Source organism: Rattus norvegicus, chromosome 14 (genome assembly GCF_021556685.1).
Source record: "Rattus norvegicus strain SHRSP/BbbUtx chromosome 14, alternate assembly SHRSP_T2T, whole genome shotgun sequence".
In the NCBI taxonomy this organism is placed as follows: Eukaryota; Metazoa; Chordata; class Mammalia; order Rodentia; family Muridae; genus Rattus; species Rattus norvegicus.
Window position 1 is genome coordinate 108,517,067 of NC_141547.1, and position 288,358 is coordinate 108,805,424.

The 288,358-nt window shown below is 39.6% G+C and overlaps 1 protein-coding gene and 3 pseudogenes across 2 annotated transcripts; 2 read left to right on the forward strand and 2 right to left on the reverse strand.

The window, feature by feature from the left end:
* Positions 1–17,162: 17,162 nt before the first annotated feature.
* Positions 17,163–196,409, reverse strand: Acyp2 (acylphosphatase 2). Of its 2 annotated transcripts, XM_087583985.1 has the most exons (5): positions 196,138–196,406; positions 171,482–171,498; positions 169,919–170,028; positions 143,992–144,055; positions 17,445–17,903 (listed from the first exon to the last, which is right to left on the reverse strand). In XM_087583985.1, exons 1-5 carry the CDS (start codon positions 196,268–196,270, stop codon positions 17,871–17,873), a joined length of 357 nt encoding a protein of 118 aa, XP_087440111.1. In that variant the 5' UTR covers positions 196,271–196,406; the 3' UTR covers positions 17,445–17,870.
* Ppid-ps4 (peptidylprolyl isomerase D, pseudogene 4) lies at positions 78,808–79,892 on the forward strand (annotated as a pseudogene).
* Positions 196,410–222,700: 26,291 nt separating the features above from the next.
* Hnrnpk-ps5 (heterogeneous nuclear ribonucleoprotein K, pseudogene 5) lies at positions 222,701–224,053 on the forward strand (annotated as a pseudogene).
* On the reverse strand, positions 253,668–254,348 carry Mif-ps1 (macrophage migration inhibitory factor, pseudogene 1; annotated as a pseudogene).

The following is a 288,358-nucleotide window of genomic DNA, read 5'->3' on the forward strand; positions in this document are numbered from 1 at the left end:
ACTGAGAAACTACTAGATTCTTGGACTTCCCATCCACAGCTGCCCATTGTTGGGTTAATTGGACTACAGATTGTTAAGTCGTCAAAATAAATTTCTTCAATATAAAGAGACATTCCATAAGTTCTGTGACTCTAGAGAACCCTGACTAATATACTCTGTAATAACAAAACAAAACCTTGAATGAGATTGACATAGAAAATCCTTTCTTTTGCAAATAGTTATTTTTCATTTTATTTACTTCATAGGAAACTACTTAGTCTGTTAGATCTATACTGCTTCTAAATTTTCAGGTTTTTTTTGTAGCCTCACAGAAAAAAAATGTTTTGTATTCCTTAGAGAATCTCCACATTTTAAACATGGTAATTAAATGCTCTTTTAAGCTGAACACTTAAGTCTTTAACACCTACCCATTAAATTGACTTAGAGCCCATTCTTTGATGGTGCGTCTTGCCATCTCTGTAATTTCCAGGGGAGGAGAACTATTATTTATTGAACTTTGAGATTAGACCTGTCTTGAAATCCTTGTTTTGTGAATTTGAAGAAGCTGTTTAAATTCTTCCAGCCTTCAATTTCAAATATTTTGGTCATTAATTAAAAAAAATGATCTGGACTTAGTGGTGCATTCCTTTAATTCCAATATCATGAGGTGAAGGCGGAAGATTCAAGTCTAGCCTAAGCTGTCTGGTGGCATCTTCAAGGCCAGCCTGAGCTAAATGCGCCTTGTCTCAAAAAAAAAAAAAAAAACACCAAGGGCTGAGGGTAGAGTGCTCATTAAGTAATAAAGACATAACTAATAGAATCTTAAAGTGAAAGATATAAAAAGACTATTTAGGGCTGGCTGGTGGGCAATGCTTTTATAACCACTAGCACAAAAGAGGACCAGAAGCGGCCATGCAGTTTTCAGAACATTTGCTGGAGGACTGTGAATCTGAGCTCATGTGGATTACAGAGCTTCAGGGTAGCCAGTGCTATACAGACAACAAATTGTCCCCTGCCTTTCACATATACAACATGGCACAAGCTTGGGTATGTGCAAAACCACACAAAATGTTATATTTTTAAAAACCCACACCCCAAACTCAAACAAAATAAGCACTCAATGAAGTTTCTTCCTGCCACCTTCACTGCCATCACCAGGCCGAAAGGTGACCAGCTAGAAAGCAAAGCTGCCGTCATTTGCTTTGTGCCAACTTTCTCCCTTTCACACCTCGTGGCCTCTCATGTACATGCGCCACCTCTTGCTCTAAACCCTAGAAATAAACGGCTCTAAACGGGACATGTTTTCCTGAGCCAGGCTTTTCTCATGTAGACTAGATTACAAAGATTAGGAGTACTGTGTCGTAAGGTTCAGTTTTAAATCAGTTTAATCACAAAATTAGAAAGTTAAAATAAAATTGTGTGATAAATGGATGGTGAGTAGAGACCTGAGGCCCAATGGCTGTGACAGTGGAGATTGATAGCTGTTTGGTAATGGCTGCAAAGGGTTAATTAAGCGTGCTGCATCCACTTGTGGAATGTCTGAGTTCACAGTGAGCTCTGATGAATGGACAGGTGCTGAGGTGAGCTGAGTAGAAGCAGGAACAATACAAGAACAAGTATGCAATTGCAAAGGCCAGGACTTCAGCTGGTAACTTTATGTCATGCCACAGTTTGAGATTTTTGCCACTGAGCTTGTGAACAGTAGTGACTATTTTGATATGGGTGGATAGATACTTTTCTTCTGTAGCACAAGTAAAGTTAAAAGATAACATTTTATTGAGAAAAAATTGGCTAGAAGGATGAGCATGCCTAAAGAATTACAGTTGAGAGCTTTGAGAAGAAAGGGAGCTGCTTGACTGATAGTATAGTTTATCTCTGATAACTCCTAGACCAATGCCATTCTTTGGAAACTCCTATGTTGTGGTAATTATTAAATGTAGGAGTCTTTTATCCTGAGCTAGTGCCGGCACTGTAGGGCCACATGGCATCTGCGGGGTACCTTCATCTCCGCGGCAGCTGGTTCCAATATGGCACCACGTTACATTACTTCTAGCCCCGGAGGTTTCTCTGCCCCCATTGCTAGCCTCCCTCTCCTGGCTGGCCAGCCAGGAACTCTCTGGTCCCAGCAACCCAGTAAAATGGTAAAATCAGGACTCTAGAAGTCCAGCAGCAGCTGGACTATTGCAACTCCCTGCCATGGACTCTACCCACACTCCCAGCATCTACCCCCTGGTCCCTGGCCAACCTCCCTCAGCTCTCTGGTTCTGCTCTGTTTACATTTCTAGCATCTGCCTCCTAATGGTTATGGTATGAACTCCCAGCAACCTGTTAAAATCAAGACTCAATAAGCTGTAAGTTAGCAATCAGATTTATGCAGGTTGATGTCATTATGCAGGTGAGAGCTGGCACAAGTTCGATCAAGATTGGACAGTAAAGGGGTTGGGGATTTAGTTCAGTGGTAGAGCGCTTGCCTAGCAAGCGAGCGCAAGGCCCTGGGTTCGGTCCCCAGCTCTGAAAAAAAAAAAAAAAAAGAAAGAAAAAACAAAACAAAACAAACAAGATTGGACAGTAAAAGAATAAGGTGGGGACAAAGATTGGGGGGGGGGGGGGGGAGAAGGAGGAGGATGACCCAGATCCCAGTGGTCCTGAATTGCCAAGATTGCTGGGATGGATTTCTGTAGACAAATTTATCTTATCTAGATGGGTGGTTTATATCCTTATCAATTGGTTGTAAGTTTATTGTGTGGATGTATTCTACACTGAGTATTTAACATATAAATCTGGTTGTTGGGTTACACTTTGTTGAGTCTTGATATTACTGGGTAGCTGGGACCAGAGTTCCCAGCTGACCAGGGCTGGCCAGGGTGACTAGCGATGGGAGTGGAGCATTCACCCAGGTCTGAGAGTACCAGGGGCCCAGTGTGGAGCAGTGACTCGTGGGAACCGGTCATGCCCCTTTTTAATTATACTGCAACAGATTTATATGTTAAATTATCAATCCACAATACGTCCACACAATAAACTCACAACCAATTGATAAAGATATAAACCGCCCACTTAGATAAGATAAATTGGCCTATAGAAATCCATCCCTTAAGAAATATTCATAACAACCTATGGCCATTTAAGGCCACACGGATCTGGGTCGTCCTTCTCTGTCTCCATCTTGGTTCTTTTCCCTTTTCTCTTCTTCCCCACCTTACAAAAACTTTGTTCCCATCTTTTTACTGTCCAACTACGGGCCTTGACCCATCCTGTGCCAGCCCTCACCTATAAAAATACCAACCTACTCTCCTACTGCAAACTAAGCTTCTACCAGTTTTTAAAACCATTATTCTACCCCATTCTCCCCCTTTATATATTGTGTGTCAGGCTGACGTTAATTACTGCAGTTTATATGTCTCTCCAGAATTTGGAAACTCAGCCACAATTTTAATTCTCTTATAATAAGCCTGAGGTGAACTACATCCCGATTTAAGTTTTCTTTCTTTCTCTCTCTCTCTTTCTTTCTTTCTTTCTTTCTTTCTTTCTTTCTCTCTCTCTCTCTCTCTCTCTCTCTCTCTCTCTCTCTCTCTCTCCCTCCCTCTCTCTCTCTCTCTCTTTCTTTCTTTATTTCTTTCTTTCTGTTGCTTTCTCTTCCAGCAGATAAGGATTTAATAATTGGCTGCAAGATTCAGCCCTGTTTGTTCTTCCTGAGAGCACTGGAAAACCTGACCCTTCTGAGGCTCTCGCTTTACTGTCCACTGGGGTGTCATCATTTAACCTGACTGTTGGGTAAAGTTTAGGAAATAGTTCCGTGGGAAATAGCTTTGCGAAATTGCTACAAAACTGCTTTCCTGGGGGCATGTAAGTAACACCCTTCTCTTCAAGGTTCCAAGGACAGACAAACCAAGGTTTGATTTCACCAAACTTCCCCCTGATGGGAACAACGAGTCCATTAGATTTACACAGCAGTGGCTGAGGGTTACAGGCTGGAGCATCCCCAAGGTTTGTACCTAGCAGGGATGATGAGTCCCACATTGCCTTAGAGATGAAACCCTCCTCCCTATTCCTTCCCAGCCTATGTTCTCTGGCTCCTTTTCCAGACAATGAGCAATTAGGGCAGAATTGCATATGAATGTTCCTGCCAAGATCTACGACTCCCCACTCTTTCTATGACAGAATGTTGACCTTCTGCAAGAAATGCTGGGATGATCTTTTGTGAGCAGCCTCTGCTGCACTCCTGAAGGTGGCCACAGTTTGGCTGGGAAGATAATGCTGCAGAACAGACACTGGCTTTAAGAACATATATCATTTATTCAGTCGAATGTAGGCTGTTCTAGTATTCTAACCTCACAGTGAGGGTTCCCCATGTTTGTGTCCACTGATGTGTACTTTGACCGGCATTTGCCCTGCAAAACTAGCATTTCCTTATTATTTATATTTATTTGCTGAACTTGTCACTAATGCTCATTTTAAATTATCACTTCTACAAGAATCTTAGGCTGAAGACAGTCCCCTCCCAATATAATCTACTTCAGACTCATATTTATCTCTCCATATAAAAGGTAGGCCCAAATAGCTCATTTTAGACTTTTGTTTTAATTTCAATATGGGTTTCATTAGTTTGGATGAGAACAGAGTAGGGATATATAATAATTCTAAGTATATTACTTTTCTAATGAATGCTTGAGGTTATTTAAAATACATGGAGGGTATATAATTTCATTTTAGGCATAATTCGCAGCTGCCACAAACTTTTCTATCACTTTTTTTCATATGTGGTAATTTGAGATTTGTGTTACAATCCATGATTACTGCTCTCCAAACTTTTTACGTTTACTTTCTCTGAATAAATTTATGCTTGTTTTGTTTAAATGTGATACAGACAGAAACCTTGTTCTATATTTTTAATATTTCTCCTTTCTTCTCATTCATCATAGTGGGTACACACTGGGTCCTTTAAACAACAACTTTTAGGTATTTTCTTATCTGCCAATTGATCCTGACTACAGACCTTTCTTCATAGAGTTTTCTGGAAGCTCAGGCATGGAGGCCCTGATGTGCTACCTGGTAAACAGTAAGTGTCATTCATTGTTCATAACCAGCTGCTGTCTTCAGCCTAGTGGGTCTCTTTTGTCCTTACTAGGCCCAGCTCCAGGAATAGTACTGGTCTCAGTGGTTATTTCCTGAGTAAATTAAGTTTTACACAATACTCTCTTTTTCTACTGGCCCACGGTTATCTCTCTATTTCTGGAATTTTTCTCAAGGAGTTATAGTTTCTAGATATCCTAAGGCTTTTGGTGATAGGCAAAAAATTGTTTTTGCTTTCCCCCCACAGGCTTTATCTATTCTCTTGGCTGCTGTTCAGCCTCTTCTGAACTTCCCAGAAAGGGTCACACATCTCCAGATCATCTTCGATCGAGATGATGTGTTCTTTTCACACAAACAGTACTCATTCCAGCTTTACTCTGCTGATCTGATTAAACCTGATTCGCATGCTTTCAATATTGGTTGGGGAAAAGAAACCTGCTTTAGCCTTAGTCGTGTAGGGAGGAAATTGGGGCTCCTTTTCCTAGACTCCCTCACCACCTATACTTTTATTTGTTTAAGGTCTCATGTGGCCTTCATACTCCTGCCTCGACCTTCCATGCTCTGAGATTATAGGTCTATACCATCACCTAGAGTTTGATGCTGTGCTAGAGACTGAACAAAGCTGCGAGCTACTACCCCAGCCCCTGGCTACTTTATCTATTGGAAACAAACTTGATAGTAAATTTGGCAGCATTGGACTCTGATAGGGACTGTGTTAATAGAGAGTACTACCAGCTCAGAGGCAGCACACACCCTCACCCTGTACTTTCTAAAAGGATTGTCAGCAGGAATGTCTTACCCTGCCCCACCATCTTAGTACTGTCTGCTAGTGTCAGGGAGAGCAGGCCACAGAAGAAAAGTTCGACCGTTCATTTCACTCCTCCCCTAACTCAGAGCCTTTCATCTCTTCATCTTGAGTTGAGTTCTTGCCCAGCTAAGGAAATCAGAGCTTTGTTTGCTATTTGACTGTAATTTCTAGTTCATTCAATCATTTGACAAAGAATTCTAGAAGTAAGACAGAATTTACATGCAAAACCAAATCCCTAATACTGTTCTCCATTCAGGCTAACCTACTTTATGAGAGATGTTTAAGCTATGAATCTTTCCCCTAAACTTGTTACAATGTGAAGAGATAAGTCCTGATTCCAACAGTCTCTGTTGCCCTGTTGGTGAATGAAAGATTCCTACTGTGGAGTTATGGGATAGTCAAACACATGCCTTGTAGGCACTGGGCAGATGAGACTGGCTCAGTTTATAGCCACATACTCTAGTAGTGGTATGGAAGAGGTCACTACTTGGGGGGTCGTACATGAGAGCTGGATGAACAACCAGAGGCTGTGCAAAGGTATTAAGAGGATGGAATGGCTTCAGGTTTCTAATAGGGGTTAGCTTGTTCCAGTGATTCTCGAGGCTACAAAGGAGCCAAAGCCTGCACAAGCAGCAGCACATGCAGTCCTTTAATAAGGAGTACTGTTTGGTTAGGGGACCTTTTCTCCTCCAGGAACATAATTAGAGGGAAGAAAACTCCAGGCCATTAAGGCCTTCCCGATTTATCCAGATAGCAAGGCAATACCTTCATTTGAGATTCATGCCCTGCTGATGGCACTCTATAGCAGCATCTATTTATCATTGCCTTACAGTTTTACTTGAGATGTGCCTGTCAATATTTTATTTTCTAAACTGTGGGCTACTCAGGGATAGCCAATATTTAAGTCCTCTACTTTAAAACAATGACCTTTGTGGTTTTAAAAGACACAATTAGCAACAAAACGATCAAATTTGACATATTTTCAAGAGATGTTTCAAAATGTGAATATGAATAGCATTTCTTATACTGAAGTTTTGTCTTTGCACATGGCTGCAAAAAGTAGTGACGTTGTTAGTTCTAAAGGGTATTAAGGCAGGACTTAACTTACATTTATAGACTCTGAATGCGTGGATGGCAGTGATACTCATGAACACCCATACTGGATTAAATCCTATGATGTGGTATGGATTGACAGCTCAGAACAGATAATGTTGCCAAGGTTTGCTTTGCTGACATCAGAGAATAGCAGAAATTCCCAACACCCTGCTTTTAAGCTACTGACAAAACAATAGAATGATGGAATGTTGGCATTCCTTCTTTAGTCAGAGTAAGCTACAGCCTGAATAGACTATGCTGATACCTCAGATGTGTTGTGCACGCTGAACACTAAGCCCTAATGCGGCCCCTGAAGAGACTCCTTACTGTTGCTAAATTCAAACAAATTGGTATGGGGGAAGGCTAGTAAGACAGAGGTCATAGACAAATCAGAGCATTTATTTTATTTTTATTTTATTTTATTTTAATTTTTTTGGAGCTGAGGACCGAACCCAGGACCTTGCACTTGCTAGGCAAGCACTCTACCACTCAGCTAAATCCCCAACCCCCAGAGCTTTTATTGTATGACCTCTCTGCCTCAACTTAAATTCATCTGATTGTGTTTTCTGTTTAGCGATATATTTGTTAAATGGTATAAAACCACAAAACAAAATATCTTCTGTTAAAATTAATGCAATGAATGAAAGATTCAACACTTTGACCTACTTTCTTTTTTTCCTTTAGAATAACCCATTATGCCCTTGAGATGAGAGGTCATGTCTTATTTATAATCCTATCTAGATTTATTCCATTAAAATATTGCTATAAAGAAACTAATGGAAAAATGAGATGGCTCAGCACATAAGGGTGCTTATTACTAAGCCTGGTGACCCCAGTTTCAGGCCCAGGATTCATATGATAGAAAAGAGCCACAAACTTGTGCTTTGGCCTCTACATGTGCACTGTGACACACACACACACACACACACACACACACACACACACACACGCACGCGCGCGCGCGATCTTAAATTCAATCTTATAAAAGATGATAAAGGCCTTTAAAGAGGAAATGAATAAATCTCTTAAAGAAATATAGGAAAATACACTCATACAAGTTAGAGGCATTTAAAAGAGGAACACAGAAACCCCTAAAAGGGCCTGGAATATCTTGTAGTCCCTAAAAACCCACAGATGTCAATCTAGACTGCTATACCCAGCAAAACTCTCAATCACCATAGATGGAGAAAACAAGATATTTCAAGACAAAACCAAATTTAAACAATATCCACAAACCCTACAGATAATACTAGAAGAGAAATTTCAACCCAAGAAGGATAACTACATTAAATAAAACACAGGAAATAAGTAACCCCATACCAGCAAAAATAAGGGAAGTACACACACACACACACCACCACCACCATCATCAAAATAACAGGTATAAAGAATCACTGGTCATTAATATTTCTCAAAATCAATGGACTCAACTACCCAATAGAAAGATACAGAATGGATGTGAAAACAGTACACATCATTCTGATGCATTCAAGAAACATACTTCAGATAGACATTACTTCACAGTAAAGAGCTGGAAAAAGTTTTCTATGCAAAGGGACCCAAGAAGCAAACTGGAATAGCCATTCTAATATTTAATAAAACAGACTTTCAACCAAAAGTAATGAGACAGGGAAAGACACTTCCTACTCATCAAAGGAATAATCTCTAAGATGATATCTCAATTCTAAACATCTGTGCCCCAAACACAAGGGCACCCATATTTGTAAAAGAAACATTGCTAAAGCTTAAATCCGACATTGAACCCCACATATTAATAGCGGGAGACTTCAACTCCCCACTCTCACCCACTAACATGCCATCAGACAAAAACTAAACAGAGAAACAAACAGACATTATGAATCAAGTGAACTTAACTGATATCTATAGACTATTTCACCCAAACACAAAAGAATATACATTCTTCTCAGCACCTTATGAATCCTTCTCCAAAATTGACCATATAGTTGGTCACAAAGCCTTAAGAGATACAAGAAAACTGACATATGGTCTTGTATCTTATCAGACGACCATGGATTGAAGTTGGACTTCAACAACAAGAAATTAAAAGGTCAGTCCAAGAAAATGCCAAGGTATTTTTTGACTGATGACCAAGTGGAATGGGAAAAAAGCATCCTTGAGATCTAGAACAGAGAAATGGGAGGTCTCTGAGGTATGGTGGAGAGGATAGGGGTTGGGTACTATAGGATGAAGAGGAACCACTACTGAATTGGGGAGGCTGAGAACCTGAACCAATTGGAAAATTTAACCTCAGGAATGGGAGTGTTGAAATGAGAAGAAGTGAATTCAGATGACCTTTTCTTAGAGTTGGTCAAAGATCAGAGGCTTTGAAGAGAAAGTGGGTATTAAGCCTGGGTGATACATTTGGTAAGATTTTATTGTTGAATGATGTGGGAAGGGTGTGGTGTCTAACTATAGAAGTTTTTTGGGTGTTCCATATCCGTAGATCCACCTGGACAGTTGGTAAGGAAGAGATGAATCAGATTGTGTGATTTTTGAGGAGAAGGAGGATGGGAATGGCAGGTGAGTCTGGGGTCAAGCCTATGGGAGGAATGAAAAAAATAGAGGTTCCCACTTTGGCTTTGAGGTCCCTTCTCAGCAAGGGGACCAGACAGGTTGGTACCACTGGGAAGGAGTGGGTATAGGGAATACCCCTAAAGATACAGCTGAGTCGTGGGGACTGGTAAGGCTGGTAGTGTCCCCTACCTGACATTAGGTGTGGGCAAGGAAGGGTGTATCCCCAAAAACTGTCAGTACTCAAAAAGTGGCCTCAGTATCCAGAGAAAGATAGATTGTTCTGATACTGTGACGACTACCTGAGGATCACTGATGGAGATGTTGGTGGTCAGACCAAGGGAGCAGGACATAAGGGCAGTCAATACCCCAAAGTACCTCCTGATGGCATCGTGGATGTGGTTGAGGTGGCTTACACAGTCTTGGGCAGGTTCAGGTACAGTAACCCTCTTTCCAGATTTGAAATAGGGACCCAGAGGTTCTCAGGCTTTGGGAATCCAAGGAAACTGGGAAGTTTCTATGACCAGCCAAAAAGGCCTTTGTTAGCATCAGGTATTCTTGTTTTCTGGATTTTTCATCTCTTCCATGGTATACATTAAGGACAACCAAAGTGTGGATGCTTCATTCCTTCTTAAAAGGGGGAACAAAAATATTCATAGGAGGAGATATGGAGACAAAGTTTGGAGCAGAGACTGAAGGAATGGCCATTCAGAGCCTGCCCCACCTGGGGATCCAGCACATATACATACAGCCATCAAATCCAGACAATATTGCTGATGCCAAGAAGTGCATACTGACAGGAGCCTGATATAACTTTCTCCTGCCAGAACATGACAAATACAGAGGTGGATGCTCACAGGCAACCATTAAACTAAGAATGTGGCCCCCATTGGAGAAGTTAGTGAAAGAATTGAAGGAGCTGAAGGGGTTTGCAACCCCATAAGAACAATACCAACCAATCAGAGCTCACAGGCACTAAACTACCATCTGAAGAGTAAACATGGACAGACCCATGGCTCCAATTGCATATGTAGCAAGGATGGCCTTGTTGGGCACCAATGGTAGGGGAAGCCCTTGGTCCTGCCAAGGCTGGACCCCCCAGGGTAGGGGAATGTCAGGGCAGGAATGTGTGAAGGGGTGGGTGGTTGGGGGGCAATGCCCTCATAGAAGAAGGGGGATGGGATGGGATAGGGGATTTATGAATGGAAAACTGGGAAAGGGGAAATATAAATTTGAAATATAAATAAAAAATCCAATAAAAAAGAAATAGCTGATTCTTCTACTACTTCCTTGAAAAATCATCTCTCCTGTAGATATTTCTGCTCCATGTATTTCCCCTCTGTAGCGTTGATATCTACACTACATTCACAAAGAAATAGCATACAATATACTCTTTGTGCAGATTTCTTAATAGAGCTTTGTATGCATGTTCTTCATCCAGATCGATCTGTAAAAAATTTAGTAGAAATTGTGCCTTTGTGTTTGCAGAGTAAAATAATGGTAATTTTTACATTTTAGAACAGTCTAAAATAGAAATTCCATCTCTAAAACAATGCATCTACTGAATCTTCTAATCTTCCTCCAGACAACATCTAACATTTGTGAAGAATGATGAGGGGGATGAGGAAAGGAAAAAAGGGAGAAAGACTGTATTTGTTGTTACTTTCAGAATCTATCAGGGAAATTAGAAATAAACATGCACTTTGATGCATCTGGGATATCCAACCAAGAATGCACTCATCAGGGTTGGGGATTTAGCTCAGTGGTAGAGCGCTTGCCTAGCAAGTGCAAGGCCCTGGGTTCGGTCCTCAGCTCCGGAAGAAAAAAAAAAGAAGAAGAATGCACTCATTAGTATGGTGTACTTTGTGCAGATGTAAGATTGTTTCAGCAAAGTGCAATTTTTTAAAGAGATAAGAGAACTACTAAAGGATATAGATTAAAAGTCATGTGTCAGTGTCACATTTGATCACGTATACATGTTAAAACCTTCCTATGTATTCCAGTATTCCTAAAGTACAGATCTTTATTTCAAACATGATTATGAAGACATATCTATCTTCCACTTTCTAAACTAAATAGATCCTCAAGCTGTCTGAGAGCTAGGAATTTGTTTGTTTTTTTTCATGGTGTTTTGCATTTTTTCACAGAAGGAACACACATGATGCCTTAAGGTGAGAAAGCACCTTCTTGTCTTGAGTGCATGTTTGTAGATGTTTGGTAGTACTTTGGGGATAGGAATATCATTAGGGTTGGGAGTCCCTAATTCTAGCATGCCATTTATCCCCTCTGAGGGCTCACCATCTCTAGAGGTGCTTCAGGGAGAAAGGTACAGGTCTTTATGACTTAGAAGAAGGGCAGCCTCTTGGCCATTTCCAAGAGATAATCCTTTGCTCCCTTAGGTATCAGCATTTCTGCTTCTCTTTTACCCAATGAAGATCCAGCATGTATCTTCTCCACAGTCATAATACGATGCTCCCTTAACTTATGATGTTAGTTTCAAATAATAGTGATGCATTTCTTTTCTTTTAGGTTATATGGAATGTCATTTTCCAACATTGCACTGTCTTATGTATATGTGATATGTTATCATAACCCACAAATGAACTTTTCAAGCTAACAAACACCCTCTGTCTACTTACTTCTCTCAATTCATACCATGCAGCAGGTAGAGGAGAGGCCTGGATACAGACTTGAAGGTACAGGTCATGCCTTGGGCCATACATATATAGCAGTGGAATCTGCTTCACAGATAGAATGGCAGTTTTCTTTCTGTATGTCTTTCTTTTTTCTTTTTTAAATGAAATGAAAGTTTACTTTATTTTTTAAATTTATTCTTCTATAATACATTATATCCCCATTATACCCCCTCCCTCCACTCCTTGCAGTCCCCCCTTTTCCTACTCTTTCCCCAGATCTAGTCCTTCTCCATTTTTCTTCAGAAAAGAGCATGTCTCTTAGGGACATCAACTAAGTATGGCATAACAAGTTACCATAAGACTAGGCACAAACCCTCATATCAAGACTGGATGAGGCAGGCAACCAGTAGGGGAAAAAGGGTCCCAAGAACAAAAAGGGAGTCAGAGACACTTCCCACTTTCACTGTTAAGAATCCCATGAAAACACCAAGCTATACAACCATAACATATGCAGAGGACCTAGCTTAGACCCATACAGGCTCCATGATTGCGTCTTCAGTCTCTGTGAGCTACTTTGAGCCCTGCATATTTGATTCTGTAGGTCTTGTCCTCCTGTTGTCCTTGACCCCTCTGGCTCCTACATTCCTTCCTCCTGCTCTTCTTTGGGATTCCCCCGGCTTTGCCTAGTGTTTGGCTGCAGGTCTCTGTATCTGCTCTCATCAGTTTTAGATGAAGCCCTTCTGATGACAATTGAGCTAGACACAGATCTATGGGTATAGCAGAATATCATTAGGGATTATTTCATTGCTTTTTTTCCCTGTCAGTTGTGTCAGTTCCCTCTTGTACTAGTGGGGGCCTTAAGTTGGACTAGGCATCGGTTGACCTTAAGTTGGACTAGGCATCGGTTGACCGCTTTCCCAAATTGTACACTACCACTTCCATCTTCTGTAACCAGGCAAGGCTTTCAGTGATAGGATTGGTTGAGAGAGAGAGAGAGAGAGAGAGAGAGAGAGAGAGAGAGAGAGAGAGAGAGAGGGAGAAGCTATGGCAGGACAATATGGTGGATGATGTTAAGATTCCATGCTGTACCTTTACAGGTTGTTACAAATGTTCTTAAGCAATGGATGGTACTGGGCTTTGTATGTTTAGGTGAGCAATTATATCTTATCAATTGGGTCAAAGATTATTGTGTTGTGTGTTCTTTTATGTGACGATTTGAGTGTAGCAAAGTGTGCGGCGGCAGGAGACAGGGCCTATGAGGAGTTGGGATGTGTTTCTGCCAAGATATCTAGCAGATATCTTGGGGTACCGCGGTGCCGGACCTAGCGAGGTAAAAGATAACCTTATTTTTTTTTAAATTTTTTATATTTTTACAACAACAGATGGTTAAGTCATGTGATATCTTAAGCGTGGGAATTCAAACAAAGAACCTGGGAAGCCTCCTGGGCTGGCAGGCTGTTGGTCCCCTGCTGTGTGATAAGTAGTGGCAGCTCTGAGATTTAAGCTGCTTTTTAAAGAAAGTTGTTTAGAAAGTCTTTCCGGATACTCATATTCTTTTTAACATAGGAATTTTGGGTTGAAATCCTAGTTAGACAAGCTACTTCTTTATTACAGGTATTATTAAAAGGTGATTAAGTTTGTTTTTAGAAAGAAGAGAGTAAAGAGATTAACTGAATCAGGTGGGGATTTTCATCCACGGTTCAGAATTTAGATAGGGAAAAATTAGTCACTACCTCCAAGTAGAGAGTTGTGAGTGAATGTCTGTAACACCAGGGAGAGTGAATGCAGACATATATTGTAGAAGTTATTGAGGTTAAAGAAAAATCTGTGGCTCCGGGTAGAGAGCTTAACAGATGGATATATTTTGGGCTAAAGTCCTGAGTTTTAAGTTGCTTATTGGTTTTAGAATTGATAGAAGGTGTTTAAGTTTGTTTTAAGGAGAGTAAAGAGATTACCTGAATCACATGGGGATTTTCATCTATGATTCAGAACTTAGGGAAAAATTGGTCACTAACTCCAAGTAGAGAGTTGTGATAAATGTCTGTAACACCAGGGAGAGTGAATGCAGACATATATTATAGAAGTTATTAAGGTTAAATAAAAATCTGTGGCTCCGGGTAGAGACCTTAACAGATTGAGATATTTTGGGCAAAAGTCCTGGTTTGATATGTTGCTTATTGATATTGGAATTGATAGAATTGGAATTGATAGGTATTTGGTTTGTTTTATGAATTACCCTGCTAAAGGCCATATGGCTAGCAAGGGTTTGTGGTTACTTTTGATATTTACCAAAACAGGAAGCTTGAATTCTCTTAATGTGGGCTCCACGGGAATTTGGGGTTCATTTCCTGATATCATAGAGTACAAAAGCCTATCAGGCTCATTGTTTAGCTTACTTCCTTTTTAAAAAATTGTTTAGTCTTCATGATGGGTGTGACTTTGAGTTTTATGGTTATATTATTACTCTGGGTGAGAGTGCAAGATATAAGTTTTTCTGGTTTCAGACTAAGGAACACAGTATTTTGGGAGAAAGATTTTGTCTTTGTGTTTTTAAAAAGTGTGATTAGGCTTTGGAAACCTCACAGAGGCATACTGATTAGATTTGATAGAGGTAGACTGCCTGAAAAATTTATTCAGGAGAATCAAATAAAAAGATATCTCGATTCTAAACTTTTGTCTTGAGAGTTGTATTTTGCAGAATGTGCCTACTTGGATTCCTGGTCTCAAGGACTTTCAGTTGGGTCCAGTCAGGACACATTGGCTACAACATTTGCTTCATTCTTCCTACCCCCTAACCCCAAGGATATCTCAATGTCCATGTACAGCTTGAAGAAGTTATGGAGGAGTCGTCGCCCCAATTCCCTGGACTTTGGGGGGCTGAAAGTAGTTATTCTAAAGTTGTTTTTGTGAGGAATTTAGAAATGGTTGCAATTTAACAGGGAAGAATTAGGTAGATTGAGTTATACAGTCGTAATCTCATTTGTTAACTAAGCTAAAATCATATTTTTGCTTTGATATAGAATTTGTTAAAAGTTTAAAAGTACAAGATTTAGATCCAGTCCTTCTATTGATGTCATTACAAACTTCTGAGTTGATTACACATGTGAGTTAAGGGCCAAATAGCAAACATATTACTGACTTTGTGAGAGAACTTTCAAGATATTATTAAGATATAAAGACAATGGTCCAGATTATCTTATATAGATAGATGGTTTTCAAAAATGTCAGAAATCCACAAAATTTGAGATTTAAAGTTATTTAGCTTTTGTTGAGACATATCTGCCCCTACAGTTCCCCTTTGGAGGATTTAACGAAGAATTTGAACATCTCTACCTCCAGGTGAGGCAACACTTTGTGGCTAGGCAGCCACTGGGCAGAACTGCCTGTTTCATCTGCAGACTAATACTGTCCAGAAAAGGACAAATTATGCAGAATAGTTGACTGATTAAACCCTGCCAAGACTGGGTGATCAGCCCTTCAAAATCTGAATTTCAAGAGTCTGTCAGTTGGTCTTGGGCCAGAAGGCTGAAGACTTGTGCTCACATGTTGCTAACAGGGGATTGTGCTAGTGGAGTTTTGTCTCTATAACCTCTCAGTTCTGAAAGCCTCTCAGTTCTGAAAAGGAAGTTAGTCTTCCTATGTATATAGATATTTGGTCATTCCCAGATTTCTGACGAGGTTGAATACATTATAGTCTCATAGCCTATCAGGCTGTTTAACTCTAAATATACATATTTTATTGGATAGTTATCAGATAGTATACAAGCTAGCCAAGATATAATACAGATTGTAAGCCTTTCTTAAGCTGGAATGGATAACTAAATGTTCTGTTTAACTGATATAGTGATGGACTGGGTGCTAAGAATATCATATGCTTTATAAATTGTAGAATGGTAATAATTGTACTCAATTTATATATAAGTGAAAAGGCTTCTTAACTGGACAAAAAGGGGGAAATGTTGTAGATTGCCCTGAAGTTATCTGTATTTTGATGCTACTTCCACTGCTCCAAGGACAGCTGCCTAGTCACATACTCAGAACTCAGGTGACTTCACCAGAACCACCTCCCCATTGAATACAGGTGACGGGCAGGTACAGAATAGAAGGAGGCCTATCATTGGAGGAGAAGGAAGGATGGGCGGGAGAGAAGTTTGAAGGAAGAGGAAGAGACTAGAGGAAAATGGAGAGACAGGAAGAGGAGTGGGTGAGAAGCCATGGCAGGTGACATTAAGATTCTGCTCTGTGGGCACAGCCAGAATACAGCAAATACATAGGCCAATGCCAGCAGCAAACCACTGAACTGAGAACGGGACCCCCGTTGAAGGAATCAGGTAAAGGACTGGAAGAGCTTGAAAGGGGTCTCGAGCCACTTAAACATACAAAGCCCGGTACCATCCACCTCTTAGGAACATTGATAACAACCTGTAAATACACAGAGCAGAATCTTTTTTTTTTTTTGTCAGAATCTTTTTTTTTTACATGTCATATGAACAACAATGCCAAGCAACCAGAGCTTCCAGGGACTAAGCCACTACCCAAAGACTATACGTGGACTGACCCTGGACTCCAACTGCATAGGTAGCAATGACTATCCTAGTAAGAGCACCAATGGAAGGGGTCCTGCCAAGACTGAACACCTAGTGAACGTGATTGTTGGGGGGAGGGTGGTAATGGGGGGAGGATGGGGAGGGGAAGCCCACATAGAAGGGGAAGGGTAGGGGTTAGGGGGATGTTGGCCCAGAAACTGGGAAGGGGAATAACAATCGAAATGTAAATAAGAAATACTCAAGTTAATAAAGATTAAAAAAAAAAGATTCTGCTCTGTGTATTTACAGGTTGTTATCAATGTTCCTAAGGGGTGGATGGTACTGGGCTTTGTATGTTTAAGTGGGCAATTATATCTTACCAATTGGGTCAAAGATTATTGTGTTGTGTCCTCTTTTATGTGAGGGTTTGAGTGTAGGAAAGTGCGGCTGGGATGTGTTTCCGCCAAGATATCTAGCAGATATCTTGGGACACCGTGGTGGAGACCTAGCAGGTAAAAGACACCAATACTCTTTTATTTTTTATATTTTTACAACAACACTCTTCAAACTACAGAACAATTAAGTCAAGGATAGTAAGTAAGTCCAACTTTGTACTGAACCAGGCTTGAGTTTAAGGAGAAGTTTACACACTAACTGTCTATTGCTAGTACTTTCTGGTTATGGTGATCATCACACGAATTTATTTTAACAATTTTTAAGGCTAATCGCTCAACCTTAATAGTAAGTTATTATTCAGAGGACTTTAAAAGTCAATTAGGCAACAGGATCCATAGGTAATTTTACATAGTTAATTTTATTTTATGTCTAGCCAAATAACATATATAATGTAATATAAAGTAACAAATACTGTAATATTTTCTGAAATGAATGACTCCATAAGACAATATTTAACTTGAATGTTCATACTAGATAATTTATAATGACATTTTATTTTATAATATTTAGTTTCTGCTTGCTAAAACATAGGTGAGTAAAGTTTTTCAGTTTCAGAAATTTCAGTAATGTATAATTCCAGAACAAAAACTTTCCATTTTTAATCCTACTCGCCTACTATTATAAACCTAAGAATATGTTTTATCTTCTATAATATAAGCATTGCAATTGATCTCTTTCTTTTATTAATATCGAATACTAAAATTAGAGTATTCCAGTTTAGAGATTGTTTTTTCGTTAGAAAAGTCGGCCCGGTCGATGCGAGAACTAGGACTCCCAACCTTGCTCAGCCAGGACTTCCTATAAACAGAAACAAATAGAAATGAGTGTATATAGTACATCAAATAAAACACACAGTTACTAAAACATGCCAAAAGGAAGTTCACATTGCATAAAATATGTTTTATAAATTAGCTTACATGCTAATGAAAATGTCACAGTGAAATACATTACTCAATATACCAATCTTAATTAAACAAATAAATTTGCTTACATTGTATATGCTGTTCTAAGAATACTATATAGTGTAGTACATAGCTACACATGGAAAAAGAAAGGAAATAATTTAAGCAACTTAGTTCATATTAGGGTTATTTCCATGACCCCCAATAACAACAACAAAAAACTCAATCAACCAACTAACCAAAACAACAACAAACTCGTCAAGATCATTATTACCTAGCTCTTAATTTTCAAAATATTTTATCAAGTGGTCAGTAGTAAAAGAAATTCATCATTCTTTTCATTGTCAAATATATGGTAGACTCATGTGTGTGTATGAGTGTGTGCGTATGTATGTATGTATGTGTATATATACACATGCTATATATATAGAAAACATGAAAAAGACAATTTCTGTAAAATATCAAATAAAATGAGATGATCTGTCTTTTCTAACAAATACTGTTCTTACTATATACATTAGCAAATTTATTGAATTGCATGAACTAATCTAATTGTTTTGAAAACATCTTTCTGCTTACTCATAGAAGTTGTTAATTCCTAACTTATTAGCAATACCTATGGTTTAATTTGTGCATTTGAGTACTGTGGACATGTATCCTGGTCCTCTGGCCTTAGAGCCTTTCCATTCTGTTTTCTGAGATGCTCCTGGACCTTAGGTGTACAGATTGCATAGCAGATGGCAGATGTACATCATCTGGGGTTAGGTTCCCGAGGGCAGCTTCTGTAACTATCTTATTCTGCACCAGCTTTTACTACAAGGCTCTGAGTGGAGACATTAGCATCCAGACTCTAGGGGATGTTGGAGGAAGCCTGCTAATCTTGGGTTGACTTGCCTTGGCTTTTTGAGGTCTCTTGTTTAAGTGCCTAGTCTTGGTCTTTCTGGGTAACTGGACACAAAGGGGCTGGGGCGAATGTTGAAGCAGAAAAGAAAATTAACAAAAAAAGAGAGAGAAGGGAACATTATCCTTTGATAGGCTCTTTAGAAAGTCCAAGAGCCAAGTAATAAAAGTGAAAAAAAGAATGTAAGTTTGAAAACTATTCACAGAATGATGTTACTTGATAGTCATATATCTTCTTCCACTGAGATGTATTTTTTTTAAATTATATGTTATGTGGGTTTTAATATCAAAGTAGAATGTGTGTGAATGGACTTCTCACACATTTAACAAAAATATCAATTGTTGATAAACATGAAATGATTAAATCCCACAACATACAAACTTTTTAAGTGAGAAAGAAAAGAATCACAGCTTGAATAAACACAGTGTTCTCAGCTGGTCCAATCAAGGCATAAGGCACACATTAAAATGAGGGATTAGTGAATCAGAAAGCAGCTACTCTGGCACACACACAAATCTCTGAACACGGCAGCTCCGACAGTCCAACACACATTCTTCTCCCTGGAGGAGAGAGGCCTGCATGCTGGGAATCTTTCCCTCCAGGTTCAAGTGTTTCCAGGTGCCCATGCTTCTTGTACACAGGCTTCTCCATGTGGGAGAAATACTGCTGCTAATACTTTATGGGTAAACAAAACCTTTATGCTGTAACAAAAATGACATTTTTAACTAATGCCCCTTTCCCTCCAAACAAAAATTGAGTAAAACAGAAAATAGAGTGAAAGCTGGACTTGAGCATCCATAGAAAACAAACAATGGCTGTGAGTAGCAGGGTCAGTTTGGTGTCTGAAATACAACCTCATGTACCAGCCCTTGCTTGTACTTGCTGTCTCTGCTTGCCTGAAATTCCCATTCTGGCTACACCATGTCTTCGCGGAAGCAATCACTACCCTCTAGATTATCAAGCCACAGGCTTTAAGGGCCTTTTGGCATCTGCAAGAGGCGTATGTTTCTTGAGGGCCTAAGTCAGCGTTTTCTTTAAGGCAACTCCAGGACTGTCATGTACTGGGTGTAACTCCTGGAAGGCATCAGGAATTCACAAGTCCTGCCTATTGGGCTGGGTAGAGGATCACAGCCCACTCCAATTTCTCTTGTTTCCACTTGAGTTTTGGGCTGGGTTTCTGTCAAAAAGTCCAACCTGTTTGTAGTTTGTTATTCTTGGCAGGACTAATGGATTCTCCTTCCATTAGTGCCCAACAAGGCCATCCTCTGCTACATATGCAGCTGGAGTCATGGGTCAGTCCATGTAAAGTCTTTGGGTAGTAGTTTAGTCCCTGGAAGCTCTGGTTGGTTGGCATTATTGTTCTTATGGGGTTGAAAGCCTTTTCAGCTCTTTCAATCCTTTCTCTAATTCCTCCAACGGGGGTCCCGTTCTCAGTTCAGTGATTTGCCGTTGGCATTTGCCTCTGTATTTGACATGATCTGGCTGTGTCTCTCAGGACACAACTATAGCCAGCTATGCATTTCTTAGCTTCATCAATCTTACCTAATTTTCTTGGCTGTATATATATATATATATATATATATATATATATATATATATATATATATATGGGCCACATGTGGGACAGGATATGAATGACTGTTCCTTCAATCTCTGCTCCAAACTTTGCCTCCATATGCACCCCTATGGATATGTTTGTCCCCCCCCCTTTTAAGAAGGAGTGGAAGTATCCACAGTTTGGTCATCATTCTTCTTGAGCTTCATGTGGTCTGTGGATTGTACCTTGGGTAATTTGAGCTTTTGGGCTAATATCCACTTATCAGTGAGTGCATACCTTGTGTGTTTTTCTGTGATTGTGTTACCTCACTCAAAATGATATTTTCCAGCTCAATACATTTGTGTAGGAATTTCATGAAGTCATTGTTTTTGACATCTGAGTAGATTGTGTAGATGTACCACATTTTCTGTATCCATTCCTTTGTTGCAGGGCATCTGGGTTCTTTCCAACTTCTGGATGTTATAAATAAGGCTGCTATGAACATAATGGAGCATGTGTCTTTGTTGTATGGTGGAACATCTTTTGGGTATATGCTGAGGAGAGAATAGCTGGGTCCTCAGATAGTACAATGTCCATTTTCTGAGGAACTGCCAGACTGATTTCTGCAGTGGTTGTACCAGTTTGCAATCCTACCAACAATGGAGGAGTGTTCCTCTTTCTCCACATCTTCACCAGCATCTGCTGTTGCCTGAGTTTTTTATTTTAGCAATTCTGACTGATGTGAAGGATGTTGAGCACTTCTTTAGGTGTTTCTCAGCCATTCGGTATTCCTCGGCTGAGAATTCTTTGTTTAGCTCTCTATCCCATTTCTAATAGGGTTATTTGGCTCAAAAGTCTAACTTCTTGAGTTCTTTGTATATATTAGATATTAGCCCTCTATTAGATGTAGGACTGGTAAAGACTTTTTCCCAATATGTTGGTTGCCATTTGTCCTAATGACAGTATCCTTTGCCTTATAGAAGCTTTGCAATTTTATGAGGTCCCATGTCTCAATTCTTTATATTAGAGCAGAAGCCATTGGTGTTTTGTTCAGGAAAATTTCCCCAGTGCCCATGTGATTGAGACTCTTCCCCAATTTTTCTTCTATTAGTTTCATGTGTCTGGTTTGATGTGGAGGCCCTTGATCTACTTGGACTTAAGCTTTGGACAGGGTCATAAGAATGGATCGATTTCCATTCTTCTACATGCTGACCTCCAGTTGAACCAGCACCATTTGTTGAAAATGCTCTTTTTTTCTATTGGATGGTTTTAGTTTCTTTGTCAAAGATCAAGTGACCATAGATGTGAGGGTTCATTTCTAGGTCTAAAATTCTATCCCAATGATCTCTCTGCCTGTCTCTGTACCAATACCATACAGTTTTTATCACTAATGCTCTGTAATGCAGCTTGAGGTTCATTTATTGTTGAATATAGTTTTCAATATCCTGGGGTTTTTTGGTTTTCCGAATGAATTTGCAAATTTCTCTTTCTAACTCAATGATGAATTGAGTTGGAATTTTGAGGTGGATTACATTGAATCTGCAGATTTCTTTTGGCAAGATGGCCAGTTTTACTATATTAATCCTGTGAATCCATAAGCATGGAAGGTCTTTTCATTTTCTGAGATCTTCTTCAATTTCTTTCTTCAAAGACTTGAAGTTCTTGTCATACAGATCTTTGACTTGCTTGGTTAGAGTCACAGCAAAGTATTTTATATTATTTGGGACTATTGTGAAGGGTGTCATTTCCCTAATTTCTTTCTGATTCTGTTTATCCTTTGAGTAGAGAAAGGCTACTGATTTGTTTGAGTTAATGTTATACCTAGCCACTTTGCTGAAGTTGTTATCAGGCTTAGAAGTTCTCTGGTGGAACTCTTGGGGTTACTTAAGTATACTATCATATCATCTGCAAATAGTGATATTTTGACTTCCCCCTTTCCAATTTGTATCCCTTTGACCTCTTTTTGTTGTCTGATTTTTCTGGCTAGGACTTCCAGTACTATACTGAATAAGTAGGGAAAGAGTGGGCAGCGTTGTCTAGTCCCTGATGTTACTAGGAGTGCTTCAAGTTTCTCTCCATTTAGCTTAATGTTAGCTACTGGTTTGCTGTATATTGCTTTTACTACATTTATGTATGGGCCTTGAATTATTGATCTTTTCAGGACTTTTACCATGAAGGGGTGCTGAATGTTGTCAAATGATTCAGCATCTAATGAAATGATCATGTGTTTTTGTTATTGTTGTTGTTGTTGTTGAGTGTGTTTATATAGTGGAATACATTGATGGAATTTCCATATATTGAACCATCCCTGCATGCCATGAAGCCTACTTCATCATGGTGGATGATTGTTTTGATGAGTTCTTGGATTCAGCTTGTGAGAATTTTATTGAGTATTTTTACATCAATATTCATAAGGGAAATTGGTCTGAAGTTTTCTTTTTTGTTGGGTCTTTGTGTGGTTTAGGTATAAGAGTAATTGTGAACTCCAAATAGATTGGACCAGAAAAGAAACACCTCCCGTCACATAATAGTCAAAACACCAAACGCACAAAATAAAGAAAGAATATTAAAAGCAGTAAGGGAAAAAGGTCAAGTAACATATAAAGGCAGACCTATAGAATCACACCAGACTTTTCGCCAGAAACTATGAAGGCCAGAAGATCCTGGACAGATGTCATACAGACCCTAAGAGAACACAAGTGCCAGCCCAGGCTACTGTATCCTGCAAAACTCTCAATTAACATAGATGGAGAAACCAAGATATTCCATGACAAAACCAAATTTACACAATATTTTCTACAAATCCAGCACTACAAAGGATAATAAATGGTAAAGCCCAACATAAGGAGGCAAGCTATACCCTAGAAGAAGCAAGAAACTAATCATCTTGGCAACAAAACAAGGAGAAGAAAAGCACACAAACATAACCTCACATCCAAATATGAATATAACAGGAAGCAATAATCACTATTCCTTAATATCTCTCAACATCAATGGCCTCAACTCCCCAATAAAAAGACACAGATTAACAAACTGGATACGCAACGAGGACCCTGCATTCTGCTGCCTACAGGAAACACACCTCAGAGACAAAGACAGACACTACCTCAGAGTGAAAGGCTGGAAAACAACTTTCCAAGCAAATGGTCAGAAGAAGCAAGCTGGAGTAGCCATTCTAATATCAAATAAAATCAATTTCCAACTAAAAGTCATCAAAAAAGATAAGGAAGGACACTTCATATTCATCAAAGGAAAAATCCACCAAGATGAACTCTCAATCCTAAATATCTATGCCCCAAATACAAGGGCACCTACATATGTAAAAGAAACCTTACTAAAGCTCAAAACACACATTGCACCTCACACAATAATAGTGGGAGATTTCAACACCCCACTCTCATCAATGAACAGATCATGGAAACAGAAATTAAACAGTGATGTCGACAGACTAAGAGAAGTCATGAGCCAAATGGACTTAACGGATATTTATAGAACATTCTATCCTAAAGCAAAAGGATATACCTTCTTCTCAGCTCCTCATGGTACTTTCTCCAAAATTGACCATATAATTGGTCAAAAAACGGGCCTCAACAGGTACAGAAAGATAGAAATAATCCCATGCGTGCTATCGGACCATCACGGCCTAAAACTGGTCTTCAATAACAATCAAGGAAGAATGCCCACACATACGTGGAAATTGAACAATGCTCTACTCAATGATAACCTGGTCAAGGAAGAAATAAAGAAAGAAATTAAAAACTTTTTAGAATTTAATGAAAATGAAGATACAACATACCCAAACTTATGGGACACAATGAAAGCTGTGCTAAGAGGAAAACTCATAGCGCTGAGTGCCTGCAGAAAGAAACAGGAAAGTGCATATGTCAGCAGCTTGACAGCACACCTAAAAGCTCTAGAACAAAAAGAAGCAAATACACCCAGGAGGAGTAGAAGGCAGGAAATAATCAAACTCAGAGCTGAAATCAACCAAGTAGAAACAAAAAGGACCATAGAAAGAATCAACAGAACCAAAAGTTGGTTCTCTGAGAAAATCAACAAGATAGATAAACCCTTAGCCAGACTAACGAGAGGACACAGAGAGTGCGTCCAAATTAACAAAATCAGAAATGAAAAGGGAGACATAACAACAGATTCAGAGGAAATTCAAAAAATCATCAGATCTTACTATAAAAACCTATATTCAACAAAACTTGAAAATCTTCAGGAAATGGACAATTTCCTAGACAGATACCAGGTATCGAAGTTAAATCAGGAACAGATAAACCAGTTAAACAACCCCATAACTCCTAAGGAAATAGAAGCAGTCATTAAAGGTCTCCCAACCAAAAAGAGCCCAGGTCCAGACGGGTTTAGTGCAGAATTCTATCAAACCTTCATAGAAGACCTCATACCAATATTATCCAAACTATTCCACAAAATTGAAATAGATGGAGCACTACCGAATTCCTTCTACGAAGCCACAATTACTCTTATACCTAAACCACACAAAGACACAACAAAGAAAGAGAACTTCAGACCAATTTCCCTTATGAATATCGACGCAAAAATACTCAATAAAATTCTGGCAAACCGAATCCAAGAGCACATCAAAACAATCATCCACCATGATCAAGTAGGCTTCATCCCAGGCATGCAGGGATGGTTTAATATAAGGAAAACCATCAACGTGATCCATCATATAAACAAACTGAAAGAACAAAACCACATGATCATTTCACTAGATGCTGAGAAAGCATTAGACAAAATTCAACACCCCTTCATGATAAAAGTCCTGGAAAGAATAGGAATTCAAGGCCCATACCTAAACATAGTAAAAGCCATATACAGCAAACCAGTTGCTAACATTAAACTAAATGGAGAGAAACTTGAAGCAATCCCACTAAAATCAGGGACTAGACAAGGCTGCCCACTCTCTCCCTACTTATTCAATATAGTTCTTGAAGTTCTAGCCAGAGCAATCAGACAACAAAAGGAGATCTAAGGGATACAGATCGGAAAAGAAGAGGTCAAAATATCACTATTTGCAGATGACATGATAGTATATTTAAGTGATCCCAAAAGTTCCACCAGAGAACTACTAAAGCTGATAAACAACTTCAGCAAAGTGGCTGGGTATAAAATTAACTCAAATAAATCAGTTGCCTTCCTCTATACAAAAGAGAAACAAGCCGAGAAAGAAATTAGAGAAACGACACCCTTCATAATAGACCCAAATAATATAAAGTACCTCGGTGTGACTTTAACCAAGCAAGTAAAAGATCTGTACAATAAGAACTTCAAGACACTGAGGAAAGAAATTGAAGAAGACCTCAGAAGATGGAAAGATCTCCCATGCTCATGGATTGGCAGGATTAATTTAGTAAAAATGGCCATTTTACCAAAAGCAATCTACAGATTCAATGCAATCCCCATCAAAATACCAATCCAATTCTTCAAAGAGTTAGACAGAACAATTTGCAAATTCATCTGGAATAACAAAAAACCCAGGATAGCTAAAGCTATCCTCAACAATAAAAGGACCTCAGGGGGAATCACTATCCCTGAACTCAAGCAGTATTACAGAGCAATAGTGATAAAAACTGCATGGTATTGGTACAGAGACAGACAGATAGACCAATGGAATAGAATTGAAGACCCAGAAATGAACCCACACACCTATGGTCACTTGATTTTTGACATAGGAGCCAAAACCATCCAATGGAAAAAAGATAGCATTTTCAGCAAATGGTGCTGGTTCAACTGGAGGGCAACATGTAGAAGAATGCAGATTGATCCATGCTTATCAGCCTGTACAAAGCTTAAGTCCAAGTGGATCAAGGACCTCCACATCAAACCAGACACACTCAAACTAATAGAAGAAAAACTAGGGAAGCATCTGGAACACATGGGCACTGGAAAAAATTTCCTGAAGAAAACACCAATGGCTTATGCTCTAAGATCAAGAATTGACAAATGGGATCTCATAAAACTGCAAAGCTTCTGTAAGGCAAAGGACACGGTGGTTAGGACAAAACGGCAACCAACAGATTGGGAAAAGATCTTTACCAATCCTACAACAGATAGAGGCCTTATATCCAAAATATACAAAGAACTCAAGAAGTTAGACCGCAGGGAAACAAATAACCCTATTAAAAAATGGGGTTCAGAGCTAAACAAAGAATTCACAGCTGAGGAATGCCGAATGGCTGAGAAACACCTAAAGAAATGTTCAACATCTTTAGTCATAAGGGAAATGCAAATCAAAACAACCCTGAGATTTCACCTCACACCAGTGAGAATGGCTAAGATCAAAAACTCAGGTGACAGCAGATGCTGGCGAGGATGTGGAGAAAGAGGAACACTCCTCCATTGTTGGTGGGATTGCAGACTGGTACAACCATTCTGGAAATCAGTCTGGAGGTTCCTCAGAAAATTGGACATTGAACTGCCTGAGGATCCAGCTATACCTCTCTTGGGCATATACCCAAAAGATGCCTCAACATATAAAAGAGACACGTGCTCCACTATGTTCATCGCAGCCTTATTTATAGTAGCCAGAAACTGGAAAGAACCCAGATGCCCTTCAACAGAGGAATGGATACAGAAAATGTGGTACATCTACACAATGGAATATTACTCAGCTATCAAAAACAACGAGTTTATGAAATTCGTAGGCAAATGGTTGGAACTGGAAAATATCATCCTGAGTGAGCTAACCCAATCACAGAAAGACATACATGGTATGCACTCATTGATAAGTGGCTTTTAGCCCAAATGCTTGAATTACCCTAGATCCCTAGAACAAACGAAACTCAAGACAGATGATCAAAATGTGAATGCTTCACTCCTTCTTTAAATGAGGAAAAAGAATACCTTTGGCAGGGAAGGGAGAGGCAAAGATTAAAACAGAGACTGAAGGAACACCCATCCGGAGCCTGCCCCACATTGGCCCATACATATACAGCCACCCAATTAGACAAGATGGATGAAGCAAAGAAGTGCAGACCGACAGGAGCCGGATGTAGATCGCTCCTGAGAGACACAGCCAGAATACAGCAAATACAGAGGCGAATGCCAGCAGCAAACCACTGAACTGAGAATAGGTCCCCCGTTGAAGGAATCAGAGAAAGAACTGGAAGAGCTTGAAGGGGCTCGAGACCCCAAAAGTACAACAATGTCAAGCAACCAGAGCTTCCAGGGACTAAGCCACTACCTAAATACTATACATGGACTGACCCTGGACTCTGACCCCATAGGTAGCAATGAATATCCTAGTAAGAGCACCAGTGGAAGGGGAAGCCCTGGGTCCTGCTAAGACTGAACCCCCAGCGAACTAGACTATGGCGGGAGGGCGGCAATGGGGGGAGGGTTGGGAGGGGAACACCCATAAGGAAGGGGAGGGGTGAGGGGGATGTTTGCCCGGAAACCGGGAAAGGGAATAACACTTGAAATGTATATAATAAATACTCAATTTAATAAAAAAAAAAGAGTAATTGTGGATTCATAGAAGGAATTTGGTAGTGCTCTGTCTGTTTCTATTTTGTGGAACAGTTTGGGCAGTATTGGTATGAGATCTTTTATGAAGGGCTGATAAAATTCTGCACTAAACCCATCTTGTCCTGGGCTCTTTTTGGTTGGGAGACTTTTAATAACTGCTTCTATTTCCTTAGGAGTTATGAGGCTATTTAGACAGTTTATCTGATCCTGATTTAACTTTGGTACCTGGCATTTGTCTAGAAAAATTTCCATATCCTCCAGATTTTCCAGTTTTGTTATAGGCTTTTGTACTAGGATATGATCATTTTTTTTTAAATTTCCTCAGACTCTGTTGTTATGTCTCCCTTTTCATTTCTGATTTTGTTAATTTGGATACATTCTATGTGACCTCTGGTTAGGCTGGCTAAGGGTTTATCTATTTTTTTGATTTTCTCAAAGAACCAGCTCCTGCTTTGTTGATTCTTTGTCCAGTCCCTTTTCTTTCTACTTGGTTGATTTCAGCCCTGAGTTTGATTATTTCCTGCCTTCTGTTCCTCTTGGGTGTGCATTTGCTTCTTTTTGTTCTAGAGCTATTAGGTGTGCTGTCAAGCTGCTAATGTATGCTCTCTCCTGTTTCTTTTTGGAGGCATCAGAGCTATAAGGTTTCCTCTTAGTACTACTTTCGTTGTGTCCCATAAGTTTGAATATGTTGTACCTTCATTTTCATTAAATTCTAAAAGACTTTAATTTCTTTCTTTATTTCTTCCTTGACCAAGTTATCATTGAGTAGAGTGTTGTTGAATTTCCATGTGTATATGGGCATTCTGTCATTTTTTTTGTTATAGAAGACCAGCCTTAGTCTGTGGTGATCTGATAGGATTCATGGGATAGGATTTCTATCATCCTGTATCTGTTGAGGCCTTTTTTGTGACCAATTATATGGTCAATTTTGGAGAGGCTACCATGAGGTGCTGAGAAGAAGGTATATCCTTTTGTTTTAGGATGGAATGTTCTATAAATATCTGTTACATCCATTTGGTTCATAACTTCTCTATATCTCTGTTTAACTTCTGTTTCCATGATCTGTCCATTGATGAGAGTGGGGTGTTGAAATCTCCTACTATTATTGTGTGAGGTGCAATTTGTGCTTTGAGCTTTAGTAAGGTTTCTTTTATGAATGTAGGTGTCCTTGCATTTGGAGCATAGATATTTAGGATTGAGAGTTCATCTTGTTGGATTTTTCCTTTAATTAATGAGAAGTGTCCTTTTTGATGACTTCTGGTTGAAGTCGATTTTATCTGACTATTTTTCCATCTATTAGGGATGTATTTGTAGGAAGATATTGCATAAAATTGGTTCTGCCATGGAATATCTTGGTTTCTCCATCTATGTTAATTGAGAGTTTTGCTGGATATCGTTAGCCTGGGCTGGCATTTGTGTTCTCTTAGGGTCTGTATGACATCTGCCCAGGATCTTCTGGCTTTCACAGTCTCTGGTGAGAAGCCTGTTGTAATTCTGATAGGTCTGCCTTTATATGTTACTTGGCTTTTTTCCCTTACTGCTTTTAATATTCTTTCTTTGTTCTGTGCATTTGGTATTTTAACTACTATGTGATGGGAGGAATTTCTCTTCTTGTCCAATCTATTTGGAGTTCTATAGGCTCCTTGTATGCTTATGGGCCTCTCTTTAAGTTAGGTAAGTTTTCTTCTATAATTTTGTTGAAGATATTTACTGTCCCTTTAAGTTGGGACTCTACACTCTCTTCTATACCTAGTATCCTTAGGTTGTTTTTATCATTGTGTCCTGGATTTCCTGGATGTTTTGGGCTAGGAGTTTTTTGTGTTTTACATTATCTTTGATGATTGTGTCAAATTTATCTATGGTATCTTCTGTCTCTGAGATTCTCTCTCTTCTATCTCTTGTATTCTGTTGGTGATGCTTGCATCTATGACTCCTGATCTCTTCCCTAGGTTTTCCATCTCCTGGGTTGTCTTCCTTTGTGATTTCCTAGTTCCATTTTTAGATCCTGGATGGTTTTGTTCAATTCCTTCACCTGGTTGTTTGTGTTTTCCTGTAATTCTTTAAGAGATTTTTGTGTTTCCTCTGTAAGGGCTTCTGCTTGTTTACTTGTGTTGTCCTGTATTTCTTTAAGGGAGTTATTTATGTCCTTCTTATAGCCCTCTATCACCATCATAAAATGTGATTTTAAATCTAAATCTTGGAGAGGGAGAGAGGAGAGAGAGAGAAAGAAGTTGTGGCAGGACAATGGAGGCTGACATAAAGATCTTGCTCTGTGAATTACAGGTTGTTATCAATGTTCCTAAGGAATGGATGGTACCAGGCTTTGTATGTTTAAGTGGGCAATTATGTCTTATCAATTGGATCCAAAAAAAAATCTAAATCTTGCTTTTCCAGTGTGTTTTGATATCTAGTATTTGCTTTGGTGGGAGAGCTGGGCTCTGATGATGCCAAGTATGATAGTTTCTGTTGCTTAGGTTCCTGAGCTTGCCTCTTGCCATCAGGTTGTCTCTGGTGTTAGCTTGTCTTGCTGTCTCTGACAGTGGCTTGACCCTTCTGTAGGCCCGCCTGTCAGCAGTCTTGTAGACCTGCTTTCCTGTTTTCTTTCAACGTGTTCCGGGAACAGACTACTCTGCTCCTGGTGGCTGGCTTTCAGCTCTTAGCACAGGCAGGAACAGGAAGGGTCCTGCCCTTGACTTCTCCTAGGTCCCAGGGGGCACACATGACACTAAGCAATTCCCTCTTGGGTCAGGAATGTGGGCAGAGGGTAGTCTCCTATGATTTCTCAGGAGTGTTCACACTTCTGAAGGTTCAGCTCTCTCCCCCACAGGATTTGGGTCTCCTTCATTTCTAAGACTCCATTACACCCACTGAGGTCCAGCAATAAAAGCTGTCCAGAGCCATACGCTGGTAGGAAAGACCCAAATCTCACCTCTTCCATAGCACTTGCTAAGATTGCGCCATGCCTCAGAAACAAGTTTAATTTGTATTTCTGCCAAACAGATAAGAGCTTGACATAAGTAGGGAGTGACAAGGACAAAAAAGAAGAGAGACATGAAAATAAAATTCAAACCTACGTTGGTGGGCTATACAAGATAGCTAACAACATATAACTACTGACATTCTGACTGGTTTTAGGATACAAAAGAACACATGAGTTGAGGGTATGTGAGTAGGCAGAGGAATGGAAGTAGGTAGAGGTGGTAGAGATCTGAACAATCAAGTGGACTTAGTGGGCATGCATCTATCTGAAGTTTTCATGCTAACTCAGAGAGTAAAGATGGAGATGGGATTAAGTCAAAGTTCTCAGCAGAGCAAAAGGAACTCCCACTAAGAAAGGTCATTGGTACCACAGAGTCCAGTTATAATTAACCTTGTTGTTGCAGCTTAAAAGGAAAGGTTCGATTTCAATTCCCAAAAAATCTTATGCTTCAGATTTCAGAAGACTTCTTACCTAAATGAATTCAATTTATCAAATTAAGCAGCTTATATAAAGTACATCAGTGGTGGTTCCACAGAGTACATGCATGTTTTACAGATGCATGTTTACAGATGCATTATTCATAGGTTTTATGTGAATATAACTATGTGGGTGACTAGGTTATGAGATGTACAATACCCAAGACAGGCACAGATGATTTGATAGTGGAGGCTAGACAAAATTTATCTTAATACTAGAGCAGCAAAGACAGCATGTGACAGAATTCATGGGAGGGTTTGGAGAACTGCCTGTGCACAGTTTTGTGATGTGGGGGCCAATTCTAGACCCTGGAACTTTGGAATAAAGCTTAAAGTGAAAATATAGGATCATATTCTTTTTTATTGTATTTTTTAAATTCACATTTCAAATGTTATCCCTTTCCCATCCATAAACCCCATATACCAACCCCCTCCCCCTTCTTCTATGAGGGTGTTCCCCCACCCAACCACCCACCCCTTCCCACCTCCCTGCCCTGACATTCCCCTATACTGGGGAGTCCAGCCTTGGCAGGACCAAGGGCTTCTCCTCTCATTGGCGCCTAACAAAGCCATCCTCTGCTACATATGCAGCTAGAACCATGGGTCTGTTCCATGTGTACTCCTTGGGAGGTGGTTTAGTCCCTGGGAGCTCTGGTTGGTTGGTATTGTTCTTATAGGGTTGCAAGCCCCTTCAGCTCCTTCAATCCTTTTTATAACTCCTCCAATGGGGACCCCATTCTCAGTTCAATGGTTGGCTGCTAGCATTCACCTCTGCATTTCTCATGCTCTGGCAGAGCCCCTCAGGAGACAGCTATATCAGGCTCCTGTCAGCATTTACTTCTTGGTATCAGCAATATTGTCTGAATTTGGAGGCTGTATGTATATGGACTGGATCCCCAGGTGGGGGTAGGCTCTAATTGGCCATTCTTTCAGTCTCTTCTCCAAACTTAGTCTCCATATCTCCTCCTCTGAGTATTTTGCTCCCTCTTCTAAGAAGGACTGAAGTATCTGCACTTTGGTCATCCTCCTTCTTGAGCTTCACGTAGTCTTACGAATGAGAGTCACAATGCCTGGTGAGAAAGCCAGGAGCTTTGATGGATAAATCAACGTGACTGTGGAGAATGCTTCAAGTTCTGTATTTTCCTACTACAGAAATTTAATTAAATGTATTTGAACAAGAGTTATAAAAAGTAGTAATTATTCCCTACATGCTAATTATTTTCTTTATAAAAAATAAGTACATTGTAACAGAGGCAAGCAAACATCCTTCTTATGGTTTTTTGTTTATATGTTTATTGATTTATATCCTATGTCCTTCTACAAGATCATTAAAATTATCTTGCTATGAATTTTTAATTTTTTTTAATGCATATATTTTTATTTTTATTTATTTTTTTATTAACTTGAGTATTTCTTATATACATTTCGAGTGTTATTCCCTTTCCCGGTTTCCGGGCAAACATCCCCCTCCCCCCTCCCCTTCCTTATGGGTGTTCCCCTCCCAACCCTCCCCCCATTGCCGCCCTCCCCCCATAGACTAGTTCACTGGGGGTTCAGTCTTAGCAGGACCCAGGGCTTCCCCTTCCACTGGTGCTCTTACTAGGATATTCATTGCTACCTATGGGGTCAGAGTCCAGGGTCAGTCCATGTATAGTCTTTAGGTAGTGGCTTAGTCCCTGGAAGCTCTGGTTGCTTGGCATTGTTGTACTTTTGGGGTCTCGAGCCCCTTCAAGCTCTTCCAGTTCTTTCTCTGATTCCTTCAATAGGGGACCTATTCTCAGTTCAGTGGTTTGCTGCTGGCATTCGCCTCTATATTTGCTGTATTCTGGCTGTGTCTCTCAGGAGCGATCTACATCCGGCTCCTGTCGGTCTGCACTTCTTTGCTTCATCCATCTTGTCTAATTGGGTGGCTGTATATGTATGGGCCACATGTGGGGCAGGCTCTGAATGGGTGTTCCTTCAGTCTCTGTTTTAATCTTTGCCTCTCCCTTCCCTGCCAAGGGTATTCTTTTTCCTCATTTAAAGAAGGAGTGAAGCATTCACATTGTGATCATCCGTCTTGAGTTTCGTTTGTTCTAGGGATCTAGGGTAATTCAAGCATTTGGGCTAATAGCCACTTATCAATGAGTGCATACCATGTATGTCTTTCTGTGATTGGGTTAGCTCACTCAGGATGATATTTTCCAGTTCCAACCATTTGCCTACGAATTTCATAAACTCGTTTTTGATAGCTGAGTAATATTCCATTGTGTAGATGTACCACATTTTCTGTATCCATTCCTCTGTTGAAGGGCATCTGGGTTCTTTCCAGTTTCTGGCTATTATAAATAAGGCTGCGATGAACATAGTGGAGCACGTGTCTCTTTTATATGTTGAGGCATCTTTTGGGTATATGCCCAAGAGAGGTATAGCTGGATCCTCAGGCAGTTCAATGTCCAATTTTCTGAGGAACCTCCAGACTGATTTCCAGAATGGTTTTACCAGTCTGCAATCCCACCAACAATGGAGGAGTGTTCCTCTTTCTCCACATCCTCGCCAGCATCTGCTGTCACCTGAGTTTTTGATCTTAGCCAATCGCACTGGTGTGAGGTGAAATCTCAGGGTTGTTTTGATTTGCATTTCCCTTATGACTAAAGATGTTGAACATTTCTTTAGGTGTTTCTCAGCCATTCGGCATTCCTCAGCTGTGAATTCTTTGTTTAGCTCTGAACCCCATTTTTTAATAGGGTTATTTGTTTCCCTGCGGTCTAACTTCTTGAGTTCTTTGTATATTTTGGATATAAGGCCTCTATCTGTTGTAGGATTGGTAAAGATCTTTTCCCAATCTGTTGGTTGCCGTTTTGTCCTAACCACCGTGTCCTTTGCCTTACAGAAGTTTTGCAGTTTTATGAGATCCCATTTGTCGATTCTTGATCTTAGAGCATAAGCCATTGGTGTTTTGGTCAGGAAATTTTTTCCAGTGCCCATGTGTTCCAGATGCTTCCCTAGTTTTTCTTCTATTAGTTTGAGTGTGTCTGGTTTGATGTGGAGGTCCTTGATCCACTTGGACTTAAGCTTTGTACAGGGTGATAAGCATGGATCGATCTGCATTCTTCTACATGTTGCCCTCCAGTTGAACCAGCACCATTTGCTGAAAATGCTATCTTTTTTCCATTGGATGGTTTTGGCTCCTTTGTCAAAAATCAAGTGACCATAGGTGTGTGGGTTCATTTCTGGGTCTTCAATTCTATTCCATTGGTCTATCTGTCTGTCTCTGTACCAATACCATGCAGTTTTTATCACTATTGCTCTGTAATACTGCTTGAGTTCAGGGATAGTGATTCCCCCTGAAGTCCTTTTATTGTTGAGGATAGCTTTAGCTATCCTGGGTTTTTTGTTATTCCAGATGAATTTGCAAATTGTTCTGTCTAACTCTTTGAAGAATTGGATTGGTATTTTGATGGGGATTGCATTGAATCTGTAGATTGCTTTTGGTAAAATGGCCATTTTTACTATATTAATCCTGCCAATCCATGAGCATGGGAGATCTTTCCATCTTCTGAGGTCTTCTTCAATTTCTTTCTTCAGTGTCTTGAAGTTCTTATTGTACAGATCTTTTACTTGCTTGGTTAAAGTCACACCGAGGTACTTTATATTATTTGGGTCTATTATGAAGGGTGTCGTTTCCCTAATTTCTTTCTCGGCTTGTTTCTCTTTTGTATAGAGGAAGGCAACTGATTTATTTGAGTTAATTTTATACCCAGCCACTTTGCTGAAGTTGTTTATCAGCTTTAGTAGTTCTCTGGTGGAACTTTTGGGATCACTTAAATATACTATCATGTCATCTGCAAATAGTGATATTTTGACCTCTTCTTTTCCGATCTGTATCCCTTAGATCTCCTTTTGTTGTCTGATTGCTCTGGCTAGAACTTCAAGAACTATATTGAGTAAGTAGGGAGAGAGTGGGCAGCCTTGTCTAGTCTCTGATTTTAGTGGGATTGCTTCAAGTTTCTCTCCATTTAGTTTAATGTTAGCAACTGGTTTGCTGTATATGGCTTTTACTATGTTTAGGTATGGGCCTTGAATTCCTATTCTTTCCAGGACTTTTATCATGAAGGGGTGTTGAATTTTGTCAAATGCTTTCTCAGCATCTAATGAAATGATCATGTGGTTCTGTTCTTTCAGTTTGTTTATATAATGGATCACGTTGATGGTTTTCCGTATATTAAACCATCCCTGCATGCCTGGGATGAAGCCTACTTGATCATGGTGGATGATTGTTTTGATGTGCTCTTGGATTCGGTTTGCCAGAATTTTATTGAGTATTTTTGCGTCGATATTCATAAGGGAAATTGGTCTGAAGTTCTCTTTCTTTGTTGTGTCTTTGTGTGGTTTAGGTATAAGAGTAATTGTGGCTTCGTAGAAGGAATTCGGTAGGGCTCCATCTGTTTCAATTTTGTGGAATAGTTTGGATAATATTGGTATGAGGTCTTCTATGAAGGTTTGATAGAATTCTGCACTAAACCCGTCTGGACCTGGGCTCTTTTTGGTTGGGAGACCTTTAATGACTGCTTCTATTTCCTTAGGAGTTATGGGGTTGTTTAACTGGTTTATCTGTTCCTGATTTAACTTCGATACCTGGTATCTGTCTAGGAAATTGTCCATTTCCTGAAGATTTTCAAATTTTGTTGAATATAGGTTTTTATAGTAAGATCTGATGATTTTTTGAATTTCCTCCGAATCTGTAGTTATGTCTCCCTTTTCATTTCTGATTTTGTTAATTTGGACACACTCTCTGTGTCCTCTCGTTAGTCTGGCTAAGGGTTTATCTATCTTGTTGATTTTCTCAAAGAACCAACTTTTGGTTCTGTTGATTCTTTCTATGGTCCTTTTTGTTTCTACTTGGTTGATTTCAGCTCTGAGTTTGATTATTTCCTGCCTTCTACTCCTCCTGGGTGTATTTGCTTCTTTTTGTTCTAGAGCTTTTAGGTGTGCTGTCAAGCTGCTGACATATGCTCTTTCCTGTTTCTTTCTGCAGGCACTCAGCGCTATGAGTTTTCCTCTTAGCACAGCTTTCATTGTGTCCCATAAGTTTGAGTATGTTGTATCTTCATTTTCATTAAATTCTAAAAAGTTTTTAATTTCTTTCTTTATTTCTTCCTTGACCAGGTTATCATTGAGTAGAGCATTGTTCAATTTCCACGTATATGTGGGCATTCTTCCCTTATTGTTATTGAAGACCAGTTTTAGGCCGTGGTGGTCCGATAGCACGCATGGGATTATTTCTATCTTTCTGTACCTGTTGAGGCCCGTTTTTTGACCAATTATATGGTCAATTTTGGAGAAAGTACCATGAGGAGCTGAGAAGAAGGTATATCCTTTTGCTTTAGGATAGAATGTTCTATAAATATCCGTTAAGTCCATTTGGCTCATGACTTCTCTTAGTCTGTCTACATCACTGTTTAATTTCTGTTTCCATGATCTGTCCATTGATGAGAGTGGGGTGTTGAAATCTCCCACTATTATTGTGTGAGGTGCAATGTGTGTTTTGAGCTTTAGTAAGGTTTCTTTTACGTATGTAGGTGCCCTTGTATTTGGGGCATAGATATTTAGGATTGAGAGTTCATCTTGGTTGATTTTTCCTTTGATGAATATGAAGTGTCCTTCCTTATCTTTTTTGATGACTTTTAGTTGAAAATTGATTTTATTTGATATTAGAATGGCTACTCCAGCTTGCTTCTTCTGGCCATTTGCTTGGAAAGTTGTTTTCCAGCCTTTCACTCTGAGGTAGTGTCTGTCTTTGTCTCTGAGGTGTGTTTCCTGTAGGCAGCAGAATGCAGGGTCCTCGTTGCGTATCCAGTTTGTTAATCTATGTCTTTTTATTGGGGAGTTGAGGCCATTGATATTGAGAGATATTAAGGAATAGTGATTATTGCTTCCCTTTATATTCATATTTGGATGTGAGGTTATGTTTGTGTGCTTTCATTCTCTTTGTTTTGTTGCCAAGACGATTAGTTTCTTGCTTCTTCTAGGGTATAGCTTGCCTCCTTATGTTGGGCTTTACCATTTATTATCCTTTGTAGTGCTGGATTTGTAGAAAATATTGTGTAAATTTGGTTTTGTCATGGAATATCTTGGTTTCTCCATCAATGTTAATTGAGAGTTTTGCTGGATACAGTAACCTGGGCTGGCATTTGTGTTCTCTTAGGGTCTGTATGACATCAGTCCAGGATCTTCTGGCCTTCATAGTTTCTGGCGAAAAGTCTGGTGTGATTCTGATAGGTCTGCCTTGATATGTTACTTGACCTTTTTCCCTTACTGCTTTTAATATTCTTTCTTTATTTTGTGCGTTTGGTGTTTTGACAATTATGTGACGGGAGGTGTTTCTTTTCTGGTCCAATCTATTTGGAGTTCTGTAGGCTTCTTGTATGTCTATGGGTATCTCTTTTTTTAGGTTAGGGAAGTTTTCTTCTATGATTTTGTTGAAGATATTTACTGGTCCTTTGAGCTGGGAGTCTTCACTCTCTTCTATACCTATTATCCTTAGGTTTGATCTTCTCATTGAGTCCTGGATTTCCTGTATGTTTTGGACCAGTAGCTTTTTCCGCTTTACATTATCTTTGACAGTTGAGTCAATGATTTCTATGGAATCTTCTGCTCCTGAGATTCTCTCTTCCATCTCTTGTATTCTGTTGGTGAAGCTTGTATCTACAGCTCCTTGTCTCTTCTTTTGGTTTTCTATATCCAGGGTTGTTTCCATGTGTTCTTTCTTGATTGCTTCTATTTCCATTTTTAATTCCTTCAACTGTTTGATTGTGTTTTCCTGGAATTCTTTCAGGGATTTTTGCGATTCCTCTCTGTAGGCTTTTACTTGTTTATTAATGTTTTCCTGTGCTTCCCTAAGTGTGTTCATGTCTTTCTTGAAGTCCTCCAGCATCATGATCAAATATGATTTTGAAACTAGATCTTGCTTTTCTGGTGTGTTTGGATATTCCATGTTTGTTTTGGTGGGAGAATTGGGCTCCGATGATGGCATGTAGTCTTGGTTTCTGTTGCTTGGGTTCCTGCGCTTGCCTCTCGCCATCAGATTATCTCTAGTGTTACTTTGTTCTGCTATTTCTGACAGTGGCTAGACTGTCCTATAAGCCTGTGTGTCAGGAGTGCTGTAGACCTGTTTTCCTCTCTTTCAGTCAGTTATGGGGACAGAGTGTTCTGCTTTCGGGCGTGTAGTTTTTCCTCTCTACAGGTCTTCAGCTGTTCCTGTGGGCCTGTGTCTTGAGTTCACCAGGCAGCTTTCTTGCAGCAGAAAAGTTGGTCTTACCTGTGGTCCCGAGGCTCAGGTTTGCTCGTGGGGTGCTGCCCAGGGGCTCTCTGCAGCGGCAGCAACCAGGAAGACCTGTGCCGCCCCTTCCGGGAGCTTCAGTGCACCAGGGTTCCAGATGGTCTTTGGCTTTTTCCTCTGGCGTCCGAGATGTGTGTGCAGGGAGCAGTCTCTTCTGGTTTCCCAGGCTTGTCTGCCTCTCTGAAGGTTTAGCTCTCCCTCCCACGGGATTTGGGTGCAGAGAACTGTTTATCCGGTCTGTTTCCTTCAGGGTCCGGCGGTGTCTCTGGCAGGGGTCCTGCCGCTTCCCCACGGGAGCCCAGAGGCCGTATACAGTTTCCTCTTGGGCCAGGGATGTGGGCAGGGGTGAGCAGTGTTGGTGGTCTCTTCCGCTCTGCAGCCTCAGGAGTGCCCACCTGACCAGGCGGTTGGGTCTCTCTCTCACCGGGTCTGGGAGCAGAGAGCTGCTGCGGGCCGGGGAATTTTTAATATTTTTATTTATAATTTCTACCCCAGAGACCCAAGTTTCCCTGGAAATGAAGCATATGTTATCTAGATATTTGCCTCAATGTTGGCTTAAATTGTGTTTTCACTATTTCATTCAAATGCATTTAGAGCTGAATATGACACATTTTGGGCAGAATATGACATATTTAGCCTGATATATTACACCATTGGGGCTGAATGAATGAAAATAAAAAAGTAAGTATGCACATAATGATTTTATACAAACTATTTGTTAGGACATGAGATTCTAAGTAAAGGGCCAGTGAGATGGCTTTGTACACAAAGGCACCTGAACTATTTTGATTCATTTGTCTACAAACTGTTTTCAAAGTGATTGGCTGCCAGGGGAATGCATCTGCTTGCAGACAGGCACAGCCCTCAGAGTCAGTCCAGTCTGTCTCCAGCCTTGCTAGATCTGAGGTAACCATATCTCAGTCCAAGAATTCATGGCCATGAACAAGATGTTTTTATGGTGGAAAGACATTGTGTTCCTTCCTTTAGTGGAAAAGGGTCCCCAGCAAAGTTGGTTGTAGACCACAAATCTATAGATAACCCTTGTCTTGTAGTTCCCATTTAGAATGTTACAGAATTAGTATTAGAAAAGGGAAAAGGATCACAGTTTTTTATATTTATTATACCATGTTTTGTTCCCTACATATTTTAAAATTATTTGTAAGAACATATTAAACTGCTAACAAGAGAGTTAACACTTAAGAATGAAAATAAGAGAGGAGCATAAAATAGAGCCAGGAAGAAGGCCATAAACATGCTTACAATAGGACTGCTATGGGTGGGCTGGCATTTGGCTCTAAACTGGCTAATAGTCCTCCATCTGCTAATGGCATTAGCTTCAATTTGCTTAAGAGCATTTTTGAGGGAAATGGAAAAGCCAGGGTAAAGGGTGAAAATACAAGATTGTCTGGCCAACTCATTTTTCATTTGGCTTCCTGTAGGAATAGATCTTAACATATCTGGGACAGAGAACATACTGAACAGTGTGTCCTTAATACAGTTCTTCCTCAGTACACTTCTGGGACAGGATGTTCAGAAATATCCAAAGGTATTGAATTAAAAATCTAGGCTGGCTGAACTGGCCATCAGCAGAATCCTGAAGCTCTGTGAAGCTGTTCCGTCTCCTCTTCTCTAGTCTCTCCTCTTCTATAGTCAGACAGCTCAAGAGCTTTATCTGTTCTTGCTGTCTCCATTTCTTCCTCCATCCTTACCCCTAAAACAGTTCTAACCTGGTCTCCACTTCAACCACATCAGTGATGCTGTCTTGCTAAGTAAGCTTCCCAAATCATTGTTCAGTCTATATTGTACTTGGTCCCGGTAGTATTTGGAAGTTCCTTTATCTGTGTGTTTCTGTTTCTGTTCTGTTGACTCAACAGTGTTGGTTTTCCTTCAGATATGAGGAGGTGGTTACAGCAAAACCATAGACCAGAATTGTACACTAGTAACAAACAAAGTTATCTACTATTTCTGAATCCCATAGCATATGATTTTATTGAACAACAGTAGCATGGTATGTTAACCTGGTCAATTTCCAGTTCAAACTCCTGCTGTTCTTTTATTTCAGACCCAACAAAGTTAGGAGCTATATTTCCCTGACTTGCCTTGGATTTAAGATTTCAAATATAATTTATGCTTTTACAGTCTGTGATATTTACATGAAATTTGAACTTTGACCTGAGTTACATGTACTAGGGGCAGTAATGCTAAGACATCATGGTTCTGAAGCTAACAGTTGTGGTAGAAGATTGCTGTTATGCCCATGTGATCTGTGAAATTCAATGGCAGCCCCCTTGCTCCCTGTAGGGTTTGTTTCAGGGAAGTTCTAGAAATTCCCTACAACCAAGCATTAGATCACAAAGTCTACTTCTATTGCTACTATGCTAGAACATTCTTACTATTGAATAAAACAAAAGTGAAGGCATATCTATCACCTTGCCAAAAGAGCTGGAGGTTGTAGTCATGGTTCCACATGACAATCTTCTCCATTCCTAGGCCATTTGACTGGTGGCAGTTTCTCAGAACACTGGTCATAGCTCATGCCTAGAATACTTTCCCAGATTTACTAATTTGAAGATGTTGATTGATGGGATTCTCTACACTACAGCTGAGAAGCACTTCTGCCAAGATTAAGAGGCCTTGGGAGTAGAATTTCCCTAGAAGTATGTAACTCTGGGGATCCCAAAGCTTTCTAAATGAGAAAAGGCAGAGGACACTTGACTGCAGTAACACTTATTAAGAGCCTACTATGTGACCTAGACGGTGCGTTAGGTGATTCACAACCAAGCACTCTCTTCAGCCTTTCCAGGATCTTTGTGATGACAGTAGTGGTACCATCTTTGTAAAGATGAAGACTCTACTCTCAGGTTAGTTATGCATGATCTGGGGTCTCCTGGATAATCCACAGACAAGTTTTTAGGCACATTATCAAAACACCATTTAATCATTTATTTTTATAATGAAGTATTTGTTCACATATAACTAAATAAAGAGCCTGTTTGAGAAGAAAGAATGGCAAAAAATGTCATGCACTGCCTTTCCATCATTAATCCTAGCTTAAAAGCTTGCGATTGGCAAGCACCACATTAGCTTCTAATTCATTTGCTGTCTTTTCTTACTGTCTGCTTCCTCATTTTGGGTTATGTTTTATATCAGTCCTGCAGTGATATCTGAAAGGATAATTACACTTGAGTCCCAGGAAATAGAACTGCTATGAATTATTGATGATGTTGGCTTTCTAGAGCTTTAATTTTGCCTCCTTTTTTCAGTCAAGGGTAATAGTTAGATAGCAGTTTTCATATCATCCTAGGAACTCACATTCCTACTTTCTGCAGGCAATACTCACTTGAATTACAGGGGAAGCAGTGTTGCTGGTGCTGTTTCTATGTATGATTTCTCCATAGACTCTATTCTCTGTAGCTTTGCTCAATGGTAGGCTAATAGGTCAGTTTTCAAACTGAGTTTCCAGCTCTTGAAATGCTCCTGAGGTGCTTGAATTTTAATCAGAGGGCAGTGAAGCCTGTGGTAGATTGGTATTCTACACACACACACACACACACACACACACACACACTCCATTCTCTTGTTTCAAAGAAAAACACTGTACCATAAAGCATGAAGTTTCATGTAAAATATTGAAAAAAGATCTTGTCTGTAAAAGGCTTGAAAACCCTAAATTGATACAGTAAATACATGAGTGGGTGTTTGTCTTATCTGTTGAGGTACTAAGGAAAATACACATTAACAGTCACATGCTGTTAGAAGATGGCAGCATGCCTGTAGCTGGGCTGCAGAATGAACTTGATCCCCTCGCCATGTTATGAGATTCGCTCTGGACACCAAGTAAAGCTACTCATTGTGTTTATTTCTGGTTTGCATAAACTCACTCACAAGAAATGAAGGAAAATGGGAGGAGCTGTTTTCCTCATAAATGAACCAACTGCAATGAATCACCTTGTTTCACAGGCTTAGATGAGGGTCATTAGTGAGGTCCCAAGGCCTCCAGCAACCGTTGAGAGAACAGCTATGCCCATTAACTTGTTTTATTTTATAGAGGAATACCATGGGCAAAAGTTCTTTTTAGCTTTCAAAGAGTATTTTTAAAAGCTTTTGTTTCATGTGATAAAAAATCAGACTTGAATCCATACTCAGGGTTTCTTTCTGCATGTGGATGGTATAGGACCTAGAATACCCAATCAGGCATGAGATCTATAGACCTGAGGAAGACATTGACTCATTCTTTCAATGTTGTTATCAAGTAATGACATCATAATCTAAAAACAAGACAGAGTCTGTCTTAGAATATGAATATTAATGTCAAGGAGGCACATTATCAAGAACATATAAGCAATTACAGAGCAAGGTCCTTTCACACTTTCACACTTTCACACTTTCACACTGACCCTGGAAAGTCAGTAGCCTAAGCTTATTTTCAAAGGCCATAGATGGCTGATTTGCTGCTGCCAAAGTAATGAATGTATGGCACTTACTGTATCTGATGGCTAAATATCCACCATCTACGACAAAGAATTACAGAGAATGTTACAGAAACTCCAATGGGGCTGATGGTTGGTGACAGACACATACACATACAAATTCATGGCCACACACATACTCATGCACATATGAACACAAATACACACACACACACATGCACACACAATATAATGATGATGATGATGATGATGATGATGATAATGATAATACATAGCATTATATTACATATAGCATTAGACAAAAGCCCTTTCCCTGGTCATTTGATATTCACCAACACTGTTTTGTTATCCATAATTCAAAGATGACCTGAAGGTGCTAGGAAGTCATTCATGCAAGATCATTGTGATTTTCCTTCCCTAAAAATTCTTTTCACAAAATGTATAATCCTTATCAAACAGGTAAGAAATGTATACATAATGAAAATACTTATTCTGTTGCTACGGTGTCATTGTTAGAGCAATGTGATTTTGGTAAAGAAATAAAAATAAACATAAAAAGAAACAAAAATTAATTTCATTAAAAATTTCTACACGAAACATTAAAAACACACTTAATCTCTGGGAGAGAGTTGAACTCCCAGAAGTGTGGACAATCTTGAGACCTCAGGACAGACTGCCACTTCTGCCCACATCCCTGGTCCAAGTGGAAACTGCACAGTGCCTCTGGACACAGGAATATAAAAGCAGTCAGTGGCAGGAACTGGCTGGTTCCTGCCTGTGCCCAGAACTGAATAAAACCAGTCAAACCATTCCCTGCACCCAAATCCCATGAGGGAGAGAACTAGACCCTCAGAAGTGCAGACATTCCTGAGAAATCAGGGGAGACAACTAATTTCTGCCCACATTCCTGACCCAAGAGGAAATCACCTAATGCCATCCATGCCCTCTAGACAAAGGGACTTAGGAGCAGTCAGGAGCAGGACCCTTCAGGTTTCTGCCTGTACTGAGATGAGCCAGTTGGCAAGAGCACCTATACACCAGAGAGTAGAGCTGAATGAAAACAGGTCTACAGGAGTGCTGACACACAGGCCTACAAGAGGGTCAAGTCAGTGTCAAGAGACAGTAAGACCAGGTAACACCAAAGAAAACCTGATGGCAAGAGGCAAGCTCAGGAACCTAAGCAACAGAAACCAAGACTGCTTGGCATCATCAGAGCCCAGCTCTCCCACCAAAACAAATACTGCATATCCAAACACAATGGAAAAGCAAGATTTAGATTTAAAATCACATTTTATAATGGTGATGGAGGGCTATAAGAAGGACATAAATAACTCCCTTAAAAAAATACAGGACAACACAAGTAAACAAGCAGAAGCCCTTACAGAGGAAACACAAAAATCCCTTAAAGAATTACAGGAAAACACAAACAACCAGGTGAAGGAATTGAACAAAACCATCCAGGATCTAAAAATGGAACTAGAAACAATAATGAAATCACAAAGGGAGACAACCCAGGACATGGAAAACCTAGGGAAGAGATCAGGAGTCATAGATGCAAGCATCACCAACAGAATACAAGAGATAGAAGAGAGAGAATCTCAGAGACAGAAGATACCATAGATAAATTTGACACAACCATCAAAGATAAGGTAAAACACAAAAAGCTCCTAGCCCAAAACATCCAGGAAATCTAGGACACAGTGATAAAAACAACCTAAGGATAATAGGTATAGAAGAGAGTGTAGAGTCCCAACTTAAAGGGACAGTAAATATCTTCAACAAAATTATAGAATAAAACTTACCTAACTTAAAGAAAGAGAGGCCCATAAACATACAAGGAGCCTACAGAACTCCAAATAGATTGGACCAGAAGAGAAATTCCTCCTGTCACATCATAGTCAAAACATCAAATGCACAAAAAAAGAAAGAATATTAAAAGCAGTAAGGGAAAAAAGCCAAGTAACATATAAAGGCAGACCTATCAGAATTACAACAGGCTTCTCACCAGAGATTGTGAAAGCCAGAAGATCCTGGGCAGATGTCATACAGACCCTAAGAGAACACAAATGCCAGCCCAGGCTAACGATATCCAGCAAAACTCTCAATTAAGATAGATGGAGAAACCAAGATATTCCATGACAGAACCAATTTTATGCAATATCTTCCTACAGATACAGCCCTAATAGATGGAAAACTCCAACACAAGGAGGGAAACTACACCCTAGAAAAAGCAAGAAAGTAATCTCCTTGCAACAAAACCAAAGAATAGAGAGACACAAACATAATTTCACTTCTAAATATGAAAATAACAGGAAGAAACAATCACTATATCTTAATATCTCTTAACATCAATGAATTAGATTTCCCAATCTAAAGACACAGACTAACAGACTGGACACTTAAAAAGGACCCAGCATTTTGCTGCATAGAGGAAACACACCTCTGAGACAAAGACAGACACTACCTGAGAGTAAATGGTTGGATAACAACTTTCCAAGCAAATGGTTCCAAGAAACAAGCTGGAAAATCGACTTTCAACTAAAAGTCATCAAGAAAAGGACACTTCTCATTCATCAAAGGAAAAATCCACCAAGATGAGCTCTCAATCCTAAATATCTATGTTCTAAATGCAAGGACACCTACATTCATAAAAGAAACCTTACTAAAGCTCAAAGCACACATTGCACCTCACATGATAATAGTAGGAGATTTCAACACCCCACTCTCATCAATGGACAGATCATGGAAACAGAAATTAAACAGAGACATAGAGAGATTAACAGAAGTTATGAACCAAATGGATTTAACAGATATTTATAGAACATTCCATCCTAAAACAAAAGGATATACCTTCTTCTCAGCATCTCATGGTAGCCTCTCCAAAATTGACCATGTAATCAGTCACAAAACGGGCCACAACAGATACAGGAAGATAGAAATAGTCCCATGCATCCTATCAGATCACCACAGACTAAGTCTGGACTTCCATAACAACAAAAATGGCTGAATGCCCACATATTCATGGAAGTTGAACAACACCCTACTCTGATAATTTTGTCAAGGAAGAAATAAAGAAAAAAATCTGAAGACTTCTTAGAATTTAATGAAAATGAAGGTACAACATACCAAAACTTATGGGACACAATTAAAGCAGTGCTAAAAGGAAAACTCATAGCTCTGAGTTCCTGCAAAAAGAAACAGGAGAGAGCATACATTAGCAGCTTGACAGCACACTTAAAAGCTCTAGAACAAAAAGAAGCAAATACACCCAAGAGGAATCGAAGGCAGGAAATAATCAAACTCAGGGCTGAAATCAACCAAGTAGAAAGAAAAGGGACTATACAAAGAATCAACAAGACCTGGAGCTGGTTCTTTGAGAAAATAAAAAATAGATAAACCCTTAGCTAGACTAACCATAGGGCACAGAGAGTGTATCCAAATTAACAAAATCAGAAATGAAAAGGGAGACATAACAACAGAATCTGAGGAAATTAAAAAAAACCATCAGATCCTAGTACAAAAGCCTATATTCAACAAAACTGGAAAATCTGGAGGAAATGGATACTTTTCTAGACAAATGCCAGGTACCAAAGTTAAATCAGGGACAGATAAACTATCTAAAGAACCCCATAACTCCTAAAGAAACAGAAGCAGTTATTAAAAGTCTCCCAACCAAAAAGAGCCCAGGACCAGATGGATTTAGTGACAAATTTTATCAGCCCTTCATAGAAGACCTCATACCAATACTGCCCAAACTATTCCATAAAATAGAAACAGACAGAGCACTACCAAATTCCTTCTATGAATCCATAATTACTATTATACCTGAGCCACACAAAGATACAACAAAGAAAGAGAACTTCAGACCAATTTCCCTTATGAATATTGACACAAAATTACACAATAAAATTCTTGCAAACCGAATCCAAGAACACATCAAAACAATCATCCATCATGATCAAGTAGGCTTCATTCCAGGGATGCAGGGATGGTTTAACATGTGGAAATCCATCAGTGTAATTGACATATAAACAAATTCAAAGATTAAAAACCTCATGATCATTTCATTAGATGTTGAGAAGGCATTTGACAAAATTCAACACCCCTTCATGATAAAAGTCCTGGAAAGATCAGAAATTCAAGGCCCATACACAAAAGCAATATACAGTAAACCAGTAGCTAACATCAAACTTGAAGAGAAACTTGAAGCATTTCCACTAAAATCAGGGACTAGACAAGGCTGCCCACTCTTTCCCTACTTATTCAATATAGTACTCGAAGTCCTAGCCAGAGCAATCAGAAAACAAAAGGTCAAAGGGATACAAATTTGAAAGGAAGAAGTCAAAATATCACTATTTGCATATGATAATATACTTAAGTGACCCCAAAAGTTCCACCATAGCACTACTAAGCCTGATAAACAACTTCAGCCAAGTGGCTGGTATAACATTAACTCAAACAAATCAGTCGCCTTCCTCTAGTCAAATGATAAACAGAATGAGAAAGAAATTAAGGAAATGACACCCTTTACAATAGTCCCAAATAATATAAAATACTTTGCTGTGACTTTAACTAAGCAAGTGAAGGATCTGTATGACAAGAACTTCAAGTCTCTGAAGAAAGAAATTGAAGAAGTTCTCAGAAGATGGAAAGTCCTCCCATGCTCATTGATTGGCAAAATTAATATAGTAAAAATGGCCATCTTGCCAAAAGCAATCTACAGATTCAATGAAGTCCCCATCAAAATTTCAACTCTATTCTTCACAGAGATAGAAAGACTAATTTGCAAATTCATTTGGAATAACAAAAAAGCCAGGATAATGAAAAACAGTATCAAAAATAAAAGAACTTCTAGGGGAATCACTATCCCTGATCTCAAGCTGTATTACAGAACAATAGTGATATAAACTATATGGTATCGGTACAGAGACAGGCAGGTAGATCATTGGAATAGTATTTTAGACCTAGAAATGAACACATACACCTATGGTCACTTGATCTTCGACAAAGAAACTAAAACCATCCAATGGAAAAAAGATAGCCTTTCCAACAAATGGTGCTGTTTCAACTGGAGATCAGCATGTAGAAGAATGCAAATCAATTCATTCTTATCACCCTGTCTAAGCCTAAGTCCAAGTGGATCAAGAACCTCAACATCAAACCAGATACACTCAAACTAAAAGAAGAAAAAGTAGGGAAGAGTCTCCAATACATGGGCACTGGGGAAAATTTCCTGAAGAGAACACCAATGGCTTATGCTCTAAGATCAAGAATTGACAAATGGGACCTTATAAAACTGCAAAGCTTCTATAAGACAAAGGACACTGACATTAGGACAAAATGGCAACCAACAGATTGGGAAAAGATCTTTACCAATCTTACATCTGATATAGGGCTAATATCCAAAATATACAAAGAACTTAAGGAGTTAGTCTCCAGATAGCCAAATAACCCTATAAAAATGGGGTACAGAGCTAAACCAAGAATTCTCAGCTGAGGAATATCGAATGGCTGAGAAGTACCTAAAGAAATGTTCAACATCCTTAATCATCATGGAAATGCAAATCCAAACCACCCTGAGATTCTACCTCACACCAGTCAGAATGGCTAAGATAAAAAACTCAGGCCACTGCAGATGCTGGCAAGGAAGTGGAAAAAAAAAAAGAACACTCCTCCACTGTTGGTGGGATTGCAAACTGGAACTACCACTTTGGTATCAGTCTGGAGTTTCCTCAGAAAATTGGACATTTCACTACCTGAGGACACAGCTATACCTCTCTTGGGCATACACCCTAAAAGATGCTCCAACATACAATAAAGACACATGCTCCACTATGTTCATAGCAGCATTATTTATAATAGCCAGAAGCTGGAAAGGACCCAGATGCCCTTCAACAAAGGAATGGATACAGAAAATGTGGTACATCTACACAATGGAGTACTACTCAGCTGTCAAAAACAATGACTTCATGAAATTCTCAGGCAAATGTATTGACCTAGAAAATATCATCCTGAGTGAGGTAACCCAATCACAGGAAAACCCACAAGGTATGCACTCACTGATAAATGGATATTAGCCCAAAAGCTCAAATTATCCAAGATGCAATCAACAGACCACTTGAAGCTCCAAAAGAATGATCACCCCTGTGTGGATGTTTCACTCCTACTTAAAAGGGGGAACAAAAATATCCATAGGAAGGAATATAGAGGCAAAGTTTAGAATAGAGCCTGAAGGAATGGCCATTCAGAACCTGTCCAACAAGGGATCCAGTCCATATATATACAGTCACCAAAACTAGGTAAGATTGATGAAGCTAAGAAGTGCATGCTGACAGGAACCGGATATAGATCTCTCCTGAGAGACACAACGAGATCATGTCAAATACAGAGGCCAATGCTAGCAGCAAACCACTGAACTGAGTACAGGATCCTCATTGGAGGAATTAGAGAAAGGATTGAAAGAGCTGAAGGGGCTTTCAACTAAATAAGACCAACAATGTCACTTCCTTGCCAGCATCTGCAGTGGACTGAGCTTCCAGGGACTAAACCACTACCCAAAGGCTATGGACTGACTCATGGCTTCAATGGCATATGTAGCAGAGGATGGCCTTTTTGGGCACCAATGTAAGTAGAGGCCCTTGGTCCTCCCAAGGTTGGACCTCCAGTGTAAGTGAATGTTGGGGGGGTAGTGAAGGAGGGTGTATGGGGAGGTGAACATCTTCCCCAGAAGAAGAAGAAGGGGAGGGGAAGGAGATAGGGGGCTTATGGACAGGAAACTATGAAAGTGAATAACATTTGAAAGTAAATAAAGAAATATCCATTAAAAAAGGAAATGAAGGAAAAACCATGAATTACAATTTTACATCATCCTTATTGAGGTTAGAATTCATCCTAAAACAGCCACAAAAAATGTGTCAAATGTAAACTATTCAATAACAGTTATTAAATATCTATTCCGTACTGTGTGCTAGGCAAACAACGCTATCAGGAAGACTGGCTGTCCCCAGTGAACTCTAGTCTGGTGGGAGAAACAAATGATTATAGTGCTGCAATGACAAAGCATGCATTCCCTTGGGAGTGTCAACCAGGGGCTCATCCTTAGGGAAGGCAGTTTTGTAGGCAGACTTGTATATTGGGATGAAAACTTAGGATTCCTGTAGAGGATAAATTAGACATTTGAAAACAAGGAGTATGGCTGGAGCATGTTTGTGACCTCTTTAAAGAACATCTCTACGCAAGGATGGGAAGGAAAATCGTGTAAGTCATTGAAGTTTCAGCTTTTTTTTTTTTTACAGTATGCTGTATAAATGTAAATATAAGATGTATAATAAGCAATATAGCAATTGTTTTCTAAACTACTGTAATATGTAGACCTAAGGATACTTTTGCATTTTGCTGACTAAGTGCTAATTAATGAAAAAGTATACTCTCAGAACTAACTTGCTCTTATCAAATGTTCTATTAGGCAAGCCAAGCAGGGCTTGGATATTCGTTACCAAACAGTATGTGCTGGCACTCAAATTCATGTACATGGAATTCATTTAGTGCGTTGGACTCTATAAATCTGCTTCATCATTGCTGTGTTTGGTATTTCTTAGGAAGGACGATGTTTAACACTGAGCCCATCCATACTCTGACAGCTATCAGATTCTCTTCTAGCACAGCCCTAAGTGAGCTGAAATAAAACACAGAATTTGCCACTCTAAAAATATTCTATACTTTTAGGGAAACTTGAAAAAAATGTTTCTCTTGACTTAATATTGGAAACTAAATGTCGAGTGGCAGTGTTCCCTTTTCAAAGTTAATAGCTGCTGAGGCTTATCTATGTCAGTTTCCACTGTTCTGGGGAAACCATGTTTGTATTATGAAATCCAGTAGTCTGAATCTTTTGTTTCTTGATTCTGAGACAGGGTAAGGCCAACTTAAGTTTCTGATTCTCTTGCTCCCACCTCTTAAGTAAGTCCTTCAGTTACAAAAAGCCTTACCTTATTGAACATAGGGCGAATGGCTACATTAAAGTTATCTAGGAGAGCTGGATCATTTCAAAGTCAAAGTCAAAGCACATTTGATTAAAGTGCTTAGTAAAATCAAGTTATTTAGGTCAGGAGGTTTTGTTTTCTTCTTCATTTCCTATCTTACAGAGAATTTTAAAATAATATTAGGGGCCTTTAATATGGTTTAGAGAATTCTAGACCATTTCAGTTCAGGTTGCCATGGTGTTATTTTTTTTTTTAAAAAAAGCTGAGCCCTGTACTGTCTTTGGTACCATAAAATAACATTAAAAATATAAAATGGGTCCACATTATAAATAACTTATTACTCAGATTTAATTAACATATTTTTCTTTTCCTGTGCTTAGATAAGAGTGTTTAACTCATTAGAATGTGATGAACAAATTTTAGCGAGTAACGCCAATACCTTTTTTCTTTTTTTAACATTGCCAGGTTTCTCTGAGTATTTCAGTTTGTCACATTACCCTGAAAGCACCATCCCAATAAAGCACAAACTGGACTTGTGATGCCATCCTCCTCCTTCATGCCGACGTTAGACACTGCTCCTGGCCTTTGTCATGTTGTCTCTTCCCACATCTAAAGTGGCTTATACGAAACAGACTGGCTCTTTATTGCTCTACCCACTGTCCATCCATTGGTGCAGGAATTCAGTGGGAAAAAAAATGATATCCTAAGGTTAGTTCATTTTCAACAAGAAATGTTTAAATACCCTGGACTTTCCTTCTAGTTTAGAGAATAAAGATTTTATGGTCTCAGTATGATCTTGATCTTTATAAAGCTCAAGAGATAAAACTAAATATTTGTGTGTGCTGTAAATTCTTGATTTTAGTTCCTAAAATAACTTCTGTAACTATTGGTGATACATCTCTTCCTTCTCTGCTTCCATTGGCTAGGGATGAAACAGACGGTTGGTATATGCTCAGGAGTATTCATACGTAAAGATTTAGTGATATCAAGTAATGATGTCTGAGGTAAAGTGTGTATCTCCTAGGCACTGTGTATCTTCCTTTGGATTTTTTTTTTTTGTGTGTGTGTAACAGAAGAACACTCTAGGGTCCCAGGAGATGGCAATAGGAACAAGTCAAGATAAAGAAAGTATGGCAGTTGTAAGCAATTTGCAATCTTTAAGATATTTAGAATGCACATTTAGCATAAGAATCAGTCTGTAAAAATTAGATTATGTTATTGAACTCTTTTATACATGCAGATTAGGAAGGTGAAGTGGCCCAGGTAAACCATGTCAGAGGCATGACATAACCAGAATGTAGACTCCACCTGCTATCTAGGGCAAACCCTTTGTTCACTATTCAGTGTTTAGATAATTTTGGACACATTACTTAACCACTGAGACATCAAAGAGCTAGCACTGTTTGATGGCAAGGACAGGGAGAAAGCAGACTGCTCTCAGGACTGTCTTCTCTTAGATTTACTGAGACTAAGAAAGGAAGTGACTGATGCTCCCAGAATAAGAATGCAGGTGAGCTGGCCTAGCTCCTCAATCATTTCCTAGTCCCCAACAGCCTCCAGCAAAATCCAAGGTCAATCTAGTTTCTAGGAAATAATAAGTCTACCAGGTCACAGAAGTCTAGAGCCACAGCCATACATAGACACGGTACTATCCCATTTCTTTTTGCTCCTTCAGGCCTACCGTGGGCAGGCAACACCCGTTAATATCTGTTTCCCCAACCTTGATATTTAATCATTTCAATACAACAACATTAAGAATCACTGACCACTGATCACCATAACGGATGTAACAATAATTTAAAAGACTGAAGCATTTTTTGGATTATCACAATGTTTCACTAGGGTTGCTTGGATGTTTCAGTGGGTGAGGGCACTTACCATCAACCCTGATGACTGAGGATCAGGTACACACATGGTTCAAAGAGAGAATCCAATCTTATAAGTTGTCCTCTGATCTCCACACATGCACTGTTGCATGTGCATATATGTTCACATATATGGAAGTATAAATGTAAAAACAAATCCAACATTTGATGCTCAGATACAAAATCCTTTGCACACAAAACATGTCACTGGGGAAACGGTGGTCATGGTTTATTAGAGGAAGGGTTGACAAACCTCTAGTTCACAAAAGCATAACAAAATAGGGCATGTCTATGTACTTCATAGGCTTGTTATAAGTCTTGACCACAGTGTCTTATATGGAGTGCCCAGGATGGCAGCTCACTCACAGGTTAAGAAGAGATGTTTCACAGATGACCTCCTTAGGTAAGGGACTGACAGTTGCATGCAAACTTCCTGACTCTCCAGCCTAGTATTCTTTCCAGTTCACAAACAAGGACCACAGCCATAAAAAGACGAGATTAAAATATGATTACTTGCAGTATTCTGTGTCTAGAAATCCTATGGCACCTATTAAATTTATTAGCTTATGTGAAAGTGATTGTATTATTGTGAATTTAATATAATTAAGGTCTTTATCATATTAACCACCAGCTAAATAATACAATAAGAAGGATAAGAACAAATTCTTTTTAAATCAGCAAAATAGGGGTTGGACAGATGGCACAGCAGTGAAGAGCGCTAGTTGCTCCTGCAAAGAACTCAGGTTTGGTTTGCAGCACCAACATGGTTGCTTACCACCCTTCACAATTCCTGTCTCGGGGGACTCAACATACTCTTCTAACTTCTGTGGGCATCAGGCATGGGTGTGGTACACATATGTACATGCAGGCAAAAAAACTCATATATATATATGGATATTAAACACTATATATATATATATATATATATATATATATATATAAAACATCTACCTAAATAGGGAGATAACCTACATATAACATTTATAAAATATTTCTTTAAGAATTTATTTGCAATGGAGAAGAGGGCGGACCACCCAGGAGTGCAGACATCCTGAGGTTGCAGGACAGACTGCCACCTCTGCACACCTTGGCCCACATCCCTGGTCCAAGGGGAAACTGCACAGTGCCTCTGGACACAGAGATATCGGAACAGACAGCTGCCAGTACCAGTGGTTCTGGTCTGTGCCCAGGACCGAACTGAACCAGCCAGACAGCTCCCTGCACTCAAATCCTGTGGGACAGAGAGCTGGACCCGCAGAAGTGTGGATATTCCTGAGAAGTCAGAGGAGACAACCCTCTACCCACAGTCCAGACCCAAGAGAGAATTGCATAGTGCCAACTGTGTCTGCTGGGGGCAAGGACCTACACGAGCAATCAGGGGCAGGAACCTTTGATTCCTGCCCACGCCTAGAGCTGGAAGAAAGTCGCCAGAAGTGCCAACACACCTGAATTCAGAGCACCTGTTCTCAGGAAAGGCTGAAAGAAAACAGGAAAACAGTTCTACAGGAGTGCTGACACAGGGGCCTACAGTAGAGTCAAGTCACTCTCAGAAACATCAAGACAAGCAAACAACAGAGACAACCCAATGGCTAGAAGCAAGCACAGGAACTTAAGCAACAGAAACCAAGACTACTTGGCATCATCAGAGCCCAGTTCTCCCACCAAAGTAAATACTGCATATCCAAACACACCAGAAAAGCAAGATTTAGATTTAAAATCACATTTTTGATAATGATGGAGGACTTTAAGAAAGACATAAAGAACTCCCCTAGAGAAATGCAGAAAACACAAGTAAACACATAGAAGCCCTTAGAGAGGAAACACAAAAAACCCTGAAAGAATTACAGGAAAATACAACCAAACAGGTGAAGGAATTGAAAATGGAAATAGAAACAATAAAGAAATCACAAAGGGAGACAACCCTGGATATAGAAAACCAAAGGAAAAGACAAGGAGCAGTAGATACAAGCTTTACCAACAGAATACAAGAGATAGAAGAGAGAATCTCAGGGACAGAAGATACCATAGAAAACATCAACACAACTGTCAAAGATAATGTAAAACACAAAAAGCTCCTAGCCCAAAACATACAGGAAATCCAGGACACAATGAGAAGATTAAAAGTAAGAATAATAGGTCTAGAAGAAAGTGAAGACTCCCAACTTAAAGGGCCAGTAAATATCTTCAACAAAATTATAGAAGAAAATTTCTCTAACCAAAAGAAAGAGATGCCCATAAACATACAAGAAGCCTACAGAACTCCAAACAGATTGGACCAAAAGAGAAATTCCTACCATCTCATAATAGTTAAAACACCAAATGCACAAAAGTAAGAAAGAATATGAAAAGTAGTAAGAGAAAAAGGTCAAGTGACATACAAAGGCAGACCTATAAGAATTATACCAGACTTCTCACCAGAGACTATGAAAGCCAGAAGATCCTGGACAGATGTCATACAGACCCTAAGAGAACACAAATGCAAGCCCAAGTTACTGTATCTAGCAAAACTTTCAATTAACATAGAGGGAGAAATCAAGATATTCCATGACAAAACAAAACTTACACAATATCTTCCTACAAATCTAGCCCTACAAAGGATAATAGATGGAAAACTCCAACACAAGGAGAGAAACTACACCATACAGAAAGCAAAAATATAACTTCCTTGCAAGAAAACCAAAAGAGAGACAAACAAACATAATTCCACCTCTAACAATGAAAATAACAGGAAGCAACAATCACTATTCCTTAATATCTCTCAACATCCACGGAATCAATTCCCCAATAAAAAGACATAGAATAACAGAATGGATATGTAAAGAGGACCCAGCATTTTGCTGCATGCAGGAAACACACCTCAGAGACAAAGACAGACACTATCTCAGAGTAAATGGCTGGAAAACAACTTTCTAAGCAAATGACCTGAAGAAACATGATGGAGTTGCCATTCTAATATCAAATAAAATTTACTTTCAACCAAAAGTCATCAAAAAAGATAAGGAAGGACACTTCATATTCATCAAAGGAAAAATCCAACAAGATGAACTTTCAATCCTAAATATCTATGCTCCAAATGCAAGGCCACCTACGTTCATAAAAGAAACCTTACTAAAGCTCAAAGCACACATTGCACCTCACATGATAATAGTAGGAGATTTCTACACCCCACTCTCATCACTGGACAGATCATGGAAACAGAAATTAAACAGAGACATAGAGAGAGTAACAGAAGTTATGAACCAAATGGATTTAACAGATATTTATAGAACATTCCATCCTAAAACAAAAGGATATACCTTCTTCTTAGCACCTCATGGAACCTTCTCCAAAATTCACCATATAATCCATCACAAAACAGTCCTCAAAAGATATAGGAAGATAGAAATAATCCAATGCATCCTATCAGACCTCCATGCACGAAGTCTGGTCTTCAATAACAACAATAATGACAGAAAGCCCACATATACATGGAAATTGAACAATGCTCTACTCAATGACAACCTGGTCAAAGAAGAAATAAAGAAAGAAATTAAACACTTCTTAGTATTTAATGAAAATGAAGATACAACATTCCCAAACTTATGGGACACAATAAAAGTGGTACTAAGAGGAAAACTCATAGCTCTGCAAAAGAAACAGGAGAGAGCATATGTCAGCAGCTTGCCAGCACACCTTAAAGCTTTAGAACAAAAAAGAAAGAAAGAAAGAAACCCAAGAGGAGTAGAAGGCAGGAAATAGTCAAACTCAGGGCTGAAATCAACCAAGTAGAAACAAAAAGAACTATACAAAGAATCAACAAAACCAAAAGCTAGTTCTTTGAGAAAATCAACAAGATAGATAAACCCTTAGCCAGACTAACCAGAGGGCACAGAGAGTGTATCCAAATTAGCAAAATCAGAAATGAAAAAGGAGACACAACAACAGAATCTGAAGAAATTAAAAAAACGATCAGATCCTACTACAAAAGCCTACATTCACCAAAACTGGAAAATCTGGAGGAAATGGACAATTTTCTAGCCAGATACCAGGTACCAAAGTTAAATTAGGAACAAATGAACCATCTAATTAACCCCATAACTCCTAAAGAAATAGAAGCAGTTATTAAAAGTCTCCCAACCAAAAAGAGCACAGGTCTAGATGGGTACAGTACAGAATTCTATCAGACCTTCATAGAAGACCTCATTCCAATACTGTCCAAACTATTCTACAAAATAGAAACAGATGGAGCACTACCAAATTCCTTCTATGAAGCCACAATTCCACTTATACCTAAACCACACAAAGACCCAACAAAGAAAGAGAACTTCAGACCAATTTCCCTTATGAATATCGACGCAAAAATACTCAATAAAATTCTTGCAAACCGAATCCAAGAATACATCAAAAAGATCATCCATCATGATCAAGTAGGCTTCATCCTAGGGATGCAGGGATGGTTTAATATACAAAATCCATCAATGTAATCCAGTATGTAAACAAACTCAAAGATAAGAACCGCATGATCATTTCATTAGATGCTGAGAAAGCATTTGACAAAATTCAACACCCCTTCATGATAAAAGTCCTGGAAAGAACAGGAATTTAAGGCCAATATCTAAACATACTAAAAGCAATATACAACAAACCAGTAGCTAACATCAAACTAAATGGAGAGAAACTTGAAGAAATCCCTCTACATCAGGGACTAGACAAGGCTGCCCACTCTCTCCTTACTTATTCAATATAGCATTCAAAGTCCTAGCCAGAACACTCAGACAGTAAAAGGAGATCAAAGAGATACAAATCAGAAGGGAAGAAATCAAAATATCACTATTTGCAGATGATATGATAGTGTACTTAAGGGACCTCAAAGGTTCCAACAGAGAACTACTTAACCTGATAAACAACTTCAGCAAATTGTCCAACAAATCAGTAGCCTTCCTCTACTCAAAGGATAAACAGACTGAGAAGGAAATTAAGGAAATGACATCCTTCACAATAGTCCCAAATAATATAAAATACCTTGGTGTGACTTTAACCAAGTAAGTCAAAGATCTGTATGACAAGAACTTTAAGTCTCTGAGGAAAGAAATTGAGGAAAATCTCAGAAGATGGGAAGATCTTCCATGCTCGTGGATTGGCAGGATTAATATAATAAAGATGGCCATTACAGATTCAATGCAATCCCCATGAATATTCCCACTCAATTCTTTATAGAGATAGAAAGAACAACTTGCAAATTCATTTGGAACAACAAAAAACCCAGGATAGCGAAAACTATAATCAACAATAAAAGAACTTCTGGGGTAATTATCATCCCTGACTTCAAGCAGTATTACAGCACAATAGTCATAAAAATTGTATGGTTGGTACAGAGATAGGCAGATAGATCAGTGGAACAGAATTGAAGGCCCAGAAACGAACCCACATGCCTATAGTCACTTGATCTTTGACAAAGGAGCTAAAACCATCCAATCGAAGAAAGATAGCATTTTCAACAAATAGTACTGGTTCAACTGGAAGTCAGCATGTAGAAGAATGCAAATTGATCCGTTCTTATCACCATGTACAAAGCTTAAATCCAAGTGGTTCAAGGACTTCCACATCAAACCAGATATACTCAACCTAATAGAAGAAAAAGTGGGGAAGAATCTCGAACACATGGGCACTGGGGAAAATTTCCTGAACAAAACACCAATGGCTCATGCTCTAAGATCAAGAATCAACAAATGGGACCTCATAAAACTGCAAAGTTTTTGTAAAGCAAAAGACACTGTTATTAGGACAAAATGGCAACCAACAGATTGGGAAAAGATCTTTACCAATCCTACATCTGATAGAGGGCTAGTATCCAAAATATACAAAGAACTCAAGAAGTTAGATTCCAGGGAGCCAAATAATCCTATTAAAAATGGGGTACAGAGCTAAACAAAATATTCTCAGCTGAGGATTATCGAATGGCCAAAAAGCACCTAAAGAAATGTTCAACATCCTTAGTTATCAGGGAAATGCAAATCAAAACAACTCTGAGATTCCACCTCACACTAGTCAGAATGGCTAAGATAAAAAACTCAGGAGACAGCAGATGCTGGCAAGGATGTGGAGAAAGAGGAACACACCTCCACTATTGGTGGGATTGCAAACTGGTAAAACCACTCTAGAAATCAGTCTGGAGGTTCCTCAGAAAATTGGACAGTGTACTACCTGAGGACCCAGCTATACCTCTCTTGGGCATTACCCAAAAGATGCTCCAACATACAACAAAGACACATGCTCCACTATGTTCATAGCAGTCTTATTTATAGTAGCCAGAAGCTGGAAAGAACCAAGATGCCCTTCAACAGAGGAATGGATACAGAAAATGTGGTACATCTACACAATGGAATATTACTCAGCTATCAAAAACAATGACTTCATGAATTTCATAGGCAAATGGTATGAACTAGAAAATAACATGCTGAGTGAGGTTATACAATCACAGAAAAACACACTTGGTATGAGCTCATTGATAAATGGATATTAGCCAAAAAGTTTGAATTACCCAAGATGCTATCCACACACCACAGGAAGCTCAAGAAGAAGGATGACCAAAATGCGGATGCTCTCACTCCTTCTTAAGGGGGGAAAATATTCATAGGAGGGGATATGGAAGCAAAGTTTAGAGCAGCGACTCAAGGAATGGCCATTCAGAGCCTGACCCACATGTGGTCCATATATATACAGGCACCAAAACTAGATAAGATTGATGAAGCTAGAAAATGCATGCTGAAAGGGACCGGATATAGATCTCTCCTGAGAGACACATCCAAAGCATGTCCAATACAGAGGTCAATGCTAGGAGCAAAACACCGAACTGAGAATAGGACCCCCTTGGTGTGAATTAGAGGAAGTATTGAAAGAATTGAAGGAGCTTGCAACCCGATAAAAACAACAATGCCAACCAACCAGAGCTTCCAGAGACTAAACCATTACCAAAAGACTATACATGGACTGACCCAGGGTTCCAACTGCATATGTAGCAGAGAATAGCCTTGTTGGGGCATCAGGGGAAGGAAAAGCCCTTGGTACTGCTAAGGTTGGACCCCCAGTGCAGGGGGATATGGGGGGCAATAATACAGGTATAGGGGGAATAACTGTATGGGGGAGGGGGAGGAGAAGGAATGGAGACTTATGAACAGGAAACTGGGAAGGGGAATAACGTTTGAAATGTAAATAAAGAAATATATCTAATAAAAAGTTAAAAGAAAAAAATTTATTTGGTATATACAAATAGATTTGCAAAGTTTATCAATTTTCACTGTTATTATTTTAAAATAATAAAGGTTCACATTAACAAAAAATTATGATTTAATGTTAGTTTAGACCTATGAGAATTCTGACATAAAGTACACTAATTATTACAATAATTAAATAAGTCACGACTGCGGATGACCAAAAGTATATGGGCATGCATGAAACTGTGTTCATCCCCAGCCTGGAGGGGTGGGAGACAGTATAAAACACCCAGAATCACATTTAGTGGGCTGGAGAGACAGCTCAGCGGTTAAAAGCACTGACTGCTCTTTGAGAGGACCTGAGTTCAAATCCCAGAAACCACATGGTGGCTCACAACCATCTGTAATGAGATCTGATGCCCTCTTCTGGTGTGTCTGAAGACAGCTACAGCAGTGTGTGTGTGTGTGTGTATATATATATATATATATATATATATATATGTGTATATATATATATATGTGCATATATATATATGAAATACATTTAGCATATGATCTATAGTCATGACATTAAGGAAAATACTTACTTAGAAACTGCCTTATGCCATGAAGGAAGGAGTGTAGGGAACTATTCTCTACTCTCTCTCTCCAAATGCTGGATATCCAACCCAAACACAGGTATAATCCCCTAATTCCTTGTGAGAAGCCAGGTCCAGAAGTACATTGGTTACCTTCATCTAGGAGACGATGGAAAAACCAAATAAATATTTGAATCTTCTGGAAATTTTAAAACCTTTTTTGCCCATGCTACCTCTTTTTTAAGGAGCATCTTTAGAGATGAGAAAAGTATTTAAAAATGCTGTTGTAATGTTTTTTAAGGAGATAATGGGAATACAAATTGGAAAAGAAGAAATAAAGGTATCACCATTTGCAGATGATATGATAGTTTGTATAAGGGAACCCCCAAAATTCTACCAGAGAACTTCTACAGTTGATAAACAATTTCAGCAAGGTGGCTGTATATAAAATTATATAAATGATAAACAGGTTAAGAAAGAAATTAGATAAACAACACACTCCACAATAGTCACAAATAATATAGAATATCTTGGGATAACTCTAACCAAACAAATGAAAGATCTGTATGACTAGAACTTCAAGTCTCTCAAGAAAGAAATCGAAGAAGACTTCAGAAAATGGAGAGATCTCCTATGTTCATGGATTGGTAGAATTAGCATAGTAAAAACATCCTACCAAAAGCAATCTACAGTTTCAAAGCAATCCCCATCAAAATTCCAACACAATTATTCAAAGACATGGAAAGAACAATTCTCAATTTCATGTGGAAAAACTAAAATTCGGGTTAGCCAAAAAGTTAACAATAAAAGAACTTCTGGGGGAATCGCCATCCCTGACCTCAGACTACAGTACAGAGCAATAGTAGTAAAAACTGCATGGTATTGGTGCAGAGATAGACAGGCTGATCAATGGAATAGAATTGAAGACAAAGGAAAAATAACACACACTTATGGGTATTTGATCTTTGCCAGAGAAGACAAAAATATACAATAGAAAAAAGAAAGCATCTTCAATAAATGGTGCTTTTCTGACAGTTGGTATGTAGAAAAATGAAAATAGATCCATATTTTTCACCTTGCACAAAGCTCAAGTCCAAGTGGATTAAGGACCTCAACATAAAATCAGATACACAGAATCTAATAGAAGAGAAAGTAGGAAAGTGCTCTGAATTCATTGGCATGGGGAGAAATTTCCTAAACAGAACTCCAATGGCTCAGGCTCTAAGATCAAGAATTGGTGTTAGGTCATGGGGCCTCCACTTGAGCTGGATCCCACTTTGGGCCTGTTGCTGGACCTTGTTTTCCTCAAGCTGTTCTCCTTTTCCATCCCTACATTTCTTCCTCATAGGAAGAATAGGTCAGAGTTTTGACTGTCTAATAGCAACCCCATCCCTCACTTGATGCCCTGTCTTTCTGCTGGAGGTGGGCTCAACAAGTTCCCTTTCCCCACTGTGGAGCATTTCTCAGGACTCAAATTGTCCTGAGAGTCTCTCACTTCCCAGGTCTCTGGTATATTCTGCAGGGTCCTTGCAATCTCCTGCTTCCAGCTAATGCCCACTAATTAGTGAGAGCATACCGTGCATGTCCTTTTGGGTCTGAGTTAACTCACCCAGGATGATATTTTCTAGTTCCATCCATTTGCCTGCAAAACTCAGGATGTCCTCATTTTTAATAGCTGAGTAGTATTCCATTGTGTAAATGAACCACATTTTCCGTATCCATTCTTCTGTCGTGGGACATCTGGGTTGTTTCCAGGTTCTGGTTATTACAAATAAGGCCACTATGAACATAGTGGAACATGTGTCCTTATGGCATGGTGGGGCATCTTTTGGGTATATTCCCAAGAGTGGTATTTCTGGATCTGTAAGTAGGTCTATTTCCAATTTTCTGAGGAACCTCCAAATTGATTTCCAGACCATTACTCAGGCTATAGGGCACTCACAAAAAGGGACCTATCATGACTGCCGTCCAAAAGACCCAACCAGGAGCTGTATGTGCACCCAAGCAATGAACAGACGCTGCTGACCCCTTTGTTGAATTAGAGAAAAGTGGGAGGAAGCTGAGGAGGAGGGAAACCGTGTAGGAGGACCAGCAGTCTCAATTAACCTGGAGCCCTGAGATCTCTCAGACATTGGATCACCAACTAGGCAGCATATACCAGCTGATATGTGGTCCCCAACACATATATAGCAGAGGACTGCCAGGTCTGGGTTCAGTCAGAAAAGATGTACCTAATCCTCAAGAGACTGGAGGCCCCAGGAAGTTTAGAGGACTGGTGGAGTTGGGGGATGGGGACATCCTTGTGGAGACTGGGGGAAGGGTGTGGAGGCAGAGGGTGGAGAGGGAGGAGGTATGGGATGTGGAACAGTTGGAGGGTGGATTGGGAGGGGAATTAAATCTGGAATGTAAAAGTAAATAAATAAATAAAAAAAGAATAGATCAATGGGACCTCATGAAACTGAAAAAGTTTTTAACATCATTTAAACACCAGTGTTATTTTGTAGAAAGAGAACAATTGTAACTATTTAGGGGCTTTTTATATACTTTTTTTTTTAAAGAAAAGAGGTCTCAGAATTCTAATTTTATGTTTAAATTTTTCATTAAATTCCTTTTGTAACTGGAACTATGTCACAGTATAGGAAAATTGTGCTTTGTTTCAACAATTTATCCCTAATGATTAATAATTTTTAGGTGGAAAGATTATAGACGTATCAATTACCTTTCTATGTAATTAAAATTATATTTCTCTGTTTTTAAAACAGAAATTATATCCCAGTAATTTCTAGAATAACTGGCTAACATCTAACAAAAACAAACAAAACATCAAAACAAGTGATTTAGATTAGTTCTTGCCAAAGCAAGCCCCTAGTGACCTATTTCCTTTAACTCTATCCAAGGTAAAAAAAAATTATGAAGCCTTTAGATGGACAATTATCTTTCAAAAGTTTGTGACAACAATGGAAATTAAAATAAAAAATAAATAAACCAGCAACAAAAATAATCTTAGTATTGAAACCTGAATTATAATAAGAGAAACATAACTGAGAAATATTCATAATGACACAGAAGCTTAGCATATGTAATGAGTATTAATCATATTTTCAAAAATACTAAAACCAAGACATAAAGAGGCTGAGGATAAAAGCATGCCATTCATGTGAAATGCAAGTAAATAAGGTGCACAAGGACATTCTCAAGAGTGTGTATATCAGCAAACAAGTTTTAACAAACTGCTCAATAAGTTAGAACTAAACATACCACCATGTGGTCATTAATATTTACAAGAACCACATTTCCCAGGTGGGAAAATGTTGCTATTTAGAGACGGAAGGGAGTCTTAATAATAACTCCACTCACTGTGAACATTAGGCACACAGGAAAAAAACAAATTCACTATTAATATTTTTTTCAGAAATAAAATTGTAGCAGAACATTACACATTTATATTGTATTTAATATATTCTAGATTTTATTGTATATCTCAACACATAAGGGAGAACCAGAAGAAAAACAAAAGAAATGAGGGCATCAAATGAGGGTATACAAAGTTAAGAACCTTGCTCCTGCTTGCACTCATCATGCCGAGACCTGGGGCACTCCTGATACCACTGTGTATGGAACTGGGATCTGGAGTCAGGGTCATCTGTTACCTTCCCCTTTCTCCTTAGTGCAAAGAGGCAAACCCCTGGTTCACCTTTTAAGGGGCATCTTAAGATACTTATGGAGATACATGGAAGCAAAAGAGGAAGCTTTCTTACAACATCTAAGCTGAAGATCTCACTAAAATTGGAATAAAGAGAAAGGGAAAAATTCATGCAGCCAATCCGGGCTTTATGACCTTAATGTCCAACGGCTTCATTCTAACAAAGAAAAGCAGCAGAATAACACAATCAAGATCTAGAACTGTTTGATGAAATGTACACTAAAACTTTAAAATATGAAAATTAATCTCACTTGAAAAGTTCAGGTACCTAGGAAGGAACACTTTTAAAGGAATTTAATATTGTGGCTTATGTTCAAAGTTAGCACAGTAAGCAGAAAGCTACGGCTTCCCATCTTGTGTCTTAAGCTGTAACTGGTTTTATGAGTGTTTTTTAAACTTGAAATTGATGAGTGTGATACAAGCTTTATTCGGACTTTATTTGAATTTCAACTAATTTCTAAGAGCTCCTGACAGATGCTCTTATAATGAATAGGCCCCAATTCCCATATAGCCCATTTCAAAGCTATTTTTGACTTTGAAATGAGAACCAATTCCAGGAAGACACTCCTGAGTCTTTTTCCCAGCAGCAGAAATAGCTTCTCTTGTGGCCTCTCTGACCTACACCAACGAAGCTGGTTGAGAGATGCTTTTGCCCACGATCTTTTTACCAGAGCATCCCACAAGCAGAAAGATAGGTTGTTAGTTCATCTTCAGAAACCTATTCTCACATTCCCTAGAACTGTGTAGACATAAAAAGCCATAGGGGAATCACTCCCCCTTATTTCTAAAATGATCTCAACATTGTTCCCTTAGTGAGACTTGCTTGCAGAGCTTATAAAAGGGGCTTATCTATCACTAAAAGTCACTGTTCTATCAAATAACTCAATTCTTCTAATAAAGTTTTAGCACCCCCAGCTTAACTCACAGCATTGGGCCCTTGTTTTGCTGGTTGTAATGCCTACCAGCCTTTGTCTTCCTATGACGTCCCACTCCTTATTTTGGGATGTTTGAGGTTTTTTACTCAAAAGACTTTCACTGAGTTTCCTCCAGTATTGACCTATCTTACCTTTCCTTTACATCCAAGCTTCCAGAGCTGATGTCTCTTCCCATTGAGCCAAATGCAAACTCTGACTTAGCTTTCCAACATAGTAACAGTGACTTTACTAGGGTGCATTTCCAAGCCAGGGATTCTTATATGGCTTTGTAAAACACTTTCTAAATTAAAAATATACAAAAATGGCTGCCGCCACAGAGAGCTCATGGGCAGCACCCCGCGAGCGAACTTGAGCCTCGGGACTACAGGTAAGACCAACTTTTCTGCTGCAAGTGACCTGCCTGGTGAACTCAGGACACACAGAGGCAGAATTCCGCTAGGACCGGGCACTTCCTGTGTTTACCGGGAGCCCCAAAACTGCGGATCCCGGACCGCAGCAGCTCTCTGCTCCCAAACCCCGTGGGAGAGACACCTCACCGCTTGGTCAGGTGGGCCCTCCTGAGGCTGAGAGAGGAAGAGACCACCAACACTGCCCACCCCTGCCCACATCCCTGGCCCAAGAGGAAACTGTATACGGCCTCTGGGTTCCCGCAGAGGAGGGCCCAGACGCAGGAGGACCGCTGCGCCTGAGACACCGCCATAATCTGAAGGAACAGACCGGATAAACAGTTCTCTGCACCAAAATCCCGTGGGAGGGAGAGCTAAACCTTCAGAGAGGCAGACACGCCTGGGGAACCAGAAGAGACTGCACTCTGCACACATCTCGGACGCCAGAGGAAAACACCAAACGCCATCTGAAACCCTGGTGCACGGAAGCTCCCGGAAAGGGTGACGCAGATCTTCCTGGTTGCTGCCTCAGCAGAGAGCTCATAAGCAACACCCCACGAGCAAACTTGAGCCTCGGGACTACAGGTAAGACGAACTTTTCTGCTGCAAGTGACCTGCCTGGTGAACTCAAGACACAGGCCCACAGGAACAGCTGAAGACCTGTACAGAGGAAAAACTACACGCCCAAAAGCAGAACACTCTGTCCCCATAACTGGCTGAAAGAAAACAGGAAAACAGGTCTACAGCACTCCTGACACACAGGCTTATAGGACAGTCTAGCCACTGTCAGAAATAGCAGAACAAAGTAACACTAGAGATAATCTGATGGCGAGAGGCAAGCGCAGGAATCCAAGCAACAGAAACCAAGACTACATGGCAACATCGGAGCCCAATTCTCCCACCAAAGCAAACATGGAATATCCAAACACACCAGAAAAGCAAGATCTAGTTTCAAAATCATATTTGATCATGATGCTGGAGGATTTAAAGAAAGACGTGAAGAACTCCCTTAGAGAACAAGTAGAAGCCTACAGAGAGGAATCGCAAAAATCCCTGAAAAATTCCAGGAAAACACAATCAAACAGTTGAAGGAATTAAAAATGGAAATAGAAGCAATCAAGAAAGAACACATGGAAAAAACCCTGGATATAGAAAACCAAAAGAAGAGACAAGGAGCTGTAGATTACAAGCTTCACCAACAGAATACAAGAGATGGAAGAGAGAATCTCAGGAGCAGAAGATTCCATAGAAATCATTGACTCAACTGTCAAAGATAATGTAAAGCGGAAAAAGCTACTGGTCCAAAACATACAGGAAATCCAGGACTCAATGATAAGATCAAACCTAAGGATAATAGGTATAGAAGAGAGTGAAGACTCCCAGCTCAAAGGACCAGTAAATATCTTCAACAAAATCATAGAAGAAAACTTCCCTAACCTAAAAAAAGAGATACCCATAGACATACAAGAAGCCTACAGAACTCCAAATAGATTGGACCAGAAAAGAAACACCTCCCATCACATAATAGTCAAAACACCAAACGCACAAAATAAAGAAAGAATATTAAAAGCAGTAAGGGAAAAAGTCAAGTAACATATAAAGGCAGACCTATCAGAATCACACCAGACTTTTCGCCAGAAACTATGAAGGCCAGAAGATCCTGGACTGATGTCATACAGACCCTAAGAGAACACAAATGCCAGCCCAGGTTACTGTATCCTGCAAAACTCTCAATTAACATAGATGGAGAAACCAAGATATTCCATGACAAAACCAAATTTACACAATATCTTTCTACAAATCCAGCACTACAAAGGATAATAAATGGTAAAGCCCAACATAAGGAGGCAAGCTATACCCTAGAAGAAGCAAGAAACTAATCGTCTTGGCAACAAAACAAAGAGAAGAAAAGCACACAAACATAACCTCACATCCAAATATGAATATAACAGGAAGCAATAATCACTATTCCTCAATATCTCTCAACATCAATGGCCTCAACTCCCCAATAAAAAGACATAGATTAACAAACTGGATACGCAACGAAGACCCTGCATTCTGCTGCCTACAGGAAACACACCTCAGAGACAAAGACAGACACTACCTCAGAGTAAAAGGCTGAAAAACAACTTTCCAAGCAAATGGTTGGAAGAAGCAAGCTGGAGTAGCCATTCTAATATCAAATAAAATCAATTTTCAACTAAAAGTCATCAAACAAGATAAGGAAGGACACTTCATATTCATCAAAGGAAAAATCCACCAAGATGAACTCTCAATCCTAAATATCTATGCCCCAAATACAAGGGCACCTACATACGTAAAAGAAACCTTACTAAAGCTCAAAACACACATTGCACCTCACACAATAATAGTAGGAGATTTCAACACCCCACTCTCATCAGTGGACAGATCATGGAAACAGAAATTAAACAGAGACGTAGACAGACTAAGAGAAGTCATGAGCGAAATGGACTTAACAGATATTTATAGAACATTCTATCGTAAAGCAAAAGGATATACCTTCTTCTCAGCTCCTCATGGTACTTTCTCCAAAGTTGACCATATGATTGGTCAAAAAACGGGCCTCAACAGGTACAGAAAGATAGAAATAATCCCATGCGTGCTATCGGACCACCACGGCCTAAAACTGGTCTTCAATAACAATAAGGGAAGAATGCCCACATATACATGGAAATTGAACAATGCTCTACTAAATGATAACCTGGTCAAGGAAGAAATAAAGAAAGAAATTAAAAACTTTTTAGAATTTAATGAAAATGAAGGTAAAACATACCCAAACTTATGGGACACAATGAAAGCTGTGCTAAGAGGAAAACTCATAGCGCTGAGTGCCTGCATAAAGAAACAGGAAAGTGCATATGTCAGCAGCTTGACAGCACACCTAAAAGCTCTAGAACAAAAAGAAGCAAATACACCCAGGAGGAGTAGAAGGCAGGAAATAATCAAACTCAGAGCTGAAATCAACCAAGTAGAAACAAAAAGGACCATAGAAAGAATCAACAGAACCAAAAGTTGGTTCTTTGAGAAAATCAACAAGATAGATAAACCCTTAGCCAGACTAACAAGAGGACCCAGAGAGTGTGTCCAAATTAACAAAATCAGAAATGAAAAGGGAGACATAACTACAGATTCAGAGGAAATTCAAAAAATCATCAGATCTTACTATAAAAGCCTATATTCAACAAAACTTGAAAATCTTCAGGAAATGGACAACTTCCTAGACAGATACCAGGTACCGAAGTTAAATCAGGAACAGATAAACCAGTTAAACAACCCCATAAATCCTAAGGAAATAGAAGCAGTCATTAAAGGTCTCCCAACCAAAAAGAGCCCAGGTCCAGACGGGCTTTAGTGCAGAATTCTATCAGACCTTCCTAGAAGACCTCATACCAATATTATCCAAACTATTCCACAAAATTGAAACAGATGGAGCACTACCGAATTCCTTCTATGAAGCCACAATTACTCTTACACCTAAACCACACAAAGACACAACAAAGAAAGAGAACTTCAGACCAATTTCCCTTATGAATATCGACGCAAAAATACTCAATAAAATTCTGGCAAACCGAATCCAAGAGCACATCAAAACAATCATCCACCATGATCAAGTAGGCTTCATCCCAGGCATGCAGGGATGGTTTAATATATGGAAAACCATCAACATGATCCATTATATAAACAAACTGAAAGAACAAAACCACATGATCATTTCATTAGATGCTGAGAAAGCATTTGACAAAATTCAACACCCCTTCATGATAAAAGTCCTGGAAAGAATAGGAATTCAAGGCCCATACCTAAACATGGTAAAAGCCATATACAGCAAACCAGTTGCTAACATTAAACTAAATGGAGAGAAACTTGAAGCAATCCCACTAAAATCAGGGACTAGACAAGGCTGCCCACTCTCTCCCTACTTATTCAATATAGTTCTTGAAGTTCTAGCCAGAGCAATCAGACAACAAAAGGAGATCAAGGGGATATAGATCGGAAAAGAAGAGGTCAAAATATCACTATTTGCAGATGACATGATAGTATATTTAAGTGATCCCAAAAGTTCCACCAGAGAACTACTAAAGCTGATAAACAACTTCAGCAAAGTGGCTGGGTATAAAATTAACTCAAATAAATCAGTAGCCTTCCTCTACACAAAAGAGAAACAAGCCGAGAAAGAAATTAGGGAAACGACACCCTTCATAATAGACCCAAATAATATAAAGTACCTCAGTGTGACTTTAACCAAGCAAGTAAAAGATTTGTACAATAAGAACTTCAAGACACTGAAGAAAGAAATTGAAGAAGACCTCAGAAGATGGAAAGATCTCCCATGCTCATGGATTGGCAGGATTAATATAGTAAAAATGGCCATTTTCCCAACAGCGATCTACAGATTCAATGCAATCCCCATCAAAATACCAATCCATTTCTTCAAAGAGTTAGACAGAACAATTTGCAAATTCATCTGGAATAACAAAAAACCCAGGATAGCTAAAACTATCCTCAACAATAAAAGGACTTCAGGGGGAATCACTATCCCTGAACTCAAGCAGTATTACAGAGCAATAGTGATAAAAACTGCATGGTATTGGTACAGAGACAGACAGATAGACCAATGGAATAGAATTGAAGACCCAGAAATGAACCCACACACCTATGGGCACTTGATTTTTGACAAAGGAGCCAAAACCATCCAATGGAAAAAAGATAGCATTTTCAGCAATGGTGCTGGTTCAACTGGAGGTCAACATGTAGAAGAATGCAGATCGATGCATGCTTATCACCCTGTAGAAAGCTTAAGTCCAAGTGTATCAAGGACCTCCACATCAAACCAAACACACTCAAACTAATAGAAGAAAAACTAGGGAAGCATCTGGAACACATGGGCACTGGAAAAAATTTCCTGACCAAAACACCAATGGCTTATGCTCTAAGATCAAGAATCAACATATGGGATCTCATAAAACTGCAAAGCTTCTGTAAGGCAAAGGACACTGTGGTTAGGACAAAACGGCAACCAACAGATTGGGAAAAGATCTTTACCAATCCTACAACAGATAGAGGCCTTATACACAAAATATACAAAGAACTCAAGAAGTTAGACCGCAGGGAGACAAATAACCCTATTAAAAAATGGGGTTCAGAGCTAAACAAAGAATTTACAGCCGAGGAATGCCGAATGGCTGAGAAACACCTAAAGAAATGTTCAACATCTTTAGTCATAAGGGAAATGCAAATCAAAACAACCCTGAGATTTCACCTCACAACAGTGAGAATGGCTAAGATCAAAAACTCAGGTGACAGCAGATGCTGGAGAGGATGTGGAGAAAGAGGAACACTCCTCCATTGTTGGTGGGGTTGCAGACTGGTACAACCATTCTGGAAATCATTCTGGAGGTTCCTCAGAAAATTGGACATTGAACTGCCTGAGGATCCAGCTATACCTCTCTTGGGTATATACCCAAAAGATGCCCCAACATATAAAAAAGATACGTGCTCCACTATGTTCATCGCAGCCTTATTTATAATAGCCAGAAGCTGGAAAGAACCCAGATGCCCTTCAACAGAGGAATGGATACAGAAAATGTGGTACATCTACACAATGGAATATTACTCAGCTATCAAAAACAATGACTTTATGAAATTCGTAGGCAAATGGTTGGAACTGGAAAATATCATCCTGAGTGAGGTAACCCAATCACAGAAAAACACACATGGTATGCACTCATTGATAAGTGGCTATTAGCCCAAATGCTTGAATTACCCTAGATGCCTAGAACAAATGAAACTCAAGATGGATGATCAAAATGTGAATGCTTCACTCCTTCTTTAAAAGGGGAACAAGAATACCCTTGGCAGGGAATAGAGAGGCAAAGATTAAAACAGAGACTGAAGGAACACCTTCAGAGCCTGCCGCACATGTGGCCCATACATATACAGCCACCCAATTAGACAAGATGGATGAAGCAAAGAAGTGCAGGCCGACAGGACCCGGATGTAGATCGCTCCTGAGAGACACAGCCAGAATACAGCAAATACAGAGGCGAATGCCAGCAGCAAACCACTGAACTGAGAATAGGACCCCCGTTGAAGGAATCAGAGAAAGAACTGGAAGAGCTTGAAGGGGCTCGAGACCCCATATGTACAACAATACCAAGCATCCAGAGCTTCCAGGGACTAAGCCACTACCTAAAGACTATACATGGACTGACCTTGGACTCTGACCTCATAGGTAGCAATGAATATCCTAATAAGAGCACCAGTGGAAGGGGAAGTCATGGGTCCTGCTAAGACTGAACCCCCAGTGAACTAGACTGTTGGGGGGAGGGCGGCAATGGGGGAGGGTGGGGAGGGGAACACCCATAAGGAAGGGGAGGGGGGAGGGGGATGTTTGCCCGGAAACCGGGAAAGGGAATAACACTCGAAATGTATATAAGAAATAATCAAGTTAATAAAAAATATATATATATTTATATATATACAAAAATAAGGGCTGTGACAATTCAAACAATACAGAAGCAGATAAAGATAAGATCAAAGGCTTCCATACACTTTTGCTATAACAGATTTTACACAAACACACACACCCATACACACACACACACACACACACACACACACACACACACACACATGTCTTAGGGTTTTACCGCTGTGCTAAGACACCTCAAAGCCCACCCAGTTACCACTTCCTCCAACAAAGCCACTTATAGGCCTATGGGGACCATTTTCATTCAAACCAGTACATCCCACTCCTGACCCTCGTAGAGTTGTCATCATATCATAATGCAAAACTGCATTCATTCAAACTTCAAAAGTCCCCATAGTGTATAACACTCTAAATCCTGTTTAAAAGTCCAAAGTTCAAAGTCTCTTCTGAAGATTCATGTGATCTCTTAACTGTAATCCCCTTTGAAATTAAAGTAAAAAATAGATTACATATTCCAGCATATAATGGCACAGGACATACATTGTCTTTCCAAAAGGAAGGAAAGGGAACATAGTGAGGAAATACTGGACCAAAGCAAGACCAAAAACCATCAGAGCAAACTCTGCCATCTCCATGTCTGATGTCAAAGTGTTCTTCAGATCGCCAACTCCTTTCAGCTTTGTTGACTTCAACACATTCCCTGTTGTGGGCTGGATCATGATTAAAAACCTAGGGGTTGGGGATTTAGCTCAGCGGTAGAGCACTTGCCTAGCAAGCGCAAGGCCCTGGGTTCGATCCCCAGCTCCGAAAAAAAGAAAAAAAAAAAGAATGAAAACCTAATATATTCACTGGGGCTGGAGAGATGGCTCAGCAGTTAAGAGTACTTACTGCTTTTGCAGAAGACCTGGGTTCAATACCCACCAGCCATTGTTGGAGATATTTACTGGCCCTTTAAGTTGGGAATCTTCTCTCTCTTCTATACCTATTACTTTTAGGTTTGGTCTTCTCATTGTGTCCTGGATTTCCTGGATGTTTTTGGTTAGGACTGTTTCATGTTTTGCATTTCCTTTGACTGTTGTGTCACTGTTTTCTATGGTATCTTCTGCACCCGAGTAGCCTCAGCTTGTGTTCTCTTAGGGTCTGTATGACATCTGCCCAGGATCTTCTGGCTTTCATAGTCTGAGAAGTCTGGTGTAATTCTGATAGGTCTGCCTTTATATGTTACTTGACCTTTTTCCCTTACTGCTTTTAATATTCTTTCTTTGTCTTGTTTACTTGGTGTTTTGAGTATTATGTGATGGAAGGAGTTTCTTTTCTGGTCCAGTCTATTTGGAGTTCCACAGGCTTCTTGTATGTTCATGGGCATCTCTTTTCGTTAGGATAGGGGAGTTTTCTTCTATAATTTTGTTGAAGATATTTACTGGCCATTTAAGTTGCTCCTCACCAGGATTGTCATAGACTCATCTTCAAAAACTGTAAGCCCCGTAATAAACCCTTTCTTCTATAACTTGCTTCAATCATGGTGCCTTATCACAGCAATTGAAAAATAACTGACTCTCTTGCAAATGATTCTTCTGTTCTAAAATCCAGTTGTAACATCTCTGGCCTCTCCTCATTGATTTAACTGCAGCTCACATTTGAACATGTCCTTTTACATCTTTCATTTTCCAACATTGCACTGTCCTGGCTTCCATCCCACCACCCCGATGACCCCTCCATCTGGGTTAGTTTTGTTGTTTCCTCCTCTTGACTTGAGACTGCAGACCTTGAAAGAGCACATCTGCCCATATGGATGTCCTCAGCTCTAACTTTTCAACTCCTAACTCAAAGAGCAGACTGGCAACAGAACTCTATTGCCTCGTCACCTCCAGCTTAGTATGTCCAAAGCATAGGCATGTCCTGCAAAGATTGGCTCCATCATGACTTCTCCATTTCTTCTACCAATGCAATTGTACTAGTTGCTCTGGTCAAAAGTTGAGGAATCATTCTTGATGTCTTTTATAGCACACTCTCCAGTTTATCTCACAAACACACTAACTATACCCCCACATCATAGCCCACTATCCAGTTCATCTCAAACTCATGCAACTGTACCCCGACATGGTCTCTGCTATCCACTGTTATAGTTACCATCTGATGGTAGAAAAATGGCACACCCTGACTCCTAGAATCAGCTCCCCCATGATATATGATTGCTTCCAGACAGTCCACATTTTATCCATGAGCCAGAGTGATCCACACAAAACATGAAGCAGTCTGCTACTCAAAATCCTGTAGTGATTTCTGATTACGCTAAGAATAAAATCCAAAATTATTACATAGTGCATAATCCCCATGCTATTTTTCTTTTTACTGTGAGATGATATCTGACAAATAAAACAAATTAAAGAAGAAAGGAATGAAACAGTCTGTGACAACAGTGGTTCTGAAACAGTCCATCAGAACAGCAAGACTGAGACAGTCCATCACAACTGTCCAATTTCACTCTGCAGTTTCAAAGGCTGGCAAACCTGAGTGCTTACCAGACTGAGATACTCTATCAGACTTCTGGGTAAAAGATGGACACCAAAGGGGCCCCCCCAAATGGACACTGAAAGTTCTGCCATACACCATAGCTCAGAATACACCCAGGCTTAGTGTGTCCAAAAGCATCTGAGCTACCTGACATGGACATGGGCCTGCACCTCTCACCTCACAGGCCCCATCAGATGCTGGAAAGCCTGGCAGTCCAGAGGGTGTCCCAGCCACTGTCACAGTTACATATTGTCTGTTGGAGGGAAGTCGGAGAAATTACTAGTTCCATCAAAAGCCAGACTTCTTTTGGCATTTTATACTGACTATTGTTTCTATTATCCAAATGGAAGAAAGTAGACTTCATGTGAATTCCAAATGATGTCTACTAAACTGCCAAGTAGAACACTGACAACTCCAGGGTGCCATACAGTCTATGGCATAGTTGAATGAATGGCAGTAGGGTAACAAGTATGCTGGAGCCTGCAGAAAGGCAGAGGGAAGGCCATTCAACTGGTTCTGATAGTCCCCCTTTAAAACTGTGCTGTTCAGTTTTTGCTTTGGATAGAGTCCCAGGTTCTCTTAGGCAGAGACAGGGAATGTGATGGTGCTCTGTTTTTCTGCAATATCTTTCTTTGCAACCATATCTCATGCCAGACCTTTGAGGTAAGACAGTAGTGTTTTATTACTCAATTGGAAAACACCAGGCCTGGATGATCACCTACTGACCTTCACCTGGCACAGCTGGCTTGTAGGAACGTGAGCACAGCTGCACAGGCAGCCTGTTCTGACTGACTACTTCCTGCCATTGCATCCACTGGAGGAAAGGCAGCGAGGACAGATTATGCTTTCCCAAAGCAGATTCCTTGATTGAAAGGACAACAGACCTAGCTCCTGTGAGTGCCTATGGCTCTCCCAATGCTGTTCAGTAGTCTGTTTTGCTTACCTGATGTAGATACATCCTCAGTAAGGGAACTGATAGCAAACACTCCTAAAGATTCTTACTCTTCTCTTGCTTATCCCTCATTGCATCAGCTCTTCTCCTGTGCCCACCTTCTCTCCCTGTAGCTCCAACTGGACCCATTACCCTTCCTCTCTTCTCTCATCTCTCTCTCAGTTTCTACTTCAATCACGTCTCAGTTCAGAAGATGTCTTCAGCTACAATGAAGTCACTGATTGTTCTGTTAGTGTTTGTGTGTGCAGGTGTATACCAGAGTATGTCAAGGGTCAACCTTGGGTGTCTTTTCTCTCAGGCATATTCATCTTTATCTTTGGAGTGGGGCTGCAACAGGGCCTCTCACTGGCCTGACGTTTTGCCAAGTAGGCTAGGCTAGCTGGTCAGCGAGTTCCAGATAGCCACCTTTCTCTACTTTTCCAGCTCTGGGATTACACATACTTGCCACCACAGCCTACAACCTAGCATTTGTACATAGGCTCTGGGGATTGAATTCAAGCCCTAATACTTGTTTAGTAAGTGTTTTATCACAGTGAATTTTCTAATGTTATGTTTGATAAACAATGTAGTCTAGCCACTAAATGGACTCACTTGAGAATAATGCTTCAGAATGTGCTAGATTTATGATTATTTCAAAAGCAATCTTGAAAGGCACAAAGGCTTGTACAAAGAGAAAGTCCTACTTAAGAAAGACTTGACCTCATGAAGTACTCAGGCCTACCTAAGATAACCTGGATATGTATTATAATCACAGTGAGAAGACTCAATAATGGGGAAGGGGCAGGGGTCAGATGAAATTGAGAAGCTTTTGTAAGGCTGAGGACACCATAAAGACAACCAAATGGTAGCCTAACAATTGGGAAAAGATCTTTTCCAACGCTACATCCATTAGAGGGCTAATATTCAAAATATATAAAGAACTTAAGAAATTAGACATCATCAAACCAAATAACCCAACTAAACAATGGGGTACAGAGCTAAACAGAATTCTCAACAGAGGAATTTCGAATGGCTGAGAAGCACTTAAAGAAATGCTCACCATTCTTAGTAATCAGGGGAATGCAAATAAAAACGACCCTGAGATTCTACCTCATTCCAATGAGAATGGCTAAGGTCAAAAACACAAGTGACTGCACATGGTAGAAAGGATGTGCAGCAAGAACAGTCCTCTATTGCTGGTGGGATACAACCACTTTGGAAATTAACATGGTGGGTTCTCAGAAAGGCAGGCATGTTATGTACTCACTTATATGTGGCATTGGCCAGAAAGTACAGGATAATAATATTACAATTCACAGACCCAAAGGAACTAAGTAATAAAGATGGTCCAAGGGAGGATGCATAAATCTCTCTCAGAAGGGAAAACAAAAGAGTCATCAGGGGTAGACTCTCCAGGAGAGAACTGAGTGGGAAAGGAGGTGAGGAGGGGGATGGGAAAGGGGATCAGGTATGGGGAGAAGGGGTGTGGGGGAGGGCTGGAAGTGAAAACCAAAGTCAATGGCAGTGGGGGGATCTCTGGGAGTAGCTGGAGATCTGGGATAGGAGGTTCTGAGGAGTCTATGGGGGTGATCTTTGCTGAGGTTTGGTCTTTTGCTGTGTATTATAATGCTAAGTGCTGGTCCCCAAGACCTGGTTGCCTCAGAGAAAAGAGAGTCTGTAATTAGACCCAAGTGACTTTGCCCCGAAGAAGTTATTTCTGATTGATAAATAAAGATGCCAACAGTCAATAGTTGGGAAGAAGAGGTTTGAGGATTCCTGGGCCTGGGGGTTAAAGAGGAGAACCAGGAGGGGGAGAGGAAGTAAAGAAAGAAGAAAAAATCACTATGGGTTAGGAGCCAAGAAAGCATAGCCCTGAAGGCTGGCCAATTGGATTTAAGAGCAGCGCAGACCTGGGTCCAACTAAGACTGAACCCCTAGCGAATGTGATTGTTGAGGGGAGCATGGTAATGGGGGGGGGGGACGGGGAGGGGAACACCCATATAGAAGGGAAAGGACAGGTGTTAGGGGGATGTTGGCCCGGAAACCGGGAAAGGGAATAACAATTGAAATGTAAATAAGAAATACTCAAGTTAATAAAGAAAAAAAAAGTGAAAAATAAAAGAGCAGCGCAGATAAAACATAGTAAGTAAGTTATCAATAGGAAATAGATTTTAATCACATAAGGGTAGATATCTGCCCAGCTCTTGTGCTGTTTAAGGCTTATTGTAAATAACAAAAGTTGTTTGTCTTTTATCCAGAAACTAAATGGTCAAAAGCTGGGTAGAAACCTCAGATTGGGATTAAAAATTTTCTACAACACATGGGTGCCTCAATATCTGGTAAAAATTCACATAAAAATAATTTCAGATTTCTGAATGGAAAACACGCTGTCCCTTTAAGATTAGAAAGTGGGGAGAACTGATTTCTTAGCAAAGCCTTGTGGTTTTTCCCCAGACCATGTGGGGTACGTGACTAGGCAACATATTGCTAATTTGGCAGGCATAATTCTGGGGTTCATAGCATAAGCTAAGACAGAGCTGCATTCCCCCAAAGCAAACCAAACGACACATTGAGCAGCAGGCTCAGACTTCAGCCTGGGGTCTTCCCACATGCTGCTCTATGCTGCCTTGAAGGTGCAGCTTAATAGGTAGCAGATGCTAAAAGACCTTGCTGTGCAATGGAGCAGGCAAAGTCCTACTGCTCAGACAGCAGAAAGCAAGGCTGCATGCCTCCTGCAATAAAAAATTATAGAGAATAAAATAAATTAAGATGTCAATACTACCTTAAACAACTGATTTCTTTCAACATGGGCTCTATAGGAATACTGGGACTGCTTAGCCTAGCATATGACACATATATGCTGGCTTGAGAACAGGCTTTTACAGAAGCCTATAAATAGAAGGGAATTTAAATTAAGTTAAACATAGAAAAAATAATTTATATAAAGAGAAAGGGAATATAAGTATATATTTTCCACAGAAATATTAATCTCCAAAAAAGGAATAAATAAATGGAAATTGATATCAATGTTTTAAGGTTATATGGGTGAGAGAGGTGGAGTAGAGTTGAACCCCTTTCCAGCATGAGGCACTTGGGTCCCGCTTTCCAGAGTCTGCAGTGAAGATGTCCTACTCATCCCCAGCAGTCGAGCCCTCCAATTCTAAGAACCTATGAGTCTTGTTTGATGTGGACATCAGAGGGGAGTGAGTTGGACAAATTGTTTTATAACTGTTTGCAGATATTGCTCTCAAAACTGCAGAAAATTTTTGTGCATTGTGTACAGGAAAAAAGGGCACTGGATCCACAACTGGGAATCCTCTCCATTTTAAAGGATGTCCTTTCCACCGAATTGTTAAGAAATTTATGATTCAGAGTGGGGAATCAGAATGGGACAGGTGGAGAAGGCATGTATGTATGATGAAAAATCTGAAGATGAGAACTTTCATTATAAGTATGATTTGGGAGGGTTTGCTGAGCATGGCAAATGCAGGCCCTAATACAAATGATTCTCAGTTCTTTATCACAATTCCAACTTCTCATTTGGATGAAAAATGCGTGGTATTTGGTCAAGTAATAAAAGGATAGGTGTGGCAAGGATGCTTGAAAATGTAGAAGTGAATGGCGAAAAACCTGTCACACTGTGTTATTGTAGACTGTGGATAGTTGAAAGACAGAAATGACTAGGGAATATTCCCTAAAGATGGCTCTGGTGACTGTCATCCAGATTTCCTCGAGGATGCAGATATAGACTTAAAAGATGTAGATAAAATTTTATTAATATCTGAAGATGTAAAAAAATTGGAAATACTTTTTTCAAGTCTCAGAACTGGGAGATACCTATTAAAAATATGCAAAGGTTTTAGGTACGTGGATAGTTCAAAGGCTGTTATTGAGAAAGCAGATATATCCAGACTGCAACCTATAGCCTTACGTTGTCTGCTGAATATTGGTGCTTGTAAATTGAAGATGTCAAACTGGCAGAGGGCAATTGACAGTTGCTTGGAGGCTCTTAAAATAGACCCTTCAAATACTAAAGTACTATACCGAAAAGCGCAAGGATGGCAAGGATTAAAAGAATATGAACAAGCACTGATTGATCTCAAGAAGGCGCAGGAGATAGCCCCAGGAGATAAAGCTATCCAGGTGGACTTGCTTAAAGCCAATCAAATGATAAAGAGAAGGCAGTGTATGCAAAAATGTTTGCTTAATAAGGATTAAACTTTCTTTAACTATAATACAATGATTATATAAAAGACAATGTATATTACTGTCTACATGATCCCTGATTTGTTTCCCTTGATCTTTGTCATTGTTTACATAGCAGTGCTGACATAGGTTCCTTCTTAATAAAGTGTTATAAAATACAGTGAATTTCATTTTAAAATGTTTCTGTCTACATTTTCACCAAGAGTGGTAGCTGCCCAATGTTTAAACTCTAACTTTTACTAAGTTTTTCGCTTTGTGGACCATCTAGCCCAGTAGTTTTCAACCTGTGGGTCCACTGGAAAACGCAGATATTTTTACATTAGAGTTCAGAACAGTAGCAAAATTACAGTTATAAAGTGGCAACAAAAATAAATTTGTTTGGGGTCATCACATGAAGAACTGTACTAAAAGTTTACAGTGCTAGGAAGATTAAAAACCACTGATGTGACCTGTCACAATTATGTGTATAAACCAGCAGGCATGGCTATGTCTCAATAAAACTGTTTGTAAGTGTTGGGAAAAAAAGGATACATGGATGAATGAATAAATTCAGGCCTTTGATCTCAATGCTTAGGAGATAAAGGCAAGGATACTTAGGCTTCTTGTGAGTCTGAGACCAACCTAATCTATAAACAAAACAGGATCAGCTAAGGCTACAGAGAACGTTATCTTAATAAATACTAACAAATGTTTTAATTACCAAAATGAAGGTGGTTATAGGTTTGGTATTACAAATCCTCTATGAGAGAGATCAAACTAGAGCATACCTAAATAAACAAGGAGACTGGTAAATTAAATCAATCTATACTTTTGATGACTTTGGGTTGGTGAACCGAGGCCATGATGTTTTGAGAGAGAGGCTCTGTATTTGTGTTAACAGGAAAGGGGGAAAAAACCCAAAAACCAAAACCAAAACCAAACCAACCAACCAACCAAACAAACAAACAAACACCAGGCTTTGGACTCCTTCCAAAGTAATAAGAATCATATTTGACAGAGGAAGACCCAATAAAGATATTGGTGGCAGACAGAAAGGAAAAACAACAACAACAAAAAACAAAAAACAAAAAACAAAAAACAAAAAACAAAAAAAACCAAGAAGACCAACAGGACAGGCAACAGGCAACATGATTTGCTGATCCCTCTACATGCTGATCCTTTCATACAGCATGAAATATATTACAATTTTGTTGTTGATCAAACAAACTCATAAAAAGACAGTTACAAGGAACAAAAATTCACCCTCGACTAATCTGTGTACCTTGCGCATTCCATACAAGTATCTTTATTGAAGTAAATATTGGTTGTAAGTTTATATATTACAGAATAAAACACCAAGAATGTAGCCCTGACAAGATTCACCCTCAGGGATGCTGGAATGACCTGCCGTTCCATCTCCCTGCCTGATCCTGCCTCAAACTGATGCTGTTTCCAGAGACTTTACTTCAAGAGCAACTTCAGAAGGGGGCTAATGTAAGGGTGGTGTTGATGCTAAGGTCCTGTTCCCTAATTGGTTCTTGATCTATCAATAAAGATGCTAGTGGCCAATGAGCTGGGTGGAATAGTTGGGACTTCTGGGACCCCACAGGCAAATTAGCAGATGCAGGAGAGAGAAGAAAAAAGTTTTTTACCATGTGATTTCTGTGCTGGTGTGAACATAGGCCACTTCTCCAGGTGAGAGGTTGGGGTGTTGAGCTAGGACTGAAGGTGGCTGAGCAACTGAAGTTTAGGGCAGATTTATGATGCTAAGCTGGGAGGACTGAGAAGGACAATCTACCTGTTGTAGATTGGAGGCACCCAGCAGTTGAATCAAGAAGGCAGGTTAAAATTGAGCAATGTGTGTGTCTGCGTTTCTCATATGTATGTCCAATATTCTCTGGGTGGGGGCTGGTAGGATAGCCCATTCCTGGAGTTTAAAGCAGGGTAGCGAAAGCTATATGCTATAGGCTAATCCCTGATGACCTCAGTTTATCCAGTCTTTCATACTGTTCCAGTCAGGACTTCAGTTAAGCTCTGAACTTTCTCAGCACATAAAAACTATACAACAAATAGTGCCAGGCAGCTTTATTTTGACTTAACCATTTTTCCAACTTCCTTTTGATCCCCAAACAGGAATTCTTTGCCCCAGATTAGCAGGAAGCAATTATAAGAAGGCCATTGTCTTAATCCCTTAAATTGGGGTGGTTAGTTTTGGTTATTTTATAAGTTATAGATATGTTGTCATTTTAAGAGATAATTTAAAAATAATTATGGTCTTTGGAAGCACCTCAAATCTCAAAAGCAAACTCTCTTGAGAAATCAAGGATGTTTTATAAAGCATACTGTATTTATGGCATCACTCTACTCTAACCAAAGCAAAAAGACTTAAATTTAAAAGCTGAAAATAATAAGAATGCTACATTAAAAACAAGGGAGATTATCTTTTTATTAGCTCAAAGTGGGGAAATTTATTACTTAAATTTTAGAGACAAAGAGAAGGCAGATAAATACAATTATGTGAAAAAAATCTAAATCTGCACAGAAAAGCAATCTATAAAAATGACAGTCTGAGGAAAAGTACCGTTATCTCATAGCACAAAGGGGCTAATCTCACTAACACAGTAATACTTTAATACATAACTCATATGTAATTATGCAAATTTTTAGAATAGTGAAAAAAGATGGCCACTAAAGGTTTGCAAATATATATATATATGTGTGTGTGTGTGTGTGTGTGTGTGTGTGTGTGTGTGTGTATTGTACTGGCTAGTTTTGTGTGTCAACTTGACACAAGCTGGAGTTATCACAGAAAAAGGAGTCTAGGTTGCAGAAATGTCTCCATGAGACCCAGCTGTAAGGCATTTTCTCAACTAGTGATCAAGCGAGGAGGACCCAGCCCATTGTGGTGGCTGGTAGTCTTGGGTTCTATAAGAAAGCAAGCCAGTAAGTAACAATCTCACCAGTTCCTGCTTCCTGTCCTGTGTGAGTTCCTGACTTTCTTTGGTGATGAACAGCAATGTGAATGTGTAAGCTGAATAAACCCTTTCCTCCCCAACTTGCTTCTTGGTCATGATTTTTGTGCAAGAATAGAAACTATTACTGACATTTATAATGTATATATCTCATTACATTATATGCAGTCTGACAAATATAATCTTATTTTTTATTTCAATGGAAGAAACCAAGAACTACAATGACAGGAAGGCCAAATGAGTAGAGGAGTGTTCAGAATATAAGCACCATTTGTGTTGGAGAAGGTCTTTTGGATTCCTAAACTTGGGAAGGACAGTTACTTACTAAGCCTAGTCATTCTTGTCACATTCTATTTTTTGTGTGTATATGTATGTATTATATGTGCTTGTTTTATGTGCACATATGTGTGCAGCTGTGCATGCCTGTGGGGAGGCCAACAGAGGATGTCAGGTGTCCATTTCTATCACTCTCTGTCTTGAAACAGGGTCTCTCATTGAGCCTAGAGTTAGACTGGAAGCCAGCAAGACCCAGAAATCTTCCTGCCACTACACCACCATCATCAGCACTGGTTTTTATCCTTTCAGTGCTGTCTCAAAAATGAAAGTATAACTTCTGTGGGCCATCGTTACTATGTGAAGTGGAAATTCCTGGCTTCTTTGGAGATTCAGTTGTGTCATGTGATGTTTTTCTAGATGTCTTATGAGAGGATGTTTTTGCTGAAGTACACATATGGAAGGATGTTTTGCTAAGAACAGGCTCATGGTGTTTTTCTGGAGGCATCCTAGAAAAAGGGCATGTGATGTTTTGCTAGAGCAGATAAATGCTTGGGAGAATAAGTGATGTTTGGAAAGAGTATAAATATAACCCAATGGACAGTGGACAATGCTGGATGGTATTAGTATGCCTTACCATTCTTTACTGGCCACTGTTGGGCTTTGCTAATACTGGTCTTTGTTGGTAGTCCTGGGTAGTATTGGTATGCCTTACCATCTTTGCTGTTCATCATTTGTCATGACTTGATAGAGAGAAATGCCACCAAAGAAGCTCTTGTAGTATTTCTGACAGCTTCTTGCCACTTCTGTGGACTCGGGCCTTGTGGTTTCTTTTGGGTGGACCTGCCATTATTGATTTGTGAATGCTGATTACGAGTTGGTTGAGCTGCCACTGCTGATTCATATGAACTGAACTGCTGATGTCCTGACCGCTCAGAATGGATTTGTTCCAAAGAAATATGTCTGAACAGGTCCACATTCTTCCTTGCTCTTTTAATCTTTCCTTTCCACTACCTCTGGTGGGTGGTGGGCTGGAAGGGAGGTTAAAGCATTTTAAAAATCTAAGCCTACGACTATGCTGTGAAAACAATGTTTATAATGATGCGCATGGATTTGAACAGATTAACTAAAATGTTATCAACACAACAACCTGCTCTTACTTTTTCCAAGCATGCAATAGTTATGCATATTTATTAGGCATCTGGTAAGTACATAGCTCATTTCTTTTCTGTCCTGTGTAAAATTATTTCACACTATTAATTTTTAACATATTTGATGGTGAGATTTGTTGACAGCTTATTCTTTAAACTAAGACTTCATTTCATTATTCAAAAGAAGGGCATGGGGCTGGAGAGATGGGTCAATGGTTAAATCATGTGCTGCTCTTTCAGAGGACCTGAATTTGGTGGTTCAGAACCAACTGTAATTCCAGCTTCAGGAATCTGAAACCCCTGGTCTCCATAGGCACCTACACTCACATGAATAATCATGTACACATAATTTATAATAAATAATTTAAAATAATTTAAAGTAAATATTTTTTAAAGTTATGATTATTCTACTTCTGAAGTACAAAGAATCAAAAGAGAATAAAACAGAACTATTGTTACTCCAGTCCACTATTTGATGCTACAGGAACAACATAATAGACAAGGTCTCAAGGTGGTCTAAGACAGTTTGAGAGGGCCCAGGGTATTGCTAATCTTTCTTAGTATACCATTTTCAAGTGTGCTTCCTGAGCATCTGAGTACAGATTTTAGTACATTTTTATTTGTAGAGGATTAATTGTTCAAGGTCAATGTCACACTTAAATGAGACAGTAATTTTAGAACAATCCAAGAACATACTACATTAGACTATTGTTAGTTCCATGGAAATTAGATGAGGGTCAGTTGGCATCTTTTTACAGTGTGTCAAGATATGCTTAAATTAGAGATTAATTCATTTATAATTGAATTGGCTTAGTTAAAAATGCCTTTTTCATTACTTGTCAATCACAAGCATTTGCGAGGTGAACAGGATACGTACGACCTCTCCTCTCCTATCATCAAGTGGTTCCTGGGTTGAACTCAGATTTTCTGGCTTGGCAGCGATTGCTGTTCTGGTATTACTTACTCAAAAGCTAACACAAGTTTATTCTTTAGACAATGTCAGTAACATTTGCTCTTCAGTTAGCCAAAAGAAGAATAGAAAAAACAACCACCCCACAAATAAAGACTTCTGAATGAAGGTGAAGGAGAAATGGACAAAGCTCTTTATCTTTACAAGAACAGATCTACTCACTCAGCTAAGCCCCTGTGTAAACTTCTGAAAGAAAATAAGTTTCCTGCACCTTCCATGTCAAAGATGAAAGGGATCTTATTTTGCAGTTTAAGCTGTTGAATGGCTGGGGACCAGGATGGGGGACAATGATGACTACTAGGTAACAGAGGCCCCAGGGGCTCCAGTTTTTCTACCTCTGGTGCCACTGTGTTCCTATCCTATCTGCTGGAGAGTTGCTCAGAACACCAATCCATTTGCTTACCCAATTGTATCCTTGTGCAGTTGGAGACTTTATCTGCCCACAGGCTTAGAAATTTTAACTCATTCTAGGTATGATAAAACAGAGGATGCATTTGCTTTAAAGACCAGTCAAAACAAGAGAATTTAATGCTGGGAAATGAGAATGTACATTAGTGTTTAGATAAAGCATAGGAGTTCTAAAGAGGGAGACCTTCAGGGTACAAGAGTCTGATGTGTTGCTTTTAGGAGACAACTTTTTTTTATTATTTTATTTTTACTGTCTTCTTGACAGTATGGCTAACTACAACTGTGAATGGGTTTCTGTGTGAGGTCCACTCTAAGTTAATAAGCTATTATTCGTTTTTCAGTTGGGTGATCAGGACCAGAAATGCAATCCTCTGGGGATCCTCTTTGAGCACCCTCATCCTACCTGCTGCACAGCAGGAGCCCCAGCATCTACTGACCACCCAGAGGAAAGCACAGTTAACTTCACTGTGAACAGAAATTCCTACCTCTCATGACAAAACTTCAGGTCCCTGGACCACCCAGGTCACAATCTCTTCTAGGAACCACTGTAAATTTTAAATCATGCAAATACATGCAAATTTTGTCCTAAATACATTAGATTTAGGAATTAGGAAGAGGTATTTCTCAGAAGAAATTTTAAAAAGTGCATAGCATTTAGAACTATATATACATCATTTCTTCTTTATTCTGTTATAAAAATAGCATGTTTGGCTTTTTGGTTGACCATGAGAATTTATGTGCCATACCACCTGCCCTTGTCAACATGGGTGGTAAAGAATCACAGGAAATCTTAGTTCCTCTGTGGTGACACCCTGCCCTTTATAACCCTGGTGGCTTAGGTTAACTCCCTGAGCTTCTTAATAATTATGAGCTTGGTATTTCTAACAGGGAAGCATAGTACATCCTTGAATACACACCATTAACTCACATCGGACACTAACAATGGAATTTCAGATGTAGAGAATGGGAAGTGTAGGATGTTGGCAAACGGTTTCCTCTTCAACCTTCCTAGAACATCTTCATCATTAGATTCATTCTAGACCAGAAAATATGTGGGTGGAGTGGGTGAGGCTTTCTCTTCATGACTTCATCAGCTCCATTTCTATTTTTAAACTGGATGTTTGTTTAAAGTTACATAAAAGAACAAGACAGAGACCATTCTGTTCTCTTTATAAGCAGCAAAATGTCACAGTATGGCTTCTTTTCTTTCAAGACGATCCCTTTGAGACATTCCTCAAAAAGCAGTGTAGCCCATGAAGATCAGCATGACAACTGAGCTTTGGAAATCTGGCAAAAGACTGAGGGACACTGAGGTCAAAACATTCATGGTGGCTGTTTGTCAAGAAGCTTTGATGGCAAATCCCTCGGACGTGGCAGCGCATCAGTACGTCATGTGTAAAGGCACTATGGTAAATTTTTAATTTAGGGATGAGATTTACAAAGATGTTTTTGGAGATAAGAGGTTTTCTTTTCCCCATTAAAAATAACAGACTCATATGAGTCCCTAAATATATACCAATAGACAGCCGCATAAGCTACAGAATAAATAGGCCAGAATGTAAGTGTCCAGATGCTGCTAATTTTAGCTTTTATACTCTTTTTTATATATATTTACTTTTCTATTGGATTTTTTATTTACATTTCAAATGTTATCCCATTTCCTGGTTTTCTCCCCAGAAACTCCCTATCCAATCCCCAATACTCCTGCTTCTATGGGGGTACTTTCCCACCTACACATATACTCCTTCCTACCTCCCCACCCTGGCATTCCCCTACCCTGTGGCATCAAACAGGACTAAGGGCCTCTCCTCCCACTGATGCCCTACAAGGCCATCATCTGATACATATGCCACTGGAGCCATGGGTTGCTCCACGTATACTCTTTGGTTGGTGGTTTAGTTCCTGGGAGTTCTGGGGGTGGGTCTGGTTGGTTGACATTGTTGTTATTCTTATAGGATTGCAAACCCATTCAGCTCCTTTGGTCATTTCTCTAACTCCTATTGGGGATCCCATTCTCAGTCCAATGGTTGGCTCCGAGCATCTGCCTCTGTATTTGTCAGGCTGTGGCACATCTTCTTAGGAGACAGTTATATCACGCTCCTGTCAGCATGCACTTCTTGGCATCAGCAATATTGTCTGGGTTTGGTGGCTGTATATGGGATGGGTCCACCAGGTGGGGCAGTCTCTGGATGGCCTTTCCTTCAGTCTCTGCTCCACACTTTGTCTCCATATTTCCTCATGAGAGTATTTTTATTTTCCTCTCTAAGAAGGTCTGAAGCATCCGTACTTTGGTCTTCCTTCTTGTTGAGCTTCATGTGGTTTGTAAATTGTATCTTCGTTATTCCGAGCTTTTGGTCTAATATCCACTTACCACTGAGTGTGTACCATGTATGTTCTTTTGTGATTGGGTTACCTCACTCAGAATGATATTTTCTAGTTCCATATATTTGCCTAAGAATTTCATGAAGTCATTGTTTTTAATAGCTGAGTAGTATTCCATTGTGTAAATGTACCACATTTTCTGTATCCATTCCTCTATTGAAGGACATCTGGGTTGTTTCCAGATTCTAGCTAGAATAAATAAGGTTGCTATGAACTAGTAGAGCATGTATCCTTGTTATATGTTGGAGGATCTTTTGGGTGTATGCCAAGGAGTGGTAAAACTGGATTCTCAGGTAGTACTAGGTCCAATTTTCTAGAGGAACCACCAAACTGATTTCCACAGTGGTTGTACCAGTTTGCAACACATCAACAATGAAGGAGTGTTCCTCTTTGTGCTCATCCTTGCTGTCACCTGAGCTTTTTATCTTAACCATTCTGACTGGTGTAAGGTAGAATCTCAGGGTGGTTTGGATTTGCATTTCCATGATGATTAAGGATGTTGAACATTTCTTTAGGTACTTCTCAGCCATTCGATATTCCTCAGTTGGGAATTTGTTGTTTAGCTCTGTACCCCATTTTTAAAAAATAGGGCTTCCTGGTTGCTGCCACTGCAGAGAGCCCGTGGGCAGCACCCCACGAGCGAACTTGAGCCTCGGGACCACAGGTAAGACCAACTTTTCTGCTGCAAGAAAGCTGCCTGGTGAGCTTGGGACACACGGAAGCAGAATTCCTCTAGGACCGGGCACGTTCTGTGTTTACCGGAAGTCCCACACCCTCGGATCCCGGCCCGCAGCAGCTCTCTGCTCCCAGACCCTGCAAGAGAGAGACCCAACCGCCTGGTCAGGTGGGCACTCCTGAGGCTGCAGAGCGGAAGAGACCACCAACACTGCTCACCCCTGCCCACATCCCTGGCCCAAGAGGAAACTGTATAAGGCCTCTGGGCTCCTGTGGGGGAGGGCCCAGGAGCGGCAGGACCCCTGCCAGAGACACGGCCGGACCCTGAAGGAAACAGACCGGATAAACAGTTCTCTGCACCCAAATCCCGTGGGAGGGGGAGCTAAACCTTCAGAGAGGCAGACAAGCCTGGGAAACCAGAAGAGACTGCTCTCTGTACATACATCTCGGACGCCAGAGGAAAACACCAAAGGCCATCTGGAACCCTGGTGCACTGAAGCTCCCGGAAGAGGCGGCACAGGTATTCCTGGTTCCTGCCGCTGCAGAGAGCCCCTGGGCAGCACCCCACGAGCGAACTTGAGCCTCGGGACCACAGGTAAGACTTTTCTGCTGCAAGAAAGCTGCCTGGTGAACTCAAGACACAGGCCCACAGGAACAGCTGAAGACCTGTAGAGAGGAAAAACTACACGCCCGAAAGCAGAACACTCTGTCCCCATAACTGACTGAAAGAGAGGAAAACAGGTCTACAGCACTCCTGACACACAGGCTTATAGGACAGTCTAGCCACTGTCAGAAATAGCAGAACAAAGTAACACTAGAGATAATCTGATGGCGAGAGGCAAGCGCAGGAACCCAAGCAACAGAAACCAAGACTACTTGGCATCATCTGAGCCCAATTCTCCCACCAAAACAAACATGGAATATCCAAACACACCAGAAAAGCAAGATCTAGTTTCAAAATCATATTTGATCATGATGCTGGAGGACTTCAAGAAAGATGTGAAGAACTCCCTTAGGGAAACACAGGAAAACATTAATAAACAAGTAGAAGCCTACAGAGAGGAATCGCAAAAATCCCTGAAAGAATTCCAGGAAAACACAATCAAACAGTTGAAGGAATTAAAAATGGAAATAGAAGCAATCAAGAAAGAACACATGGAAACAACCCTGGATATAGAAAACCAAAAGAAGAGACAAGGAGCTGTAGATACAAGCTTCACCAACAGAATACAAGAGATGGAAGAGAGACTCTCAGGAGCAGAAGATTCCATAGAAATCATTGACTCAACTGTCAAAGATAATGTAAAGCGGAAAAAGCTACTAGTCCAAAACATAAAGGAAATCCAGGACTCAATGAGAATATCAAACCTAAGGATAATAGGTATAGAAGAGAGTGAAGACTCCCAGCTCAAAGGACCAGTAAATATCTTCAACAAAATCATAGAAGAAAACTTCCCTAATCTAAAAAAAGAGATACCCATAGGCATACAAGAAGCCTACAGAACTCCAAATAGATTGGACCAGAAAAGAAACACCTCCCGTCACATAATAGTCAAAACACCAAACGCACAAAATAAAGAAAGAATATTAAAAGCAGTAAGGGAAAAAGGTCAAGTAACATATAAAGGCAGACCTATCAGAATCACACCAGACTTCTCGCCAGAAACTATGAAGGCCAGAAGATCCTGGACTGATGTCATACAGACCCTAAGAGAACACAAATGCCAGCCCAGGTTACTGTATCCAGCAAAACTCTCAATTAACATAGATGGAGAAACCAAGATATTCCATGACAAAACCAAATTTACACAATATCTTTCTACAAATCCAGCACTTCAAAGGATAATAAATGGTAAAGCCCAACATAAGGAGGCAAGCTATAACCTAGAAGAAGCAAGAAACTAATGGTCTTGGCAACAAAACAAAGAGAATGAAAGCACACAAACATAACCTCACATCCAAATATGAATATAACAGGAAGCAATAATCACTATTCCTTAATATCTCTCAACATCAATGGCCTCAACTCCCCAATAAAAAGACATAGATTAACAAACTGGATACGCAACGAGGACCCTGCATTCTGCTGCCTACAGGAAACACACCTCAGAGACAAAGACAGACATTACCTCAGAGTGAAAGGCTGGAAAACAATTTTCCAAGCAAATGGTCAGAAGAAGCAAGCTGGAGTAGCCATTCTAATATCAAATAAAATCAATTTCCAACTAAAAGTCATCAAAAAAGATAAGGAAGGACACTTCATATTCATCAAAGGAAAAATCAACCAAGATGAACTCTCAATCCTAAATATCTATGCCCCAAATACAAGGGCACCTACATACGTAAAAGAAACCTTACTAAAGCTCAAAACACACATTGCACCTCACACAATAATAGTGGGAGATTTCAACACCCCACTCTCATCAATGGACAGATCATGGAAACAGAAATTAAACAGTGATGTAGACAGACTAAGAGAAGTCATGAGCCAAATGGACTTAACGGATATTTATAGAACATTCTATCCTAAAGCAAAAGGATATACCTTCTTCTCAGCTCCTCATGGTACTTTCTCCAAAATTGACCATATAATTGGTCAAAAAACGGGCCTCAACAGGTACAGAAAGATAGAAATAATCCCATGCGTGCTATCGGACCACCACAGCCTAAAACTGGTCTTCAATAACAATCAAGGAAGAATGCCCACATATACTTGGAAATTGAACAATGCTCTACTCAATGATAACCTGGTCAAGGAAGAAATAAAGAAAGAAATTAAAAACTTTTTAGAATTTAATGAAAATGAAGGTAAAACATACCCAAACTTATGGGACACAATGAAAGCTGTGCTAAGAGGAAAACTCATAGCGCTGAGTGCCTGCATAAAGAAACAGGAAAGTGCATATGTCAGCAGCTTGACAGCACACCTAAAAGCTCTAGAACAAAAAGAAGCACATACACCCAGGAGCAGTAGAAGGCAGGAAATAATCAAACTCAGAGCTGAAATCAACCAAGTAGAAACAAAAAGGACCATAGAAAGAATCAACAGAACCAAAAGTTGGTTCTTTGAGAAAATCAACAAGATAGATAAACCCTTAGCCAGACTAACGAGAGGACACAGAGAGTGCGTCCAAATTAACAAAATCAGAAATGAAAAGGGAGACATAACAACAGATTCAGAGGAAATTCAAAAAATCATCAGATCTTACTATAAAAACCTATATTGAACAAAACTTGAAAATCTTCAGGAAATGGATAATTTCCTAGACAGATACCAGGTACCGAAGTTAAATCAGGAACAGATAAACCAGTTAAACAACCCCATAACTCCTAAGGAAATAGAAGCAGTCATTAAAGGTCTCCCAACCAAAAAGAGCCCAGGTCCAGACGGGTTTAGTGCAGAATTCTACCAAACCTTCAGAGAAGACCTCATACCAATATTATCCAAACTATTCCACAAAATTGAAACAGATGGATCACTACCGAATACCTTCTACGAAGCCACAATTACTCTTATACCTAAACCACACAAAGACACAACAAAGAAAGAGAACTTCAGACCAATTTCCCTTATGAATATCAATGCAAAAATACTCAACAAAATTCTGGCAAACCGAATCCAAGAGCACATCAAAACAATCATCCACCATGACCAAGTAGGCTTCATCCCAGGCATGCAGGGATGGTTTAATATATGGAAAACCATCAGCGTGATCCATTATATAAACAAACTGAAAGAACAGAACCACATGATCATTTCATTAGACGCTGAGAAAGCATTTGACAAAATTCAACACCCCTTCATGATAAAAGTCCTGGAAAGAATAGGAATTCAAGGCCCATACCTAAACATAGTAAAAGCCATATACAGCAAACCAGTTGCTAACATTAAACTAAATGGAGAGAAAGTCGAAGCAATCCCACTAAAATCAGGGACTAGACAAGGCTGCCCACTCTCTCCCTACTTATTCAATATAGTTCTTGAAGTTCTAGCCAGAGCAATCAGACAACAAAAGGAGGTCAAGGGGATACAGATCGGAAAAGAAGAAGTCAAAATATCACTGTTTGCAGATGATATGATAGTGTGTTTAAGTGATCCCAAAAGTTCCACCAGAGAACTACTAAAGCTGATAAACAACTTCAGCAAAGTGGCTGGGTATAAAATTAACTCAAATAAATCAGTAGCCTTCCTCTACACAAAAGAGAAACAAGCCGAGAATGAAATTAGGGAAATGACACCCTTCATAATAGACCCAAATAATATAAAGTACCTTGGTGTGACTTTAACCAAGCAAGTAAAAGATCTGTACAATAAGAACTACAAGACACTGAAGAAGGAAATTGAAGAAGACCTCAGAAGATGGAAAGATCTCCCATGCTCATGGATTGGCAGGATTAATATAGTAAAAATGGCCATTTTACCAAAAGCAATCTACAGATTCAATGCAATCCCCATCAAAATACCAATCCAATTCTTCAAAGAGTTAGACAGAACAATTGGCAAATTCATCTGGAATAACAAAAAACCCAGGATAGCTAAAGCTATCCTCAACAATAAAAGGACTTGAGGGGGAATCACTATCCCTGAACTCAAGCAGTATTACAGAGCAATAGTGATAAAAACTGCATGGTATTGGTACAGAGACAGACAGATAGACCAATGGAATAGAATTGAAGACCCAGAAATGAACCCACACACCTATGGTCACTTGATTTTTGACAAAGGAGCCAAAACCATCCAATGGAAAAAAGATAGCATTTTCAGCAAATGGTGCTGGTTCAACTGGAGGGCAACATGTAGAAGAATGCAGATCGATCCATGCTTATCACCCTGTACAAAGCTTAAGTCCAAGTGGATCAAGGACCTCCACATCAAACCAGACACACTCAAACTAATAGAAGAAAAACTAGGGAAGCATCTGGAACACATGGGCACTGGAAAAAATTTCCTAAACAAAACACCAATGGCTTACGCTCTAAGATCAAGAATCGACAAAGGGGATCTCATAAAACTGCAAAGCTTCTGTAAGGCAAAGGACACTGTGGTTAGGACAAAACGGCAACCAACAGATTGGGAAAAGATCTTTACCAATCCTACAACAGATAGAGGCCTTATATCCAAAATATACAAAGAACTCAAGAAGTTAGACCGCAGGGAAACAAATAACCCTATTAAAAAAATGGGGTTCAGAGCTAAACAAAGAATTCACAGCTGAGGAATGCCGAATGGCTGAGAAACACCTAAAGAAATGTTCAACATCTTTAGTCATAAGGGAAATGCAAATCAAAACAACCCTGAGATTTCACCTCAAACCAGTGAGAATGGCTAAGATCAAAAACTCAGGGGACAGCAGATGCTGGCGAGGATGTGGAGGAAGAGGAACACTCCTCCATTGTTGGTGGGATTGCAAACTGGTACAACCATTCTGGAAATCAGTCTGGAGGATCCTCAGAAAATTGGACATTGAACTGCCTGAGGATCCAGCTATACCTCTCTTGGGCATAAACCCAAAAGATGCCCCAACATATAAAAAAGACACGTGCTCCACTATGTTCATCGCAGCCTTATTTATAATAGCCAGAAGCTGGAAAGAACCCAGATGCCCTTCAACAGAGGAATGGATACAGAAAATGTGGTACATCTACACAATGGAATATTACTCAGCTATCAAAAACAACGACTTTATGAAATTCGTAGTCAAATGGTTGGAACTGGAAAACATCATCCTGAGTGAGCTAACCCAATCACAGAAAGACATACATGGTATGCACTCATTGATAAGTGGCTATTAGCCCAAATGCTTGAATTACCCTAGATGCCTAGAGCAAATGAAACTCAAGACGGATGATCAAAATGTGAATGCTTCACTCCTTCTTTAAAAGGGGAACAAGAATACCCTTGGCAGGGAAGAGAGAGGCAAAGATTAAAACAGAGACTGAAGGAACACCCATTCAGAGCCTGCCCCACAGGTGGCCCATACATATATAGCCACCCAATTAGACAAGATGGATGAAGCAAAGAAGTGCAGACCGACAGGAGCCGGATGTAGATCGCTCCTGAGAGACACAGCCAGAATACAGCAAATACAGAGGCGAATGCCAGCAGCAAACCACTGAACTGAGAATAGGTCCCCCGTTGAAGGAATCAGAGAAAGAACTGGAAGAGCTTGAAGGGGCTCGAGACCCCAAAAGTACAACAATGTCAAGCAACCAGAGCTTCCAGGGACTAAGCCACTACCTAAAGACTATACATGGACTGACCCTGGACTCTGACCCCATAGGTAGCAATGAATATCCTAGTAAGAGCACCAGTGGAAGGGGAAGCCCTGGGTCCTGCTAAGACTGAACCCCCAGTGAACTAGACTATGGGGGGAGGGCGGCAATGGGGGGAGGGTTGGGAGGGGAACACCCATAAGGAAGGGGAGGGGTGAGGGGGATTTTGCCCGGAAACCGGGAAAGGGAATAACACTTGAAATGTATATAAGAAATACTCAAGTTAATAAAAAAAAAAAAAAAAAAAAAAAAAAAAAAAAAAAAGAAGTCTGGTGTAATTCTGATAGGTCTGCCTTTATATGTTACTTGACTTTTCCCCACCCTACTTTTAATATTCTTTTTTTGTTTTGTGTGTTTGGTGTTTTGAGTAATTTCTTTTCTGGTCCAATCTATTTAGAGTTCTGTAGGCTTCTTGTATGCTTATGGGCATCTATTTTGATAGGTTAGGGAAGTTTTCTTCTATAATTTTGTTGAAGATATTAACTGGCACTTTAAGTTGGGAATCTTCACTCTTTTCTATACCCATCATCCTTAGGTTTGATCTTCTCAGTGGGTCTTGCATTTCCTGGATGTTTTGGGTTAGGACTGTTTTGCATTTTGCATTTTCTTTGACTGTTGTGTCAATATTTTTTATGTTATCTTCTGCCACTGAAATTCTCTCTTCTATCTCTTGTATTCTGTTGGTGATTGTTGCATCTGACTCCTGATCTCTTTCCTAGGTTTTCCATCTCCAGGGTTGTCTTCCTTGTGATTTCTTTATTGTTTCTATTTCCATTTTTAGATGCTGGATGGTTTTGTTCAATTCCTTCACCTGTTTGTTTGTATTTTCCTGTAATTCTTTAAGGGATTTTTGTGTTTCCTCTTTCAGGCCTTCTACCTGTTTATCTGTGTTCTGTATTTCTTTAAGGGAGTTATTTATGTCTTCTTAAAGTCCTATAATGTCTTTATGAGATGTGGTTTTAAATCAAAATCTTCTGAAGGTTTTTGGAATTTTCTCAGATTCTGTTGCTATGATTCCCTTTTCATTTCTGATTTTGTTAATTTGGATACTCTTTCTGTGCCCTCTGGTTAGTCTGACTAGGGGTTTATCTATCTTCTTGATCTTCTCATATGTGGATATACTTAACAGAACTTAAGTGACTATTATAATTGCTGTAATTTTAGATCTTAAGTATATATAAGATGAAAATATGTCAATATCATATAACATTTATATATAGGAGACAAAAGTCACTATAAGGAAAAAACATAATTAGAAATAGTTGTATTTAGAAATTAAAAACACTGAGCTCTGGCTCAGCAAGAAAACTTATTAGATGAGGGTATTTGCTATGAAAGCCTGATGACTCTTGCTCTTTGTTCTTTTCTTCTCTTCTCTCTTACCCTCTTGCCTGCCCCTTCTCTCCCCATCCCCCCACTCCCTTCATGTGCCCATAGCCAGCCTTTTCTCTCTTCTTCTATTCTTCTTCTCTCATTAAACTTTCCTGAGTAGAAAAAAAAAGCCTGATGAAAAGTTCAGATGCCACAATGGAAGAGAGAATAGACTCCTCATAGTTGTCCTCTGACCACATGTGTGCTGCAGCACATGCATGACACATTCATGCACATATCATACACACCTGAGCTTCTACACAACCCTATACACTAATAATGAATAAAATTAAATTAAAAGACTTGAGCTCCACTGTAGGCAACAATAATTCTGCACTTTATTGTTCCTAATAACGTGATCTACAGTTGCATATCAAATGATATTGATGAAACAAAATGGAAGTAAAAACTCAGAGTGAGAAATAAAAATGTAATATCTTTCAAGTTTGTCAGGCAAAATAATTTTTAGGATGAATAAGATTTGACCCAATAGTCATATATAGCCACACTCTACTTCAAAGTTGCAGAATGCATAAATTGCTTTTGAACTATTTGATCATTATTTGTTTTTTTTAATCAACCATATGTGAAAGCAAAGGGCAACAAATAAAAAAATCAAATTTATATAAAATAAAAGCTTTAAAATTTTTATTTTTATTTTATGTGTATGAGTGACTGCCTGCATGTATATGTACCATGTATATTCCTGGCCAGAAGAGGGAATTGGATCCTGTATCCAGGATGGCTTCAGAACTAGACCTGACTAGGGCAAAGGGATAAAGAAATGGCACACAGACACAGAGAAAATCTGGGGACAAATGGTCTGGGCTCTAAGATGGAGAAAGTACAGCACCCTGGAAGCTCACATGTTTATTTTACAATGTTGAACAGGCGAGGTTATTTAAAAATCTGAAGTAAGTTCAGTCATTGAATACAGATAAATAAAGAGGCAAGGTTCATGTGTGCAGCTGGATTAAGGAATCAGGGTTAGTTCATCTCTGCAGGAACATTTTTGTCTGGCAGAGAAAGCTATGGTGGGCATTTCCTGTATATACTACATGGACCAGAGGAAGGCTTTGACATTTCCTAAAGCCTAGGGGATGGGGGTGGGGGACAGCTCAGCTATTTCTTTGAGTCTCAGGTTAGGCTCACGGTGAGGATGGGCTTTGTCATTTTTCTCTGGGTCTGAGGCTGGGGTCCTTGTCAGGGTCATATCTTTGTCACCAACACATTCACTCAAGACCTTAGGGGTACCTCCATTCCCTACAAAATCCCCTTGAACTGGAATTACCCACTGGTTGTGCGATGCCAAGAAGGTGCTGGGAACCAAACCCCAGTCATCTGCAAGAGTAGCCAGTGCTCAGGAATCTCCCCAGCTATCAAATCCATGCAAAATAAAATATTCGATTGCAAAAAATCAGACTAAAAATCAATACCAAAGATAGTTAGAAAACCTGTAATAAACCTATAATAATGCCAAAAGGCACTTAGAAAACCTATAATAAACTAATCAATATAGTTACTAATAATATATGGGTGAAATAAATAGGTTACAGAAGTAGCTCTACACTGTAGCTCAAGGGAATTGGCATAGTGTGTTAGAGACCTTGATCAGGCAAACCTAGGAGTCCTAGCTTTGATGTATAAAAGAACTTGAAGACTCATCAGCATTATGAAAAAAAGTTTAGAATAGACTTTAGGTAGGAGAGTTAAAGAAATGAAGCACTCAGAAATAATAAGGTGCACCTTAAGCTCGGTATGGGTATCTCAAACAAGAGCTGCAATTGTCTTACTGTCTTTACAATAGCCACAGACACTACTTTGCTGGGTTTTAAAGCAATTGTCTTTGAAGGGCTTCCTAAATGCAATTGCTGGGTCATTCCTAATGGTTATGAACACGGTTGCAATTTATGAGATAATGCTGTGGGGCACAAGATTAAGAAAGGCTTGCTGTCTTCATCATAAACTTAAAGGGCTTGCTTGAAATTCTCAGAAAAGGGGGATTTAGAAGGAAGAATAGGGTATACCAAGGGCATACACACTTAGAAATCAAACCTGTCAAAAATATCTACCTATGAAATCTACAGTAAGTATATGCAACATGTAGTCTTAGAAAAAGGGAATAACAAACTGGGCCATAACATATATGTCAATCAAACCCATCAAAATATGTACTTAATCTTTCTACTCCACAGCCCTTGGACATCTAGTGTGACTGCTACTTGGTGCCATGACCTGCAGAAGCTGTCATGAGGGAAAAAAACAAGGTTAGTAAAATTAGTTAAATGACTCTTTAGTCTTGAACTTTATGGCCTGGTGCCCTCGCTTCTCCTGAGTGGAATCTATTAAATTAACCCCATTTACAGCTGTGCATCTGACGGGAGCTAAACCAGAGTCAGCAGGAGAATAGAAATCTATTATCATGAATGCCCTGCCCATGTCCTGATTTTACTCCAACATTCAGTGACCGGGTTTGTTGCCTTGTAATTCAGTTTTCACTTGCTGAGTTTGCTCTTAAGACTATGTATTAGGATTAATCCTCTATAGGAAACACAACAGTACTCAGTATTCAATGCCTGTTGGAATAGACCACTCTGCTTTTTACTGTTATTTATCTATTCATTCTTTCAATTTTAGAATTATGTGACTGTTCAGGCTGTTTCCTAAACAACTTAGAACTCAGGCTTGATACCAATAGTGCCTCTAAATGAATATAGTTTTTAAATTCCTAAAGTCAGCCTAGGATACCAATTAAGAGGGGCTTCTGTCTGCACGTTCCGTGTCTGAAAGCTAGCACATGTATGTATGATCTTGTGCACATTTTATACTCCTTGACCCTTTTTCTTCAAAATGAGGCTAATGGCAGACTCCACCTCATACACAACTATACAGAGAATCAACAATGCTGGGTTAAACATACTATTCAATAAATGTCAGCTGCTGCCATTACATGGTCCTTGTTGATCCTGTTTCCTAGGCTTCACTGTGATCTCTTAGCTTCAAGATCTCCTGGTCCCCTGTATCTGTTCCTTTCAGATCTGCTTCTAAGATGCAAATCTGTTCTTTGTAACGAGGGTATAGTTAATGGAATCATTTTCCGATCAAAGAGGGCAATTCGTTGCTTGCGCTATTTCTCTTTCTTTCAAAAAGAAAGAGGCTATAGTCGAATATCTAAGCCTGTATTTAAATATACTGCTCTGTATTTAGGAGATGCTACTTTTATAGGCACCATGTCATCTTGGCTTATCTTGAAGGACAGCTAGGGATCCATTTTCAGAATGCATGATTTGAAAGTTACGTAAAATCAGAGAAAAAAATGGGTTGCAGCTTTGAGTACTGGCCTGGTTCATTCCTACATGCCCATTTTGAATCTCAATCCTGGAATTTTTAAGCTGTGACTAACATCAATAGACATTAGCATGTCATAGAGAATACTTACCAAATATGAATGGATACATTTTAAAGGTATGAATATGTAGGAAGATAAAATGCTAACAATAGTAATTTTCATGATTTGTTCCATGTAATATATCTATCATTAGTCACTCAGAAAACAATATTGTTGCTTGATAAAGCCTTAGATATACCATTTTCTTCTGATATTTTAAGGTTTTGTCACAAAATATTACATATGACTCAATTGGGAGCAAGGAGGCCACAATTAATGTGTATGTTTTGATAGTGGAATAAAACAGATGAGAGACTAAATGAGTGACTTCTCTGCCAATTCCTATAGGAGAGCTGGACAAGATCCAGGTTCTCAACACCTTCTGCTCAGCTAAGTTCTTTGGAAGAAAAAGAACTTGTTCATTATTTGAAAAAAGATACTTTAAATGCATAGAACTTAAAGTCACATATACCCTAACAATAATTAAACTTAAAATCCTGAAGCAAGTACTCAATTTTCAAATTGAAGTTAACATTTGATATTTGCAGAATTCTCTAGATAATATGCACCTTCAATAGCAATGTAGATAAAAATTTTAAACCAGAATACGTGAGTCGCCCCCATCCTGTCCCTCCCCCTCCCACCACATTTCTCTAAGCATCAAAATGGACATACTGGGCTCAGCAGGGCACCAGGAATAATTCATGATTTTTCAATATCATTTCAAGTTACAATCTACTAATAATTCTGACCTATGCTGATTCCAACAGTATTGGTAAGTGTTGACTCATAGTGGGGAGTGGGCTATAAGGACTTCATGGGAAAGTAGCCACTGCCCAATTTAAACCTGGGACAGGACTGTGGAATTGTAAAGGACTCTGTTTCATGGGCAACCTCTGTCACTTCCTCCTGTATTTGCTTCTCTCTTTGGTTCACTTAGGGATTGGTTACTAAAACTAATCTTGTGACTCATAGCCCAGGAATTACTCTGTGTTGCTCTGCAGGAGTCATCACAGAAAGTACATTCATAGTGGCTAAAATTAACACTTGTTTCTTATCAGAAATGGCTCTGACTCTTTTCCTGACATCAACACATTATTGAAAGTTCAGTACTGTAAATCCTTTGTCCTTCCTAACTCTGCCCTTTAAAGCCTGCAGCCAGAAATAACAAGGGACTGTCTATCAGAAAATCCAAGTCCTCCCAAGTGCATAAAAATTCCCTGTGCTCAACCTCTTCAAAGATTGGTCCAAACTTATCTTAAAGTTTTGGGTCCGAATGTGAGGTTGACTATCTCAAAGTAGCCAAGACATGCTATTTATTTATAGTAACATAGTAGGCCATACTCCTGCCATGCTTGGATTTCTGCAGCAAATTAAAAACAATGAAGTTCAGCATGTTTATACAAGATTTCAGTTTTTAACACACTGGCCAACATGCTCTCTGAATATTTAGCAGACAGTATGCACTGAAGTAGCAACTATAACCAGATAGAGTGCAGTGCAGTATCAGATTGATGTGGGTTAGTGCCTCTCTCTACTTGACATCTTTTGAGATGTTTTCTTCCCTAATTCCACACATTCCATTTACACAACTGAAAGCTTGTTTTAAAAGTTGTTCAGGAAGGAAATAAGTAAGGAAGCAATCCTTAAGGTATTTCAGAATCAATAATGATTATCACTAGTTGGGAGAAGTTCATGTTTGTAAGTTCTCTTTTTAGTATGAATACTAAATTACCTATTTCCTGTAAAAATCTGTCAAATAACATGTGGGATGTGGCTCAACATGCACAAAAACCTAGGTTTTGTTCTCTAGAGGTGGAGTGGGGAGGACCAGAAGTTCAATGTTATTCACAGCAAGTTAGAGGCCAACCAGGGTTACACAAAAACAAATAAAACACCCTATCAAAGGTAAGTATTACTCAAAATTTAAAAATAATTTAATACAGATATAAAGTTAAAATTATGGCCAAGAAGTTAACATTGCAAAACTATAACAAAAACAAATGAGTAGTAGCATTTTATTGTAACAATAATGTCCATAAAAATGCGAAAAGATCGTATTAAAAATCATGAGACAATGGGAAAGGGAATAACAATCGAAATGTAAATAAGAAATACCCAAGTTAATAAAGATGAAAATAAATAAATAAATAAATAAATAAATAAATACCTGATATAAAAAAAATCATGAGACAAACTGTAGAGACAAGGATCCTGCCTCGCATTTATTTTTTTAAAGTTATAAAATTTTGTTTGCAACAAACATTTTAAAAATATTTATTTATTTTGTATGTATATGTGTGCTGGAGCATATAGATGTGCCCTGTTTGTATGAAGTGACAGTGGAGGTCAACATTTGATTCACTGGATCCCCTGGAACTGAAGTTACAGACAGTTGTAGGTCCTGGGAACCAAACCCAGGTCATCTGGAAAAGCAGTAAATTGCAACAAACATTTTAAAATAGCCCTTTTTTCATCTCTGTGCCTTAAATACTTAAAAATAAAGTAGGTTGTTTATAAATAATGTCTTTCAATGATAAATAACACACACACAGTTCCTTTGTGAGGGCTAAAGTTATTTATATTTTAATTACAGTAGTGCTTAAGAGGTCTAAAAATCAAAAAGTGCCTCTAAACTGTAGGGCCTACTTGCCCAAAGATAAGGACTTTCTGGAGTTCTGGGAGTATTGGTCACTTAAGATAACAACCCCCATGTATTTTCATTTCGGTAAACAAGGTTGGTTGCTCAAACTGTCAACTTCCAGCCACAATACAACAGTGCCTATCAAATTACCTTTTGTTTCACCATGGTTCCTCACAGTTTTCATTTTCATCTGATCTCTACCAACACTTCTTAAATTATTTTATTTTTATTATGTTTTGTGTATTCAGTGTGTGTCTCTCTATGTGTACACATATGTATGCATGTACCTTTGGTGACACAGGTATGAAGGTCTGAGGACAACTTGCAGTAGTTTACTCTTCTCTCCATGTGAATCCTGGGGATGGAACCTAGATCATCAAGTGTCTTTACCAGCTAAGCCATCTTACCTGCTCCCTTACCAACACTTTTTTCTTTTCTTTTATTGGATATACTTCATTATTTACATTTCAAATGTTATCTCCTTTCCCAGTTTCCCTCCAGAAACCCCCATACCACTTCCTCTCCCTGCTTCTATGAGGGTGGTCCCCCACCCACCCACACACTCTCTCCTGCCTCCCCACCCTGGCATTCTCCTACACTGGGGCATCAAACCTTCACAGGACCAAGGGCCTCTCCTCCCACTGATACTCTACAAGGCCATACTCTGCTACATATGCAGCTGGAGCCATGAGTCCCTCCGCGTGGTTTAGTCCTTGGGAGGGAGTTATGGAGGGTCTGGTTGGTTGACATTGTTGTTCTTCCTATGGAGTTGCAAACCCCTTCAGCTCCTTCAAACCTTTCTCTAACTCCTCCATTGGAGATCATGTTCTCAGCCAATGGATGGCTGCAAGCATCAGCCTCTGTATTTGTCAGGCTCTGGCAAAGCTTCTCAGGAGACAACTATATCAGGCTCCCGTCAGCATGAACTTCTTGCCATCTGCAATAGTTTCTGGGTTCAGTGACTGTATATGGGATGAATCCCCAGGTAGGGCAGTCTCTAGATGGTCTTTACTTCAGTCTCTGCTCCACACTATGTCTCCATATTTCCTCCTGTGAATATTTTGTCCTCCCTTCTAAGAAGGACTGAAGCACCCACACTTTGGTCTTCCTTCTTCTTGAGCTTCACGTGGTCTGTGAATTGCATCTTGGATATTCTGAACTTTGGGGCTAATATCCACTTATCAGTGAGTGCATACCATGTGTGTTCTTTTGTTACTGAGTTACCTCACTCAGGATGATATTTTCTAGTTCCATCCATTTGCCTAAGAATTTCATGAAGTCATTCTTTTTAATAGCTGAATAGTACTCCATTGTATAAATGTACCATATATTCTATATCCATTCCTCTGTTTAAGGACATATGGATTGTTTCCAGATTATGACTATTATAAATCATGCTGCTCTGAACATAAGGGAGCATGTGCCTTCTTATATGTTGCAGCATCTTTTGGGTGTATGCCCAAGAGAGGTATAGCTGGGTCCTAGGTAGTACTATGTCCAATTTTCTGAGGAACCTCCAGACTGATTTCCACAGTGGTTGTATCAGTTTGCAATCCCACCAACAATGGAGGAGTTTTCCTCTTTCTCCACATCCTTGCCAGCATCTGCTGTTCTGTTACCTGAGTTTTTGATCTTAGCCATTCTGACTGGTATGAGGTGGAATCTCAGGGTTGTTTTGATTTGCATTTCTCTGATAACTAGGAATGTTGAACAATTCTTTAGGTGCTTCTTCGCCATTCGAGTTTCCGACGTTGAGAATTCTTTGTTTAGCTCTGTACTCCATTTTAATAGGGTTATTTGATTCTTTGGAGTCTAAGTTCCTGAGGTTTGTTTTTTGTTTTGTTTTGTTTTTTTTTTGTCTATATTGGGTATTAGCCCTCAATCGGATGTAGGATTGGTAAAGATTTTTTCCCAATCTGTTGGTTGCTGTTTTGTTGTAATGACAGTGTTCTTTGCCTTACAGTAGCTTTGCAATTTTACAAGATCCCATTTGTCTATTGTTGATTTTAGAGCATAAGCCATTGGGATTCTGTTAAGGAATTTTTCCCCTGTGCCATGTGTTCAAGACTCTTCCCCCACTTTCTCTTCTAGTAGTTTGAGTGTATCTGGTTTTATGTGGAGGTCCTTGACCCACTTGGACTTGAGCTTTGTGCAGGGCAATAAGAATGTATTGCATTGAAAGAAACAGGAAAGAGCATATGTCAGCAGCTTGACAGCACACCTAAAAGCTCTAGAACAAAAAGAAGCAAATACACCCAGGAGGAGTAGAAGGCAGGAAATAATCAAACTCAGAGCTGAAATCAACCAAGTAGAAACAAAAAGGACCATAGAAAGAATCAACAGGACCAAAAGTTGGTTCTTTGAGAAAATCAACAAGATAGATAAACCCTTAGCCAGACTAACGAGAGGACACAGAGAGTGCGTCCAAATTAACAAAATCAGAAATGAAAAGGGAGACATAACTACAGATTCAGAGGAAATTCAAAAAATCATCAGATCTTACTATAAAAACCTATATTCAACAAAATTTGAAAATCTTCAGGAAATGGACTATTTCCTAGACAGATACCAGGTATCAAAGTTAAATCAGGAACAGATAAACCAGTTAAACAACCCCATAACTCCTAAGGAAATAGAAGCAGTCATTAAAGGTCTCCCAACCAAAAAGAGCCCAGGTCCAGATGGGTTTAGTGCAGAATTCTATCAAACCTTCATAGAAGACCTCATACCAATATTATCCAAACTATTCCACAAAATTGAAACAGATGGAGCCCTACCGAATTCCTTCTACGAATCTACAATTACTCTTATACCTAAACCACACAAAGACACAACAAAGAAAGAGAACTTCAGACCAATTTCCCTTATGAATATCGACGCAAAAATACTCAATAAAATTCTGGCAAACCGAATTCAAGAGCACATCAAAACAATCATCCACCATGATCAAGTAGGCTTCATCCCAGGCATGCAGGGATGGTTTAATATACGGAAAACCATCAACGTGATCCATTATATAAACAAACTGAAAGAACAGAACCACATGATCATTTCATTAGATGCTGAGAAAGCATTTGACAAAATTCAACACCCCTTCATGATAAAAGTCCTGGAAAGAATAGGAATTCAAGGCCCATACCTAAACATAGTAAAAGCCATATACAGCAAACCAGTTGCTAACATTAAACTAAATGGAGAGAAACTTGAAGCAATCCCACTAAAATCAGGGACTAGACAAGGCTGCCCACTCTCTCCCTACTTATTCAATATAGTTCTTGAAGTTCTAGCCAGAGCAATCAGACAACAAAAGGAGATCAAAGGGATACAGATCGGAAAAGAAGAAGTCAAAATATCACTATTTGCAGATGATATGATAGTATATTTAAGTGATCCCAAAAGTTCCACCAGAGAACTACTAAAGCTGATAAACAACTTCAGCAAAGTGGCTGGGTATAAAATTAACTCAAATAAATCAGTTGCCTTCCTCTATACAAAAGAGAAACAAGCCGAGAAAGAAATTAGGGAAACGACACCCTTCATAATAGACCCAAATAATATAAAGTACCTCGGTGTGACTTTAACCAAGCAAGTAAAAGATCTGTACAATAAGAACTTCAAGTCACTGAAGAAAGAAATTGAAGAAGACCTCAGAAGATGGAAAGATCTCCCATGCTCATGGATTGGCAGGATTAATATAGTAAAAATGGCCATTTTACCAAAAGCAATCTACAGATTCAATGCAATCCCCATCAAAATACCAATCCAATTCTTCAAAGAGTTAGACAGAACAATTTGCAAATTCATCTGGAATAACAAAAAACCCAGGATAGCTAAAGCTATCCTCAACAATAAAAGGACTTCAGGGGGAATCACTATCCCTGAACTCAAGCAGTATTACAGAGCAATAGTGATAAAAACTGCATGGTATTGGTACAGAGACAGACAGATAGACCAATGGAATAGAATTGAAGACCCAGAAATGAACCCACACACCTATGGTCACTTGATTTTTGACAAAGGAGCCAAAACCATCCAATGGAAAAAAGATAGCATTTTCAGCAAATGGTGCTGGTTCAACTGGAGGGCAACATGTAGAAGAATGCAGATCGATCCATGCTTATCACCCTGTACAAAGCTTAAGTCCAAGTGGATCAAGGACCTCCACATCAAACCAGACACACTCAAACTAATAGAAGAAAAACTAGGGAAGCATCTGGAACACATGGGCACTGGAAAAAATTTCCTGAACAAAACACCAATGGCTTATGCTCTAAGATCAAGAATTGACAAATGGGATCTCATAAAACTGCAAAGCTTCTGTAAGGCAAAGGACACTGTGGTTAGGACAAAACGGCAACCAACAGATTGGGAAAAGATCTTTACCAACCCTACAACAGATAGAGGCCTTATATCCAAAATATACAAAGAACTCAAGAAGTTAGACCGCAGGGAAACAAATAACCCTATTAAAAAATGGGGTTCAGAGCTAAACAAAGAATTCACAGCTGAGGAATGCCGAATGGCTGAGAAACACCTAAAGAAATGTTCAACATCTTTAGTCATAAGGGAAATGCAAATCAAAACAACCCTGAGATTTCACCTCACACCAGTGCGATTGGCTAAGATCAAAAACTCAGGTGACAGCAGATGCTGGCGAGGTTGTGGAGAAAGAGGAACACTCCTCCATTGTTGGTGGGATTGCAGACTGGTAAAACCATTCTGGAAATCAGTCTGGAGGTTCCTCAGAAAATTGGACATTGAACTGCCTGAGGATCCAGCTATACCTCTCTTGGGCATATACCCAAAAGATGCCTCAACATAGAAAAGAGACACGTGCTCCACTATGTTCATCGCAGCCTTATTTATAATAGCCAGAAAATGGAAAGAACCCAGATGCCCTTCAACAGAGGAATGGATACAGAAAATGTGGTACATCTACACAATGGAATACTACTCAGCTATCAAAAACAACGAGTTTATGAAATTCGTAGGCAAATGGTTGGAACTGGAAAATATCATCCTGAGTGAACTAACCCAATCACAGAAAGACATACATGGTATGCACTCATTGATAAGTGGCTATTAGCCCAAATGCTTGAATTACCCTAGATCCCTAGAACAAACGAAACTCAAGACGGATGATCAAAATATGAATGCTTCACTCCTTCTTTAAATGAGGAAAAAGAATACCCTTGGCAGGGAAGGGAGAGGCAAAGATTAAAACAGAGACTGAAGGAACACCCATTCAGAGCCTGTCCCACATTTGGCCCATACATATACAGCCACCCAATTGGACTAGATGGATGAAGCAAAGAAGGGCAGACCGACAGGAGCCGGATGTAGATCGCTCCTGAGAGACACAGCCAGAATACAGCAAATACAGAGGCGAATGCCAGCAGCAAACCACTGAACCGAGAATAGGTCCCCTATTGAAGGAATCAGAGAAAGAACTGGAAGAGCTTGAAGGGGCTCGAGACCCCAAAAGTACAACAATGCCAAGCAACCAGAGCTTCCAGGGACTAAGCCACTACCTAAAGACTATACATGGACTGACCCTGGACTCTGACCCCATAGGTAGCAATGAATATCCTAGTAAGAGCACCAGTGGAAGGGGAAGCCCTGGGTCCTGCTAAGACTGAACCCCCAGTGAACTAGTCTATGGGGGGAGGGCGGCAATGGTGGGAGGGTTGGGAGGGGAACACCCATAAGGAAGGGGAGGGGGGAGGGGGATGTTTGCCCGGAAACCGGGAAAGGGAATAACACTCGAAATGTATATAAGAAATACTCAAGTTAATAATTAAAAAAAAAAAAAAAAGAATAAACATAAAAAAAAAAAAAAAAGAATGTATTGCATTATTCTACATGCTGACCTCCAGTTGAACCAGCACCATTTGATGAAAATGCTGACTCTTTTCCACTGGGTGGTTTTAGCTCCTTTGTCAAAGATCCAGTGACCATGAGTGTGTGGGTTCATTTCTGGGTCTTCAATTATATTCCATTGATCTATTTGCCTGTCTCTGTACCAATGCCATAGTTTTTATCACGACTGCTCTGTAATACAGCTTGAGGTTAGGGATGGTGATTCCCCCAGAAGTTCTTTTATTGTTGAGAACAGTTTCACTATCCTGGGTTTTTTGTTATTCCAAATGAATTTGCAAATTGATCTTTCTATCTCTATGAAGAATTGAGTTGAAATTTTGATGGGGATTGCATTGAATCTGTAGATTGCTTTTGGCAAGCTGGTCATTTTAACTATATTAATCTTGCCAATCCATGAGCATGGGAGATCTTTTCATCTTCTGAGATCTTCAATTTCTTTCTTCAGAGACTTAAAGTTATTATCATACATATTTTTTCACTTGCTTGGTTAGAGTCAAGGTATTTTACATTATTTGTGACTATTGTGAAGGGTAGTTTCCCTAATTTCTTTCTCAGCCTGTTTAGTTTATCCTTTGAGTAGAGGAAGGCTACTGATTTGTTTGAGTTAATTTCATATCCAGCCACTTTGCTGAGATTGTTTATCAGCTGAAGGAGTTCTCTGGTGGAATTTTTGGGGTTATGTAAGTATATTATCATGCATAAACAAACTCAAAGAAAACCACATGATGATCCCATTAGATGCTGAGAAAGCATTTGACAAAATTCAATACCCCTTCATGGTTTAAGTCTTGGAAAGATCAGGAATTCAAGGCCCATACCTAAATATACTAAAAGCAATATACAGCAAACTAGTAGACAACATGGGACTAAATGGAGAGAAACTTGAAGCAATCCCAGTAAAATCAGAGACTAGACAAGGCTCCCCACCCTCTCCCTACTCATTCAATAAGTACTTGAAGTCCTGACCAGAGCAATTAGACAACAAAAGGAGGTCAAAGGGATACAAACTGGAATGGAAGAAGTCAAAATATCCCCATTTGCAGATGATATGAGAGTATACTTACCAATACTTTTTAAAAAGAAATATCTGATTTCATTTCTTTTTTCTTCCATTGTTATTAAATTGGGTATTTCTTATTTACATTTCAAATGTTATTCCCTTACCATGTTTCCTGTCCATCAGCCCCCTAACCCCTCCCCTTCCCCTTCTATATGGGTGTTCCCCTCCCCATCCACCCACAATTACCGCCCCTCCAACAATCCCCGACACTGGGGGTCCAACCTTGGCAGGACCAAAGGTTTCCCCTTCCACTGGTACCCCAACAAGGCTATTCACTGCTACATATGAAGTTGGAGCCCAGGGTCTGTCCATGTATAGTCTTTGGGCAGTGGTCTAGTCCCTGGAAGCTCTGGTTGGTTGGCATTGTTGTTCCTATGGGGTTGCAAGCCCCTTCAGCTCCTTCAGACCTTTCTCTAATTCCTCCAATGGGGGTCCCACTCTCAGTTCAGTGGTTTGCTGTTGGCATTCGCCTCTGTATTTGACATGTTCTGGCTGAGTCTCTCAGGAGAGATCTATATCTCGTTCCTGTCAGCATGCACTTCTTAGCTTCATCCATTTTATCTAGTTTTGGTGGCTGTATGTATATGGACCAAATGTGGGGCAGGCTCTGCATGGCCATTCCTTTAGTCTCTGCTCCAAATTTACCAATACTTTTTAAGGGAAGCAGAGCTGCACACTTTAGATTTAACATGTAAGGCATGAAAGGCAAACATGGCTCTTGAAATATACCTCACATGCAGGATCTGCCTTGCCATTCTTTGCCTACTTAACTATTGCTTATATACTCAAATAATCCCAAATGCAAAATTCCAGACCTCTAGGATCATTACATATGAGAAATAACGAGTTCTTCAAAATTACAAGTCTGACAATTTACTAGGTACTGGTCCCTAAATTAAAGATGAATACATTAAAATTTTGGTAGGTATGAGAGATAAATCAAGTTCTTTTGGTCAAATTGTAATCAGCTTTCTCCTATTAAAAAATTAATTCTGACAAGAATTAAAATTTCAGTGGCACATGATGTGACATGAGATGGTGGGCCTGGCCTTGCCAGAGGCAGAGAACAGTTCTTTAGCTATTTCTGAGAGTTGTAAAACAACGTGCTCTACACAGTTTAAAATTGTGTCAGTGTCTAAATTCTGGTCTCACAAAAAGAGCCGGTTCTCAAACTCCTGAATTTCACTCTGAATAGCTAACAGGGAATGTGTTGTGGAAATGTCAGCTTCAGGGAAGTGCTGAATCCAGACCGATACTGTAATTTTTGTAAATCACATTTTTAGAAAAGAGGTGGGAAGCAATCAAATTCTAAAGAAGCCTTTTTCTTAGTTATGTAAAATCAAGTATCATCTCTAATCTAAGAACAAAATAGTGCTTTCTTATATTAGATGCTTTCACTTCTCACCATTTAAGGTTAATTGAACAAGATAATCAATGTTGAGAATTCTATGCAATTCAATTTTAAAATTAAAATTCAGTTCACTGGAGGCTGTCAGACTAATGGACTAATTCCAACTCATGCTCTTTTCCAACAGTCTGGTTTTGCATTATTAATGAGAGAACGCACATATATACATCGACACTCCAGGTGGTATCAATCTTAGTCCTCAGTTGGGTTCTAGGCTACCAAGGCTTCAGATGAAAGTGTTTCCAGAAAACAGAACAGGAATTTGAGGAGGTGAAGACACTGCAGCTCTTGGGCGAAGTGTGGACGATGGTACAGAAGAGGATGCTCAGCACAATAAAATGCTTCAAGGTGGGGCCAGTAAAGACCAGACAAGGTGGGGGCTCTGTGCTTGTAATACATGTCAAGTTAGAGTCACTTCCTGGGGCACTGAAAGGGAACACCAGAGGATAAGGCCTGGAAATTTTTAGAAAAGGGGGAAGCGCTCAAGGTTAGACGAGGATTGAATGGTTACACTCAGTGCATGTTGAATTCTAAATGCTGAGGAAATTCTTGATGCCATCTAGATTGTGTGGGATCTCATTCTCAAATGTTACATGCATTGCTTTATAAAGCTGTGTCTCCTTAGTTCTACCAGGCTGAACATAAAGAATACAATTATAATAATGGGGTGATCTTTTTAGTGAGACACATCCTATCAGACCCTAAGGTTGTCCTTTCCTATCTATGAAGTCAGTCACTTCTCTCCCCGACCCTATTTCTCAGTTCAAACCCCTGGCAAACATTAAGCACCCAGTAAATGTGTGCTGACTACTTCACAAGTGGGAAGGTAAGCCACAGATTCTAAGCCACTTCGCCCTATGAGCACTCATCCTCATGGATGGAATTATTTTTTAAAAAGGCAAACAAAGCCAAGTAACAGCTGCCACCAGCCAAGAGAAACTCTCAACTAGTGTTATGTACTATTATTTTTCAATTAACTTAGCAGAGCTGATAAGTTAGTGATATGTATTATCTTAAAGAATATATGCATGTATTTCAGGATAATTTTTGGTCAGCTATTGCCACAGTAATCCTATATAATGAAACACACTGAAATCAGGGACTTAAAATAACAAACATTATTTCATGGTCACAGGTCTGTATTCTGACCACAGACCAGCTAATATAGTCTGTAATTAAATGAGAGGTTATGGTTAGATGCATAATAACTATAGTACAGTTCTCTCTCTCTCTCTCTCTCTCTCTCTCTCTCTCTCTCTCTCTGTGTGTGTGTGTGTGTGTGTGTGTGTGTGTGTGCGCGCGTGTGCGTGTGCGTGCGTGCACACACTCAAGCAAGCACATGGTCTGGCTGCCTGGCTGTCTAACTCATCTAGTGTCTTTTCTTCATGAGCAGATTGGAGTGGAAGGGGAATCAATTTCCCCACTACAGAGGGAAGACATTTCTATGTAAACAGAAACTGGTACATTTCTCCTCCTCCTCCCTGCCCTCTACTCTCCCCATATCTTTAATGTATGGAAGTAGAAAGGATCTGCATTTTCCCACACTCAGGAGCTAAGATGAAGACGAGATATGGGAGAGATGGTCAGATCTGAAGAGAAACGGGGCAAGGAAAGTTAAGAGGCTACTCAGCCTCCACCTGGAAGGGACAAAGAAAAGCCAGAATTCGGGATTTGTATCTCTGTGCTGGACTGGTCTAGAATCATTTCCTGCTATTCCTTAGGTAAAGTCCTGAGTGCCAGTGGACCCTCTTATGGGTCTGGGATGAGTATGAGTCAGAAATCTTAATGAGAGAGCTACTAGATCCTTTCCTGGCCCCCGAGATCAAACCCCATGGAGAAGCCAGCATTGCATGTCCCCAATTTCTGCTCTGGAGAGACTATGCTTGGATCCTGTATTACTAGGCCTGAGATGGGGTGCAGGCAGGGACAGGCCCACGTTCACTCCTCTGTTTCTAAATATAGACTGTTGAACACACTGACCCTGAGCCTAGGGAGATTGGGGAATGAGATCCTTAGGTTTTAACCCCAACCTGCCTACACCTATAGGGTTCCAATATGGGTATTGTAGGCAACCTTCCCACTTTCCAGTTTAGAATTCTCCAATGAAGAAAGAAGTTAATTATAGTGTTTCTTTTGCACTGACTACCACCCCAATTCAACCCAGGAAGGAACTGGTAACCTTTCTCATTTGGGTTTTCGAATGTTTCACATGTCTCACCGCCAATTCACTAAAGTACAGTGAGAGAACCTAGCCTCCTACCTGTCCCAAGATGCCTCCCACTCCACACACTGCCACTGCCACATCTGCCCGTTTTTGTAGGTTTTAGCATTAGCTTATTGTCTAGGCCACAGGGGGAGAGTGAGGGGTTGCATAGCCAAATTGCTACATACTTCAAACAGAAAAGAAACCATTTAAACCACAAACAACCATAGCAAACAACAAACAACCACAACAAAGATTACACTTACAAGGAAGCTCAGGAACTATTTAGAGAAAGTTAAAGGTGGGAGCTTTCAAGATGTGTGGGCAATGCTTTCCATGGAGGGGAGGAATAGCTATCAGAAGAGGGAAGAAGCCAGACTGGCTAGAGCACCCTCAACTCCTAGCTGAGCTCAGTCTGCCCATCCCCTCTGACCACTACTGCAGAAACTTGGCTTAGCACATAACTTGAAGATCCAGTTTTGCCTTAAAAGTCCTTCCTAAGTCTCCTTAGTCCTGACTTGCTTCTGCTTTAAGAAAAAAAAAAAAAGATACTTGTACAACTAGGAGAAAGGAAATAAGCATAAATCATCCTCCCATCTGGGATGTTATATGAGAGCAGGAGTGAGATGGTGCTTTCCTTACGGAAGAAACAAGAGAAGAGAAAATGTGCTTTTCAACAGTTTCTCCACATAGCAAATACTACAAACCTTAAATATACTAACCTGCCTTACTATACTCACCTACCCTGCTACCCACGTGTTGCTGTGAGGTTGCCTCTAGCTTGTGTTCCTTTGTCTGCGGTGTAACCCTGGAACAAAGGAGGCTGACTCTAAACACACACACACACACACACACACACACACACACACACACACACACACACACCACAAAGAAAAAGTCCCTGGGACTGAACAGAAACTCCCAACAATGAGTACTAACATTTTAACTAGCACAGAGTAATCACAGGAAATGTTCATGTAATCTGTGTTCTTACTTGAAGTTAAATTCCTATTGGCGAAACTTTGACAGAAAGGTTCTATGGTGATTGAAGAGAAGATTCTGGAAAGAAGAGACATTTGATATTTTTAAAGGAAAGTCTCTGATACTTTAGTTGTTAAAGAAATGTATGTCAGGGTCAGTTATTCATTTATGAAGTAATTTTAAGCAAATTTTACATGGTTTCAAATTGTCTCTTTACTAAAACCATCAAAAGCAATTGATACCATTATTAAAGTAAAATGTGGCAAACCTCAAGTACTTTATGTTATTTGCAATTGAACACATATTTGTCATTTTAAAAATTCATAAGTATATTGTAGAATGCTCTATGATACCTCAATTATTTTATATATACTACAGAATACATTAAGGTTGATTTTTAAAGGAAAAATGAAGTTAGATATGGTGGCATATGCTTGTAATCCCAGCTCTCAGGAGGCCAAGGCACGCAAACCACAATTTCATAGAGTCTGGACTACTAATAAATAAGACCATGTCTAAAAAAGAGAGAAGGAGGAGGAAGAGGAAAAGAATGAAAGAGAAAAGAAAGAGAACATTAAAATAACACTTATGCTTTGAAGTTCAGGCATCTTCAATAAACATGACTTTAAAGAAGAGATAACAAGAGCACACTTAGTCAAGATGGCACTAGTGTTTTCAATCATTATTTTATAAGTTATTCAATGAAAAATTAGAAAAATGATTTTAGTTAAGATTATATTTAGCTATTAATATGAGAAAAGAGACTGATAATATTTAAAGTATTTGTCAGAATGATAAAAGAAATAAAGAATTGCTTGGTAACATTGACATCCAAATTTTGCAGGAGTCTGACAGTGAAGTAGTCTCAAGCTTCTACGTGAGGTATTTCAAGGCTGAGAACAACTGCTTTGGTCAAAAAATGTCACAAATTTCACTAATGGGTATTAATTTCACTTGGGTATTAATTATGATGAATGAATCTGAAAATTATTCTTTTAGACTTTAAAACCACAGTATCTGTATTCTATTGCCTTACTTAATCCCTCTTTCTAGAACTCTCCAATGGATCTGCTGATATAAGAGACTTCAGATGCAAACTCCATGGTTCTATTCAACGCCCCCACCCCAACATGTTATCACAACTTTTTTCATCTGGGAATCTTGTGGGGGGTACACATGTATCCTGCCTTGTTTACACAAATGTGCATGTTATGCAGAGGCCAGTGGAGGGCACTGAGAGTTGTGTATTCTCTATCCTAGGATCTGCTTACCTGTGCATCTGCAGTGTTAGAATCATAAGTATGTAGGTCTATGCCTGGCTTTTCTACATGAGTGCTGGGGATTCTAACTTAGATCCTCATGCTTGCATGGCAAGCTTTACCCACTGTGCCATCTTTCCAGCCCTTACCATCTGATCTTTCCATTCCCTATCATACTAACACATTGTTCTTGTTAAACTAATCTACTGCTTCAAAAATATGTCTCCAGCTTATCATTTTACATTTAAAAATAATACAAATGCTTCTGTTAAATAGTTGGTCCATCTTTAAGGGTCTGTTCAAGAACCACCTTTTAAACTGAAGATTTTCTAGTGAATGCCATCTTTAAGTAGTTTGCCTACCTCTAATCTTTGGTAACATCTGTTTGTGCCAAAGAAATTTATCACACGACCATCTTGAATTGTTCATTCTCAGTTAGTCTTAAGATCTTTAAGCATAAACTTAATATCTGTGACACATCTACCAGGTTGTTCACCAAGGACTCATTTTCATTCTTTCTTATAAAAAGAATTCCAAATTTGTTTAGTTGGAAAGCACTCAGCTAAAAATACTTATTTTCCCAAAACTCCCTGGTAAATAATGATGGCCATGTGACCCTAAGTCTCAACTAAAGAGATGAGCAGAGTCTGTTTCTAGAGACTTTCAGAAAAGTTATTGTTTTCTTCATTAGAAAGAAACAAAATATGAATGTAACACCTAAAGGAAGAAGAGCCTTGTGTAATATCAAGGACAAAGCTTGATACTTGTGACAACAGACATTAGACAATGGGATATTGGAGTATTGGACAGTAAGCTCAAAGTGGACAAATATATTCATAAGTAGCTGTAAGATACTGATTGGTCAAACCAAGTAGCAATGTTTTTTCTCAGACAGGGTCTTGTGTAGCCATGATGGGCCTTGAGGATAACCCTGAACTTATTATCTGCTGTCTCCACCTCTTTAGTGCTAGGATCACAGGCATGGACCACCATGCCTAGTTCATACACACTGAAGATTAAACTTAAGGCTTGGTATATGCTCCTGCCTCCAGGATCCTACCACGTTTGAGTTCCTGTCCTGGTATCCTTCAATAATGTATAGCAATATGAAAGTGTAAGCCAAATAAAGCCATGGTGTTTAGTAGCAGTAATAGAAACAGTAGTAAGACATACTCTAACATTAACCTTCAAATGATGATGTTTTAGAGAGTTATCATGCGACACATCTACATGTTCCTCTAAGACAGTAGAAGTCTGCTAGAATAGGCCTTATTACCCCAACTTCCTATCAAAAACTTAAATGTACAATGTTGTTTTGAATCACATACTATGAAAACTGGCTTTTGCTGGCTAATTATTATCAAAATCCCAATGCAGAATCAGATGAGGCACAAAACGAGGTTGCTAGAAGCACCTTTCTATCAAACTACACCCCTGCATTCATCAACTAAAGTGCTCACCCTGGTAAATTAATATTGATCTGAACTGAATGACAATATTGAATTACATTTGAATTGTTATGATTTTTGCAGTCACATTTGTATTTAATCTGTACCTTTATTAATTGTATTTTGTTCAGATTTATAAGCATTAGATTATATGTAGTTTTACCTCCACACAAAGTACACAGTAGTAAAAATAACTGCAGTCAACACTACAAGTCCACAGGAATTATTATTCAGGAATTTGGACTGTAAACCTCCTGTCCTCAACTTAGGGACCACTGCTACGTAGCACACATTAATTCTATCAAGAATTTTAGAGAAAAGAAGCACAGGAAATATAGAGGTGGTTCAGGGGTGAAGAGCTCTTTCTTGCTGCTCCTCCAGAGGACCGGATTTCCCAGCACCTATATTGTGTGGCTTATAACTGCCTGTAACTCCAGCTTCAGAGGATCTTCTAGCCTCACAAGGAACATGCACATTGAAACAGTTATAAGTATTTTTTTTAAAGATAGAGAAACAGAAAAGAAGCATGGTGTCATGTTGGTTTAAATTCTATTTTTTTAATTTCAAAGAAGATTTATGTCCTTGATTTGTTATCCAATTTCAAAGCTCAGTGTAACAGAGATTCTCTCTTTCAAGGACATTAGAAGGGCGCAGTCAGGTAAAGGACCCATTTCTGTAACAGTTAAGATACTGGACTATTTTCATTTTTGTTTTCTTAAATAAACTGTCAGTTTTTAAGGAGACAGCCAATGTCCATGCTTGTTACAAGTGGGGAGGAAGCTCAGTAAGAATGTTTGCCAAATGAAGAAAATGTCCATGGCTCTTTTCACTCCCGTCATTCTTGTCTGATTCAAAGAATCAGAGATGCTGAACAAGGAGTAAGTATAGGTGTGTATACTTACTTAACTACAAGTCCCACTGAATATTAAGAATCAATGCTCTAGAGAGACTCTGACTAAGAACAATTGTAAAATGGTATGAACAGTGTATTAAAATTTTCCATAATTAACCATAAACCACTTTTATCTTCTTTCCATGCAAACTATTAACCAAAAACCAACAATCACATCAACACAAAATGAGAGTCAAATGACAATCTAGAATTAAATATACACACTGAGAAATAGCATTACTTTGCTTGAAATATTTAAATACTACTTAAACTTTTAAAATGTATTACCTAAAAGTTTTAAACTTAACAGTTGGCAAAAATTGAAAAGATTCTATACCTCCAACCATCAAATACCATATTTTAAGAAAACAGATTTTTTTTTATGTTTCTGGGTGGTACAAACCTAGAAGCCAGAAAACATTCCTTGCTTCATTCTTAAGAACTGATGGAATACATCTGCAAAAACAGTTTGAAAAGCTGAGCTTGCCAAAAAAAAAAAAAAAAAAATCTTGAAATGTTGTCTCATTTCCTCAATGTTCTTCAAGAGAAAGCAAAGAGAGAGCCAATGGACTGTTTTGAGAAACAGCTTCAGTGACCATATATTCATCCATACACTCACCCATAGAGCAGCTATAGTGACACAAGTAGACAAATAACTAACCCCATGAATCTGGTGAATCGTGAAGAGCCTTACTCAACATGTAGGCAAGTAACAATGCTCTGTCTGCTCTCCCTCTTAACAGGAATCCAATTGAGTCCTAAAAAAGAAAATACCTTCTCTTCCAAAGTATAAACATAATTTCTTATCAGCAGGCTGTTTAATGAATTAATAAGTCAGTCTCTAGGCCACTACTTTAGTTTAGGCTTCCCGCAGTAAGAAGTCTTCAGAGATAAGAGAGTCATTTCGGTTGTATTTTGCTATTCTGGACAAAATCTAATTTCCTGCCCAATCATGGAAGCTATATAATGTCAAGTGAAAGGAAGTCAAACTCTGGCAATTAAAAAGAAACACAGTAAACTACCATTCACAGTTCTAAGGATCTAAAAAGAAAACAAGAATAACCTTTAAAAAGAAAAATATGATGAGGGCTTTCCATGAAAATAAGAAATATAAATGAAGAACAGCTTATGATTATCAATGCTAGGATCATAACTGAGCAAATTTAGGCATTTTAAAAAAGACATGTTTTCTGCTGGCTTCTGGAGCTGACCCAGTCCCACAGCACTCCGTACCCAAATCCCGTAGGGGAGAGAGCTGCACTCTCAGAAGTACGGACAATCCTAAGAGCTCAGGGGAGACCACTACTTCTGCTCATATTACTGGCCCAAGAGGAACCCACCTAGAATCCTCTGGGCACAGGAACCTAGGAGCAGTCAAGGAGAGGATCCAAGTCACCACTGGACACACCTGAGAGCAGAGGTAAGACCAACTCTTCCTGCCTGGAGCCCTCAAGACACACAAACCCAGGAGAAGTCTGGAACAGGACCCTTCGGGTTTCTGTCTGCACCCAGAGCTGACCCAGTCCCTTTGGGAGAAAAGAGGTCTAAAGGAATACTGACACACAGACTTACAGGAGTGTCAAGCCACTGTCAGAGAAAGCAAGACAAGCTAACAGCAGAGACAACCTAACAGTAACCCTAACCTGATGGCAAGAGGCACATGCAGGAAACTAAGCAATATAAACCAAAACTACTTGGCATCATCAGAGCCCAGTTCTCCCACCAAAGCAAATACTGGATATCCAAACACACTGGAAAAGAGCAAGACTTAGATTTAAAATCACATCTCATGATAATGATGGAGGACTTTAAGAAAGACATAAATAACACTGTTAAAGAAATACAGGACAATACCCTATCACGATGGGAAGAAACCTCTGAAGACATGAGTTTGTTCCTAAGTTGATTTTCTCTGGTATTTGTTATAGCAAAAGATAACTGACTGGTAAACTCATCACTCGGTAATGTCTTTGGTTTCAGATATAGTACTGTATGCATTTGCTAAAGGGAAGGTTTTGCTAGAGGATTGCTTAATGTCTGAAACCTCCTTAACTTTGGACCTTGAGTCCATTCATTTTGGGTCATCTCAATACAAGTCATTCAAGTACCTTGTGCCTTAGCACCAAGGCTGAGACAACCACAAGGAAGACACACTGAGAGTGGTATCCTGACAAAACATGGTTCTAAAAAGGCAGAGGGAGTGTGGGAAGGAGATGCAATTTTTTTTTCAATAAAATTCTTTCAATCGAAAAGCACAAAAAAAAAAAGAAAAAGAAAGAAAGAAAAGAAAAGAAATACAGGACAACAGGAGTAAACAAGTAGAATCCCTTAAAGAGGTAACACAAAGGGGCTGGGGATTTAGCTCAGTGGTAGAGCACTTACCTAGGAAGCGCAAGGCCCTGGGTTCGGTCCCCAGCTCCGAAAAAAAGAACCAAAAAAAAAAAAAGAGGTAACACAAAAATCCCTTAAAGAATTACAGGAAAACACAACCAAACAGGTGAAGGAATTGAACAAAAGCATCCAGGATCTAAAAATGAAAATACAAACAATAAAGAAATCACAAAGGGAGACAACCCTGGAGATAGAAAACCTAGGAAAGAGATTAGGAGTAACAGACCCAAGCATCACCAACAGAATACAAGATAGAAGAGAGAATCTCAGGGGCAGAAGATACCACAGAAAACATTGACACAACAAATCAAAGAAAATGTAAAAGGCAAAAAAATTCCTAACCCAAAACACTCAGGAAATCCAGGACAAAATGAAAAGACCAAACATAAGGATAATAGGTATAGAAGAGAGTGGGGATTTCCAACTTAAACAGCCAGTTAATATCTTCAACAAAATTATAGAAGAAAACTTCCCTAACCTAAAGAAAGAGATACCCATGAATATACAAGAAGTCTATAGAACTCCAAATAGACTGGACCAAAAGAGAAACTCCCTCTGTCATATAATACTCAAAACACCAAGTAAACAAAAAAAGAAAGAATATTAGAAGCAGTAAGGGAAAAAGGTTAAGTAACAGATAAAGTCAGACCTATCAGAATTACACCCGACTTCGCGACAGAGACTGTGAAAGCCAGAAGATCCTGGGCAGATGTCATACAGACGCTAGGAGAACACAAATGCCGGCCCAGGCTACTATAGCTAGCAAACCTCTCAATTATTATAGATGGAGAAACCAAGATATCCCATGACAAAACCAAATTTACATACTATCTTTCCACAAATTAAGCCCTACAAAGAATAATAGATGGAAAACTAAAATACCAGGAGGGAAAATACACCCTAGAAAAGGCAAGAAAATAATCTTGCAACAAATCCAAAAGAAGAGAGCCTCACAAAGATAATACCATCTCTAACAAAAATAAGAAGAAATAGCAATCGCTATTCCTTAGGATCACTTAACATCAATGGACTCAATTCCCCAATAAAAAGACATAGACTAACAGACAGGATATGTAAAGAGGACTCAGAGTTTTTTTTAAAGATTTATTCATTTATTATATATAAGTACACTGTAGCTGTCTTCAGACACACCAGAAGAGGTCATCAGATTCCATTACAGATGGTTGTGAGCCACCATGTGGTTGCTGGGATTTGAACTCAGGACCTCTGGAAGAGCAGTCAGTGCTCTTAACCACTGAGCCATCTCTCCAGCCCCAAGGACTCAGAATTTTTCTGCATACAGAAAACACGCCTCCGTGACAAAGACAGACAGTGCCTCAGAGTAAAAGGCTGGAGAACAATTTACCAAGCAAATGGTCCAAAGAAGCAAGCTGGAGTAGCCATTCTAATATCGAATAAAATTGACATGCACCCAAAAGTTATCAAAAAAGATAAGGAAGGACACTTCATATTCATCTAATGAAAAACACACCAAGATGAACTCTTAATCCTGAATATTTATGCTCCAAATGCAAGGGCACCTATATTCGTGAAAGAAACCTTACTAAAGGCCAAAGCACATATTGCACCTTACACAATTATAGTGGGAGAATTCAAGACCCCACTCTCATCAATAGACAGAGCATGGAAACAGAAACTAAACAGAGACATGGAGAAACTAACAAGTTATGAACCAAATGGATTTAACAGATATCTATAGAACATTTCATCCTAAACCAAGAGAATATACTTACTATGTAGCACCTCATGGTATGTTCTCCAAATTTGACTATATAATTGGTCACAAAACAAGCCTCAACAGATACAAGAAGATTGAAATGATCCCATGCATCCTTTTAGATCATCATAGACTAAGGCTGCTATTCTATAACACTACAACAAAAAACAAACAAATAAAAAAACCCCAACAACAACAACAAAAAAATGACAGAAGCCCACATATACACAGAAGTTGAACTTCTCAACTTTACTCAATGGTAACTTGATAAAGGAAGAAGTAGAGAAAGAAATTAAAGACTTTTTATAGTCTTTAATGAAAATGAAGGTACAATACTCAAACTTGTGGGACACAATGAAAGCAGTGCTAAGAGGAAAACTCATAGCTCTGAGTACCTCTAAAAACAAACTGGAGAAAGCATACACTAGCAGCTTGACAGCACACCGGAAAGCTCTAGAACAAAAAGAAGCAAAGCCACCCAAGAGGAGTAGAAGACAGGAAATAATCAAACTCAGGGATGAAATCACCCACATAGAAACAAAAAGTAAATACAAGGAATCAAAAAACCAAAAACAAATAAACAAACAAACAAAAAACAGGAGCTGGTTCTTTGAGAACATCAATGAGATAAATAAACCCTTAGCTAGACTAACCAGAGGGCACAAAGAGAGTATCCAAATTAACAAAATCAGAAATGAAAAGGGAGACATAACAACAGAAACTGAAGAAATTCAAAAAATCATCAGATCCTACTACAAAAGCCTATATTGAACAAAATTGGGAAATCTGGATGAAATGTACAATTTTCTAGACTGGTACCAGGTATCAAAGTTAAATCAGAATCTGATAAACCATCTAAACAGTCCCACTATTCCTAAAGGAATAGAAGCAGTTATTAAAAGTCTCCAACCAAAGAAATCACAGAACCAGATGGGTTTAGGGCAGAACTCTATCAGATCTTCATAGAAGACCTAATACCAATACTGTCCAAACTATTCCACAAAACAGAAAGAGAAGGAACAACCCAATTCTTTTTATGGAGCCACAATTAGGCTTATACTAAATCACTCAAAATCCCAGCAAAGAAAGAGAATTTCAGATCAATTTCCCTCATGAATATTGATGCAAAAATACTCAATAAAATTCTCACAAACTGAATCTAAGAACACATCAAAACGATCATGCATCATGATCACAGAGCTTCATCACAGGGATGCAGGGATGGTTCAATATATGAAAATCCATCAACATAATCCACTATATAAACAAACTCAAAGAAACAAAACACAGGATGATCTCATTAGAAAGCATTTGACAAAATTCAACACCCTATGTTAAAAGTCTAGGAAAGATCAGGAATTCAAAGCCCATGCATAAATATAATAAAAGCAATATACAGCATACCAATAGCCAACGTCAAACAAGTGGAGGGAAACTTGAAGCAATCACACTAAAATCAGGAACAAGACAGGCTGTCCACTCTCTCTGTACATATTCAATGTAGTACTTGAAGTCCTAGCCAGAGCAATTAGACAACATAAAGAGGTCAAATGGATACAAATTGGAGAGGAAGAAGTCAAAATATCACTATTTGCAGATGATATGATAGTATATGGAAGTGACACCAAAAATTACACCAGAGAACTCCTAAACCTGATAAACAACTTCAGCAAAGTGGCTGGGTATGAAATTAACTCAAACAAATCAGTAGCCTCCCTCTATTAAAAGGATAAACAGGCTGAGACAGAAATTAGGGAAACAACACCCTTCACAATATTCACAAGTAACGTAAAAAACCTCAGTGTGACTCTAACCAAGCAAGTGAAAAATGTGTATGATAAGAACTTCAAGTCTCTGAAGAAAAGAATTCAAGATGGAAATAATCTCACATACTCATGGATTGGCAGGATCAATATTGTAAAAATGGCCATCTTGCCAAAAGCAATCTACAGATTCAGTATAATTCCATCAAAATTCCAATTCAATTCTTCATAGAGTAGAAAGAGCAATTTGCAAATTCATCTGGAATAACAAAATACCCAGGATAGCAAAAACTATCCTCAACAATGAAAGAACTTCTGGAGGAATCACCATCCCTGACCTCAAGCTGTTTTACAGAGCAATAGTGATAAAAAACTGTATGGCATTGATACAGAGACAGGCAGGTAGATCAATGGAATAGGATTGAAGACCCAGAAATGAACCCACACACCTATGGTCTCTTTATCTATGACAAAGGAGCTTAAACCATCCAGTGGGAAAAAGATAGCATTTTCAACAAATGGTGCTGGTTCAACTGGAGGTCAGCATGTAGAAGAGTGCAAATCAATCCATTCTTATTGAGCTGTTCAAAGCTCAAGTCTAAGAGGATCAAGGACCTCCACATAAAACCAGATACACTCAAACTGATCTAAGAGAAATGGGGAAGAAAGAGCCTTGAATACATGGGCACAAGGGAGCATTTCCTGAACAGAACCAGTGGCTTATGCTCTAGGATCAAGAATCGACAAGTGGGACCTTATAAAATTGCAAAGCTTCCATAAGGCAAAGGACACTGTCATTAGGACAAAACACCAACCAACTGATTGGGAAAAGATCTTTACCAATCCTACATCTGGTCAAAGGCTAATATCCAATATATACAAAGCACTCAAGAAGTTAGACTCCACAGAGTCAAATAACCCTTTTAAAAATGGGGTACAGAGCTAAATGAAGAATTCTCAACCTAGGAATATCCAATGGCTGAGAAGCACCTAAAGAAATGTTCAACACCCTTAGTCATCAGGGAAATTGAAATCAAAACAACCCTGAGATTCCACCTCACACCTGTCAGAAAGGCTACAATCAAAAACTCAGGTGACAACAGACGCTGTTGAGGATATGGAGAAAGAGGAACACTCCTCCATTGTTGGTGGGATTTCAAGCTGGTACAACCACTGTGAAAATCAGTCTGGAAGTTCCTCAGAAAATTGGACATAATACTACCTAGGACCCAGCTATACCACTCCTGGGCATATACCCAAATGATACTCCAAGATTAACAAGGACATATGCTCCATTATGTTCATAGCAGCCTTATTTATAATAGCCAGAAGCTGGAAAGAACCCAGATGCCCTTCAACAGAGGAGTTGATACAGAAAATGTGATATGTCTTCATAATCAAGTACTACTCAGCTATCAAAAACAATGACTTCATGAAATTCATAGGCCAATGGACGGAACTAGAAAATATTATCCTGAGTGGGTAACCCAATCACAAAAAAACCACACATGGTATGCACTCACTGATAAGTGGATATTAGCCCAAGAGCTCAAATTACCCAAGGTACAATCCACAGACCACATGAAGCTCAAGAAGAAGGATGACCAAGTGCGGATGCTTCAGTCCTTCTTAACAGGGGGAATAAAAATATTTATAGTAGGAGATATGGAGACAAAGTTTGGAGCAGAGACTGAAGGAATGGCCAGTCAGAGCCTGCTCCACCTGGGGATCCAGCCCATATACACACAGCCACCAAACCCAGCCAATACTGCTGATGCCATAAGTGCATGTTGACAGGAGCCTGATCTAGCTGTCTCCTGAGAGGCTCTTCCAGAGTGTGACAAATACAAAGGCAAATGCTAGCAGCAAACATTGAACTGAGAATGGGGTCCCCATTGGAGGAGTTAGAGAAAGGATTGAAGGAACTGAAGGGGCTTGTAACCTCATAAGAACAACAATACCAACCAAACAGAGGTCTCAGGGACCAAACCACTACCCAAAGAGTACACATGGATAGACCCATAGCTCCATCTGCATATGTAGCAGAGGATGGCTTTGTTGGGCACCAATGGGAAGAGAAGCCCTTGGTCCTGCAGAGGCTGGACCCTCCCCTCCCCAGTGTAGGGGAATGTCAGGACCAGGAAGGGGGAAGGCGTGGGTGGTTCAGGAGGGGGAAAAAAAAAGAAAAAAAGGACAATGGAGAGTGCATTCTATTGCTACAGGAGGAGATGAGTAAATGAAATTTTTTAAATGTGAGTTACAAAGAGAGTAATGTGAAGACAAAAAGAAAGCTAAAGAGTAAACATGCCTGAAAGACCCCTAACTAGATGGTGGGGATAAGATTAAAGAGGGGACAATGTTTCCCTGGGCTGGAGGCACACATAAGCCATAAGAGAAACATACCCCATGAGATAACAGTGGATTTGTGTGAGGTCTTGGAACATTCTGTACTGTAACAGTTTTAGCATTGCAGAAATCTGGTGACTAACTGATTAGTTTCCTCTTTTTAGTCCACATTGCATGTATATAATATTGGCCAATACAGAATGTGTGCAAAAAAAAAAAAAACAAAACAAAACCCAAGTTTCAAAGAATAAAATATCACACCATTACTGAAAAAATGATAAATCAACTGATAAGAACTATTATTTATGCTTTGTGTTTTGTATCCTGTTCATTCACTTCAGAGTGTTCAGGACTTATTTAACATTGTCATTACTGTAGGGTTCCACAGACTACTGAATCCAAGTTAGAGAAAAACTCTAGCTCCCAAGAACTTTAATTTGGCCACTGCTACATTCACAACAATGTATATAAGATTAATTGTTGATGGTAAATTTTGTCAGTTTAGCTAGACTAAGGTTCTCAATTGTTTGGTCACAGTCTAGGCTGGGACTTATTTTAGAGGGTTCTTTTTTATTACTTTTTTGTTTTTTACATTCCAGTCATTATCCCCCTCCTGCTCCACCCTCTGACAATTCCTCATCCCATTCCTCCTCCTCCCCTGTCTCCAAGAGGATGTCCCCACCCCATCCCCAATTCTCACCAGGCCTCCCCATTCCCAGGAACCTCAAGTTTCCCAAGGGTTTGGCCCCTCCTCTTTCACTGAAGCCAGACCAAGCTGTCCTCTGCTGTATATGTGTCTGAGGAGGGGGGATGGAGGTGGGACCTCATACCAGGTAGTTAATGCTGCCTGGTTGGTGGCTCATTGTCTGAGAGATCTCAGGGGTCCAGGTTAGTTGAGATTGCTGGGTTTCCTCCAGTATGTGACTAACATTTGCAATCAGTTAATATCAAGGAAAACAAGTCTCCATAATGTGAAGGAAATTTATCCAATAGGTGAAGAAATCAATAGCAAGGGCAGTCTTTTGAGACCAGGAATTTTGTCTTTAGAATGTAACATTGAAATTTTGAACTTTGAATTGTTGTGTTTTCAGACTTAACACAAAACAATAAATCTTTTCTGAACTTATTCTCTGGTAGTCAGCCCAATAAACTTGACATTGCCTACCCCGCAAAATGCACAAGTCATTTTCTTAAAGTCATTCTTTATACATGTATGTGTATATATATATATATATATATATATATATATATATATATATATATATATATATATATATAGTCTGGGTCTGGGGATATGGTGTCATCAGTAAATTGCTTACTATGTGCAAGCCTGGAGAGCTCAGTTCCAGTCTTAAGTGTCTACTTAAACCTGGGTAAACAGTCTGGCTGAATTGGTGAACTCCAGGTTCAGGGAAAGACCTTGTCTCAAAAAATAAATAAACAAAAGAGCAAGGAAGGAAGGAAGGAAGAGGGAAGGGAGGGAGAATGTGAGGAACAATTGGGGAAGGAAGACACCTAACATAAACTTCTGGCATCTGAACACCCACACACATATACATATACATATATACATATACTGTATATACAATAAAATAACAACATATATACACCTCTATTTATATCTTTCTCTGCACACATATATACTATATAGATAGAATACAATAGATGATAGATGGATGGATGGAGAGAGAGACAGACAGACAGACAGAGACAGAGAGTCAGCTATATAGATATAGATGTAGATATTGATATAGAGCCCCAAGGAAACCCCCAAGCATCCTAGACTACTGCCAAAGCTATTGGCTACTCTACACAATTTAATGGTAAGGCCCTATTGTTAAAGACAACACTTATATATGTCATTGAGGCTGAGCTGGTACCTAACTATAAGTTTCACTCCTACTGACTACTTTTCATGGTACTGGAAGACACTGTGCACACTACCAGAGGAGAAAGCTGATCATCAATCTCTCCCAGTTACAAACCCTGAGAACTATAACAGTGATCTTCCTGCAAGATATACTGATGCAGAAGTGACACATGTTATGAAAGTGACCAACCACTGTCTAAAATTGTATTTAAGGTTCACTCCATGAAATGAAACCCATATATGACGCTGCTAATGTGGCCAAGAACCTAAAACTAGACAGGTCATTGACCTAAGGGAAATAGAATACTATCATTCTACTAAAAGAACATAGCAATAAAATGACTCTTGATGACATACTGCTATATTAATAAATCAATGCCCTAAGCTCTCATCAGAGAAGCTTCTTCTTACAGTAGATGGAAACTTAGCACAGAGACCTAGAACTGTACAATGTGCAGAGTAAGAAACTTTGGGGCACTTAGTCCTAAATGAGATGTCTTCATCAAAGTCTTCAAGGCTCAGGAATATATGTGGAAAAGGAGGCAGAAAGATTTTAAGACCCATAAGTAATGGATGACTCCATGGAAACAGTATGTCAGACACAACAGGACCAATAGACATATAAATCCAGAGGCTGTAACAGCATGTCCAAGGCAGACACAGGTTCAAACTAGATCAGATCCAAGTACTGAGAGAGGTAAGCAGACATGGGCTCCAATCCCTAACTGAGGTGCATTTACAGTGCCTGAGGGCAGCCTCATGACTAGGAGTAGTTGGCCAACACAAAATGAACTCAATGGTATTTTTGTAGACTTTTGGTTTCATTTTGTTCTGTTGGGACAGATTTTGTCTTATTTGTCTTTTGCTTATTTATTTTTATTCCTGTTTTTGTGCGAGGTAATTTTGTATGTTTCTATGGTCCTGGATTTTTGTTTATTTGTTTGAAAGAAAGAGAAAATAAACATAAGGTTGAATGGGTAGAGAAGTGGGAAGGATCTGGGAGGAATTAGAGTAGAAGAAAAACATCGTCAAAATATATTTATTGAAAAAAATTAAAAATATTTTAAATTATCTTTACATTAAAATTATATAAATTTATAATTTGTGGAAAATTGCTATAATCAAATTTACAGTATTTCAATCACTTAAAGAACCTATATTAAGCAATATGGAGAAAGCCTATTATAGTCCCTTGCATGGTTTATAGCTTTTATTACATGCATTTGGTGTTTAAGGCAGACTACATCCTCTGCAGGGGAACACTTAGTTTGTATTTCTAAATTACATTTTGAAGCAAATAAATGAATTTGATTTGCAGTGATGAGAATCATCACATAGAGGATTAGACAGAACTAAATGAAAATAGGCCAACACATTTACTTCACGGGAACAGAAAAGAAGACACCAAAATCATGACATTTATAAATGGTAGAAAGCCCTTAATGTGTATAATTTTTTCCTAGCTTACAGTCATACAGAAACTGTAACTTTTTGATTTATATTTCCACTTTTGTTGTAGTAGAAGGCTTATTTGCCAAAATAGGGATCCAAGGCATATTTCACTTGCCACTGAGCCTGACTTCAATTCCTGCCCTGAATTTGATCCCTTATGGAAGGAGAGACTAACTCCCAATGTTGTCCTCTGAACTCTACACACAGCATGGCACCTGTACACACACACTGCTAAATAAATGAATGTAATAAATAGAGAGATAAGTAAGCAAATTTGTTGTGGTATGATTAAAAAGGAACATTTTCTATCAGTTTCCACGAGCTGGATCTGCTCACTTCAGCTGCTACTCTACCATGCGTTCAGCAAGCCACCCTCTCCTGGCTGTCTCCCTTTTAGCCACCCTCTCCACTAGGTCCCCTAGGCAGTAGTTACCATGCCTCATACACACACACACACACACACACACACACACACACACACACACGCACACGCACACGCACACGCACACACACACGCACACCTCGTTCTGCTGGTCTTTGTGTTGTGGGCCCTTGTATTCTCACTCCACTTGGGCAACAGAACCAGGTCCACACTCCAACTGCCTCTCAGCCATTTCTTTCACACACTGTCCTCTTTAGCCCAGTAAATCCAAGTTCCAGAAACTTGTAATTTAGCAATTAGATTTGCATGTTAAATTCCCAATCCATAATACGTCAGTACAACAAATTCACTGCCAATTAGTAAAGATTTAAACTGCCCACCTAGACAAGACAAAATCAACCCAGTCCACTTGGATCTGGATCATCCTGCTCTGTTGTCTCCATCTTGATTTTTTTTTCAATTCTCCTCCCTCCTTCCTAGACTTTTCCCCACCTACTCTTCCTTCTCGTCCAATGACAGGCTATGCCTTATCCTGGACCCGCCTTGCTACATAATAACATCATCCTATACATCACCCTTTCTGTTTAATTAAAAAAATTTTTTTCATCAAATGTAAATTGTGCACAACTATTACCATTAGAAAATCATCTAGATGACTATGTTTTCTCAAAGTTAATTAGCTTGGGTAGCCATGAGACCAATTAGTCTTCAACTCTGACAGAAATCTGAGAATGACCAAATATCTATAAATATAGGAAGCATAACATGGCTTCCAGAACTAAGACAGGTTGTAGAGACAAATTTCCACTAGCACAGTCCTGTTAGCAACACTTGAGAGCAAGTCCTCAGAACTTCCGGCCTAGATCATCTGACAGACTTTTGAAACACAGAATTTCAAAGGGATGATCACTCTGGATTAGCAGAAATTACCAGTCAACTTATTCTGTAATGTGTCCTTTTCTGGACAGTATTTAGTCTGTAGATGAATAGAGGCAATTTTTGCCTAGTGGCTGTCTTGCCACAAAATATTACCTCACCAGCAGGTGGAGATGTTCAAATTCTTTGTTAAATCCACTAAAGGGGAACTGTTAGGAGCAGATATGTCTCAAAAAAAGATAAATAACTTTAAATAATGACATCACCCTACATAAATTAAACATTTGCCAAGTGTTGTGGTACACACTAGTAATCCCAGCATTTGGGAGGTAGAAAAGAAGGAAGGATGAGAAATTCAACATCATCCTTAGCAGTATTCAAGGGCAGCCTAGGCTACATAAGATTTTTGTCATCCCCTCCTCCCATGACAAAAAATAGTCAGCAATTAACATTAACCTGGATTCTGTAATTGTTAGGGAGATATCAGATCCTGGGCTGTATGAAGCCCCATTGACAACAGGATCTAAAAAATGTCAGGGTGTGGTGGTCATTGACAGTACAGTAACATCCAAGCCTAGTGACCACAGCTGGATGCTGTATTCGTTCTACTGGAGTTTCTTATTGGTCCTGCTCCACACATTATTCTCATCAGACTGGCCATGGTACCATGGGACCTAGGGGCAAGGCTGGAGGAGCAGGTAGTATGATGGCAATTAAAATGAAACTCATCACATCGACCATAAAGCAGCTACTTGATCACACTCTTGTTGCTTTTAATGGTTTTTTGGTTAATTTTTGTGAGCCTTTTAGATATATAATATTATAAAATTCCAATGGTGACATACTGCCTCCTGAACTGTAACATTTACTACTTATGTTGCATTTTATTACACTGAATCCCCAATCCCAGTTAAATGGCAATGATGACAGGTGTTCCCTTCAGCAGTTCATCACTAACTATGATGTTAACGTTCCTCATAATTTCCAAATGGAGTCTTTCCAAAGCCTGGTAGCCAGGTCTCAGGCTCTAGTGAGCTTGGGCATGGGCATTGCCACATAGACAGATTATAATCCAAGAAAATGCAAAACCAGAAATCTGCTTTGTTTCTCTAAGCAAGAGGCAATCCAGGAGAGATGGGACTGTCAGAGAAAATATAGTGGCCAGAGATTTCACCTTATGTTTTTTAGTTTTCGTTATTTCTAAGTAAATGATTTCTATGTTTAGTGAGCAAAGGGGATGAATATTATTAAAAGATGTTAAATACACATATACAGTTGTCAAAGAATACATTTTTAATTAAAGCTTATAGTAATCATATAAATAATCATTTAGACTTTTGTCAGAAAATGGTTGAGATTTTAAGGTTTATGACTAATGTTTTAATGCATTTTGCATGTTGAACTGACTGCCCAGTTGGACATGGTGGCACATACCTGCAGACTCATCATTTAAGGAGGCTAAGGCAGAATAAGATTCCTTTGAGACTGGAGCCAGTCTGGGCTACACAGTGAGTCTGAGGCCAGTATGGACTACATAGCAAAACCCTGTCTCAAAGAAAACAATTTATTTCACAGTTCTAAGAAACATTTAACATACTGTGTGCATCTTAATGGGGTGGACAACTGTCAGTACTGCTCAGTACTGTTCTATGACTATGAGTCATAACCAAATAAGATCAATAAGTGCATGAGACTGGCACATGGTAAGTGCTCAATAAATATTTGATAAATTAATTGATTCAAAGATGTATAGGTCACCAGGAAATGGCTATTACAGAATTTAGATTTAAATTTATATAATAACTTTAAGAACAATTAACGGGAAGCTACTGTTTATTTGGTGCCTGGCAGAAAATAACACATAATGCTAGGATTTTTCTATACTTTAATTTTATAACTATTATTAATAGATACTATTAATTATTACATTCACATTATCTCTTTGTTAGCTTGTCATAGTATTCAGAGACACATGGGAACTTCGACAAAATCAGAAGTTAAACTTTAAGTCTAGTTCTCTTTCAGCCCACAGGAGCATGGTACCTTCTAGAACATTTACCTCGTCCATCTCATCCATAGCTCCTGCTACATTTACTCTTTTATTATCCTATTTATTCGCTTTTAGGGCTCATGACATGACCTCTTTGAGATACTTTGTTGCTATGAGATTTTCTACTTTTCTACAGTCATACCCTGCTACTTTGAGCATGGTACGTTCTCAAGCAGTTACTGAATGAATGAATTAATCTATTCAAGTCTCTTTACAATACTAAAGTAATACTGACTTGAGAAAGACAATGTTAATGTCTAAACATCTGTCCTGTGTCTGTGTCTCTGTTGTATTCCCACCTTCACTCCACAATCAAATCTCTATATTGAAAGCTTGTCCCCAGTGTGAAGGTGTGTAGAGGTGGGATATTTAAGATATGATTAAGACAAGAAGAATTCCTTAGAATGGAATTGGTATCCCACAGAACAGGCCACAGTTGTCCACGAAGGGAAGTAGATTCCTTACTATGAATCTGCTGAAACCTTGATCCTGGGATTTTTAGCTTACAGCATTATAAAAAACAAATGTCTGTTGTTTACAAGCCACCTAGTCTGTGGTAGTGTATTCTATTAGCCTACCGAAAATAAGACAAGATTTTATAAAGAGCCACAGAGAAATCTTCAAGTTCATGGTTGCTTTGTTCTAGTCTCCTGTTTCCTTAGAAACCTATTCCTCAATGTTTTTAATTGTAGTGCCGTTCTTCTGGAAGGTGCATGACAATCCAACTACATTATCTTTCAAAGCCTTTCCACTAAATGCTTCCTATTTTTTCTAGAATAACAAAATATGGTAATATAAAAGAGTCACAATCAAATAAAGCCTTGCTCAGAAAACATAAGATATTGGATTCAAGTTTTTTTTTTAAAGTGCAGATATACCAGGACATTAAGTGCTAGGTTTAAGGAAGTGTTTGGTTGTGTGTGTGTGTGTGTGTGTGTGTATGCATGTGTGTGGTGGGTGTCAGCCTGGCTTTATTTTGTGGTACTCTCAAAATAGAATGATTCAACTGCTTTAAAAAATTTATAGCACACAAAATAAATTAGATGAATAAATAAATTAATGAAAAAAATTAGATGAAACAAAACAACCCTTCTGTCACTACTGAATAAGCAAGTTAAGGTATATGATCAAACCATAATAAATCATATTTTAAGAAGGTATTTATTGGGAATTTTTAGTGCATAGTAAGTGCTTTCTATGTTGGGGTAACAATTAGTACAAAAATTATATATACAAGTCAAACTTGGTAGCATATTCCTTAAGAGTCCAAGCCCAAGACCTGTGTGGTTATATAGCAAGTTTTAAGTCAGCCTGGGTTACATAGGAAACGTGTGTGTGTGTGTGTGTGTGTGTGTGTGTGTGTGTGTGTGTGTGACCAAATGTGGTGGGGCCGACTAATAATGTCAGAATTTAGGAGGTTGAAGCAGGAAGATTGAGTGTTTAAAACCATCCTGATTCATGGTCATATAAAATTGTATCTCAGAGGATGTGTACAAAATGGGGGCTGCCTTCTGTACCAATCTTCACATCAGAACATTCTGTCAGGGATAGATGGCGCATTGCAGAACTATGAGCAGGGATAAAGGAAGGTAAGATGAAGCATCCCACAGCTTGCAACAATGGAGACTTACTCCTGGGCCTGAAAGATCAGGGACAACTAACTGCTCAAAGAAATATTCTAATACTGTGGCAGAGGACCTCATGGCAGGTGCCATGAATTTGGTAGTATGATGCCACTCTTGAGTTACAGCCTGGAAAGGAAGGCTTTAGAAACAAATACCTCTCTTTCTAGTCTTGCACTGCCAGAGGTTTCAGTTATGTTTAAAGAGGTTCTGGCCACACAATCTTGCTCCTGCAGTGTCTGCTCTGGTTTTGGTGAGTTTTACACACAAGAAGAATGCTACGGCTTGAATTTTCCTCCTCCAAAATTTAGGTATTAGAATTTATAGGCTAAGAAGATGACTGACATTCAATAGTTTGGAAACTTTGAGAAGCAATTAGACTCCTCCCCTACAATGTAGAAGAGACTGTGTGCAGCATTAATGAACTTGGCTTTTACCTTCTTGTTCCATGTAATTTGGGAGCTCTCCCCAAGCTCCCAGATGCTGCCACCATGTCACCATGCCACCATCTCACTTAGCCCAGCCAGCTGCCAGCTGGCATTTCCCAAGAACACCGCCCATTCCTCTGGCAACCACCTTTACTGAAAACACTGTGAGCTGCTATTTGTATGCTACTGGCTAACTACGTTGGCTGCCCACTCTCTTGTCCTGTCTCCTTTAGCCCCAAGGAAGGAGAACACTAGAGACTTTTATTTTAAAACTGACAAGATAACTCAATGGCTGGGTGAAGAATTTCCTATTCTAATCTAACAGTAGTCTTTTCCATCCTTCTTTGTCTCTGTTGGTGGTGGAAGCTACATACTGTAGGTGCCCCAAGAGACCTACAAGTCCGCTGTTTCCTATCTGCTCCACAGCGTATCCAAATTTTCCTCTCTTTCCTCCCCTCCTCTTCCTCCTGGGACCCAGAAATCTCACCTTTTCCTCTTCACCCAGCTATTAGCTTCTGCCATCTTTTTGACATAATCAAGAAACAATTAGGGAACCAGAATTTAATTATCAGCTCCACCCTCTACACCTTCTATCCTGTGAGAACACAGTGATCCCATCCTCCAGAAGACACAGCAACAAGGCACCATATTGGAAGCTAAGATCAAGCCCACCAGAGTTTGTCAGAACCTGCTCTTGCACTTCATAGCATCCTGAATGGTAAGAAAATACACTTAGTACTTTACAGATGACTCCACCATAGGTATTGTTTTCATTTTTTATTGGTTATTTTATTTATTTACATTTCAAATGTTATCCCCCTTCCCAGTTTCCCCTCTATCCCCTGCCTCCATGAGGGTGCTCCCCCACCTGCCCATCACTCCTGCCTCAGCACCCACCATGGGTATTTTATGTTACTACAGCACAAAAGAATCAATGGCAATAACTGCTTGTAGTGAAAATAAGGTAGGCAGGGACACTAGTAAGGTTCTTTCTAGAGAAGAACAAGTCTGAACTAAGACCTGAATGAGAGACATCTGAGTGAAGACGGGTGAAAATGTTCCTGGTGAAGTCTCAAAGAGGACTCCCCAAACATGGAGTGTTGCAGCACAAGACAGGGAAGGCAGAAGAGTACATGTTTACACGCTTTAAAACCCACAGATTACTATGGTCAATCAGAATTGGCTTTGAAAACTGATGATAGCAATTGAAGAGCCATTAATAACTGCTTGGCTAAAACATCAGAAGGAAAGAAAGCTTAGAGAGATTTACCTTGGTTCATACTCCACAGAAACAATAATCACATAACAAATCTTTCCCAAGTTTTCATCTCTTTGTGTGGGCGTGTATATGTTCATCTATCTATCAATCAATCTATCTATCTATCTATCTATCTATCTATCTCTATCTCTATCTCTATCTCTATCTCTATATGTGTGTACATGAGAAGGTCAAAGATCACTTGGTCTTCTTTGGTCACATTTCATTTTTGTTTTGAGACGGGATCTCTTGCTGAACCTTGAGCCTTCTGATTCCTCTACACTGAGTGACCATCAAGCCCAGGGATCCTCCTCTCTCTGTCTCCCAGTACTGGGTTTGCAGGTGTGTCTGACAGCATCCAGTTTTTTAATGAGAATCCTGGGTATACAATCTCAGTCTTCAGGCTTGTATGGTAAGCACTTAACCAACTTAGCCATTTCTCTAGCCCCCAACTTTCATTACTAAAGTACCTCAGAAAACATGTAACTGTATGGAAATCCATTAGGATAAGACATAAAACTGCCAACATGCAAGACCCAGGAGCTACAAACTTATAGTATAGGCAATAAGAGATTAATGAAATTCGGACTCTACTCCTCACCCCTTTTCACTTAAAGGCTGTTCCTTCTCTGGGTATGGAAGCTAAGCTAACGGATTTGTCTCCACACCCATTCCCTGAAAGGGGTTACATGCTCCGTCATGCAATATCAATTAGTGTGGCCAATGATTTGAGGAGAAGGAATCTCAATGCAGTGTGTCACTTCAGTTGCTAAAAGTGTACCAGAATGCTCATGATCATACTAAATAACTTCAATGATAAGAGCTTTGCCTAGAGCACCTGACTTCTGTGTGTAAGCTCTTTGAAAACATTTATATATAGATTTTAATGGCCACGCTTGGAGGGAATATGAATTTTTAAAACCAATATCCCAATTAGTATAAAGAAAAAAATCTGCAACTTTTAAAAATGAAAACAAGCCTTTCAAAAGAGGAGAAAGAAGTGTAATTAGGAATGCATGAAGTACTAAAAGGCTGTTTTTAACTTGTTTCCTAAGAAACCAAAAATAGAACTGACAAGTACAATTTCCAAAAAAGCTTAGATCCACTTACTCTATTATTAAAATTTCCAGTTCAAAGTTTTAAGAATCACTAATTTTAAAAGAGGGCGGGGCATTCCATGGTTAACTTTGTTTGTAATGCTTATTCTCATGGAAGCTGGTATTTATGAGCAAATAGAGTAAGAAGCTGTACTTAAATTGGTGAACAGCACATTCAGCAACCAGAACTATACTGTGATCCATGACATCTGGCCAATGTGACTATGATGACAAATAATAGACTTCAGAATATAACAGACAAAAGGAGGCAAAAACCTAATTCTATTTTTAATATATAAATTGAATTATGGGTCATAGTTTCTCATTGTATTTTATAATTTATAGTATATATTTTATAGATATTAAATATTATTTATAATTTAAAAAAACCCTGCTCTCTCCTTCTGGTCTGAACCAGTGCTCTGAGAAAACCTTGGACACTGGCTCCACACCTAGTCCCACAATGCCCAGAGGAAGCCTGACTCCCAGGTGCTCTAATACACCCAGGATCACAAGTAAGGAGGCAATAACAACTGCCCCAACACCTGGAGTAAATGGGATTCCCGGAATCCAGGGATGCAGAAACCCTTACCCAGCCAGTGGCACTGGTTCATTCTGGTCTGCACCCGAATCCAGAGCAGATGTGGGGTGCGGGCTCTGCATCCACTCTTACAACAACCAGAGTGAGCTCAACTCCCAGGTTCTCTGAACCACCTAGGATCACAGAATCACAGAGGAAGCTCGACTCCTAGGAGATCTGACACAACCAGGAGTACTGGAGCTCTGACACACTCAAGATCATGATTGAGGCCACAACATCTTTCCGAACACCCAGAATAACTGGGACCCTAACAGGAACCAAGGAAACTCAAATCCCTGCCCAGCCAGAGGCATGCGTTCTTTCCAATTGCACTTGTGCCCTGAGCAAATCCAGGGCTCTAGCTCCCCACCTACTCCTGCAATACTCTGAGAAAGCTTGACTCCCAGGAGCTCTGACACAACAGGATCTCAGAAGTTTAGTCACACCAGGATTTCAGGATCAGAGAGGCAACTTGACTCCCAGAAACTCTGATATGCCCAGGATCTCAGGATCACAGGATCTCAGAATCACAGGATCACAGAGACAGCAGGACTGTGAAGAATTCTGACATAACCAGGATAACAGGAGGAACAGGCTCTAGTCAGAAACAGCAAGGACAGGTAGCACTAGAGATAACCAGATGGCAAGAGGCAAGCACAAGAACATAAGCAGCAAAAACCAAGGCTATTGGTGGACTCAAGACACACAAAGGCAGAAGTCCTCTGGGACCAGGCATTTCTGGTTTCTAGCTGTGGCCCAAACCTCTCTGATCCCAACCCACAGCTCCCTGCTCCCAAATCCCGGGGAAGAGAAACCTGAAGACCCAGAAGAGCAGGCAATCCTGAGACTGCAGGGCAGGACAGACTGTCAATTCTGCCCACCATTGTCCACATCCCTGGCCCAAGAGGAAACTGCATAGTGCCTCTTAACACAGAAATATAGGAGCAGTCAGCTGCAGGAGCCCCGAGGTCCAGATCTGCGCCTGGATCTGAAATGAACCACTCAAACAGCTCCCTGTACCCAAATCCCAAAGTGGGGGGCAGAGCTAGATCATCAGAGGTGCAGACAGTCCTGTGAAACCAGAGGAGATTACTCTCTGCCCACATTCCCGACTCAAGAGGAAAACGCCTTGTGCCATCTGTGACCCCTGTGCACAGGGACCTAGGAGAAGTAGGGGCAGGACCCTTCTAGTTCCTGCCCACACAGAGAGCTGAAAGCCAGCTGCCAGGAGTGACTACACGCCTGAGAGCAGAACACTCTGTTCCCTTAACTGGCTGAAAGAAAACAGGAAAACAGGTCTCCAGGAGTTCTGACACACAGGCCCACAGGAGGGTCAAGCCACCATCAGAAACAGCAAGACAAGCTAACACCAGACACAACCTGATGGCGAGAAGCAAGCACAGGAATCCAAGCAAAAGAAACCAAGACTAGTTGGCATCATCAGAGCACAATTCTCCCAACAAAGTAAACACTGGATATCCAAACACACCAGAAAATCAAGATCTAGATTTAAAATCACATTTTATCATAATGATGGAGGACTTCAAGAAAGGTCATAAATAACACCCTTAAGGAAATACAAGACAACACAAGTTAACAACTAGAAACCCTTAAAGAGGAAACACAAAAATCCTTAAAGAACTACTGGAAAAAACTTCCAATAGGAGAAGGAAATGAACAAAACCATCTAGGAGTTAAAAATGGAAATAGAAACAATAAAGAAAGCACAAAGAGAGACAACCCTGGAGATAGAAAACCTAGGGAAGAGATCAGGAGTCATAGATGCAAGCATCACCAACAAGAACATAAGAGATTGAAGAGAATCTCAGGGGCAGAAGATATCATAGAAAACATCGACACAGCTGTTAAAGATAATGTAAAGTGGAAAAAGCTCCTAGCCCAAAACATACAGGAAATCCAGAAAAAAATGAGAAGGTCAAACATAAGGATAATAGGGATAGAAGAGAGTGAAGACTCCCAACTTAAAGGGCCAGTAAATATCTTCAACAAAATCATAGAAGAAAACTTCCCTAACCTAAAGAAAGAAATGCCCATAAACATAAAACAACCCTGCAGAACTCCAAGTAGATTGGAGCAGGAAAGAAACTACTCCCGTCACATAATAGTCAAAATACCAAATGCACAAAATGAAGAAAGAATATTAAAAGCAGTGAGGGAAAAAGGTCAAGTAACATATAAAGGGAGACCTATCAGAATCACACCAGACTTCTCGCCAGAAACTATGAAAGCCAGAAGATCCTGGACAGATGTCATACAGACCCTAAGAGAACACAAATGCCAGCCCAGGTTACTGTATTCAGCAAAACTATCAATTAACATTGAGGGAGAAACCAAGATATTCCATGACAAAACCAAATTTACACAATATCCTTCTACAAATTCAGCCCTACAAAGGATAATAAATGGCAAAGCCCAACACAAGGAGGCAAGGTACACCCTAGAAAAAACAAGAAAGTAATTTTTTTGTAATAAAACCAAAAGAAGAGAAGCACACAAACATAATCCTACCTCCAAATACAAAAATAACAGGAACAATCACTATTCCTTAATATCTCTCAACATCAATGGACTCAACTCCCCAATAAAAAGGCACAGATTAATAGACTGGATACATAAAGAGGACCCTGCATTCTGCTGCCTACAGGAAACACACCTCAGAGACAAAGACAGACACGACCTCAGAGTAAAAGGCTAGAAAACCACTTTTCAATCAAATGGTCTGAAGAAGCAAGCTGGAGTAGCCATTCTAATATCAAATAAAATCGACTTTCAACCAAAAGTCATCAAAAAAGATAAGGAATGACACTTCATATTTATCAAAGGAGAAATCCACCAAGATGAACTCTCAATCCTAAGTATCTATGCTCCAAATACAAGAGCACCTACATTCATGAAAGAAACCTTACTAAAGCTGAAAACACACATTGCACCTCACACCTCCTAGTAGGAGATTTCAACACCGCACTCTCATCACTGGACAGATCATGGAAACAGATCTACTCAATGATAGCTTGGTCAAGGAAGAAAGAAAGAAAGAAATTAAACACTTCTTAGAATTTAATGAAAATGAAGGTAAAACATACCCGTACTTAGGGGAAACAATGAAAGCTGTGCTAAGAGGAAAACTCATAGCTCTGAGTGCCTGCAGAAAGAAACAGGAAAGAGCATATGTCAGCAGCTTGACAGCACACCTAAAAGCTCTAGAACAAAAAGAAGCAAATATACCAAAGAGGAGTAGAAGGCAGGAAATAATCAAACTCAGAGCTGAAATCAACCAAGTAGAAACAAAAAGGACTACAGAACCAAAAGCTAGTTCTTTGAGAAAATCAACAAGATAGATAAACCCTTAGCCAGACTAATGAGAGGACACAGAGAGTATGTCCAAATTAACAAAATCAGAAATGAAAAGGGAGACAATAACAACAGAATCTGAGGAAATTAAAAAAAATTATCAGATCCTACTATAAAAGCTTATATTCAACAAAATTGGAAAACCTGGAGGAATTGGATAATTTTCTAAACAAATACCAGGAACCAAAGTTAAATCAGGAACAGATAAACCATTCAAACAACTCTATAACTCCTAAAGAAATAGAAGCAGTCATTAAAAGTCTCCCAACCAAAAAGATCCCAGGACCAGATGGGTTTAGTGCAGAATTCTGTCAGACCTTCATAGAAGACCTCATACCAATGTTGTCCAAACTATTTCACAAAATTGAAACAAACAGAGCACTACCAAGTTCCTTCTATGAATCCACAATTACTCTTATACCTAAACCACACAAAGAACCAACAAAAAAGGAGAACTTCAGACCAATTACCCTTATGAATATCGATGCAAAATTCCTCTATAAAATTATTTCAAACCGAATCCAAGAACACATCAAAATGATCATCCATCATGATCAAGTAGGCTTCATCACAGGTATGCAGGGATTGTTCAATATACAGAAAACCATCAACGTAATCCACTATATAAACAAACTCAAAATAAAAACACATGATCATTTCATTAGATGCTGGGAAAGCATTTGACAAAATTCAACACCCCTTCATGATAAAAGTCCTGGAAAGAACAGGAATTCAAGCCCCATACCTAAACATAGTAAAAGCCATATACAGCAAACCTGTAGTTAACATTAAACTAAATGGAGAGACCCTTGAAGCAGTCCCACTAAAATCAGGAACTGAACAAGGCTGCCCACTCTTTCTTTACTTATTCAATACAGTTCTCTAAGTCTAGCCAGAGCAATCAGAAAACAAAAGGAGGTCAAAGGGATTGGAAAGGAAGAAGTCAAAATATCACTATTTGCAGATGATATAATGTCTGCAGAAGAGGAAGTCAAGGAAGTGTGGAAAAAATGCTCCCATGAGAGTGCTCCAGATGTCATAGAAGCAGATAAAACCAAATGGGCAGACACACTCTGGACAAGGTATTGGCTATTTCGTGCTAATACAAATGGCATTGTGTATGTCAGCTGGCCCTAGAGTCACTTACTGCTGAAGGAAGACTAGAGCTGTGAAGGTGCATGGGATGGTGTGGGGGTAGGGCTGGCCTTTGCTAAACAACTTCATCTTGGGAGGGGCCAACAGAGTGACTAAGACACTTCCCAAATGTATCTTCTAAAATGGTGCAGATAAAAAAGTCCTTCCGCAGCATTCCTAAGTGGCTCTGTCAGTAGAAAAGCCAAATGGCAAATTCTGAATTTAAAGGGCTGGAACTTGATTTCAAACTGAAGCTGGTTCATCTCAGCACTGTCCACCTTCACTGCCCATTGTCACATCACTTAAGTTAAAGCATATACCCACAATTGTGCTTTTGCTATTCTCAGCCATCCAGAAATAGCAGTGGTCTGACTACAGTTATCCACGTAATGCTTCCCTACAGCACCAGAATGTAACCATCCCTCCTATGTTGTCTCTTTGTTGGCTTCATTGAGTCTCTAGATTTAGTGCAATGATTGACATCAATGTATTTTAAAATAATTCAGCAGTCATTGGAATTGACCTTACTATATCTTAATGTATATAATATAATGTACACCCAATAATGTTTTTATCCTAAACTCCTTACTTCTGCCCTAACTCTCTCTCTCTCTCTCTCTCTCTCTCTCTCTCTCTCTCTCTCTCTCTCTCTCTCTCTCATACACACACACACACACACACACACACACACGCACACACACACACACACACACGCTTCAGCATGTCAGCATCCTATTAGGACCAGGTGTTCCTTCAATGTCTGCATATAGCACAGCTTCAAAAGCAGGTAGTCCCAGAAGACACCACAGCCTGAACAAGTGAAGCAGTCTGCTCTTCCCAGATTTGGCCAACATTCCAGCTTTTTGGACCTCCTCTCCAATAATAGCACCCCAATGTCAGCATGAAGTAGTCATAGATGATCATATTGCCCCTTATTTATTATCAACAAAAAGCTGGGATGTTGGGATTCTGACCTGGGAAAAAAATAGCTGAAGTGCATATTTTAAACACCAAAGTGGACCGGGCTTCCAGGTTCTCCAAACATCCCTCAGTTCCTACCTGTTACAGGGCATAGCTGGCATACTTCATCTTCTATACCGAACTTTCCAGCCCAGGCAATGGCTTCCCCTCCCCAAAAGCTCTTCCCTTTATAATTAAGATATCTCTCTCTCTCTCTCTCTCTCTCTCTCTCTCTCTCTCTCTCTCTCTCTCTCTCTCTCTCTCTCTCTCTCTGCATTTTCTCTCTCCTTGTGAGTGCATGCACTTTCTTTTTCTTCCCCCTCCCATGGCAACTTATCTGGCCTCATTCCTTGGAACCATTGAACTTGCCTTAAAGCTGCTTCCCAAGAAATCTGCCTTTACATCCTCTAATCTGGTTTGAATTGGCTCATTTCATCAGCTGAGAATAACTTATCACAGACTAAGTGTCTTCTGCACATGGCAGGGCTGATATACTCATCAACTCATAATAGCTGAAGCTATCTGCATAAGACTTACAAAATATCAAACTGCTCAACATTTTAGAATGGAAGGCTATCTTAGTAACTGTTCTATTGCTGTGAAGAAACACTATGACCAAGGCAACTCTTAATTGGGGTCTGCTTACAGTTTCAGAGGATTAGTTCTTTATTATCCTGGTGGGAAGCAGATAGACATGGCCCTAGAGCAATAGCTAAAAGCCTTACATCCTGATCCACGGGCAGAAGGCAAAAAGAGACACCAGACCAACTAATGCCAAACATTCAAATATATGAGCCTATAGGGGCCATTCTCACTCAAACGACCATAAGAGGGGAGAGGATCATGAGCCCCATCTGGTTTATCTATTCACACTTGATGGCTTCTGGAGAAGGAAAAATTTGTTTTCTTTATACATTTGGTTCTGATAGGTTGACTCTACTCTAGTGATGGCTCTATCCCCGTGAGTTTATGGGCAACACAAATTGGACTCTGGTTTATATAAAAAAAGTACACAAAGTGGGGAAGGGTGGGGGAAATGGGGGTTGTCTGCGAGGAGTTAAAGGGAAGAGTCAGGGGAACTATAAACAAAATATAAACGTGTATAAATTTCTCAAAGGATTAAAAAAATTACACTAATAAAATATTAAAAAATTTTTAGACTGACCTCAGGAAGAAATGGAGGCAGCAATGGAGCAGTAAATGCAGCCTCTGTATTCCTGAAAAAGTACCTAGACAACAATGAGAGGAATGGTGTCATCTGAGTGCAGTGGTAGATTGTGTTCTCTGCAACAAGTCAGGTTCAGAGGCTCTTACTGACTACTCCAATGTGGTCCATGGAGGTTCCCATGACCATTTGTTCCCATTTGTCAAAATTCTGGTAATTAGCTTTTACAGTCAAGGACACCTGATTGGACACAGTTTGTCTACTTGAAGACTCTAGTTTCCTAAAAATTAAGGACTTTGTCATTTTTGTTATAATTATTTCCTAACATTGTGGTATAATACTTTAAATGGCAAATGCTCAATAAATAGTGAAAAGTCAATGCAGGGTTCCAAACATTTATGAAACTTCTCTTGTTGTCTGAAAGTATCTCTGAAATCTTAGTATCTTCTCTCTAGTTCATAATGGTATGAATTGGTTGGACTCTCTATTTTAAAAGACTGTGATCTTTATGTTCTCCCTGCTGGTTAATAACAGACCCTCACTCAGTAAGGGTGAGTCAGTTTAAAGCAGACAAGTGAACGCTATATTCCAAAAACTGTCTGGTCCTACTGTTAGCTTTCTGCTAAAAGATTAAATTTTCCAGCTTCCCTTGAAGCTGTGCAAGAACAAGGAGGCTACATGCAGCAAACATTTACTCTCCTCACCCTACCCATTATAAAGGGTAGCAGCCATCTTTTTCTACTGGCAGTTGGGTCAACTTCCCACAACTTAGGGTATATGTACCCTCAACATGCCCTCAAATGCCTCCTTTCTATCTTTGAAGCATCTGGAGCATCTGGAGCCCCAGTAGCCAGATTCATGCCCACATTTGGGACCTTTTATCTTCTTTACTGTCCTTGCTAATGCTTGGGACCTGTTCTCTCAAGAGCACAGACACCCAAAGAGCTTACTATATAAGATAAACACCCACCAGTCTACCTGGGACCTCTGGCTTTTATGCTCCTACCTCTATGAGTAAAGTCATGTAGATGAAGGCTGTAGCTCTGGGGGCTTTATTAGTGTTCTGTGTAAACCCAGTGTGGACATTGAGTAGGTCTAGCAGGGCCACTGGTCTTTTACAGGCACAATTTCTTTTCACTCTCCATGTCTGCCCTTCTCTCCTCTGTCATTCTAACAGTCTGTCCTTTTAGGCAGGAGGCCATGTTCCACTCAACAAGACCACACATGCAATACAGCCAAACTACAAGACAAGGTAACCAATGGGATCTAACTTGGAAGCACCACAGTTTAGGCCCACAGGTTCCCCTGTCTCATTTTGAAACTCACTTGGTTGAAAGAACTTAAGACTTTCCACAAGCTGTAAGAATGTTTGGTCCAAGAATTCTGGGAATTCTCTCACCTGAACAGTGTGACAAAACTTTCCAGTGCCCTTATAGTCTCTTGACCTTACTTTTCAGATGTGCTTGGTCAATTCAAACTTGGTAGATGCTTCAAGAAGCTGGATTCTTACCCGTGTGTTACTTTGGTCCTGAACCTATCATGTGTTCCAAATTGTCTCATCCACTCTTATCTTGGCTGTACTCTAATCTAAAAAAGCTCCATTTGGGAGACCTCATACCAGGTTCCCTTGTTTGGCTCTAAGTCCAAATTTGTTTTCAATGTGCATTGGTCAAATAGCCACTGTCAGCCCAAATTCAGAACTTTTTATTTTAATGTCTAATTTGATTTAAAGAACTTCATAAGGTGTATTGTCTGAGCCACCTGCTCCCAAATAGAATGCTCAGCTCAACTCAACCTTTCTTGTCTCTGCTACTCAGTTCTAGCTTGCAACCGCACCTAGAGCCAGAATGCTGTAGCAGGAAAGCATCATTCTATGCTATAGTTATAGTCACAAATCCCAGTATCCTGGTAAAATCAAAACTCTAGAGGCTTGTAATTTATTAATCAGATTTATATCAGTAAATTCTCATCCCTCAAAACATCCACACAATAAACTCAGAGCCAATTGACATGATATAAACTGCCCACCTAGATAAGACAAATTGTACTGCAATTATTCATCCCTTATAAGATATTCATAGCTACCTGTGAATATTTAAAGCCACGCAGAATCTGGATCATTTTTCTCTTCCTTCATCTTCCTTCCTTCCTCCCCTCTCTCCTATCTCTCCTGCCTTTCAAAACCTCTCGGCCCGCCCTCCTTTTCTACTGTCCAATCACAGGCTCTATCTAGCCTTGTCTTTCACCTACCCCCACCTGCTTACAAATAGCAATCTACAGAATGCCTGGCATTTTTCTACTGGGTATCCAAGCCTGGAGAGTCATTCTTTTATCTTTATAATTTCTAAAATATTTGTAAAGCCTTTCAGGCTGTCTGTCACCATCTTCAGACACTGGTTGTGCATATGCCAATCCCTAAGTTCAGTCTTTTAGGGATTAAAATGTCTTCTGGATATGGAAATATCAGAAAGTGATTAAAATATCTTCTAGGTATGGATAGCATCAGAAAGTGATAAAAATGTCTTCTGGGTATGGATAATATCAGAAAATTGTCACATGATGTCTTAGTAAATTGGAAATCTGGCTCTAGACGTGGATTAGGCTTGCTCACCTTATACCTAACAAAATTTGTCTAAAAGTTTTCTCTAAGTCCCCTATCCTCACTCTGGATGGATTCTCTTGCCCAGAGGAGGATCTTGAGTCTGCAATACATTTTAAATTTCTAAAACAACAGAGAAATGTTGTCCTCGGTGTCTCCTGAACTGACATATAGGAAGTTGTGAGCAGGGAACCCTTGTACCTAAGCCTGCCACCAGCACATATGGAATGTCCATGCTAGTTCAACTGACCTTGCCCTTTACACCAGCGCTCAGTTCTTCCTCTTAGCCAAGGTGTATAGCAGAACCACCCATGTTCACTGATGAAGAGGCTGCCAGATCATCCAATGCATAGCTTTGAACTGTCTTTTGAACTTTGCTAGACAATCCTATAAAAATGACTCGAGTAAGATTCTATTTCTCTTTTAAGCTGTCAATCAGAACCTGAATTTAACTGACTTCCTTTACAAAGTTTCCATGTGCTTGTTCCTTTTGCAAGAGTCTGATATAAATGAATTATCCTTACAATATCCTTCTCAGAATGTTGGTACAGGACCCAGCCAGTTATACAATTGCATTTAACCTTATTAACTTTATATTTAACCTTTTATTAACTTATCTAATTATGATGTAAAAATTTCCCTCACTAACTTTGTCTCTTAATATTTCTCACAAAGTTTTAGAACTATTAATTTCTGGCTTATGCTCTGAGCTGTCTATTAGGTCTTATTGTAGTCCTGTGTTGATGCTCTTTTGAAGTACTGTTACCCCTTCTACATAGCCCATTTGCCAGCTTGAAGCAGTTATAGTGAGATTGGTGCCCCCAAATCACTGAAAGAAGTTTGGGTGACCCCTGAAAGAGGAACTAGTGAGCCATGAGTCATCGAATTCACTTCTCTTCTTGCCCTTCTGGGCACTGTTTTCAGGACTTAGAACTAAAACACCTTAGAACTAAAACACCTTCTTTGCATCATTTAACCTTTCTGTCTCATCAACTCTCAAAAAAACAAAAACAAAAAAAAAAAACAAACCCTTAGTTAAATCACAAACCAGCTTAATATCCTTCAGAAGTAACTCCACTCCCACCCACCCCACCCCACCCCACCCCACCCCCGTTTTTGTGTTGCTGTTGCAGAACTCTAGATCTAACTACCATTCCGAATGGGATTTGTGCTCTCCTCCAAAAGCAATGCTGCTTCCACACCAACAAATTCAATCTGGTTTGAGATGGAGTCTAAAGACATAGAGACCAGATAAAACTTCAACCAAAGGTATCCAAATATACATGCATCTGATCTCTTCCTTCTTGGCTTCTCCCTGGATTACTTCATTATGTTTAACTGTCCTTATATTTATGTTCTTACCTTATATTATATGGCTCTCACGATATAATACCTCCATTTATTCCACTTTTTTCCTGATACATATACAAAAGGTCCTTCTACAAACTGTTCAGAAACTGGCCACAAGGAGCTTCATCCCTTTCACTCCAGGCCGGGCCAAACACAATTCTTCACATTAGTCTTCAATTTTCTTCTGTCCCCTTCCTTCCATGCTCTGTAGCTCCCTATGGCTACTGCTAACTCACTTTAGTACAATATTCCTGAGTCCAGACTAGTCATTATCATCCAGAATCAACCCTACCACCACCTCCTTTTACTTACTCCATCTCTCCTACACACCCCTTCCACCTTCCTGGGCAATCTCTCAGTTTTAGTTGGTAACCAAATCATCTGCTTACAAACCTCTAGTGATTATTTTTCAAAACTCTCCCAAGGGAGGACAGCAATTGAATGATCCATCACAACTGATCAAAACTCCTTAGGTAAGTGAACAGAAAACCCCTTTGAGGGCTAAAGTTGTAATTTAAGTTTTAATTACTGTGCTTAAGAGAGTTGTAATCAAAATGCTTCTAACTTGTAAGCTTCCCTTGCCCAAGGATATATAAGTTCCTGGAATGCTTGGGGCTTTTCATATAAGATAACAAGCCATTTGCTTTCACTTCTGTAAACAAGGTTGGTTGCCCCAACTGTACAGGATGTGCTTGATCACACATAGGCAGGAGGTGGTAGACAGTATGTCAGGATATATGCTTGACTTGCCCTGATTGGTAGAAGGGGGGAAGTATATAACCTTTTCCATCACATAAACCATTTTGCCTTCATAATCACATAAACCATTTTATAGATTAAAAATAATTATTTTGTAGTAAGTATATTGAAATATGCTTTCAGTTTTTAGAAAATAGAGAAATCCTTTTAAATTTTTTATGTTCCCGTTATTATACTATAAATTAACTTTAAACAAACACACACACACACACACACACACACACACACACACACACACAAGACTGGGCAAAATGATACACATAGCACTTGGAAAGCTAAAACAGGAAAATCAGGAATTTAAGGCCAATCTAAGATACACAGCAAGACCTTGTTTCAAAACACAACATGAACAACAAAAATTGTACAAAAATAAAATAATAATAAGTATTAAGTTTTGTTGGTCTGATTTTTTTGAGACAGTGTATCTGTATCCCAGACTGTCCTCACGCTCATAGGAATCCTGTTTCAACCCCCAAGGATTTTAGTTGTGAGCCACCACTCCTAATGAACAGTAACAGGTTTTAGGAAACTGAAAGTCTATAAAGTGTCTCAAAATAAATAAATAGGAAAGAAAAAAATGAAATCAAGAAAGCAAGCAATCATTTTGTTAGGGTTGGAGAAATGGTGCATCAGGAAAGTATGCATGCAGTTCTTACAAAGGACCTGAGTTCAGTTCCCAGCACCCATACCCATTAGTTAATGTGGATCTAACCTCCCAGGGCACCTCACACTCATGTGCACACACACACACATGCATGCACATACTTCATAATAAATAAAAAATTTTACAGCTCTTTTGTGACTATGGATTGCATTAAAAATGCCCAAGTTGTCTATAGTTTCAGTAAACAGCTTTAAAACCCACCTATTTGCATGAAAAACAAGCAAACAAACAAATAAAAACCCTTGATAGAATGAGTGGAAAAAAATGTTAGCAAAGTGCTTTGAGATTCTCTCAAAGGAAAAAGCCTGGAAAAATCATATTTAGTTACAAAGAAACTCATGCTATAAATAGTCTACCAGGGCAAAGGCTTTTTAAGTACTAAATAACTGAATCAAACACCATTTAATTGTTCAAAAAAAAAAACTATTAGTTCCAGTCTACTACTACAGCAGACAGAAACTCAAAACAATGTCATATACTAGTTAAAACGGTACTGTTTGTGTTTCATATTCTATACAATGTGACATGTCCATGGAAGAAGTACATACGACTAATTATAATGGTGACTATTGACAAAGTAATTTTAGTTTCAGCTGGGAACTCGTGTAAGGGCATATGTGTTGTTAAAACTATAGAAGCACAGATTCCTAGGGGGGCAGGATACTAGAGATCTACCAAACAAAACATACTATACAGGAGATTAGTTCTTTTACAACAAAGTATCTACATAGGAGTTGAAAACTTTTATATTTCAAGTCCTAGAGAGTAAATATTGTAGGCCACATAGTCCTTTAGATTGCTGCAGCAACTTGATTTTGCCAATATATCACAGAAAAAGCAACCATAAACATAAATAAATGTTTGTGGCTATGCAAATCTTCACTTGCAGAACAATCTGAGGCCCAGGCTGGAGGCTACAAAGCTTTTACCTAACAGGCTAGTATCTGAGACAGTTTTACTATTAAAGGACTTTAGAGGAAGTACATCTGCTAGTGAGTCAGCAGGATCCCCTGAAGCACTTCTTTTTCTCCAGCTACCCAGCCCCCATGCTGTCAGGTATTCCTTGTATTATGAGGCAGTTTTCCAGACCATGAAACCATACAGATAACAATCCTTTGAAATTTGGGAGGGAGATATGTGACACATGGCTTTAAAAATATGCAGCAATCAAGATGGAGTTTTAATTCTAGAATTTGGCTCACTGTCTCCAAGTATAAATGATCTTTATTTTACAAAATTACTATTTTGAGTTTAAGAAAAAACATATTTTAGAAGGATTCAACAAACAGTTCATGTGCACTGTTCTAACTCTATATTAATTTAAAACAACTAGTAAAAATAGAATATTTTAAAACGTTTGTCCCAAAAAGTAGGTTTAATAATAGATTCAAAATGGTTTTTATCAAAAATGTTGGCAGAACTCACCTCTACAATTGGAGTCATATAATCCAATTTTCAAAATAAAACCATCAGTCTTTCCTTCTGAGAAAATAAAACAAAGAAGGAGAAGAAAACAGGCACACATCTGCAATGTGGCCTTCAGGCTGCTGGCTTCTTAGAGAACACAGCAGGGAGCAGGAGCTACAGCCAGGCCTCTGAAGTCATGGCCCCAGCTGTGTTCTACATTTCCATATCTTGGGATGAAACCAAAGAAACTAAAGATGCCTTAGCCTTCTGTGCCACAGAACTTCAAAGTAGTGTCTTTTCCTTGTTCAATAACTTGAACACAATGGGACACTATGAGAATGACCACACTTAGCCTGGATTTTCTAGAACATTTCTTACTATGCTTTGAATTTCTGATAATTTAGTATATCTTATCACAGAAACAAATTCATTCTTTTGTTTCTAATTATGTCCGTTTGTGATAACATCACAATTTATGATGTTGAGTAAGCTTAGTTAGCATTCCTCACTGTCTTCTTCCTCCTGCTTGGATATCATTGTACAAACTCTTCTTGGTTAATCCTAATTAAGTCTATGTACTGACAACAACCAAATTTATTTCTCTAGTCCAGTTCTGCAAGGATAACTCAAATAGCTAGGAGCTAGTAGCATGTCAGGGCAGCCAGTCCAACTGCCACTGAGCATGTGCAAAGCATAGCCCACTGGTCATTCAATCCACTGGTGCTTGTTGTTTTCGTGCTATTTGCCAGGTGTCATGCTAAAGTATTATAATGGGGTTTTTCTCCCTTTATTTTCACATTGCACTTAGATGTTTCATATTTACCTCTCTTATCTAAAACCCCACGATAATTATATAAGCAATACATAACCAAATAGATACTATTCACTGACTACTTAGTCCCATTTCTTTGTCCTTTGTCCTGGTCAAGAGGATATCAATTCTATTTAAAGCATCAGTATCCAAAAACAACGTGATAGTTTTCCAGAGGCCACTTACCCGGAAACTCATATTACTGATTGGCTTTCCTCCTCTGCTACTGCCATCCCCTTCTTCTAGTCTTCAAATTCTCACTGTGTCCTACCCGCGCAACTCTTAATGTCCTGTCCTGTGCTCAGTCATTGGCTACTGGCAACTTTGTTGATAGTACAAAAACCAAATGGGGGCAGGGACCTTCAGCATCAGTAATAGATTCCTGATCAGAACCAGCCTCCTACACATCACCTTTCTGTCCAATTTAAAAAACAAACAAAATAAAAAAACCCTCCCAGACATAAATTGAACAGAACCACAACTATCATGTAAATTGCAAAGTATGATATATAATTAACATCAAGTCTATGATATTTGTCAATTAGATAAAGTACTCTACCATCATTCCTAACTTAAAGAGTTACAATTCTGTCCCTAAATTATGTTTATAGTTTAGCCTGTAACATCATCAGAAAACCACATTTTTATTTCTATATCATATTCTTAATGTTGAACAACTTAAGTTTGCTTATGGGACTATAATTAGTCTTCAACCCTGTCAAAAATCTGAGAATGAATTAAATATTAGCTGAGTAAATAGGAAGCACCAAACATAGCTTCTAAAACTTAAACAAACTGTAGAGACAGCTGACTGCCTGGACAGTCCCCTAATTTCTTATAAGGTTGGAGCATCTGTCTTCAGCTTTTTGATCTAGGGCCATCTGACAGACCTTTGTAAAGTAGGATTATGAAGGACTGTTTATTTTGGCTTGGCTATGATTCTGCATAGGTGTCCATTTTGGACAGTATTTTGTCTGTAAATGAAATAGGCAATTTCTGTCCTGTGGCTACCTTGCCTAGAGGTAAAGATGTTGAATTATTCTTTGAAGGAGAATGAGGAAGCTGTCAGGAGCAGATGTGTCTCATTGTCAAATGATCTTTAATAATGAAATAACATTAAATGTCATATTCTATGGATTCCTAATGTTTTTGAAGACTATCTATCTAAGTATATTTGAACTGTTAAACCTTACCTACTCTAAGCCATTTCTATTTGAGTAAATTTGTGCTACTTAATCCTCTGAAACAATTTTTAATAGAGCTGTTAGAAGGACTGGGTCAAAGCCTTGTATTCTTAAATGAGTTGTATAGGTACAATGCCTATCTAAGAGTAACAATATTAATTTTAAATTTTGTATCAATATATAGATTTATATTAATGAAAACCATAATTTTATATCAATATAAATTTGGTACCAATGTACAAAATTGTAACTTTAATTTGTATCAATTACAAAGATTTCTATCAATGTAAGATTATGATTATATAATATTTTGTTCAAGAGTAAAATTAGTAATCCATCCTATCTATTTCTTTCCTGTTCAAAATTTTGACTATTCCTAAATTATCTCTTAAAATGACAACCTATCTATAATTTATAAAATAACCATAACCAGACACCCAAACCCAAGGGATTGGAATGATGACTCTGCACAACTTTTTCCTGTTGAATAGGGGTGACGAAAATTCTTTAAAGGGGTGGGAAGGGGTAGGAAAATTAGAAAATTTGATTAGAACTAAGAAAGCTAGCTTTAGCATCTGTTATCTACTCTCTGTATGTTTAGAAGGCTCAGGACTTGACTAAAGATCTGTCTGAAAGGTTGGATGAAGCAAGGTCATCTTGAATCAGTAGCAATTCTAAAGCTGTTCCTCTCTGGATAGCATCAGGAAGCAGGAGGATGGAGCAGCAGGTCAGTTTAGCATCTCAGTGGATGAATCTTGTCAGAGCTGTACATTTTCTAATATATGAATCTCATAACCCAAATTTTACTATCATTAAGATTTTCAGATGGATCATGCAGGGTGTACAGATCAGTTAAAGATGAAATTTTGTTTCTTGTTTGAGCAAGTGAAAGACAGCTGTCATTTTTATGAGTTAATTTTATCAATAACCAAATGTAATAAATCTTCATTCAAGCATGAGGAATTTTAGGGATCCCATAACCAATAAGATTTATTGTCTCAATAAATCTGAAGTTTTGGTTAGAGACATTTTTATGACTAAGTCAGTTTTTGGGCTGTTCCCAGATCAATTTATCTGTCTTGTTTGATTTTCTCAAAATTTTTGACATCTTATGTACTCTTTTCTTGTCATATTTGATCTATATCATTCTGGAAGGGGTCCAGAGCTTATTGTCCTTTCCTGTCAATACAAATACAGAGCCTTTTTCCTAAAGTAGCATGTCCTTGATCCAGTAAACAGAATTTATAAAGGGTATAGCTTGACCTTTCTCTCAGAGGAACTTTTACATAACTGTCAAACTTATAATCATATTCATTTTTATAATTAAAACAATTTAAAGTAATTAAAGCAATCTAAACAAATATTAACCACTTGAGACAGTGTTTCTATTGTCTCCTGCACTGCCCTTCATGAGACGAAGGCCTAAATTATTTATATATCTGTGTAAATTTGAATCTTCCCTATTATAGAGATTAATATCTCTGTGTGTATATATTGTAGTATACCCCTTTTTCTCAGTATAATTCTCAAGGCCTAAGTTTCTACTTTCTGAGATAGGCTAGGCTTCCTACCTCCTGCTTTCAACCTAATATTTACATAAGTTTCAATATTTACATATCTCTGTATTTGACTTTAATTAAATTCCCTTTTATTTATTGTATAAACCTACTTACATGCTCTAATTTTTATCATATTAAGCTGACAATCTCAGGATCCCCATGTTGCTTGTGTTCAAATATCCTGAGAAATTGTCCTGGCAAGATATTTATATATCTTTAAAATCATGTATTCATTCATTTTCCCTAACTTCTTTCTTCTGTGGAGCTTAATATCTGCTATGTCCATTTGGCTCTCTGCCTCTCATCTTAAGCTCTTTGTGTTAGTTTTGAATCTCAGAAAGAAATCCCCACATGGCTCAGGCAAAATCTGTATATTTCCTATGTCTTTGAAAATAATTAAATCAGATTTATAAATCTCTATCTGTTATTTATCTGGTGGCTGGAGGCAGGCAGCTTTATTGTTGGTTTTTCATTGTTGCCAGTGGCTGTGTTTCATTTGTTTTGTGAGTTGGAACCCTGTGACTTGGTTCTGCTCAGTGAGAAATCAATTCTCCCCACTCCTAGATTTATATCATTTGTGTGTGTTCATGTATTCCATCCCCAAATCCCTAAATTATTAGTGGATTCTCACCCCATTTTGGGTGCCATATGTAGTGTGTAGTTTTTTACTACACTGCTTTGTGTTCCCTAGTCGGTCACATGTATGCACCTGCCCAGGAGCTATTATAGGTCTGCACATAAAAAACACACACACACACGCCAGTTATTTTTAAATATCTTGGCTACTCAGTGACTGGGCATTTCTAATCTTTCCCTTGCTACACCAGGCCAAGTCAGGGAAGCCACTTACCTGGAAACTCATATTGTTGGTTGGTTTTTCTCCTCCATCACTGCCTCCCTTTCTCCTCTCTCCCAGTCTTCTGATTCTTTGCCTCCTACCCGTGCAACTATCAATGTCCCCTGTGCTCATCCATTGCCTACTGGCAACTTTATTGATAGATCAAAAACCAACTGGGGGTGATGACCTTCAGCATCAGTAAACATAGATTCCCGATCAAAGCATCAGAACCACTCCCCTTACAGAGTTTAGGGAAAGAAGCACAACCTGCCCCCCTTTTTGCCTTTGCCCTGCTGTAAAGGTAGATAGAACATGCAAATTCACTTTTGCCTTTTAGGACATGGGGGAAAGACTAAGCCTGTCACAGACATCTTGGTCTCGGCATTGCTGAGTGACTGAACACAGACCAATAGTCATATATCTCCAGGTTTCATTCTACTGAGATAAATAAACTCCTGTAGGGTCGATCTCTTTTAAGCACAGTTAATTAACTTGCAGCTGAAAACACTGCTAGCTGAAGCAAATTATAACCTTAATAAGAAATTTCCACGATTAATTAGCAGAAAGGCAGAAGGAAGAAATGTTACTACATAGTAAAACAAAGGATGTTTCAGCCGATGTGTCCTCAAAAATTGTGAAGAATAAGGCATTTCACACCATAGCACTCAAGACTCAGGACTTGGAGGCCCAAGATGTCTGACATTAGCTGTTCCCTAATAAGAGGCCAGCTCCCCACTCAGTTGGCAGCATCCTTCGAGGTCACATATCTACAATTATATGTTAGAAGTGTCCCTTAAAGGCTTTTTTACTTATGCTGGTCTGTTTTTTATTTGTGATTAAGTTGCTGAAAATATGGCTGTAAGGAAAGCCTGGACCATAATGAAGAGGAGTAGAACAAAGCAAAGGAGAGAGAGGGGGGCGGGGGAAGGAACCTGAAGAAAAACAGAAACAATGCAAAAAAGCATTTTTCAAAAGAAAAACAAAGCCCACACATGCAATACCCTTTTTAAAAAAAATGGAAACAAAAGCATGGCCTGAAATAGAAGCAGTTAATTCACAAAATGGAAGCAAACCTAACAATACGATGACAAGGTGGCAAAGCCCAGCACTATTCCCTAAATAATGCTGTTCACCAGGGAGTTGAAGCTGGAAATTACACATCAGGTCCCAGAGGTTCTGAAGATGAGCACCAAGGGGACAGGGAAAGTACTGCCAAAGAAGTCTTTCAGGGGCATTCTTATACACTGTTAGTGGTAATATGAACTAGGCAGTATCCTCAAACAACCAGAGCTAGACCTTCCCTCCAACCTAGTGATCTCCAGCTGAGTACACATTGAAAGGATGTGATATCATATGTTAAGTGTATGTCTGCATGCCCATGCTCACTGAAGCACCAGCATTCTTCACATAGCCAAGAAATGGAAAGCAAGGGTTCACCACCTGACTGATGGTTAAAGAAAATGTGTTACATACTCACTATGGAATTCTACTCAACTGTAAAATCATAATGAAATTGCATGCTATGATAAGTGAAATAAGTTAGGTTAAAAAAAGAAAACAAATGACATATGAACATATACATATGTATGTTAAAATGTAAATTTCATGAAAGTAGAATATAATACCAGTAAGATGATTCAATGGATAAAGGTGCCTGGTGCCAAGACTAGACACCCACATGGTGAAAGGGGAGAACTGATTCTTAAAAGTTGTCTTTTGACTGCCACATACATGCCATGGCACGGGTAAGTCCACATGCTTGCAAACATACAAATACCTACATGCATACATATATACATACATACATACATACATACATACATAAATGTATTTTTAAGTAGAAAATAGATTCATATGGAGGAGAGATAGTTAGGAAGAATGGTTAAAAATGTATATGAGTATGGCTGGATAGAACATTCTAACATTCTAACTCTAGAGTAAGAAAACTGCAATGACAATTTGTTGTACATTTCAAGATAGCAAAGATTTTTTTTATGTTTTTACTACATATAAAGAAACAATAAATTTTTATCTATGATGTAATTAATCTAATCATAACACACTATATACATATACTAAAATTCACACCATGACCTGTAGATGTGTATAAACATCATATGTAAATATATACTATTCACTTCCTCCAAGAGACCAGTGGCTAAAGAAAATGAAAACACACCCAAGGGCAGATGATCTGAAAATGCAGAAAGAAAGAGATAACTCGAACATCTAACAAGCTTCTAAGCAGAAGAAGCAGTTGTGATTCTCAACCTTTTGCAATTCAAATGACCTCAAGCCTCAAAAGACAACACTAGAAGTTGTGATACGTTGTCTTCAAAATTCTTAGTAGATTATTTGTTTACAATGTGGATTCCAGAGCTCAGACCCAGGCTATCATGCTTGGCAGCGGATGCCTGTACACTGAGCCATAGAATATTATGACTCTATCAGTCAGTCAAGCACAGGGGCAAGGGAACACATACAATAATACAACTTTTTGTGTCTTATGTGGAGAATTATTTCCTCCTTTGGAGAATTACATTTCTGCAAAACAAAAAAGATGAAAATTCAAGACTAAGAAAAGGTGCTGTCCATTAAAAGGGCACTGGCAAGCTGCAGAATAACAGCTGTCTGGCCAACCTTGACCCAGACTTGGAAAAAACAAGCCTCTGCGAACTCACACTAATAGGTCATGTGCTGCACTCTGGCACTTGAAGGCAGATCTGCTGTGAGACTTAGACTGTTTACTGATGGTCTGTTAGAGAAACCACAATAAAATATTAAATAGAACAATATGAACTTGTTCTATAGACTAAACCATTTGCCAAATATTACCAGTTTTGCATCAATTATCAAGATTTACAGGGAAATAATATTAAGGTGTAAATTTATTGTAAATACTCTGCCAAGAATAAGAGTCAGTGAGACGGCTCAGTGTGTAAAAGTGCTTGCAGCACAAACCTTGAAGGCTAAGTCTATTCCCTGTGATGCATAGTGAAAGGAGAAAGCTGAGCTGTAGAAGTCATCCTCTGACCTCCAAGTGCACACCATGTCAAGCATTCCCAAACTCAAACGCACACACTAAAAAACAACATTTTAACATATGAATAATAAAAATTTGAGGTCTGGGTGTAGTGCAGCACTTAGGAGGCAAAAGTAGGCAAATCATTGTGAGTTTGAGGCCAGATTAGTCAACAAAGCAAGTTTCAGGACAGCTAGGGCTTCATATAGACCCATTTCAAAAAGCAATATAAGTAAATAAACAAACGAAAAACAAGCAAATATTGGAGATGAAACAAGATGTCAGAAATGAAATGTTATTGAAACAGGGCAATGGGTATTTGATCTACTGTTCTGTTCTTTGTATCTAAGTACATACTAAAAAGAAACCGTATTTAAAACCGGGAAATGGGGGAGCATGATATTATCAAAATATCTAATATTCTGATGACTTTTTGGAAGGCCAGAGGAATTTCCACTTAACAATGATTGGATGAAATGAGTTACAAAACCACCAGACCAAGAGAGATGTTGTGAGAACCACCTCTCCTGATTCTTCCTCAGCAGAGATGCACCTATCAGGTCTATTCACTCACTCCCACCCGTATCCCTTCTACACAACCCACTCCTGTCCCTTCCATACAACCCACCCCTGTCCCTTCTACACAACCCACTCCTGTCCCTTGCACATAATCGCACCATCATAGTGCTGGCTAGTGCTCAGCTTCCGTTCTGCACTTATACAGTCCAGGATACCTTGCCTAGGGGATAGTGACACTCACAGTAAGTTGTGTTTTCCCATATCAATTAAGTAATTAAGATAATCCAGACAACTCCACAGGCTAATTGATCTAGATAATTCCTCACCTAGCCTCTCTTCCTATGTAACCCTATATTGTGTCAAGTTAACAAGGGATGGACTTGTGATGGACAATTTTGGTTGTCAACTTAACTGAATTTGAGATCAACTAAAAGGCAAGCTGTTTGGCATTCCTGTGAAGTTTTTTTTTTGTTTTTTTTTGTTTGTTTGTTTGTTTGTTTGTTTGATCAGATGATTTGAAGTGGGAAGACCCACTCTAAATGTAGGCTGCTCCCTCTAGTGACAGCCCAGAGAAAGGATCTTCCTGCAAGATCATTTATCTTACTGCTGCTGTTGCTCCTGCATTTCTCACTGGACTTGGGACCTATATTTGGCCTTCTAACATGAAATGAATACGAGTAGTTCTCCAGAACCTTGTAGGCTTTCAAACACAAATTAGAATTGTTGAGGCACCTAGTCTCATGGACTGAGCAGCTCTACCTATTTGAACCTATAGCTTCTTAGCCTATCTGGTAGGACATCTATTGTTGGATTCTCCAGAACAAATCATGTAAGTCAATCCAGTAATTTCCTTTTGGCATATATTCATAATGTTAGCTCTACTGCTCCAGAGAACACTGACTAATACAGTTCCTAACAACAATGTTGAAGCTTTGAGATCAGAAATAAATCAAAGCCCAATGTGCTTAAACAAAGAACAAACATCCTCAAGTAGGCTAGGTTGGCTGGCCAACAAGCCCCAGGGATCCACCTGTCTCTACCACCAAGTATTGGGATAAGAAGCACATGCTATTATGCCCAGCCCCTAAAATATGCCAATATTAATTAATTAACTATAGCATCTATATCATTTAATGAAAAGTCCTTGTAGAAAAGTAGGTAAAAAAAATGTATGGAAACTATATTATCTTCATAATTTTTCTAAAACTCTTTTAAAAATAATGTTTACAAAATATTTCTGTGAGACAGAAATTCTTTTAAAAAGTAAAGATAACAGAATTACAGATAAGTGCATAAGATTATATTAAATTTCAAAACTAATAACGCATAAAAGTAGGTTTTTCTGGCTCCACCTGAGGAGGCAGGCTAGGCTACCTGGAGGCCTTCCCTATCTCTATTACCTGAGACCTAATTTGCACAGTTGCCCTTAGCTCTGCAACAGAACACTAGAGGCAACCTCCCTTTTCCCCTATCCAAACCTCCTGTGAACCCCTCAGACCATACCCACCCTGGCCTTTCCTTTCTCTAGCCTCCAACACTAGCAAGAATTCTCCAAGAACACACCAGCCAACCAGGCCAGTAAAACAGGCAATATTTAGCTAACACATTCTCTAAAAATTCAGAAAGGAAACAGAAACCAAGACTCAAAACACATACAATATACAAACCCAAATCAGCACTTACATCTATAATTACACCCAAAACCCAACTGCCTTGTCACCAGCATAAGAACACAAAAAGAGCCAGGGCAATGCGTCTCCCCCAGAGCCCAGCTATATTACCACAACAGGCCCTCAATATTCTAGCCTAGCTGAATTATTGACAAGAAAAAAAAAAGACCTTAAAACTAACTATATGAAGATGATAGAGGTCCTCAAAGAGGAAATTAATAAATGCCTTAAAGAAACCCAGGAAAATACAAAGAAATAATTGAAATAAATAAATAAATAAATAAATAAATTCCTTAAAGAAAGCTATAAAAATACAAATAATTGGATGAAAGAAATCCCTCAAAGAAAGTCAATTTTAAAAAATTGAAGGGAACAAATAAAACTGCTTAAAACCTGAAAATGAAAATAGAAGCAATAAAGAAAACACAAACTGAGAGAATCCTGGTAATAAAAATGTAGAAATGCAAACAAAAACTACAGAGTCAAGCTTCACCAAGCAATGGAAGAAAAAATCTCAGGCATTGAAGATATGATAGAAGAAACTGATATATCAGTCAAAGAAAAATGGTAAATCTAAAAGGTTCCTGATATAAAACATCCAGAAAATCTATGAAAAGACCAAATCTGAGAATAATAAGAATAGAGGTAGAAGAAGAATCCCAGTTCAGAGATCCAGAAAATATTTTCAATAAACACACAGAAGAAAAATTTCCGAACTTGAAAAAGGAAATGCCTGGGTTGGGGATTTAGCTCAGTGGTAGGGTGCTTGCCTAGCAAGCGCAAGGCCCTGGGTTCGGTCCCCAGCTCCGAAAAAAAAGAAAGAAAGAAAGAAAGAAAGAAAGAAAGAAAGAAAGAAAGAAAGAAAGAAAGAAAGAAAGAAAGAAGGAAGGAAGGAAGGAAGAAAGAAAGAAAGGAAGAAAGAAAGAAAAAAGAAAAAGGAGATGCCTAACAAAAGTACAAGAAGCATACATGGCAGATGGTGGTGGTGTACTACTTTAATCCCAGCACTTGGGAGGCAGAGGCAGGCAGATCTCTGTGAGTTTGAGGCCAGTGTGGTCTACAGAGCAAGTACCAGAACAGCTAGGACTGTTAAACAGAGAAACCCAGCCTCAGAAAAATAGAGAAAAGAAAGGAGGAGGAGGAGGGGGAGGGGGGAGAGGGAGAGAGAGAGAGAGAGAGAGAGAGAGAGAGAGAGAGAGAGAGAATTATCAAAATACTGAATTTATAGAACTAAGAAAGAATATTAAAAGCTACAAGGAAAAAAGAACAAGTAACATAAAGGCAGACCTATTAGAATTGCATGTAACTTCTCAATGGAAACTTCAAAAGCCAGAAGAGCATGGAAAGATGTGCTACAGACTCTAAGAGGTCACAGAGGCCAGTCAAGATTACAATACCCAGCAAAATGTCCAATCACTATATATGCAGAAAATAAAATATCCCATGATAAAAAAATCTTTAAAAAATATTTATCTATAAACCCAGTCCTACAAAAGGTGCTAGAAGGAAAACTCCAGCCAAAGGAGGTTAGCTATACCCATGAGAACACAGGAAATAAATAATCTCACATCAGTCAAACCAAAAGAAGGGAAGCATACATTCTCTCTCTCTCTCTCTCTCTCTCTCTCTCTCTCTCTCTCTCTCTCTCCTGTCTCTGTCTCTCTCTCTGTCTCCCTGTCTCTGTCTCTGTCTCTGTCTCTGTCTCTCTCTCTCTCTCTCACACACACACACACACACACACACACACACACACACACACACACAGACAGATACACACCACTGTTGGAACGCAGTCAAAATACAATGCATGGTGAACAATGCCTTAGGTAACTGTGAGAAAGCCTCCAGAAAAAAAGGCAGAGGGCTTTTTACCTCAGGTACATTTTGTTCCCTGCATTTTGGATGTGATTTTATGTCTCCTGTGACAAACATTTATATCAAAATTATAAGACATATTTGTTCTTGTTGGATATCAAATCATAGCTATAGAACCTACTCTGGTCAGTGTATCCTGAATCTGGATATGACCTTCTGCATTGATTTGTTCTTTTCTAGATCTAATCTAATCTATAGTACATGTCAGGCAATTGTGTTTAAATTGGTCTGTCCTAGGAAAATTCTGGGAAAGGCTGCTCTACTAATATTTAGTATGTGCTTACTGACATTTATTTATATGTTTGTCTGATCGTGTTTTTTGAAACTCAAACAATCTTCCTTGGATCATTGCTTTCTTTGTTTTATTTATGTATAAAATGCATCAAAAATGCAATAAGATTATCTACAGCATTGGACTATAGTTCACTGCATTCTTTCAGGTCCACGTTTCCCAGGTCCAGAAAGTCTGCATAGGTCTATACACTACTGCCACCAGTACCAACAACAACAACAATAACAAAATAACAGGAATTAATAATCATAAGTGTTTGTATTTCTCAATATCAGTAGACTCAATTCCCTAATAAAACGATAGATTAACAGAATGAATATGAAAACAGGAGCCAGCCTTCTGCTGCAGACAAGAAACACACCTCAGTATCAAGGATAACAATTTCCTTAGGGTAAAGGATTAGAAAAAGATATTCCAAGCAAATAGACCTAAGAAACAAGTCATTTTAATATCTAACAAAATAGACTTCAAACCAAAATTAATTAAAAGATATAAAGAAGGACACTACACAATCACCAAAGGAAAAATCCACCAAGGTGACATTTCAGTTTTTAACAACTATGCACCAAACCCAAGGGCACTCATCTTTGTAAAGGAAACACCACAACAAGCTTAAATTACAACATTAACCCTCACAAACTGATAGTGGAAGACTTTGATACTCCACTTTCACTAATGGACAGGTCATCCAGACAAAAACTAAACAGAAAAATGGTGAAGTTAACTGAGATTATAAACCAAATGAATCTAACAGATATTTACAGAACATTTCACCCAAACATGAAAGAATATACCTTCTTCTCAACACACTGCAGAACTTTCTCCAAATTTTGACCACATATACAGGCAAAGCAAGTCTCTTAGATGCAAGAAAATTGAAATAATCCCCTGCATTCTAGCAAACCACAATTGGTTGGTTAGAGCTACCCTAAGATGTTTTTGGCAGCTAGTTTGTCATTTGTATATAGGAGGGTTGCCGAATTGTTTTAGTTAAACTTGTATCTAGTCACTTTGCTGGATATCAACAACAAAACAACAGAGAGCTTATGAAATCATGGAAATAACTCTCTACTGAATGAAAACTGGGTCCTGATGGAAGTAAAGAATGAAATATAAAACTTTCTAGAATTTAATGAAAATGTATATACAACATACTCAAATTTATCTAACACAATGAAAATGGTGCTAAGAAGTCATAGCACTATGTGTCTATGCAAGAGGGGGGGGGAGAGAGAGAGAGAGAGAGAGAGAGAGTGAGAGAGCGCCATCAAAAATAATCAAACTAAAGACTGAAATCAATAAAAATAGAAACAAAGAGAACAATATAAACATTCAATGAAACAAAGAACTGGTTCTTTGAGAAAATCAGCAACATAGATAAATCCTTATCCAAACTAACTAAAAGAGACAAAGAGAATATTCAAATTAATGAAATCAGAAATGAAAGGGGGATATAATAATAGACACCAATGATACCTAAAGAATCATTAGATCATACTTTAAAAACTTATACTCTACCAAATTGGAAAATCTAAGAGAAAAACAATAACTTTCTCAATAAATGCCATGTACCAAAGTTAAATCAAGATCAGATAAACAATTTAAATAGACTTATAGCCCCTAGAGAAATAGAAGCAGTCATTAAAATTCTCCCAACCAAAATAACCTCAGGGCCAGATGGTTTGGATACAGAATTCTACTAGGCTTTCAAAGAAGAGTTAATACCAATACTCCTCAAATTATTCCACAAAACAGAAACAGAAGGAACATTGTCCAATTCATTCATTTATAAATCCATAATTACCCTAATACCCAAACTATATAATGGCTCAAAAAGAAAGAAAATTAAAGAGCAATGTCCTTTATGAACACTGATGCCAAAATACTCAATAAAATAATTGCAAACAAAATCCAAAAATATACCAAAACATCATCCATTGCCCACTTCCTCCATATCTATTTAGTACAGTAGTTGAAGTTCTAGAACAATAAGACAACTAAAGGAGATCAAGGGGATCCAAACTGGAAAAGAAGTCAAAGTATCATTATTCAAAGATGATATGATAGTAAACATAAGTGACCTCAAAAATTCTACGAGGGAACTCATACAGCTGATAAACACCTTTAGTAAAGTGTCTGGATACAAGTTTAACTAAAACAGTTCAGCAACCCTCCTTTACACAAATGCAAACAAATTGCAAAAAAAAAATCAGAAAAACAATAGCCTCAAATTGTATAAAATATTTTAGAGTAACTCTAACCAAGCAAATGAAAGATTTGTATGATTAAAAACTTCAAGTCTTTGAAGAAAGAAATTAAAAAGATATTAGATGATATCTTTTGATCTCCCATGCTAATGGATCAGTCAGATTAACATGGTGATAATGGCCATCTTACCAAAAGCAATCCCCATCCAAACTCCAACCCAATTCTTTACAGGCCTTGAAAGGACAATTCTCAATTTCATATGGAAAAGAAAACCCAACACCACCACAAAACCAAGAAACTCAGGATAGCTAAAACACTCTTGGATCATAAAAGAACTGTTGGAGGTATCACCATCCCTGTTTTTAAGCTGCACTGTAGAGAAATAGTAATAAAAACTGCATGGTATTAGCATAAAAACAAACATATTGATCAATGTTATTAAACTGAAGAGCCAGATATAAGTCCATACACCTATGGACACCTGACCTTTTTAATAAGTAAGCCAGAAATACACAATGAAGAAAAAGAAAGCATCTTCAACAGATGGTACTAGCTAGTCAAACTAGATATCTACCCATGAGAAGCACAAATAAATCCATATTTATCACCCTGCACAAAACTCAACTCTAAGTGGGTCAAAAGCCTCAGCAAAAAAAAACAGACACAATGAACCTGATTGAAGAGAAAATAGGAAATAGCCTTGAATTTACTGGCACAGGAAAAGACTTTCTGAACAGAACAACAATGGGACAGGCACTAGATTAACAATTAATAAACAGGACCTCATGAACCTGAAAGAAAAAAGAAAATAAATATCAAAAAAGAAAGGAAGAAAGAAGAAAAAGAAAGTAGGCTTAAAAAACAAAACAAACAAACAAACAGAAATACCCTGTGGGAACTGGAGTTCAGAATACTGGTTGTATTGGAGAAGACCCAAGCCGGGTTCCCAAAATATACAGGGCAACTCACCAGTCTGTAACTCCAGTTTCCAGTTCCCAAGGAATCCCATGCCCTCTTCTGGCCTGTATAGTCAGTGCATACACATATTGTCCTGACATACATGGAGGCAAAAACTCATTGTCTCTCTCTCTCTCTCTCTCTCTCTCTCTCTCTCTCTCTCTCTCTCTCTCTCTCTCTCTCTCTCTCTCACACACACACACACACACACACACACAAATTAAAACAAATAAATCATTTTTAAAACCTTTCAAAAACTAACAGTGAAATGAACAATACTACAAAATAACTGTCACTGAATCAATAATGACATGGTATGATGATAAATAGATAAATAGGGTAGAACAGAATCCATAGCTAAAACCTAGCTGACAAATATATGACAAAATTATATTTTGACTCAATGTTATAAGGCACAATTAGTTAATAAATGATGCTGGCATAAATGGTTACCTATCTTGTAGAAAATGGTTCCTTATCCAAAATTCCAGATGGGGTAAATGTTTAAGTATAATAAATAAAGCATCAAAAATTCTGGGGTAAAAAATCCAGTACATAGCACAATAATGTTATTTAACCAGGAAAAAGTATTTGAGATCATAAAATTTAAAAACAACAATGCTTTTAAACATGTTTTACATTGCAAAAAAAATGATTAAAGACCAAGCTAATAACTAATAATAGCTAATAGCTAATAAAGGCTTGTAACCTTTAGTGGTATACAAGAGCCCTTTAATATTGATAAGAGAAAGGCATCACAACAGGAAATGGGGGAAAGATGGGTGTGGTGGTTTGAATAGGTTTGGTCCCCATAGACTCATGTGTTTGAATGCTTGGCCCATAGGGAGTGGTGCTATTAGAGTTGTGGCCTTGTTGGAGTGGGTATGGCCTTTTAGGAAGAAGTGTGATACTGTGGGGATGGGTTTTAAGGTTTCATGTATACTGCAGCTACTTATTCTCAGTGTAACACACAGTCTTCTGCTGCCTGTGGATCGAGATGTAGAACTGTCAGCCCTTCTCCATGCCTTCTTGCAGTCTGTCATGCTTTCTGCCATGATGATAATGAACTAAACCTCTGAAATTGTAAGCTATCCCCAGTTAAATGGTTTTTTTTATAAGACTTGCCATGGTCATGGTGTCTCTTCACAGCAATGAAATCTTAAATGTGAGAACAATGGGAAAATGTGAGAACAAAACTGTGTAGCCACAGGCATGATATTGCTTGAAAAAATTAATAATTACAGAAGTGTTAATTTTTGCAAAATAATAACCATCCCATAGCTAAATTAGATAAAAATAAAGCAATAATAGCAATTGCCAACAGAATGAGGACAGAAAATGCCAATTTCTACATCTAATTTGAAATCAGTCCATTGTGCTTTAAATGGAAAAATGTCCCCAATAGGCTCATGTGTTTGAATAATTGGTCCTCAGCTAGTGACTATGTTTAGAAAGGTTGTGGGCCTTTTAAGAGGTGGAGCCTTGATGGAGGAAGCACATCACCAGGGGCAGAACATCTGTGAAGGTTGTGTAACTTGGCCTATTTCCTACTCTCTTTCTACTTCTGACTGCTGAAATGATGGATCCTCAGGCTCCTCCTGCCAAGCTTTCCACAACATGGCGGTCTGCACACCCTCTGGAGTTTTAAGCCAGATAAGCTCTTTCTCCTGTAAGCTGCTCTTGTCAGTATTTTATCACAACAGAATTGAAACTACTACAGAGTCTGATGAATACTTTTACACTTCAACAAGTCACGCTCCTGGGAATCCACCCCATAAAAACAAAATCACCAATAAAAGGCAGCAAACTCCTACTGCAAAGAGCAAGTAAGAAAATCAAGCACTTGAAACAATGAGGTAATCCATGTCAGCATACCTATATGTGCACTATTAAGCCGACATTAAGAATATACGCCAGCTGACTCAGGAGGATTTTCTTTAAAGCATCTTCAGTGATAAAAACATGGCATAGAAAATTGTGGCTTTATTTTTAAAAATAAAATTTTGATCAAAATTCATTAATGTATATGTGCCAAAGTGGGTCTGTATCTTTGTCCCTCTGTCTGTCTGTGTGATTGTAAGGAACAGAGACGAAGGAGGGAGGGAGAGAGGGAGGGAGGGAGGGAGGGAGGGAGGGAGGGAGGAAGGAAGGAAGGAAGGAAGGAAGGAAGGAAGGAAGGAAGGAAGGAAGGGCAAACAGGGAGGGAGGGAGGGAGGGAGGGAGGGAGAGAGAGAGAGAGAGAGAGAGAGAGAGAGAGAACAGGATGTAGTACAGAAGGTTACTAACACTCAGTACTTTCAAGGGGAAGATACAGTGCAGTCTTAAAAAGAAAGGAGGCAGCTACATGATTCTACTTGAGTTAACTATGTTGACTCCACGTTTAACTAAGAAGTAGGAATGCAACACGATTGGTGTGAGCTTCCATTCCCCCTTCTCAGTCTTCTCTCTTAAACCACTTTATGATCATTTGATATCTTTTCATCCTTATAACTACCACTTTTGTACCACTTTTTATCTCATATATTTTCTATATTTTATAAGATCCTGTTGTTAATGGTTAAATGTTAACTCATATAGTATGTAAGATCACTTTAGATACCATTTTCAGCTGGTAGTTAGAGGCTATGGTAGTTTGTGAATGAGAATGATCCCCAGAGGCTCATGCATTTGCATGTTTACTCCTCAGCTGTAGAACTAAGAAAGATTAGAGGGTGTGGGTGGTGTGGCCTTGTTGGAGAAAGTGTGTCATAGGGACTGGGCTTTGAGGTTTCAAAAGTCCATTCCAAGCCCAGTAGCCCCCTAAATCATGATGCTTGCCCCTCAGGATGTAAGTCTCAGCTACTTGTCCAACACCACATCAGCTTGCCTGCCTGCTACCATTCTCCCATTACAATGATAATGGGTAAAAATCTCTGAAACTATAAGCAAGCCTGCAATTAAATCTTCTCCATTTATAAGTTACCTTGGTCATGGTGCCTATTCATAGCAATAGAACACTAAAAGAAGGAACAGTATAGTTTTATACATAAATACATAATACACAAATAAATTAGAAATCTAAGAATTTAGTCATTATAAACTTACTGGCTGTCAAATGTGTGTCCAATGAGAACATGCTACTGGCAATGTGACCGAGTTCCAGTGAGTAATAATAAATGAGATATTAATTACAGATATATATTTTAAGGAGACTAGAGAGATGGCTCGGTGGTTAGGAAGACTAGCCATTCTTCCTGAAGTCCAAGATTTGGTTCCCAGGAACCACCTAGAGGTTTACAACCATGTACAAATGGATCCAACCCCCTCCTCTGACATCCTTAGCACCAAGAATGCACATGGTATACAGGTATACCATGCCAAACACCTGCACACATAAAATAATAAAACAATTTTAATGTACACTTAAACATTTTTGAGTAAAGAAGTAAACATTTTTGAAGGCCACTGGGACACGTTCCATTCAGGGGAAGGAAACAGGAAGAAAAGGTAACTAACTAGATTTACCTTCATATCTCACCATCCTGCTACCATGCTTTTTACAATAAGAAAAATATTACTTTTGAAATACGAAAAGTCAAAAATAAAGGTAGAATAAATTTATATAAATTGTAAATAAATAATATTAACTAGGATTTAGTATCTAACTCACAGAGTTTGTTGCAAAGTGGTAACCATGAAGCTAAAAGGTCAAAGCTTTCAAAAATGGTATTGTGTGGCTCAGGTCACTGTCAACCTCACTGATAAGTCTGTTCTTCTTTAGGCCTTGAGGGTTTGTACTAAACCAATAATAGCATGAAACAGTTCTATTATGTAAAAATGAAACTGCAGTTAGTTAAATATTGCACAATAGAAAAAAGATGGCAATCTTTTTAATTTGAAGACTACAGAAGAACTTCAAGAATCATCTAAAGGCACTGTGCTTAGTCCTAACATTTGAAATGCAGAATACCTGGATCCGGAATATGGACTCCATGTTGGAGGAGGCTTGAGAGGGCAGATTGGTGAGCAATACAACAGCTCTTCTTGGACCCTGCCCAAGAGGAAAAAGTCTATTCCCAACAAAGAAGTACCACCCTAACTTTGGCCTGCACACAAATACTTCAACCTATTTATAATCCATGAGAACCGTATCTGGCCATCAGTACTGATACCAGTGAAAATCAAAATATGAAAAAAGTTTCATAAATGTAGACCCATTGGTCTTACTACTCACATGGAATTGACCTTTTCTTCAGGGCCTTGAACTTGACCTGTCACTGTGCCTTTGCTTGTATTCTTCACCCAGCCAACCAGACCTCTTTTCTTAGCTTCTCCTTCTGTATACTGGTTTCAGGAAAAAACAAGAGAGGTCAAGTCCATCATTAGAAATCTATACTCATAACATGACTCTAATATTCAGAAACTGCTAACCTTGTAATGTTTGTTTGTTTGTTTATTATTTCTAAAATATAGTCTATGGACTGCAGAGATGGCTCTATGGTTAAAAGCACTGGCTGCTCTAGTATGGGACTGGGGTTCAATTCCTAGCATCCACAGGGTTGCTCATTACTATAATTCATATTCTAGGAGATCCAATGCCTTTTGGCCTCTGTGGGCACTAAGTATGCAAGTAGTACATAGACATACATGCAGGCAAAGGACCAATACATACAAATAAAATAAAATAAGCCTATGGAGTTATGTAACTGACCTGGGTTCAGTGATAACACCATTTTTTAAGATTAGCACAATTAGAGAAAATAGACCAACAGTGAGAATTGTTTCAGAAATAGTTTCTCTTATATCTTTCAGATCTATAAAATTCTATTGTGTTTTCCTCACATCCATTCATGTTCGTGAATTACATTGCTAATCTGGGCTTCAAAGTCTGGTGAACCCAAGATTCTCAATCATTGACTAAAAAATATCAGTTTGTGGGTTGGGGATTTAGCTCAGTGGTAGAGCGCTTGCCTAGCAAGCGGAAGGCCCTGGGTTTGGTCCCCAGCTCCGAAAAAAAGAAAAAAGAAAAAGAAAAAAATATCAGTTTGTAATCAACATAAAATACATAAGACACTGAATCATTTCAAAAAGTTCCAATAAAAACAGAAATAATTTTAATAATAAATCATGAAGAACACCAAGGGCTAGTACACAGTCAGAGGGTTATTATGATAAGTTGACTATAAACTAATGCAGGTGCCAGTCTGAAAATCAAGAAAATATTGAAAAATGGGGACAATGGACTGTTAAGAACAGAATTATCCTGAAATACGGAGAGGCTTGACTGATAGCAACCTGAGGGGACTCTCAGGGTTAGCAACCAGAGATCTAAATAGTGATGCCAAGCTCAGAAAATACAACCTATAAATAATTTAAAGGAAGAGACATTTTAAAAATAAAACCAAAAGTATGTGTGGAGGGGGTTACTGCTGACATGTTCAACACTAGCACCCCTCACTTTACAGTGAGAGATGTGTCCCTGGTCAGAAAGGGTTTCTATCTAGAACCCAGGAAAGAACCCATAATTTTTATCTAGCACACTTGCACAAATGCCTAGTTAGAACCACTTGCCAGAATACTTTTGAAATTCATAGAAAATACTATCTAAAACCCAAGAAAGCTGTAATAAAACTTTAAAGACACCTTTAATAGAAATCACAATCAGTAATTTCAAGAAAACATCAGTTGTCAAGCACAGGATATAAGAAGTGTGTTAGAACTGGGTAGAAAATGGCTCTGTGATTAAAATCATTAGCTTTTTTTTTAAAAAGTATAAAATAAGAGAGATTTCACTTACCATTCTGAAGCAAACACCTGAATAAAAGGACAAAAAGAAATGTAAGCTTGTTTGCCTCTTACAAACTATATTTTCTGCCATAACTTGCCTCAATTAAAGTCTGAATAGCAAAATGAATAAAACCTTCAGTATCTGAATATACCCAATGGGTCTTCTTAAAAATTATTTTCTTTTAAAATAAAGACTTTTTGGAAAAAATATTTGAAACCAAAGTATATCATAGATGCTGACTTATACTTTCATCATATTTTAAAATGTTTATTAAAAACACAGTTGATCTGGTGGTACAGGCCTGTAATCCTGGCTACTTGAGAGGTTGAGGCAGAAGGATTACAAGTCCAGTCTAGGCTACATAGAGAATTCAAGACCAACCTGGGCAACTTTGTCCCAAGATAATAAGGATAAGAACAGAGAAGAGGTCATCTAGTCATGCAGCATGGGAAAATAATGATATATTTTCCCATCATGTATAAAGCTCTAGACAGCCCCAATTCCACAAAACTGAATTAGTTAATGAATTAATGAACAGTTAAGAGAAAGTGGGTGATATAAAATTTACTTTCCCCCAGGTTTTAGTATTTCTTTTTTTAAATAAAGGAACTAAAGTCAAGTTTAAATAGCTTAAATTATTTCTAGTTATAGACAGCATCAGGAAATGATGTGTGCTTGACCATAGTTGGGCTTTCAGTGCCTCATCATTAATGGAAATTAATGCCAATGAAAATGATACCTGTGGGCTCTCTGGTGTAGGTGATATTACATTATGGATCATGTGGTTGTGTAGTATTATTTGTGTTAGTTTTGTTTCCTCTTTGTAGACTGTGACAAAGCTGTTCCATTTGGGGTTTGGGGATGTGGCTCAGTGGCGAGGCCCTAGTGTAGCACACTTGAGGAACTGAGTTCCATCTTCAGTGACATAGTTGCACTCGTATATAGATACAGACATACATCCACAAAAGGAATGGTAGCAACTTTGTATTTCATGTTTTATATCTGCAACCAAATAGTGATACATAGAGAACTGGGTTTTTAATTGGAATGAAACAAGATGCTAGATAGTTCCAAATTATCAAGGATATATTCTGAACACTTGGATCCATTACAGAATGCTTAGTACAGCTATCCTAGGGATTATGATGATCCTAAACAACAGATCTCCCAAACTGCAAATACGAAGGTAATTGATCAATTATCCTAGAATCTCCACATATGTACTACAGCATGTAAACTCATAGGCATACATAAAATAAGTAAATGTAAATATTCTTTAAAAGTACCAGCTTGAGCTACAAGTAAAAAAGATCCTACCAAACATAACACACACAGACACAGACAGACAGACACACACACACACACACACCACAGTAGGTCCACCCAATAGAACCCCACTCAACAGTAAAAAAGAACACCCGTACCACCATGTACTTGTATAAGAATCACATGCACTATGCTAAGCAAAAGATATTACAAAAAATTACAAGCAAAAAATTATACACATAATGTATAATTACATTCTGGAAAGGCACAGTGACAAAGACTGAAAAGAGACTGTCTGTTGCCTGGGAGGGAAGAGAGTGCTGTCAAGAGGTTCAAGGGAACTTTCTGGGGTCATGGGGCTATTCTCTGAACTGTGCTAGTGATTCCATGACTTCACACATAACAAAAGAAACTGATTGTGAAAAAGCAGAAACATTACCAATTGTAAATTAGACCTTGGTGGATAGCAATTAGGAAAATTTTGATTGGGAAGTCACCAGGAACAGATCAAACCACCTCCAAGGAGGTGAAAAGATGGAGCTTGCAACACAGAAGCAGACCCTAGGTAGAAAGAAGCCGGTGAACACTCCAAAAGGTGTTTTATAAACCCATCATGTCTCCTGATGGCAGTAGATTGTAGAATCAAATGAATGGAATAAAAAGAGCAATAAGGGAATGAAGATGGTGTAATGTCACCAGTGGAATTTTCTGAGATTATAAAAATATTTATAAAATACATGTAGAGTGTGGAGGAATGATGCGTGTGAAGAACTGATGAGAAGAACCAGAAGGCAATATGTTATCCATGAAGGGAAAGATGTCAAGCCACATTTTAGTTCCACAGCACAAGCCAGGTGCCTCAGAATACAGTAAGTGCTTACCAACTACATCCCCGGACAGCAACCCAGGCTGTATTGAACATATTCCTCTGAGCTGCTCAACCTCAATAACACCATGTATGAGCACTGTGAAAGGAAAGGCCATGAGCAACTGAAGTAAAAAGGACTTTGAGGGCTAGGACATGGTCAGGAACAGAGCACAGCCCTAACATGCACAGGGCTCCAGGTTCAAACCTCAGCATCAGGAAACATGTTTTGTTGTTGTTGTTGCTGCTATTGTTGTGTTATTTTTTGCTTTTTATTTTAATGGCATGATCTCTTTCTTATGTAAGATAAAGTCTACATACCACCAGTCACTGGGAGTTTTTGTAAAGACAGCACTTCAGATTTATAGAACTCTGCCTAGAATCTAGGGAATGCACTGTTACACACTAAAACATGCAGCCAGTAGCTGGGAGGCAGGTTTGAGGGAGACTTGCAAACGGTTTTCACTTCAGGCCAAGAGTCACATTATAAGACAGATATGGAGTCCAGCAGTACAACATTTGGTTATCATGAACAAGACCCTGGGCTCAAGCCCTAGTGATTGCTTCCCGTCAGGGTGGTTCAGTTGGTATGGATGAGAAATCATATGCTCACTTGTCAAGTCTGCCTCACTAGCTTGCAAATCAGGAGTGCACAAGAAGCCTTGGAGAGTGGAGGGCAAACCCTAAACTCCTGTACCCTATCATGACCTGGTGTTGAAGCTGTCCAGGTGACCTGACAGCTCAGGCTGTTCCCTCCACCCTTAATAGTTACTGAAAGGGAGTTCATGTCACTTCTCACCCTAACAAAGAGTAATATTCTCTTGGTATTTATGAACAACAAGGACAAGTGAAGGCTTATAACTCAAACAGGGGCTGAGAAGACGTCTCAGTCACTAAAATGTTTGCTAGACAAGCAAGAAGTCCAGAGTTTGTTTCCTCAGCACCCATGTGAAAGTATGGTATCCCATTCACACCTGCAAACCCAGCTCCAAGAGGAACAGAGACAAGAGGACCACTAGAGCTTGCAAGCCCTGGGTTTAGCAAAAAATATTGCCTCAAAGGACAGATAGTGACAAAGAAGAAAACAAATATTTTCGTTGGTTCTCCATGTGCACAAACACACGTGTGCAACGCATTCATACACACAAATAAACAAACCCTTTTTAAAAATAAGACAGCGGGTAATAGAGGAAGACACCTGACATCAACTTCTCCACACACACATGCTCAAGTGAACATAACTATACATATTTATTCACATATACCACACAGACACACATTAGATAATGGAGAGATGGTGGATAGATAGGTGATGGATGGATGGATGGATAGATAGATAGATAGATAGATAGATAGATAGATAGATAGATAGATAGATGGTAGATACTCATAGCTTAGAGCAAGGGAGTTTGAGGAGTTGTGTTGTTGTTGTTGTTGTTGTTTTGTTATTTTGAGACAAGTTCTCACCATGTAGCCCAGCCTGGTCTCACATTCAGTATGTAGCCCACATTGGCTTTGAACTGGCAATCTCCTCTCAGAAAACAATTTTTTTTAATTTTTTCCATCTTTATTAAATTGGGTATTTCTTATTTACATTTCAAATGTTATTCCCTTTCCCGGTTTCCAGGCCAACATCTCACTAACCCCTCCCCTTTCCTGTCTTCATATTAAATAGTAAGGTCCATGAGGGCAACATCTTTCTGCTAGACCAGAGCTCTGCACACAGGTGTTACATAGGTACAAAAAAAAGAGCTAGTTGAAGAATCTCTGTAACAATTATTAATATTATATACATATAGCCATATTGATATCAATTAGAATTTAGGTTCACTTTCAACATAAGATGCTACATTTATTGCATTCAAAGTTCTGGAATGAAGCTTAAGACTTCTACACTGATTCTAGAAGAACCTTACATAAGTAATAACAGAAACTGAATACATAATATGTATCTATGAATACACTTACATGTATTATGTATACATTATGTACACAAACATGGCTATGTGCATTTGACATAAAAGATAGCAGAGAGTTACTAGATAATATTATCTAGGTATAGAATACTAGGTATATACATAGATTTTGTACATACATATTTATATACATATATGTACAACATATATACAAAAATTGGGAGTCTTAGAAACAGAGGATTTGTGGTAGAGAACTGAGCAAGATATGGGGGCTACTAATTTCCATTGGGTCTTTAATACTGATTTGTTGTGAATCCAAGCATATATGTGAATTTGATTTAAACTCCCAAAGTTTTACATTTAAAAGTATTTGTAACTATGAATGGTAGGGACAGACATACACACACATGCACTTATGTGCATGCACACACACACACACACACACATATATATCACATGTATACATATATACACATATATGTGAGTAGGTATGCATTTGTGTGTGTTTTAAGATCAATACATATATTAAAATAACTATAGGATCCATAAAAGAGACATAGTTTCAGTCCAATTTCATACTACTTAACCAACTGTTTAACCTATGTCACTAATCAAGCAGTGATATTTGGGGGGGAAATTGAATTATTATTTTTTTTTTTATTAACTTGAGTATTTCTTATATACATTTCGAGTGTTATTCCCTTTCCCGGTTTCCGGGCAAACATCCCCCTCCCCCCTCCCCTTCCTTATGGGTGTTCCCCTCCCAACCCTCCCACCATTGCCGCCCTCCCCCCATAGACTAGTTCACTGGGGGTTCAGTCTTAGCAGGACCCAGGGCTTCCCCTTCCACTGGTGCTCTTACTAGGATATTCATTGCTACCTATGGGGTCAGAGTCCAGGGTCAGTCCATGTATAGTCTTTAGGTAGTGGCTTAGTCCCTGGAAGCTCTGGTTGCTTGGCATTGTTGTACTTTTGGGGTCTCGAGCCCCTTCAAGCTCTTCCAGTTCTTTCTCTGATTCCTTCAATAGGGGACCTATTCTCAGTTCAGTGGTTTGCTGCTGGCATTCGCCTCTGTATTTGCTGTATTCTGGCTGTGTCTCTCAGGGGCGATCTACATCCGGCTCCTGTCGGTCTGCACTTCTTTGCTTCATCCATCTAGTCCAATTGGGTGGCTGTATATGTATGGGCCAAATGTGGGACAGGCTCTGAATGGGTGTTCCTTCAGTCTCTGTTTTAATCTTTGCCTCTCCCTTCCCTGCCAAGGGTATTCTTTTTCCTCATTTAAAGAAGGAGTGAAGCATTCACATTTTGATCATCCGTCTTGAGTTTCGTTTGTTCTAGGGATCTAGGGTAATTCAAGCATTTGGGCTAATAGCCACTTATCAATGAGTGCATACCATGTATGTCTTTCTGTGATTGGGTTAGTTCACTCAGGATGATATTTTCCAGTTCCAACCATTTGCCTACGAATTTCATAAACTCGTTGTTTTTGATAGCTGAGTAGTATTCCATTGTGTAGATGTACCACATTTTCTGTATCCATTCCTCTGTTGAAGGGCATCTGGGTTCTTTCCATTTTCTGGCTATTATAAATAAGGCTGCGATGAACATAGTGGAGCACGTGTCTCTTTTATATGTTGAGGCATCTTTTGGGTATATGCCCAAGAGAGGTATAGCTGGATCCTCAGGCAGTTCAATGTCCAATTTTCTGAGGAACCTCCAGACTGATTTCCAGAATGGTTTTACCAGTCTGCAATCCCACCAACAATGGAGGAGTGTTCCTCTTTCTCCACAACCTCGCCAGCATCTGCTGTCACCTGAGTTTTTGATCTTAGCCAATCGCACTGGTGTGAGGTGAAATCTCAGGGTTGTTTTGATTTGCATTTCCCTTATGACTAAAGATGTTGAACATTTCTTTAGGTGTTTCTCAGCCATTCGGCATTCCTCAGCTGTGAATTCTTTGTTTAGCTCTGAACCCCATTTTTTAATAGGGTTATTTGTTTCCCTGCGGTCTAACTTCTTGAGTTCTTTGTATATTTTGGATATAAGGCCTCTATCTGTTGTAGGGTTGGTAAAGATCTTTTCCCAATCTGTTGGTTGCCGTTTTGTCCTAACCACAGTGTCCTTTGCCTTACAGAAGCTTTGCAGTTTTATGAGATCCCATTTGTCAATTCTTGATCTTAGAGCATAAGCCATTGGTGTTTTGTTCAGGAAATTTTTTCCAGTGCCCATGTGTTCCAGATGCTTCCCTAGTTTTTCTTCTATTAGTTTGAGTGTGTCTGGTTTGATGTGGAGGTCCTTGATCCACTTCGACTTAAGCTTTGTACAGGGTGATAAGCATGGATCGATCTGCATTCTTCTACATGTTGCCCTCCAGTTGAACCAGCACCATTTGCTGAAAATGCTATCTTTTTTCCATTGGATGGTTTTGGCTCCTTTGTCAAAAATCAAGTGACCATAGGTGTGTGGGTTCATTTCTGGGTCTTCAATTCTATTCCATTGGTCTATCTGTCTGTCTCTGTACCAATACCATGCAGTTTTTATCACTATTGCTCTGTAATACTGCTTGAGTTCAGGGATAGTGATTCCCCCTGAAGTCCTTTTATTGTTGAGGATAGCTTTAGCTATCCTGGGTTTTTTGTTATTCCAGATGAATTTGCAAATTGTTCTGTCTAACTCTTTGAAGAATTGGATTGGTATTTTGATGGGGATTGCATTGAATCTGTAGATTGCTTTTGGTAAAATGGCCATTTTTACTATATTAATCCTGCCAATCCATGAGCATGGGAGATCTTTCCATCTTCTGAGGTCTTCTTCAATTTCTTTCTTCAGTGTCTTGAAGTTCTTATTGTACAGATCTTTTACTTGCTTGGTTAAAGTCACACCGAGGTACTTTATATTATTTGGGTCTATTATGAAGGGTGTCGTTTCCCTAATTTCTTTCTCGGCTTGTTTCTCTTTTGTATAGAGGAAGGCAACTGATTTATTTGAGTTAATTTTATACCCAGCCACTTTGCTGAAGTTGTTTATCAGCTTTAGTAGTTCTCTGGTGGAACTTTTGGGATCACTTAAATATACTATCATATCATCTGCAAATAGTGATATTTTGACCTCTTCTTTTCCGATCTGTATCCCTTTGATCTCCTTTTGTTGTCTGATTGCTCTGGCTAGAACTTCAAGAACTATATTGAATAAGTAAGGAGAGAGTGGGCAGCCTTGTCTAGTCCCTGATTTTAGTGGGATTGCTTCAAGTTTCTCTCCATTTAGTTTAATGTTAGCAACTGGTTTGCTGTATATGGCTTTTACTATGTTTAGGTATGGGCCTTGAATTCCTATTCTTTCCAGGACTTTTATCATGAAGGGGTGTTGAATTTTGTCAAATGCTTTCTCAGCATCTAATGAAATGATCATGTGGTTCTGTTCTTTCAGTTTGTTTATATAATGGATCACGTTGATGGTTTTCCGTATATTAAACCATCCCTGCATGCCTGGGATGAAGCCTACTTGATCATGGTGGATGATTGTTTTGATGTGCTCTTGAATTCGGTTTGCCAGAATTTTATTGAGTATTTTTGCGTCGATATTCATAAGGGAAATTGGTCTGAAGTTCTCTTTCTTTGTTGTGTCTTTGTGTGGTTTAGGTATAAGAGTAATTGTAGATTCGTAGAAGGAATTCGGTAGGGCTCCATCTGTTTCAATTTTGTGGAATAGTTTGGATAATATTGGTATGAGGTCTTCTATGAAGGTTTGATAGAATTCTGCACTAAACCCGTCTGGACCTGGGCTCTTTTTGGTTGGGAGACCTTTAATGACTGCTTCTATTTCCTTAGGAGTTATGGGGTTGTTTAACTGGTTTATCTGTTCCTGATTTAACTTTGATACCTGGTATCTGTCTAGGAAATAGTCCATTTCCTGAAGATTTTCAAATTTTGTTGAATATAGGTTTTTATAGTAAGATCTGATGATTTTTTGAATTTCCTCTGAATCTGTAGTTATGTCTCCCTTTTCATTTCTGATTTTGTTAATTTGGACGCACTCTCTGTGTCCTCTCGTTAGTCTGGCTAAGGGTTTATCTATCTTGTTGATTTTCTCAAAGAACCAACTTTTGGTCCTGTTGATTCTTTCTATGGTCCTTTTTGTTTCTACTTGGTTGATTTCAGCTCTGAGTTTGATTATTTCCTGCCTTCTACTCCTCCTGGGTGTATTTGCTTCTTTTTGTTCTAGAGCTTTTAGGTGTGCTGTCAAGCTGCTGACATATGCTCTTTCCTGTTTCTTTCTGCAGGCACTCAGCGCTATGAGTTTTCCTCTTAGCACAGCTTTCATTGTGTCCCATAAGTTTGAGTATGTTGTATCTTCATTTTCATTAAATTCTAAAAAGTTTTTAATTTCTTTCTTTATTTCTTCCTTGACCAGGTTATCATTGAGTAGAGCATTGTTCAATTTCCACATATATGTGGGCATTCTTCCCTTATTGTTATTGAAGACCAGTTTTAGGCCGTGGTGGTCCGATAGCACGCATGGGATTATTTCTATTTTTCTGTACCTGTTGAGGCCCGTTTTTTGACCAATTATATGGTCAGTTTTGGAGAAAGTACCATGAGGAGCTGAGAAGAAGGTATATCCTTTTGCTTTAGGATAGAATGTTCTATAAATATCCGTTAAGTCCATTTGGCTCATGACTTCTCTTAGTCTGTCGACATCACTGTTTAATTTCTGTTTCCATGATCTGTCCATTGATGAGAGTGGGGTGTTGAAATCTCCCACTATTATTGTGTGAGGTGCAATGTGTGTTTTGAGCTTTAGTAAGGTTTCTTTTACGTATGTAGGTGCCCTTGTATTTGGGGCATAGATATTTAGGATTGAGAGTTCATCTTGGTGGATTTTTCCTTTGATGAATATGAAGTGTCCTTCCTTATCTTTTTTGATGACTTTTAGTTGGAAATTGATTTTATTTGATATTAGAATGGCTACTCCAGCTTGCTTCTTCTGACCATTTGCTTGGAAAGTTGTTTTCCAGCCTTTCACTCTGAGGTAGTGTCTGTCTTTGTCTCTGAGGTGTGTTTCCTGTAGGCAGCAGAATGCAGGGTCCTCGTTGCGTATCCAGTTTGTTAATCTATGTCTTTTTATTGGGGAGTTGAGGCCATTGATATTGAGAGATATTAAGGAATAGTGATTATTGTTTCCCTTTATATTCATATTTGGATGTGAGGTTATGTTTGTGTGCTTTCATTCTCTTTGTTTTGTTGCCAAGACGATTAGCTTCTTGCTTCTTCTAGGGTATAGCTTGCCTCCTTATGTTGGGCTTTACCATTTATTATCCTTTGTAGTGCTGGATTTGTAGAAAGATATTGTGTAAATTTGGTTTTGTCATGGAATATCTTGGTTTCTCCATCAATGTTAATTGAGAGTTTTGCTGGATACAGTAACCTGGGCTGGCATTTGTGTTCTCTTAGGGTCTGTATGACATCAGTCCAGGATCTTCTGGCCTTCATAGTTTCTGGCGAGAAGTCTGGTGTGATTCTGATAGGTCTCCCTTTATATGTTACTTGACCTTTTTCCCTTACTGCTTTTAATATTCTTTCTTTATTTTGTGCGTTTGGTGTTTTGACAATTATGTGACGGGAGGTGTTTCTTTTCTGGTTCAATCTATTTGGAGTTCTGTAGGCTTCTTGTATGCCTATGGGTATCTCTTTTTTTAGGTTAGGGAAGTTTTCTTCTATGATTTTGTTGAAGATATTTACTGGTCCTTTGAGCTGGGAGTCTTCACTCTCTTCTATACCTATTATTCTTAGGTTTGATCTTCTCATTGAGTCCTGGATTTCCTGTATGTTTTGGACCAGTAGCTTTTTCCGCTTTACATTATCTTTGACAGTTGAGTCAATGATTTCTATGGAATCTTCTGCTCCTGAGATTCTCTCTTCCATCTCTTGTATTCTGTTGGTGAAGCTTGTATCTACAGCTCCTTGTCTCTTCTTTTGGTTTTCTATATCCAGGGTTGTTTCCATGTGTTCTTTCTTGATTGCTTCTATTTCCATTTTTAATTCCTTCATCTGTTTGATTGTGTTTTCCTGGAATTCTTTCAGGGATTTTTGCCATTCCTCTCTGTAGGCCTCTACTTGTTTATTAATGATTTCCTGTGTTTCCCTAAGTGTGTTCATGTCTTTCTTGAAGTCCTCCAGCATCATGATCAAATATGATTTTGAAACTAGATCTTGCTTTTCTGGTGTGTTTGGATATTCCATGTTTGTTTTGGCGGGAGAATTGGGCTCCGATGATGGCATGCAGTCTTGGTTTCTGTTGCTTGGGTTCCTGCGCTTGCCTCTCGCCATCAGATTATCTCTAGTGTTACTTTGTTCTGCTATTTCTGACAGTGGCTAGACTGACCTATAAGCCTGTGTGTCAGGAGTGCTGTAGACCTGTTTTCCTCTCTTTCAGTCAGTTATGGGGACAGTGTGTTCTGCTTTCCGGCGTGTAGTTTTTCCTCTCTACAGGTCTTCAGCTGTTCTTGTGGGCCTGTGTCTTGAGTTCACCAGGCAGCTTTCTTGCAGCAGAAAATTTGGTCTTACCTGTGGTCCCGAGGCTCAGGTTCGCTCGTGGGGTGCTGCCCAGGGGCTCTCTGTAGGGGCAGCAACCAGGAAGACCTGTGCCGCCCCTTCCGGGAGCTTCAGTGCACCAGGGTTCCAGATGGTCTTTGGCTTTTTCCTCTGGCGTCCGAGATGTGTGTGCAGGGAGCAGTCTCTTCTGGTTTCCCAGGCTTGTCTGCCTCTCTGAAGGTTTAGCTCTCCCTCCCACGGGATTTGGGTGCAGAGAACTGTTTATCCGGTCTGTTTCTTTCAGGTTCCGGCGGTGTCTCAGGCGCAGAAGTCCTGCCGCTCCTGGGCCCTCCCCCACGGGAGCCCAGAGGCCTTATACAGTTTCCTCTTGGGCCAGGGATGTGGGCAGGGGTGAGCAGTGTTGGTGGTCTCTTCCGCTCTGCAGCCTCAGGAGTGCCCACCTGACCAGGCGGTTGGGTCTCTCTCTCACCGGGTCTGGGAGCAGAGAGCTGCTGCGGGCCGGGCTGAATTATTATTAATATGTGATTAAGTACTTAATAGAAATTGAGGCTGCCTTAGTAGCATATCTAATATGTGGGGGCTAAGCCCATATAGTTGTTCTGTAGCATGTTTAAATGTTGATTATGTTTATCTATTATATGATTGCTTGTGACAGTTGCTGCTAGCTGCCTATTCAAAACTCTGTCTCCCTTTCTTCTTAACAGAATTCTAATTTTCACCTATGAGCAGCAAATGACCTGCATTTCCCAGTCTTCTCACGACTTCATAGTAGTGGCCAGTGAGACAAGTGAAGCTGTTGGTCAAGGCTTAAGAAAGCTCTCCCACAGGGGCTGACAAAGAATATATGACTGGAGTGTCAGCAGCCATTTTGAAACCATGAGGCCTTGGAGCTGACTTGCTAAGAGCTTTAATGTGCCAGGAAACAGAAGAGAAAGGAGAGATTGAAATGAGAACCAGGAATGAGAAGTGTTCTTTGGACAGAGGTAGTGTGGGGAAGTAGTAGAAATATTCTGGAACTAGATAACAGTAACAGCTTGAAATACTAAAAAAACACTTTAACATAATATAAAAATGTGTCAATCTCTAAAGATCCTATAAAAATGGAAGGACAAAGACAAGACAGCACTGTGGTATAGGCTTTTCTAATCTGCAATGCTGATCACTATAAAGCCGATTATATGCATGTGCCTGGCACTTCCCCCAAACTCTGCTCTCTTTCTTCCCTCGTAAATAATTCAGAGAATGAAGGCAGATATTATTTATTGGGGTCTTCATTTTAAATCCTTAGAAGGAATGTGTCAAATAGTCTCAAGATCTCCAGCTCAGCACTGAGCCATACAGACATCATCAAAGTTTCATAGCCCATTTGAATCTTCTAGAATCTTTCCAAAAGGGATGGCCCCTAGTTTGCTGTATACTGTGTGGTGGAAAGCCATCTAAGTAGAAACAAAAGGTAAATATGCAGACATGTTTCCTGCAGTTTATCAATTGTGTCTAGAACACAACATTTCAGTCAGGGCCTCCGTTGGAGAACAGGCTTCTATTGAGCTTTCACAGCTCCTTGCCTCCACCCTGCTTCCACTTGATTAAAAAAAAAAAAAAAAGGAAGAGCTGGTGTGACATATTGCTCTATAAACTGGGACAGACATAGGCTCCTTCAGCCATGAGACATCCAAGTGCAATGTGTTGCTTGGTCAAGCTCAGTCAGCAGCAGCCTGTTTCTTACTTGATGGAAAGAAACAGAAAATACAAGTGAGTATTTGCAAAGGAAATATTCTTTAAATCTACAAGGAAACACTGACATCCAAAGAAACCATATGACAAGTCTAAATGCCTGAATTATTTTTTATAAAGTATTTACCTATGTAATGCATGCCTTCATCTTTTTTTTATCTTTATTAAGTATTTCTTATTTACATTTCGATTTTTATTCCCCTTCCCAGTTTCCAGGCCAACATCCCCCTAATCCCTTCCCCTCCCCTTCTATATGGGTGTTCCCCTCCCTATCCTCCCCCAATTAGTGCCCTCTCCCCAACAATCACATTCACTGGGGGTTCAGTCTTGGCAGGACCAAGGGCTTCCCCTTCCACTGGTGCTCTTACTAGGCTATTCATTGCTACCTATGAAGTTGGAGCCCAGGGTCAGTCCATGTATAGTCTTTGGGTAGTGGCTTAGTCCTGGAAGCTCTGCTTGCTTTGGCATTATTGTTCATATGGGGTCTCGAGACCCTTCAAACTCTTCTCGTCCTTTCTCTGATTCCTTCAACGGGGCTCCCGTTCTCAGTTCAGTGGTTTGCTGCTGGCATTGGCCTCTGTATTTGCTGTATTCTGGCTGTGTCTCTCAGGAGAGATCTACATCCGGTTTCTGTCGGCCTGCACTTTTTTTTTTTTTATTAACTTGAGTATTTCTTATTTACATTTAAAATGTTATTCCCTTTCCCGGTCCCCAGGCCAACATCCCTTCACAATAGTCACAAATAATATAAAATACCTTGGTGTGACGCTAACCAAGCAAGTGAAAGATCTGTATGACAAAAACTTCAAGTCTCTGAAGAAAGAAATTGAAGAGGATCTCAGAAGATGGAAAGATCTCACATGCTTATGGATTAGCAGGATCAATATTGTAAAAATGGCCATTTGGCCAGAAGCAATCTACAGATTCAATGCAATCCCCACCAAATTCCAACTCAATTCTTCATAGAGTTAGAAAGAGCAATTTGCAAATTCAATTAGAATAACAAAACAATAACAATAGCAAAAAGAAAAAAAGAAAAACTCAGGATAGTGAAAACTATTCTCAACAATAAAAAAAAAACTTCTGGAGTGATCACCATCCCTGACCTCAAGCTGTATTACAGAGCAATCATGATTTAAAAAAACAAAAACAAAAACAAAAACAAAAACAAAAAACAAAACAAAAAACCTGTATGGCATTAGTACAGAGACAGACAGGTAGATCAGTGGAATAGAATTGAAGACCCAGAAATGAACCCACACATCTTGATCTTTGACAAGGAGTTAAAACCATCCAATGGGAAAAAGACAACATTTTCAACAAATGGTGCTGGTTCAACTGAATGCAAATGGACACATTCTTACCTCCTTGTATAAAGCTCAAGTCCAAGTGGATCAAAGACCTCCACATAAAACCAGATACACTCAAAGTAATAGAAGAGAAAGTGGGGAAGAGCTTCGAACACATAGGCACAGGGGAAATTTTCCTGAACAGAACACCAAAGGCTCTGTTCCAAGATCTGCTCTAAGATCAAGAATCGACAAATGGGAGCTCATGAAATTGCAAAACTTCTGAACAGCAAAGGATACTGTCAATAAGACAAAATGGTAACCAACCAATTGGGATCCTACATCAGATAAACAGCTAATATCTAATATACAAAAGAACTCAAGAAGTTAGACTCCAGAAAAATCAAACAACCTTATTTTAAAATGGGGTACAGAGGTAAACAAAGAATTCTCAACTGAGGAATATTGAATGACTGAGAAGTACCTAAAGAAATGTTCAATATCCTTACTCATTAGGGAAATGCAAATAAAAAACTCAAGTGGTAGGATGTGGAGAAAGAGGATTGCAAGCTGGTACAACCACTGTGGAAATCAGTCTGGGGGTTCCTCATAAAATTGAATATAGTACTACCTGAGGACCCAGCTGTACCACTCCTGGGCATATACCCAAAAGATGCTCCAACATATAACAAGGACATATGCTCCACTATGTTCATAGTAGCCTTATTTATAATAGCCAGAAAGAAGCTGGAAGCTGGAAAGAACCTAGATGTCCTTCAACAGAGGAATGAGAAAATATGCTGCATTTACACAATGGAGTACTACTCAGATATTAAAAACAATGTCATTATGAAATTCTTTGGCAAATGGAAGGAAGTAAAAAATATCATCCTGAGTGAGATAACTTAATCACAAAAAAAAGGTATGCACTCACTAACAAGTAGATATTAGCCCCAAAACCTCGAAATACTCAAGAAACAATTCCCAGACTATATGAAGCTCAAAAAGGAAGACCAAAGTGTGATGCTTCAGTCCTTCTTAGAAGGGGGAACAAAATACTCATAGGAGGAGATATGGAGACAAAGTTTGGAGCAGAGACTGAAGGAAAGGTCATCCAGATACTGCCCCACCTGGGGATCCAGCCCATGTACATACAGCCACCAAACCCAGTCACTATTGCTAACGCCAAGAAGTGCTTGCTGACAGAAGTCTGATATGTATGCCTCCTAAGAGGTATGGTTTTCCCAATGCAGGGGAATGCCAGAGTGTTGAGGTGGGAGTGGGTAGGTGGGAATGGGAGCATCTTCATAGAAGCAGGGCAGGGAGGCAGGGGATAGGAGAGAGGGGAAACAGGATGACATTTTAAATATAAAAACATAAAATATCCAATTTAAAAAAGCAAAGAAACATTGCATGCCAAGTCACAGCTACAAAAGTCATAACAAAGACTCAGTCCCCTGTCAGGAGTCTACATGAAAGCCTCCCCACTTCCCCACTTCCACTAACAGAAATTTACAATGAAAACAAACATCATAGAGTTTCTATGGAAGAGGGATATTTGTAAAAGGGAAAGATAGCAAAGGAGAAAATGTTAAAAGTAACTTTGCAGTAGAGAAACCAGCAAACACTATCTCTGGAGATCAAGGTCAACATGAACTGTGATGAGTCTCCATGACACCTATCACACACAATGGAAATGGGACATTACCTTTGAGGTCTTTTGTCCTCAAATCCATAACCTAGTCTTGTCATGTCAAAACGATCAGATAAGGGCTAGCAAGGTGGCTCACTGGAAAAGACCTCTTTAAGACCGATTATTGAGTTTCATCCCCAGGACCCACATGGTAGAAAGCAAGAAACTAATTCGTGGGCTGAAGAGATGGTACTTTGGTTACGTGTACAACATGTACTGTTTGTCTAATAAACCTGAGTTCAGATTCGAACAGCCAAGTCCAGTATCTCATGAATGCCTACTATACAACACCAGTGCCTGGTGATTCAATGACCTCTTTGGCCTCTAAGGTTATCCACACTCATATGCACATACTCATGTATGTGTCACAGACATACACACATACATATCATTTAAAATAAAAATACACATTTTAATCACTTAAAGATTAAAAATAACATATACAGCCACCCAATTAGACAAGATGGATGAAGCAAAGAAGTGCAGACCGACAGGAGCCGGATGTAGATCGCTCCTGAGAGACACAGCCAGAATACAGCAAATACAGAGGCGAATGCCAGCAGCAAACCACTGAACTGAGAATAGGTCCCCTATTGAAGGAATCAGAGAAAGAACTGGAAGAGCTTGAAGGGGCTCGAGACCCCAAAAGTACAACAATGCCAAGCAACCAGAGCTTCCAGGGACTAAGCCACTACCTAAAGACTATACATGGACTGACCCTGGACTCTGACCCTATAGGTAGCAATGAATATCCTAGTAAGAGCACCAGTGGAAGGGGAAGCCCTGGGTCCTGCTAAGACTGAACCCCCCGTGAACTAGTCTATGGGGGGAGGGTGGCAATGGGGGGAGGGTTGGGAGGGGGACACCCATAAGGAAGGGGAGGGGGGAGGGGGATGTTTGCCCGGAAACCGGGAAAGGGAATAACACTGGAAATGTAAATAAGAAATACTCAAGTTAATAAAAAAAAAAAAAGAAATATTGTAAAAAAAAAAAAAAAAAAAAAAAAAAAAAAAAAAAAAGATTAAAAATAAAGCTTTTCTAAAAAGTGAGTAACTTCCCAAAGTCCCTTACATGAATGTTGTGGAATGCTCAGAACCGAATACTTTCATCTGGACTTTGCCTCCACTCTCATATTTTATATACTGTGTTTAAGTGACTTATCGTGGCATGTATTAATCATGGTTCCAGATGTCCTCAAGTTGACAAACAAAAGTAACCATCACAAGTCCACCTTGACTCATAATCATGTTACCTTATATCATGATGAACTTAATGAAAAAGAATAACCAGGTCATAATTATGCCTAAATATCATATAAATATCCCATGTACAATTGCAAATGCATTTTACATTTAATGAGGTCATAATTATACCTAATATGCTATAATTATTGCTCATATAATTACAAATGTATTATAATTTTAGAATAGGTGGCAATATCCCTCAAGGGACAGTCTTTTACCATCTCTGTGGTGATTTGAAAAGGTTAGGCTACTATAGACTCATGTGTTCCAATGTTTAGCTCATAGGAAGTGGGACTATTTGGGGTGTGGCCTTATGGAAGGAGGTGTGGTCTTATTAGAAGAAGTGTGTCGCTGTGGAAGCAGAGCTTTGTAGTCTTAAATGTTCAAATTATGCCCAGTGAGAAACACATCCAGTCTTCTCCTGGCTGCTTTTGGATCAAAATATAGACTTTCACCTTCTCTAGCACTGTGTCTGCCCACATGCTAACATGCTTCCTGCCATGATGATTATGGACTAAACCTCTGAAACTGTAAGCCAGGCCCAATTAAATGTTTTCCTGATTAAGAGTTGCCTTGAAGAGACTTGATGTGCCAGGGTGAGGAGGATACCTGAGGGGGTTGGGAGGTGCTCTACTCTCGAAAGGAAAAGAGGAAGGGGGGGAAAGACTTATTGGAGAGGGGTACTGGGTAGAGTGACAGTGATCAGGAGGCAAAATGGATAAAAAAAATAAATAAGAAAGAGTTTCCTTGGTCATGTTGTCCCCTCAGAGCAATAAATTTTAACTAAGACATTCTTAACCTTAAATATAATAATCTTTGATAGTCTCTTAATTAATGTTACATCACATGATAAAGAACTTAAAGAAAACACAAATATCTGTACAAATACATTCTTAACAAAATATGACAGAAATACTCATGACAATTAAACCCTTGTTTCTGCAACTGATCATGTGGACTCAGCTGGTATTTATAACTACCTTTCTCTACTACCCTTTCTGAATTTCCCCAATACTCAGTAAATACCTCAGAAGATTTTGGCTTCTTTTTGGGAAGAGTGACCAATGCCATCATTCCTGGAGAGGTGAGAGTGTCTGTCGTTTTTCATCCTATCTACTTGATTACTGTACTCCTCAGTAAAAGTCACTTTTTGATAATTATTTACATTGTTCACAAGTATCTTCACATCCATCACCCGTTTGGAAAAATCTATCCATATACTTCTTTGCCAGATGTCTTTCTCACCAATATTCCAATCGTGCTCTTTCCGAATCCTAACCATCCAGCCAGTCCATCAGCTACAATCTATTAATCAGTGAAAAAATACATATCTAGCCATTTCTCATTCCAAACAAAATGCATGATGTGTACTGCCTGATGTTCTGCCTACTGGGAAGATTTCCCTTCATCAGTGTCTTTCAGGGTTGCCTCAGAAAGGGATTGGGATGTTGCAGCTGTCCATTTCTAAGAGGTGCCTGCATAACATGCAGATCCATTACAAATTAGACCCTTATCTTCTCTTCCTCAGTCAACCAACATAGGGCATACCCATGAGACTAGAGGTGCATGTTTGGCAGCAAACAGTTTTGAAATAAGAATATAAACCATAGGCAGGGGGTTGGGGATTTAGCTCAGTGGTAGAGCGCTTGCCTAGCAAGCGCAAGGCCCTGGGTTCGGTCCCCAACTCCGAAAAAAAGAAAAAAGAAAAAAAAAAAAAAACCATAGGCATTGGGCAGCTTCTTCACATAACTTGCTCATGCTTTCAGAACCTGCTCAGGCTTGATAAATACTACTTCCATTTGATAACAGTCTGCCGCTTACATATCCTGCTTAATAACTTGACCAGTCAGATAATACCCAGCTCATGATGGACAACTCAGATTGCATGGGAACTTGGTGATCCATTATCAAATGTTCAGTTTCCATTAATGCCCAAGAGCAGGCCAACAGCTGTTTTTCAAAGGGAGAGAATAGTTATTTGCAAATGGAGGTAGAGCTTTGCTCCAAAATCCCAAAGGTCTCTTCTGTGATTCACTTATAGGGGCCTGCCAGAAGCTTCAAATAACACCCCTATCTGCCATTGTCACTTAAGTATCATCAACTCTGCTTGATCATATGCTCCAAGTGGTAGAGCGGCCTGCACAGCAGCTTGGACATGATGAAGAACTTTCTCTTGTTCAGGTCCCACACAAAGCTAGCAGCTTTCTGAGTCACTTGGAGTATGGACCAGAGTAACACACCCAAGTGAGGAATGTACTGCTTCTAGAATCCAAATAGGCCCACTAAACATGGAGCTTCTTTCTTGGTGGTGGGAGGAGGCAGGTGCAACAATTTATCTTGAGAAGGAATATCTCTGCATGTCCCACACCAATGGACTCCTAAGAAACTTACTGAGGTAGAAGGACCTTGAATTTTGGTTGGATTTATTTCCAATTCTCTGATGCCCATATGCAATACAATCCAAAGTGGATGCTACCTTCTGCTCACCTGGTCCAATCAGCATAATGTCATCAATATAATGCACAAATTTATATTTTGTTGAAGAGATTGATGATCAAGATACCTTATGGCACAGGGCTAAAGAGATAATATATCCTTGAGCTAAAACTGTAAAGGCATACTGCTGGCCTTGCCAACTGAAAGCAATTTTTTTTGGTGGTCTTTGTTCCAAGAAAAGTATTTCCTAGATCAGTAGCTGCATACCATGTATCAGATGTGTTAATCTGCTCAAATAAGGACAACACATCTGGCATAGCAGCTATAATCCCAGACACGCCTTGATTGATTTTCCAATAGTCAACTGCCATTCTCCACAATCCATCTGTCTTCTGCAATGACCAGATAGGAGAGCTAAAGAGAGATGTAGTAGAAATTCACACCCCTAGATCTTTCAAGTCCTTCCTTGATGGTGGCACTAATATCTGCAGTCCCTCCAGTGATATGATACTGGTTTTTGATTGACTATTTTCCTTTACAGAAGCAATAGCCTTCACCCCATAAGTCAGTAATTCAGTGTGAGAATTCTGCCAACTTTTAAGTATTTCTATTCCAACTATACATTCTGGAACTGGATAAATGATCCCAGATGAACTCCAGGACCCACTGGACCTAGTGTGAGTCAGACTTCAGCCAAAACTTCATTGATCACTAATTCATTGATTAGGCCCTCATAAACCTCTACTTTAACTGGAGGGCTACATGTTTCTCCAGAATCATTGTCAATTCAGAACCAGTACATAAGAGACCCCAGAAAGTCTGATTGTTTCCTTTCCCCAGTATACAGTTACCCTTGTAAAAGGCCACAGGTTCTTTTGAGGAAGGACTGGAGAAAGGCTAACAGTAAAACTTGTCAGTGTTTTATCAAGGTCCTTCTTCAGAGAAACCTGGATCTCTCTTCATTCAAAGGGTTCTGGGTTAATCTGGAAATTGACTGCCTTTTGCCACAACCTAATGTAGCCCTTTCTTTCTTTGAGAAAATTTTCACATATAGAGATTAAACAGAAATCCAGGGGGTTTCCGTAATTAATTTGCCAGAACCAAAGGTCCACATGAGTCATACTCCCATAAAATCCACTTTGCTTGTGCAATTACAGGTTAGGTCATTATGGACACTGCTTTGTCTATGCTGCCCATTACAGTAACCAAGTCACCTTGCCTTTGATAATTCAGTGCTGCCACTTGGCCCCTGCTACCTTGGGGCCCAATTAAACCCACTGCATTTGTGGGTTGATGTCTATATGCAGGTGAGGGTAGGCACACAATAAGGCAAGGCCTGTGACTGGGCAGGGAAAAGGAAAGGCAGACTGAGAATTTTAGAGACAGGATAGAGTGTATGGAGAGGAGAGAAGAAAGGAAGATAGAGGAAGAGAAGGACGACCCAGATCCATGTAGCTTTAAATAGCCCCAGATAACTATGAATATCATTTAAGGGATAGATATTACAGGACAATTTGTCCAATCTAAGTGGGTAGCTTATATCGATATCAATTGGCTCTGAGTTCTTTGTTTGGACGTTTTTGGGGGTGAGAATTTACTGATATAAATTTGACTGATAAATTACAAGCCTCTAGAGTTTTGATTTTACCAGGTTAGAGGGGTTTGTGACAGTTAACCTCAAGATGTGTGGTCATTTCATGGGGCTGGCATGGCAGCAACCTGCCAAGGGAACTTAGCAAGTTGGGTGGAGACATTTTGGGAGCTCTGGGCCAGAGAGTCTGATGAGATGAGAATGCCCCGCTAGTTCCCAGTGCAGCATGGGATGGAAAAATCCAGTTTTATTATTTAATGCTACAACATTTAATTCATCCAACTTAGCAGCAACATCTGTAATCCTAAAGAAAGAGAGTGATAGCAAGTCTCTTCAAGAATACTGTTTCTACCTCACTGTTAGGTCTCTAGGCCTTTCCCTGAGGATTAGGCCTTACACAGTGTACCATTCTAGCATTGCCATTCCCTAGCCTAAAAATCCCTACATTAACACTAAGTCAAGGGCTACCAGGCATGTCTAACTCCTTTTCTTTTTTTAAATAATTCTTTTTTTAATTTATTTATTTATATTATGTATGAGTACACTGTAGCTGTCTTCAGACACACCAGACCCCATTGTGGATGGATGTGAGCCACCATGTGGTTGCTGGGAATTGAACTCAGGACCTCTGGAAGAGCAGTCAGTGCTCTTAACCACCGAGCCATCTCTTCAGCCCCTAACTCCTTTTCAGTAGGCCATCTTTTAACAAATTCTTTAGCCAATCATTCAAACCAACTTTTGTTAATTCTTTTATAAACTGTGTGAGCTTCCGTATTAATCCTAGATCTCCACTCAGACAGCCCATATCAATAAACTCAGCTTAATTCAGATTTATGTTCATTTTACCATTATCCTTTACCCTCAAAAGCCATTTCCACACATTACCAGACTCTGCTTGAATGAATTAGCAAGCTAAGCAAAATAAGCTCTTTCGTAGGATAGCTATACCTCTTCATGAACTATACTTGCTACCTCTCCTCCAGGAGCCTGCTTTACTTAAGTCTATTTATAGATCTAGAGGCAACTATTGGTGGGCCTTGGAGGACTCCAGTATTGCCTCTCTTGGCATTTCCTTCAAAGAAACTCACTGCTGGTTTAGCAGACAATGAAGAGTTAATTTCCTTACTCAAAGGAAGGGAGTGGGTTGTGAATACATCTTCCGTTGAGGGTGGAGACACTACTTTCTCAAGTGAGATAAACCCTTGAGAATCTGAAGGTTCAATGTTCTTAGCTTCAACGGGGTCCTCTCACACACTCCCTTCCCAAGCTACAGGATCCCATTCTTTCCCAATCACCAATATTCCTTCAAAGCTGGGACTTGTAATTCTTCTAACCTTATAATAAGGACCTTGGTTTGATATTCTGAAACTTGAGCTCTGTGGCTGCTGGAGAAAAGAGTCCTTTCTAGGCTACACTTAGAGATCTTTAAACTGTTCATGTGCAACTGGAGCTGGTCAATTTTTATCACTGAGTGCACTGTTGTTCTTCACTCTACTTGGAAATGCTAGAAATTGGTTAATTTTATTATAAAGTCCATTCACTTCCTTTGTCAATTTATCCAGAGATCTAGGAGCAACAACCACCATTGCCATTTTCCTTATTTTTCCACAAATTGTCAAAAGTTTTATATACAGAGTCACCAGATCCTTTATAGCTCACAATTTGTGAATCAGGATAACCAAATGCATTTACCTCCTTAAGTTCATAAAATGGGTCATACCACAGGCTTTCAGTAATCTCCAACGTTCCAGAAGAGGAAGAGGTGTTGGCAAATTAGAAAGTCTGTTCCAGACACTTAAAAGATTCATCCTTATACTTCTATTGCCCAACAACCAGTTCTGATACCAAAATCTTTATTAATTGGGGTTCTCTAGAATAACAGAACTTACAGAATGAGTCTATGTTTATAGAAAGTGGATCTATTAGAATGACTCACAGGCTGTGGTCCAGGAAGTCCAACAGTGGCTGCCTATGAATGGAAAGTCCAGGAATCCAGTAGTTGTCAGACTACCAGACTCGATGTCTCAGCTGGTCTTCAGTAGACACCAGAATCATAGAGTTCACAAAGAATCACTCTAATGCCAGTGAAGGAATGGACTTGGTAGCAGACATTCGAAGACAAATAAGCAAAGACAACGGGCTTTCCTTCTCCATGCCCCCCACCCTCACCCCTCACCAAAGGCATGGCCCAGATTAGAGGTGGGTGGCTGTTTCTACCTCAAAAGATTTGAATTAAAGATGTGTCTGATCATCTCAAAGGTCAGGATTAGAAGTGGTTCTTCCCACTTCAAATTAAGCAAAAACCCCTCTCAGGTGTGTTCTCCATTTTTAGGCTTAGTTAATTCCTGACATAGTCAGGTTATGTGGGTATCAAAAGTACAAACCAGGCACAACATCACTTAGCTTCTGAGACTACGAAGGACTGTATGAATACTATGGTCATGACTTCTGGTGTCCTTTCTAAAAGTACAAACCCAACAATCACTTTTCAAATTTTCTGCTTCCTTGTGCAGTCTGTCCTAACCCTGACCTCACATTTATCTGCTGTGATTTTCCTACCTCTTTTTTCCCAGCGAATCTCTGAAACAAAGGCTCATTATAAACACAAACACTTCCATCCATCTTTAACCTTACATTGCCCCAAAGTGTAAAATATCTACAGAATGCCAAAATAAAAGGATAATATTCTCCCTCTCCCTTTAAACAAGGATCCATTTTTAAAAATTCCAATTTTCCCACTTAGAAATAATTTTCCAATACAAACTCACATTTTACTAATGGCTACCATTAAAGCTTATTGCTAAAGGAAGTTAAGAAAAGTACCCCCAGCTGGAGAGATTGCTCAGTGGTTAATAGCACTGACTGCTCTTTTAGAGGTCCTGAGTTCAAATCCCAGCAACTACATGGTGGCTCACAATCATCTATCTGTAATGGGATCTGATGCCCTCTTCTGGTGTGTCTGAAGTACAGCTATAATTTATATAATTTATATATAATAAATAAATAAATAAATAAATAAATAAATCTTTTTTAGAAAAAGTATCCCCCCAACACACACACAGCACATCTGAGGTGGGGTGGGGATGGAGTTATAAGAAATTCTCATGCATACCAAACAATGGAAAAAATTGTGTAGAGAACATAGAATGGAAATCAGACTCAAACAGGAAGTTACATCCTGGTAAAAGGGCATTATTTTATTTTGAAAAAAAGAGCCTCGACTGGCCTCAACTTGCTAAGTGCAGACTAGATTATAGGCAAATGCCAGCACACCCTTGGTCTGGTACAGAGGATCTAATCCAGGGCTTGGTGACTATTAGGCAAGCACCCTACTGAGCTACATTTCCAGTCTCAAAAAGTTTTTTCTTTTAAATGGATAATGATATACATTAAATATTTACAGTATTTATACTCCGTTAGATAATTTCCTCAAGTGTGTAGACCAGGCTGGTCTAGAACTCAAATATCCACCTCCTTCTGCCTAAGAACTGCATGTGCCACCATGTCAAGCTGTGTTAGGAAAATTTTAAAGAATGTTTTAACATTTTAATTTACAAATAGAAAGATTTTACAATAAGTCAGAGATTATGTTCTGTGCATCCATTTAAGCCTATAATCAAACAAAAATTTTAAAGCTTTATTTACATGACCTGGGAGTGTTGTTCAATAATCTAGTGTGCAAATGCAAGACTGTGTATAAATATATAAGGTTCAATCTTCAAAACCCAGGAAGGAAAAATTACTAGTTAGTTGGAGAGGGGGTACAACCTCTGACAAAGTAAATCACCCTGTATCAACCAGGTACCCTTGCTAAGACCATCAACCTCTGTTTTTCCGGCGTTTTCCATTTTCTCTTAGGCTTGCAGAGGCCGGGTTGGGTCCTCAGGGTGACCTCCCTCCGCCCCGCACTAGCTCTCCCACGCAAGCGCACTCTCGTCCTCCCTACCCGGGGCTGCTGTGTCATGGCTGCCCAGAAGTCGCTGCCTCAGCGGAAAGACCCACCCCTAAGATGGATGGCGCAAGCTACCTCCTCTCTCTCCCATGGCCTCGTCCTGGCCTCCCAGGTTCAGGCCGTACCTTGCACTGTCCCGAACACTTCGTAGTCCACAGACTTAAGCGGCTCCGCCATGGCGGCCAGCCCTCTCGCGAGCAGCCGTAGCGGGGTGTGTGGTGCGGAGAGTGCGACAGACGCCAGGCGAAGGAGGCTCATGGGCTCTGGGACCGACGCCTGGCAGGACGGGTACGCGCCGGGTCACGCAAGACCACAGGACACCGCAGTCCGCAGTCCGTAGTGAGGACGGCAGGACACCGGGCGCTCCAGCTCCCAAGCAGGGAGCTCCCTCTCTGCGCTCCCCAGGATTCTGTTCTCTGAAGAAAACCGAGGCTAGTGCCAAGGGCAGGCATATGAGGGGATTAAACCAACTAATGTAATCATCCACCCACTGACATTTATTTGACACAAAAAAGTTTTTTTTTATAAGGATGAAAATAGGAGGGCGGCTTGTTGGTAGGACAGAGGGATACTGAGTGGGTAGGGATGAGAAGGATAATAGGGATGAAATTACCAAAATTCATTATATACAAGGATAAAATATCAAGGAACGTTTACGTTTTAGGTGTTTTTATATAGGTACACTGTAAAGAATACATAGTGTAATGGATACCCTGTAAGGAGATTAATTCAAACTAATTAACTTTCACATCTGATTTCACTTAAGATCTCAATAATTATATATATATATATATGCATATATATCATTCTTAACTGTACATGTATCATATATATACATGATATATCTATCATTCTTAACTGTACTCACTATTGTGCAAATATAATTTCCACTTCATATGAGGAAAACTTGTGCCCTTGAAAAAATATACCCATTTCCAACTCCTCCTTGTTTATGCTTGAAAGGGGCATTTGAAATGAAGTTCCTGCTTAACTTAGTGACACAAAAGGTATTTGGTCAGTGTGCTGGCTAGTCTTGACACAAGCTAAAGTAATTTTAAAGGAGAGAGCCTCAATTGAGAAAATGCCTCCATAAGATCCATCCATAAGGTATTTTCTTATCATGGGGGAAGACCCAGCCAGTTGTGGGTGGTGCCACCCCTAGTCTAGTGGTCATGGGTTCTATAAGAAAGCAGACTGAGTAAGCCATGTGGAGCAAGTCAGTAACCAGTGCCCCCACCCCCACCCCCACCCCCACCCCCACCCCCCAGTGCCTTTGCATCAGCTCTAGGTTCCTGCCCTGTTTGAGTTCCTATCCTGATATGGATAGTGCTGTGGAAGTGTAAGCCCAATAAACCTTTTCCTCCCCAAGTGGCCTTTTGGTCATTGTGTTTTATCACAGCAATAAAAACCCTAAGACGGTCAATGAATTAATTCTGAAATTGTCTGACAACTGCCAAATCTGTGGTGATTGTGAGCTAAATCAAAGTTAAACGTGATCTTTTCATTCCGGCTACTGAATCAGAAAGGTTTGTGCCTTGTGGTGGTTTGACTAGTGTCAACTGTGTTTGTGTTGAGTTGCCTTGATCATGATGTCTCTTCACAGCAATGGAAATCCTAACTATACCTCAATATTTATCCTAAATAGATGTGATATTGTGTGATACGAGAATTTTTAAAGTTTTATCTAATACTAATGGAAACAGACTTGCAGTCTTTTTGTCTGTTGTTATACAGTTTTGTTTTCATGGTCTTGATTATTGTTCAGAGATATTTCATTTGCCTGGGACTGTTAAGACAGTTTATATCTAAAGAATTCAAATAGTGAGCTATTTGAAGTCTTCTTTTATAGTAACCCATCACTCCAGATAATCAGGATAGAATTTTCAATAATCTGCCTTCTAAATTTCAAATACATGTGAGAATTTGCGTTTCTCGATTTATATGTTGGCCTCAATACCTTTATATTTCTTTGCATCTGTCCACATTGAAGAATCTACTACAACTTGATTAGAGACTGTGTATCTGGGAACACATGCACGCCCGTGCACACACACACACACACACACACACACACACACACACACACACACACAGACACACATCAGGGCCAAGGAGGGTGGCATACTCCTTTAATTCCAACATTGGAGAGGCAGAGGCAGGCTGATCTCTTGTGAGTACAAGGCCAGCCTAGCTTACATATTGAGATCTAGGCCAGCTAAGGCTACATGGTGAGACACTGTATCAAAATAAAGAGGTACTTTGAAACTTGGGCAGAGTGTGATTAAATCATTTTTAAAAGTAAGATGTGTTCTAAAAGGGCTACCCTGAATAAATTTACCTAATGAAGATCTTGGTATTGCAGAGGCTTCTCTCCCTTTCATCTCCCAAGTCACTTCATGATGACTATTGCTTTAGTTAGGGTTCCATGGCTGTGAAGAGACACTGTGACCAAGCAACTCTTATAAAGGTAAACATTTAATTGAGGCTGGCTTACAAGTTCAGAGTTTCAGTCCGTTATCATCATGGTGGGAAGCATGGCCTGCAGGCAGACATGATGCTAGAGGAGCCAAGAGTTCTATATCTTGATTGGAAGGCAGCCAGGAAGAGACTCTCTGGCAGGCATCCAGAAGAAGAGTCTCTTCCACAGTGGGTGAAGCCTAAGCATAGGACCTCAAAGCCCACTCTCACAGTGACCCTCTTTCTCCAACTAAGGTCTCCAGGCTCCACTAACCTGCTATTGTGTGCTTCCTCAAGTCCTGAATGTGGCCCACTGCCAAGAGTTCTCAGTACAACACAATAAAGTCTCTGAAACCTGCATTGCCTGGAATGCCACCCCCCCCTCTCCCCCTACCCCGTGTATTTCCCCATTTTCCCTGTGGTGCTCTAGAATGCCTCCAGGTGCTTCAAGATCTTCCCTGTGGTGCTCAGTTGCCTTTGCAAGTGCTTGTTAGATTTTGTTCTACTCATTCAGTGCATTTTCCCCATTAGTTCTGTATCTTAATAATCGCTGACTGGAAAGGAGACATTTTCCTTTTCTTAACCCTTAACTTGTCTCCACATTCACCCAGGAGTGCCTCTGCCAGCCATTATGTAGTTCTATTTTAACTTTAGAAGTGCTGTAGCAACAGCTGACATTTGCTTAGCTAAATTATGTACCATCTGCTAACAGCTGAACATTAGCAAATGGAATTTTTTATGTACCATTTCAGCATGGATTACTAATAAAATGTGGTTCTAAGACTTTAGAATTTTAAGTAAATGTTTCTAATAATAAATTTTAAATAAGAAAGAATTAGAAAATAAAATCAGTCATCCATAATCTTAACACATTTAATACATTTTCTTTCTGTCTCTCATATGTGTGTATGTATGTATATATATTATGTGCATATATATGTATGTATTTAAATCCTTACAAATGAATTCAACTATAACATGAATATAAAGTGCATGCTTTCAGTATGAATTGAATTCTTGTTCTGTTTTTCATGTAATAGTCTAATAAATATTTTAATAATTTTGTTAAGTGTATATAACCATGAGTTAACCTACAAAACATGTTATTGCACATTCAGGCTGCTTCTCATTTTTCACCATCATTAAAAATATTATAAAAGAAATACATATGTAGCTTCCTTTCTCTTTAGCATAGTCAGAAGTCGGGTCTCACAGTGTAGCCACCTGACTTTAGATTCTCAAACCTCCTGCCTCAGCCTGCCTAGTGTGGCATTATGGATATGTGAGAGGTTTAACCGCTCTTACCCCACGCAGCCCGTGGGTGTCGGGCTGTGGGAAGCCGCATGAACGCTGCTCAGGGGTGGGGAAGCAGAGTCTGAGGCACAGGACGGACAGCCGGAGCTGGCTATGGGTCCCCGAGCCTGCAATGAGACCCGGGCTGTCTGGTTCGCAGGCTCTTGGACACCAGGTGCTGCTGGATGCCGCAGGGGAGTGGGGGTCGGGGGGCTAGGGTGGGATTTTGCCCAGGGCCGAGATAAAAGGGGGAGAACTCCGGCTGGTTCCGTGGTGTGATTGTCAGCAGTTGACTGAAGGCTTGGGCTTAATGTCAGAGGCTACAGCTGGGTACATAGAGAGGCCTTCCACGGGAGATTAGACAGAGGCTCTGTTAGCAAAGGACTTCCCAACAGCTCCCAAAGGCGGTGAGACTTCTCAGGGCGGGCCTGAGATTAAAAACCTTTTGTAGGGAGGAGTGTCTGGGAAGATAGACTAATTGGCTAAGCTTCTAGGCCTTTAGGTACCTCGTGGTAATGAAGATCTGTCTATTGCTAATAGAAGGACATTGGCAGGGATGGCTGAGATGTGTGGTAACCCTCTTTGTGGGGAGCTCTAGACTAGAATGGTTTTGTTAATTGCCCTCAAATCTTGTAATAATCTTCATTCCCCTGAGCTCTTTTTTATAGCGAACACAGGTATTCCGTGGATTGCAGGAGGAACGGATGTGTTACAACACATCCTGTTCTTCTACCAGCTGTGTGAGGGTTCTAAGCTTTTCCCATGAAGCCACTGTGGGACCCACCCATTGGAGAGCCAATCAAGGCAGGAAGTATTGAATCTAAAAGTGGTCCTTAGAATTGGGGTAATTTGGAGGAAAGTTTTTAAGGTCTCCTTGGATATTATTTTCTTAATAGGTAATATCTTCTGTCTTAATGTGGTCTCTTTCTGGTTGGGTGGTAAGAACTACCTCTAAGGTTTGTAAAATATCTCTCTCTAGTAGGATGGGGCGCGGGGGGCTGGGGGGCGGTGTAGAGCCCTGTCCTTGGGTGGGAGAGGGTGGGCAGGAAGAGCAGTTTGTTTAGTGTCTCCTCTGAAGCACTGGGGGATCCGTGTCTGCTTCGCCACAGGGCACGGCTGCTTGGGGACACAAGACGTGGGAAATTTGACCACGCTTACCCCACACTGCTGCAAGGTGGGTGTCGGGCTGTGGGAAGCCGCAGGACACTACTCCAGGGGTGGGAAAGCATGGCCTGGGGGAATTTTTTGTGTGGTGGTGAATTGTTCTTTACAGAAAAGAGGAGAAATGCTTTGTCTAATGGGAACATTCCCTTGGCCTATTGGCTTTGGGGGGTTCTACAGAGGTCCAAAACACTAAGCCTACAGAGATAAGAAGTGGCAGCCGCCCTGTGGCTTTTAAGTGGCTGTTGCATTACTAGGTTTTCTTTTTGTTTTAAGGAGAGGTTAGATAGTCTTTGCCAACGCCCCTTGCGGTCTGTTAGGATTTAGACAGGGGCTAGAGGGACCTTCAGCCAACACCAGAGAGTAGCTCTGGCCAGGAGACTTCAGTTGCTGGTTCACTTTGTCCAAATCCATGCAATGGTGCTGAATGAAAGCACAGCAGAAAAGGATAGGTTGCTTGTCTCCAGAGACAGGGTAGGGGAGCTCACCTTCCTGAAGTACTTATCCTTACAGTTGTGTCAGTCGCTGTTCAAGCACCAAGTGTTGGGTGCCAGATGTAGGGCTCTGGTGCTGTGGGGCTCTTCACATTGATCTCTGGCCCAGCTAGGTGCGTGGCTTCGGGCAAGGGGGTGGGGGTTCGGCAGGGAGGGGGAACAGCTTCTGACGCCCAGCTGCCAGTTCCTTCTCCTTTGTGCTGCTGCTGCTTCAGTTGCTCGGCCAGACTGAGCCAGCAGGAGGCTGCTAGCCTGCGAGGGTTGCAGGGGAGCTTCTGGCAGGGTGGCGATGACTTCAGGAGAGCCGATCGCTTCTTCCCCAAGCAACAGTGTTACAGCTCTTATGACAGAAGCTCTCAGATGACGGAATAATTCCTGCACACCTTTAATTCTAAACAGGGCACTTAAATACAGTTTTTGGATGGGTCAGTGTCTGACAGCAGGTATTTCCTATCAGTTTGGCCCGAGAGCTTGGAAAGACCTCATTTACATAATCAGGGACATGGTCCTGTTTCTAATACTTATCTGTCTTGACCCTACATGACCTTTGCTCACATCCTCACCTGTGGAGGAGTTTGGGAACATTATTCTCTGTGACTGATCTGTCTTGAACCTATGTAACCTGTGGTCATGTCCTTACCTGTGGGGTTGGGGCTTGGGGCATTGCTCTATGTGGCTGGTCTGTCTCAAACCTCTCTATAGGGGTCGGGGCAAGGGGGGGGGGGGAGGTGTGCAACTAGTGAGGCCCTGATCTTGGAGACTGGGAATTCGCCTACCATCCCTTCTAGGGTCCCTGGGGATTCGACCTACCTCGACCAGGAATCAGGCCACCGCCCCACATATGTGTGCATGCCTAGGGTTTGTAGAGACCAAGAAGAAAGCACTGGATTCTTTGGAATTGGAGTTAAGTGTGCTTGTGTGTTGCCATATGGGTCCAGGAGACCAAACCCAGGTCCTTTGTAAGAACAGTAAATTCTCTTAACCACTGAGCCATGTCTCTAACCCTGTGTATATTGTTCTTAATACATGCTCCAGAGTTATATGTATTATAGAAAAGTTCTACCAAGACTACTGCTAATCCTGTTTATGATTGACTCATTATACAAACAAATATATCCAGGAACTTCACATATGGAGAGGATTAAATTATATGAAAAGTTTGGATTTCATGAACTGAGCAACAACTTTGGAATCAATAGGTATTAGACTCTGTGTTAGTACATATTGAAATTAGTATTTAGTTGAACTATTCCCTTGACACAAACTTTTAAAGGAATCTGTGGGTCAGGAGTGGTGGCACACCCCTGTAATTCTAGCACTTCAGAGACTAGTGGTTTGAATGTAAAGCAGCTCACATTGGTTCTGTGTTTAAACACCTGGTAGGCACCTGTTTAATGTGTTTATGGAATCTTCAGAAAGTGGAGCCAAGCTAGAGGCAAGGGGGAAGTTGAGGTTTATAGCTCAGACCTGTTTTGTCTTTATCTGCCTCCTGTTCCACTGAGGTGTGAATGAACAGCTGCCACATATTATTGGCTACAGTTGCTTCTCACCATGTTGTCCCCACAGTGATGCAAGGTATTCCTTCAAACCATGAGCCAAGGTAAACTTTGCTTCATTTAAATTGTTCCTTGTCGCATATTTGGTTACAGAAATGAGAAAAGTACCAGATATAATAGGTTAAGTTAGTAGAAGCCAGCCTGAGCTACATTGAAGGAACCTGTCAAAAAGGAAAAGAAAGGGAAGGAGACAGGAGGGGAGAAGTTGAGAAGGGATATATGTAGAGTGTAAAGGGCACCTTATTTGTGGTGTAGGACCATGTTAGTGCAATACACAGAGAAAGGAAATATAATATACCTGTGATGTAGAACCAAGTTAAGAGTAGTACACAGAGATGGAAAATGTGCATGTATTGTGAGGATAACATACAACCAGGCAGAGAGCCCATGAAATAAAAGATAGATGACAGACAGCTGAGTAAGTAGCTAGCTTTCTGAAAGAGGTTTTCTTATTGTTAAAATTTATCAGAAAATTGCTTAAGCGTTTTATAAGGAAGGCATTTTTTCTCTAGCCTACCCCAGGTTTGAGGCAATTTTTATCACAACCCAATTTAATTTTAAAGCCTGGGAGAGCTAAGGTTGAAGTTGTCTTACCTCTTCTACCTTAGTGCTGCTCAGGCTAGAGAGAAGGGAAAGCTTGGTTGATTCTGCCCCTTTTTCTAATACCATATTACCTGAAAATTGGAAATAACAAGTACCAGTGTGGCTCTCTGAGGTTGGCAAATGTTAACAGGGCATCCATATTCATAAAAGAAACATTACTAAAGCTTAAACCACACACTGAACCACACACATTGATAGTGAGAGAATTCAACACCCCACTCTCACCAATGGGTGAGGCATTGAAACAAAAACTAAACAGAAAATAATGAAACTACCAGACGTTATGAAATAAATGTACCTAACCTATCTACAGAACATTTTACCAAAACATAAAAGAGTATACTTTCTTCTCAACATCTTATGGAACCGTCTCCAAAATTGATCATATACTGTCACAAAGCAGACCTCAACAGATACAAGAATATTGAAATAACCCCTTGCATCTTATCAGATCACCATGGATTAAAGCTGGACCTCAACAACAACAGAAACAGAAAACCTACAAACTCATGGAAACTGAACAATTCTCTATTCAGTGACAACTGGGTCAGGGAAGAAATAAAGAAAGGAATAAAAGACTTTCTAATGTTCAGGGAAAACAAAGGCACAGCATACCTAAACATATGGGACACAGTGAAAGCAGTGCTAAGAGGAAAATTCCTAACACTAAGTGCCTCCAAAAAGAAACTGGAGAGAACATTCACTAGCAGCTTGACAGCATATCTGAAAGCTCTAGAACAAAAAGAAGCAAATACACAGGAGGAGTAGAAGGCAGGAAATTATCAAACTGAGGGCCAAGATCAATAAGCTAAAAAACAAAGAGAACAATATGAAAAATCAATAAAACCAAGAGATGGTTCTTTGGGAAAATCATTAGATAAACAAACCCTAGCCAAACTAATTAAAAGGCAGAGAGACAATATCAAAGTTAAAAATTTTAGAAATGAAAAAGAGGACATAACAATATCCAAATCTAAAGAGTCATTAGGTCTTTCTTCAAACTCCTGTACTCCACAAAACGGGACTAAATGAAATGATGAATGATTTTCTGGAGAGATTCCATTTGCCAAAGTTAAACCCAGACCAGGCAAACATTTAAATAGTCTTATAACCATTAAGGAAATAAAACCAGTCTCACAACAACAACAACAACAACAACAACAACAATAACAACAACAAAAAGCTAAAAGCCAGATGGTTTTAGAGCAAAATCGTACCACATTTTCAAAAAGAGCTAATTGCAATACTCCATTAACTGTTCAATAAAATTGAAACAGAAGAAACATTGTTGAACTCACTCTATGAAGCCATAGTCCCCTGATACCTAAACCACGTAGAGACTCAACAAAGAAAGAGAATTTCAGAACAATTTCCCTTATGAACTTCAGTGCAAAAATACTCAATGAAATACTTGCAAATTGCTTGACAGCAGACAAAAAGGCTCTAGAACAAAAAAAGCAAACACACCCAAGAGGAGTAGACAGCAGGAAATAATCAAATTCAGGGCTGAAATGAACCAAGTAGGAACAAAAAGAACTATACAAAGAATCAACAGAATCAAAAGCTGATTCTTTGAGAAAATCAAGAGGATAGATAAACCCTTAGCCAGAATAACAAGAGGGCACAGAGAGTGTAGACAGATACCAGGTACCAAAGTTAAATCAGGATCAGATAAACCATCTAAACAGTCCCATAACTCCTAATGAAATAGAAGCAGTTATTAAAAGTCTCCCAATGAAAAAAAGTCCAGGACCAGATGGATTTAGTGCAGAATTCTATCAGACCTTCATAGAAGACCTAATACCAATACTATCCAAACTATTCCACAAAACAGAAACAGAAAGAACACTACACAAATCCTTCTATGAAGCCACAGTTACGCTTATACATAAATCACATAAAGACCCAACAAAGAAAGGGAATTTCAGACCAATTTCTTTTATGAATATTGATGCAAAAAGACTCAATAAAATTCTCACAAACTGAATCCAAGGACACATGAAAATGATCATCCATCATGATCAAGTAGGCTCCATCCCAGGGATGTAGGGATGGTTCAATATACAGAAATCCATCAACGTGCAAAAGAACTCAAAGGGAAAAAAAACCCCGCATGATTATCCCATTAGCTGCTGAGAAAGCATTTGACAAAATTCAACACCTCTTCATGTTAAAAGTTCTGGAAAGATCAGCAATTTAATGCCCATACCCAAACATAGTAAAAGCAACATACAGCAAACCAGTAGCCAACATCAAACTAAATAGAGAGAAACTTGAAACAATCCCACTAAAATCAGGGGCTAGACAAGGCTGCCCACTCTCTCACTACTTATTCATTGTGTACTCGAAGTCCTAGCCAGAGCAATCAGATAACAAAAGGAGTTCAAAGAGATACAAATTGGAAAGGAAGAAGTCCAAATATCACTATTTCCAAATGATAGGATAGTATACTTAAGTGACCCCAAAAATTCCACCAGAGAACTACTAAGCCTGATACACAACTTCAGCAAAATGGCTGGATATAAAATTAACTCAAGGGGTTGGGGATTTAGCTCAGTGGTAGAGCGCTTGCCTAGGAAGTGCAAGGCCCTGGGTTCGATCCCCAGCTCCGAAAAAAAAGAAAAAGAAAAAAAAATTAACTCAAACAAATCAGTAGCCTTTCTCTACTCAAAGGATAAACAGGCCGAAAAAGAAATTAGGGAAATGACACCCTCCACAATAGTCACAAATAACATAAAATACCACGATGTGAGTCTAACCAAGAAAGTGAAAGATTTGTATTACAAGAATATCAAGTCTCTGAAAAAGGAAATTGAAGAAGATCTCAGAAGATGGAAAGAATTACCACGTTCATGGATTAGTAGGATTAATAGTAAAAGTGGTCATTTTTGCCAAAAGCAATCTACAGATTCAATGCAATCCCCATCAAAATTCTAACTTAATTTTTCATAGAGTTAGAAAGAGCAATTTTCAAATTCATCTGGAATAAAAAAAAAAACCCAGGATAGCAAAAACTATGCTCAACATTAGAGAACTCCTGGGGGAATCACTATCCTTGACCTCAAGGTGTATTACAGAGCAATAGTGATAAAAACTGTATGGTATTGCCACAGAAACAGGCAGGTAGACCAATGGAATAGAATTGAAGACCCAGAAATGAACCCACACACCTATGGTCACTTGATCTTTGACAAAGGAGCTAAAACCATCCAGTGGAAAAAAACATTTTCAACAAATGGTGCTGATTCAATGGGAGGTCAGCATGCAGAAAAATGTAAATCGATCCATTCTTATCTCCCTGTGCAAAGTTTAAGTCCAAGTGGATCAAGGACCTCCACATAAAACCAGATACACTCAAACTAATAGAAGAAAAAGTGGGGAAGAGCCTTGAACACATGGGCACTGGGGAACATTTCCTGAACAGAACACCAATGACTTATGCTCTAAGATCAAGAATCAACAAATGGAACCTCATAAAACTGTAAAGCTTCTGTAAGGCAAAGGACACTGTCATTAGGACAAAATGACAACCAACAGACTGGGAAAAGATCTTTAACAATCCTACATCCAATAGAGGGCTAATATCCAATATACAAAGAACTCAAGAAGTTAGACTCCAGAGAACCAAATGACCCTATTAAAAATGGAGTACAGAGTTAAGCAAAGAATTCACAGCTGAGGAATATCAAATGGCTGAGAAGCACCTAAAGAAATGTCATCAGAGAAATGCAAATCAAAACAACCCTGAGATTCCACCTCATACTAGTCAGAATGGCTAAGACCAAAATCTCAGGTGACAACAGATGCTGGTGAGGATGTGAAGAAAGACAAACACTCCTCCATTGTTGGTAGGATTGCAAACTGGTACAACTACTCTGAAAATCAGCCTGGAGGTTCCTCAGAAAATTGGGCATTGTGCTATCTGAGGACACAGCTATACCACTCCTGGGCATATACCCAAAAGATGCTCCCACATACAACAAAGACCATATTCCACTATGTTAATAGCAGCTTTATTTATAATAGCCACAAGCTGGAAAGAGCCCAGATGTCCTTCAACAGAAGAATGGATACAGAAAATGTGGTACATCTATACAATGGAGTACTACTCATCTATCAAAAACAATGACTTCATGAAATTCATAGGCAAATGGATGGAACTAGAAAATATCGTCCTGAGTGAGGTAACCCAAACACAAAAAAACATACATGGTTTGCACTCACTGATAAGTGGATATTAGCCCCAAAGCTCAGAGTACCCAAGATATAATGCACAGACCACAGGAAGCTCAAGAAGAAAGATGACCAAAATGTGGATGCTTAAGTTCTTCTTAGAATGGGTAACAAAAATATTCACAGGAGGATATATGGAGACAAAGTTTGGAGCAGAGTCTTAATGAATGAGCCTGCCTCACCATATATATATACAGCCACCATAGATGATATGATAGTATATATAAATGACTCCAAAAATTCTACCAGAGTATTCCTACAACTGATAAACACCATTGGCAAAGTAGCTGGGTATAAAAATTACCCAAACAACAGCAACAACAACAAAGCAGTAGCCCTCCTTTAAACAAATGTACTGAGAGAGAAATCAGGGAAACAACACCCTTCACAATAGCCATAAATGATATAAAATACCCAAGCAAGTGAAAGACCTGTATGACAAGAACTTCAAATCTCCGAAGAAAAAACAATTGAAGAACATATCAGAAGACAGAAAGATCTTCCATGCTCATGGGTCAGTAGAATTGATATAGTAAAATGGCATTTTTCCCCAAAACAATCTACAGACTCAATGCAATTCTCATCAAAATTCCAACACAATTCTTTACAGACCTTGAAAGAATAATTTTCAACTTCATGTGGAAAAGCAACAAACCTAGGATAGCTAAAACAATTCTGAACAATAAAAGAACTTCTGGAGGTATCACCATCCTTGGTTATAGGCATAATACACCTGTATTACAGAGAAATAGTAATAAAAACTGCATGATATTGGCCTAGAAATAGGATGATCAATGGAATTGAATCAAACCCACACACTTATGGACACTTGATTTTTGACAAAGAAGCCAAAACCATACAATGAAAAAAGAAAGCATCTTCAACAAATAGTGCTGGTTTAACTCTGTATTTAGAAGAATGTAAATAGAGGCATATTTATCACCCTGCACAAATTCAAGTCCAAATGTATCAAAGACCTCCACATAAAACCAGATATACTAAATGCAATGGAAGAGAAAATGGGAAATAGAGTCCAACAAATTGGTATAGGAGACAACTTCCTGAACAGAACACCAATAGCTCAGGTACTAAGATCAACTCACTGTTGACATCATGTCCCATAAATGGGACTTCATTATAGCAAAGAACACTGCCAATAAGGCAAAACAGAGGAGTACAGAAGAGGAAAAATATTTTCAACAACTCTACATCTGAAATAAGGCTAATATCTAAAATATATAAAGAACTCAAGAAGCTAAACAACAACAAACCAAATAACCCAATTTAAAACTGAGGTAAAGAGATAAACAGAATTCGCAACAGAGGATTCTCTAATGGCCAACAAACGCTTAAAGAAATGTTCAATATCCTTAGTCATCAGGGAAATGCAAATCAAAATTACTCTGTGATTCCCCTCATAACAATGGCTAAGATCAAAATCTCAAGGGACAGCACATTTCTGGTGAGGATGTGGAGCAAGGGGAACACTCTTCCATTGCTGGAGGGAATGAAAACTTGTACAACCACTCTGAGAATCAATTTGGCAGTTTCTCAGAAAACTGGGAATAGCCGCTTTATTCATAATAGTCAGAAACTGGAAACAACTAGACGTCCCTCATCAAGAATGGATAAGTAAATTGTGGTTTCTTTATGTAATGGAATACTACTCAGCTATTAAAAACAAGGACATGATGAAATTTGCAGGCAAATGGATAAAACTAGAAAAGATCACCCTGAGTGATCAAAAGGACATGCATAGTATGTAACTCACTTATAAGTGGATATTAGTCATAAAATACAGGATACACATGCTTATAATCAACAGACCCAGAAACTAAACAGGGAGGGCCCACAGGAGGATGCTTGAATCTCACTCAGAAGGGGAAATAAAGTAGTCATTAGGGGCTATGGAGTGAGGGAAGTGATTGGGAGAGTAGACCAGAGGGAAACAGGATTGGAGGGACCAGGTGTAGGGAGAGAGGATCTGGAGAGTGAATGGAAATCTGTTGCGTGTGGGAGTGGGTTAGGAATATATCTCTAGGATGTGCCAGAGACCTAGGATAGGCGAGGCTCCAGGGAGTCTATGAGGGTGGCTCTAGCTGAGACTCCTAGCAGTGGGGGATATGGAGGCTGAAGTGGCCATATCTTATAGCCAGGCAGAAATCCCAGTGGAAGGGGTAAGGACACCAACTCACCCACAAAATCTTCAACCCAAAGTTTATCTTGTCTACAAGAAGTACAGTATCAAAGATGGAGCAGAGGCTGAGGGAATGGCCAACCAATGACTGGCCCAACTTGAGACCCATTCCATGGGCAAGAACCAATCCCTGCCACTATTAATGTTAATCTGTTAAGTTTGCACACAGGACCTAGCATAACTATCCTCTGAGAGGCTCCACCCAGCTGATGGAAAAAGATACAGAGACCCTGGACCAAACATTAGATGCATTTTGGAGAGCTTGTCAGAGTTGGTGGAAGGGTTGAGGGACCAGGAGGGGATAGGGACTCCATAAGAAGACCAAGATGGTTAAATAACCTAGACCCTTGGGGGCTTCCAGAAACTAAACCACCAACCAAAGAGTACATGGGCTGGACTTAAGGTTCCCCCAACCCCCAATTGTAGCAGGTGTGGTCTTTATGCAGGTCTCACAACATCTGGAACAGGGCCTATCCCTTATTATTTTGCCTACCTGTGGATCCTGCTCCCCTAACTGGGCTGCTGCATCTGGCTTCAATGGAAGAGGGTGTGCCTAGTTCTGCAGTGACTTGATTTGGCAGGGTGGGGTCTCCCCTTTCTCAGAGAAGGGGAGATAGGAAGGAGCTCTGTGAAGGGAGATCCAGGATTGTAATTGGGGTGTAAACTGAATAAATAAATTAATTAGTAGAAAAAAAGAGTTGCCTTGGTCATGATGTCTCTTCACAGCAATAAAACTCTAACTAAGAAACTAAGTATTTGGTGCACTGAAGCTCCCGGAAAGGGCAGCGCAGATCTTCCTGGTGGCTGCCTCCTCGGAGAGCTCATAAGCAACACCCCACGAGCAAACTTGAGCCTCGGGACCACAGGTAAGACCAACTTTTCTGCTGCAAGCGACCTGCCTGGTGAACTCAGGACACACAGAGGCAAAATTCCTCTAGGAACAGACACTTCCAGTATTTAGCGGGAGTCCCAAACCACAGCAGCTCTCTGCTCCCAAAACCCGTGGGAGAGAGCCCTCACCGCCTGGTCAGGTGGGCACTCCTGAGGCTGCAGAGCAGAAGAGACCACCAACACTGCCCACCCCTGCCCACATCCCTGGCCAAAGAGGGAACTGTATATGGCCTCTGGATTCCTGTAGAGGAGGGCCCAGGAGCAGCAGGTCCGCTGCATCTGAGACACTGCCGGAACCCGAAGGGACCAACCAGATAAAGAGTTCTCTGCACCCAAATCCCATGGGAGGGAGAGCTAAACCTTCAGAGAGGCAGACACGCCTGGGAAACCAGAACAGACTGCATTCTGCACACATTACTGATTCCAGAGGAAAACACCAAACGCCATCTGGAACCCTGGTGCACGGAAGCTCCCGGAAAGGGCGGCGCAGATCTTCCTGGTTGCTGCGGCAGCGGAAAGCTCATAAGCAACACCCCACGAGCAAACTTGAGCCTCGGGACCACAGGTAAGACCAACCTGCCTGGTGAACTCAAGACACAGGCCCACAGGAACAGCTGAAGACCTGTAGAGAGGAAAAACTACACGCCCGAAAGCAGAACACTCTATCCCCATAACTGGCTGAAAAGAAACAGGAAAACAGGTCTACAGCACTCCTGACACACAGGCTTATAGGACAGTCTAGCCACTGTCAGAAATAGCAGAACAAAGCAACACTAGAGATAATCTGATGGTAAGAGGCAAGCACAGGAACCCAAGCAACAGAAACCAAGACTACATGGCACCATCAGAGCCCAATTCTCCCATCAAAGCAAACACGGAATATCCAAACACACCAGAAAAGCAAGATCTAGTTTCAAAATCATATTTGATCATGATGCTGGAGGACTTCAAGAAAGACGTGAAGAACTCCCTTAGAGAAACACAGGAAAACATTAATAAACAAGTAGAAGCCTACAGAGAGGAATCTCAAAAATGCCTGAAAGAATTCCAGGAAAACATAAATAAACAAGTAGAAGCCCATAGAGAGGAAGTCACAAAAATCCCTGAAAGAATTCCAGGAAAACACAATCAAACAGTTGAAGGAATTAAAAATGGAAATAGAAGCAATCAAGAAAGAACACATGGAAACAACCCTGGATATAGAAAACCAAAAGAAGAGACAAGGAGCTGTAGATACAAGCTTCACCAACAGAATACAAGAGATGGAAGAGAGAATCTCAGGAGCAGAAGATTCCATAGAAATCATTGATTCAACTGTCAAAGATAATGTAAAGCGGAAAAAGCTACTGGTCCAAAACATACAGGAAATCCAGGACTCAATGAGAAGATCAAACCTAAGGATAATAGGTATAGAAGAGAGTGAAGACTCCCAGCTCAAAGGACCAGTAAATATCTTCAACAAAATCATAGAAGAAAACTTCCCTAACCTAAAAAAAGAGATACCCATAGACATACAAGAAGCCTACAGAACTCCAAATAGATTGGACCAGAAAAGAAACACCTCCCGTCACATAATTGTCAAAACACCAAACGCACAAAATAAAGAAAGAATATTAAAAGCAGTAAGGGAAAAAGGTCAAGTAACATATAAAGGGAGACCTATCAGAATCACACCAGACTTCTCGCCAGAAACTATGAAGGCCAGAAGATCCTGGACTGATGTCATACAGACCCTAAGAGAACACAAATGCCAGCCCAGGTTACTGTATCCAGCAAAACTCTCAATTAACATTGATGGAGAAACCAAGATATTCCATGACAAAACCAAATTTACACAATATCTTTCTACAAATCCAGCACTACAAAGGATAATAAATGGTAAAGCCCAACATAAGGAGGCAAGCTATACCCTAGAAGAAGCAAGAAACTAATCGTCTTGGAAACAAAACAAAGAGAATGAAAACACACAAACATAACCTCACATCCAAATATGAATATAAAGGGAAGCAATAATCACTATTCCTTAATATCTCTCAATATCAATGGCCTCAACTCCCCAATAAAAAGACATAGATTAACAAACTGGATACGCAACGAGGACCCTGCATTCTGCTGCCTACAGGAAACACACCTCAGAGACAAAGACAGACACTACCTCAGAGTGAAAGGCTGGAAAACAACTTTCCAAGCAAATGGTCAGAAGAAGCAAGCTGGAGTAGCCATTCTAATATCAAATAAAATCAATTTCCAACTAAAAGTCATCGAAAAAGATAAGGAAGGACACTTCATATTCATCAAAGGAAAAATCCACCAAGATGAACTCTCAATCCTAAATATCTATGCCCCAAATACAAGGGCACCTACATATGTAAAAGAAACCTTACTAAAGCTCAAAACACACATTGCACCTCACACAATAATAGTGGGAGATTTCAACACACCACTCTCATCAATGGACAGATCATGGAAACAGAAATTAAACAGTGATGTCGACAGACTAAGAGAAGTCATGAGCCAAATGGACTTAACGGATATTTATAGAACATTCTATCCTAAAGCAAAAGGATATACCTTCTTCTCAGCTCCTCATGGTACTTTCTCCAAAATTGACCATATAATTGGTCAAAAAACGGGCCTCAACAGGTACAGAAAGATAGAAATAATCCCATGCGTGCTATCGGACCACCACGGCCTAAAACTGGTCTTCAATAACAATAAGGGAAGAATGCCCACATATACGTGGAAATTGAACAATGCTCTACTCAATGATGACCTGGTCAAGGAAGAAATAAAGAAAGAAATTAAAAACTTTTTAGAATTTAATGAAAATGAAGATACAACATACCTAAACTTATGGGACACAATGAAAGCTGAGCTAAGAGGAAAACTCATAGTGCTGAGTGCCTGCAGAAAGAAACAGGAAAGAGCATATGTCAGCAGCTTGACAGCACACCTAAAAGCTCTAGAACAAAAAGAAGCAAATACACCCAGGAGGAGTAGAAGGCAGGAAATAATCAAACTCAGAGCTGAAATCAACCAAGTAGAAACAAAAAGGACCATAGAAAGAATCAACAGAACCAAAAGTTGGTTCTTTGAGAAAATCAACAAGATAGATAAACCCTTAGCCAGACTAATGAGAGGACACAGAGAGTGCGTCCAAATTAACAAAATCAGAAATGAAAAGGGAGACATAACTACAGATTCAGAGGAAATTCAAAAAATCATCAGATCTTACTATAAAAACCTATATTCAACAAAATTTGAAAATCTTCAGGAAATGGACAATTTCCTAGACAGATACCAGGTATCGAAGTTAAATCAGGAACAGATAAACCAGTTAAACAACCCCATAACTCCTAAGGAAATAGAAGCAGTCATTAAAGGTCTCCCAACCAAAAGGAGCCCAGGTCCAGACGGGTTTAGTGCAGAATTCTATCAAACCTTCATAGAAGACCTCATACCAATATTATCCAAACTATTCAACAAAATTGAAACAGATGGAGCACTACCGAATTCCTTCTACGAATCTACAATTACTCTTATACCTAAACCACACAAAGACACAACAAAGAAAGAGAACTTCAGACCAATTTCCCTTATGAATATCAACGCAAAAATACTCAATAAAATTCTGGCAAACCGAATTCAAGAGCACATCAAAACAATCATCCACCATGATCAAGTAGGCTTCATCCCAGGCATGCAGGGATGGTTTAATATAGGGAAAACCATCAACGTGATCCATTATATAAACAAACTGAAAGAACAAAACCACATGATCATTTCATTAGATGCTGAGAAAGCATTTGACAAAATTCAACACCCCTTCATGATAAAAGTCCTGGAAAGAATAGGAATTCAAGGACCATACCTAAACATAGTAAAAGCCATATACAGCAAACCAGTTGCTAACATTAAACTAAATGGAGAGAAACTTGAAGCAATCCCACTAAAATCAGGGACTAGACAAGGCTGCCCACTCTCTCCCTACTTATTCAATATAGTTCTTGAAGTTCTAGCCAGAGCAATCAGACAACAAAAGGAGATCAAGGGGATACAGATCGGAAAAGAAGAGGTCAAAATATCACTATTTGCAGATGATATGATAGTATATTTAAGTGATCCCAAAAGTTCCACCAGAGAACTACTAAAGCTGATAAACAACTTCAGCAAAGTGGCTGGGTATAAAATTAACTCAAATAAATCAGTTGCCTTCCTCTATACAAAAGAGAAACAAGCCGAGAAAGAAATTAGGGAAACGACACCCTTCATAATAGACCCAAATAATATAAAGTACCTCGGTGTGACTTTAACCAAGCAAGTAAAAGATCTGTACAATAAGAACTTCAAGACACTGAGGAAAGAAATTGAAGAAGACCTCAGAAGATGGAAAGATCTCCCATGCTCATGGATTGGCAGGATTAATATAGTAAAAATGGCCATTTTACCAAAAGCAATCTACAGATTCAATGCAATCCCCATCAAAATACCAATCCAATTCTTCAAAGAGTTAGACAGAACAATTTGCAAATTCATCTGGAATAACAAAAAACCCAGGATAGCTAAAGCTATCCTCAACAATAAAAGGACTTCAGGGGGAATCACTATCCCTGAACTCAAGCAGTATTACAGAGCAATAGTGATAAAAAACTGCATGGTATTGGTACAGAGACAGACAGATAGACCAATGGAATAGAATTGAAGACCCAGAAATGAACCCACACACCTATGGTCACTTGATTTTTGACAAAGGAGCCAAAACCATCCAATGGAAAAAAGATAGCATTTTCAGCAAATGGTGCTGGTTCAACTGGAGGGCAACGTGTAGAAGAATGCAGATCGATCCATGCTTATCACCCTGTACAAAGCTTAAGTCCAAGTGGATCAAGGACCTCCACATCAAACCAGACACACTCAAACTAATAGAAGAAAAACTAGGGAAGCATCTGGAACACATAGGCACTGGAAAAAATTTCCTGAACAAAACACCAATGGCTTATGCTCTAAGATCAAGAATCGACAAATGGGATCTCATAAAACTGCAAAGCTTCTGTAAGGCAAAGGACACTGTGGTTAGGACAAAACGGCAACCAACAGATTGGGAAAAGATCTTTACCAATCCTCCAACAGATAGAGGCCTTATATCCAAAATATACAAAGAACTCAAGAAGTTAGACCGCAGGGAAACAAATAACCCTATTAAAAAATGGGGTTCAGAGCTAAACAAAGAATTCACAGCTGAGGAATGCCGAATGGCTGAGAAACACCTAAAGAAATGTTCAACATCTTTAGTCATAAGGGAAATGCAAATCAAAACAACCCTGAGATTTCACCTCACACCAGTGAGAATGGCTAAGATCAAAAACTCAGGTGACAGCAGATGCTGGCGAGGATGCGAAGAAAGAGGAACACTCCTCCATTGTTGGTGGGATTGCAGACTGGTAAAACCATTCTGGAAATCAGTCTGGAGGTTCCTCAGAAAATTGGACATTGAACTGCCTGAGGATCCAGCTATACCTCTCTTCGGCATATACCCACAAGATGCCCCAACATATAAAAAAGACACGTGCTCCACTATGTTCATAGCAGCCTTATTTATAATAGCCAGAAGCTGGAAAGAACCCAGATGCCCTTCAACCGAGGAATGGATACAGAAAATGTGGTACATCTACAGAATGGAATATTACTCAGCTATCAAAAACAATGACTTTATGAAATTCATAGGCAAATGGTTGGAACTGGAAAATATCATCCTGAGTGAGGTAACCCAATCACAGAAAAACATACATGGTATGCACTCATTGATAAGTGGCTATTAGCCCAAATGCTTGAATTACCCTAGATGCACAGAACACATGAAACTCAAGATGGATGATCAAAATGCGAATGCTTCACTCCTTCTTTAAAAGGGGAACAAGAATACCCTTGGGAGGGGATAGGAAACCATAGTTTAGAACAGACACAGAAGGAACACCCATTCAGAGCCTGCCCCACGTGTTGCCCATACATATACAGCCATCCAATTAGACAAGATGGATGAAGCAAAGAAGTGCAGACCGACAGGAGCCGGATGTAGATCTCTCCTGAGAGACACAGCCAGAATACAGCAAATACATAGGCGAATGCCAGCAGCAAACCACTAAACTGAGAACTGGACCCCCGTTGAAGGAATCAGAGAAAGGACTGGAAGAGCTTGAAGGGGCTCGAGACCCCATATGAACAACAATGCCAAGCAACCAGAGCTTCCAGGGACTAAGCCACTACCTAAAGACTATATATACATGGACTGACCCTGGGCTCCAGCCTCATAGATAGCAATGAATATTCTAGTAAGATCACCAGTGGAAGGGGAAGCCCTGGGTCCTGCTAAGACTGAACCCCCAGTGAACGTGATTGTTGTGGGGAGGGCGGCAATGGGGGGAGGATGGGGAGGGGAACACTCATAAAGAAGGGGAGGGGGAGGGGCTAGGGGGATGTTGGCCCGGAAACTGGGAAAGGGAATAACACTCGAAATGTAAATAAGAAATACTCAAGTCAATAAAAAAAAAGAAAGAAAGAAAATTTAAAAAAAAAAGAAACTAAGTATTTTCTGTAATTTAAACCTTGACCATTACAATGCCTGGGGGTATAACCTTCACAATAGAAATAGATCAAAAATTAAACAGAATGGAAATTCAAATATGCCATATCCTTATGTCAGTTTAGAAGCATTAATAAGTTCAGTATTTAAAAGTAGAATAAAGACTGATGAAAAAAATCTAAAAGCCAGGCATGGTGGCACATGCCTGTAATCCCAGAACTCTGAAGAATAAAGCAGGAGAATTGGGAGTTTGAGGCCACCCTTGGTTTTGTAGCCAGACCCCAGGGGTGTGGATTAGAAAGGAAGGTAAAGAATAATAAACCTAACCATTTTAAAAACCATTTTGTTGAAATATTGTAGGACAAAGGCTTAAGTAGTCTGCATTCTGTAAATTAGCTGCATCCTCCTTATTTATATTTATTGTCTGCTTCATTTGCAGATATTTTATAACATAAACATTAAACAGAACCCTTCGGGCTGGGTTCAGTGGTACACGCCCTTAAACCCTGAACTAGGGAGAGTCAAGGCAGCAAGATCACTACAGAGTTGAGGCAGCTTGTGTTAAATGAAACCTATCTGTCTAAATCCAAACGAACCAACCACCTTTACAAAATGCTGCTTAGTTATAAAGCATAATTTCTGGTCCCTTGCTGCCACCTACCAACTATCCAAGGCAGGGCAGGCTATGAGCATTCCATAACTTCTTCAGAAATGTTAGCAGCATCACATTGTGGCCTTTTGGCTAAGATCAAGTATAGAAATGATTGCAGCACCTCCACTGCCTCTCATTTCAAAATTTCAAAATTTACCTGTACACATAGCAAACCTTTCGATGACAGGCATATTTAAGTACTGTTAGGGTTCTTCACTCAAAAGGTGGCTTAAATATGAAAGAGTCAATCTCGAATTATTACTAGATATGAGTGCTATAGAAAAAACAGGTTAGAGAAATTCATTTAGTAAATACTGGTTGACTTCTATAATGTACCCTTAAGGATGGTTTTAATTAGACCTGTCTGTCTGTCCATCCATCCATCTATTTATTTATGAGTCATTCGCATTCCTCAGTGTTTCTGTATAACATGTGAACATTGATCTACTATCATGTGGGTTCCGGGGACTAGTCAGGTCATCACATTAGGTGACAAGTGATTTTATCTGCTGAGCCATATTGCTTTTATACTGCACCCACTGAAGTGAGTCTTTTTGAAACACAATGTGTTTCAGGGCATTCGTTGTATAAGTAAGATGGGTTTACTCCAGCACATAGGGAGGTTTTGCTAAATTTCATCTATAATTATCTACCTTTCAGTTATAAAACCCCATCTCGGAATTGTTGACAGTGGAATGACTATAACATTGCAACAATAATGAAGATTTTTGCCAGGTCCCAAAGAAAACTGGGACAAGTCTCACCTGTGGCTCCTCCCAGCACTTCTCACCCTAGCCCTGTTAAGGTTCAAGAATTGCTGAGGAAAGATCCCGGTCTCAAATAGTATGCAAAGCTAAAGAGTGTTTATTCTGCAAAAGCAACCAGCACGCAGGGGGTCGACCGTTCATGAAAATGGCAACCACCAGAGAAGCTCTCAGACTCCTTTTATGTGGGTTTAGGGGAATTTTCTTAGCAGCAGTGATATTAGTACAATTTTAATAGGTTGCTATGTTAGTTCTGTCATTTCTGGTGAAGTCTTGAAGAATCCCAGGAACCAACTCAGCTCCAGACTTATCCTCCCTGTTAGGGCTGTCAGTGATTGACAACTCATTGCTAATAGCTTTCTTGGATGAGTCTAATTCACTTTTCTGGTAAGCTGAAAAAAATTTATCCCCAAGTTTTAAAACCTCTCACTTCTACCTTAAACCCCTCCAACCCAGAAGCTGGGATTTCATTCTCTTCTCCCAGGCTTCTTTTCCCCATGTAATCCAGCCATTTCAACCCATATACCCTCTCTCTCTCTCTTGGTCCCCCCTCCCCCGCCTCTCTCTCTGTCCCCTCACAGACCCCTCTCACAGTCCTTCCCCAGTGCCCTTCTCTGAGAGGGTGCTCCCCCACCAGGTTTCCCCACTGGACCTCTCTCTTCTCTTTCTCTCTTATTCTCTCCCTCTCTCACTCCTCTCATTGCAGTGTTCAGTCTGGACCCTTCCAGGTGCCTCCGACTATGCTCTCCTTCACATCTACAATAAAACCTTACCCACAACTGGACCTTGGAAAAATCTTGTCCTCATTTTCATTCAAACTTAAAGCAGTTTCCTCCCATTTAATTTAGTTTACAGAAACATGTTGACTATTTAGAACCAAAGAAATAGTCTCAGAACCTTCAAGGGATTGTTCAAGATTACCAGGAACAGAATCCTACCCAGAACCTGACCTTTTGAGGCAAATCTCACCTTTCAATGGTCTTTCATTCTCTTATTAGCAAATACCATAGTAAGATGAACATGTGCCATAAGTGGATGTTGAGGAGAATGTGATGTTCCATTTAAAGATTGGAGGTATTTTAGGGAGAGTCTGAGGAAAACACTCATATTCAGGTTATACCCCTAGCCCCGCCTTTCTTAGCCTTTCTGAGTTAATGTACAGCTGTCCTTTTTTTCTAGGAAATTTACATCCACTTAACCTATTGCCCAAAACATATTGCCAGGAGGTTGGGTTTATTTGAAAGCCTCTTGCCCATAGGCCTTTAACCTACACTGGTCAGGTTCATATCTGGTCATCCTTACCTCACCAATGACTGCCAAACTTCAAGGAGTTACAACTTGGATCTATCCGAACCATCTCAAGCAGGCTCCTGACTGCTTATCTGATAACTAAGACTACCAGTCTATGAGATTTTCAACCCCCAAGCAACCTATTTCTGCAACTGTGGAAAGAAAAAATTCAGTTTCAATCTATATGACAACTTTGAGTACCTTTGTCTTCTCCAAGACCAAACCCAGCTTATACTGATGATCCTTCCTGGAGTGGGTGCTCGTATTGGAGCTGTAAGCACCATTTCTCTGAACCAGGGTTAAGTATACAGCCTCAACAATTTTGCCATGGGTCTATTCTAGGTTGGTAACCTTCACCATTCTGAATCCTTGGACATAAAAATGGGTCCAAGGAGCTCTGGGGCAGATCTACATGGCAGAGACCAGCCCATCTCACAGAGGGAGAGTCATAATTTTTAGATCTCTTAAAGAAGCACCGGGGACCCTTCTATATGATAAAGGTTAGCTCTTCAATGGTCTGGAATCATTCTACAGTCCAAGCTTTGAGATGTTTCTTAACACAGCATTTTAGGTTCTTTCTAGTTTATTCCCTGAGTCATCTCTGCATTTATGGCAGTAACTGTGGGCCTTTTAACATAACTTTATGCTTTCTTCGTTCTCTCTTGCAACAATCTCTGGTGGCAGCTATCACCCACATTCATGCAACCCCAACTCTATATTTTGTACATCTCCCATCCCATCACCTCCAGTGCCTCTATACTCTCTGGAAACACAAGGTTACTGCCCCTTCTACAACTACTCTCAGTCCTTCTGTTAATTATTATGTACTAATAGATCAATTTCAGGAACCTTACCAGCTCCAGAAGGAACTCTCTTTTGATGCCAATTCAAGTTTTAGTAGTGTATAGACAAACCCACTCATGATTCATATCTCTCCATTCTGTTACTTCTCCAACTCACCCTACACACACAGGAGAAGCCTGCATTCTCTTCCAAGTCTTACACAGTGACTAAAGGGCCATAGCCCTCCCAGTTTTGGTCAGAATTAATCTGGCAACCTCCATGGCTGCTTTGAATTTTCCCTCAGGCATCTTGAGTCATAATCTATTTCAGAAGGTATTCATCCAGCTAGCAGGTACATCCCAGAATAAAACTGGGCTCTACAATTATTCACAAACCAGCTCATTTCTCTGACCTTGGTGGTCCTCCAAAACTGAAAGTTCCTTCACTTACTACTGAAAGGAGAGGCACTCATCTCTCCACCATGAAGAATGATGCTACTATGTAAACCAGTCTAGCCAGGTGGAAAAAAGATTACACACATGAGCTGGAAAAGTCTCTATGGCTTCCAGGGACCAATTGCTTTGCAGAACTCTCATTTCGATCTCTGTTGGGCATTTGGATCTTATACTTTCTTGGTCCAGTAATTTCCATATTCCTTGTAATGATGATCACTGCCTGTCTCTTCAGGTTCTTTCAGGAGAGAATTATCAAAATCACCCAATGATTGGTAAACCAGATGCTTCTGATGGAAGTTCCCCAGTCCTCCTACTATTGCCGAGCATCTGAACTTTTGGGTTGGAGCAGCACTGCAGACTAATTCAGAGTGGCTTGTACTATCCTAGCCCCAGACAGCCTCACAGAACCCGGGCAATGAGCACAAAACATGTTCCTGGCCACCTGACTCTCTCTTTCTAGTCTTTTGAACTAAATTCTAGCCTTGCTGGATCAGGACACTGATGCCCCAATTTCAGCTGAGAAGTTGTTACAGAAGGCCTATGTCACCCCGATCATCAACAATCAACAAAGGCTGGAATGTCAGATCCCAAGAAATTCCTTTTCCCAAGGTCTGGCATTTAGAGAAAAGCTAACATTCCTTCAGGAGGCTTGAAGATAGTTCCTACTTGCTAAAAGGAATCAGTCTACTTATCTCTGGCAAAGGGCACATGTAATTCTTCTGGTAACATATGAATGTGCGCCTCTTCTCATGTAAAGGTCAAGGCTAGCTTCTAGGCTCCTTCAGTCACTACTCACAAGCTCCCACCCCAGTTCACAGGCTCCAGGCTCCACGTTCCTACCAGGTACCCATTCCCATATAACCCTGAAAAAATCTCTCTCTGTACCTCTGTCTCTTTGCCTCTCTGTCTCTCTCTGTCTCTGTCTCTGTCTCTGTCTTTGTCACACACACACACACACACACACACACACACACACACACACACACACACACACACACACCTTCTCCACCACTGTTCACCGCTTTCTCAAGAGACAACTTTGGAATAAACTTTTACTTTTTATTTCCACACAGAGCATCTATTTTGGTTTCCTTTCTGTGCCCATTTCATTCATCTAGTAGGAAGAATTAGAAAGAAGCCCGGGTTAACTGAGGTATTATTAAAAATAGTGACAGGTGACAGCACTACAGATGGCATTATCCTCTGCCTCTCTGCTGCACCAATGTACTCGTCTCCCACTAGATTGCAGTCTATTGGTGTATCCATTTAATTCAAGAAAATGGAGACCAAACAGCCAAAAGAAAACTTCCCCAACACTGAAACCAATGGTGAATTTGGTAAATGCCCTGCAGGAGATATGGAAGAGGAACAAGCCTTTAAAAAAATCAAGAAATACTGATGAGATGGTTGAATTGCACATTTTGCTTCAGAGCAAGAATGCTGGGTCAGTGATTGGAAAAGGAAGCAAGAATATTAAGGCTCTCCATACAGACTACAATGCCAGTGTTTCAGTCCCAGACAGCAGTGGCCCTGAGTGCATACTGAGTATCAGTGCTGATATTTAGACGATTGGAGAAATTCTGAAGAAAATCATCCCTACCTTGGAAGAGGGTCTGCAGTTGCCATCATCCACTGCAACCAGCCAGCTCCCGCTCAAATCTGATGCTGTAGAATGCTTAAATTACCAACATTATAAAGGAAGTGACTTTGACTGGGAGTCAAGACTGCTGATTCATCAAAGTCTGGCAGGAAAAATTATTGGTGTTAAAGGTGCTAAAATCAAAGAACTTCTGGAAAACACTCAGACAACAATCAAGCACTTCCAGGAGTGCTGCCCTAATTATACTGACAGCGTTGTTCTTATGGGAGGAAAACCTGATAGGGTTGTAGAATGCATCAAGATCATCTTGACCTTATATCTGAGTCTCCCATCAAAGGATGTGCACAACCTTATAATCCCAACTTTTATGATGAAACCTATGATTATGGTGGTTTTACAGTGATGTTTGATGACCGCCAAGGATGTCCTGGGGGATTTCCCCATGTGGGGAAGAGGTGGTTTTGACAGAATGCCTCCTGGTCAGGGACCTCCCATGCCTCCTTCTAGAAGAGATTATGATGATGTGAGCTCTTGTTGAGAACTTCTGGTTGAGGTGGACTGGGTGGCAGCAGAACCTAGAACCTTCCTCTTCCTTCTCCACTACCAACCAGAGTGGGAGATCTAATGGCTTACGACAGAAGAAGAAGGCCTGGAGACCACTATGATGGCATGGTTGATTTATAGAGCCCATCAGAATGTCAAATGGCTTATGAACCACAAGGTGGTTCTGGATATGATTATTCTTATGCAGGGGGCCATGACTCATATGGTGATCTTTGTGGACCTATTATCACTACACAAGTAACTATTACCAAAGATTTGGCTGGATCTATTATTGGCAAAGGTGGTCAGCAGATTAAACAAATTCTTCATGAGTCAGGAGCATTAATCAAAACTCATGAACATTTAGAAGGATCTGAAGATTGGATTATTATCATTACAGGAACGCAGGACCAGATACAGAATGTACAGTATTTGCTGCATAACAGTGTGAAGCACTATTCTGAAAAGTCTTTTTCTAATACTAGTTAAGAACTAAAGGAGTCCTGCATCTTTTTTTTTATTTGCTTCTGTTTCAAAGGCCAACATTCTGTTATTTATTTGCAAATCAATGGTTTATTGGAGAATTGTTTCAAGGGAAAAAAATAAAGCCAACACTCTTCTGCTTCATAGGTGTTAGTGCATTTGAGGTGTAGTGAAATCTTTGCTGTTCACCAGATATAATGTTTTAGTTCCTTACAAACAGGGTTGTGGGGAGAGCATTGAAAAACTAACATTGAAATTTTAAAACAGCAGCAGAGTGAGTGACATTTATTTTTTTGTTTATTGTTGGTGTTTAAAAAAAAATTCCCCCTGTGTAATTATTGTGAACACCTTGCTTTGTGGTCACTCTAACATTGGGGGATGGGACATGGAGGAAAGTAATAGTCTACATGTCCCTGGAATTTGTTCAGAACAGTGTGCAGAATGTAATTTTTTGTAAAAAATGTTTTATGATTTTTTAAAATAATTTGGCAATTCTATTTTTGGTGGTCTTTTTTTAAAGACAATTTCAAATGGTGGCTGAATTTTCCAATCCACCCCTAAGCTAAACACTAAGTTTGATTTTTCAGCAGCTCCTCTGTTGGATATAAGTGCACCTCTTGGATATAGACAAACAAATTGGCAAATTCAGTTTAGTTGATTTCTTAATGTTGCAAAGACTTGGCTTGATAAATTTCCATCAAATATTCATGCTTACAATAAGCTTCGGGTTTTCTTTGTTTTTGCAAATGTTTCACCACTTTTCAACAGTTTTCTCTTAGCATGGAGAACTGCAGTGGGGAGCAATACTACAAGAGTAAGCATCTGAAGTATGTGCCAGAAGCCTGATGGGCAATTAGCTTTATTAACCAGAATAACACTTGGTTATGGAAGTGGCTGATGCTGAATAAATCCTGGTTATTTTTGTTAGATAATTTCTCACCTGTAGACTTAAAGCTGTCAACCTGCTAGCATCTTGTTAGTTGAACTTTGTATATATATGCTTTTTCAATTGTATGCACAATGAAAGAAAAAAGATGTACTATTTCTTGGTGGTATGTTGAATAATGTAGGAAATGTTTTCGAACAATTAAAAAAATGGAAAAAGTTCCTGTGAATGTTTTGTACAGTAACTTGGCATCTGTATTGATAGTTCAAAAACCACATCTAAATAAAACTTCCATAATGTTAAAAAATAAAAAATAATAATAACATTAAATAAGGCTGCCAGTTCAAACAAGGGAATACCCTGGCTTATCAATCTGGCTTCTGTTCTGAGTTCAGTAGGTGAAGAGTCCTCAGGCTCTAATTAGCAGATCAGAAATTTCTCCAAGGTGAAGTGGAGTGAGGGTGTGGTAGGGAACCAGCATAAACTTCCAGCTATGTCTGGTATACTTCCTTTCTCTTTCAGATCTCAGAATGTGAAGTTCTGCTTTGTTGATTCATTTCTTTTTTTTTTTTTTTTTCCGGAGCTGGGGACCGAACCCAGGGCCTTGCGCTTCCTAGGTAAGCGCTCTACCACTGAGCTAAATCCCCAGCCCCTCATTTCTTTTTTTTTAAGTGTAAAAGTGCACATGTAAAGATTTGTTTACACAATCTGAGATGTTTAAAAAATAGAAGTGTCCATGGGGACACTACTCAGAACAGGCAATTGGAATTTTTATGGCAGGAGGAGAAACCACTGTCCACAGGTAAAATTTATTCCTCTTCATTGCATCTTCTATCTGTTCTTGATATCATCCAATAATGGTATGCAGACATTTTCTTTTCAGTCAAGTTTCCTTTCAATCAATTTACCTGGTTAAAGATGCTAATTACATCAAGAAAACAGCATCATGACAACTTCAGCAATTTTAAGAGTAAAAATAAGTACTACCTGTTCAACAAGTTGGCAAACAAAATGATTGTCACATGTCACAGAAAACATGCTAATGCAAATCTTCCTTCTTTTATTTTTTGTGATCTATATTTCTTTTTCTCTTTTTATTAGATATATTTGTTTATTTACATTTCAAATGTTATTCCCTTTCCCAGTTTCCTGTCCATAAGCCCACATCCCCTCCCCCTACCCCATAAGGGTGTTTCCCCCATCCACTCCCCTTACCGCCCCCCCCCACATTCCCCTGCACTTGGAGTCCAACCTTGGCAGGACCAAGGGCTTCCCCTTGCACTGGTGCCCAACAAAGCTATTCTCTGCTACATATGCAGTTGGAGCCCAGGGTCAGTCCACGTACAGTCTTTTGGTAGTGGTTTAGTCCCTGGAAGCTCTAGTTGGTTGGCATTGTTGTTCTTATGGGGTTGCAAGCCCCTTCAGCTCTTTCAATCCTTCCTCTAATTCCCACAAAGGGGGTTCTGATGATTTATTTCTAATGCCTTCAAACATCTGGAGTCCTGTTCTGTTTTACTTTCTTATGTTCAGATGGTTATAGATATTCAGAAGCAAGCTGACCTTAACTGAAAATGTATTTGTTGAAACTGGAAAGATTGTTTATCAGTCTAGTTCCCAGTATCTACATTAGATAACTCACAACTTCCTGTAACTCTCAATTTCAGGGGTATCTGATGCCTCTAGCCCTTATAGATACCCAGTTACACGTATATGAACACTTACAAGTGCATGCATGTGCACTCACACTTACACACACACACACACACACACACACACACACACACACACACACACACACAATTTAAAATAGTTTATAAATAAGGTTGAAGAGATAGCTCAGTAGGTAAGAGCATTTGCTCCTCTTCCAGAGAGCACAAGTTTAGTTTCCAGCAACCAACTTAGGTGTCTATAACCTAAGTTCCAGGGTATACACTGCCCTCTGCTGGGAACCAGCCTCAGGCTCTTAGGAAGTCCTGAGGAAGGGGTGTTTGGGAGCAGTGGAAGAAATGACCTGGAGTCAATGGTCGGGTGCAAGCAGACATATCTGTAGTCTGTTCCAGATAGTTTTCTTACAATCTGCTCAAAATAGCTCTCCACTCAAGATAGAACTCTGTTCGAGATAGTATTCTGCTCAAGATAGTTCTCTGAGCAGATCAAAGCTCAGTTTTTTATTTTGTAGAAGTTACTTTCTTAAGAATCGCATATCAATTTAATCATTTACCCCAGGTCTTCCCCTCTTTTAAGCCCCACAAATCAGCATTTTATGACCTTAACACCTTGATCCTAAAGATGTCAGCCACATGGCTGACACTGCTGACTTCTACTGCTTGCTGAATCTGGAACATGGGCCTATTGTTCTATTACATTATCACCAGATTTCTGTTTTCTAACTACTTCACTGCCTAAGCTTGGCTGTCCCGGAGCTTGCTTGTAGACAGACCTTGAACTCCGAGACCTGCATAGCTCTGCTTCCTGATAAATGGGATTAAAGGCATGTGCCACCATACTTGGCTTCCTTAATATCTTCCTGATTAAGCTAACATGTTAGTGCAGCTGCTTCTGTTCTTTCAGATCCATAAAGCCCCTCATACAGATCATATTGCATCCTTATATTTTGCATAGTTGAGAAATCCTATGAAGAACAGTTTTCACGCTGATTTATGTATTCTTGAACTCACATTTTCAGAGTCTTTTCCAACAGCCCTAAGAGCTGTTCTGAAGGTTACAGTGTTATCATTTTTGCTGAGGAACCTCAGACATATTCTCACTTCCTGGAATCAATACTGTTTCTGATTATCATGGAGTCATTAACCTTGGCAGGGAAAGCATTCCCCAAAGGAGGAACATAAAGCAAAGTATGCAAGTAAGCTTTAAGCCTGGGACAGTCATCAGCATTCAAGGAGATCCAAATCTTGCTGGCTTTGCTCCAGGGGCAGGAACTGTGTCACACCATTTCTTCTGAGGTCACACCAGACTCATCAGCCTTCTTCTGGTCTTCATGAACATTGCACATATGGAATGTATACATATATACATATATACATACATACATATATACATAATGCATATATACATACATATATTCAGGTATAGACAGAAAAATAATTTTTTTATAATTTTGCCTAGTAAAGATTTTCTATTGGCTTAAACTTGTGTCCAAGTAGTCTTTTTAGGTGGATAATTCACAACAGCTTTTGTGGGAAGTTAGAATTTAGATGCTAGTTACTATAGGTACAGACATGAAGAAGTGCCTGGTTTGCCAGTTAGGTGTGATTAGTTGTGAGATGCGCATGTTATACATTTAACATTGCCAAATCTGGGGGAGGGGAATAATAAAATGTACAAAATATCCAATGAAAATTAGTTTCTCCATTTATAAAATGTCTTTTTTTTTTCAGTTTCCCTGCTGATCTGTATTACCTCAATATCTAGTTTAAAGTGAAAATAAAACTCAGGATAGCTTTTAAAAAACATAAAAATGTGTATATTTCCAAAAAAAAGAAATTTCTTCTAGAAGTAGCAAAATAATATGCTAAAAATGATGTAGAGTTGAAAATGACTATTTACATATTCTATCATGTTTCCATTTGACATGTCTGTGCACGTATCCTCCAAGAGTTAACCAGAGTTCACTTTTGTGCAATGCTCAAACAACTCTTTTTGCCATTTGAAGAGTTTCTTAACTTAAAAATGCTAACTGAACTAATAAGGACTTGTGCCAGATATCAACATTAAAAAACACAAATGGGGCAGGAAAAACTCTTCCTCCTCTTGCAGAGGACCTAGATTTTATTCCCAGCACCCACATGGCAGCTCACAACTCTCTACATTTAGGGAATCTAGATCCCTCTCATGGCCTCATTGGGCATCAAACACACACACACACACACACACACACACACACACACACACACACACTCCACACAGAAAAATACCCATACCCATACATAAATAAAACTAAATAAATCTTACACACATGCATGCATGTGCAGGAACACACATACACATACACACACACACACACACACAGAGAGAGAGAGAGAGAGAGAGAGAGAGAGAGAGAGAGAGAGAGAAGATGACTCTGTGGGTAAAGGCATTCTGTGCCAAAATTGACAATTTCCAATGTACAGTAAAACCTTTGTAAGGTAGAAACCCCTCAAAATAGCAGGGGGTGAGAATTATTGAACCTAACATAATTGATTGAAAGTATTGAAAGTATCAGTACTTTCTCTTTTTTCAGTGGAAATTTTTAAAGTGATGTTTTATGTATTAATTTCATGTGTGTGTGTGTGTGTGTGTGTGTGTGTATCCCTCCTTTTTTTGTGCACTATATGCATACAGGAGCCCACAGGCTGAAGGTGCTTGGATCCCTTGGAAATGGGGTTACAAGTGGTTGTGGGCCACCATGAGGATATTGGAAACTGAACCTAATTTCTTGTCAAGAGCAGCAAGTGTTCATAACCATTGAGCCATCTCTCTATCTATCTCAGTGTGATTTCTACAAAGTGTCATCCACTCCAACTAATGTAAGATAAAAACAATGACTGTAAGATACTCATTCACCTGATTTGCTATTTAGTCCCAGATTCTTCCATTCATTGTTAATAAAATAGATTTGCAAAAGTAAATAACTGAATACTTCAAAATATCTATACAGAATACCTTTAACTAACAGTCTTTTTAAAGTTTTTTATGTATATGAGTGCTTTGCCTGTATGTATGAATGTGTACCACATGTGTGCTTGGTGTCCATGGAGATCAGATGAGGGTATTATATGCCCTGGGGCTTGCAATACAGAATGTTGTGAACCACCATCTAGGTGCTGAGAATTTATAAAGGAATTTATGGATTCTTTGCTCATTATAAACAAATGGATGATTTTTATCTTATTTCATCTTGATTCCATTCTCAAAGGCTGCTGAACGTTATCCATACTAGACTATATGATGCTACATCTTATGTTAGAGTCCTAATTTCACAAGCAAGAAATATTTTGTTTTGTTAGGTTTCAGTATAGGGAATTAAATCTAGGGATTTCTATTTCTCAACAAATTCTCTTTCTAAACTATATCACCTATTTCAAGAATGTTCTTAATCATTATACATATATATATATACACACACACACACACACACACACACACACACACACACATAATATCAAAGGTGCATCAAGTGTCCTCCCTATCACTCTCTTATGATTTCTATCTGAGCCTGGAGCTCTTGTTTTTTCAGCTAAGGTGGCAGCCAGCAAGACCCAGTGATTCTCCTAGCCCTATCTACCACAGTGCTAGATATGAGACTATGTCTGTCTTGTTACATGACTGCTGGGAGTTAAAGTCAGGTCCTCCTGGTTGTGTTGCAATCACTTTTAACCACAAGCCATCTCTGCAGCTCCTCAAAGTTCATTGTAAGGGCTACATTTTAACAGAAAAGGGTTATTCCTTAAGGTGCACTTAGGAAAGTGCTGGCCTCTTGCTTTATGGTCAACTTGGAGCTTTGATCTTTTTGCTTTAGTTTCATATGACTCTCTTTAAGGCTCTAACTGCCATCTGAGTTCCCTCCTCTGCCATAGACCTTTCTTCCTACTGTTGGCCTTGGCTACTGGGGCAAGGGAGGAGGGGTTCTTTCCAGTCTATTTGGCAGAAAGAATACTTTAAGCTGCAAATTGATTTCTCATGCTGTGGAATACCACTAAACATACTCTGACAACAAGAGCTCAAGAGCATCACTCCAAGTGCTGTCTTGAAGTCTATACTTCGAAATAAATTGACCTTATTTCATCTTCATAAACATGTTTAAAGTACAGGATGAACAGTTAAAGCTAATTTTACAAATGAGAGAACTGGACCACAGAAGTGAAATCAGAGTAACTGATTCATAAACTTCCTTCATTTGAGAGTGAAGAAAAGCATGGTATGTGTGGTATTTGAAATTATATTACAGAAACAATACAGTTATGAAGCAGCTGGTGGGAAAACCATGCCTACTATGCCAACTGAAAAGACTTAATAAGAACAGTGTGTTAGAAATCTTGTAAATCACTAAACTACTCCCTTCTCAGAAAAAAATAATGGCGAGGTAACTCTTTAAGGAGTCCCTAAAATGGTAGCACATTTAATACAAACTAATGCAAGGATTTAGTGGCCTTCTACTGCTCTGATCTCAGCATTATTCCTTCTTGTCTTCTTTTTTTTTTTTTTTAGATGGCAAAGTCTTCCTCTCATTCTGTAAACATATTATAGACAGTTGCTGGCCTTATTGTTTATTCTTTTTGTTGATGCAGTATTTACTTTCCTTTAAAAAAAAAACCTCCCTTTTTCTGCTGGTCCTTCTGAGTTTGCTAGGACTAATTCCTTTCTCAAACTAGTTGAGAGGTGTCAGGCCCACTCTTAAGTAATCAGAGTATTCTTGTCCCTGTAGTGCAATGATTGGCTCAGGGATAAACACAAGCCAAGCACTGTCTTCTCCAGACCTTTACTGGAACCACTGAAGTCAATGCTCCCTTTGAGACTTGGTAGACAGCTGAGTCATTTGAGCCAGAGCTGCCAGAATCCTTTGTCAAGAGGCCCAGAAAACTTGCCTGACATTAGAGCCACATCCAGGGAGAGCCACAGAAAAGCAAAGAAGCTAATTTGGGTGGCACTGTTTTAGCCCCTAAACCAGCTGTTCCAAAAAGAACCCATAAACTTTCCATCACACAAGTCATCAGATTCACAGGGTCATTCATTTTCCTTAAAGTAACCTAAATTAGGTTTCTATCAATGGCATTCAAATGACCTCTGACTACATAGACAGTCAAAGAACAGGATTTTCCTCTCCCGCAGACCTTTTTGGCAACAAGGATATGGACCTGTCTACAACCATACCTCTCTCCTCAGAAAAGAATACTTGGTGCTTTCTGGAAAGCCCACATAGTCTCTGATATCAGTGGAGATCTTGAATCAAATCAGCCCTAGGGCCAGCACTCAGACACAAAGGACAATAAACCCTATGTTCAAGCTGGTTTCTACTGTTTCAGTCATTCATCTAGTGTCATTTGCTCATTATGTAAAGTTTAAACTCAATAACATGTTGCTGATATTTATCCTTAAAAATTCTGAAGAGTTTACCAACAAAGACCAAATTTCATCTCCCCTATTTCCATTGTGGGGCTGAAGCAGGGAGTGTCAGAGTTCATTGCCTGGACTTGTCATGGACAGAGCTCCTCTCCTTCCCTCTAGCCTCATTTTCTGTTAATAGAGGATTATTAGTTTTTCAAAATACCAGATATGCTTTTTTGTGTATTACTGTTCCCCAAATTCCCAAGGCCAGTCAGAGGCTGGGCAGATGGTTCAGAGGGTAAAACCATTAACTATGCAAGCATAATGACTGGAGTTTAATCACCAAAAGCTATATAAAGAGCCAGATGTGGTGCTGTTCATCTATAATCCCAATAGTTCTATGGTAATTTTGAAGATAGACCTGGAGGCTTATCCAGAAGGACCCTAGGGGCTTTTGGCAGCCTTATACCCACCTGCCTCAGGTCGAGGCTAGGCCAAGTTCCATTCTCTACCCACAAGAACATTCTTAAGTAGAAAATTCTCAGAATGTACTGGCTGATGCTTACTAGCCAATAGATTTAAAGGTATACTTATATACTTAGCCATTAAGTTTGAACTGTAATCTTGCTGATGTAACCTGTACCCTTAAAAGTATAAAAACTGCTTTTAATAGCCATTCAGGGTCGCCTTCTACTCACTTGCCATGAGGAGCTGATTGAGCGTGAACCCCAACACTCCATCGAACAACACTTGCATTGAACTCTGTTCTTCTGTTTCACTTGGGGGTTCTCCCAGTAATTAAGACTCACTTTGAGTCTTATACTTGCAGGCCAGCTAGCCTGAAATATAGAGTGAAACAGGGAAAATAAAAGAAACCTTGTCTTAAAAATGTAGAAGGCAAGAAATGACTCTTGAAAGTTATCCTCTAACGTCTATATGCATGCCCTGGAAACACACACACACACACACACACACACACACACACACACACACACACAAATACATTTTAAAAATAATATCATCAAAAGCTTAAAATCATTGATACCATTCCTGGCATGGATAATAAAAATAAAATAAATTAAAATGCAACATGATTCTGCACTATTGAAGAAGTATAAAAAGAAAGATTTGGGGGTGGAAAAATGGCTCAGTGGTTAAGAGAACATATTTATCTTGCAGAGGATCTAAGTTGTGGTCCTAGCGCACATGTCAGGTGACGCACAACTGCCTGTGACTCCAGCTCTAAGGGACCTAATACTCTTTTCTGGCCTACATGGGTACTGTATCATGTGCACATGCACAAACCCACACTCATGTAAATACATAATTTAAAATAAAAATAAATCCTTAAAGGGCTGAAGAGATCTCTCAATGATTAAGAGCACTGGCTGCTCTTCCAGAGAACCCAGCCTTGATCCCCAGCACCCACATGGCTGCTCACACCTGTCTGTAACTCTAGTTCTAGGACAGACACCCTCACACAGACATACATACAGGCAAATGCCAAGGACCTGCCTTGGCTTGGAGAGGGGTTCTGAGAGAAGGGGTGTTTGAGAGCAGTGAAACAAACAACTCAAAGTTAGATTGTGGGTCCTAGCTGGCAGCCTATGTTCTGCTTGAAACAGCTTTCCAGACTGCTCTATGTTCTCTGCTCATAGAATTCTCCACGCAGTTCTCTCTTGCTATTTTAAAAGTTCTCTGGATAGCTCATCTCTTGCACACTGAAAGCCCAGTTTTTATTTACATATCAATTCAGTCATTACCCCAGGTTCCCTTTAGATTATTCCGTGAATCAGTATCCCATGACCCCAGCCCCTTAATTCTTAGAAGCACATTTTTTAGCATTGCAAAAGAATTCAGAGACCTGCCTGCCTCTGTTAAGGACAGGGATAAATTATTGGAGTGGGATCCTGCCCTGAAATTTACCATTTCTACCACAACTGGGCCTAACCTTGCTCTATCCAAGGCTGACCCTGGACTCAGGAATCTGCCTGCCCTTGTAGGCATAAACAAAAAACTTAGCCTGGGTGGGATCTTCTGTGATCACTACTCCCCAAATCTCCTATCTTCTTCCTTAGTATCTTTTTGACAAGTTGGCTTATAGCATAGCTGCCTCTGTTCCTTTAGATCTATGAAGAATTCCTTATATAATTCATACTGCATCTTTATATTTTACATAGCGGAGAAATTATATATTTTCAAACTCATGTTTTTAGAATTATTTTCCACAGCATTAAGATCTGTCCTGAGATCTTCTTTGATTTCTTTCTTCAGAGACTTGAAGTGTGAGGCCTGAATTGACCTTCTACCTCCTGAAATGATACCCACAGAGGCGGTGATCAATTCAAAAGCAAGAGGAGTTTAATCATTCTGATTTGTCAGTGTGGAATGTGGGAACCAAGCAGACAACATCTGGTGACTGGGACTTCCTGATAAGCTTGAGGCCAGGGAGTTTCACAAGAACTTGCCAAGTAAACACCTTATTCAGAAAGTGTCCCAACCACAGTAAGGGCAGGACCCTCTACCCCTCATCCCCCTGCGTACCAGAGATGTCTCCTCACCAAGAGCCTCCAAAGAATTCAAAGGACAATAGGTGGCCAGCAATGAATTCAAAAGGTAGTAACCCCTGCCAATGAGAAATAATCAACTCATGCTGTAACCTAAAACCTATACCCTGAAAAAGTATAAAGAGCGTGGGCCTTTGTTCTTCGGGGTCACCTCTGTCTCTATTACAGGGCCATCCCAGTGCACTGGATCATTAAACCTCTTGCTTATTGCATCGATCTCTGTCTCTGTGTCTCTGTGTCTCTGTGTCTCTGTGTATGGGACGTCCCAGACATAGGATTCAGAAAGGGGAGGGGCAGCTTCTTGAGTCTTACATCAGGGTCATCCCACTTCAAGAGGAGATGACTGTGAGCAGATTTTAACAGGGGATTCTATACCTTGCAAACTATTAGAGCAGAATTCAAAACAGTTGGGGCAGAATTTGCGCAATGGTAACTAGGCAGGGTACTATGCACATTTGGTGGAACAAAACAACTTTCAAATCAACTTTCTGAGGTGGGTAGGACAGGAAGTTACAGGCTTTGTTCAACAGTTGGGCTTGTAGCTGTTCCAGGAACTAAACTAGCTCTACTCCTACTGGAAGGGAGGGGTCTTTCTGTGCTCAGAGGTTTGTGGTGGAATTTTCTCACTGGCCTCAGATTGACCCCAACTCTGGCTCTTTCAGAAGTTCTTGTCATACAGATCTTCTACGTGCTTGGTCAGAGTCACACCAAGGTATTTTATGTTATTTGTGAATATTGTGAAGGGTGTCATCTCCCTAATTTCTTTCTTAGCCTGTTTATCCTTTGAGTAGAGGAAGGTTACTGATTTGTTTGAGTTAATTTTATATCCAGCCACTTTGTTGAAGTAGTTTATCAGGTTTAGGACTTCTCTGGTGTAATTTTTGGAGTCACTTAAGTATACTATCATATGATCTGCAAATAGTGATATTTTGACTTCTTCCTTTCCAATTTGTATCCCTTTGACCTCCTTTTGTTGCCTAATTGCTCTGGCTAGTATAAGACTTAAAGTGAGTCTTAACTAATGGGAGACCTCCCCAAGTGAGGCAGGAGAACAGAGTTCAATACAAATGCAAGAGTTATTTTCTGGTGCTGGGGTTGCCCCTCAATCAGCCCCTCATGGTGAGTGACAAGAAGGAGACCCCGAATGGCTACAACAAGCAGATTTTATACTTTTTATGGGTACAGGTTACATCAGCAAGGTTACAGTTTAAACTTATTGGCTAAGAATATTGACTTTGAATCTAGCAAGTTTGGGCAGATTATGCCATGCATTCAAACTCTATCTGGGATCAGAGGGTCAGGTGATTATCAGTCAGTACATTCTATGGTTTTGCTTTCTTTAAAAAAACATTTATTTATTCTATGTATGTGAGTACACTGTTGCTGACTTCAGACACACCGGAAGAGGGCATCTGATCCCATAACAGATGGTTGTAAGCCACAATGTGGTTGCTGGAAATTGAACTGAGGACTTCTGGAAGAGCATTCAATGCTCTTATCCTCTGAGCCATCTCTCCAGCCCCATTCTGCAGTTTTTTAAGAATGTTCCTACTCCTACTGAGAACTGTGGGTGGAGAATGGAACCTGGCCTAGCTTTGACCCATGGTGGGTGAGTGTAAGACTGGAGAAAGTCCCTAGGGTCTTCAAGTACTATATTGAGTAAGTATGGAGAAAATGGGCAGACTTCATGAAATTCTTAGGCAAATGGATGGAACTAGAAAATATCCTGAGTGAGGTAACCCAATCACAAAAGAATACACTTGATATGCACTCACTGATAAATAGATATTAACCCAAAATCTCAGAATACCCAATATACAATTTACAGACCACATAAAGCTCAATAAGAAGAAAGACCAAAGTGTGGATGCTTCAGTACTTCTTAGAAGTGGGAACACAATACTCACAGGAGAAAATATGGAGACAAAGTATGGAGCAGAGACTGAAGGAAAGGCCATCCAGAGACTGCCACACATGGGGATCCATCCCATAGGCAGTCACCAAATCCAGTCACAATTGGAGATGCCAAGAAGTGCAGGTTGGCAGGAGCCTGATATAGCTGTCTCCTAAGAGGCTTTGCCAGAACCTAACAAATACAGAGGGGGATGCTTGCAGCCAACCACTGGAGGAGGTAGAGAAAGGCTGAAGTAACTGAGGGGTTTGTAACCCCATAGGAAGTACAATATCAACCAACCAGAGCTCCCAGGGACTAAACCACCAACCAAAGGGTACACATGGAATGACTGATGGCTCCAGCCACATATATAGCACAGGATGGCCTTGTCAGGCATAATGGGAGGAGAGACCCTTGGTTCTGTGAAGGCTCGATGCCCCAGTATAGAGGAATGCCAGGGTGAGAAGGCAGAAGGGAGTGAGTGGGGGAGTACCCTCATGGAGGCAGGGGGTAGGACAATGGGATAGGGGGTTTCCAGAGGGAAAATTGGGAAGGGGGATAATATTTGAAATGTAGATAAAAAAAATATCTAATAAAAAAAAAGCTGTCTTGAAAGTTGCGAGATTTACCATTTTGCTAAAGACATAGACACACCCTTTACTCCTGGATTCCTGTTTCTAATTATCATAGAGTCATTATCATTAACAGGAAAGACATTGCTTGAAGGAGGAATGTGAAAATATGTATGCTATTATAAAAATAAGCCTTATGTCCACAGCAACCACCAACACTCATGGAGGACCATGCCCTGCTAGTTCTGTTCCAGGAGCAAGAAACCATGTCATACCATTCCTTACATGGACATGTCAGACTCAGCAGGCAAAACACAAATGAACACAAAAAAAATACATAAATTATACATTTGTAAGTAAATAAATCTTTAAAAGGAAAAGAAGGAAGAAAGATAAATTGACTGGTTTGGGTGGACAGTGATGGCTCACATTCTGAGTGCACTCTGCACTCAGGCGGCCAACTCAAGAAAATCTTCTAGAGTTGGATGCCAGCCTATACTATAGAGTACTACTAGCCTATAGTATTATCTGAGAGAGAGAGAGAGAGAGAGAGAGAGAGAGAGAGAGAGAGAGAGACCCACTGTAGATTGTAGACTACAGGATTGTGTCATCAAACTTGGCCACTATTTTATTCATATTTTATTTTCCGTTCAGGTTCACGTTTTTCTGAGAATGCAAAACCTGTGCCAATAAAGTACTCATGCTGCCATCTCATGTTAAATTGAGTTGTTTGTCTCTGTCAGGCCCCAAAGAAACCTGGAACAAATGGCTTAGGTACCTAAGAAGATGCTTGCTTCTTGGCTCACTCACTGGCTGTGGTTTCTCTCTGCTCTTCTTACACACACCCTAATCTTCTCCAGCCCCTGAGCTTCATTTCCCTTCCCCCAGCACCAGCTGATTCCTATTTGACCAGCCATTTCGGTTGTGTGCTTTCTTGGTTCTCTGCTCTTACCTATGGGGTCTCCTCTCTTGCCCCTCTCTTATTTTTTTTTCCTCTCTTGCTCCAACCTCTGACCCTGTCTATCCTGCCCCACTCTATTCTGCTAGCCATATTCAATCTGCTACTTTCTCTTTCTGCTCAGAACTGTTTAAGTATCCCTGACTGAACTCTCCCTTTTATCTATTGTAAAAAAAAAAAAAAAAAAAAACCTTTTCCTCAACCAAACCTTTAAGTTGTCATATTCTCATTTCATCTGTCTGGTACCAAAACCCAGAAGGGGAATATATGTGCCTCCTTCCGAGGGGCTCAGCCATTCTCCTGACCAAACTAAGCTGGTGATTTGACATTCCTAAGGTATGTGTGGATTATTTGTTTCTGCTGGTTATGCACCATATTTGAGTCTAAATTCTAGAGTCTGTTTCTTTCCTTCTTTGTGCACCATATGCATAAAGGAACCCACGGAGGCTAAAGGTCCTTTGATCCCTTGGAAATGGGGTTATATGTGGTCATGGGCCACTATGAGGATGTTGGAAACTAAACCTAGATTCTTTGCAAGAGCAGCAAGTGTTCATAACCACTGAGCAGCCTCTTCTCTCCACCCGCTCTAACTATTCATCTCTCCTCACCGAGTTGGTGTCTCTCTGGCTCCTGGAACCTGCTGTGCTCTTCTGGGATGCCTGTCACTAGCAGTTTTCTCCTCTACCTGTTCTAGTCACTTGTTTTTCCTCCTCTACAAGGTGTCACTCAGGAGCTGCTTTCTTTGTCTATGAAAGACCCCCCCCCCCTTAAAAGGCCACAACTATAAAAGTAAAAAGTAAGTCTTAAGATTCACAGACTCAGAGCTAAAACAGGCCCGGGCGAGCCCAGGCACACCCAGGCCCTATGGGGCCTGCCCCGCCGTTAAGACTAACAGACCATAAAGATAAGGAAAAAGGAATGCAGGAACAAGCCCAAGTTATCAGTGCTGACTCATAGGCCATCTGGCAGGAAGGGATAAGCCCCTAGCTCCTGACATTCCGGACGCCCCAGCCTGCACGTACTCTTTTGCTGCGTAACCATGCATCTGCGCCTCATTTGAATCCACCAATCAAGTCCCTGTAACCATGCATCTGCTTCTGTATGCCTGCTTCTGCTCCCCAGAACCCTATAAAAACCCGTCCCTGGTCTTGCTGGGTGCACCAGTCCTTCCGAGCTGACTGAGACGCCCGCAGGTACCTGTGTATCCGGACAATAAACCCTCTTGCTGATTGCATCTGGTGGTCTCGGCCTGGTCGTTGGGCTTGGGGATCTCCTTCCCAAAGGAAGATTCTCTCTGAGGGTCTTTCAGTCTACACCTGTGTGCCAGGACATTCCTCTTGCCCTACTGGGCCCCCCTATCACGTGAAAAGGGATGCCTCTCCTCTGTGATTTGAGATGCTTCTCTTTGCCAAGTCTCCCAATGTATTTTTGGGGATGCTCTGGATTCAAATTCTTGTCAATACAACACTTTACTTCTGCTGCTCCCTTTTTTCCTCTGCTCCTTTCTTGAGCTTCCTTGCCTCCCCTTAGGAGCTGCAGTCCTGCAGCTGCTTCTCTATGTTCTCCTGGGCCTATACAATATTGGAATATGATTCTCTTTCCTCATGGCTACACAGTGCCCTGTCTCTCAGTTCTTTCTTGGAGGTTATTAGAATCCTCCCCACAGTGGAGTTCCTGTCTGTAACCCTTTCTCCTTTCCTCCTCAGACTCAGTTTTCTCCTGACTCAGTGATTTCATTAAAACCTCTCTATCTTGCTGCAAACAGCTTGGCCAGTACAGCTTAATGGCCAAAGATGGCACACTTGATTTCAAATCTCTCATATAATAACAACTTCTGCTACTGCCTAAATTTTCACAAAACTGCTTACAATCTTTGCTACTCTAAATTTCCAAAAGTGTCTTATCTCTAAGATTTTCCCAATTTCCACTCTTAAAAATTGTTTATCTCTATGATTGCTTTCTGCTCTAATTTTTTTTCTTAGACTATTCTATAAACTATCGCAGAATTTGTAAGTTCGTTGTGTATGGTTAAAAATCTGTAAAACCTTTAACAAAAAGTTAGATTGGAACTTGTAACAAAAGGCTTGATAGTAAAAAATCTATTTATACATAATCTTAAATAGCTATATGTGATATATATGTATATATATATATATATATATATATATATTTACTGCATATGTAACTTGAATTCAACTCTTGTTAGGAAAAAGATGTCTTTAAATGGCAACTATGTGGCATGCATACATCTTGGATGTAGACCTCATCAGGAGGAAAGCAATCAAGTGGCTGGTAGCCATCTTTACTAAGAATGGAGAGTACATAAAATGTAACTCCACCACCATCATTTTTTTAAAGAGTTGTTATTATATGTATGAGTACACTGCAGCTGTTTTCAGACATACCAGAAGAGGGCAAGTGGATCTTTAGGAGTTTCAGGCCAGCCAGAGTTATATTGTAAAAAGAGAAGGATGGGCAGGCATTGTACCATACACCTTTAATCCAGAGGCAGTTTGTTCTAGTTAGGGCTTTTATGACCAAAAAAGCAAGTTGGGGAGGACAGGGTTTATTCAGCTTACACACTTCAAGATTAGAGTCCATCATCGGAGGAAGTTGGGACAGTAATTCAAGCAGAGCTGGAAACTGGAGGCAGAAGCTGATGCAGAGGCCATGGAGCAGTGCTGCTTACTGGCTTGCTTTGCATGGCTTGCTCAGCCTGCTTATTAAACCCAGGACTATCAGTCCAGGGATGATGCTACCTGCAATGGGCTGGCCTCTCCCCCACTGATCACTAATTGAGAAAATGTCTTACAGGTGGACCTCATGGAGGCATTTCCTCAACTGAGGCTCCTTCCTCTTTGATGACTCTTGTTTGTATCAAGTTGACATAAAAACCAGCCAATATAAGTGGATCTCTGATATTGAGACCCTCCTAGTCTACACAGTGAGTTCTAGGCCAACCTCCTAGTGAGAACCTATATCAAAAAGAGAAAAGAGGGGCTGGAGAGCACTGACTGTTCTTCCAGAGGTCCTGAGTTCAAATCCCAGCAACCACATGGTGGCTCACAACCATCTGTAATGGGATCTGATGCCCTCTTCTGGTGTGCATGAAGACAGTGACAGTGTACTCATATACATAAAATAAATAAATATTTTTTTAAAAAGAGAAAATGAGGAAAGGAAGGAAGGAAAGATAGAAGGAAGGAAGGAAAACCCTGAGTTACATCCCTAAGAGTCTTTTCCCTTCAATGTTAAAATTAAATTTTACTATTTGTATATGGTATTAAATTGGATAGTTCAGAAAATATTAGAAGGAAAAACAGAATTCCTAGTCAATTCCCTCTCACGTTTTAGAAAACATGTTTTCATCACGTCTATTTTTTAGTTTATATGATTGCTATGTCACTCTAGACATATGCTTATGGCTTATATATTTAAACATTGATCTTACCACTTATAAATAGTATCTGCTGACTTCCTTTTATGAAGGGGAAGGTATGAATTCTATGAAATGTTCATGTCTTCATGTCTTAGAATTGGATCATGTCAATATGTTGGAGGCAGAGGCTTATGTGCTAGAGGTTTTGGGGACAACTATGCAGTAGTGAAGGTGGCAGGACTGAGCTGCAGGGCAATTGATTTGGTTTGTCCTGTGGGAAACACAGAGCTGAAAGGGCCCTCCAATGCAGTCCTGGGTCAAGACAATGGGACAGGTATTTTTAACCCTCCTTTCACCAAAGGACATAAATAAAGACAAGTCACCTCTCTTTGGCTGCAGACAATCCTGGAAGAAAAACACTGAAGGGCTTAGTACTCCCAGAAGCTGAAGAACAAATCATATTGTGTTGTGGTAAAAATTAAAAAATATCATGACCAGTTCTCATGTGTCACTGCTCCATGCTGGCCCCTGGTACTCTCGGACCCGGGCAGTCATGGCATTAGTTTTGGCACCATAGGACCATATAGAATTAACATTAATTTATCTCACTGGCAGCTGATTCCAGTGTGGCACCACACTGCATTAACCTAGCTATCTTCTAGCCCCAGCGGTCTCTCCGTTCCCATTGCCCTGGCCAGCCGGGACTCTGGTTCCAGCTACCTGGTAACATCAGGACTCAACAGACTGTAACCCAACAATCAGATTTATGTGTTAAATTCTCAATCTGCACTACATTCACAGAATAAATTCACTGCCAATTAATAAAGATAGAAACTACCCACTTAGACAAGATAAAAATTGACCTAGGCCACCTGGATTGGAATCCTCCTTCTCCTCCTCCTCCTCCTCCTCCTCTCCTCCTCCTCCTCCTCCTCCTCCTCCTCCTCCTCCTCCTCCTCCTCCTCCTCCTCCTCTCCTCCTCCTCCTCCTCCTCCTCTGTCTTCATTTTCCTCCCTTTGTTCCTCCTCCCTCCTTCCTAGACTTTTCCCCACCTACCCCTTCCTTCTTATCCAATGATAGGCTTCACCTTATCCTGGACCTGCCTTGCTGCATGACGTCACCCTACAATATTGTCCAGAGTTAAGCAAAGAGATGTCTTGTTTATCTCAAGCAAACATGCGTTAAAAGAAACAGAATCAGCAGGATTATGAACATTATCTTGCACAAACAATGTCAGGAAATTACAAGAATAGCCCCCAGCACTCAAAACTATTATCTGTTCTTGGGCACAGTACCTGAATGAAAGCCTCTTCTTTGTTAAGATACATTCATGGTCAGACTGGTCAATCTCTGAATGGCCACAGACCCATAGCATTGATAAAAATCATAGTTCTTTGCAACTGTTCTAAAAGCTGTATTTCACTCCTCTTCTACCAACTCTAGATCCTCTTATCCTCAGTATTTTGCTGGTAGGTGTGGCTTAATTTGTGAGACAGCTCTAATCTTTATCCCCAAGGAATCCTGGCTCCTAGTCACCAAGCCTAGGTTGGCACATTGTCCTATGTTGCTATCAAAATTGGGCACAGAAGAAAGAGATACTCTTGTGAATTGACTGGGATCCAAACTTATTCTTCTGCCCCTTCAGTGAAACTGAAACTGAAACTTCACCCTTTCCTGGAGACTGGGACCTGCTACACAGGATGCTGTTCCTTCACATCTCATGTTCTTGCAGGCTTCTACATTCCATTGTCATGAAGCACTCAGGTTCATTAACTTCTAAACTAAACTGACTCTTCTTCTTCAAACCTGCTCTTCTTCCTTTACTTTTCAAAAAACCTGTGAAATATCGATTATCCTTAAGTCTCTCTACACTCTCATCTTATAAAGCTGCCAAATTCTGTGGAATTCTATATCCCCACTTAACTTTTTGGTTTACCCCCATTCTCCTGCTGCCTAGTTGCCTCTCTTGTTCAGATTCATTCTTTCTCATTTTGACTAGCCTTTCAATGAAGATGAGGTGCAAAATACAACTGAGGATCTAGAATTGAAAATGGATCTACTTAGAGTCATTTAAAATAAGAATGGGCTGGAGATATTCAAGGGCTTGGGTTTGGTGACCAGTATTGAGAAATTAAAAGAGATAAATTCAAGAGAGTGACAAGTCCTAATCAAAAGATTCAAAAATGAAAAGAGATAGGAATCCACAGAGAGTGCTCGCTGCCCAAGCTTGATGGCCAGAGTTTGTAATAGGAGAGAATCAAGCCCTGAATGTTTTCTTCAGACCTAATTTCTATAGCATAATCTACTCTGGAGTTGACATTTCCCCAGTGTGGAAATTCCCAAAGCATCCAGTCTTCAAGGTCCTTTCTTGCTCTGGTTGGACATGGACAGCAGGAAGATACGGACAGACACTCTTAGCAGGCCTCAGCAAAGTGTGTCTAACTCACACAGAGTATTCATTTCCTAGTGAGTAATCCTAGGTTGTGAGCAATTATACTTTTATCTTCAGTGATTATGATTGTTAGTTGTACTTTCATTGAACCACAAGACAAAATCAGCTCTGCCTTATTTGTAAGTAAGTGATAGATTGGATACTAAGATTTACATGAAATCCTTGGGAAGATGGACCTAACTAGGATACACTCTCCAGCCTCTGGTCTATGCATGATAAACCTTTCTTGTATTTGAGAACAGGGAACCCTGTTCATCTGGTCTGTTTTTTGTCTAGAGGGTAGAATTTAAGTTCTATTTTAAAAGTATTTCTGTCGCTAACATTTAGAAAGCCAGGAGGATATAATGTCCAGACTATGCCTTTGCAGTGACACAGGCTAGAATCATCAGCAGGACTTTACGATAATGAAGTCTGGTGTCAGCTTCTTTTTTTTTTTTTAATATTTTATTTATTTATTATATATTATGATTACACTGTCGCTATCTTCAGACACACCAGAAGAGGGCATCAGACTCGTTTCAGATGGTTGTGAGCCACCATGTGGTTGCTGGGACCTGAACTCAGGACCTTGGGAAGAGCAGTCGGTGCTCTTAACCACTGAGCCATCTCTCCAGCCCTGGTGTCAGCTTCTTGATAGTGGATCATCCTTTTGTCACATGTTTGTCAAGAGTTCTCCACTCTTTATGCTTGAGCTTTTTCTACTCTCTTAGATTCTTTCCTATCACTCTGCTTATCAGCAATCACTCCAACAATGGCTGTTGTCAATAAACTAAGACTTGATTTATCTTGAATGTACCAAACCACTGGGGCTTGTTTCAGTCTGATAGTTTAGGTCAAAAGTGGGAATCAGACTTTTTCTAAGTCACCAATAAGGTGGAATTGAACATAGAAAGAGGTTTGTGGTCTTGAAAGTTCTAACAGAGTGGGAAAAACAGATAACATGCAAGCTTCACAAGGTTTGCTATGGCTGTAGTCTGTCAAATACTTAATGCACAGCCATTAGCATAGACACTATGAGCAAGCTGACATAGATTAATATTTATGTATGCTTCTCACAATAACAAGTGCTGTTGCTGGGAAGACATGAGTAATTTTTCTCATGACAATGCAACATGATAGGTGTCATAGTCAGTGTTCAACCTTACATGATAGGTGTCATAGTCAGTGTTCTGTTACTGTGAAAAGACATCATGATCGTGGCAAGTGTGATAAAGAAAAGCATTTAATTGGAGAGTGCTTACAGTTCCATGCTGGTTTTGTGTGAATCTTATTGAACTTGTTTAGTTCAGTGGGTTTTTGTGGTTGATGCCTTTGGATTTTCTACCTACATGATTAAGCAGTTTATAACTAGAGAGGGTTTTATGGCCTCCTTTTTGGTGTGATCTTTCACTTTTTTATTGCATAATTGTTTGACTAGGACATGCTGTACAATTTTCAGGAGTTGGTTTTCTCTTTCTACCAGGTAAATTCTGGCCACTGATCTCAGGTCATCAAGATAGTCAGCAAGTGCCTTTACCTGTTCAGGCATATCAGCAGCTCAAGAACTGTTGTTAATGTGAGCTGGAATACATTTCCTGTTTACTTAGACTTTAAGGCTACAGCCTAGCTTATAAAGTAACTAGGCTTACTATAGGGTCTCTCTGGAATCCAGAGAACTTAATGCTGTAGACTTAATCAATTTGAAAATAGTATAAAACAGATAATCCTGGGATTGAGGATACACAAGAAAGCTAAAAGTGTGGATAGAGCCTTACTTCTAAAAGCACGATATGAAATGGCAAGTATAGCAAGCAGATCTTGTGCTGTATTGGATTTATTGTTAGGAAATCACTTAACCAACGTTTGACTTCTGTTTAAGTTCTTATGAAGGTTTAACTCTAATTGGGACTTTAAAATCCTAATTATAAGACTTATTGTGGGGTTGGGGATTTGGCTCAGTGGTAGAGCGCTTGCCTAGCAAGCGCAAGGCCCTGGGTTCGGTCCCCAGCTCCGAAAAAAAAAAAAAAAAAAGGAAAAAAAAAAGACTTATTGTTTGTTAATTATGACTGAACTGTTGCAGAACAGAGTCCCAAAAGTATTTTTCCTTCAAAAACACATAATTTTTTGAGTTTTAGCTTATCTTATAAATGAATTCTAAACAAATTCTTCCCAGAATAGTTCTGTTAGTGAGTAGTGTTTTTAAGCACTTAAGACTTTCTAAGTTCAATTATATCAGCCATGAATCTAGAATCACAACTGTACTGGTCTGATATCACACCCACCAACTGCTTACCTGCACTATGTTTTAAATACGGTTTCAATGCAATGACTGACTCCTCTTATTTGCACTATACAGCACTTTGGACAAAGAGGAATGCTTGTGAAAGTTCTTGGGAAAGTTGAAAGGTGGGGGCAAAGGCCAGCCAAAGCATGCCCACATATGACAGTATGGAGTTGCACCATCTCCTAGTTTGTTTATGAAAAACAAAAACACCTCACCTTTCTACTGACTCTCCTTTGACCTCACTCCTGTCCTAGGGAAACTGTCTTGTCAAAAGCTGGCAACAGCAAACACAATTAAACAGAATCCAAAATTAAAATTAAGCTGTGGCTGGGCTTGGCATATCACATTTTCAGGATAAACAGGCATCTTAACTACTGAAGTTAAGAACTTCAAGTAGGCCCTAGAAGAAGACTCAGAATAGGACTGAGATGTTGTGAGATTGTGAGAAATTCTATTTGAACTCAGTCTCTACTTTTCTTTCTACAGGACAATTGTCCTTTTCTGTCCTCAAGAGAAGAAAGCATTGGCAATCTTCAAATAACGCTTATCTAGACTGACTTTCTTTATTCTTCTCTCAATCTTTAGAAAGAGAAGAGACTCATTGGCTCAAATGGATCATGTGCCTACTTGAGACCAGACGTGGAAAGAAAAACTAGATCACTTCCAGATATAAATTCAAAGTTGAAATACCTAGAAACATTTTTCAGGAAGGTTATTTCAGGCTATCTCCTGAGTGGTGGCTTGTTTGTGAGAGCTCTAGGAATGAGTAGAACACATTTATCTCCTAGTGGAAAACAGTTCATGCTAAGCATGCTTTTCCTTTAAATATATTCCCCCAGTCTCATCTTTGCATATTATCTGCTAAATTTAACCCTGGATGCTTAAGTTACATTTTTCCCATAAATGGTGTTAAGCAACGGTGTTCTAAAGAAAGAATGTACAAGGCAAGGTAGAAATAAATTCTAATTTTATTCCTGATTATCTCTCTGACCTTGGACAACTTATATCAGCTTCTTGTACTGAAAATATACAATGATTTCATATCCTTTCATAATAAAAAAATGTAATATTTGAACAGATATAAAAATTACCATCATAGTTTAAACCACTGTTCTGATGTGGGCAGTGATCTGCTTACAGGGCCACAGGTATCATTTGGGTGGACCTCTGGCCTCCTTTATTGCTCAAATTAAGTTAATAATATAATTCATATTTCTGTTTGGGGGGTAGGTAGGTAGATTTATATGTATGTGCACACACACACATATCTCCAAAATCTTCAGTGTTGTCTATGCTGTATATACTAAAGTTTTCTCACATAAGAAGGTTCTAAGATATCAATGATTTGCTCAAGTGTATACAATTCATAATAAAAGCAGAAACGAGGGATGGGTGATAAGGTCTCAGTAATCCCAGTCTGGCCTCATACTTGAACATCCTGCCTCTACTTGGCTGAATGTCTGTCATTTTATTTTATTTTCATTTGTTTAATTTTAAGAGATGTTTTCATTCCATAGACCAGGCTTACCCTGGAACTCACTGTGTAGCCTAGGCTGTCCTCAAACTCACTGTGATCCTTCTACTTCTTTCAGTCTTGAAAACACTAGGATTTGAAACTCAGATTCAAATCCTTCCTTTTGACTTCAGATCCAGCTTACTGTATTATCAAACCTCTGGTGTTTAAATAAAAAAGCTCCTAATCCAGTCCCTTATTTTAAAGATTTATTTATGTGCCTCTGTGTCTATGTGTGTACATATGGCCAGAAGAGAGTTTCAGATCCCTTGGAACTAGAGTTACAGGTAGTTGTGTGCTAGGAACTGAACTCTGATCCTCTGGAAGAACAGGAAACCCATTTAAAAATTAGCCCTTGGCAATCCAGTTTCATACTCTAATTTATAATATAGGACTCAAATAGAAGTCTCATTGAAGAATGAATAAGAATGAGAAAGTGAGCTGAGTGAAGTATTCACTTTTTTCCATCCATAATCGCACTGCTTCACACTGCTGCAGTCCTCCTTGGGGGCCATGATAAACCATATCAATACCTTCTTAAACTGTAAGCCAAAATAAAGCCTCCCTCCCCTAAGTGCTCTCAGGTATTGTGTTACATGGATAAGGAAAGCAACTAACATAACGGCTTAAGAGGAAGATACTCAGTTACCAGAGTGAGGTCTTAGTTATCAACAAGAGAAGTTATTCTAGATAATTTAAACAGTAAAATAATATATGGAATAAAAAAGAGATGTCCTAGGACCAGTGAGATGGTCCAACCTCAAAGGCACTTGCTGACAGCCTGACAGCCTAAGTTCCACATCTAGAACCCACAGAGCCACATAACAGAAGAGAACACACATTTACATGTACACACGCTTAACACACTTAAACAGAAAAAAATAAATATGAGAGAAGGAGATTGCCAATATGAAGGAAGTAACTCTAACCCATTCAAAAACATAAAAAACGAATGTCTGGAGCCAGCCTGGAGAAACGGACACCACCTATGCCAACATCCTAGAAACCTTTGCTGGAGTCACTGACACACCCATCAAGAAGAAACAAGTTTCTTTTTTTTTTTTCCATCTTTATTAACTGGAGTATTTCTTATTTATATTTCGATTGTTAATCCCGATGTTAATTCGATGTCAAATTCCCCTAACCCCTCCCCCTCCTCCTCTATATGGGTGTTCCCCTCCCCATCCTCCCCCCATTACCACCCTCCCTCCAACAATCACGTTCACTGGGGGTTCAGTCTTAGCAGGACCCAGGGCTTCCCCTTCCACTGGTGCTCTTACTAGGATATTCATTGCTACCTATGGGGTCAGAGTCCAGGGTCAGTCCATGTATAGTCTTTGGGTAGTGGCTTAGTCCCTGGAAGCTCTGGTTGCTTGGCATTGTTGTACTTTTGGGGTCTCGAGCCCCTTCAAGCTCTTCCAGTTCTTTCTCTGATTCCTTCAATAGGGGTCCCATTCTCAGTTCAGTGTTTTGCTGCTGGCATTCGCCTCTGTATTTGCTGTATTCTGGCTGTGTCTCTCAGGAGCGATCTACATCCGGCTCCTGTCGGTCTGCACTTCTTTGCTTCATCCATCTTGTCTAATTGGGTGGCTGTATATGTATGGGCCACATGTGGGGCAGGCTCTGAATGGGTGTTCCTTCAGTCTCTGTTTTAATCTTTGCCTCCCTATCCCCTGCCAAGGGTATTCTTGTTCCCCTTTTAAAGAAGGAGTGAAGCATTCACATTTTGATCATTCGTCTTGAGTTTCATGTGTTCTGTGCATCTAGGGTAATTCAAGCATTTGGGCTAATAGCCACTTATCAATGAGTACATACCATGTGTGTTTTTCTGTGATTGGGTTACCTCACTCAGGGTGATATTTTCCAGTTCCATCCATTTGCCTATGAATTTCATAAAGGCATTGTTTTTGATAGCTGAGTAATATTCCATTGTGTAGATGTACCACATTTTCTGTATCCATTCCTCTGTTGAAGGGCATCTGGGTTCTTTCCAGCTTCTGGCTATTATAAATAGCAGCTTTTGGCTGCTATGAACATAGTGAAGCATGTACATGTCTTTGTTATATGTTGGGGCATCTTTTGGGTATATGCCCAAGAGAGGTATAGCTGGATCCTCAGGTAGTTCAATGTCCAATTTTCTGAGGAACCTCCAGACTGATTTCTAGAATGGCTGTACCAGTCTGCAATCCCACCAACAATGGAGGAGTGTTCCTCTTTCTCCACATCCTCGCCAGCTTTTGCTGTCACCTGAGTTTTTGATCTTAGCCATTCTCACTGGTGTGAGGTGAAATCTCAGGGTTGAGAAACAAGCTTCTTACTGAGTGTTTCTGTCTTGAGGCCCAAACATTACTCAGGAACACCGAGTTGACCAAGGCCAGGCCAGGTGCCCACACCTCACCATTTGCCCACAGGGCATCTACAATAAGAGGCCAACTGACCTTCAATTGACTCAAAGTGAGGAGTTTCCTAAACACAGGAGGTGTTTCAAACCTGAACAGCACCCTTTCCCAAAAAGAAGACATCATGGAAACAGGAAGATGGTTTACTTTATCCTGTGACCTATGATAGGGTGTCAGCTTCTACCTCTGTTTCATCCTCCATTTCTACATTCCAACTGCCCTTTCTTCAAACACTTTCCTAAATGAAAGACTCTTTCCTCTGCTGAAAATATTCCTTTTACCACCAGCAGCCTAGCTACTTCCAGTCTAGGCCAACATCAGAGGCTGCTGGAAAAGGATGGCACAGGCATGGGTGAATTCAATGAGGGAATATTTATTTGTTGAAGTGAGCACCAAGCAGCCTTTATGAAGCATCCTGAGCTAAGAGGAGTAAGAAGATGGCTCCTGGAGCTCAAAGGGATGTGCTCTTCTGAAAAGAAAAGAAATCAATGGAATTCTTGGTCAGAAAGAAAATAAAGGATCCTGGTTCTTCTTTGCCTACCCTCCCCTCTCCCCGGTGGTGAATATTTCTTTAGTCAAACTCAACCCAAAGCTACAGGAACAGGAGAAAGTCAAAAAAGATGAAGGGTGAATCTGAAGGGGCTTAGATAAAAGAGCCTATGTTCTTTGTTTTATGGTAGATCTCTATCCTGGTTAGCCTTAACTTGACACAGCCTAGAACCTCAATTGAGGCCTTACCTGAATCAGATTGGCCTGTGGACATGTCTAGGAGGGATTGTCTGGACTATTAATTAACATAGGAGGGCCTAGCACACTGAGGGTAACACTATTTCTTGGGCAGGTGGTTCTGAATGTATAAAAAGCTAGCTGACTAAAAAAAATATAAGTGAGTAAGTAAATAAATCTAAGAGTAAACCTATCCTTGAGCCAATTAGCCAGCAGCATCCTCCATTACTTCTGCTGTACTTCTAGACTGGAGTAAGTTCAGAGATAATATTGTGTGGAAAAGTAAGCAGGCACCCTTAAAATTCTTGCTGCAACTTCTCTCAATGATGAAATGTGAGGGGGATTTACTAGATGAATAAATTCTTCCTTCCTCTACATTGCTATTAGTAAGGTTAATTTATCACAGAAACAGGAAACAAACTAGATTGATCTTTCTCTTTAACAGTACTTATTTCTACTTATAACTTTAGAGTCAAAGGTGATTAAAATTTAGTCTTCCTTCCCCCACTAGATTGTAAAAATAAGCTCCTTGAGGTCAAACATTCACCTGTCATTTCTTAGTCTTATTTTTCTAGGAACCAGCATCATATCTGATACATAGAAGAACATTAATAAGGCTAGAGATGTCCTGGCTTGGAGGATAGATACCCTGGGTTCAGTCTTCTGTGCCATTTCTGAGGATTAGTGACACATGACCATAATCCTATCACTCAGTAGATGGAGTCAGAGAGACCAGAAGTCATCTTTAGGTACATATCAAATTCAAAGCCACCCTAGAAAACAAGAGACTTTGTATTAGAAAAAATTGGGCTATGTAGATGGTTCAGTTGGTCATGCAGGTATAGGAATATCAGTTTACATCATAGAATCATGGATCCTGGGCAGTGAGTTTAGACAAAGCAGGAAGTACTGGGCTTCATGAGAGACCAATATCTGAAAAAATAGGGTTGGAGAAATGACTGAGGAAGATATCAACTTCCACCTCTGGTAGCTGTGTATGTGCACACATATGAACATATACTTACACCACATACATATATGTATACATAAATAAAAAGGACTTCAATTGTTATTTCTTGAGCTCATGAAGATGTGTACAATGTGGAGCACTATGCTTAGGAGATCAAATTCTTAGCACAGCTCTCCGGACTCAAATCCTGCCCAGAGAGAGCTGGTCTCCCAGAAGTGCTGTCACTCATTAAGTTCACAGGTGAGACAAACACTTTTGCTCCAATAACTGGACAAAGAGGGATCCTCCAGGAGACCACAGGGCACAGAACCGTCAAGCAACTGAACAGGATCCTTCCAGTTTCCATCTGCATCCCAGAGTTAACACTGTGGCACAGCTCTCTGTACCCAAATTGCACCCAGAGAAAACTGACCTTCCAGGAGTGCTAACACACCTAAGATCACAGATTCAAAGGAGGGACAGGCTCCAGTCAAAGACAGCAAGACTGACGAACGAACACTAGAGTTAACCAGATGATGAGAGGCAAGGGCAAGACAAGGCTACTTGGCATCATCAGAACCCAGTTCTCCCACTCCAGCAAGTCCTAGATACTCCAACATACCAGAAAAGCAAGATTCTGATTTAAAATTACATCTCATGATGATGATAGAGGACTTTAAGAAGGACATACACAACTCCCTTAAAGAAATATAGGACAACACAGGTAAACAAGTAGAAACCCTTAAAGAGGAAACACAAAAATCCCTTAAAGAATTACAGGAAAACACAACCAAACAGGTGAAGGAATTAAAACCATCCAGGATCTAAAAGTGGAAATAGAAAAATTAAGAAATCACAAAGGGAGACAACCATGGGCATAGAAAACCTAGGAAAGAGATCAAGAGTCATAGACTCAAGCATCACCAACAGAATACAAGAGATAGAAAAGAGAATCTCAGGGGCAGAAGATACCATAGAAAACACTGACACAGCAGTCCAAGAAAATACAAAATGCAAAAAACTCCTAACTCCAAACATCCAGGAAATACAGGACACAATGAGAAGAACAAACCTAAGGAAAATAGGCATAAAAGAGTGGATTCCCACCTTAAAGGGCCAGACTTGAATTAGTTAAGTATAGATTCAATAGACTATTAATAGACTAATAGAAAATTAAAACTATTTAATTTTATTTTTTAATTCTCTCTCTCTCTCTCTCTCTCTCTGTGTGTGTGTGTGTGTGTGTGTGTGTGTGTGTGTGTGTGTGTGTGTGAGTATGGGTGCCCTCAGAGGTCTTGGATCTCCCTAGTGCTGGAATTAGAGATGGTTGTGAGATACCTGACGTGTCTGTAGGACTCAAACTCAGTTCTTCCAGAAGAACATCAAATGTTCTTAGACACTGAGCCATCTCTGTAGCCCTAGTCATTTCTCTACAAGGGAAAAAATCATCACCAGGAAATCCAAAGGCTGGACTGAAACCAACCTCCATAGAGTTTGCCACTTAAATAAAAATTCATATTCCTTTCCTGCCAACACATATACTTGGTCATAACACACTATAAGACTATTTGATGTGTGTTTAAATAATAGCTAAGGTAGGAGGATTGTGAATAGGGCTGGCCTGGGATACATGGTACAACCCTGCATCAACTTACACACAAGCACACGCACATGCACTCATGTGCACACACAAGCTAGCAAGATGGCTCAGTTGATAAAGGCACTTGCTACTAGAAATGACAACCTGGGTTCATTTCCTTCTGATAGAAACAGAGAACTGACTCCTGCAGTTATCCTCTCACCTTGAAACACATGATGTGACACTAACGTGCAAAATGAATAAATGTTAAAAAGAAACAAAAGACTATTCTAGAAATCCATACTATGTCATACTATGTCATAGTATGCACACCATTATAAATACAGGAAAGATAATTTTCAATTAAAGATTACAGGTTCCAATTTGTGTTGGGGATGTAATTTAGGTTTTTGCTTGTTTGATTTTTGTTTTGCTTTGTTTTGAAACAATGTCTCACCTTGTACCTCAAGCTAGTCTCAAACTTGTAAGCCAACTCAATGATGGAGTGCTTTTTTTTTTTTTTTTTTTTTTTTTTGCCTCTTAAACCATTTATTTCTCCCGACCGGAAGGTGGGCATCGTTACCTGTGGATAAACAAGGCTTGAAGAACAGTGGTGCAGGTAAGTGAAGCCAGGACAGATGGAACTGTTCCAGCCTACATTGGCTGCGTTCGTGCTGTAACAGTTGGTGTCGACCCGGTCCGGACTGATGTGCAGGCTGCACAGCACCTTGCTGTAGTTGCGGTTCTGGGCTCCACCAATCTTGCCGATGCTGTGCAGGCTGCAGAGGGCACAGGGGTCATTCGTGCCACTAAAAGTCGTGAGTTGGTCCGGGACCACGGTCACTGCGATGTACTGTGCCAGGTTGCCAGTGGCCTGCACCAGCTGCTGGGTGAGCTTCAAGAGAAACCCCTCTGGCAGAGAGGCGTCAGGAACATTGGTATTCACAATGAACATAGGCATGATAGCAGAGAGACTGCGAGCAAGGACTGGAGGACTGTGCAATGTCGGTGCCAGCACCAACATGGTACCGAGAGGCGAAAGCCTACGGGATGAAAGAAACACACACACACACACACACACACACACACACACACACACACACCTCGAACTGAAAGGAAGAAACAAATAAACAAATGAATGAACATCTCTACAAAGTGCCTATGATAATTTGTTTTTTGAGGCCTTTTATAGCCAGGATCATATGCAACCACCTAGATTTCAAGTGAACATTCTTAACAACAACAGCAGTAACAAAAATAATAGAATAAGAAATATATCCTAAGTTGTTGTGCTTTACAATTATTATTGTTAACGTTACTGTTATTTGATACTAGGGATAGAATGAGCAAGCGTTTTACCACTGAGCCACATCTCTTACATGATTGTATATCTTTGAAATTCAGCAAGCATGTGCCTCGGCTAATGGACTGGCCAAACCTGAAGTGCCTGTTGTTATTGGCAAGTCTGTGGAAAGAGCCTCAGGCTTCCCCGAGTTGTGTTGTTAATGGGCAAAGGTGTTGGAAGCATCGCCAGTTAAGTTCAAGCACACTTCAGAGATGGCAGACCTGATTAATTCCACAGTTGCCATGTCTCACTACCTCTCTTCAAAAGTAGGACATTGTGTTCAAGCTGTAGCAAGAAGGTCAACTCCTGTTCTCTGAAGAACCTTCTGACATGGATATGTATCAAGTGAAGTTGACTACATTAACCAAGAGTGGCCATGTGTTTGGGAATCAGAGGGGTACATGTAGTTGCCTTTTCTCAGTTTCTATGTCTGTAGAACAAGAGAAATAGTACCTGTCTAATCGTCTAGTGTGCTCTTGTAAACCCAGAACTCCCAAGTTTGAGACCAGTTTGAGATACAAGATGAGACAATGTCTAAAAACAAAACAAAATTATATTACTGAGCCACTATTGTATAATGTAATATAAAGATTAGTATACCACTATAGATAATAAAATATCCACTCGATTTTAGCTTGCACCCTTCTCTGCCTGACCTTAGAAACACAACTGGACTCTTGTGAGATTTATTTTTCTGTCAGATAAGACCTCTAGATTTATCATACAGACCTGGATTCAAATTTGCCTAGCTTTCACATTCTATATTACTTTAAGATGGTCAGTAAACACCACTGAGACTTTATTTGGTTATTTCTAAAATAGGAAAATCATTCTGCTATCTACTTTACAAGGATTTTTTTTTTTTATGGGATGAAATTGGATGGCATATGTCAGTGTTTTGTGAATAGACTAATTTAAAAGGAGAGTTGTTTTCATACTTACCAGCCTCATTATTGTGGGCAATAAAGCATTTATAAATATTTAGTTATGATTAATTAACTAGGTAATTAATTTGTAGTACTAGTGGTTGAACGAAGGACCTCTGTGTGTTCTAGGCAAGCACATGTGGTCTTGAACAGGAACCTGAAGTCAGCAGATGAAAGTGGGAAGTGATTTCACAGAAGGAAATGACTGAGAATAGCAGAGCAGAAACCAGGGAAGACTTTGCATCATTTTTTGAAGAAAGGAGGAGTACAAGTATGCAAATCACAACTATTAGACTTCTTGCACATTGTTTATGATTACAATCTTCGATTTCTAGAATAACAAACTTTAGGTGAAGTATGAGACATATCTGAAAGAATGTTAAAAAGGCATATAAACAAGGGGGAAAAAAACCCTCATTCAGTTTGGGTTCATTTGGGCATTAATTCATACCACTATTAAAATACTAAAGGAAGATAATGAGAATATTGTTCATGAGGAAGAGATGGCTAATCCCTTGATTATATAAACCAGATAATCAAACCTTAAAATTGTTTTTAGAAAGGCAAAGTGTGTGTGTTTGGTGGTGGGCGGTTTCCTTGCCATTGTACGAATGTGATCCTGATGAGGACTTAGGAGAGTCTATGAAAAAGCTAACTTTAAAATCTAGGCAAGCTAGGGAATGGCAGGAAAAAAGGAATCCATTTACCAATTCCATCCTCCCCGGTCCTATGAGCTGTGCTTGGTATTTCCAGTGCAATTTCAACAAAATCAAAATGTTTAAACCTCAAAAAAAGTACATTAGACAAAACCATTTTAAAGCACTTAATGACTTTCTGAAATTAATAGGTGATATTAACTATCACCAAATTTGGAATACTTATTATCCCCTAGCCAATCTGTTTAAAGAAGGAGAGGTAGCATTGGATAGCACTCCAATATTATCTCAGGAGGCAAGAAAAGAACTGCAAATATTTGAATCCAAAACAAAAGTGCCATTTGTGTATTATGTAGATTCTTCACTGCCTTTAAACTTCCTTATTTTCTCAGTTAAGTGGTTTTGTACAGGTATTATAGCCCAAGAGAATTAATCTTTGGATGGATTTATTTACACCATAAGGGTCATAAAATACTAACTTTATCTTACTCTTCTTGCTCAATTAGTAAATCAGAGGAGGACCTGATATCAACAATCATACAGATTTGATTCTTACTGTATTACAGATATTTATGTGTATGCATGTGTGCAAACACGGACACGCACATATTACCCTTAGCCAATAATCAGTTTTTAAGAGCATTACAGAACTCTATAGATGTTCAAATTTCATTTGCAAATTGCCATGGAAGGGTAAGAAATAATTATCCAGATAATAAGCTATGGGATTTTCTCATACAAACTGAATTTGTTTGTGATTACAAAAATACTCCATATTTCTCCCATTCCACAGGCAGATACTTATTTTATTGATGGTTCATCTGAGGGTATAGGAGGGATTCATGGTCCAGCCAGACAGTTACCAGTCTAAAATGCTTCTTTTTTTCTCAGCCCAACAAATGGACTTGACTGTTTTAAATCATCTATTATAGTTCATTCATAAGCCCTTAAATATCATTTTTGACTCTGCTTATGTTGTTGGATTATTTCCAGCAATAGCAACTGCTTTAATTTCCTCTTCACATCCAGTTATGCTCCCATTACTACAGGAACTACAACATCTGGTTCAAGCCCACACAATCCTTTGTTCATTACAAATATTTATGTACACCCTAACCTTTCTGGTTTTATTGTAGAAGGAAATGAGCAAAGTGATGCATTAACCTGTTCTATTTTTACTTCTCCAGAATAGGAACACAGAGAGAGAGAGAGAAAGAGAGGGAGAGAGAGAGAGAGAGAGAGAGAGAGAGAGAGAGAGAGAGAGAGAGAGACTTCATGCACAATACATCCCACTTAGACAGGCATGAAATTGTTGTGTAGCAATGTTCTATTTGTGCTCCCTTACATGACCGTAGTCACATAGCTGGAGGAAAACTACCCAGAAGTAAAACTATTAATGAATTATGGCAACTGGATGCTACTCACTTTGCTCTTGCACCTTGAATGCCATACCTGCATGTTTGCATAGATACATATTCTAAATTTCTTTGATCTGTACCTCAATCCTTAGAGAATGCTTCCACAGTACACCCATCTCTTATACAAACTTTTGGTGTTAACGGAGTGCCTACTTTGATAAAAACTGAAAATGGACCAGCCTATAATAGTAAAAAATTTAAGAACTTCTGTAAATAATAGAATATTAATCATATTATAGGCATTCCTTGGAATATTCAAGACCAGGATAAAATTGAAAAAAAAAACATAGGATATTAAAACAACAATTATTTTTTTAAAAAATCAAAAGGGGGAACACCAAGGGATTTCCCTTTTTTAAATCTACTAATTTGCCTCAGGGCGATATATGATGTTTGAGAGCTCAAAAACATTTCTCTACAGAACACTCTGAGCTGCCTTTAGACAGGCCTGTGTGGTTTAAACAATTTGAGACTTAGAAACCTAGTTGACTAAAGAAAATTAGGAAGCTGTATGTGTCTGTCACTGCAGATGGAGCCACTGAAACATTTTGGATTCCTCTGGCCCCTGGCCATCAAAGACAATGATAGAAGTCACAGAGGGCAAAAGGAGATATTGATTATATCATCAGAAGTCAAATCTTCCTACCTGATGCCAAGCTAATGCTCTGTACACCAAGGGGTAAATTAGTCTATGAAATACACAGAACCTGATGTCACCTGAAAATCTCCTGGTGATTTTCAGTTGACCTGTGCCTCTTTGGTGAGTGCCTCTGAGGACATGTTCCTCATGTTCCTTTGCTTCTACTTGTAGATTGGTTGAATCCTGCTGCTTTTATCTTTATTGATGACCATGCTTATGACTTGACCTTAGGACAACAGTAGACTTATTCACTCATCTGGAGAAGGGACTATGTTTTATTTTTCTTTGGTATTTAGATCACTTTCTATTTACATGGGTTATATAACATTTGTATTCCTATTAAAGGCAAATATGTGCTTACATTCTACATGATATAGGAACATTAGTTCATATGAATCTATTTTCAAGCTATTATCTATATTTTTCTGATCAGTTTAATAACATAACCAATAATACTTAACATAGTTTGTATCCCTATTCTCAATAGCAGAGTATTACACACAACACCTTCACTGTTGTATTATTCATTGTGTTTATAATTTCACTTGCTGATGGAATATTTCATCAAAAGAAAACAGATTTATCTACAACATCTCAAATCAAAACCGTTCTGAAGTAGATTGCCGTCTGTAAGCAGGTGAGAGTAGGTGAGAGACAAGGAAAGATAGAGTCTGTGATTGGACAGTAGAAAATGAGGGTGGGCTGGGAGTTTTTGAGAAGTGAGAGAGATAGGAGAGAGGGAGAAGGAAGGAAGATGGAGAAAGAGAAGGACAACTCAGATCTGTGTGGCTTTAAATAACCACAGGTAGCTGTGAATATCATATAAAGTATGGATTATTACAGGACAATTTGTCCAAACCAAGTGGGCAGCTTATATCAATATCAATTGGCTGTGTTTTTTGTTTGGGCATTTTGTAGGTTGAGAATTTACTGATATAAATCTGCCTGATAAATTACAAGCCTCTAGAGTTTTGATTTGCCGGGTTACAGAGATTTGTGACAACTGCGAGATGAGCAGTTGCTGCATGGGGCTAGCCACGGAGGTGGCAAGACTGTGAGACCGAGACTGCTGGAGTCAGAGAGTAGCCGGCAAGGGTGTGGGATGGTGCATCCTTTTTTATTATTTAAGGCAACACCTGTGTTTAAAAAAAAAAAAAGGCAGGCATAGGGCAGGAGGAGATATGGGAACATAGTCCAGGGATGGAGTTGTGTAAGGAGAATTCTGGTTTGAGTTGTTGGTTGTGAGAACACTCCAAGAAAACAAGACAGGAGTATTGTGACAACAGTTTCTTCAAAACAAAAAATTGTTCCAGTTATGAACTGGGATTGAAAAAAAAGTGATGTGTGAAGCTCAAGGTGAATTTTAATTAATGAAAGACTTTACTTAGTGTGTGTGTGTGTGTCTGTGTGTGTGTATGTCTGTGTGTGTGTGTGTGTGTGTGTGTGTGTGTGTTACTAGGAAATACTACTTGGGACTTTGGGCTTAGGAAGCCTGTGCTATACCACTGAGCTATATCCTCAGCCTACCAAAGTAAGAACACAATGGAGCATCCCAGGGAATCAGCCTTGGACTCACATTGTAACAACATGGAGTATCTTTGCCTCTAAAACCACTGAAGAGTTTTCTTCCATAACTATGAGAGGGGTTTTTTCTTACCATAATATTACAGTCAAGCTATTTCTACTAACAGTCATGATATCTTAAACATACGTTTCCTGGTTAGCCTTTAATTGTCAACTTGGCCCAGTCTAGAGTCACCTGAGAGAAATCTCAATTAAGAAATTGCCTATTGGCAAACCAGATTTCCTATTGGCAATTCAGATTGGTTTGTGAGCTTCTCTATAAGGTATTGTCTTACTAACTGATGTAGGATGGCCTGACCCATTATGAATGTCACCATTCTTCAAGCAAGTAGTCCTAGAGTGTTTAAGAAAGAAAGAAAGAGGGGGCTGGGGATTTAGCTCAGTGGTAGAGCGCTTACCTAGGAAGCGCAAGGCCCTGGGTTCGGTCCCCAGCTCCGAAAAAAAAGAACCAAAAAAAAAAAAAAAAAGAAAGAAAGAAAGAAAGAAGGAAGGAAGGAAAGAAACAAAGAAACAAAGAAACAAAAAGAAACAAGCTAGCTAAGCAGAGAGTAAGCCAGCAGGCAGCATTCCTCTATGGTTTCTGTTTCAAACTCTGGCTGTGAGCTCTTGCCCTGACTTCCCTCAGTGATAGATTGTGTCCTGAAGATACAAGTCAAATAAACCGTTTCTTCCTAAGTTCCTTTTGGTCAAGAGGAAACAGCAGCAGCAGCAAGAACAATAACAACAACAAAACCTAGAACAATACTGTATCACTATTTTTTAAATGGCGTCTTAGGATTTCCATTGCTGTAAAGAAGACACCATGACCAAGGGAACTCTTATAAAAGATATTTAATTGGGGCTGGCTTACTGGTTCTGAGGTTCAGTCCATTATCATCATGGCAGGAAGCCTGGTAGTGTCCAGGCAGGCATGGAAAAGCTGAAAGTTCTACATATTCATCTGGAGAGCTCTAGGAGAAGACTTTCTTTGCCCACCCCCATAGTGATGCGCTTTCTTTAACAAGGCCACACCTATTCCAACAAAGTCACACTTCCTAATAGAGCTACTCCCTGGTCCAAACATATTCAAACCACCACAAATTTAGATAGCATCTTTTTAGTAACCCAGGCTGGATGAAACTTACAGCAATCTTCTGTCTCAGCCTTCCTAGTCCTGGGATATTGCAAGGAGTGGGAGGAACCCAAGTCGGAAAAATAATGCCAACATGCTCATTTTTAAATGATTTCTTTTTTCCCCTTAAGTGTGTGTGTGTGTGTGTGTGTGTGTGTGTGTGTGTGTGTGTGTGTACCATAAGAAGGAAGAAGAGGATGTCAGATCATTTGGAGCCCGAATTACAGAAACCTGTGATTCACCTGATGTGGGTGCTAGGACCAAACTCTCTTCTGCAAGATCAGTATGAGCTGCTGAGCACAGTTTTTTAAATATTCATTTTACATTTAAAAACTTGTTCTCAACATTAGAAAAAGTTTAAAAGGACAAGTACCTTCCAAGACAGTTTTTAATTATAGTAATAGTCAAGGAGCTAACAGAGGGAATTCAGTAAAAATAGAAGAAAATTATCTCGCTTGGCTTCCCCTCCACATTTCATTCCTAACTTAGACCAAACCATAATCTAATACAACAACCATCATTTTATTCACAGCAAGGTAATCATTAGCATACACTCTTAGCAAAATGGGTCTAGCAATATTTTTTATTTGAACCTTCTGGTTAAGAATATTGTATTCAATAATTGTGTGGCAAAAAAAAACATGACTTGTCCTCACAGCAGAAGAATTTTAATAACAAAATGCTTTTATATGGGCATATTTTTACATTCTAAAGTAATGTCTCCATTATTTTGATTACAGTTCAGCTCTTTTAAACATATAAGAAGTACGCTATGCAGGGTGTGTTTGGTGATGAATCAGATTTGAAATTACACCTACTCTCCTTTGATTCTGGCACAAAATGTGTCAGTGAAGCCTGCAACTAGGAAAATTATCTTGTCCTGTCTTACCACAGGATGATGATGTCAATCTACACATCCAGATAAGAAATGTGTTAGCAAAAATGAATTCCAAAAACAGATCTGTTCTAGGACTGCTATGGAGCCTTTGCAAATTCATCTATTGTCATAAATGACAAGACTAATAATACCTACTGAAAACTGCTACAAAGCTTGTTTCTGTCTGTTTATGGCTCCTCTTTTACAGATGAAGGTAGTTGAAATAAATTTCCTAAGATAATACAGCTGGTTAATGATGGAGTTTGAATTAGAACAAGGTCTCAAATATTCAGGGTCATTCCCTACACCGGGACTGGTTACATAATTGAAGGATCTAGTGTAATGCAAAAGCTCAAGACCTATTGTTCAAAAATTTGTTAATGATTTCAAGGCTGGACTATGTGGACTATTGGTAGAATTCTTACCTAGTCTGCATAATGTCGGTTAGATCCCCAACATGACAAATACTAATTAATAACATCAAGAAAGCAACAGCAAGGGGTTGAGGATTTAGCTCAGTGGTAGAGCGCTTGCCTAGCAACCCCAAGGCCCTGGGTTCGGTCCCCAGCTCCGAAAAAAAGAAGAAAAAAAAAAAAAAAAGAAAGCAACAGCAAAACACTAAAGCAGAGGGTATGGGGTCTTTCTCAGAAGAGTTATATGTTATATATTCTGTAAGCAGAGTGAACTGAATCAAGTTCTACTAAGAAGCCACAAGTACATATTCAAGAGCCTGCAGACTCATTGGAAGCTCAGGACTGTAGAAAAATGGTATGTTGCAGGTAAAGAGGTCAAAATTGGAGCTGGAGAGAAGACCAGTGATTAAGAACACTTAATTGTCTTGAGAGGCCCTGAGATTGATTCCCAGCATCCACATGATGAGTTTAACTCCAATTCCAAATCTTCTTCTAATCTCCATAGGCTCCTGCCTGCATGTGGTGCATATACACATACTCAGGCATTCACATATACATATAAAATAAAATAAAATATTTATGAAAAGAAGTCAGTTATTTTGGGGTGCCTTCACCTTCTTTGACCCATTGCCCTTTGGTATAGTCCAGAATAGTCTCTAATCTCCATTCTCTTGCATCACCAAGACATGTACTAGGAATACAGGAGTATACTAACCCTCTGGATTCTTTGGTCTCTTTTATTAGCCATGTGCTAGCAATTTCTGCACCTGAAATATAACTTTGTGATTAATAGACAGTTTACCATTTAAATCTCATAGAGCTTCAGCCTATGCCAACCCTAAAGATGAAAAAAAAATAGAATCCAAATTCCATTGTAAAAAGTTTTATAAAAGATTAACTACCAAGGACCCTTCCTATTTCTGCCTGGGCCTGGAGCTGACCTGGTCCTACAAATCTCTGTACTCGAATCCTGTGGGGGAGAATGGTAGACCTTCAGAAGAATAGACAATCATGAGAGCTCATGGGAAAACACCACTTCTACTCCCATTTCTGGTCCAAGAAGAACCTGTCTAGAGCCCTCTGGACACAGGAACCTATGAGCAGTCAGGGAGAGGATCCTTCCAGTCTCTGACTACACCCAGAGCTGAAGGCCAGTCGCCAGGAGCGCTGACACACCTGAGAGCAGAGGTTAAGACCACGACTTCTGCTTTGACGGACCTTCCTGGAGCCCTCAGAACACATGAACCCAGGAGCAGTCTGGGACAAGTTTCTCCCAGTTTCTGCCTGGGCCTGGAGTTGACCCTATGACAAAGCTCTCTGTACCCAGATCGCACTGGGAGAAAGCCAGTCTTCAAGAGTGCTGACAAGGCTTACAAGAGGTTCAAGCCACTGTGAGAGTCAGCAAGACCAGCTAACACCAGAGACAACCAGAGGGCAAGAGACAAGCACAGGAACCTAAGCAACAGAAACCAAAAGTACTTGGCATCATCAGAGCCCAGTTCTCCCACCAAAGCAAATACTGGATATCCCAACACACCTGAAAAGCAAGATTTAGATTAAAAATCACATCTCATGATGATGATAGAGGTCTTTAAGAAGGACATGAATAACTCCCTTAAAGAAATACAGGGCAACACAGGTAGACAAGTAGAAGTCCTTAAAGAGGAAACACAAAAATCCCTTAAAGAATTACTGGAAAACACAACCAAACAGGTGAAGGAATTGAACAAAACCATCCAGGATTTAAAAATGGAAATAGAAACAATAAAGAAATCACAAAGGGAGACAACCCTCAAGATAAGAAACCTAGGAAAGAGATCAGGAGTCATAACCACAAGCATCACCAACAGAATGCAAGTGATTAAAGAAAGAATCTCATAGCAGAAGATAGCAGAGAACAATGAAACAACCATCAAAGAAAATGAAAAACCGCAAAGAGCTACTAACCCAAAACATCCAAGAAATCCAAACATACAGAACTCCAAATAGATTGGACCAGAAAAGAAATTCCTCCCATCACTTAATAGTCAAAATACCAAATGCACAAAACAAAGAAAGAATATAAAAAGCAGTAGAAGGAAAAGGTCAAGTAACATATAAAGGTGGACCTATCAGAATTGCACCAGACTTCTCACCAGAGACTATGAAAGCCGGAAGATCCTGGCAAGATGTCATACAGACCCTAAGAGAACACAAATGCCAGCCCAGGCTACTACATCCAGCAAAACTCTCAATTAACAAAGATGAAGAGACCAAGATATTCCATGACAAAACCAAATTTACACAATATCTTTCCACAAGTCCAGCCCTACAAAGGATAATAGATGGAAAACTCCAAAATAAGGAGAGAAACTACACCCTAGGAAAAGCAAGAAAAGTAATCTTGCAACGAAACCAAAAGAGAGACACACAAACATAATTCCATCTCTAACAACAAAAATAACAGGAAACACCAATCACAATTCCTTAACATCTCAACATCAGTGGACTCAATTCTCCAATAAAAAGACTTAGACTAACAGACTGGATAATGGAAAGAGGACCCAACATTTTGCTGCATGCCTGAAACAGAAGTCAATGACAGAGACAGATACTACCTCAGAGTAAAAGGCTGAAAAACAACTTTCCAAGCAAATGGTCCTAAGAAACTATCTGGAGTACCCATTCTAATATCGAATAAAATCAACTTTCAACCAAAAAAATTATCAAAAAAGATAAGGACACTTCATCTTCATCAAATGAAAAATCCACCAAGATAAACTGTCAATCCTGAATATCTATGCTCCAAATGCAGGGGTACCTACATTCATAAAAGAAACCATACTAAAAGCTCAAAGCACACATTGTACCTCACACAACAATAGTGGGAGACTTCAACACCACACTCTCAGAGATGGACAGATCATGGAAACAGATGAGAGGAGAAGCCCCTGGTCCTGCCAAAGCTGGACCTCCCAGTATAGGAGAATTTCAGGGTGGGGAGGCAGGAAGGGGTGGGTGTTAGGGGGGGAACACCCTCATAGAAGAAGTGGGAGGTAGATAAAAGATTATCTACCAAAGATACGAAGTTCAGTGAGTTTAAGACCAGCTTTGTTTATGTAGTGAGTTCCAGGACAGCCAGAAATATATAGTGAGACAGTATCTCAAAAAAGGATTAAAAAAAAAAAAGATCCTCTTCCCTTGGTTAAGAAAACATCTGACTTCTAGAGAGGAAACTTCCTCACCTCTGTATCTGCCCCAATCTGATTTCTTGCTTATTTTATTTTATTTTTGTTTGTTTGCTTTTGAACACAGCCTTATGCATACTAGAAATATTGTTCAAGCCAACATGAATTTGTGTGTTCTTAGGACATGGTTATTTGTTTGACTCAAAACATTATTTTCATATGAATTTTTATTTTGTGTTGATACCAGTTTGATTCTTTTTTTTTTTTTTTCCTTCTGGAGCTGGGGACCGAACCCAGGGCCTTGCACTTGCTAAGCAAACGCTCTACCACTGAGCTAAATCCCCAACCCCCAGTTTGATTCTCTTATCAGGTCCTTACCCTCATGTTTCAAACTAATTCAGTATTTTGTTCAAGCCATAATTCTACTTATGTGTCCTGTGTAGCTCCAGCCTAGAAACAAACATATATATCTCAGCTAATCCTTGGAATTACCAAGTAAACACTTTGCTATCAGAATACTTCCACAATTTTAAATAAAGTCTGAATATCAAACCTTCTCTGCTCTTAGCTCACTTCTTTTTTAAAACAAACAACAAACCTGGTGTGATGATCCACAACGACAATCCCATCACTGAGGAAGCTGAGGCAAAGGGTTTGCATTATGTTGGAGGCTTAAGCTGAAGACAGAAACAGTCTTACAAAATCAACAATGAACTTCAGCTATTTTCCCAGTGCAGTTGAAGCATCTGCTGTACCCTGCTCCTTCCTGGGACTATTTGAGCTGTTTTACCCTGAGGGTGGGAAAGAATATCAGATCCTTGGAATTGCAAGCCTCTGACTAGGGAATCACGGCTTTTGTGCATTTTCTTACAGAGATCCTCCCAAGCTTTTCACTTGACCCATTAGAGAGTGGAAAAGCTGAGCTTAAGCAGTGCCATATCCTATTCTAAACCTTTTACCACCCAACATGTATTCTGAGAACAAAGGCAGGCTGTTTGTGATATATGGAGAGTAATTGTGACATGAAGTTTACATTCTACAGACAAGAACAGGTTCTGTATAAACATCTGTGGTGGTGAAGCTCTGCAGTGCAAACAGACCTGTCTGTGTCTTGATCAGCTTCCTGCCTAACCTAATACCTAACTCAGGTTCTTTTCCCCCTTTTCTCTCTCCATAACCTATTTTTTCATTTGAATCCCCTCCCCTCCCCCACCGTGGTTTCTTTTTTTTTTCCTAAGCAGCTTGGTGGTTCCTATTTTTAGTTTGCTCCTCCTACTATGGGTTAAGAAGGAATCACAGTCAGCACAGAATTGAGACTCTTTACACATTCAGATTTAAATGTAGACAACTTCTGGAAATTATGGCACTATACCTCAGATGGCTAAGATTAGATGAGGTTATACGGGACTTGCACATTTTTCATGCACTGGATACCTATTGGTATTTCTCAATCCTATCAGACCCAGTTTTTAAATAAAGTTTTAAAATAAATACCCTTCACTATCCTGGAATTAATATGATCTGTCTGTACACAGGACAATAAAAAATAACACAATGCCCTCAGTGTAATATGAAGAAGAAAGACAGAATCGGGGTTTATGTTTAACTAATTGCAGACTTTCTTCTATTCCTATACCCTGCAGAGCATTTGAAAGGCAGGCAGGAGATCTTCGTTCTGCGTAGTGTTCGACTCATCTGTCAGTCCTGGCTCTCCTCTACCAAATGACAGTCCAAATTCACTCAATCACTTTGAAAACTGAAAATACACCCAGCAATCCCAAACAACATCATAAGAAGGCTCACAACTCCTGTTGATGACCACAGGTCTGAATAGAAGTGTCTGCCTGAACACTGGGTTCCTTTTGATTCTCTGTTGGGTCATTTTACCCAGTGTTAGGACAAAAATAGACTTGTCCTCCTCTTGGGCTGAGCTTAGGACTTGGCAAGTCTGAACTCAGCAGTCTTGTATTTTCTATTTGTACACACCGATTTTTAGGTCAGTAGTTTTAAAATAGCACACACAAACATACACACACTCTGTTTTCACTACCACATAGAATGACACTTTGGTCAGGGAGTGGTCACAATGTGCATGGATTGATGGTGGAGTGAGGTAGAGAAACGTTGATTTTCTGCTTTATTTGAGTTTTAGAAAGGTAGAACTGATGAGTGTGCTGCTGTAGAAAGATTAGCTACTGATCTTGTGCTCTGTTTCTTGGTTCTCTCTGGTCTCCAGCATGAGATTAGCTGAAGTCAAGTATTGAATAAATATGTTTCCCTGGACCAAAGACAGGTAATATTATCTGCCTTTTTTCTGCTTGCTGAATACAAAACTGAAGTCAAACAATGATCCTTAAAGGAGTAAGAATCATGCCACTGCCATACCTCTTTTATTTGCTTGAGTTTTGGTATTTATTTCTTTTGAGACAGGGTCTCATGTAGGTCAAATGGATTCAAACTCTCTGTAACTGAAGATGGCTTTGAGTTCCTTATCCTCCTGTGCTGGCAAGCATAGGGAGGGAACAGTTTAGTAACCCGGGACTCTATTTAGTTTGGGTTATGTACACCCTCCTGTACTGATGATGCATTTGGTAGCCAAGTTTGTTTACCTGCATGTAATATATATATATATATATATATATATATATATATATATACACATATCCCAATAATGCATGCTACAACTTAAGGCAGCATCCGCACATTGAACTGAATGCAAACTCCTCTCTGAACAATTGGATACGTTTATGCTCCCCTAACAACCATCAAACTTGGACAGTTTAAATTCAAACATATTCTTAGTTATGTCTAGGTATAGAAAAGGGAGTGCTGATCCAGCCTGAACTGGTTTTTTTTTAAACTGGTTTTAAATACATGCCCAATAAAGCAAAACCTTGATAACATGTAAGCTTTAAGAAAGAACTTTCTATTTATCATCTTAGCTAAGCTGGCCTACATATCATAGGCTGTGCATCTGAGTAAAATCATGCATTTTTAAAAAAGAGACATAAGCAGTAGAAGAAAACTATTATATAACTGAATCTCTCAATCAAAGCAAATAACCACCTTCATTAAGCATCTTAGTAACCAAATTACTCCTTTTCTTGGAACCCTGTAAAAGGAAATCCTAAACAATTGGGATTCTTGAGTATCTTCACTTGTGTAGCCTACTGCTCTCTTGTAGTGCTTTCTGGTAAATTTTTATTGGTATGTTTCAAATAAAATATCTTTTCTACTTTTGAAAATCTCTGTGAGCTTTAAATAAGAGGCCAAGAACCTGGCAACACCTGACCCTGACCACCAGTAATACTTTATCTCCCAAGTGCTGGGGTTACAGGGGTGCACCACTATGCCCTTATGCAATGCTGGGGATCCCATCCCGAGTTTTGTGCATGCTAGGCGAGTATTTTGGCCAACTGGACTATAGTTCCAGCCCTGCTTTTTTTGTCGTCGTCGTCGTCGTCGTCGTCGTCGTCGTCGTTATCGTTGTTGTCGTGTGTGTGTGTGTGTGTGTGTGTGTGTGTGTGGGTTCTTTATGTAGCCAAGACTGACCACACTTGAACTCATGTTAATCTTCCTGCTTCAGCCTTCCATCTGTTGGAATTACAACCTTGTGCAACCGCTTGCCAATGCTATCATACCTTTTTTTAAAAAGGTACTCCTTTTTAAAATAACTTTTATGTTTATTTATTTTATGTGTATGAGTGTTCTGCCCTTCATGCCTTTGTATGTACCATGTATGTGTCTGGTGCCATAAAGTACATATGAAGGTGTCAGATTCTCTAAAATTGGAGTTAGGGTGGCTGCGAGCCACCATTCGAGTGCTGGGAATTGAATCCATCCTCAACAAGAACAAAAAATCTGGATTGAGGCTGTGTCTTCCTACCTCATAGATGTGTATAAGAGATAGATCTTCCCACTTCAAATGAAGTAAAAGTCTCTCAGGGGACGCCCCTGTGTTTGGGAGTTTGAGTTAATTCCAAATAAAGTTAAGCTGACAAACCAAGAATAGACATCATACCACCCCAGTTATAATCTGCTCAATATCATTCACTAGACAAAAGTAAAAATAAAAAAGAAGTGAAAAATTATTTGTTTGTGGAAACTTTGGTAAGTCACCCTCAAGCATCTACCAGAGTTCAATCTACTTCATTACCACAATAAGCTAACATTTGAATACAAGAATTCTAAATACTCTAGGGGTAAACATAAACAGCTTGATCCATGAACTATGATTTATGATAGAACATTTGTCCCTTTTAAATTATTCTCATCCAAGAACAATACTTAGTAGCTTAACACCAAGCCTGCTCCTGGGTGATCAGTTTCTCTGCAGGCCACTAAGAGTTAAAGGTGTCCTAGGGCATGGGAAACTGAAGCAAAGAGGATCATAAGTTTGAATCTAGTCTGTGTTGGATCATGAGACTCTGTCTCAAAATGAATAAAAAACGAAAAACAAACAAACAAACAAAAAAACTAACAATAATCCGAAAACTAATGAAGTAAGCCCTAGAGACACAGCACATACAAGACCCTGGGTTCAATTCCTAGTTCTGTGAGATCAAAATAATAATGATGATGAAGACACTTATAAGGTAGATTTGAACCAGTGGACAAGGAGGAAAAATTCACCGCAAATGGGAAAACATACATTTGTGTAAATGTGCACTCATTTAATACTATCCTGAGTCCTGCATAGCCCAGGTTGGCCAAACTTACATAAGGTCATATGTAAGAATGATCTTGATCTTCTGATTTCCCTCTCTCCTATTCCCAAATGCTAGAATCAAAAACTTGTCGTAGATGTGTCAAGGTTGGGGTTTCATTTCAGGGTGGGCTGGTTCCAATGCTTTGGGTCCTCATGCAGACTCTTCATGGCAGGAATACACAAGAGAAAATAGCTGCTCACTCTGTGGCCAGTACAAGACATAACCCTCAAGCACCTGTTCCTTTCAATGAAGTCCCAACCTCCCAATCACTGGATTGATCAGTTAATTTCATCAGAGTCATTATGATCTATTCACCTCTCAATAACTGCCCACAAGTTGGAGACCAAGAGCCTTTTAAAGAGACACTTTAAACCAAAAAAAAAAAAAAAAAAAAAAAAAACCTGGGGGCTGGGGATTTAGCTCAGTGGTAGAGCGCTTATCTAGGAAGCGCAAGGCCCTGGGTTCGGTCCCCAGCTCCGAAAAAAAGAACCAAAAAAAAAAAAAAAAAGAGACACTTTAAAAGTGGGGAGCGGTGTGGTGGAGCAAAGATGGCGCCGACATCCAGTCCCACCTCTGTAAACAACTTATCACGCATGCGCAGGCTTGTCCCTTTGCCAGGGCAGCCGTAGGATAATGAGGTGATCAGCTGCCTCCTGTGACACAGCAGTACTGTGCATGCGCAGGTTTTGCACCTGGCATCAGTCTGGCCAAGGCGGTACCATGCTAATGAGGCGATTCGTGCTCCGCCAATCCTTGGAGGACAAGTAGCAGGGGTGATGGTGGGGTGATACATCCTCCACCAATCCCTGAAGGACAATTAGCATAGCCTCAGCCTGTTGTGTATATAAGGCGAGCGCTTTTGCTGTAATCTCAGTCAACAGGGCAAGCATTCAAGAAGATTAAGTTTCAGTACCATCCTGAACTGCGTGTGGTCCTGTCTCAAACCGATAGAAATATATTTATTAAATGGATAAACACCTACTATACGTCAAACATCAGCTTGAGTTGACATTAAAACTTAGGACTACTCTGTTCTGTAGGTTCCTTATCTATAAAATGGGGACATAGGAGGCTGGAATGGTGCTCAGTTGGTAGAGTTACTGCCCAACACAGATGAAGCCCTAAGTTTGATTCCCAACAACATATAAGTTAACTGGATTACATGCCTATATCCTTAGCACTCACAGAGAAAGGCAGTAGGATCAGAAATTCAATACAATCTTCAGCTGCACACTACTACATTTGAGGCTACCCACAGTTATATGAAACCCTGTCCTAAAGAAACAAAAACAAATTAAAACCAAATCTAAGTTAAATAATTTAAGGAGTTAAGTTTTTTGTTTTTGTTTTTGTTTTGTTTTTGTTTTTGTTTTTGTTTTTTTTCGGAGCTGGGAACCGAACCCAGGGCCTTGCACTTGCTAGGCAAGCACTCTACCACTGAGCTAAATCCCCAACCCCAAGGGGTAAGTTTTGACACGCTTAAAATTCTAAGAATTAGAAGAGTGACATGGGAGAATCTTGAGTCTGAGGCCAACCTGGGCTATTTAGTAAGACCCTGACTCAAACATAAATACACAAATGCATAAATGTGATAGTAATCCCCACAGAACCTTTCCAAGTGTTAAATGACTAAACATTTGTATAATGCCTGGGACAGTATTCATCATTTACTAATATATATTAAGTAAATAAAATACTTATATTTATAGATATTATAGGTATGCATATTTAACTTCCTATCCTCCTAGGCAGGAGCTGAGATATCCTAAACTCCCCTTAGCAGAGTCTCCTCAGGCACCACAGCCCCACTGGCTGACCCATTGCCACTGTCTTCCCCTATCAACGGTAATTTTGTAAGAAGAGTGGCATGTTGATTTAATAAATCTCTAGCCATTATGATTTTTAAAAATCCTTGCTCCAAGAAATTCCAGACAGTGAAAAGACTAATAAAACATACCTGCAAGAAAGTACAGAGTGTTCTTTGATAGCAGAGAGGATGATTTTCTCAGGTTGAAACAAGTTCACTCAGAGTAGCTGGTATTTCAATAACCTTGGGAAATAAGGAGGCCACCAAGAAGGACATCCCAGGCAGAAGGATACAGAACAAAAGCTTGAATCAGGAGACTCAGAGATAAGAATGAATCTGTGCTCCCACCTTCCAGGAAGTGAAGATCCAAAGCACTGCCAATAAAATCAACTTGTTTATCCTGCTGCTTCATTTAACTTCTTTATTATAGAAGAAAGGCACTGGTAATACTGAATATTAAATTGTAGCTATTTCACTGTGTAGGAGAGAAACTTTTGAAAATTTTTACACCCTGAGAACATGTTTATCTCAACTCCCGTGATCCTCTTGGTGTAAAGAACTTGCTGTGCTCTAAGCAACCCGATATTCCCAAAGGAAATTTCAGGCTATTAAATGTCATTCATAATTCCAATCTTCTGGGATAACCACTGACAGTGGTCTAATATAATGAGTTACATTAAATTTCATTTGTCTAAAGAGCTTTTCTGAGGTTTGGCAATGTTGCTCAATGGTAGAGAGCTTTAGCTAACTTGCTCAAGGGCTTATATTCAAATCCTAGCCCCTCCCCCACACATCCCTAAACTGGGCACAGTGGTGCACATTTGTAATGCCACATAGTATTCAGAGGCTGATGTAGAAGTTTCATACTCTTTTTTTTTTTTTTTGGTTCTTTTTTTCGGAGCTGGGGACCGAACCCAGGGCCTTGCGCTTCCTAGGTAAGCGCTCTACCACTGAGCTAAATCCCCAGCCCCAGAAGTTTCATACTCTTGAATGCATGGGTTTGAGACCAATCTGGCCAAATAAAACCTATCTAAACCCTTTTTTAAGCTCTGGTTCCATTCTGTCATGTACTTCACGAACTTAGTTAGTTAATTAATGAATAGCATGCATTTGACCTGGATGCTAGTGCTCAGTGATAGAGAAGTTACTTAGAATGCATGAGACCCTGAGTAAGATCTTCAGTGGGGAAGAAAAATAAAAGTGTGTGTTTTAGTTAGGTTTACATGTGTAGTCATATAATTCCAGCTACTTGAGAAACTGGCCTAAGCAACGTCAAAAGACTCTGCCCCCCAAAAGTAAACAGAAGGCTGGAGATACAGCCTGTTTTATCCCTTGCATCATAGATAAATAAAATATAATTAATTAAATCATGGGCTTTTTGTTTGTTTTGTTCTTTGAGACAAAGTTTTTCAGTATAGCTCAAGCTGCCCTCGAATTCTTATCCTTTCAAATGCTTAGATTAAAAACATGAACCACCGGGGAAAAAAAAAAAAGGTTGGGGATTTAGCTCAGTGGTAGAGCGCTTGCCTAGCGAGCGCAAGGCCCTGGGTTCGGTCCCCAGCTCCGGGGAAGAAAAAGAAGAAGAAAAAAAAAAAGCTAAAAAAAAAAAAAAAAACATGAACCATAGTGCCTGAAAAAAAAAAAGTGGTCATATTACCAGAAATATGAACTCATAATAATTATTTCTTTGAGGAAAGAAGTTCAACCCTAATAGTCATAAAGCTTTTTCGAAGGTAGAGTATGTAGCTCAGGTTACAGTATTTTATTCAGTATTTAATAAACCTTCTGATCCTTCTGCCTCCACCTTCCAAATGCTAAGATTACCAGTGTATGCCACTGTACTCAATGTGAAGACTACTTTTGATTGTCAACTTGAGTATTTCTGGAATTAATTATAATCCAGAACTGGAGGGGACACCTGTAAACTATTCTTTTGCTTAATTTGAAGTGGGTAAATCCACGTTTAATCAAGAACTTTGAAGTAGGAAGGCACACCTCTGATTCAAGACCTTGAAAAAGGAAGACAACACCCATTTGATCTGGATCTTGAGGCGAAATGACCTCTAATATGGGTCACTTTCTGTTGGACATGAACAAAAGAAGGTTTTGCTCTTTACCTACTTGCATTCACCTTGCTGGAAAGTCCATCCCTTCACTGGAATTGGAGCCTTACTTCTTCAGAATTTCAGCATATACAGACCAGCTGAGACATCCAGTCTTGTGGACTGAGTAAACTACTAGATTCTTGGACTTTCCATTCACAGCTAGCCATTGTTTGATCAGCTAGACTATAGACTGGAATTCTGATAAATTGCCTTTGTGAGAGAGACAGAGAGAGGGAGGAGTAGGGGAGGGAGGGAGAAAAAGAGAGAGGGAAAGAGAGGGAGAGAGGGAGAGGGAGAGACAGAGAGGGAGAAGCAGAGGGAGAGAGGGAGAGGGAGAGAGGGAGAGGGAGAGGGAGAAGGAGAGGGAGAGAGGGAGAGGGAGAAGGAGAGGGAGAGAGGGAGAGGGAGAAGAAGAGGGAGAGAGGGAGAGGGAGAAAGAGAGAGGGAGAGAGAGAGGGAGATTCCATTGATTTTGACTCTAGAGAACCTGACTAATATACCTGTGAGGAAGTCAGGTGCTAGTCATGAGACTTAGCTGCAGTCCCGGGCGCCATCTTGGGACTGCCGCCACACCCGCTCCCCACATCTACCTAACTTCACTAAAAATCTATAGATTTTTTTTCTACATAAAAAAATATATAGGGACAACTTGGCATGGTAGCACATGCCTGTAATCCTAGGGAGACAGTGGCAGGATTATGATTTCAAGGCAGCCAGGATATCTAGCAAGTTTAAGACCAGTCCAAGCTACATAGTGAGAACGTATTTTGGGGAGTTTTTTTTTTTTTTTTAACTTTTTATGGATTTTTTTATTTACATTTCAAATGTTATCCCCCCCCCCCCAACCACACACTCTTTCCTGCCTCCCCATCCTGACACTGGAAGGTCCAGCATTGGAAGGACCAAGGGCTTCTCCTCCCTTTGGTGCCCACCTAGGCCATCCTCTGCTACATATGCAGCTGGAGCCATGGGTCTGTCCATGTGTACTCTATAGATGGTGGTTTAGTCCCTGGGAGCTCTGGTTGGTTAGTATTGTTGTTCTTATGGGGTTGCAAACCCCTTCAGCTCCTTCAATCCTTTCTCTAACTCCTCCAATGGGGACTGAATTTTCATTTTAATGGATGAATGCTAGCATTTGCCTCTGAATTTGTCATGCTCTAGCAGAGCCTCTCAAGAGACAGCTACACCAGGCTCCTGTCAGCATGCACTTCTTGACATCAGCAATACTGTCTAGGTTTGGCGGCTATATGTATGTGGGCTGGATCCCCAGGGGTGTCAGGCTCTGAATGGCCATTCCTTCAGTCTCTGCTACAAAATGTGTCTCCATATCTCCTCCTATGAATATTTTTTATTCCCACTTTTAAGAAGGACTGAGGCATTCTCACTTTGGTCATCCTTCTTCTTGAACTTTATGTGGTCTGTGGATTGTATCTTGGGTAATCCGAGCTTTTGGGCTAATATCCACTTATCAGTGAGTACTTACCGTGTGTGTGTGTGTGTGTGTGTGTGTGTGTGTGTGTGTGTGTGAGAGAGAGAGAGAGAGAGAGAGAGAGAGAGAGAGAGAGAGAGAGAGAGAGAGATTGATTCAGTTACTACATTCAGGATGATATTTTCCAGTTCCATCCATTTGCCTATGAATTTCATGAAGTCATTGTTTTTAGTAGCTGAGTAGTACTCCATTGTGTAGATGTACCACATTTGCTGTATCCATTCCTCTGTTGAAAGAAATCTGGGTTCTTTTCAGCTTCTGGCTATTATTAAGAAGGCTGCTATGAACATATGAGTCCTTGTTATATGTTGGAGCAACTTCTGGGTGTATGCCCAGGAGTGATACAGCTGGGTCCTCAGGTAGTATCCAATATGTCCAATTATCTGAGAAACCTCCAGACTAATGACCATGGTGGTTGTACTAGCTTGCAATCCCACCAACAATGGAGGAGTGTTGTTCTTTCTCCACATCCTCACCAGCATCTGTTGTCACCTGAGTTTTGATCTTTGCCATTCTCATTGTTGTGAGGTGGACTCTCGGAGTTGTTTTGATTTGCATTTCCCTGATGACTAAGAATACTGAACACTTCTTTAGGTACTTTTCAGCCATTTGATATTCCTCAGCTGAAAGTTCTTTGTTTAGCTCTGTACCCCATTTTAAATAGGGTTATTTGGCTCTCTGGAGTCTAACTTGAGTTCTTTGTATATTTCGTGTATTGGCCCTCTATCAGATGTAGGATTGGTAAAGATCTTTTCCCAATTTGTTGGTTGTTGTTTTGTCCTAATGACAGTGCCCTTGGCCTTACAGAAGCTTTGCAGTTTTATGAGGTCCCATTTGTAAATTCTTGATCTTAGAGCATAGACCATTAGTGTTCTGCTCAGGAAATTTTACCTGGTGCCCAATGTGTTCAAGGTTCTTCCCTGCTTTTTCTTCTATTAGTCTGAATGTATCTGGTTTTATGTAAAGGTGCTTGATCCACTTGGACTTGAGCTTTCTAAAGGGCAATAAAAGTGGACCAATTTGCATTCTTCTAGATGCTGATGCCCAGTTGAACCAGTACCATTTGTTGAAAATGCCGTCTTTTTTCCACTGGAATGTTTTTATCTCCTTTGTCAAAGATCAAGTGACCATAGGTGTGTGTGTTCATTTCTGGGTCTTCAATTCTATTACACTGGTCTACCTGCCTGTCTCTGTGGCAATACCATATAGTTTGTATCACCATTACTCTGTAATACAGCTTGAGATCAGGGATGGTGATTCCCCAGAAGTTCTTTTATTGTTGAGGATAGTTTTTGCTATCCTGAGTTTTTTGTTATTCTAAATGAATTTGCAAATTATTCTTTCTAACCCTATGAAGAATTGAGTTGGAATTTTGATAGGGATTGCATTGAATCTATAGATTGCTTTTGGCATAATGGTCATTTTTACTATATTAATTCTGCCAATCCATGAGCATGGGAGGTGTTTCTATCTTCTGAAATCTTCAATTTCTTTCTTCAGAGACTTGAAGTTCTTGTCATACAGATTTTTCACTTGCTTTGTTAAAGTCACAATGAGGTATTTTATGTTATTTGTGACTATTGTAAAGGGTGTCATTTCCCTAATTTCTTTCTCAGTCTGTTTAGCCTTTGAGTAGAGGAAGTACTGATTTGTTTGAGAAAATTTTATACCCAGCCAGTTTGCTGAAGTTGTTTATCAGGCTTAGTAGCTCTCTGGTGGAACTTTTGGAGTCACTGAAGTATACTATCATATCATCTGCAAATAGTGATATTTTGACTTCTTCCTTCCCAATTTGTATCCCTTTGACCTCCTTTCATTGTCTGATTGCTGTGCCTAGGACTTTGAGTACTATATTAAATGAGTAGGGAGAAAGTGGGCAGCCTTGTCTAGTCCCTGACTTTAGTGGGAATGCTTCAGGTTTTTCTTCATTTAGTTTGATGTTGGTGACTGGTTTCCTGGATATGGCTTTTGCTATGCTTAGGCATGGGCCTTGAATTCCTGATCTTTCCAGGGCTTTTTACATGAAGAGGTATTGAATTTTGTCAAATGCTTTCTCAGCATCTAATGAGATGATTATGTGTGGTTTTGCTTTGAGTCTGTTTATATAGTGGAATATGTTGATGGATTTCTGTATATTGAACCATTCCCTGCATCCCTGGGAAGTAGCCCACTTGATCATGATGGATGATCCTTTTGAAGTGTTGTTGGATTCCGTTTACAAGAATTTTGAGTATTATTGTTTTGATATTCATAAGGGGAATTGTTCTGAATCACTCCTTCTTTTTTGGGTCTTTGTGTGGTTTAGGTATAAGCATAACTATGGCTTCATGGAAGGAATTAGGTTCTGTTCTTTCTGTTTCTATTTCGTGGAATAGTTTCAACAGTCTGATTATTAGGTCTTCTATGAAGGTCTGATAGAATTCTCCACTAAACCTATTTGGTCCTGGGCTTTTGTTGTTGTGGTGGTGGTTGTTGAGAGACTTTTAATAACTACTTCTATTTCTTTAAGAGTTATGGTTCTGTCTAGATGGTTTATCTGATCCTGATTTAACTTTGGTAGCTGGTATCTGTCTAGAAAATTGTCCATTTCCTCCAGATTTTCCAGTTTTGTTGAATATAGGCTTTTGTAGTAGGATCTGATGATATTTGAATTTCCTCAGATTCTGTTGTTATGTCTCCCTTTTCATTTCTGATTTTGTTAATTTCTGATTTGTTAATACAGTCTCTGTGCCCTCTGCTTAGTCTGGCTAAGGGTTTATCCAGAACAATGAGTTCTTGAAGGCCAAGACTGTGCTATGGTCACTGTTACATTTCATAATGACCAGCAAAGAATTGCTTTCATGATGACTTGTTAAAGGAACAGGAAGTTACAGAGTTCTAAGGATTGCTACTTAGAAGCATTTTGGGGAAGGAAATAATGAAGGTGAAAGCAAGACAATATTTTCCCAAAGTTTTTATTACTTACGTATGTTTAACTGTATGAACTGAATGCATGCCTCTTGTATGCAGGTGTGGCCATGGGCCAGAAAAGGTTGTTGAATCTCCTAGAACTAAAATTACAGACAATTCTGAGCCACCATGTGGGTGCCTGGAATTAAAGCTGCATCTTCTGAAAGAGCAGGCAGTACCCTTAAACACTGAGCCATCTTTTTTGTTAATTTTCAATAAGTATATAATTTTGAAAATGTAGAATAATGAAAAGAATACTGAACATGTTTTGAAGATAATGAACAGTGAAAAACTGGATAAGCATTACCTCACCAGAGTAAATTACAGCTATAAGTCATGTAGGTAACATATACCCCTGGATTAAAAGTAGGATATTAACTCTGAATTTTTTTTTCTCCAAAGCACACAGCATGTAGTCAAGTCATAAGGAAAATAAATCACACTTGAGGGACATGTTACAAAATAACTGGGGCTCCATATCCCTATATTAGCACACACTCACACACACACTCACAATTGATAGAAGGTCTGTCTAGGTTGTTCCAGAACTCTCTACATAGATTAAGCTGGTCTTGATTATTTCTTTTACTATACTAAAAATACAAAAATAAAAACCCCTGCAAATTTGTAGGAATCTTACCAGATTACTTGTATTATTATTATTTATTATTTTATTATTATTACTTGTATAATAATAGTGGCTCCTAGTTTTACTTTATCAAATTACAATCTCATACAAGGTATTCCTAGCAACCTATGGAGAGCCATCAAAGTGTCATCTTGTCTCTCCTTTGAGGGTACGTCTAATTCTTTCCAAGTGCCTTTTCTTTCCCCTTGGTCTTCTTGCATATTTGAGAAGCTCATACCCATGTTCTTATCTGCTTTTACTCTTTGCTTGAGTGTTGTTCTTTCTATTTTTAACTCTGTTTCATATTGTTAGTTCTGAAAATCTCACTTCTGTCAAAGCCATGGATGCTAGTTTGACCCTAGTGAGAGGACTAAGACAGGCTTACTCCATGGCAGGCTTCAAACTGGCAGCTCAGGAAGCTAGGCATAGATCTCTATTTCCCAGAACTGGACAAGTCCAGGCGAGTCAGTTACTAGAAGAACCCCAGGCCTTGAGCAGCCAAACAGAAACTGTTCCTCGGCCTGAGGCAAGGGCAATGGGTCAGCAACAGTTTCCATGCTTCTCCAGCTACAGCTTCCAGCCCCCCAATCCCCAGCAAAGATTCTGGAATGTACTGAGAGCCCTAGCCAAATCCCAAATTCCTATGAATCAAGCCAACCAATTAAGATAAAGGTCACCTACTCCCTCCCCAGAATTCCCCTAATGTGCTTTAAATTGGGCCTGTGAGCACACCTGGGCATTTCCATATTGATAAACAGTAGACCCCTGCATGTTGGTCTTCTGCAGAATAAAATGCTTTTTGCTTATGCATACTATGAGTCTGGGGTATCGTTCTTTGGTGAATTGTGGACAGTTAAACTAATCAAAATCTCTAAAAAAAAATTAACCAAACACTTCAGGCTAGAGAGAGTGACAACATGGAGCCGTGCCCCTGACCCTTCACAGCTGATAAGGCCCTGTTTCAAGTCAAACAAAAATCTGAATGAAGGATGTATCTTTTGTCAAAGGACTAGGTGCAATCCCAGAATTTGGAAGGCTAAGGCAGAAGGATTATCTTGAGACCCAGCTACATATCTTGTTCTGAGTCATTCCATTTTATGTAAAATGGTACATAACAAGCTGTGATTTGCCTTAAGGGATTCCACTTTACATCCAGTTTGGACTCCATTTTTAATTGAAACACAGATACAGACCTACTCCGCACTTAAGTGGGCATAGAACTCTGTTTCCAGTACCACCCGTAAGTCTCATGTTGATAAATAATTTATTCCTATAAGCAGGGAACGTATCACCCTCTAAATTTAATCCAAGTAAATTTAGACCATGTGACCATCTGGGCATATTAAAATCACTCCAAAACCAAACAAACAGAAAAACCAGGCCCAAGAAGTTACCGAATACACAAGACCAAGAAGGCACCTTCATCTGGACCCATTCAAATGAGGATAACTTAATACTTAAATGGCTATGGCCACTACCAACCTGTTACCTTAAGGGATCAACAGGCAACTCCCAGCTACACCAAAGGCTTAGCTCAACTCAGTCTTTATTACTGGTGCGGGCTACTTGATTGTTGTCCGTCTGCTCATTTATTTGTTCAGGAATGCTATCCATTTGTCCACCTATGCATCCGTTTGGATCCAGTCCTAGACTTTGCCTTTAAGATATTCATGGTCCTTCACCTCCTTTTTGTAGCTCGGCTCAACATTTAGCTGTCGCGCCCACCTCGACCGGCAAGGAAGACGCAACACCGTTGGATCCTTCTCAATCAGCCTTTATTGCAGGAACACCTAATTGATAGTACGGGGACCCCGGGGAACAAAGGCACTCGCCTTAAATACAAGACAGGCTGTGGCTGTAAATTTGTCCACTGGGGATTGGTGGAGCATGAAATACCTATTTAGCATGAATATCACCCTGGCCTTGTAGGTGCTGGGGGTCTGCCAACACATGCGCTGTAGGTGTTTACCACAAACGACCACCGGATGTCGGCGCCATCTTTAGCCGCTCCCTACATTTAGCTACAATGTCCAGTTGTCTCAACCAGAGAGAGCTATCTTGAGCAAAAAGTTAGCTGTCCCAGATGCCCTTCAACAGAGGAATGGATACAGAAAATGTGGTACATCTACACGATGGAATATTACTCAGCTATCAAAAACAACGACTTTATGAAATTAGTAGGCAAATGGTTGGAACTGGAAAATATCATCCTGAGTGAGGTAACTCAATCACAGAAAAACACACATGGTATGCACTCATTGATAAGTGGCTATTAGCCCAAATGCTTGAATTACCCTAGATGCCTAGAACACATGAAACTCAAGACGGATGATCAAAATGTGAATGCTTCACTCCTTCTTTAAAAGGGGAACAAGAATACCCTTGGCAGGGGATAGGGAGGCAAAGATTAAAACAGAGACTGAAGGAACACCCATTCAGAGCCTGCCCCACATGTGGTCCATACATATACAGCCACCCAATTAGACAAGATGGATGAAGCAAAGAAGTGCAGACCGACAGGAGCCGGATGTAGATCGCTCCTGAGAGACACAGCCAGAATACAGCAAATACAGAGGCGAATGCCAGCAGCAAACCACTGAACTGAGAACAGGACCCCCGTTGAAGGAATCAGAGAAAGAACTGGAAGAGCTTGAAGGGGCTCAAGACCCCATATGTACAACAATGCCAAGTAACCAGAGCTTCCAGGGACTAAGCCACTACCTAAAGACTATACATGGACTGACCCTGGACTCTGACCTCATAGGTAGCAATGAATATCCTAGTAAGAGCACCAGTGAAAGGGGAAGCCCTGGGTCCTGCTAAGACTGAACCCCCAGTGAACTAGACTGTTGGGGGGAGGGCAGCAATGGGGGAAGGATGGGGAGGGGAACACCCATAAGGAAGGGGAAGGGGGGGAGGATGTTTGCCCGGAAACCGGGAAAGGGAATAACACTCGAAATGTATATAAGAAATACTCAAGTTAAAAAAAAAAAAAGTTAGCTGTCTCAACCAGAGAGGTTTTGAGAATAGCAAGAATAAGCTATTCAGAGTGAGAAGAATGTGCGCGCGCACACACACACACACACACACACACACACACACACAGAGAGAGAGAGAGAGAGAGAGAGAGAGAGAGAGAGAGAGAGAGAGTCTGAAAAGTTGTCTCCAGCAAACTACAGTGCCAAGAGCTACCTACAGAGAGTTAACTTGGGAGCTATCTCAAGCAGAACATAGACTGCCAGCTTGAACCCACAGTTTGATTTGAATGGTTTGTTTTCACCAACAGAGACCTAGCTGAGTCTGGTCCTTGGCAGAAACGTTTTGGGAAAGTCTGCCAAAACAAACAACATATAAGCTAAGAGTAGAAAGAGAGGTAAGAAGGGTACTTTGCAGGACTATTCATTGTGATTTCTCTTGGATGGCTTCATCCATCTCCAGAATCAAGCATGCTCCTTTCCCGTGGTATTATACAAACAGCTCTCCCATAAGGATTTTATAGCCAGCTTCTAAGTAAGACTGAAGAGTCCTTCCCGAAGAGTCCTGCCATTATCTCAAATCCCTCCATTTAAAATATTAAGGACCACATTTCGAGGTAGTATGTCTTAAACACTGTTGGGTCAGATGTAATGATGTCTGCAACTTCTTGTGTGAGCCAAGGAAAGAAAGTGACAGGGGGAGGAAGAGAAGGATGTAGGGAGGAGTAAATGTGACAAGATGTCCAGAGCTGGTGAGTGGGGGAGAACAGCACATGAGATATGTTATTCTTGCAACTGAACACATTCAGAATAGGAAAATGTGACAGAAAGCAAGTTCGGAAATACTTTGGATTTAGGGACAGGGATTTCTGTAGAGGTCAAGTTTTTATATTTTACATTACTCACTGGCACAAGGCTGCTTATTTATGTTGTCCGAGCACTTTCACTGTGGCTGTATTCATGGAACAATCTGTTCTCGGTGTTTATTAAGAGATTCTGAGATGGTTAAATTTAGGATTATGTGTTTAACTCCAGTAACTCTCTAGTTGTAAAATACAAGACTCTCAAACAACTTTTGAACTCTGATTTTTAAATAGTTCCCAATTTATTTATGAAACTGGTTTTGGAGTCATGTAGAAATTTTATTTGGGATCTGTTTTGAAGGAAGGTAGCCCAGGCACAGAAAATTGTTTATTTCAACAGTGGTACCTACCAGTTGTTTTAGTTAGGGTTTTACTGCTATGAACGGAAACCATGACCAAGGCAACTCTTATGAGGACAACATTTAGTTGGAGCTCACTTACAGGTTCAGAGGTTCAGTCCATTATCATCAAGGCAGGAGCATGGCAGCATCCAGGGAAGCATGGTGCAGGAGGAGCTCAGAGTTCTACCTCTTCATCTGAAGGCTGGTAACAGAATACTGTTACCAGAATACTGGCTTCCAGGAAGCTAGGATGAGGGTCTTAAAGCCCATACCCAAAGTGACACACCTACTCCAAAAAGGCTACACCTTCTAATACTGCCACTCACTGGGCTGAGCTTATACAAACCATCACATCAGTGTTGAGCCTATTTTTTAGGAATAATTTATTTATTTATTTTATGTATGTACGTACACTGTAGCTGTCTTCATGACACCAGAAGAGGGCATCAGATCTCATTGCAGATGGTTTTGAGCCACCACATGGTTGCTGGGAATTGAACTCAGAACCTCAGAAGAGCAGACAGTGCTCTTAACCACTGAGCCATCTCTCCAGCCCCAGTATTAAGCATTAATTGGGGTACTAGTGCTATGATAAAACACCTGGGTAAGAAAGGATTCATTTGGCTTACATATCTGAAGTCATTGTCCATTGAGGGAAACCAGGGCAGGAATCTGGAGGCAGGCACTGGTATAGAAGCCCAGGAGAGTTCTCTTACTGGTTTGCTCAGTCTGCTTTCTTATAGAACTCAGGATCCCCAGCCCTGATGTGGCACAGCTCACAATAGGCTGTGCTCTCCTCCAGGTTGGAGTTCAGGAATCACCACTCAAACCAAACAAAAACTGATTTCAGTTAAGCAAGAATAGTTTATTGAACACACACCATAATGGAGATTCAGGACTGCAAAAACAACTGCAATCTGCTCTCAGTGTAGGATTTTTTAATCATAACTTTTTAGCTTATTAGTAGCATTCTTCAATGTCAGCCAAAAACAAAAAACAAAAAAACAACAACAACAAACAACATAGTGAGCTCATACATAGGTGCAGGAAGGGCTGCCTGCCCAGTAGTCAGGTTTGACTCAAGCCATCTTGACATTCATATTGACCTTTGATTTGATGGGTCCTATGTAAAGTTTTGTGGAATTTCTTAAGATTAGCAAACCTAATACAGAACATTCAGAACAGACAGAACAAAACAGGGTATGTGGTCAGCATGTTCTTGAGTCAAGTCATTTCTCTGTGTCAATGACTGGCAGGCATGTTACAGCATCAATATAAATTAGCTGGCAGGCAAGAACAAAATGGCTACAGCTATTGTGTGGGAAAGGTGGGTCAGATCATAACACCCCGTCAATCACTAATTAAGAAAATATCCTATAGGAATGAAGTAGGAGGCAATTTGTAAATCAAGGTTCTGTCTCCTTTTAGATACTCTAGCTTGTGTCAAGTTGACATACTAACCAGCACAAAATCACACTTTAGTGTTTAAGATTCTGTTGATTTATGAGCATCCTAATAAAATCAGTGTCTATGCTGAATAAATGCTCTGAACAAACTGAGATTGGAACATGTGATCTGGCTATTTGTATGCCATTTTTTTCATCTTTATTAACTTGGGTATTTCTTATTTACATTTCGATTGTTATTCCCTTTCCCGGTTTCTGGGCCTACATCCCCCAAACTCCTCCCACTCCCCTTCTATATGGGTGTTCCCCTCCCCGTCCTCCCCCCATGACTGCCCTCCCCCCAACAATCACATTCACTGGGGGTTCAGTCTTGGCAGGACCAAGGGCTTCCCTTCCACTGGTGATCTTACTAGAATATTCATTGCTATCTATGAGGCTGGAGCCCAGGGTCAGTCCATGTATAGTCTTTAGGTAGTGGCTTAGTCCCTGGAAGCTCTGGTTGCTTGGCATTGTTGTTCATAAGGGGTCTCAAGCCCCTTCAAGCTCTTCCAGTTCTTTCTCTGATTCCTTCAATGGGGGTCCTGTTCTCAGTTCAGTGGTTTGCTGCTGGCATTCGCCTCTGTATTTGCTGTATTCTGGATGTGTCTCTCAGAAGAGAGCTACATCCGGCTCCTGTCGGCCTGCACTTCTTTGCTTCATCCATCTTATCTAGTTTGGTGGCTGTATATGTATGGACCACATGTGGGGCAGGCTCTGAATGGGTGTTCCTTCTGCCTCTGTTCTAAACTTTGCCTCCCTATGCCCTCCCAAGGGTATTCTTGTTCCCCTTTAAAAAAAAAAAAAAAAAGAATGTGGAGCTTAAAGCAAGATTGCTTCTTCATGTTCCCTTGCTGTTTGAAGGCTATATGACATGTTCTAGACAAGGGAATATGACTAGAAGAGATTTGTTCTATTTCTGGGCAGACATTTTAAATGCTAGAATGCATGCTTGTCGTATTTCTTTGTTCTTGCTAGTACAATTATTGAAACCTCTATTCATATCTCATCACTAGTTCCTTCAGGAATACATTGTGATGAGAACTTTTTGGGATCAGCAGACATGTATACAAGTAAAGAACAAGTTACTATTTCAAGCAGAATATTTTGGAAGAGTTATGGCATAACCCATATTATCCTGATTGATAGTCTTTAATTTTTGCATGTTTCTAGGTCTCAAATGAAGACAGCAGTATCACAAATACCATTCTCTGAGAGAACATGATAAGAACAGAGAGGGTTGTCCCTGAGAAATTGAAAGTTCAAAGTACCAAACTTAGTTGGGAGTGGTAATGCACACCTCTAATGTCAGTGCTTGGAAGGCAGAGATAGGAGAATTGCTGTATATTTGAGGTCAGTTTAGGATATTGAGCAAGCCAACTCAGTCAGTCATGGTCTCAAGGGAGGGAGTGAGGATTGAAAAGAAAAAGACAATTAGACATTATAAAATGACTCCAGCCAGTTCTGAGTCTGAAGTGGGTTTATTTTTTTTCTAGTCTGCACATACAAAGAATATGTATGGTCAGTGGTCAGACCTAAGGTATAAACAAAGTAGTTAAGGAACAAAGCATAAACACAGTAGTTAAGGAACGAACAAGGCAATAAACAAAGTCCTGTGGTATTCAGGGATTCATCAAGATGATTAAGATCTTGAACCTACCTTCTTGTCCTAACCCAACATCAAATTCTTGACAATATCCTTGAAGTAGAACCAAGAGCTCTCCACCCTTTTTTTTAATTTCATAAGCAAGACTGCCTCTGTCTTAAGTTGTTTTTTTAATTTCATAAGCAAGACTGCCTCTGTCTTAAGAATGCCTTCCTTATCCATTGTGGAATATGTATTATCTATAGTAATGCATTTCTGTCAAAGTTGGCAAGTCTCTGTGCAAAATCTTATCCATCATTGACTGCCAGCCTGTTAAATTAATGACTCTGTCTGGGGATCTATTTTTAGTTTTAAGCCATGTATTTTGGCTCCTGTTTTCACTGAGTCCTGCCTATACAATAGGGAGATGGCAAAATGCACAGAATCTTCCTGAAGACCATGGCTACAGGCTAAGCCCTTTCAGGTTCTCCCAAACTTGGCATGAAGATGCTGAGTTTGGAGTTGGTCCAGCTGGTTTTTCATCTTGGTTTTGTCCAGTATTTCCTCACTATGATGTTTGAGGATGGTAACGTATATGCTATGATGTTTACAACATGCAATTTGCCTTTTGATTTTTACTTTATAGGGGATTACAGTTACATGATTAAATGACTCTCAGAAAAGACTTTGAATTTTGGACTTTTAACATTGTTGAGACTGCTATAGACTATAGAGCCCTTTGAAGTTGAACTAAATGTATTTTGCATTATGCTATGTTTAAGTGTGGCCCCATAGACTCATATGGTCTTGACTTTGGAGGAAATGAAACAGGGATTTCTATCTTTCTTTTCTCCATCGCCCTTTCTCTCTTAGATAAAGGGAAGGTAGTTAAAAAATGGGAAAGATATAGAAATATAATAAGAATATTAGAAAAATATGGCTGGATTATTAAATCTACTCTTAAACCAAAAAATATTTTATAGCCATAATCTTACATTGGTAAAGATCTTTATATTTTGATGCAAAATTGAGATTATATTTTGTTACACTGGTACAGAATTTTGTATATTGATATAGAAATCAGGTTATTTTTGACACATTGGTATAGGTTCTTGGATATTTATACAAATTTAAGTTATTTTGATTCACATAATATATTTGTTTTAATGTTTATTTGAGGTTTTGTACTTAAACAATTCTTAAAGATGCAATGTAAAGTCCTAGTCCTCTTAAAAGCTGCTATTACAGACTGTAAGGGATGATAAAAATACAAGTTACAAACTATTAGGGATGGTTAAAAAGTCCAAATTAATAGCCAGATAGTCAAACTCATGGTCATATTAGATACTAGTTTAATTAATTACAATAAAATTCAGATAGTAAATAGCTAAGAATAAATGGCATACCTTTAGTTATGATCTAGTCAGAGTAGAGCAAATGGCCAAGCTATATGGCCAAGGTATTTTGAATCTTAATCTCATCTTTGGGAACATGGGCCTGGGAGGTAGAACCAGGCAGGCCCAACTTCAACAGAGATGTCATTTGGTAGATTTCTCCTTTAGTGACTATGAAGTGTCCTTCCTCATCTCTTTTGATTAATTTTGGTTGAAAGTCTATTTTATTAGGTATTAGAATGGCAACTCTAGCTTGCTTCTTGGGTCCATTTGCTTGGAAAACCTGATTTTCCAGCTCTTTATTCTGAGGTAGTGTTTGTCTTTATTGCTGAGGTGTGTTTTTGGTATGCAGCAGAACACATCCACTCTGTTCACTTGTGTCTTTTTACTGGGGATTGAGTCCATTGATGTTCAGAGATGTTAAAGACCAGTGACTTTTAATTCCTGTTATTTTGATATTGGTTTTATTAGTGTGTGTGTGTGTGTGTGTGTGTGTGTGTGTGTGTGTGTGTGTATTTCTCCTATTTTGTTTTGTTTTTCTCATGTAGAATTATTTTTCCTGTGTTTTCTTGGGTGTAGTTATTTTCCTTGGGTTGAAGTTTTCTTTCCAGTATTTTCTGTAGGGGTGGATTTGTGGATAGATATTGTTTAAATTTATTTTTGTCTTGAAATATTTTGCTTTCTCCATCTATAGTGATTGAGAGTT

Coding starts and splice junctions, on each gene's coding strand:
- Acyp2 (XM_087583985.1), bottom strand. CDS start 196,270: ATGAGCCTCCTTCGCCTGGCGTCTGTCGCACTCTCCGCACCACACACC. Junction 144,056..169,918: donor GAAGAAAAGGTCAATTCCAT/GTGAGTAGTAAG, acceptor ATTGTTGTCTAG/GTACTTTTTCAGGAATACAG. Junction 17,904..143,991: donor TGCCTCCATTTCTTCCTGAG/GTCAGTCTAAAA, acceptor TTCTGTTTATAG/GAAGTCCTGGCTGAGCAAGG.